The 248,843-nt window shown below is 47.5% G+C and overlaps 1 protein-coding gene across 3 annotated transcripts; it reads right to left on the bottom strand.

Annotated features, from left to right (window-relative positions):
• Positions 1–35,514: 35,514 nt before the first annotated feature.
• Positions 35,515–152,941, bottom strand: RLF (RLF zinc finger). Of its 3 annotated transcripts, none has more exons than XM_039511425.1 (8): positions 152,670–152,933; positions 148,941–149,095; positions 111,841–111,922; positions 106,095–106,227; positions 95,172–95,374; positions 85,078–85,214; positions 48,663–48,804; positions 35,515–40,706 (listed from the first exon to the last, which is right to left on the bottom strand). In XM_039511425.1, the coding sequence occupies exons 1-8, from the start codon at positions 152,892–152,894 to the stop codon at positions 35,934–35,936; spliced, it is 5,850 nt and encodes a 1,949-aa protein (XP_039367359.1). In that variant the 5' UTR covers positions 152,895–152,933; the 3' UTR covers positions 35,515–35,933. The 3 variants fall into 3 exon arrangements, with proteins under 3 accessions (XP_039367359.1, XP_039367360.1, XP_039367361.1); XM_039511426.1 differs by having other exon boundaries at positions 95,172–95,263; XM_039511427.1 differs by lacking the exons at positions 35,515–40,706; positions 48,663–48,804 and adding an exon at positions 83,974–84,354 and having other exon boundaries at positions 152,670–152,941.
• Between the last annotated feature and the right edge of the window lie 95,902 nt (positions 152,942–248,843).

The following is a 248,843-nucleotide window of genomic DNA, read 5'->3' as shown; positions in this document are numbered from 1 at the left end:
TTGGAAGGGACATCAGGAGGTCATCTAGTCCAACCCCCTGCTCAAAGCAGGACCAAACCCAACTAAATCATCCCAGCCAGGGCTTTGTCAAGCCTGACCTTAAAAACCTCTAAGGAAGGAGATTCCACCACCTCCCTAGGTAACCCATTCCAGTTCTTCACCACCCTACTAGTGAAAAAGTTTTTCCTAATGTCCAACCTAAACCTCCCCCCCTCTGCAACTTGAGACCATTACTCCTTGTTATGTCTTTAAATTTGTTAGTCTTTAAGGTGCCACAAGTACTCCTGTTCTTTTTGCGGATACAGACTAACACGGCTGCTACTCTGAAACAACTCCTTGTTCTGTCATCTGCTACCACTGAGAACAGGCTAGATCCATCCTCTTTGGAACCCCCTTTCAGGTAGCTGAAAGCAGCTATCAAATCCCCCCTCATTCTTCTCTTCTGCAGACTAAACAATCCCAGTTCCCTCAGCCTCTCCTCATAAGTCATGTGCTCCAGCCCCCTAATCATTTTTGTTGCCCTCCGCTGGACTCTCTCCAATTTATCCACATCCTTCTTGTAGTGTGGGGCCCAAAACTGGACACAGTACTCCAAATGAGGCCTCACCAGTGCTGAATAGAGAGGAATGATCACATCCCTCGATCTGCTGGAAATGCCCCTACTTATACAACCCAAAATGCCATTAGCCTTCTTGGCAACAAGGGCACACTGTTGACTCATATTCAGCTTTTCGTCCACCGTCACCCCTAGGTCCTTTTCTGCAGAACTGCTGCCCAGCCATTCGGTCCCTAGTCTGTAGCAGTGCCTGGGATTCTTCCGTCCTAAGTGCAGGACTCTGCACTTGTCCTTGTTGAACCTCATCATATTTCTTTTGGCCCAATCCTCTAATTTGTCTAGGTCCCTCTGTATCCTATCCCTACTCTCCAGCGTATCAACCACTCCTCCCAGTTTAGTGTCATTTGCAAACTTGCTAAGGGTGCAGTCCACACCATCCTCCAGATTGTTAATGAAGATATTGAACAAAACCGGCCCCAGCACTGACCCTTGGGGCACTCCACTTGATACCGGCTGCCAACTAGACATGGAACCATTGATCACTACCCGTTGAGCCCGACCATCTAGCCAGTTTTCTATCCACCTTACCGTCCATTCATCCAGCCCATACTTCTTTAACTTGCTGGCAAGAATACAGTGGGAGACTGTATCAAAGGCTTTGCTAAAGTCCAGAAATAGCACATCCGCTGCTTTCTCCTCATCCACAGAGCTGGTTATCTCATCATAGAAGGCAATTAGGTTAGTCAGGCATGACTTGCCCTTGGTGAATCCATGCTGACTGTTCCTGATCACTTTCCCCTCCTTTAAGTGGTTCAGAATTGATTCCTTGAGGACCTGTTCCATGATTTTTCCAGGGACTGAGGTGAGACTGACTGGCCTGTAGTTCCCTGGATCTTCCTTCTTCCCTTTTTTAAAGATGGGCACTACATTAGCTTTTTTCCAGTCATCCGGGACCTCCCCCCGATCGCCATGATTTTTCAAAGATAATGGCCAATGGCTCTGCAATCTCATCGGCCAACTCCTTTAGCACCCTCGGATGCAGTGCATCCGGCCCCATGGACTTGTGCTTGTCCAGCTTTTCTAAATAGTCCCCAACTACTTCTTTCTCCACAGAAAGCTGGTCACCTCCTCCCCATACCGTGCTGCAGAGCGCAGCTGTCTGGGAGCTGACCTTGTCTGTGAAGACAGAGGCAAAAAAAGCATTGAGTACACTAGCTTTCTCCACATCCTCTATCACTAGGTTCCCTCCCTCATTCAGCAAGGGGCCCACACTTTCCTTGACTTTCTTCTTGTTGCTAACATACCTGAAGAAACCCTTCTTGTTACTCCTAACATCTCCGGCTAGCTTCAACTCCAAGTGTGATTTGGCCTTCCTAATTTCACTCCTGCATGCCTGAGCAAAACTTTTATTCTCCTCCCTGGTTATTTGTCCAATCTTCCACTTCTTGTAGGCCGTTTTTTTTGTGTTTAAGACGAGCAAGGATTTCAATGTTAAGCCAAGCTGGTTGCCTGCCATATTTACTTTTCTTCCTACACATCGGGATGGTTTGTTCCTGCAACCTCAATAAGGATTCTTTAAAATACAGCCAGCTTTCCTCGACTCCTTTCCCCATCATGTTATTCTCCCAGGGGACCTTGCCCATCAGTTCCCTGAGGAAGTCTAAGTCTGCTTTTCTGAAGTCCAGGGTCTCTGTTCTACTGCTCTCCTTTCTTCCTTGTGTCAGGATCCTGAACTTGACCATCTCATGGTCACTGCCTCCCAGGTTCCCATCCACTATTGCTTCCTCTACTATTTCTTCCCTGTTTGTGAGCAGGTCAAGAAGAGCTTTTCCCCTAGTTGGTTCCTCCAGCACTTGCACCAGGAAATTGTCCCCTACACTTTCCAGAAACTTCCAGGATTGTCTGTGCACTGCTGTATTGCTCTCTCAGCAGATATTGGGGTGATTAAAGTCACCCATGAGAACCAGGGCCTGTGAAGCTTCTTGTGCTTCTTCCTCAGCACCAGAGATGGTGAACCATTCTGGGAAGAGCTCCGTCCCGGAGGAGTGCTTCACACCAATGCTGAAGTACTTGGTGCCAAATGGGAGCAGCTTGGCTCTGAGACTGGTCTGAGGGCATCTTTCATGAGGATAGCCTTCAGCCTAATGTCTCTGTCCCTTTTAGCGCAGGGTCTGAAGTCCTGACAGATCTGGTACTTGTCCCTCACATGAGTTTCCCCCAAGCATTTTAAGTAGAAGCAGTGCTAGAAGTCCTGTGGAAGGCCGGCCTCACTGCTAACCCTCTCAAGTGTGTGATCGGACTAGCTGAGGCCAGATACCTCGGGTATGTAGTAGGGAGAGGTTTGGTGAAACCCGAATGGAACAAAATGGAGGCAATACAAGGTTGGCCTCGACCAGTCCACAAAAAGCAAGTCAGAGCATTTCTAGGGATAGTAGGATACTATTGGAGAGTCATCCCTCATTTTGCCACAAGAGCAGTGCCATTGACGGATCTGATAAAAGCTCGGAGCCCCGAGATAGTAAAGGGGACTGATACGACAGAAGAAGCATTTGCAGATTTAAGGACAGTCCTATGCTGCCATCCAGTACTCATAGCCCCAGACTTCGAGAAGGAATTCATCCTACAAACAGACGCCTCGAAGGTAGGGCTAGGAGCCGTCCTTTCACAGATGGTAGGGGAGGAGGAACACCCAATCTTGTACCTCAGCCAGAAACTCCTCCCCAGGGAACAAAAGTACGCTGTCATTGAAAAGGAATATCTGGCTGTAAAGTGGGCTATGGAGACTCTCCGCTACTATCTACTGGGGCGGCGGTTTACCCTCGTGACAGACCACGCCCCACTCCAGTGGATGCACAGAAACAAGGAGAAGAATGCAAGAGTGACTAGGTGGTTCCTATCCCTGCAGTCCTTCCATTTCCGGGTACAGCATAGGGCTGGAAGCCAACAGGGCAACACTGATGGCCTATCACAACAACACTGCCTCTCGTCCCAAGTAGCCCAACCCCATGGTGTTGAGCGCTGGGGAGGGGGGGAGAGGAATATGTGATACAGCATGGCCAGAGGGCAGCAGGAGAGGGTTAGAAGGGAGCCTTATTCCCTGTAAGGGGAAGAAAGCTTGCTATAGATTAACTAGAGCACCTGAAGCCAATTAGAGCACCTGAAGCCAGTCACATGATAAACCCCCCTGCTTCAATCAGACAGTGTGGGAGTTGGAGCAGAAAGGATTGGTATTGGAGCAGAAAGGATTGGTGTTGGAGCAGAGAACAGTTGAAGAGAAGCAGAGGACAGTTTGGAGAAGTGCTGCGGTGGGCTAAGAAGTCCTAGACCCTAGGTAAGGGGCACCTGGCTTGTGCAGAGGGAGGGCAGGAAGCCCCCCACAAGCTGAAGGGCAGGAGAGGGAAGTAGTCCAGGGGAAGGAACCATCGGTTCAAGTGGTTCACCACTATCCTCAGGGCCCCTGGGCTGGGACCTGGAGTAGAGGGCGGGCCCAGGTCCCTCCCTCTCCACTCCCCTCCTCTAGGACACTAGTGGGGCAATTAATATTCCAATTTAGGGGCAAGAAATGGCGCCCTGAACACCCGCCCCCCAAAGAAGAGAAAGCACGAGACCCATCATAATAGTGCCGGCAATTTGCCACAAAATAAATATTGTGCTTGCATTTCAGTGCGATACTTGAGCCTGTTTTTCACTTGTGAGGTTGTCTGAAGCATGTAACTTATCTTCATGGGGGGTGGGGGGTGAGAGACAATTGCCTTGCTTGCCACTCTGCACTTGTAACCCCCCCACACACAATACCCCTCTGAGGGTTGCAACCCCCAGGTTGAGAAAAACTGATCTAGATGAGTTGAGTACCCCAGGAAGATCTGTGTACTCCCAAGGGTATGTCTACCCCTGGTTGAGAACCACTGGAGTAGTGCACTACACATAGGGACATCATCATCTTAAAGAGCTCCAATTACTACAAGGTGAATAACTACTCCCCCTTCAAGTGCTTGTCACAATGTGTAGGTGCACCTCAGGTAACTCACAAGCAGCCCCCCCTCCTTGAGGTGAGTGTTTAGATCCTCATTCCAATACTGATTGAAGGACTCCTTTGCCTAGGGAGGCAGCTGAACTAGCAATCTGTGCCAAAATAGTGCTTTGCGAAGGTGTGGACTGAGCCCCATGTAACCATTCTGTGGCAGGGACATCTATGAATGACGCTACTGGGTTTCTCATTGACTGTGCTTTCAAGTGCTCTCATGAGGGATCTTGTTCAGCTTGTAGCACAGCATTAAGCAACCTCAGATCCATTTTAACAGCCTCTGAGTGGAAATGGCCTCATCAGTTTTGGAAGGTAGACAAACTGAACTGCCACAATGCCTTAATCTTCTGCAGGTAAAAGGCCAGTGCCCTAAGCACATCCAAACGTGCGTAAACACATCCTGCCTGCAAATATGCAACTTAGCATAGAACACAGGTTGATATGAAAGTTCAATACCACTTTAGGAATCAATCTTGGGTGTAACATCTGTGATAGAGTTCCTCCTCTACCTTGGTGGGTCCTGCACTTATTGGTGGATTTTGCTTGCCTCAGAGATTCACAGGAGCCCTCAGTTTGGCCACTTTTGTGGCTCAAATCTGCTGTTCACTCAGATAACCTCATCACTGGCCAGTATCGGGAAAAAAGAGTAAGAACAATCGCCGCAGTTTCTGCTGATCCACCACGTGGGTCAGGGAACAGCCCAGAGACCGTCCCCTCTGGTGGAACCTCCTGTGTTGGATCAGGAGTTGGGAGGTTTGGGGGGAACCCAGGCCAACCCTCTACCCTGGGTTCCAGCCCATGGCCCTGTGGACTGCAGCTGTCTAGAGTGCCTTCTGGAACAGCTGCGCGACAGCTACAATTCCCTGGGCTACTTCCCCATGGCCTCCTCCCAACACCTTCTTTGTCCTCAGCACAGGACCTTCCTCCTGATGTCCTCCCTAATGCTTGTACTCCTCAGTCCTCCAGCAGCACGTCCTCTCACTCCCAGCTCCTTACGCACACACCATTAACTGGAGTGAGAGCCATTTTAAACCAGGTGTCCTGATTAGTCTTAATTAATTCTAGCAGCTTCCCAATTGGCTATAGGTGTCGTAATTAGCCTGCCTGCCTTAATTAGTTCTAGAAAGTTCCTGAGAGTTCTGGAATAATCCCTGTTATTTTACCCAGGGAAAAGGGACCTGCTTAACCTGGAACTAATGTATCTACCTTCGACCACTTTCTTGTAGCCAGCTGGCCTGACCCTGTCACATATCCCCCGCCATCTGCTCAACACCACAGGGTTGAGCAACTTGGGACATCAGGCAGTGTACTCGTGATAAGCCGTCTGCATTGCAATGGTGGCTTCCGGCCCAGTGTTGTATGGTGAAGTGGAAAGGTTGTAAAGACAGGAACCATCTAGTCACCCTTCATTCTTCTCTTTATTTCGCTGTATCCACTGGAGGGGTGCATGATCGGTCACAAGGGTAAACTGTCGTCCCAGGAGGTAATAAAGTGTTTCCATGGCCCATTTCACAGCAAGGCACTCTCTCTCAACCACTGCATACTTTTGCTCTCGGGAGGCGTTTCCTGCTGAGGTGGAGGATTGGGTGTTCTTCATCTCCAACCATCTGTGATAGGACAGCTCCCAATCCTACTTCAGATGCATCTGTTTGTAAAATGAACTCTTTGTTGAAGTCCAGGGCTATAAGAATAGGGTTACTGCAGAGGTCTGTTCGTAGATCAGTGAATGCGTTCTCTGCAGCATCAGTCCACTTCACCATGTCCAGACCCCAGGCTTTTATCAGGTCTGTCAGGGGACTCGCTCTGGTAGCAAAATGGGGAATAAATCGCTGATAGTACCCCCCCACCCCCAGGAATGCTTGGACTTGCTTTTTCCAATTTGGCTAGGGCCAATTTTGGATAGCTTCCTGTTTGTTTAGTCGGGGCTTGACCATGCCCCTTCCTACAATGTAGCCAAAGTATTTAGCCTCCGCTAACCCTATAGCGCACTTGGCTGGATTGGCTGTAAGGCCAGCCTGTCTTAGCGTGTCCAGAACCACTTCCACCTTTTCCAAGTGGGTCTCCCAGTCAGGGGTATGGATAATTACATCATCCAGGTATGCAGCTGCATAACTGATATGGGGCCGCAGGAGTTTGTCCATAAGACGCTGGAAGGTGGAAGATGCCCCCATGCAGTCCAAAAGGAAGAACAGTATATTGAAACAGACCCTCTGGTGTAGAGAATGCCGTCTTCTTTTGCATCTTTGGCTAGGGGAATCTGCCAGTATCCCTTTGTTAAATCAAGGGTGGTCAAAAACTGGGCACTGCCCAGGTGATCAACTAACTCATCGATGCGGGGTATGGGGCATGCATCAAATTTGGATCTCGTTCAGCTGGCAGAAGTCATTACAAAATCTAGTAGCACCATCAGGTTTGGGCACCAACACAATCAGGCTCAACTATTGACTGTGAGGGTTCTTCAATGACTCCTAGTTCCAACATCCTTTTTCATCTCTGCCTTGATCTCCTCCCTTTTTGCCACTGGGACCCAGTAGGGCCTTAAAGTTACTTTTGCCCTAGGGTCTGTGATAACTTGGTGATACGCTTCAGTGGTCCGGCTTGGTTTGGTTGAAGATACGTCCTGGTACTGATCATCTCAGTTACCTCCTTCTTATGGTTCGGTGTCAGATCAGGGGATATCCTGATCTGCTCATATAGGTTATTTCCCTGGATCGGGGCCTCTTGGGCCACCACACATGCCTCTCGTTGGCTCCAAGGTTTCAAGAGATTAGTGTGATAAATTTGTTCTCATTTCTGGCGTCCTGACTGCCACACCTTGTAGATTACTTCCCCCATAGGTTCAACCACCTCATAGGGCCCCTGCCATTGGGCCAGAAGCTTGCTTTCTGCCATGGGTACCAACACCATCACCCGATCCCCTGGTTGGAACTGTCGGACTTTTGCCTGGTGATTGTATTGGGTTCGCTGGGCCTCCTGTGCCTTTTCCAAATGTTCCCATACAATAGGGGTGACCCGGGCACTCCAGTCTCACATCTGCAATACATGTTCAATTATGCTTCTCCCCTCATTGGGTTCCTCTTCCCAGATCTCCTTGGTGATATCTAATATGCCATGGGGATGATGCCCACATAATAATTCAAAGGGTGAAAACCCAGTTGAGTCCTGAGGTACCTCCCGGATGGCAAACATAAGGAAAGGTAATAGGGTGTCCCAATCCTTCTCATCCCAACTTACCACCTTCCTTATCATAGTCTTGAGGGTTCGGTTAAACCTTTCTACCAGCCCATCGGTCTGCGGATGATAGACTGAAGTTCTCAGGGTATGTATATGGAGCAGCGTACAGACGTCCTTCATTAGCTTTGACATAGATGGGGTTCCTTGGTCTGTTAATATCTCCTTTGGTAGCCCCACTCAGGCAAAGAACCCCACCAACTCTTTGGCTATCGTTTTAGAGGCTGTGTTCCGCAGGGCGATGGCTTCTGGGAAGCGAGCAGCATAGACCAAAACAAGTATATATTGGGGGCCCCGAGCCGTCTTCTCCAGGGGTCCCACTAGGTCCATCACTATTCGCTCAAAGGGGACCTCTATGAAGGGAAGGGGTACTAAAGGTGCCCTCAAGTGAGGATGGGGCCTGTGCAGCTGACACTTCGGGCAGAAGGCACTATACCTCCGCACTTCACGTACCCCGGGCTAGAAGAACCATCATAGGACTCATGCCAGGGTCTTCTCTACCCTTAAATGCCCCCCAAAAAGATGACCCCATCTATTTCGGTCACCTCCTTCCTAATGTTGTCGTACCTTGGATTTTCAGCCTGGTCCCATCCAAAATTCTCTCTCTCTGGGATGGTCTGTCCAAGTCTCTGTTGCCTCTCCTGGTTCAGAGATATTAAGGTGGGGGTCAGGCTCGGGCATTTCCTCCTCTGGGGCAGCCTCCTTTCCAGCTACCCTGGTTTGCCTGCCCACAAGGGTGACCCTCTGTCCCTGGGTCAGGATCCGAGTTCCCAAGGTCTTAGCTGCCCTTCTTTCCTTTTTCATCTTTCTACCCGACATGGGAATGGACAACAAATCTGGGGATATTTCAGAGAAGACTGGGGGTTGACAGTCTACTATGGCTGCCTTACTAACTTCAGGGTTCCCCTCTTTCTCCCATCCTCCTACTGGGAGTAAGTCTCCAAACCTTGGGAAGTCCCTCCCTATGAGCACCAGGTATGGGAGTTTAGGGACTACAGCTCCTCAGTAGTGTTCCCTTGGATTTCAATTTTTACTGGGATGGTGGGGTAGTAACTAACTGTCCCATGGATGCATGTTATCCCTGTATGTTTAGCCTGCAGCAACTGACTACGCTTCATGAGCTTCCCTCAGATAAGCATGATAGCACTCCCTGAATCAACCAGTGCCTCTACCCCATCTAGTTTTCACTGGTCTGGTGTACATATGTGGGGTTAATGAGACCACCCACAAGGTGGATTAGGGAGCATGGATCTGCTCAGTTTCCCAGGTTACACTGCACAGGCGCCTCAGCATTGGGATATTGTGCAGCTCTGTGTCCCCACTCCCCGCATGCATAACATCTGTATGGGGCACTAGGCATTCCCCGGTCTCTTGGTTTGGGCAGTCTAACATCACAATCCTCTTCTCCCTCAGTGCTCCGACTCTTTGTGGCTTCTGGTGGGCCTTCAGCCCCTCTCTTTTTCCATCTGGGCTCTCCTGGTGGCCCAGTCACCTGACCGCTAGGGCTTGGTGCTGCTAGTTTAACCTGGGGTGCCTCTTCCTTAACTGGTTGGGTCAGCTCCCTCGCCCTCCTTCACCTCTCTATCAGTGCGACAACCTCATCATAGGTGGAAGGTTCGTTCTGGCTTGCCCAGGCACAAAGGTCTGGCAGTAGCCCCCTCATGTATCAGTCGATGACCAGAACCTCTAGTATCTCTTCCGGACTCCTGGACTCAGTTTGCAACCACTTGTGTGAGAGATGGATGAGATCATAAAATTGGGACCGCGGGGTTTTGTTTCCTTGGTACCTCCACTCGTGATGCCGCTGGGCCCACACTGCTGTCGTTACCCCAGATCTGGCCAGGATCTCTGCTTTCAGCTGGGGGTAGTCTGCTGCAGCTTCTTCAGACAGATCATAGTAGTCCTTCTGGGCCTCCCCACACAGGAATGGGGTGAGGATGCCAAACCACTGATCTTGAGGACAAGCCTCCAATAGGGCTGGCCTCTCAAAGGCCAGCAGGTATGCCTCTATGTCATCCTCTCCCGTCATTTTCTGCAGGCAATTGCTGGCCCATATGATCCGCATTCCATCATGGCCACGGTTCATCTCTGTAAGGACCTTCACTTGATTTACCAGTTCCCGCAACATAGTACAGTCTTGAGCAGCCTGGTCCATCAACAAGCAATTGGTCTCTTGATGCAGCTGCACTGCCTCTTATTGGGCAGCTGCCTGGACATGGGTAGCCTCCTGCTGGGCAGCCCTGGCTTGTATCAGTGCCCACACTACACCTTCCATTGTGGTGAAAAAACAAACAAACCTGCTCCCTTTAAAAAACAACAAACAAACAAAAAAAACCAGCCTCCTTCTTATGCTGCGCTGTGCACACCAGGTCCCACTCCTAATACCAGTTGTGACAAAGTTCCTCCTCTACCTTGGTGGTTCCTGCACTTATTGGTGGATTTGGCTTGCCTCAGAGATTCACAGGAGCCCTCAGTTTGGCCACTTTCATGGCTCAAATCTGCTGTTCACTCAGATAACCTCATCACTAGCCAGTATGGAGAAAAAAGAGTAAGAACAATTACCGCAGTTTCTGCTGATCCACCATGTGGGTCAGGGAACAGCCCAGAGACCTTCCCTCTGGTGGAACCTCATAGGCTTTAAGGTCAGAAGGGACCATTATGATCATCTAGTCTGACCTCCTGCACAATGCAGGCCACAGAATCTCACCCATCCACTTCTATAACAAACCTCTAACCTATATCTGAGTTACTGAAGTCCTCAAATTGTGGTTTGAAGACCTCAAGCTGCAGAGAATCCTCCAGCAAGTGACCCGTGCCCCATGCTGCAGAGGAAGGCGAAAAACCTCCAGGGCCTCTGCCAATCTGCCCTGGAGGAAAAATTCCTTCCCAACCCCAAATATGGCGATCAGTTAAACCCTGAGCATGTGGGCAAGACTCACCAGCCAGCACCCAGGAAAGAATTCTCTGTAGTAACTCAGATCCCAACCCATCTAACATCCCATCACAGACCACTGGGCATACTTACCTGCTGATAATCAAAGATCAATTGCCAAATTAATTGCCAAAATTAGGCTATCCCATCATACCATCCCCTCCATAAACTTATCAAGCTTAGTCTGTGTTAGCAATACCTCCCAGCTTTGTGTCATCTGCAAACTTTATTAGCACAGTCCTGCTTTTTGTGCCAAGGTCAGTAATAAAAAGGTTAAATAAGATTGGTCCCAAAACCGATCCCTGAGGAACTCCACTAGTAACCTCCTTCCAGTCTGACAGTTCACCTTTCAGTACGACCCATTGTAGTCTCCCCTTTAACCAGTTCCTTATCCACCTTTCAATTTTCATACTGATCCCCATCTTTTCCAATTTAACTAATAATTCCCCATGTGGAACCATGTCAAATACCTTCCTGAAATCGAGGTAAATTAGATCCACTGCGTTTTCTTTGTCTAAAAAAATCTGTTACCTTCTCAAAGAAAGAGATCAGGTTGGTTTGGCACGATCTACCATTTGTAAAACCATGTTGTATTTTGTCCCAATTACCATTGACCTCAATGTCCTTAACTACTTTCTCCTTCAAATATTTTTCCAAGACCTTACATACTACAGATGTCAAACTAACAGGCCTATAGTTACTTGGATCACTTTTTTTCCCTTTCTTAAAAATAGGAACTACGTTAGCAATTCTCCAGTCGTACGGTACAACCCCTGAGTTTACTGATTCATTAAAAATTCTTGCTAATGGGCTTGCAATTTCATGTGCCGGTTCCTTTAATATTCTTGGATGAAGATTATCTGGGCCCTCTGATTTTGTCCCATTAAGCTGTTGGAGATTGGCTTCCACCTCGGATGTGGTAATATCTACCTTCATATCCTCATTCCCATTTGTCATCCTTCCATTATCCCTAAGCTCCTCATTAGCCTTATTAAAGACTGAGGCAAAGTATTTATTTAGATATTGGGCCATGCCTAGATTTTCTTTAACCTCCATTCCATCCTCAGTGTTTAGTGGTCCCACTTCTTTCTTTGTTTTCTTCTTATTTATATGGCTATAGAACCTTTTACTATTGGTTTTAATTCCCTTTGCAAGGTCCAACTCTACATGGCTTTTAGCCTTTCTCACTTCATCCCTACATGTTCTGATCTCAATAAGGTAGCTTTTCTTGCTAATCCCGCCCATCTTCCACTCCTTGTAGGCTTTCTGCTTTTTCTTAATCACCTCTTTGAGATGCTTGCTCATCCAGCTTGGTCTACAACTCCTGCCTATGATTTTTTCCCCTTTCTTGGGATGCAGGCTTCTGATAGTTTCTGCAACTTTGACTTGAAGTAATTCCAGGCCTCCTCTGCCTTTAGATCCACAAGTTCTTCAGTCCAATCCACTTCCCTAACTAATTTCCTTAATTCTTTAAAGTTAGCCCTTTTGAAATAAAAAACCCTAGTCACAGATCTATTTTTGTTTATCCTTCCATCTAGTTTGAACTGAATTAGCTCATGATCACTCGAACCAAGGCTGTCCCCTACAACCATTTCTTCTATGAGGCCCTCACTACTCACCAAAACCAAATCTAAAAAGGCATCCCCTCTTGTTGGTTCTTCAGCTACTTGGTGAAGAAATCCATCAGCCATCACATCCAGAAAAATCTGAGCCCTATTATTGTTACTAGCACTTGTCCTCCAGTCTATATCTGGGAAGTTAAAGTCTCCCATGATCACACAATTCCCATTAGTGTTTACTTCATTAAAAACATTAAAGGGGGCTCTATCCATATCCAAATCAGATCCCGGCGGTCTGTAGCACACCCCAAGCACTATCTCAGGGGAGGCTCTAGTAGCTTTCTTTCCCTATGTGGTTTTTGCCCAGACAGACTCTGTCTTATCCATTCCATCCCTTCTTATTTCTTTACAGTTAACCTCATCATTGATATACAATGCTACTCCACCACCTTTGCCTTTATTTCTGCCTTTCCTAAACAGCACATAGCCTTCAATACCTGTACTCCAGTCATCGGGATCAGGAGTTGGGAGGTTTGGGGGGAACCTGGGCCCGCCCTCTACCCCGGGTTCCAGCTCAGGGCCCTGTGGACTGCAGCTGTCTAGACTGCCTTCTGGAACAGCTGCGTGACAGCTGCAATTCCCTGGGCTACTTCCCCATGGCCCGCTCCCAAAACCTTCTTTTTTTTTTTTTTTTTTTAAATCAGAACCAGAAATGCCAACATCATGGAAGAATGCCAGCAGGGAGCATGACAACTGTTCAAATGGCACCTCATCCGGGCAATAAGACCAAATTTAGGTCCCAAGCTGGCACCGAGAAGCCAAAATAGGCACTGTGAACACTTGTGTGATCTGTCTTGGACTACAAGTGGCACAAAGGAATTGAGATGGCAGTGGTCCAGCACAACTACTTTACATAGTGTGCATGGAGCATGAGGAGAGCGGGGCTATTGGTACACAATGAGCAGATGCTCCTAGGAAATCTTCGGTCTCAGGTATATGTGCAACCTGTAATATAGTATACCTAGGGACAAGCACTTGAAGAACATTTAAAAAACACAGTACAGATAGTCATTTTATTATAGGAAAAAAACTGAACTACCCATCCCACGTGTGCTTTGAGTGTATGACAGGTGCCTTTTTCATCCTTTTGCATTCAATCACTCAATAGCTGCAACAACAGCCAATGAATGCAAACTCTGGAGTGGAGTTTTGCTATTAGAGTCTAACCATTTTCTTTATTTGTTAAAAAGCCCTTTTAAAAGCCAGTGATGCGATTTATACAACTATATCCTTAGGCTATGAAAAGATGTTCCTGTGAAGCAAAGACTGTTACCTTTTCCCTTAATTGGTGTTCTTCGACATGTGTTGCTCATGTCCATTCAACTCAGGTGTGTGTGCTCGCCACATGCACCGGTGCCGGAAGTTTTTCCCCTCAGCAGTATCTGTAGGGGACTGGCTCTGGCGCCCCCTGCAGTGGCGTGTGTATGCTGCAGCATATAGGGCACTGCTGGCCCCCTCCACCCTCAGTTCCTTTTTGCCAGAAACTCCACCAGTGAGGAAGGAGGGTGGGTTGTGGAATGGAGATGAGCAACACATCTCGATGAACACCAGCTATGGAAAAAGAAAACTGTCTTTTCTTCGATTGATTGTTCATGTCCATTCAACTTAGGTGACTCCCAGCAGTACCCCTGGAGGCAAGCAAGGAGTTCACGGATATGTAGATTGCAACACAGCTCTTCCGAACCCAGCATCATCCCCGGCCTGTTGTGCGATTGCATAGTGGGCCATGAACGTGTGTGCTGAGGATGATGTCATTCTGATCCAGGACATCTGTAAAGCTGTGTTTGCCAGGAAGGCCTCAGAGTCGAGTGGGCTCTGACGATCAGTGGTGAAGGGACTCCCGCTAACTCATAGCAGGTCCAAATGCAAGAGGTGATCCACTTAGAAATCCTCTGCGTGAACACTGGGAGGCCCTTCATCCTATCAGAGGTAGAGATGAAAAGCTGAGTCTACTTTCAGAAGGGTTTTGTCCGATCTAGGTAGAAAGCCAGAGCCCTTCTTATGTCCAAAGTGTGAAGATGCCTCTCTTCTCTAGTCTCATGGGGCTCAGGGTAGAAGACTGGAAGAAAGATGTCCTGGCTCATGTGAAAAGCGGACACCATCTTGGGAAGGACAGCAGGGTGGGGCCAGAGCTGGACCTTGTCCTTACAGAAGGCCATGTACGGTGATTCTGAGGTCAGGGCTCACAGCTCAGAGACTTGCCTTGCTGACGTCACTGACACCCTCAGTGTCACCAAAGGCTCAAATGGTGGACCCATATGCCTGGACAGAACCAAGTTGAGATCCCACTCAGGGGTCGGGGACCAGACTTGAGGGAAGAGCCACTCAAGGCCTCTAAGGAACCTGACTGTCATGTCATGAGAGAACACAGTCTTCCCCTGGATTGGTAAATGAAAGGCTGAAATGACCACCAGGTGCACCCTGATAGAGGAGTGCGCCAGGGCCTGGTTCCTTAAATGAAGTAGGTAGTCCAAGATTGACAGCACCGAAGAATGCGAAGGGGAGATGCCCCGTTCAGCGGGAGAACCTCATCCACTTTGCCAGGTAGGTCTGCCTAGTCGAGGGCTTTCTACTCTCGAGGACCTTCTGGACCCCCTCCAAACAGGCTTGTTCCTCAGGGTTCAGCCACACAACATCCATGCCGTGAGGTGGAGGGACGCGAGGTTGGGGTGCAAGAGTCAGCCATGATCCTGTGACAGCAGGTCCAGTTGGTTTGGCAGGGGCCACGGAGGGATCGCTGACAAACTTGATAGTATCCCAAACCAGTGCTGGTGAGGCCACGCCAGGGCAATCCTGATAACCTGCACCTTGTCCCTCTTGATTTTCGCTACGACCTTGCTGATGAGCGGAATCAAAGGGAATGCATATATCAGGCCTCCTGCCCATGGCAGGATGAAGGCATCAGAGAGGGAGCCCTTGCCCAGACACCGTCTGGAGCAAAACCTGTGGCATCTTCTGTTCTGCCTGGTGGCGAACAAATCCACGTAGGGAGTTTCCCCACCTCTGGAAGATCGTGCCAGCTACCTGTGGGTGGAGTATCCACTTGTGGTGAGAAGAGAAGTCCCTGCTTAGGTGATCTGCTAGTGTGTTCCTGGCACCTGGAAGCTGACACGCTTCCAGATGGATTCCGTGGTTGATGCAGAAGTCCCGAAGAAGGTCCCAGAGACAGAAGTCCTAAGTTCCTCTTGGCAAAGGGCCAAGGGTCACGCTCCGCCTTGCCTGTTGATGTAGAACATCGAGGCTGTATGGTCAATGAGGACTCTGATCACTCTGCCCAACAGGTGAGCTAGGAAGACCGCGCACTGCCCTGAGCTCTTTGATGTTTATTTGTAGTGTCAACTCCTCTAGGAACCACATACCTTGGGTATGGAGGGTGCCGAGGTGCGCCACCCAGCCGAGGTCTGAGGCATCCGAAACCAACTTGACTGAGGAGTGCTGATGAAGGGAATTCTTTCCAGGTAAATACCGTCATGGGGATGGTGACGACCTTCTCCTGGTGGTCCCTGGACTGGGAGTAGACCATCCCCAGCCATTGCTGCAGGGGTCACATCCGGAGCCTAGTGTAGCGCACCACATATGTACATGCTACTATGTGACCTAGTTGGCGCAGGCAAACCCTGGCTGTGGTCAGGGGAAATGTGGAGACTTCCACAATGAGGTCCATCAGTGCCCTGAATCTCTCTAGCAGCAGGAACACCCTGGTGCAGGTCGAGTTGAGCACTGCGACGATGAACTCTATCTTCTGTACTGGAACTAAGGGGAATTTTGTGTTGTTCACCAACAGGCCAAGGCGATGGCACGTAGCTAGCAGCACCACAATATCCCCTTGAACCTGGAGTTGCCCTTGACGAGCCAGTCATTGAGGTACAGGTAGCACTAGATACCTCGAACATCAGGGTAAGCCACCACCACCAACATGCACTTGGTAAATAGCCACAGTACTGTCGCTAGGCCAAATGGAAGGACCACAAACTGATAGCGGTCGGGACCTACCGTGAACTGGAGGAAGCGTGTGCACCCCTCAAAGATGGTGATGTGGAAGTATGCATCTTTCAGATCAAGGGTGGCGTACCAGTCTCCTGGATCTAGAGAGGGGATGATGGAAGCCAGGGAGACCATGCGGAACTTCAGTTTTGCTAAGCAGTGGTTCATGCCCCACAGATCTAGTATGGGCCGCAGACCGCCCTTGGCTTTAGGGATTAAAAAATATCGGGAATAGAACCCCTTGTTCCTGTACTCCACAGGAACTACCTCCATCACACCCAGCTGCAGTAGACCCTCTATCTCCTGTATAAGAAGATTCTTGTGAGAGGGGTCCCTGAAGAGGTATGGGGGGTAGAAAGTAACAGAAGGGTGTAACCCTGCGCCACTGTATTGGGGACCCATCAGCCTGATGTTATAGATGCCCATTCACAGAGGAAGGAAGAAAGGCGCCTGGCAAACAGAGAGGAGGAAGGATCCAGTGACCAGGCTGGTAGGTTGCCCTCGGGCATACCCTCAAAATGAGCGCTTTCCCATCTGCTTGATGTGGGTCGAGTCCACCTGGGATTTAGCCAGAGCGCCTCTTGTAGCCCCTGGATCTTTTGTGGGGAGCCTCCTAGTGAGGGTGGCTCCCCTGGTTCTGAGGCTGCTGTGGCTTAAACCGCAGGCAGGGCCAGTGACGTACAGGCCCAGTGTCTTTAGGGTCATATAGGAATCTTCCAGGCCATGAAGCTTAATGTCTGTGTGTTCTGCAAACAGGGCATGCCTGTTGAAAGGGAGGTCTTGCGCTGACTGCTGGCCTTCCGAAGAAACACCAGAGAGGAGCAGCCACGAAGCCCTGAGCAACGAGATGGCCAATGCCATGGTACAGGTGGCAGCGTCTGCAGCATCCGATGCTGCCTGGAGAGCTGTTCTGGCAGCAGTCAAGCCCTTGTCCAGGATCGCCCAGAACTCCTTCCTAGAAGCCTCAGGAAGGGCGCTCTTGAACTCAGTCAAAGCCTGCCACATAATAAAATCATAGCGGCCTAGTAAGGCCTGATAGTTGGCCACCTGCAACTGTAGACTAGAGGATGAATAAATTTTACACCCAAGTATCAGAGGGGTAGCCGTGTTAGTCTGGTTCTGTAGAAGCAGCAAAGAATCCTGTGGCACCTTATAGACTAACAGACGTTTTGCAGCATGAGCTTTCGTGGGTGAATACCCACTTCTTCGGATGCAAGCAGTGGAAATTTCCAGGGGCAGGTGTGTATATATAAGCAAGCAAGAAGCAAGCTAGAGATAACGAGGTTAGATCAATCAGGGAGGATGGGGCCCTGTTCCAGCAGCTGAGGTGTGAAAACCAAGGGAGGAGAAACTGGTTCTGTAATTGGCAAGCCATTCACAGTCTTTGTTTAGTCCTAAGCTGATGGTGTTAAATTTGCAGATGAACTAGAGCTCAGCAGTTTCTCTTTGAAGTCTGGTCCTAAAGTTTTTTTGCTGTAGGATGGCCACCTTAAAATCTGCCATTGTGTGGCCAGGGAGGTTGAAGTGTTCTCCTACAGGTTTTTGTATATTGCCATTCCTAATGTCTGATTTGTGTCCATTTATCCTTTTCCTTAGAGACTGTCCAGTTTGGCCGATGTACATAGCAGAGGAGCATTGCTGGCATATGATGGCATATATTACATTGGTGGACGTGCAGGTGAATGAACCGGTGATGGTGTGGCTGATCTGGTTAGGTCCTGTGATGGTGTTGCTGGTGTAGATATGTGGGCAGAGTTGGCATTGAGGTTTGTTGCATGGGTTGGTTCCTGAGCTAGAGTTACTATGGTGCGGTGTGCAGTTGTTGGTGAGAATATGCTTCAGGTTGGCAGGTAGTCTGTGGGCGAGGACTGGCCTGCCACCCAAGGCCTGTGAAAGTGTGGGATCATTGGCCAGGATGGGTTGTAGATCCCTGATGATGCATTGGAGGGGTTTGAGCTGGGGACTGTATGTGATGGCCAGTGGAGTCCTGTTGGTTTCTTTCTTAACAAGTCTAGTCTCTTTGAGTCTTTATTCTTAGGGGTAGCCTCTGATTGATCCTGTTTCTCCCTGTGGTTGACCACTTCTACCACTAGGGAATTGGGAGCAGGGTGTGTATAAAGGTACTTGTGACCCTTGGATGGCACAAAGTACTTGCACTCCACCCTCTTGGAGATCAGAGGCAAGGAGGAGGAGGTTTGCCAGACGGCATTTGTAATTTGAGCGACCCCCTCATGGAGGGGCAAGGCTACTCTGGCTGGGGCCATGGGGCAGAAAACATTAAAGAGGGAGTCTGCAGGTTCCTCTACCTCCTCCACCTGGAGGACCAGGTTGGCAGCAACCTTTTAACAGCTCCTGATGTGCCTTATCATCCTGGGGCACTGTTGGAGGGGGCCCTATTATGGCCTTGTTTGGGGACAATGAGGAGGAAGTCAGCACTAAGGGGTCCTCTGCAACCATAGGTGGCTTGCTCGCCCACTTCCTCCTCTGCCTGCGGGGTGCCTGAAGCTGAGGCCTCTTGGCCTGGATGGGGGGGTGGGAGAGGGCAGTAGCCTGTCCCTCCGAAGCTCCGGATACCGAACGGGTGGCCTGAGAGGGCTGAGTGAACCCCCATGGGTACCACTGTGCTGGCCATGGAGTCTGAGGCCACGGGCCCGGCTGCAGTGCAGCTGATGTAGTCTGCACCGGAGGTGCCAGAGCCTGTCCCGCCGCCAAGGAACCTTGATCTGAACCTGATCCAAAGCCTGAGTGGTCGCTTCTCTGTGACCAAGATAGGGCTGATTGTGGCTCTGTCCCAATCAGTACCAGTTGCTCCTCCCAGAGTTGGATCTGGCTGACCTCAATGAGCATCTGGACTGGGGCCTCAGTGACCGCTGGCACTCGGTGGATCTGCAATGGCCCCAGGCCAGCAATTTACACCTCACGCTTAACAAGCAGTACCAGGATGTGCAGCGGGATCAAGAACTAGAGTGGGCTTGGCGTTGTGAAGATGTAGCTACACGCGGTGACGCTGCCTTAGGGTATTGGCGATGGTTCGGGGAATGGTACTGTCGGTCCCTCTACCTATCCCTGGAGTGGTACCGGTGCCATGGAGATTCTGGGCACTGACTCTGAAACTCCTGCTGGGGGGGGGCACATGCTACCAAAGGTCTGTGCTTGGTTACCAATGAGCTGTGCCTCAAGCCTCTGCCCTTGTCCTAGATCTGAAGATTGGATGGGGCTTTGAAGCTTCTGCCTATCACAATCAGAAGTGTGTGGGCTGTGAGAGGGCGACCGTTGCCAGAAAGGCAGAGACTCTAGTGGTCCCAACATGGGTTTACCCCAGGACCAAGATGCCGCAGGGGCCAGAGTGGGAAGCACCGGGAGGGACATGTCCTGTGCCACTTGGAGGGCTTCTGTCATTGACAGCATCCGGAGCAGACAAGAACCTCTGCTGTTATCCGGGGTAGCCAGCAGGGAGTGGGCTGGGCTACACTGCTCGACCTGAGCTGTGGCCCAGGATCCCCAAGGAGGTGAAGAGGTGGCCGGGACGGCCTTGGTTCACCCCAGACTTGTCCTTTCCCTTGCAGGAAGCTGGAGACCATCCTCATACCTTCTTCCTGGGCTTCTTAGCTGGAGCCACAGAAGGAGACCCGTGCCAGCTCGTAGATGGTACCAACGGTGCTTGAAGGTGAAATGAAGCACTGCTGCAGCATTGGAGTAAGGGTAAACTCCATCAGGAGCACCTTCAAACAAATGTCATGCTCCTTCTTCATCCTGGGCTTGAAGGACTTGCAGATTTTGCACTTATCACTAATACGATCTTTGCCCAAGCACCGTAAACAACTATTATGTGGCTCGCTAATGGGGACCGGGGCATGCCCCATCCTGAAGCGAAGTCCTACTAAGTCTCTAACTTAACGAATAGGTTAACATAAGAACATAAGAACGGCCGTACCGGGTCAGACCAAAGGTCCATCTAGCCCAGTATCTGTCTACCGACAGTGGCCAATGCCAGGTGCCCCTGAGGGAGTGAACCTAACAGGCAATGATCAAGTGATCTCTCTCCTGCCATCCATCTCCATCCTCTGACGAATAGAGGCTAGGGACACCATTCTTACCCATCCTGGCTAATAGCCATTTATGGACTTAGCCACCATGAATTTATCCAGTCCCCTTTTAAACATTGTTATAGTCCTAGCCTTCACAACCTCCTCAGGTAAGGAGTTCCACAAGTTGACTGTGCGCTGCGTGAAGAAGAACTTCCTTTTATTTGTTTTAAACCTGCTGCCTATTAATTTCATTTGGTGACCCCTAGTTCTTGTATTATGGGAATAAGTAAATAACTTTTCCTTATCCATTTTCTCAACATCACTCATGATTTTATATACCTCTATCATGTCCCCCCTTAGTCTCCTCTTTTCCAAACGGAAGAGTCCTAGCCTCTTTAATCTTTCCTCATATGGGACCCTCTCTAAACCCCTAATCATTTTAGTTGCTCTTTTCTGAACCTTTTCTAATGCTAGAATATCTTTTTTGAGGTGAGGAGACCACATCTGTACACAGTATTCGAGATGTGGGCGTACCATGGATTTATATAAGGGCAATAATATATTCTCAGTCTTATTCTCTATCCCCTTTTTAATGATTCCTAACATCCTGTTTGCTTTTTTGACCGCCTCTGCACACTGCGTGGACATCTTCAGAGAACTATCCACGATAACTCCAAGATCTTTTTCCTGACTCGTTGTCGCTAAATTAGCCCCCATCATGTTGTATGTATAGTTGGGGTTATTTTTTCCAATGTGCATTACTTTACATTTATCTACATTAATTTTCATTTGCCATTTTGTTGCCCAATCACTTAGTTTTGTGAGATCTTTTTGAAGTTCTTCACAATCTGCTTTGGTCTTAACTATCTTGAGTAGTTTAGTATCATCTGCAAACTTTGCCACCTCACTGTTTACCCCTTGCTCCAGATCATTTATGAATAAATTGAATAGGATTGGTCCCAGGACTGACCCTTGGGGAACACCACTAGTTACCCCTCTCCATTCTGAGAATTTACCATTAATTCCTACCCTTTGTTCCCTGTCCTTTAACCAGTTCTCAATCCATGAAAGGACCTTTCCTTTTATCCCATGACAGCTTAATTTACGTAAGAGCCTTTGGTGAGGGACCTTGTCAAAGGCTTTCTGGAAATCTAAGTACACTATATCCACCGGATCCCCCTTGTCCACATGTTTGTTGACCCCTTCAAAGAACTCTAATAGATTAGTAAGACACAATTTCCCTTTACAGAAACCATGTTGACTATTGCTCAAGAGTTTATGTTTTTCTATGTGTCTGACAATTTTATTCTTTACTATTGTTTCAACTAATTTGCCCGGTACCGACGTTAGACTTACCGGTCTGTAATTGCCAGGATCACCCCTAGAGCCCTTTTTCAATATTGGCGTTACATTAGCTAACTTCCAGTCATTGGGTACCGAAGCCGATTTAAAGGACAGGTTACAAACCTTAGTTAATAGTTCCGCAACTTCACATTTGAGTTCTTTCAGAACTCTTGGGTGAATGCCATCTGGTCCCGGTGACTTGTTAATGTTGAGTTTATCAATTAATTCCAAAACCTCCTCTAGTGACACTTCAATCTGAGACAGTTCCTCAGATTTGTCACCTACAAAAGCCAGCTCAGGTTTGGGAATCTCCCTAACATCCTCAGCCATGAAGACTGAAGCAAAGAATCCATTTAGTTTCTCCGCAATGACTTTATCATCTTTAAGCGCTCCTTTTGTATTTTCATCGTCAAGGGGCCCCACTGGTTGTTTAGCAGGCTTCCTGCTTCTGATGTACTTAACAAAATGTTTTTTATTACCTAACAAACTAAAAAGATGGTTACTCACCTTGTAACTGCTGTTCTTTGAGATGTGTTGCTCATATCCATTCCAATTAGGTGTGTGTGTGCCGCACACATGATTGTCGGAAGATTTTTACCCTAGCAGCACTCGGTGGGTTGGCTGAGGTGCCCCCTGGAGTGGCACCTTCATGGTGCTGGATATATGCCCCAGCCAACCCAGCGCCCCCTCAGTTCCTTCTTGTCGGCTACTCTGACAGAGGGGAAGGAGGACGGGTTTGGAATGGATATGAGCAACACATCTTGAAGAACAACAGTTATAAAGGTGAGTAACTGTCTTTTCTTCTTCGAGTGCTTGCTCATATCGATTCCAATTAGGTGACTCCCAAGCCTTACCTAGGCGGTGGTGTCAGAGTGAAATGTCGCAGAGTGAAGGACCGCTGAACCAAATGCAGCATCACCCCTGGACTGCTGAACTATCGCATAGTGGGCGGCGAAAGTATGCACCAATGACCAAGTTGCTGCCCTACATGCTCCTGTATGGGCACGTGTGCTAGGAAAGCAGAGGATGAAACCTGAGCTCGCGTACAGTGGGTGGTAAGGTTTCAAGCTGGGACACCAGCCAAGTCATAGCATGCACGAATGCATGATGTGATCCAGGATGAGATGCGCTGGGAGGAGACCGGAAGGCCTTTCATCCCGTCTGCCACAGCAACAAACAGCCGTGACGTTTTCCTGCCTTTTTTTTTTTTGTGAACAGGGGCTGCTAACAGAGTTTCGCAAGGGAGTTCTCCAGGTGAAGGAGGAGCAAATACAGCATCTGTGGGGTGACTGTCTGTTGTGTGTGTTTGTGTTTGGGGGTTACTTGCTGTGTGCTGAGCTTGTGTTTGTCAGTCTGTTTGAAGGACTGTGTGCTGTGGCTGGCAGTTGGAGGCTGTGAGCTTCAAAGGAAGATTTGAAAGCTCAAAGCCTCTGGTAATTGGCTGAGCCTTAATCAGTGGGTGGGGCATTCACTCAGGCCAGAGCTTTATAAAGCCGTGCACAAGCGACCAGGGAGCTTTGCAAACAGGGGCTGCTAACAGGGAGTTTCGCAAGGGAGTTGGGGAGTGGGAAGGGAGCGGGGGTCCCTTGTCGGTCCTATCTGTTCCCCTGTAGTCCCCTTAAAACCTATAACCCAAACCACATTGCAAAACCTCTTTTTTTAAACCACCCTTCCATTAACTAGGAGACAATGCAGGCAGAAGCCCAGCAGCAGAGTGGGGGCTATCCAGTTTATTGCACTGAGTGTAGCATGTATGATTACCTGCCCTGTGGGCGGGTGGCCTATGTGTGCAGTTGGTACAAGGAGCTCCTGGCCCTCAGAGACCATGTATGGACTTTGGTGGCCCGGGTGGCAGAACTGGCGGAGCTAAGAGAGGCAGAGAGGTATGTTGATGAGGCTTTCCGGGACACTGTAGAGTTGTCCCACCTCTGCTCAGACAGCCCCTGTGCTGTTGAGGAGGAAGAAAGGCCCAGGGAAGCAGTCAATGGGAGCAGAGGAAAACCTTCCCATAGTTCGGACCCTCCTTCCAGATGTTGCTGGGGTTGTCTCTCACACTGAGCTTACTTCTCCGAGGGAGGAAACTCCAGTTTCTAGGAAAAGGCAGGTGTTAGTAATGGGAGATTTGATCATTAGAAATGTAGATAGCTGGGTTTGTGACGACCAGGAGAACCGTATGGTGACTTGCCTGCCTGGTGCGAAGGTTGCGGATCTCTCGAGGCATCTAGACAGACTTATGTGTAGTGCTGGGGAGGAGCTGGTGGTCGTGGTACATGTAGGTACCAATGACATAGAGAAGGGTAGGAGAGATGTCCTGGAAGCCAAATTTAGGCTGCTAGAGAAGAGACTGAAATCCAGGACCTCTATGGTGGCATTCTCAGAAATGCTCCCAGTTCCATGCGCAGGGCCAGGTAGGCAGGCAGAGCTTCAGAGTCTCAATGCGTGGATGAGACGACGGTGTAGAGAGGAGGGGTTTACGTTCATTAGAAACTGGGGAAACTTCTGGGATTGGGGGAGTCTATACAGGAGAGATGGGCTCCACCTAAACCAAAGTGGAACCAGACTGCTGGCACTAAACATTAAAAAGGTTGTAGAGCAGTTTTTAAACTAGGAGATGGGGGAAAGCCGACTGCTGCAGAGGAGCATGTGGATCGGACACAGACTTCTCTTAGGGGAGAGTCTGATGATACAGAATCTCCAGGTTATAGTCAGGAGCAGAGGATGGAAGAGGATAATGTAAGGGCCGGATCAGATGATAAGCAGTCACATAAAAAAGAATCTGGCACATCAGAAAAGGGCAGACAAATAAACAGATACAAGTTTTTAAAGTGCTTGTACACAAATGCTAGAAGTCTAAATAATAAGATGGGTGAACTAGAGTGCCTTGTGATAAAGGAGGATATTGATATAATAGGCATCACAGAAACCTGGTGGACTGAGAGCAATCAATGGGACACAATCATTCCGGGGTACAAAATATATCGGAAGGACAGAACAGGTCATGCGGGGGAGGAGTGGCACTATATGTGAAAGAAAGTGTAGATTCAAATGAAGTAAAAATCTTACGCGAATCCATATGTTCCATAGAATCTCTATAGATAGAAATTTCATGCTCTAATAAAAATATAACATTAGGGGTCTATTATTGACAACCTGACCAGGACAGCAATAGTGATGATGAAATGCTAAGGGAAATTAGAGAGGCTATCAAAATTAAGAACTCAGTAATAGTGGGGGATTACAATTATCCCCATATTGACTGGGAACATGTCACCTCAGGACGAAAAGTAGAGACAAAATTTCTCGATACTTTAAATGACTGCTTCTTGGAGCAGCTGGTGCGGGAACCCACAACGGGAGACACAACTCTCAATTTAGTCCTGAGTGGAGTGCAGGAGCTGGTCCAAGAGGTAACTATAGCAGGACCACTTGGAAATAGTGACCATAATACAATAGCATTCAACATCCCTGTGGTGGGAAGAACACTTCAACAGCCCAACACTGTGGCATTTAATTTCAAAAGGGGGAACTATACAAAAATGAGCTGGTTAGTTAAACAAAAGTTAAAAGGTACAGTGACTAGAGTGAAATCCCTGCAAGTTGCATGGGCCCTTTTTAAAGACACCATAATAGAGGCCCAACTTCAATGTATACCCCAAATTAAGAAACACAGTAAAAGAACTAAAAAAGAGCCACCGTGGCTTAACAACCATGTAAAAGAAGCAGTAAGAGATAAAAAGACTTCCTTTAAAAAGTGGAAGTCAAATCCTAGTGAGGCAAATAGAAAGGAGCATAACCACTGCCAACTTAAGTGCAAGAGTGTAATAAGAAAAGCCAAAGAGGAGTTTGAAAAAGGGGTAGTCAAAAACTCAAAAAACATTTCGTTATTACCTTTGAAGTACATCAGAAGCAGGAAGCCTGCTAAACAACCAGAGGGGCCCCTTGACAATCGAAATACAAAAGGAGCGCTTAAAGACGATAAAGTCATTGCGGAGAAACTAGATGGATTCTTTGCTTCAGTCTTCACGGCTGAGGATGTTAGGGAGATTCCCAAACCTGAGCTGGCTTTTGTAGGTGACAAATCTGAGGAACTGTCACAGATTGAAGTGTCACTAGAGGAGGTTTTGGAATTAATTGATAAACTCAACATTAACAAGTCACCGGGACCAGATGGCATTCACCCAAGAGTTCTGAAAGAACTCAAATGTGAAGTTGCGGAACTATTAACTAAGGTTTGTAACCTGTCCTTTAAAACAGCTTCGGTACCCAATGACTGGAAGTTAGCTAATGTAACACCAATATTTAAAAAGGTCTCTAGAGGTGATCCCGGCAATTACAGACCGGTAAGTCTAACGTCGGTACCGGGCAAATTAGTCGAAACAATAGTTAAGAATAAAATTGTCAGACACATAGAAAAACAAACTGTTGAGGAATAGTCAACATGGTTTCTGTAAAGGGAAATCGTGTCTTACTAATCTATTAGAATTCTTTGAAGGGGTCAACAAACATGTGGACAAGGGGGATCCAGTGGACATAGTGTACTTAGATTTCCAGAAAGCCTTTGACAAGGTCCCTCACCAAAGGCTCTTACGTAAATTAAGCTGTCATGGGATAAAAGGGAAGGTCCTTTCATGGACTGAAAACCGGTTAAAAGACAGGGAACAAAGGGTAGGTATTAATGGTAAATTCTCAGAATGGAGAGGGATAACTAGTGGTGTTCCCCAAGGGCCAGTCCTAGGACCAATCCTATTCAATTTATTCATAAATGATCTGGAGAAAGGGGTAAACAGTGAGGTGGCAAAGTTTGCAGATGATACTAAACTACTCAAGATAGTTAAAACCAAAGCAGATTGTGAAGAACTTAAAAAAGATCTGACAAAACTAAGTGATTGGGCAAGAAAATGGCAAATGAAATTTAATCTGGATAAATGTAAAGTAATGCACATTGGAAAAAATAACCCCAACTATACATACAATATGATGGGGGCTAATTTAGCTACAACGAGTCAGGAAAAAGATCTTGGAGTCATCGTGGATAGTTCTCTGAAGATGTCCACGCAGTGTGCAGAGGCGGTCAAAAAAGCAAACAGGATGTTAGGAATCATTAAAACGGGGATAGAGAATATGACTGAGAATATATTATTGCCCTTATATAAATCCATGGTATGACCACATCTCGAATACTGTGTACAGATGTGGTCTCCTCACCTCAAAAAAGATATTCTAGCACTAGAAAAGGTTCAGAAAAGGGCAACTAAAATGATTAGGGGTTTGGAGAGGGTCCCATACGAGGAAAGATTAAAGAGGCTAGGACTCTTCAGCTTGGAAAAGAGGAGACTAAGGAAGGATATGATAGAGGTATATAAAATCATGAGTGATGTTGAGAAAGTGGATAAGGAAAAGTTATTTACTTATTCCCATAATGCAAGAACTAGGGGTCACCAAATGAAATTAATAGGCAGCAGGTTTAAAACAAATAAAAAGGAAGTTGTTTTTCACACAGCGCACAGTCAACTTGTGGAACTCCTTACCTGAGGAGGTTGTGAAGGCTAGGACTAAAACAATGTTTAAAAGGGAACTGGATAAATTCATGGTGGCTAAGTCCATAAATGGCTATTAGCCAGGATGGGTAAAGAATGGTGTCTCTAGCCTCTGTTCGTCAGAGGATGGAGATGGATGGCAGGAGAGAGATCACTTGATCACTGTCTGTCAGGTTCACTCCCTCTGGGGCACCTGGCATTGGCCACTATCAGTAGACAGATACTGGGCTAGATGGACCTTTTGTCTGACCCGGTACGGCCGTTCTTATGTTCTTATATTCTTATGTCCTGAAAGGTTTTGTTTGCTCGATGTAGAAGGCAAGGGCCCTGTGAATGTCCAAGGAGTGCAGCTGTTGTTCCTGTCTAGAGGCGTGCGGCTTCAGGTAGAAGCCAGGGAGGAAGATGTCCTGGTTGACATGGAAGGCAGACACCACCTTAGGGATAAAGGCCAGGTGGGGTCGCAGCTGTACCTTGTCCTTGTGGAACACCGTATATGGTGGTTCCAATGTGAGTGCCCTGAGCTCAGACACATGCCTCGTCGAGGTGATAGCTACAAGGACGCCTGTCTTCCAGGAAAGGTACAGGAGCAAGCAGGTAGCCATCGACTCGAACGGGGCACCCATGAGTCTGGAGAGGACCAGGTCAAGATCCCACGTAGGGACTGGTTGTCTAATTCGTGGGAACAGGCGCTCCAACCCCTTGAGAAATCTAGTGACCATGGGATTGGAGAAGACAGAACGCCCGTTTTCACACAGGTGGAAAGCTGAAATAGCTGCCAGGTGCACTCTGATGGATGATATTGCCAAGCCCTGCTGCTTTAAGGACAGGAGGTAGTCCAAGATGATAGGCACTGACGCCTGTAGAGGGGCTGTATGACTGAGCACACAAGCAGGAAAAATACTTCCACTTGGCTAAGTACGTGGACTTGGGAGAGGACTTCTTGTTACTCAAAAGGATCTGCTGTACTAAGCGAGAGCAGCACAGCTCAGATTGAGTTAGCCATGCAGCATCCATGCTGTGAGGTGGAGAGATTGCAGGTCGGGATGACAGAGCTGTCCGTGGTCTTGAGTGATCAGGTCTGGCCACAGCGGAAGTGGAATTGGAGTGTCCACTGACAGCTCCAGGAGAGTGGTATACCAGTGCTGTCTGGGCCACGGCGAGGTGACCAAAATCAGACGGGCTCTGTCCCTGCGCAGTTTGAGCAGGACCGTGTGGACTAGTGGAAATGGAGGAAAGGCGTAGCACAGGTGAGACTTCCACTGTATTAGGAAGGTGTCCAACAGGGAACCCGGGGCGTGTTCTTGGAGAGAGCAGAATACCTGGCATTTCCGATTCTCTCGAAAGGCGATTAGATCTATCAGGGGAAAGCCCCACTTCTGGAAGACAAACTGGATGACGTCCGAGCTAACTGACCACTCGTGAGCCAGGAATGATCTGCTGAGGTGGTCCGCTAAGGTGTTCTGGACTCCTGGGAGAAATGACGCCACCAGATGGATGGAGTGGGCTCCCCCTTGCTTGTTGATGTAAAACATGGCCGTTGTGTTGTCTGTGAGGACTGCAATGCAATGGCCTCGAATGCGCTCTCGGAATGCTTGACATGCCAAGCGCACTGCTCTGAGTTCCCGTACGTTGATGTGCAGGGATAACTCTCCTACTGACCATAGCCTCTGTGTACGGAAGTTCCCGAGATGGGACCCCAAACCAGGGATGATGCATCCATGACTAGGGACACTGAGAGCTGCGGGGTGTGAAATGGCACCCTTTCATGCACTGATTTGGGGTCCAGCCACCAGTCTAGAGAGGCTAATATCCCTGGAAGAATGGTAACCACCGTGTTCAAGCTGTCTCGACCTGGTCAGTAAACTGTTGATAGCCAGGCTTGGAGTGGACTTAGTCGTAGTCTGGCATGCCTGGTCACATACGTGCAAGAGGAGATGTGCCCCAGGAGGCATAGGCACATTTTCATGGTTGAGGTCGGGAAGCTTTGCAGGCCAGGGACGATGTTCATCAGGGATTGGAAGCATGCTTCTGGCAGAAGTGCCCGAGCTAGGCCTGAGTCTAAGACTGCTTCTATGAATTCTATCCTCTGGGTTGGTACCAGAGTGGATTTCACGACATTGAGCAGGAGGCCCAGCCGAATAGAACGCATTCATGGTGAGCTGAACATGAGACTGCACCTGATCCCTGGAGTGACCCCGAATAAGCCAGTCATCGAGATACGGGAACACTTGGACCTGTTGTGGTTGCCCCCCTTCATCGACAACAGCCACGCACTTGGTAAACACCCTGGGGGGCCTGGACAGGCCAAAAGGGAGGACGGTGAATTGAAAGTGCTATTAATTGATCACAAAGTGAAGGAAGTGTCTGTGCGCTGGTTAGATCGCAATGTGGAAGTACGCATCCTTCATGTCGAGAGCGGTGTACCAGTCTCCAGGAAAGGAATAATGGTCTCTAGTGAGACTATGAGGAACTTCAACTTTACCATGAACTTGTTGAGTCTGCGTAGGTCCAGGATGGGCCAAAGCCCGCCCTTGGCCTTGGGGATTTGGAAGTAGTGGGAGTAAAAACTCCTGCCTCTTGATTCTCTTGGAACCTCCTCTATCGCTCGCACATGTAGGAGTGATTGGACCTCCTATAGAAGGAGGTGCTCGTGAGAAGGGGAGAGTGGAAGGGGGGAGAAAAAGCAAATTGGAGGGAGTATCCCCTTTCTACTGTGCATAGGACCCAACGGTCTGATGTTATGTGAGACCACGCACGGAGGAAGTGGGAGACACGATTTTGGAAAGGCAGGGAAGGATCCTGAATGGAGACTTGAAGGTGCACCTGAGGATGGAGCACCAAAGTTCTGCTTAGGCCCTGCTGATGGCTTGGGAGGGCCTTGGCCCTGACTGGCTTGGTGCCCAGTCTGTTTTCTTTTACCACCTCAGCCGCGTCTTCTAAAGACGACCTGTCTTGGCCGAGGGTAGGATCTCTGAGGATGCGCTCTGAAGGGTCTTCTCTGTGTTACCAACGTATGCATGCCCCCAGTGAACGCATGATGGCCCGGTTGTCCTTCAGACTGTGCAGCCTTAAGTCTGTCTTTTCAGAGAATAGGCCCTGGCCATCAAAGGGTAAGTCCTGGAGGGTCTGTTGCAACTCTGGTGGTAAGCCAGAGACCTGCAGCCATGAGATGCAGCGCATGGCTATGCCCTAGGCTAGGGTCCTGGCCGCCACGTCCAAAGAGGCTTGTAGGGAGGTTCTGGCCACCTTCTTGCCCTCCTCTACTAGAGCCCCAAATTACTCTCTGGACTCCTACGGAACCAACTCTTTGAATTTTGCTATAGAGAGCCATGAATTATAGTCATTTCGGTTCAGGAGTGCCTGCTGGTTGGCCACCCTGAGCTGCAAGCCTCCGGCCAGTACACCTTATGCCCAAACAAATCTAGGCATCTAGCATCCTTAGATTTAGGTGCAGGGGCCTGCTGACTATGCCACTCCTTCTCGTTGACCGAAGCCACAAGGGAGCATGGTTGGGGGTGTGTGTAGAGGTACCCATATTCCTTTGAGGGGACAAAGTACTTCCTTTCCACCCCCTTAGCCGTAGGTGGAACAGAGGCTGGCGATTGCCATATTGTCTTAGCATCGGCATGTATAGTCCATATGATGGGGAGGGCCACTCTGGATGACGTCTCTGCCGACAGAATGTCCACCACAGGTCCTCTACCTCCATCATCTCCTCTACCTGGAGGTTCATATTGTATGCCACCCTGCGGAGGTCCACAGGAGGAGGGCCTGAAACCGTAGTTCCTGTGACTGCCTCATCAGGTGAGGACGAGGAAGATAGTCCCAGGACTAAGATCCTCTTGTGGAGGATCTTGTTGTTCAAGTTCCACCACGCTAGGAGTGTGGGCCTGTATTGGCACTGGAGCAGTCGCCTCAGAACGCCCCCCCTTCCGGGTGGGGTGGGGAGACACTGTGGCCTCCAGTACTCAGGGCTCCGAAGGGGTGGAACGGGAAGCCTGGTAGGCCCAGGGGATGCAAAAGGACCACTGTGGGGGTTCCTGGCCCAGGCCCTGGCCTTCTTCCAGCCACTGGCCTGCACTGCCCTCACCCTGCGCATGGTAGCCACCTTGTGAGCATGAGGATTCCTAGATGGCCAAGGCAGTGCCGTACATCATGGAGCTGAGTCCCCTGGTGCTGTACGGTGCCGGGGACCAGTGGTGTGATGCAGAACGGTATCAAGACAGCAATCGGAGCCTGCGGTCGTATCAGTACCTGGAGCCTGATCTGGATCTCGATGGTGACCTCCAGCGAGATCGGCGCCAGGATCAGCTCTGGGATGAGTGCTGCTCTGATTGGTACTGGGAGTGGTCCCGGGAGTCCGATTGGTACTGGCCGTACTGCTATTCGGATCTCCACGAGCTGGAGGGGTGTTGCGAGTATGACCGGTGCCGAGAATGAGATCAGTACCGGGACTGCGAGTGACGCCATGATGGGTGCCGGGACCACAATCGGGACCGGGACTGGTGCTGTCCTGCTTCACTTGGCGACGGTGTTCGTATCAGGGACCGTTTTCCCTTCGACAGCACCGTCCACACTGGAGTTGGCTCTGTGAACGCAATCAGGTCCCGTGCTGTTGAGAAGGTCTCTGGCATGAAGGGCAGTCTCAGCTCAACCGCGGTGTGCACCGGAGAGCTTACGTGCACCGGACTCGATGGCCTTTGCGGTGCCAGAGTCAACAGTGCTGGAGCCATTGGTTGTCCTGTGCCCTCCAGCAAAGGAAGTGGCTCCAATTGCGGAGCGGGAAGCATCGGTGGCTGTCGAGCCGGCAAACAAGGAGCAGTCTGCACCTGCTTGGGTTGCTGCTTCTTCTGGTCTGGAGACAAGGACCTGCGCCGTGGTGGAGGTGCTGGGGAGATCTGGTGCCGTGAGACTTTAGCAGAGTCCAAACATGGTGCAGGGCCAGTTGGTGCCACAGGGACACTCCGCACCGAAGACGATGGTGCAGAGTCCCAGTGAGCGGAGGAAGGAACCAGGCTAAGTGCTGCCTCCATAAGGAGCTGCTTCAGTCTAATGTCCTGCTCCTTCTTAGCCCTCTACTTGAAGGCTTTACAAATGCGGCACTTGTCCACTTGGTGGGATTCCCCCAGACACTTTAGGCAAGAGTCATGAGGGTCTCCTGTTGGCATCAGCTTCAGACAGGTCGAGCAGGGTTTGAAGCCTGGAGACCCAGGCATGGGCCCGGGTACCGGGATAGGGAAGAGGGGAGAAGACCCTCTTCCATCCCTCTAAGTAAACCAATTCTAACTATCCTAAGTAACTAGTAACAGCGATCAATAACTATTAACAACTAATCACAAACTATCAACAGATACTAAGTGAATGCTAGGGAGAGTGGAGATCAGCGAAGCTGCGCTCCACGGTTCCAACAACCGTCACAGGTGGTAAGAAGGAACGGAGGGGGCACTGGGTCGGCTGGGGCATATATCCGGCGCCATGAAGGCGCCACTCCAGGGGGCGCCTCAGCCGACCCACCCAGTGTTGTTAGGGTAAAAATCACCTAATTGGAATCGATATGAGCAAGCACTTGAAGAACAAAAGGGAAACTATATACAGTAATATTTGCAAGAGGAAAATGAGTTCAAACAAACAGCAACAGCTCTAGCTAAAGCACTGTCACTGGCAGCAAGAAGGAACTGAGGGTGGAGAAGGCCGGTGGCGCCCTATAGGCCGTGGCATATGCACACCGCTCCAGGGGGTGCCAGAGCTGGTCCCCTACAGATACTGCTGAGGGAAAAACGTCCAGTGTGGCAAGCACACACACCTAAGCTGAATGGACATGAGCAATCACTCGAAGAAGTTAGAATACATTTTTCTACTTTGAATACAGTTGCTTATTAATTACTTTAAACTTCTTTCCCAAGCCTTTGTATTTGAAATACAACCTGAATTTTTTTTTCTAGTATGTTCACTTTTTTAGAATCATGGTCTATGAAAACCCACTTTCACATTATTTTTGTCAGAACCAACTGTCAGAATTTTTAAAAGTAAAAATAGTGGCTCTGAATTTCCATTCATGGGGGTGGGGAAGTGAGGGACTAGCTCCAGGTCCTGCTGACATCTCTGCTGTTTGGATGCAAACAGAATTCCCATCTCTCAATCTCACACACTCAGCTTATATGATCTTCGTTAGAACTGCAATATTGACTTGCTTGAAGCAGTTGTGTTTCTTTCAGTATGGAAGTATCAGAGGGGAATGCTCACTGACTAGGGAAAGCTTTCATTATGTTTTTCTCTAATTTGTCCATGGGTTTGTGAGGTCACTAATTTATAAAACAAAGTAGCATGAACTGCTACAGTCACAGGGTCTATCCCAAGGCAACCCTCAAGGAATAAAAGATAGAAGAAAAGATGGAGTTTAAATTATTAGGACATAAAACCTTCCATACTAACACAATGGCTCTTCTTCCTCATGCTCCCAGTCTCAGGAGTTGGAACAATTAGTTTTTCATTCTCTTTAAAGCTAGATTTGGAATACAGCATATTACTGATTATCCAAGTAGCATAGGGGAACATGGATTTCAGTCAGATAACTCGGAATTTGGATAAACGAGAAGGTAGGAAACATTCAGCAGTGGGATGGTCTCCCCTGTGGCCGGCTCCTTCTCACAGTCTTGGCCAAGGGGCTCTGCTCTGCCCCACTCACTCACATGACAGCAGGGCTGTGGAGGGCTCCCTGTTCAGCTGCAGGGCTGGTGACACCTGATCCCTGAAGGCACAAGGTGCAAGCTACAGTCCTGGCTGGGAAAAGCAGAGACCTAGGGCCAGGATTCTGCTGTACTGTCAAGACTGCAGCCTTTCCCCTACATCCTTCTTCTGCGGGGATAGGGTGTCTCTAGCCTAGCAGCCATGGAAGTAGCCCTTTGTAGCTCTGTTCACTCACTCCTATGAAAGCAGATTGTAGAGGCTCCCTGTATTGCTGCAGGAGTCATTCAGCTGCAGGGTGGCCTCCCCCATGACCAGGGGTCTGTAATCTTCCTCGAAGTCTTAGCCCAGAATCTTTGCTCTGTTATCTGAACATCCATATTAGCTGAATTCCTTCCTTGTCCCCCAGCATGAGATACATAGGGGACAAGAAAGGGATTCGGATAATGCAGAGGTTCAGATAATGTTTTGGGTAAACAGATATATATTGTACTGAACACCTAATTTTAGTGTTTCACTAGAAATACAACTAGAAGTGCCCAGCTTACTAAAAATGATATCACTTTCTCCTCTAGCTCCCATATACCTGCAGAGGCCCTTATTATCTTGTCCTCCCCAGCCATGTTTCCTTCACTCATTTACCTTAATAGCAAAGAGATTTTCTGCATGCATGGGCTTGACAACACACATTGCACTATTTTAATTTAAAATGGGTTTAAAACATGTTTTTGTTATTCCAGTGTAAACATCAGTATGGACTGTATCAGTTTAAAAACTGGTTATATTGACTTAGCATGCACTGGCTAATTAACAGGGGCAATCTAGGCCGATGTAAGGCAGATTTAAACCACTCCAGTTGTCCACAAAAAAAGCTGGACTTCTAACTGAAATGACTTAAATATCACATTTAGTAAAATCAGTGTAGCTTTTTGTGCAGATCAGTCCAATTCAGTGATAAGGCCCCAGATGTGAACTGTTGGGAGCTGGTGTCCAGCTATGACATGAAATATCCAACCAGCTAATCAAAATGCAGCTTTGAACAGCCACTCACCATTTTCTCTCTTTCTCATTAATTAAACCAGTCTATTACCTGTTCCTATCTATTTATAACAGTCTTTATTCTCTCAATTACTTTGCCTAGCATTAATTTAGTCTACATCCCTGCAGACCATCTTTTTTTGAAAACCTCATGTGACATAGTTCTTGTTTGGGTCTCTTTTCCAAAGTGTTTTTTTAAAAAAAGATTTCTGAAAATTTCATCCCGGAATTAACCACTTGTTTCTTGAGTTCTTTTGTCAAAGAAATTGTAAATTTGATAAATCTACTAGATTTCACTTTGAATTCTGATTCCTCATTCTGCAGTACTATCCGGGTATCATTCCCTTCAGTGAGCAGTCTTGAGGTGTAAAATAGGGCTATAGTTCATACTATTGTTGATTAACAACTTCATTTGCTGGTGATCTCATTTTCTTATATTCAGATGTTTGAACAATTTCACTTACCACAAACAAACGTAAACCAAATTAAAACTTCTGTAATAAAAAACTATGCAGATTTACTGTAGGGTAAATCAAATACGGGTGAAAAATTGTAGTTTATTGAAACTCATAACTCAAAAAATATAAGATGCTGTAGTGTACAATATGTTACACAACGCACCCTTAGGTGCACATTCAAGTCAAGTAAGAACTCCATCTTTCCCCAAACCCTGGTACCCTAGTACTTGTTTCATATATAATCATGCACACTTACTTTGCAAGAGGAAGCCCCCAGTATTCTGAGGTGTTAATTAGCACCAAAAACAGCACATTTCATTTAAAAAAAATGAAACCGGGGAGCTAAATTAACTTAGCTAATACTTTTTGACAGACACATTCATGGAATTAAAACAGCCTAATCTAACCTAAACAGTGTGTGTACTGTACCAGTTTCTGTAATATTTGCAATTCTCCCCATGTAGCAGTAGTGGAGAAGCCAGTTTCTAAACAAACTACTTATGTACTTCCTACACAAAGTTCATCTGACTTTTTTGTTGGAAATAAGTCTATAAGGGGTGTGGAAAATCTGGATCTCTCAAGGACAACTACTGGTCGTAAATAATGGAGCTGTTTTAAGGCAAGGTCTCCACAGTCTGTTAGTGCCTTGTCCAATATGGCCCTCAAGTTTTCTAAAGAAGGGACAGATGTCGACTCCGTTGATAATAAAGGCTGTATTTCTGTTAGCTGCCCATGCACTGTAGGTCCATGATTTTGGGGTATGCTTACTTCTGTGTTTTCACACACAAGGCTGTCTATCACACCCCTTTGTAAGTCTCTATCTTTTTGTAAGACACCACCTATTTGAAATTGTTCTGGGGACTCCCATTCATCTAGTTCTTCATCATCATCATCATCTTTTTCCTCACTTTCCTGAATAAATTTTAGAAATGAAGATTCAAATCCCATTGGTTTATATGCCTTTAAATCAAATGGTCTGGACACTGAATGCTTCTGAAACTTGTTTCTTGTGGTGTGGAGTGAATTTTTTTTAGCATTCTGATTGCTGTGTTGCCAGCCTTCTGTCTCTTTCTCCCTTGGTAACTGCAAAGGTAAACTGTTAAAATAAGAACTGTTTTCTCTACTTTCAGGCAAACCTTCAGTTTTACACAAAGGCTCTGTTATACTACATTCTTCAAAACAACTGGTTTTTGAACTATGGTTATATTTTAAGGTGCCTGAATACAAAAAAGCACCCCTGTCAAAAACCACACTATTTGCTGCACTCCTATTTTGATTTTCATTGCCTGTATCTTGATGATCATAAGCAGTGTTTGGTACACAATGTTTTCCATTTTCATGCAGGTTGTCTGTGTGCACTGTATTTTCCTTTTTAAACTCTCTGGCTTCCTCTTTATTTAACAATAGCTCTGTTTCCGAAGAGGGTTCCTTTTTAACCATTGTACCACTTTTAACACAAACTACCAGTTTCTCAGTCTGTTGTTCTATATAAATATTGGTCATCTGATGTGTGCGTTTATAATGCCTCACAATACTGCTTTCCAATTTTACTACAGACAGACACCCTTGAACCATGCAAGGGTACTGAGTCTGGTTAGATTGCTCTCTGCACATTTTCAGGGCTTCCTCCTTTGTTTTAAAATTAATCAAATGTTTTTCTTTATTTTTACCAATTTTCTTAGATTTTTCTTTTATCTGCTTCTCATTCTCATTTATATCATACTGATCTTTCAAACAGTCTTGTTCATTTTTATCATTAAGCAGATTATCTTGCTCCTCTTTATGACTTCCAAAGAGACTACCATAATACTCACTATGGCGGAAATATACATGTTGAGAGTAATGGCTGTAATTTGTGAAAATCCTATCACAGCCATTAAGGTCACAATGAATTTCAAAGTCTTTGTTTAGTTCTTCTTCACTAGCATGCTGTTCTATCAAGTGATGTTTTAGCTTGTTAAAAGTATGAAATACAGCAGGGCATTGAGGCTGGTTACATCGAAATCTTGCAGATTCAGTTTCAGAAAGCACTTTTTGATCCTCTAACTGATCAAGGTTATGAAAGTCACTGCAATGCTTAGCAAGAGCCTTAGAACATAAAAAGCGTTTACTACATTCTTTGTATTTGCATGCAAATATTTTTTTACATTTGACAAGTTCCCTTTTTGTTCTTGCTTTGTCCTTTTCCAAACAAAGCTGCTCTTTGTTATACTGATGTACAGTTCTATAGTGACGAATCAAGCCTTTCTGATTGGTAAAGGCAGAGTTGCAACTTTTATGAATACAATGGAATGGTTTGTGGTACTTATGCAATATATAACATAAATTTCCTTTGGCAACTGTTCTTTTACTTCCTCTCCCCTCTCTTGATTCCAATTCTTCCCTGTGGCTGTTTAGAGAGGATATTTTAGAGGGTCTTCCAGTTACATTACTATCTGTGTCTTCACTGGACTCCAAATCAGTTTCAGAACTACACTCTTCCTTCTTCGGGTGGCACAGCTGCTCAGTAGATTGCTCAGGTTGTTCAGTATGCTCTTCATCTCTATTAGTACAGCAACCAGGCATTGAAGCTGCATTATTTTTTAGCTTGCCCTCTGCACATGCACCTATGTGCTCACATTTTTCATTAGCAAACAGCTTGTGAGTTATCTTCTCATTGCCAATCTGATGTTTGTTTCTATAATGAATTCTAAGGTGTGTTTTTCTTGTAAATGATCTTTGACAAATATGGCATTTAAATGGTGAATACCGATGTTGAAACATATTTAACTGAAGAACTTTTTCCTTGGAATAATTATGTTTTTTAACATAATGCATTAAGAGAGCTTCTCTGGTCACAAACTCATATTTACAACCTTGCCGTTCACAGAAAAATGGTTTAGCTGCCAGTTGAGTGAGATACTGTGTAGGTAAGTTGTCTTGTTGCTCTTGAAAATGAAGTTCTGAGGTAGTTTCATTGACAACTGATTGAGGACACTTGGCATCATTTGATGGATATGACTGTAATGACCCTAAAAAAGGCTTGTGTGTTGAAGTGGAAGAATTTGCAGTAAAGTTAGACTTTAAACTTAAATGTTTCAAGCCCAACAGAAGTTCCAACATGGCATCTTCAGTATTTGGCACCTTAGAATCTTCATAAAAGGAAGTATCTGGGGAAGAACAAATTTCTTCCTTGAGACAATTTTTTCCTTTAGAATTTGTATTACAATACAGACTTTCTGGAGAGTCAGTATTCGTATCAGAATTATGCCTAAGATCTGCACTAAGATCTCCAGTAGTTCTGCTGTTTTGACTATCATTGATTAGATTAAAAATATCTTTAGCTTTGATCCCCATCTTTTTTTTAGGTTTGAAATGGTATGGATGAGCCCTTCGAAGATGTTTTTGCATACCTCTGGCATTTTTGTATGTTGAACTACATCCTTCAAAACCACAGGTAATTTTTTTCCCATCAAAACAAACTGCCACATGGGAGCACTGTTCTTTTAAACCGGAAGGGTGAAAGACTCCCTGTTGGGATATTAGACTACTAGGAATTGTTTGATTCTGAGTTATTGTTTCTATCAAAGGGGATACCTGCTTTTTGGTTACTACAGTAGAGGTTCTGTGGCTCCCAAAATAAACACTACAGTTGCTTTCACTATCAGTTTCGTCATTGTCAGAGACAGGTTCTTCCTTAATTTGTAGGATTTCTTGAGAACTTGTTGACCCCACAGACAAAGTAAGATTTTCATATGGACTAAAATTATCTACTTGATCAACCAGTTGAGACTCAGGAAGATAACTGCATCTGTCTTTTGAAATAGGCTCTTCAAGTTTAACTGACGTCTCCTTCACTTCTCCATTTGCTATTGCAATATTATGCATTGCAAGGTGATTCTGAAATTCTGTTTTTGAATAATAGAACTTTTTGCAACCAAGAAAGTTACATGTGTATGATGCATCCCTAAAATGCTGAGCTTCATGGTGGTAAAGCTGCCCCAAGTCACTGAAAACTATGTTGCAGCCATTTAATTCACACTTATAACGTAGATCTTCATGCATTTGTTTGTGATTTAATAATTCATTAACTGATCCAAATCTAGCATAACAATCCATAGACACACACATGTAAGGCTGAGGACCACAGTGCACTCGTTCATGGTCCTGCAGATGAAAGGATGTCATGAAGTGACGTCGGCAAAAAGCACACTTCTCTCTTCTGTTTTTCATATCCAAGTAGTGTTTTGCATTTTCATCATTGTTTTGATGTTCAGCCTTTAGATGTACACTTAAATATTTAAATTGCTTAAATACTCTAGAGCAGTCTGTGCCAGGACATGGATATATGTCTCTGTCTTGCAGATGGCAATTTTCTAATTGGCTAAATGTGACATATTCATGTGTGTCACTTTTGTTTTTTTCAGATGGTTGTGGTTGCTGCTGCTTTTCCTCTGGTGATGCAGAAGAGTTTCTGGATGTACTAGTCTTTTGTGGTGATCTCTCTTTTTTCAACAGTATTTTCTTTTTTGGTCGGTATGTTCTACTAGGTGGCATTTTAACATGCTCCATTACATGTGGTACAAAAAATTCCTTTCTCTTGAACTTTTTTGTACACACTGGGCATGTATAAATACCATCTTCCATGTGCATCTTAGAATGATGTAGTATTCTAGCCTCTATACATTCTCTTTTGCATAACACACAGAAGAATTTGTACTGGAGCCATCTCTGGTATCTTTCAGAAGATCCAATTGGCTTTTTCACTCTTGTTTTCTCTTTAGATTGATTTGCTGCCTCTTTTCCTCCTTCATAGTATTTATGTTCTTTAGTCTCGTCACAATCACTCAAAAGAGTTTCTAACAAGTCAGTTTCATTGACTGACATATCATTACAACTCACATCGTCTTCAGAATCAGAAGCTTCTTTCCCTAAGAGTTTAAGACAATGCCGTTTTAAAGTCTTCCAGTCCCAAAATTCAGGATCAAATGGCCAATATGCTTTTAAAGCTAACAGAAGCTCACAACGGAGTGAGTTTGGAACCAGTGCATTTTCTTCATCAAATTTCTGATCTGGTTGCAAATGCAGTTCTTCCAGCACATTGTATCCATCCAAACTTGGCTCGAGCAAAAACTCAGTGAGCTGACATGCTCTTCTAACTTCAAGATCCACTGGTAAAAGGCATGCAATTGTTTTACATACAGATGTCTTCATCTCATCATTTCCATTTGATCTGATCTGAAGTGCTCTCACACATAACAAAATAGACACAGCAAGACCTGCTTCTTCTGCCTGCATGGAAAAATACAAACAAAAATTATTTTTCATTTTGTTGGTAGATGCATTCTTCCCTGAATTACACACTGTGGAACAACTGTATCTACATCTTGAAGTCTGCCTAAAGCTAGAAGTGATGTTTAGGATAGCTACTATAAAACTCTTAGTAGAATAGGCAATTTGGCAGCAGAAAAAATTCCCAATGGAGAATTCTGAGAATCTAAGAATTCTGACTTAGGCTGTGGCTACACTTAGCACTTCAAAGCGCTGCCGTGGTAGCGCTGCTGCGACAGCGCTTTGAAGCGCTAAGTGTAGTCAAAGCACCAGCGCTGGGAGCCGCGCTCCCAGCGCTGGGGCTTTGACCACACTGGCGCTTTGCCGCGCTGCAATTTGCAGCGCTGGAGAGGGTGTGTTTTCACACCCTGCTGCAGCGCTGCAAATTTGTAAGTGTAGCCAAGCCCTTAGATGTTGAGCTTCTACCATTGCTCTTGGCAAACTCTCTCACTGGCCCCCACCTCCACTGCTGTTTTCTTCTAATAATCTAATTTTCCTTTCGCTAATTTTATTCCATTATTCCTAGTAATACACAACAATTCCCCTTTGTCCTTAGAATTCATTCTAATATTTGTAAAATTGTAGTTTGGTTAAATTATATACATTTATTTTATTCTCTCTCCTTATAAGTTAACTCCTTAATCATTTTAGTTGGTTTTCTTTGAATTTCTTCCAAGTGTTTTTCAAGCTTTGTCAACTATGTAAACCCCTGGACAAGTAACTGGGATCCACTTCTCCTGTGGATAGTGGTGATTTTTTTTGGGGGGGGGGGGGCGGGGGCGAGAGGAGGGAATGCCAGGGGATAATAGACACCTAAGTTCACCCTCCATTTCATATGGTATTATGTATATTCACATATGCAGAGTCAATTTTGTTTGCATATACAGCAAAGAATCATTTTACTAACTCTCCCCAAAATCCTCAGACTGGCTCTGTGCACCAGGGTATGATCCTGGTACACAGAAATTGGTAATGTTGGTGCTCTTCCAGGCCCCCTCCCCCCCCAATTCCTTTTAAGAAAGATATTGAGGAGTTGTGATCTACTAAGGTCAGCGGGCATCCTCAGACTACATCAGTATAAACTTTTAAGAAAGCCTGCAGGCCATCCCAAGCCTTACATCCTCCAGTCTGTGAATCACTCATTTGTTTTTCCTCTCAAGAGGATGCACGCCCTTAATACTCAAATTAACAGTCACAGAGTTCAAGGCCAGCAGGAACCATTAGATCATTTCGTCTGACCTCCAGCATGTTATAGCCCATTACATTTTACCCAGTTACTCCTATATTAAGCCCAATAAATTGCACTGGGCTAAAACATAACTTGTGTTTGACTGCAGCATGTTTTCCAGACAGGCAGCCAGTCTCGATCTGAAGACATCAGAGATGGAGAATCCACCACTTCCCTTGGTAGTTATTTCCATGGGATAATCACCTGTTAAAAATGTGTGCCTCTTTTCCAGTGTGAATGTGTCTGGCTTCAGCTTCCAGTAATTGATTCTTCTAATGCCCTTTTCCACTAGATTAAAGAGCCCTTTAGTAGCTGGTATTTTCTACCCATTACAATACTTGTATACTGTAGTCAAGTCATCTCAATCTCCTTTTTGATAAACTGAACAGACTGAGTTCTTTAAGTCTCATGCTGTAAGGCATTTTCTTCAGCCCTTGAATAGTTTTTCAGGCTGTTTTCTGCACCCTCTCCAAGTCTTCAACATCCTTTTTAAAATGGGGGTCTCACCAATGCTGGATACAGAAATAAAATAATGGCCCTAACTATTACTCTCTTGTTTATATATCTAAGGGCTATATTAGCCCTTTTTTCTACTGACTCCACAGGAGCTCTTGATGAGTTGCTTGTCTACTTTAACCCCTAAATCCTTTTCATTGTCCCTGCTTTCCAGGATACATTCCCTACTCTGTAGGTATGACCTACGTTCCTTGTTACTAGATATGTAATTCTGCATTTGGATGTGTTAAAACTCACTTGACTAGTCCCAGTTTACCAAGTGATCCAGATGGCTGTGTGATTGCCCTGTCCCCATCATTATTTACCATTACATCAAACTGTCATCTGTATCAGAAGTGATTTCATATTTACTTCCAGTTCATCAGTGAAACTGTTGAATAGCATTGTGCCTACTACTGATCCCTTCAAAACCCCACTATAAACACTCCACTGATGACTTTGAGATGTCAGCCAGTTCATAATCCAAATAAAGTGTGCTTTACTGATAGTGTACCGTGCTGATTTTTTAAAATCAGAATATTCCACAGTACTAACTCAAATGCCCCAAAGTCTAAGTATATTACACATATGCAGTTACCTCTATCAACCAAACTAGTAATCTCCCCAAAGAATGAAATCAGCTTTGACAAGATTTGCTCCTCGCTTCCACCATAAAACCATGTTGACTGGTATTATCCTATTCTTAAATTCTTTATTAACTGATTCCCAAACAGCCTTTTCCATTATTTTATCCAGGACTGATAGCAGGTTGACTGGTCTATAGTTACACAAGTCATCCCGCTTGCCCTTCTTGAATAATGGCACAACATTAGCACTCCTCCAGTCTTCTGGAATTTCCTCAGTATTCTAAGATTTATTAAAAATGTGTTTAGTTGGAGGTTACCCAGTGCTTTGTTTAATTAAGGGTAACAGAAAAATGAATGAAAACATGTATATTTAGTTGTAGATGTAGAAAATAGTTTCCTGGTGTGGTAGGCCAGTTAAATACATGGAGCAGCATCTGGGGTGGTAGGTCCTCATAGCTGGGATGTAGCATTTCTCTTGCCTTCTTTAAGGGTGACTAGGAGTGGCGTGGTTCATGCGGAAAAGGATTTGTAGGTAAGAACTAAGCAGCCTTCTTATAAATAAGGTATCGATCTCCCTCCCCCATCAAAGGGGTGGATTTTGATTTGCAGGGATTCCCAAGCACTTTTATGAGGCTTACGGGTAATTCCTGGGTAGTGGCATACCAAGGATCTTGGCCTTGGAAGTAGGGCTCACATCAGGTGTGATTAAATGGGTTGGTTATGCCCTGGAATTTGAGTGTCTGGATGTAAGCCAATAGGAAAGAAGGGCTAGGGACAGGCTAGGAACAGCCCTTCCCAGGCCACCTTCCCTCTTAGCTGTTGTCAGGACAGGTGGTGTCTGAGATTATTTTGTTGGAATTACCTTTCCTAATTGCGCTTTTGAATAAAGTTGTGGCCATTTAGTCAAAAAGTCCAGGTATCTGCATCTTCACTGGCCCATTCCCCCTTTCAAATAATAATTATGCTAGTAATCACAGTTGTTTCTCAGATGAATACATGGCAAACAGCTGTAAAACAGTATTTTTTTTATGACTGTGGCTGATGTTTGACTGTCCATTATGTAGCAGTGCAAATATTTTGTATTTTTGCTGCAACACCCACAAATATTGCAAATCAGTATCTTCTGAGCAATTAATGTACTTTAAGTATCAGAGGGGTAGCCGTGTTAGTCTGGATCTGTAAAAGCAACAAAGAATCCTGTGGCACCTTATAGACTAACAGACGTTCTGCAGCATGAGCTTTCGTGGGTGCATCTGAAGAAGTGGGTATTCACCCACGAAAGCTCATGCTGCAGAACGTCTGTTAGTCTATAAGGTGCCACAGGATTCTTTGTTGAATGTACTTTAAGATATTGTTAAAATGTAGTGAGAATGTGTAAACAATTTATCTGTATGCAGATTTTAAAATTTGGTATATTTCCAGTTCAACAAAGACAAAAATGAAAAACAATGTTTCCATAAACTGACATAAGAATGTGTTTCCAGGTACAAAGTACTTAACTGCACTTAGTTACCATATTTACAATAAGATGTATTAGAGCGAAATACTGATAGCAAGTAACTGATAATGTTAATGATGTAATTTAATTCTACTGTTTTATCGCAGTGTTGCTGTAGCCATGCTGGTCCCAGAATATTAGCGAGACATGGTGGGTGAGGTAGTATCTTTTATTGGACCAACTTCTGTTGGTGAGACAGACAAGCTTTTTAGCTTACAGAGAGAGTCTGGAAGAAGCTCGAAAGCTTGTCTCTCTCACCAACAGAAGCTGGTTCAATAAAAGATATTACCTCACCCACCTTGTCTCTCTAATTCTAAGCACATACAAACACATTTGTACATACACACACACAAATATATGTACACTAAAATATTTAAATTATTCTTGTGTCATACTTGATCTCTATACTATTTCCTACAAAAGCTTATTAGAAGATTAAAGTTTGCAAAGTCAAGAACTCAAAAGTTGGGAAATACCCAGATGAAGACTGCCTGTGTGACAGTCATTCTCCCCCATTTGTGTCTAACTATATGATCACATTCTATTTCCCCCCTCCCCCATGAGGACCCTATAATGCTCAGTGAATGTTCAATTTTCTTTTCAAATGCATAAACCAACCTGTCGCCTTATTTGCTCCCCATTCAAACCCTGCACTTAAAAAGGAATTTTTAGATGTCTACACTGCACTTACCCCTCTGTAGTATCTGAGCCTCTACAAATATTAATTTACTTTCACTACACACCTGCCAAGCCTTGACTACACTAGAAAGTTTTTGCTATAAACTAAGGTGTGAATTCAAAAACTGCTATAGTTATACCAGTATCAACCCACACATAGCCACTCCTATCCTAATATGAAGTAGCTTTTTTCAGCTTAGTTTAAACCACTTCCCAAGCGATATAAGTTGAATTTTTTTTTAAAAGCCTCTCTTATACTGAAATTGGAGTGTCTACATCATTATATCTGGTAAAACTTTTCCAAGCAGACAAGACTTCAGATACAGAAATATTAGTCCCATTTTACAACTGAGGAACTCGATAAGAGAGACAGAGGCCAAAATGTATGGAACTGTTCATGAATTTTGGGTGCTCAACTTGAGACCCTTATTCTGAGGTGCTGAATACCTCCAGCTCCCACTGTCTTCAGTAGGAGCTTTGAACGTTCATCCATTCTGAAAATCAATCTCAGGTATCTCAAGCTGGGCACCAAGAAAATGAGGCACACACTATTAGCAGTCACATCTGAAAATTCTTGTGTAAGTTACTTCCCTCAGCAAAACAAAGGAACTCTGTGGCGATTCCAAGAATAGAATACAGTACCCTTGTGTCCCAGACGAGCACCTTAACCATGAGACCATGCATTTTCCTCTCACAAACCACTGCCTTTTTCATTACACACCGTATGAAGTTAATGAGGAGGGGTCCTTGAGACAACAATCTCAACACTATTACATCCCTGTCTCATTCCTTGAGTACAGTCCATCCTGTGTACTGAATAAGTCAGGGTTCGGTGTAAAAAATAGTATGTGACCGTGTAATTAAGGACTAATGTAATGCATAGGCAGATAAGCAGGGCCGGCTTTAGCAAGTGCAGGGCCCTATTCATACTCACCCGGCGGTGCTTCACTGACTCCGGGTCTTTGGCGGCACTCAAGGACCAGTCGCTGAAATGCCGGCGAAGACCCAGAGGGAGTGAAGGGCCCACCCCCGAAATGCCACCGAAGACCTGGAGCGCCGCTGGGTGAGTAAAAATTGAAGAGGGAAATCGGGCAAATCGGCCTAAAGCCAGCCCCGCAGATAAGTGATTAGAATTAAGGTTGTACAGGCTATCAGGCCCCTAAATGTGGCATTTCTTAACTTCTGAGTCCTTCCCTTTGCAACCTTTATTATGTCTTTTTGTAAGGAATGTCCTAGTTTTATTTAAATGAATAAAAAAACAACCACATACTTTACCATGATTTGAACCTAGAGCCTTCACATTAATGTCAACCCTCTACCACTGAAGATGAAAGAGTAACTATTACTAGTGTTTAGCAGGCTTTTATCCTTTATCTGCACCAGCTGTTTCCTGTGGATTATACAAGTGTTTTCTAGACAGCTACAGGAATTCCTAATTCTGGGAAAGGAATGTGGTCTAGCAGTTAGGGCAGAGAATAGAGATAGGACTCCTGGGTGCACTTTGTTAATAATGTATTACATTTACATAGTACTTATACAAGTGTGGACCTCAAAGGTGGGCAATGCAGGAATAGCCCCATTTTAAGAAAATGGAGACAAGCCATAGCATATTCATTCAGAGAAGTGTTGTGGTTAAGTGGATGAAGCTTGGGTAAGCCATATCAGAGCCCCTGGTTTTATTCTTAGCTCTGTCAGAAGACATCTTGTGCAACCCTTCAGATTGTCACTTCCCCCTAATGATACTTCTCTTCCTCCTCTTAGGCCTACTCAATAGGTTGTGATGTGCACAGAATTTACTTAGAAGAAGAGAGAAGGCTACAATTTATGGTCTCTTGGCTCCTAGGCAAGTGAACACTTAGGCCACAGGATATCTCAATGGGGAAAAGCAGCAGTAGCAGCAGCAGTTTTCTGTGTCCCATTTTGAGCTCTAGCTCTGTGCTAGATATCCACATGATGCAGGAAACTCAGTGGAATCTGGGAGTATGCACAGTGAGTTGGAACATTCAGAAACTTAAGATACATGTATCAAGTTCTACTTTGCATGTGCAAACCATTGCTTTTCAGCATTTAAATCAATGAAAACTGGATGGCTTTTCACAGGAACAGGGAAAGGCACATCTCTAACCTCAGGACAACTCTCACATCTCATTTCAATTTTCTGCTCCAATCTACAAAGATGTTAGAGCAATTCAAAAAATGGTCAGAAAACATTACCATTAGCAATCAGCCTATTTTTCGTACCCTTGTCCTCAAAAGTGTTTAACTTATTTTTTTGCTAATTCCCTCCCCCACAAAAAATCCAGTCTGAGGCGAAGAACAAGCATGGAAAATTTCAGTCCAAACTGTTGAAATATGTCAAAAGTTATAAGCATTTGGAAACAAAGGATTATAATAGAAAGTATTAAGATATCTTAACTATAGGCATAACTATTGCTTTGCCTATTAATAGTATCCCACCATATTTGTCACCTTTAAGCTACACAATTCCAGTCTTTTCCATCTCCCCTCATGCAGAAATCTTCCCGGGCCTACAATAATTTTTTGTTGCCCACCTCTAGCATCCGTCTATTACTTTTTACAGTTATAGTGACCACAGCTGAATATAACATTACAAGTGAGGCTGTACCATTGATTTATATAATGACACCAATATTTCCATTGGGACAGAAAATAAACATTATATTATTGTTTGCTTTTAAGACTTTCGCTGCACATATAATAGAGGTTTTCACTGAGTAATGCACAGTGATGTCCAAAGTTTATGTGTATGTGTGTGGGGATTTACAATTAATTCAGAACTCAGCAAAGTACATAGCTCAAATGCATTATCAAATGCATTATCTTGGATTTCACTGCTGATAAATGTATCTGCCATCATGCTGCCTGGCTTTAACTCAAATCCTGTCTGAAGTTCCTCAATCTTCTCTAATCTTGACTAACCTAAATGATTTATCTGCAAATTTTAACACCTCATTGTTTACCACCTATTCCAGCTCTTTATTGCACATTTTGAACATCAGTATATAGTATATAAGCCATTAAGCTTTGGGGAAAAAAGGGAACAATGCTCATTTTAAAAAATAAAAATTATATTATTACAATTATACTTTAAAGACCACCGACATTTTAACATTAGTGAGTATGGCACTGTGGTGTATTTGCTCTTGTTTGAGGAAACGTTAGTTGAGCAATCTACGAGAAATGTTCCCAGGTACTACACTGATAGGTGCATTACAAATGTATATAATAATTATAAAAGTATGATTATGACTTAGGTTGGAATTATGTTTTTTTAAAATCTTCAGTTATTCAAATTTTATTGTTATAGCAAAGCAACAAATTAAGTTATGTTCTATGGTGCAATTGGTACATGGACTCAATAATAAAATGAAATTAACAGCAATCAGCAGACTGCAACATAAATTACTTACTTCAGATTGTATCACTCTAATCAGGAAGAATAAGTGTTGTAGCGTTTTAGCTATGATGCCAAACTGCCGACATCTCTCCAAAAAAGAATCTAAAGAAGGATCGATTCTTCTTTGCAACTTGCTCCAGAACAGAGTCAGCTCCCTGTGAAAAAAGAGTTCAAAGCAGATTGTAAACATAATGCAAGGTGAGGAAATTCTGTGAGATTTCAGAGTAGCAGCTGTGTTAGTCTGAATCCGCAAAAAGAACAGGAGTACTTGTGGCACCTTAGAGACTAACAAATTTATTTCAGCATAAGCTTTTGTGAGCTACAGCTCACTTCGTCGGATGCATAGAATGGAACACACAGACAGGAGATATTTATACATACAGAGAACATGAAAAGGTGGAAGTATGCATACCAATAGGAGGAATCTAATCAATTGAGATGCGCTATCATCAGCAGGAGAAAAAACCTTTTGAAGTGATAATTGAGATGACCCATAGAAGGTGTGAGGAGAACTTAACATAGGGAAATAGATTCAATTAGTGTAATGATCCAACCATTCCCAGTCTCTGTTTAAACCTAAGTTAATTGTATCTAATTTGCATTTAATTTACAACACAAACTTTGCTTCTCTACAAAAGAAAAAGGATACTAAACCGTCTAAACTGCTACAAGCCACAAGGAGCCACAACAGTAGCTCCCTTAACCCACCCAACAATATTGTTAATCTTTCCAGCTATTCTCTCAGCCCAGCAGAAGAATCTGTCCTATCTCGGGGCCTCTCCTTTTGTCCTTCCAGACCCACAAACATGATACAGTTCTGCGGTGACCCAGAATCCTACTTTCTCCGTCTCCGACTCAAAGAATACTTCCACCTCTGAACAACATACTAACTAACAGAATCCTTCTTACCAACGCTACAATAAAAAGGATTCTGCATGGACTCCTCCTGAAGGTCGAAACAACAGATTGGACTTCTACATAAATTGCTTCCGTCAACGTGCACGGGCTGAAATTGTGGAAAAGCAGCATCACTTGCCCCATAACCTAAGCTGTGCTGAACACAATGCCATCAACAGCCTCAAGAACAACTCTGACATAATCAAAAAGGCTGACAAAGGAGGTGCTGTCGTCATCATGAATAAGTTGGAATACGAACAAGAGGCTGCTAGGCAGCTCTCTAACTCCACATTCTACAGGCCATTACCCTCTGATCCCACTGACAATTACCAAAAGAAACTACACCATCTGCTCAAGAAACTTCCTGAGCAAGCACAGGAACAGATCTGTACAGACACATGCCTAGAACCCTGACCAGGTGTATTCTATTTGCTACCCAAGATCCATAAACCTGGAAATCCTGGACACACCATCATCTCAAGCATTGGCACCTTAATAGCAGGATTGTCTGGCTATGTGGACTCTCTCCTCAGGCCCTATACTCCCAGCACTCCCAGCTATCTTTGAGACTCCACTGACTTCCTGAGGAAACTACAATTCATCGGTGATCTTCCAGAAAACACCATCTTAGCCACTATAGATGTGGAAGCCCTCTACACCAACATTCCACACAAAGATGGACTACAAGCCACCAGGAATAGTATCCCTGATAATATCATGGCTAACCTTGTGGCTGAACTTTGTCCTCACCCACAACTATTTCACATTTGGGGACAATATATACCTTCAAGTCAGCGGCACTGCTATGGGTACCCGCATGGCCCCACAGTATGCCAACATCTTTATGGCTGACTGAGAACAACGCTTCCTTAGCTATCGTTCCCTAACGCCCCTACTCTACTTGCGCTACATTGATGACATCATCATCATCTGGACTCATGGAAAAGAAGCCCTCGAGGAATTCCACCATGATTCTAACAAATTTCCATCCCACCATCAACCTCAGCCGAGACCAATCCACACAAGCGGTCCATTTCCTAGACACTACTGTGCTAATAAGCGATGGTCACATAAACACCACCCTATACCAGAAACCCACTGACCGCTATACTTACCTACATGCCTCCAGCTTCCATCCAGGACACACTTCACAATCCATTGTCTACAGTCAAGCTCTAAGATACAACCGTATTTGCTCCAATCCCTCAGACAGAGATAAACACCTACAAGATCTCTATCAAGCATTCTTAAAACTACAATACCCACCTGCTGAAGTGAAAAAACAAATTGACAGAGCCAGAAGAGTACCCAGAAGCCACCTACTACAGGACAGGCCCAACAAAGAAAACAACAGAACGCCACTAGCCATCACCTACAGCCCCCAACTAAAACCTCTCCAGCGCATCATCAAAGATCTACAACCTATCCTGAAAGATGATTCCTCACTCTCACAGATCTTGGGAGACAAGCCAGTCCCCTAACCTGAAGCAAATACTCACCAGCAACCGCACACCATACAACATAAACACTAACCCAGGAACCTATCCTTGCAACAAAGCCTGATGCCAGCTCTGTCCACATATCTATTGAAGTGACACCATCATAGGACCTAATCACATCAGCCATGCCATCCGGAGCTCGTTCACCTGCACATCTACCAACGTGATATATGCCATCATGTGCCAGCAATGCTACTCTGCCATGTACATTGGCCAAACCAGACAGTCTCTACGCAAAAGAATAAATGGACACAAATCTGGCATCAGGTTCAAAAACCAGTGGGAGAACACTTCAACCTCTCTAACCACTCAGTGACAGACTTGAAGGTGGCAATTTTGCAACAAAAAAACTTCAAAAATAGACTCCAGAGAGACTGCTGAACTCTAATTAATATGCAAATTAGATACAATTAACTTAGGTTTAAACAGAGACTGGGAATGGTTGGGTCATTACACTAATTGAATCTACTTCCCTATGTTAAGTTCTCCTCACACCTTCTATGGGTCATCTCAATTATCACTTCAAAAGGTTTTTTTCTCCTGCTGATGATAGCTCATCTCAATTGATTAGATTCCTCCTATTGGTATGCATACTTCCACCTTTTCATGTTCTCTGTATATATAAATATCTCCTGTCTGTGTGTTCCATTCTATGCATCCGAAGAAGTGAGCTGTAGCTCACAAGAGCTTATGCTGAAATAAATTTGTTAGTCTGTAAGGTGCCACAAGTACTCCTATTCTTTTTGTGTGAGATTTGTCTAAAATCTCCACAATGTAGCTTTAAGGGTTGACACAATAGTAACTTCTGGGGAAAAAATCCATTTTGCCTGATATTAATCAGGCCCTTTCCTCTTACGCAGCTAGGACCCAGAGTGTAGAAAATTGTGTCTACTGCTGGTGCATATGTATTCTCTCTGCTCTTGATGCACAGAGATGGTGGAGTGCTGTGCTGGAGGAAGGAGGGCACAAGAGACATAACAGGAAGGCAGGAGAAAAAGTGAGAAAGAATAACAGGGAACTGCAGGGAAAGAGGAGGAGGAGCCTCTTATGTACCTCTTTAGCACCCCCAGGAACCTGGACTGATTAACACCAGCTTCTCAGGGAGCTTCCTGTTTCCTGCTGCTTCCCTGAACCCACTTGAGGAGAACAGGCAGTCAACTGAAGTAGTAGGAGCCAGTTAGGCCCTTAAGATGCTGATATCTTCCCTCACTCAGGCCCTGCTACTAGCCTGAGTATTTGTTCCCTTCAATTGAGTGTTGAGAGCCACTATAGCGGGCACAGAACAGCAGTCATGAGTAAAAGAAGAAAACGCTCCTCTGGGGCAGCATTCAGAAAAAGAAAGACAGCAAAGGAAGCTTTTCTATGTAAGCAGGAAGGAGCTCTCCTGAGATACATAGGCACAAATGTTCATGGGGAGCCTTCCGGCTCCAGTGAGAATGCGAGTGATGAGATGCCTGATCTTCCAGTTAGTCAGAGTGCAGGTGACCTGGCAGCTACTGCAGCATCCACATCTCCATCTCAAATAGATGTAACCATGCACATTCCTGAAGAAAAGTGTAGATCAGAAAAGAGCATGGTGAAGGCGCAAGAAACAGCTGCTGCTGAGTTTAGTTCCTTAAGTCTAGATGATCCAGGACTGTGGACTCACTTGAGCAGTAGCCTGAAGGACTTCCTTGTACTACATGGGCCACAGCAAGTGAAAAACTTCATGTTCCCCAAAGACAATGAAAATAAAAGTTTCCATCCAACACATTACTGGCATGAAATCCCCAATGGTGACAAAGTGGAGAGGCCATGGATTATGTACTCAAAAACCCAGAATGCTGCATACTGTTTTTGTTGCAAACTCTTCCAATCTAATGTTCCAGCCACAATGGGTTCTACAGGAACAAAGGACTGGAGAAATCTGGCATGCCATGAGAAGGCAGCAAATCACCAGAGAGCATTCCATAGGTGGAAAGAGCTTGAGATGAGACTAAGGTTAAAGGCTTGATGATCAAGAGAAGATTGCATCAGAATCTCTTTACTGGCAAAATGTTCTGAAAAGGCTCACTGCCATTGTGAGAGGGCTTGCTACCCAAAACCTAGCACTGAGTGGCACTTCAGATCAGCTGAATGTGCCAAACAATGGAAACTTCCTTAAAATTGTGGAACTGATAGCTGAGTTTGGTGCTGTACTCCAGGAGCATCTAAGAAGAGTCACCACCCAAGAAATGTACACACACCACTACCTTGGAAAAAATTCAAAATGAGATCATACAGTTACTGGGAACAAAAGTGAAACAGAAGATTGTGGCAGATCTGAAGTCAGCAAGATATTACTCTGTTATTCTGCACTGCACACCTGACATCAGCCATACGGAACAAATGACTTTAATGGTGTGTTTTGTAACAACAGAACACAGTGAAAATGTCCCTGCAATGGTGACTGTCAGAGCATTTTCTAGAATTTCTTAACATTAAGAACATGAGAATGGCCGTACTGGGTCAGACCGAAGGTCCATCTAGCTCAGTATCCTGTCTACTGACAGTGGCCAATGCCACATGCCCCAGAGGGAGTGAACCTAACAGGCAATGATCAAGTGATCTCTCTCCTGCCATCCATCTCCATCCTCTGACAAACAGAGGCTAGGGACACCATTCCTTACTGCACGCAGTATTCAAGATGTGGGCATACCACCGATTTATATAAGGGCAATAATATATTCTCAGTCTTATTCTCTATCCCCTTTTTAATTATTCCTAACATCCTGTTTGCTTTTTAGACCGCCTCTGCACACTGCATGGACATCTTCAGAGAACTGTCCACGATGACTCCAAGATCTTTTTTCTGATTCGTTGTAGCTAAATTAGCCCCCATCATATTGTATGTATAGTTGGGGTTATTTTTTCCAATGTGCATTACTTTACATTTATCCACATTAAATTTCATTTGCCATTTTGTTGCCCAATCACTTAGTTTTGTCAGATCTTTTTGAAGTTCTTCACAATCTGTTTTAGTCTTAACTATCTTGAGCAGTTTAGTATCATCTGCAAACTTTGCCACCTCACTGTTTACCCCTTTCTCCAGATCATTTATGAATAAATTGAATAGGATTGGTCCTAGGACTGACCCTTGGGGAACACCACTAGTTACCCCTCTCCATTCTGAGAATTTACCATTAATTCCTACCTTTTGTTCCCTGTCTTTTAACCAGTTCTCAATCCATGAAAGGACCTTCCCTTTTATCCCATGATAACTTAATTTACGTAAGAGCCTTTGGTGAGGGACCTTGTCAAAGGCTTTCTGGAAATCTAAGTACACTATGTCTACTGGATCCCCCTTGTCCACATGTTTGTTGACCCCTTCAAAGAACTCTAATAGATTAGTAAGACACGATTTCCCTTTACAGAAACCATGTTAACTATAGCTCAACAGTTTGTTTTTCTATGTGTCTGACAATTTTATTTTTAACTATTGTTTCGACTAATTTGCCCGGTACCGACGTTAAACTTACCGGTCTGTAATTGCCGGGATCACCTTTAGAGCCCTTTTTAAATATTGGTGTTACATTAGCTAACTTCCAGTCATTGGGTACAGAAGCCCATTTAAAAGGACAGGTTACAAACCTTAGTTAATAGTTCTGCAACTTCACATTTGAGTTCTTTCAGAACTCTTGGGTGAATGCCATCTGGTCCCGGTGACTTGTTAATGTTGAGTTTATCAATTAATTCCAAATCCTCCTCTAGTGACACTTCAATCTGTGACAGTTCCTCAGTTTTGTCACCTACAAAAGCCGGCTCAGGTTTGGGAATCTCCCTAACATCCTCAGCTGTGAAGACTGAAGCAAAGAATCCATTTAGTTTCTCCGCAATGACAATCGTTTTTAAGAGCTCTTTCTGTATCTCGACCATCCAGGGGCTTCACTGGTTGTTTAGCAGGATTCCTGCTTCTGATGTACTTAAAAAACATTTTGTTATTACCTTTAGAGTTTTTGGCTAGCCGTTCTTCAAACTCCTCTTTGGCTTTTCTTATTCCATTTTTACACTTAATTTGGCAGTGTTTATACTCCTTTCTATTTACCTCACTAGGATTTGACTTCCACTTTTTAAAGGAAGTCTTTATCTCTCACTGCTTCTTTTACATGGTTGTTAAGCCACAGTGGCTCTTTTTAAGTTCTTTTACTGTGTTTCTTAATTTGGGGTATACATTGAAGTTGGGCCTCTTTTATGGTGTCTTTGAAAAGCATCCATGCAACTTGCAGGGATTTCACTTTAGTCACTGTACCTTTTAATTTCAGTTTAACTAACCTCCTCATTTTTGCATAGTTCCCCTTTCTAAAATTAAATGTCACAGTATTGGGCTGTTGAGGTGTTTTTCCCACCACAGGGATGTTAAATGTTGTTATATTATGGTCACTATTTCCAAGCGGTCCTATTATAGTTACCTCTTGGACCAGCTCCTGCACTCCACTCAGGACTAAATTGAGAGTTGTCTCTCCCGTTGTGGGTTCCCGCACCAGCTGCTCCAAGAAGCAGTCATTTAAAGTATCGAGAAATTTTGTCTCTACTTTTCGTCCTGAGGTGACATGTTCCCAGTCAATATGGGGATAATTGTAATCCCCCACTATTACTGAGTTCTTAATTTTGATAGCCTCTCTAATTTCCCTGGGCATTTCATAGTCACTATTACTGTCCTGGTCAGGTGGTCGATAATAGACTCCTAATGTTATATTCTTATTAGAGCATCAAATTACTATCCATAGAGATTCTATGGAACATGTGGATTCACTTAAGATTTTTACTTCATTTGATTCTACATTTTCTTTCGCATATAGTGCCACTCTTCCCCCGCCCCCCCCCCCCCGCCCGGCATGACCTGTTCTGTCCTTCCAATATATTTTGTACCCCAGAGTGATTGTGTGCCACTGATTGTCCTCAGTCCACCAGGTTTCTGTGATGCACTCTAGTTCACCCATCTTATTATTTAGACTTTTAGCATTTATGTACAAACACTTTAAAAACTCATCACTGTATATTTATCTGCCCTTTTCTGATGTGTCCCATTCTTTATGTGAATGTTTCTCGTCTGATCTGGCCTGTACATTATCCTCTTCCATCCTCTCCTCCTGACTAAAACCTAGAGAATCTCTATCAATAGATCAGAGGGGTAGCTGTGTTAGTCTGGATCTGTAAAAAGTGACAAAGAGTCCTGTGGCACCTTATAGACTAACAGACGTACTGGAGCATAAGCTTTTGTGGGTGAGGAAAGCTTATGCTCCAATACGTCTGTTAGTCTATAAGGTGCCACAGGACTCTGTCGCTTTCTATCAATAGACTCCTCTAAGAGAAGTCTCTGTCCGATTCACGTGCTCCTCTGCAGCAGTCGGCTTTCCCCCATCTCTTAGTTTAAAAACTGCTCTGCAACTTTTTTAATGTTAAGTGCCAGCAGTCTGGTTCTACTTTGGTTTAGGTGGAGCCCATCTCTCCTACATAGGTTCCCAAAAGTTTCCCCAGTGCCTAATGAATCTAAACCCCCTCCTCTCTACACCATCATCTCATCCATGCATTGAGACTCCGAAGCTCTGCCTGCCTACCTACCTGGCCCTGTGCGTGGAACTGGGAGCATTTCTGAGAATGCCACCATAGAGGTCCTCGATTTCAGTCTCTTCCCTAGCAGCCTAAATTTGGCCTCCAGGATGTCTCACCTATCCTTCCCTATGTCATTGGTACCTACATGTACCACGACAACCGGCTCCTCTCCAGCACTACACATAAGTCTATCCAGATGCCTCGAGAGATCTGCAACTTTCGCACCAGGCAGGTAGGTCACCATACGGTTCTCCCGGTCATCACAAACCCAGCTATGTATGTTTCTAATGATCAAATCTCCCATTACTAACACCTACCTTTTCCTAGTGACTAGAGTTCCCTCCCCGGAGAGAACCTCAGTGGGAGAGGATACCCCAGCATCATCTGGAAGGAGGGTTTTCCTCTCCTCCTGTTGACTGCTCTACTTCCCTGGGCCTTTCATCCTCCTCAACAGTACAAGGGCTGTCTGACCAGAGGTGAGATAATTCTACAATGTCCTGGAAAGCCTCATCAACATACTTCTCTGCCTCCCTTAGCTCCTCCAGTTCTGCCACCCTGGCCTCCAAAGCCCATATGCGGTCTCCGAGGGCCAGGAGCTCCCTGCACCAAATGTACACATATGCCACTCGCCCTCAGGGCAGGTAATCATACATGCTGCACTGAGTGCAATAAACTGGATAGCCCCCACTCTGCTGCTTGGTTTCTGCCTGCATTCTCTCCTACAGCTCCCCCAAGGGTCCTGTATTTGCTCCTCCTTCACCTGGAGAACTCCCTTGTGAAACTCCCTGTTAACAGCCCTGGTCAAAAGGCATTGATGATACTACAGGAGCAGGTATGACAAATGTGCTTCTTAAAAAGCTGGAAGATACGGAATTGCAATAGCTGACATGAGAGGTCAGGGCTACGATAATTGTTCTTTCCTCTCGTGTTGGCACCAAGGAGTGCAGACACGGATCCAAGAGTTAAACCCTCGAGCTTTTTTTGTCCCATGCAGTTCTCATTCATTGAACTTGGTGGTCAGTGATGCAGCATCAGCTTCTAGTGAGGCTGAATTTTTTAATGTAATTCAAAGCATCTCTGTATTTTTCTCTGCATCAACTCACCAACGGCAAATTTTGAAGCAACATCTGGGAACATTCTCACTAACACTGAAACCACTGAGTGCCACACTATGGGAAAGTCGAGTGGCGGCGATAAAGCCTATCAAACACCAAATTGGGAAGATAGATGATGGCATAGTTGCCATTATGGAGGATAATGCTATGACAGGAACTGTTTGTGGGAGAACAGTGGCAGAGGGAAATGGAATCACTAGAAACATACATAACTTCAAATTTCTGTGTGGCTTAGTGTTGTACTGTTTGAAATAAATGTTCTAAGCAAGAGACTCCAAGGTGTTGGCCTTGATATATCTGGAGCAATGGAACAATTGGACAAAGCGAAGTCATATCTACAGTCCTACTGGTCAGATGAGGGATTTCAAAATGTTCTGAAGAGTGCACAGAAGTTGGCAGAGGAACTTCACACTGAAGCTAATTTCCCACCCATTCAAGAATACAAGAGTCACCGAAGATGACATTTTCATTACGAGGCACGGGATAATCCCATAAGAGACCCCAAACAACAATTCAAAGTTGAATTCTTTAACCAGGTGCTAGCTTGTGAAATACAGTCAGTTGAAGAACATTTCATGCAGCTCAAGGAACACAGAAGTATATTTGGGATGTTGTATGATATTCCAAAACTCTTCACTATACCTGAAGGAGACTTACATCAGCAATGCAGGGCACTAGAAACAGTGTTGACACATGATGACATGCACGATATTGATGCAAGTGATTTAGGTGATGAACTGAAAGCCCTTACATTTCAGCAGGATCAACTCTAAAGGCTTTTCTGGAATATATTTGCACAAATAAGATGACCACCCTCTTTCCTAATGCTTTTGTTGCTCAGTGCATACTTCTAAAACTTCCTGTAATAGTTGCCAGTGGAGAACGCAGCTTCTCCAAGCTGAAGTTAATAAAAACACATCTATGCTCGAAAATGACACAGGAGAGGCTGGTCGGCCTTGCAACCATCTCAATAGAGCATGACCATGGACCTTCAGGAAGTAGTTCAAATCTTTGCCATCAAGAAGGCACGGAAAGCACCACTTTGATTATTCAAACAGATAAAAATGCCAGTGTTTACTATGCAGACAAGAAAAGTTACACTTTCTGTTCAGGTGTTTGAAAGTTAAGTGTTACTTAAAAATTTTGAACAAAGCATTTTAAGTTGTTAGTTCTCCTTTATTGGGGTAGGTAGCAGAGCAGTACCATGAGAGGAGTAGAACAGGAAGAAGGCAGAATTGAGACTTTCAAAGTTTTGGCCCAAGCGAGGGGAAATGGGGGTGTCATTTGAGTTCCCCACCTCAGGTGCCAAAATGTTGTGGGCCAGCCCTGGAAACATAGGTGCCTAAAGAACTTTTACTACAAAACTTTAGGCACCTAGTGAGTTTAGGAACTTACAGCGTTTAGTTGGTTGGGAATTGCCAACACCAGGATGTAGGCACCTAACATTTTGTGTATTCAGGCCTATATTATTGGCTCCAACTCACATTAGGTAATCTGATCCGGGCAAGGCCAGGAAAGATCTGTTTCAATTTTGAAGCCCGCTTCAGAGGGCTAAAGTAAAGAAACCTGTGCCAAAGTCAGTGCTCACCACCACATCCACAGCAAGGGGCCTGTCAGAGGAGAGTTCTTCAGTGTTGATGAACCATCGGTGCTGGAAAACAGCCTCATGATTCCTCCAGCCGTGAAAGGATCTTAAAGAATCTTTGCCATGTTGGCTCCTTGGAAGTGGTTAATTCCTTTGGTCCTTCCCCAGCCTCTGATGCCAAGCCTCCTTCAGACACCAGGAGGCCTCCTCTTTCCCCTGACCTGAAGCATAAGGCCAAGGGCATGTTTTGAGTTCCCCCAGCACTGAATGTGTTTATTCTCAGAAAGCAGCAGCAGCACAGATTCAGGGACACAGGAAGCTATGTTGCTGATCCAGATTCACCAGTGCTTTGGGCCCCATCAGCCCATTTTTGTGTCACTGGATATCTCCAGATGTCAGCTTTGAGGCTAAGACCATTCCCCTGTACCAGTGCCGTCTTGTTTCAAATCCGCTCCATTCAGATCCTTCCCAGATCCAGATAAGGAGGATTCTTCTTCTGGTTCTTAGTTCGGTACAGTTAGCCTGCCACCATACGAGGTTGCTTACGGAACAGGAACTCGCTCATTTCCCCATGGGATCTGCTTCCTCTACAGCCTCTCTTGGGTTTATTGTGGGAGATTACAACCTGCACTAATGTCATTGGGCTGACATCTCCTTGGATGATGGATCTCTAATGCCCTAGAGAGCCTTCAAACTGTAAATACAGGAAGGCCAAGTCTGCTATTTTCTTGCCCATCAGACTCTCCCAGGATGAAACACAGGCATCTCCTCTTTTTACAGTTTGTCTAATCCTTATGGAGATACCAAATCTACCTGGATCTCTGGGTAATAGTAAAGACTAGCGATCATGGAACGTTGATGTGGCACCAGATCAGGAGGGTGCTTTTGGTTGTACAGATAGACAGCTTAGGATGAAGCTCCTCAGAAGAGAGAATGGGTGCATTTATCTTCCACAGCTGTGACAGTTAATCTCAAGCAGTTTGAGCAACTTCTTAGCAAAATGGCTGGAGCTCTGAACCTGGAAGCTATGTCAATATTAGAGTACACCAATTTTTTTTTTGTTAATAGGTAGTGTTGTACCCATGTTGGTCCCAGGATATTAGAGAGACAAGGCGGGTAAGGTAATATCTTTTATATTTTATTGGACCAGCTTCTGTTAACAACAGAGACATCATTTCAAGCTTACAGAGAGCTCAAAAGCATGTCTCTCTCACCAACAAAAGTTGGTCCAATAAAAGATATTACTTCATGCACAGTATCTCTCTCTCAAAAAAAAACAACCTTCAGATAAAGAGAGTGGCAAAGTCATCTTGTCACTGAATGATGGTGTCCTAGAGCTTGCTAAAGACAGTGCCTAATTCCATGCCTTCTATCTCCAAGAAAGATAGGCTGTAATAAGCACCTCAGTATTTTAGGGTACTTTTTCACCACTCTATCCCGAAACTCAACTGTGCTCCCAAGAAGTCCCTGCATTCTGTACTTTCTGATAAAGGGAAGAATCTGGACATAGTTAGACAGAAGATCAGTTTGGGGACACATTAGGTATCTGGATAGCCAATTATAAATCTGAGTGAGTGAGTGTGGTGACGCATGTACACAAAGCAGCTTTTGAAAGGTCAGTGTCTCAGGCACATAACTCCAACACTACAGTTGGCTTTGCCAATTACGGATAATCTGTGGATTCACAGGTTTTTGCAGAAGAATTTCCCTTTAATGGGATGGGTTTGTTCACCTCAGATTGACAATATGCTGGAAAAACTGAAAGGCACTAAATAAGGAGCTTGTTTGGGGACTGTTAAAATCACCTCAAAATAAGAAATTTTGTTTACTTCATTTCAGATTCCAGCAGAAATACTTGCTGTCTTGTTATTCTTAGTGCCAAATTCAGCCCTCAGCTATGCCTCCTGCACCACATTCTGCCTGTCCACTAAATTCAATATTTTGGTCAAGCTGAAAATTTGATGCTGCATCTAAGCACCTAGAACCAGTTATGTTCTCCTTTACTTCCTCACCTTCTGTTAGGGTCAGTTTCTCTCAATACCTTGTGGAGTTACAGGGAGTCCTCAGACTTATGACACAATTCATTCCCCAGAATTGCACTGTAAGTCAAAACTCAAGTCTAAACCACTTTTCCCATACGAATCAATGGTATGAAAAGGGGACTGGTTCCTGAAGCAAGGTTTGATACACTATTTTCACCACAATAAACCACATTTTTCTACTAAATGAATTATAGATGACTAATGTATTTATTTATAGAGTCATAGACTTTAAGGTCAGAAGGGACCATTATGATCATCTAGTCTGACCTCCTGCACAACGAAGCGCCGCCCCCCCCCCCCTTCCCGTAACAAACCCTTAACCCATGTCGGAGTTATTGAAGTCCTCAAATCATGGTTTAAAGAACTCAAGGTGCAGAAAATCCTCCAGCAAGTGACCCATGCCCCACGCTGCAGAGGAAGGCAAAAAACCTCCAGGGCCTCTGCCCAATCTGCCCTGAAGGAAAATTCCTTCCCAACCCCAAATATAGCAATCAGTTAAACCCTGAGCATGTGGGCAAGACTCACCAGCCAGTACCTAGGAAAGAATTCTCTGTAGTAACTCAGATCCCACCCCATCTAACATCCCATCACAGACCATTGGGCATATTTACCTGCTAATTTGGTTAACAGCATTCAAAAAAACATATAAAAATCACATATGCCATGACTTTCCAGGGCTCTTGGCTGGGGGCTTCTATGAAGTCTGGGCTGCAGGTTTCTCTGGAGTCTTGTCTGCAGTCTTAAAGAAAGTGCCCAAGGAAGTTTGGACAGATGTTCTCATCTTCTTATAAATTTCTCTTTAGCAGCTGTACATGTTGGATATGCCCCTATTCACAGATGCACTGCGTTCAATGTTGGGGTCGTGTTCCTCAAACAGGGACATGGCAGCTTCCAAATGTTGAAATGTCTCAACCAACACTTTTGTTGCCAAAACTTATGGGCAGGAGTCTCAGCAGTGGGCGCATCTTCTTCCTCTGCCACATTCTGCTTTTCCAATTCAATGAGATCCTCATTAGTTAATTACTCACAGTGTGATGCCAGCAACTAAACAACATCCTCTGGTGCAACATTTAAGCTGAGTTCTTTGCCCATCTCAACAACTCAAAAATGTTCTTGTTGACCCATGCCTTAGGATTGGATTTCCATTTCACTAGGAGAAATGCCTTGGAATATCCCTTGAAAGCCCTGGGTTTTTCTGACCAGTAAACAAGCAAGGGTTTGAGTTTAAAGTCACCTTCAGCATTTGCACTAAGCAAAAGAGCGAGACTATCCTTAGCAGCTATAAAGGTTCTTGATGGCATTCTTTTCCAAGAGAGCCCAGTTTCATCAACATTAAGAACTTGAAAAACACATCAGCCACCCTCTTCAATGATTTTAGCCAATGTGTCAAGAAAAGTACAAGCTGCCTCATCAGCACTGGCAGCTTTGCCTGAGACCCTGATGTTGTGCAAATTGGCCCTGGCTTTAAAATGCATACTCTCCCCCTGTTGTTCCTTTAGCTTTTCATAAAGACTTCTAGCCTGAATTATGCCTAAGCTCACAGAAGCTTGGCTTTAATTTTGTTCCTCCAGCTAAACAATTAATAATTTCTCAACCTGAGCAATGAGTCCAACACACTGCTTTGTTATCACAGTTGACTGCATAGGAGCTGACCCTTGCCATGTTCCTGAATTCTAACCTTGTCTTTCAGGATGGTCACGACAGTCATTCGGGGGATATCCAAAGCTCTGCTGATTTCAGTTGCTGTCTCCTGTTTTCCAGATCTCTTAGTGACATCCATTTTTGTTTCCACAGTAACTGTTCTGCGTTTCTTAGAAGAAACATCACCTGCACTGGATTTACACTTTTCTGCCATTTAAAAAAAAATTAGAACCACAAAGAACAGCAACTGGCGTCTTAAGTCAGGCTGCTCAGAACGCCAGTAACGCAGGCTGCTCAGAATGTCAGCAACATACTATGCAGAATTGGGCTTGCTTTTTACAGAGTTGCTTGTAAATAATCTTGTGGTCGCATTATAATGAATGGAGCTGGAAGGAGTCCCTTGCAGTCGCTTGTCTGACTGGCTTCCATGGCCAGAGTAGCTTGTAGCTGGGTAGCCTTGCCACTTGTTTTTTATTTGCTCCCAGCTCTGGATTCAGCCAATCAGAAAGCCTGAACAGTGAAATCAGTGATTGGCTGAGGCTCAGCATGTGATGTGTGCTGTTCTCCCTGCCAGCTTTCATTGTAAGGGCGAAACAAATATTGTAGGGGCAAAATGGGCAGCCAATTGAAAAAAGTGTCATACGTGGCATCCAACGTAAGTCAGGCATTGTAAGTCCGAGGACTTTGTTCGTTGGGTATAAACAGTCATTGAATAGTTACATAATGCAATTCCACCCCACTTCATGCTACCTCTCAACCAACTTCACCCATCACCTTTCAGGGATCACTCACACAAAACAGTAGTGAAGATGAAGGAAACTCCTGTTGACATTGGGAGCAACAGAAGAGGATCCAGAAGAGCAGAGAGAGAAGGGTTTCTACCCTAGAAACTTCCTCATTCCAACTAGAGACTACAGGCTTGCCCAGTCAGAGCTCAAGAAACTGTAGATTATCAAGAAGTTCAAATTTCGAGTAACTGCTCAGTCTTCCACCATTTTCTGTTTCCAAACAGAACTGGTTTGGGGCTGTCAAACTGAAGAACGCCTATTTCCCTGTCAGCATCAAGTGGTCCCATTAAAGATCTCTGATAATACAAGTTCCTAGCTTTCAGTCTCTGCTTGGCACCCAAATTCTTCAAGTATGTAACTGTGGATGACGCTCATATGAGATGAGGAATTTATGTCCATCAGTATTTAGACAACTCTCTGATTCAATACTTGTCTTAGTCTTTAGACATTTTGGAAAAAACTTGCAACTTATTTCAGAATGCAGGCCTTTTTATTAACAGGAAGAAGCAAAATGCAATAGCTTTCTTGCCAGAGACAAGATTTTTGAAACTGCATCAAGCCATATGAACCTTAAGGTCAACTTGAGTAAGTTACGGACATTTTGTCTCAGAGATCAAGGGCTGATGACTTAACTATCTGCACATTTGAGAATAAGGCCTTTACGTAATTGCCTGGCTCAAAACTACAGGCTAAATGAGAGAGAGTGTAGCGCCAAACATACCCTGATCATTTCAAAGGATGGCAGCAATGACCAAATGTTCTAAGAGTGGCATTATTTACAACTCCATCACCAGATACATTAACACTTTTAGATGCCTCTAACTTGGGTTGGGGAGCTCACTGTCAAGACCTCAGGATTCAGGGGCGGAGGAACATACTGGAGGTGAAGCTTATATATTCTATATGTCCGTGTTGTGGAGTAGTGAGGCTTCTGGACACCTGATGTCAGCTGCCCTAGCAGGGAATGCAGCTTTCCGATTCAGCCAACCTTGATGTTGTTCATAAAGAAAGACCATGGTCTCGGTTCAGTGGCAAAGGTGCTTGGACAAGTATACTGTTGACAAAGCACAGTACTAATGCCCCGTAAGAGCTACAAGTACACTAACACATGTATGCTCATGACAATGATACCAGTTCAAGCAGGACACCAAATTTTGTCCCCAATGCTAGCTCAAACATGCCCCTCCTTTGCCTTTTATACATTAATGCAAACAAGTTAGGTATTACACCTCATATGCTTTTCATTAGTATTTTGTACCTTGTATTTATTAGTTCGAACAAAACATCCACATCCATTATTTTATTTCCTCCTTATTTTATGAGGGGTCTGTGTATCTTTGTACCACCTTCTAGAAATGAATTTACACAGTAACTTAAAACTGTGGGTGTTCCAGTACCATCTGTGGCGTGACACTCCGTATTCTTCCTAGTAATATTGCTATGATATGAATATGACCTAAGATATATTTTCTGCAAGATGGGTCTTGTAAGATATTATTGGAAAGGTTATAATTTACTGAATGTGATTATTCAATTTGTATGCATGTATCATTTCTGTATCTGACATTAGGAATATTGACTATGTACCAATTACAACTGTGTGTGTACTTGGGGGAACGCCCACCAGACAGTAAGCAATCATCCTAGAGAAGCCATTATGGAGAAAAATAGAACTTTGAAAATGCCAATCTCACTCCTTCCTGAGAAGTTTATTGGGATGCTGCACTGACACTACAAGAGGTCAGGTGATAATATCACCTGATGGTAAATACCACCTTGGATATTGCTGGTACTTTTCCACTGGAAACAAAGGCTTCCTGCCTTATATAAATTCTATTTAAGGCTGGGAGGCAAGGCCATCAGGACTCTTCTCTCCCTTCACTGCCTTCCCATCCAAGAAGTGAGACTACTAAAAAGTATGTGAAGAGACAAAGGAAGTAAGCTGAAGGAAAGGCAAGGGCTGAGTCCAGACTGAGACAAGAGTCTAGTCTGTAAAGAGAAATAACTGGAAATCTAAGCTACAGAAACTCTGCATCCTGCCCAAGTCAACATTTAAGGTGAGAAATTATATTTTGTAACTTGTTTCTTTAGTGAATCAAGCTTAGTTTGCTTGTTTTGTTTTATTTGCTTAGTAATCTGCTTTGTTCTGTTTGCTATCCCTTATAATCACTTAAAATTTACCTTTCATAGTTAATAAACATATTTCCTGTTTATCACATAACCCAGTTTGTGCAATTTATAACTGGGTGGGCAAGAAGTTGTGCATCTCTCTCTTCACATTGAGGGAGAGGGCGAATTTTTATGAGCTCGCGCTGTGCACATCTTTCTATACAGCACAAGACAATATCATCTTGGGTGTACTTGAGTGTTGGCCAATTTCCTAGCTGAACCTTCCCATAGAGAGCTGTTTGCAGTCTCTGTGTGATTCTACTGCTGATGCTCCCTACCTGTGTGTGTGTGCGCATGCGCACTGCCAGAGAGCCTAATTTAGAAAAACAAGGAGAAGGAGCCCAGGCTAGTGGAGCAGACAGACTCAGTGAAATCCCAGTACAACAGGTGGCATCCCAGAAGAGGGGTCCAACCCATCACACCATCCTTTCAAGAATGTGCTTAATGTTAGCTAATACATGGTGCATTGCTATTTTCCCAAGGCAAGGCCTATTCTGGTTCACAGCCTTACTCTCAGTTATACTTAGGGTTCCAGCAAAGTCTACATTATATACTGGAATTGCCTGTCAAAAGTGGATCGCCAAACCTTTCTCCTGCAACTATAGATTCACAGATTCTAGGACTGGAAGGGACCTTGAGAGGTCATCAAGTCCAGTCCCCTGCCCTCGTGGCAGGACCAAATACTGTCTAGACCATCCCGGACAGACATTTATCTAACCTACTCTTAAGTATCCCCAGAGATGGAGATTCCACAACCTCCCTAGGCAATTTATTCCAGTGCTTAACCACCCTGACAGTTAGGAACTTTTTCCGAATGTCCAACCTAAACCTCCCTTGCTGCAGTTTAAGCCCTGCATGGGATTCTTCTGTCCTAAGTGCAGGTCTCTGCATTTGTCCTTGCTGAACCTTAGATTCCTTTTGGCCCAATCCTCTATTGGTCTAGGTTCCTCTGTATCCTATCCCTACCCTCCAGCGTATCTACCACTCCTCCCAGTTTAGTGTCATCTGCAAACTTGCTGTGGGTGCAGTCCACGCCATCCTCCAGATCATTGATGAAGATATTGAACAAAACCAGCCAGAGGACCAACCCTTGGGGCATTCCACTTGATACCGGCTACCAACTACACATGGAGCCATTGACCATTACCCCTTGGAGATTAATGTAAAACATCCATGATATACTGTCCGGCATGATCTTTGTGTGTTTGTCCCTAATCAGTGGTAGGAATTGGAGACAGATGTATCTGACTACTTGGATTTCTAGCAGATTGATGTATAACATCGCCTCTTGTGACATCCACTTGCCTTGGATTGTGAAAGTGTCTAGATATACTCCTCAACCTAGCAGAGAGGTGTCTGTTACTATAATGACCATTGGGGGAGGACATGCAAATGGAACTCTGCACATGTTGTGATGGTCTTTCCACCAGTCAAAGGATTGTTTTATGAAGGTAGGTATGGAAAGAAGCATATTTAGACTGTCTGGTGAGTGAATAGACAATTCTGAGACACCCTTGAAGGCAGCGCATTTGAAGCTTGGCGTATTCTGTAACAAAGGCAGTGGCTGCCATAGAATCATAGGACCGCAAGGGACCTTAAGAGGTCATCTAGTCCAGTCCCCTGTACTCATGGCAGGACTAAGTATTTACCCTAGACCTTCCTGAAAGGTGTTTGTCTAACCTGCTGTTAAAAATGTCCAATGATGAAGATTCCACAACCTCCCTAGGCCATTTATTCCAATGCTTAACCACTCCAACATTTAGGAATTTTTTCCTAATGTCCAACCTTAACCTACCTTGCTGCAATTTAAGCCCATTGCTTCTTGTCCTATCCTCAGAGGTTAAGAAAACCAATGTTTCTCCCTCCTACTTTTAACAACCTTTTACGTACTTGAAAACGTATGTGCACTCTCAGTCGTCTCTTTTCCAGACTAAACAAATCCAATTTTCTCAATCTTCTCTGATAGATCATGTTTTCTAGCCCGTTAATCATTTTTGTTGCTCTTCTATGGACTCTCTCCCATTTGTCCACATCTTTCCAGAAATGTGGTGCCCAGAACTGGACACAATACTCCAGTTGAGGCATAATCAGTGCAGAGTAGAGCAGAAGAATTACTTTTTGTGTCTTCCTTACAAACGCATCACAGAATGATGTTTGCTTTTTTTTTTGCGTTACCCTGTTGCCTCATCTTTAGCTTGGGGTCCACTATGATCCTCAGATTCCTTTCTGCAGTACTCCTTCTGAGGCAGTCATTTCCCATTTTGTATGTGTGCTACTGATTGTTCCTTCATAAATGGAGTACTTCGCATTTGTCCTTATTTATTTCATCCTATTTGCTTCAGACAATTTCTCCAGTTTATCCAGATCATTTTGCACTTGAAACCCCTCCCAGCTGGGTATCATTTGCAAACTTTGTTAGTGTACTCTCTATGCCATTATCTAAATCATTGATGAAGATATTGAACAGAACCGGACCCAGAACTGATCCCTGCAGGACCCCACTCGTTATGTCCTTCCAGCATGACTGTGAACCACTGAACTCTTTGAGAAGTTTTCCCACCAGTTTTGCACCCACCTTATAGTAGCTCCATCTAGGTTGCATTTCCCTCGTTTGTTTATAAGTAGATCAGGCAAGACAGCATCAAAAGCTTTACTAAAAAGTTAAGATAGACCATGTCTACCATTTCCCCCCTATCCACAAAGCTGTCAAAGAAAGTTATCAGGTTAGTTTGACACAATTTGTTCTTGACAAATCCATGCTGACTGTTACTTATCACCTTATTATCATCTAGATGTTTGAAAACTGATTGCTTAATTATTTGCTCCATTATCTTTACGGGTAGAGAAGTTAAGCTGACTGGTCTGTAATTCCTTGGGTTGTCCTTATTTCCCTTTTTACAGATGGGCACTATAGTTGCCCTTTCCCAATCTTTTGGAATCTCTCCAGTCTTCTATGACTTTTCAAAGATAATTGCTAATGGCTCAGATATCTCCTAAGTCAACTTGAGTATTCTAGGATGCATTAATCAGGTGCTGATGACTAGAAGACATCTAATTTGTCTAAGTAATTTTTAACTTGTGCTTTCCCTATTTTAGCCTCTTCTGATCATACCACATTTTCACTGGTATTCACTATATTAGTCCAATCACTGCCAATCTTCTTGGAGAAAACCGAAACAAAGAAGTCATTAAGCACCTCTGTCATTTCCACATTTTCTATTATTGTTTTTCCCCCTTCATTGAGTAACAGTACTACCCTGTGTCCTTGGTCTTCCTCTTGCTTCTAATGTATTTACAGAATGTCTTCTTGTTACCTTTTATGTCTCTAGCTAGTTTGATACTGTTTTATGCCTCGGCCTTTCTAATTTTGTCCCTACATGCGTGTGTTATTTGTTTATATTCATCCTTTGTAATTTGACCGAGTTTCCACTTTTTGTAGGACTCTTTTTCTGAGTTTTAGATCACTAAAGATCTCCTGGTTAAGCCAGGGTGGTCTCTTGCCATACTTCCTATCTTTCCTATGCAGTGGGAAAGTTTGCTCTTGTGCCCTTAATAATGTCTCTTTGAAAAACTATCAACTGTCTTCAATTGTTTTTCCCCTTAGACTTGCTTCCCATGGAACCTTACCTACCAACTCCCTGAGTTTGCTAAAGTCTGCCTTTTTGATATCCATTATCTTTATTTTCCTTTCTCCCTCCTAACATTCCTTAGAATCATGAACTGTACCATTTCATGATCACTTTCACTGAAGCTGCCTTCCACTTTCAAATTCTCAACCAGTTCTTCCCTATTTGTCAAAATCAAATCTGGAACAGCCGCTCCTCTAGTAGCTTTCTTCACCTTCGTAATAAAAAAATTGTCTCCAATACATTCCAAGAACTTGCTGGATAATCTGTGCCTTGCTCTGTTTCCCCAACAGACGTCTGAGTAGTTGAAGTCCCCCATCACCACCAAGTCCTGTGCTTTAGATGATTTTGTTAGTTGTTTAAAAAAAGCCTTATCCACCTCTTCTTCTTATGTGGTCTGCAGTAGACCCCTACCACAACATCACTCTTGTTTTTTACTCCTTTTATCCTTACCCAGAGACTTTCAACAAGTCTGTCTCCTACTTCCATCTCAACCTCAGTCCAAGTGTATACATTTTTAATATATAAGGCAACACCCTTCTCCTTCCCCTCCCCAGCCTGTCCATCCTGAGCAAGCTGTACCCTTCTATACCAATATTCTAGTCATGCATATTATCCCACCAGGTCTTTATGATGCCAACTATGTCATAGTTGTGTTTATTTATTCTCCATACTTCTCGCATTAGTACACAGACATTTAAGATACTGATTTGATTCCCCCACCCCCAGTTCTGTCTTGTCTCTCCTTTATCCCTACTACTGGTGGAATAGTAGTCATGACTGGAGTACAGGTATTGAAGGGTATGTGCTGTTTAGGAAAGACAAATAAAGGCAAAGGTGGTGGAGTAGCATTGAATATCAATGATGAGGTTAACTGTAAAGAAATAAGAAGTGATGGAATGGATAAGACAGTCTGTCTGGGCAAAAATCACACTGGGAAAGAAAGCTACTAGAGCCTCCCCTGAGATAGTGCTTGGGGTGTGCTACAGACTACCGGGATCCTATTTGGATATGGATAGAGACCTCTTTAATGTTTTTAATGAAGTAAACACTAATGGGAATTGTGTGATCATGGGAGACTAACTTCCCAGATATAGACTGGAGGACAAGTGCTAGTAACAATAATAGGGCTCAGATTTTTCTGGATGTGATAGCTGATGGATTTCTTCACCAAGTAGTTGAAGAACCAACAAGAGGGGATGCCCTTTTAGATTTGGTTTTGGTGAGTAGTGAGGACCTCATAGAAGAAATAGTTGTAGGGGACAGCCTTGGTTCAAGTGATCATGAGCTAATTCAGTTCAAACTAGATGGAAGGATAAACAAAAATAGATCTGGGACTAGGGTTTTTTATTTCAAAAGGGCTAACTTTAAAGAATTAAGGAAATTAGTTAGGGAAGTGGATTGGACTGAAGAACTTGTGGATCTAAAGGCGAAGGAGGCCTGGAATTACTTTAAGTCAAAGTTGCAGAAACTATCAGAAGCCTGCATCCCAAGAAAGAGGAAAAAAACCATAGGCAGGAGTTGTAGACCAAGCTGGATGAGCAAGCATCTCAGAGAGATGATTAAGAAAAAGCAGAAAGACTACAAGGAGTGGAAGATGGGCGGGATTAGCAAGAAAAGCTACCTTAGTGAGGTCAGAACATGTAGGGATGAAGTGAGAAAAGCTAAAAGCCATGTAGAGTTGGACCTTGCAAAGGGAATTAAAACCAATAGTAAAAGATTCTATAGCCATATAAATAAGAAGAAAACAAAGAAAGAAATGGGACTGCTAAACACTGAGGATGGAATGGAGGTTAAGGATATGGCCCAATATCTAAATAAATACTTTGCCTCAGTCTTTAATAAGGCTAATGAGGAGCTCAGGGATAATGGAAGGATGACAAATGGGAATGAGGATATGAGGTAGATATTACCACATCTGAGGTAGAAGCCAATCTCGAACAGCTTAATGGGACAAAATCAGAGGGCCCAGATAATCTTCATCCAAGAATATTAAAGGAACTGGCACATGAAATTGCAAGCCCATTAGCAAGAATTTTTAATGAATCAGTAAACTCAGGGGTTGTACCGTACGACTGGAGAATTGCTAACGTAGTTCCTATTTTTAAGAAAGGGAAAAAGTGATTTGAGTAACTATAGGCCTGTTAGTTTGACATCTGTAGTATGTAAAGTCTTGGAAAATTTTTTGAAGGAGAAAGTAGTAAAGGACATTGAGGTCAATGGTAATTGGGACAAATTACAACATGGTTTTACAAAAGGTAGATCGTGCCAAACCAACCTGATCTCCTTCTTTGAGAAGGTAACAGATTATTTAGACAAAGGAAATGCAATAGATCTAATTTACCTCGATTTCAGGAAGGCATTTGACACGGTTCCACATGGGGAATTATTAAATTGGAAAAGATGGGGATCAATATGAAAACTGAAAGGTGGATAAGGAACTGGTTAAAGGGGAGACTACAACGGCTTGTACTGAAAGGTGAACTGTCAGGTTGGAAGGAGGTTACTAGTGGAGTTCCTCAGGGATCAGTTTTGGGACCAATCTTATTTAACCTTTTTATTACTGACCTTGGCACAAAAAGCGGGAATGTGCTAATAAAGTTTGCAGATGACACAAAGCTGGGAGGTATTGCTAACACAGAGAAGGACCGGGATATCATACAGGAAGATCTGGATGACCTTGTAAACTGGAGTAACAGTAATAGGATGAAATTTAATAGTGAAAAGTGCAAGGTCATGCATTTAGGGATTAATAATAAGAATATTAGTTATAAATTGGGGACACTTCAGTTGGAAGTAACAGAGGAGGAGAAGGACCTCGGAGTATTGGTTGATCACAGGATGACTATGAGCCACCAATGTGATATGGCCGTTAAAAAAGCTAATGCAGTTTTAGGATGCATCAGGCGAGGTATTTCCAGCAAAGATAAGGAGGTGTTAGTACCGTTATACAAGGCACTGGTGAGACCTCATCTGGAATACTGTGTGCAGTTCTGGTCTCCCATGTTTAAGAAGGATGAATTCAAACTCGAACAGGTTCAGAGACAGGCTACTAGGATGATCTGAGGAATGAAAAACCTGTCTTATGAAAGGAGACTCAAAGTGCTTGGCTTGTTTAGCCTAACCAAAAGAAGGTTATGGGGGGATATGCTTGCTCTTTATAAATATATCAGAGGATTAATATTAGGGAGATAGAGGAATTATTTAAGCTTAGTACCAATGTGGACACAAGAACAAATTGGTATAAACTGGACACTAGGAAGTTTAGACTTGAAATTAGATGAAGGTTTCTAACCATTAGAGGAGTGAAGTTCTGGAACAGCCTTCCAAGGGGAGTAGTGGGGGCAAAAGACATATCTGGCTTCAAGACTAAGCTTGATAAGTTTATGGAAGGGATGGTATGATGGGATAGCCTAATTTTGGCAACTGATCTTTGATTATCAGCAGGTAAATATGCCCAGTAGTCTGTGATGGGATGTTAGATGGGATGGGATCTGAGTTACTGCAGAGAATTCTTTCCTGGATGCTGGCGGGTGAGTCTTGCCCACATGCTCAGGGTTTAACTGATCACCATATTTGGGGTCGGGAAGGAATTTTTCCTCCAGGGCAGATTGGCAGAGGCCCTGGAGGTTTTTAGCCTTCCTCTGCAGCATGGGGCATGGGTCACTTGCTGGAGGATTCTCTGCAGCTTGAGGTCTTCAAACCACAATTTGAAGACTTCAATAACTCAGACATAGGTTAGGGGTTTGTTATAGAAGTGGATGGGTAAGATTCTATGGCTTGCTTTGTGCAGGAGGTCAGACTAGATGATCATAATGGTCCCTTCTGACCTTAAAGTCTATGAGTCTATGAGCCCATGCTCCCCCCAAATTCTGAACCTTCTCCCAGGTCTCCATGTTCTTGACTTACCTGTGGGCTTTGGTCACCTGCCCCCTTCAAACCTAGTTTAAAGCCGTCCTCACTAGGTTAGCCAGTCTGTATCCAAATATGCCCTTCTCCTTCCTCAATTAGCAGTCCTTCTTCCGGGAACAGCATCCCATGGTCAAGGAAGCCGAAGCCCTCCTGGCAACACCATCTTTGCAGCTAGGCATTCACCTCCAGGATGCATCTGTCTCTGCGCGGGCCCCTACCCTTGACTGGAAAGATCGAAGAGACCACCACCTGCACATCCAACTCCTTCACCCTTACTTCCAGCACCCTATAGTCACTTCTGATCTGCTGCGGGTCATACCTCGCAGTATTATTAGTGCCCACATGGATGAGTAGCATGGGGTAGTAGTCAGAGGCCGGATGGTCCTCGACAATCCCTCTGTAATGTGTTGCGGATGGGCTCCTGGCAGTCAGCATACCCCCTGGGATGCCATGTCAGGGCGAGAGATGGGTGCCTCCGTCCCCCTCAGAAGAGAGTCACCAACCACTACTACCCTATGTTTACTCCGGGGAGTGGTGACTGCGATCCTCCCAGCCTTGGGGGTACATGGCTTCTCCTCCTTCACATTTGGGGGTGATTCCTCATCTCTTGTTGTGAGGTGGGGGGGAAGGGTGTTACTGTCTGCTGCCAGAAGTAACTAGCTGCCAGTGTCCTCCCTGTAACAGAGCCATATCCTCCTCCCTGGGTGGTGCGACAGGAATCCTCTGCAGCTGGATAGCTTTCTCAGCCTTGGATGACTCCATATGAATACTTTCAAGGAATTTCTCGTGGGCACAGATGCTCCTCAACCTAGCTACCTCTTCTTGTAGCTCTCCCACCTTCTTCCTGAGAGACTGCACCAGCAGGCGCCTTTCGCACTGGATGATCCCCCACAACCTGGCTTTCGGTGAGTGGGAAATGCAGGCCACAGTCTCTGCAAATTCACACCAGGATCTGGGTAGAGACATCTATGGTTAGGCTGTCTGAACACAAGCGCAGGAAGAGGAGAAAGGAGCAGCACTGGCTATGCGGCCCTTTCTAACCATAGTGACTATATTAAAACTTCCTCCTACAAACTCCCCTGTTGGCGGTCCCCTGTTTGCTAGCTCCCCTTGGTCACTTAGCCTCTCGCTTTTAAGGCCTTCTCTCCTAGGTCAGTCCTACCCCTCGTTAATCACACAGAGGGAAGGTGATCACAAGGCTGACAGAGGCTTGTCCCTGTGTCCCAGTAATTGAATGCAGCTCCTGACTGTGGTTTAGGGGCTGAACTGAATTCTGTTTACTACGTTGGAAACAGCCACAAACGTGTGCAGGGGAAGGTAGGCACTTCTTGTCACTGATTCAAGATGGTCCCTATGAACACAAATTTTGCACAGGGTCAAGGTGGATTTTTGTATGTTCAGTTGTAGGCCCAATTTGAGGAATAAGTCTATAGCATCGGAAGGTACCCAAGACATCAGTTCCAGGGAGTGGCCTTTCAGCAACCATTTATCATGCTAAGACACCTTTTCTGCAGACCATCAAAAAGACAGTTAGGGCAGATGATAGGCTGAAGGGGAACACTCTGTATTTAAAGTGGTTCTGGCCAACAAAGAAATGGAGAAATTGTTTGTGGGATGGATGTATAGTAATGTGGAAATACGCATCTTGAAGGTGAAGGCTGAGAAACAATCTCTTGCTCTAGTGTTGGAATTATCACTGCAAGCATCACCATTTTGAATTTCTGTGCCTTCACACAGGTACTGAGTAGCCTCAGGTCAAGGATGGGTCTCCAACCTCTGCTCTTTTTGGTATCAGGAAGTACCTTGAATAAAACTCCTTCCCTCTGTGCTGCGTTCTATAGTTCTCAAACGTAAGAGGGTGTGTATTTTTTGATGAAGCATGTTCTTGTGTGTGAGTTCCCTAAAGACGGACAGGAAAGAGGGGTTCACTGGCGGAAGTGAAGTGGATGGTGTAAAAAACGGTTACTTACCTTTGTAACTGTTGTTCTTCGAGATGTGTTGCTCATATCCATTCCAGTTAGGTGTGTGCGCGCCACGTGCACGTTTGTCGGAAGACTTTTACCCTAGCAACCCCAGTGGGTCGGCTGAGCGCCCCCTGGAGTGGCACCATAACGGCACCGCATATATACCTCAGCCGACCCACCCGACCCTCAGTTCCTTCTTGCCGGCTACTCCGACAGTGGGGAAGGAGGGTGGGTGTGGAATGGATATGAGCAACACATCTCGAAGAACAACAGTTACAAAGGTAAGTAACCGTTTTTTCTTCTTCGAGTGATTGCTCATATCCATTCCAGTTAGGTGATTCCCAAGCCTTACCTAGGCGGTGGGGTCAGAGTGAGACGTGGCGGTATGCAGGACCGCAGAGCCAAAGGCTGCGTCATCTCTCGACTGTTGGACCAGGGTGTAGTGCGAGGTGAAAGTATGGACGGACGACCAGGTCGCCGCTCGGCATATCTCTTGTATTGGTACTTGCGCCAGAAAGGCAGCGGAGGACGCCTGGGCCCTGGTAGAGTGGGAGATGAGATGGCCCAAGGGGACATTAGCCAAGTTATAGCAGGTGCGTATGCACTCTGTGAGCCACGAGGAGATTCGCTGCGATGAGACAGGAAGGCCTCTCATCCGGTCAGCAATCGCCACAAACAGTTGCGGGGATTTGCGGAACGGTCTTGTCCGATCAACATAGAAAGCCAATGCCCTGCGAACATCGAGGGAGTGAAGTCGTTGCTCTCGCGGGGATGCGTGAGGCTTTGGAAAGAAAACTGGAAGGAAGATGTCCTGGTTATTGTGGAACGCGGACACTACCTTCGGGAGAAATGCCGGATGTGGTCATAGCTGCACCTTGTCCTTATGAAAAACGGTGTATGGTGGGTCCACCATGAGCGCCTTGAACTCAGAGACCCGTCTGGCTGATGTGATAGCCACTAGAAAAACCGTTTTCCAAGACAGGTACAGCAAGGAGCAGGTGGCCAGCGGCTCAAATGGTGGGGACATGAGCCTGCTGAGGACGAGATTAAGGTCCCAGGTGGGAATCGGGTGGCGCACCTGGGGGTAGAGACGATCAAGGCCCTTCCTGAAACGAGTAGTCAGCGGGTGAGAGAACAGCGTATACCCTCCCTCACCGGGGTGGAAAGCAGAGATAGCCGCTAAGTGAACCTTGATAGAGGACAGTGCAAGGCCTTGCTGTTTCAGCAACCAGAGATAGTCAAGGTCCATTGGAAGCGGGAGCTCCGAAGGAATAGCGTTGTGCGCTTGAGCCCAGCAAGTGAAGCGCTTCCACTTGGCCACGTAGGTAGATCGAGTGGAAGGCTTTCTACTGCTCAATAAAACGTGCTGCACGGGAGCAGAGCAGCGCAATTCCGACTGGTCTAGCCACTCGGAAGCCACGCCGTGAGGTGGAGGGACGGCAGGTCTGGGTGACAGAGAGCGCCGTGATCTTGTGTTATAAGATCTGGGTGAAGCGGTAGAGGAATTGGGCTGGCTACCGACAGACGGAGCAGCGTGGTGAACAATGTTGCCTGGGCCACGCTGGCGCAATTAAGATGAGACGTGCCTTGTCCCGTCGGAGCTTCAGCAGGACCTTGTGTATGAGGGGAAACGGAGGAAAGGCGTAGAACAGGTGACGAGTCCATGGAAGGAGAAACGCGTCTGACAGAGAGCCCGGTGCTAGGCCTTGAAAGGAGCAAAACTCCTGGCATTTGCGGTTCAATCGGGATGCAAACAGGTCTACATGGGGAAATCCCCACTGTTGGAAAATGGCATGAGCGATGTCTGCTCTCAACGACCACTCGTGGCAGAGAAAGGACCTGCTCAGGCGATCGGCGATGGTGTTCTTGACACCAGGGAGGAACGATGCCACTAGATGTATCGAGTGGGCTATGCAGAATTCCCACAGTAGCATCGCCTTGTCAGAGGGGGGAAGAACGGGTCCCACCTTGCTTGTTGATATAGTACATTGCCGTTGTGTTGTCCGTAAAGACCAAGACACAACGGCCGTGGAGGCGAGTTTGGAACGCCTGGCATGCCAGGCGCACTGCCCGGAGCTCCCTGACGTTGATGTGCATGCTCAATTCCTGCAGTGACCAAAGGCCTTGAGCACGAAAAGAGCGCCGAGATGGGCTCCCCATCCAAGAGACGAGGCGTCCATTGTCAGGGACAGGGTAGGATGAGGAGCCTGGAATGGGACCCCCGCACATATGTGGGAAGGGGTCAGCCACCAATCCAAGGATTGAAGGACCCCCGCTGGAATGGTGAGTAGGGTATCCAGAGGATCCCTGTGTGGGCAGTATCTGGAGTGGAGCCATAGCTGAAGCGGGCGGAGGCGGAGCCTGGCAAACAGAGTGACATGCGTGCAAGCCGCCATATGACCGAGGAGGCAGAGACAAGCATGGGCCGAGGACATCTGAGAGGCCTGAAGGGCGTGGATTAGCCGCGTAAGGGCCTGGAACCGGAGCTGCGGTAGATAGGCTCTGGCTAGGGATGAGTCCAGGGTCGCGCCAATAAAATCCAACCTCTGAGTTGGAACTAAGGTGGACTTCTCTATATTGAGAACTAGGCCTAGGCGCGTGAATAAGTCCTTGATCCCTGCGACATGTTGCTGGACCGTGGCCTGCGAGTCCCCCCTGATGAGCCAGTCGTCCAGGTAGGGAAAAACGGAGATGCCACGCCGACGGAGGTGGGCGGCGACAACGGCCATGCACTTCGTGAACAGCCTTGGGGCCGTGGAGAGGCCGAAGGGGAGTACCGCAAACTGGAAGTGTAGGTGAGCGATTGTGAAGCAGAGGAAGCGTCTGTGTGGTGGGAAGATAGCGATGTGAAAATAAGCGTCCTTCATATCGAGGGCGGCATACCAGTCTCCCGGATCCAAAGAAGGGATAATGGTCCCGAGGGATACCATGCGGAACTTCACCTTCAGCATGTATGCGTTGAGGTTTCGCAGGTCGAGGATGGGTCGAAGACCTCCTTTGGACTTGGGGATCAAAAAATAACGGGAATAAAACCCCTTGCCCCGTTCCGTGTCCAGAACCTTCTCGACCGCTCCGATGGCTAGGAGTGAGTGCACCTCTTGTAAGAGGAGATGCTCGTGAGAGGGGTCCCTGAAGAGGGACCGGGAAGGAGGGTGGGAAGGTGGGGGTGAAATGAATTGGAGTTGGTAACCACCTTCCACAGTGCGTAGGACCCAGGCATCGGTGGTCAGCCGGGCCCACGCTGGGAGGAAATAGGAAAGGCGGTTGGAAAAAGGCAGGGAGGAATTTGGAGAAAGAGCTGGTATGCCGTCCCCGGGCGCATCTTCAAAAAGATGGTTTAGGCCCCGGTGGTTTCGAGGGGGTTCGCCCTTGGGACGGTTGGTTGCCAGGCTGTCGTCTACGTCCCCCGCGACCCCGTCACTGACCAGAGTCTTGCCTGTAGCGAGGCATATAGTAAGGGTGGTTAAACTGGGGGCGGAACGGACGCCTCTGGGTAGCCGGGGTATGCATCCCCAAAGTACGGATGATAACCCTGTTGTCCTTTAGATTTTGAAGTCTGGAGTCCGTCTTTTCCGAGAAGAGCGCCTTTGAATCAAAAAGGAAGGTCCTGAATGGTGTATTGAACCTCAGGAGGGAGCGTCGAACTCTGGAGCCAAGAGATCCGGCGCATGGTAACGCCCGAGGCTACAGTACATGCCCCCGAGTCAGCTGCGTCTAAGGCGGTAAGAAGGAACTGAGGGTCGGGTGGGTCGGCTGAGGTATATATGCGGTGCCATTATGGCGCCACTCCAGGGGGCGCTCAGCCGACCCACTGGGGTTGCTAGGGTAAAAGTCTTCCGACGAACGTGCACGCAGCCCGCACACACCTAACTGGAATGGATATGAGCAATCACTCGAAGAAGAACCTGTGGAGATGATCTCCAAAACCCACTTGTCCGTAGTGACTGACTCCCAGGCTTGACTGAAGCAGCGAAGGTGGTCGCCAAAGGGAGGAAGACTGGTAAATCGGTGCAGCTGAAGAGGATGAGGATGGCAAGTCAAACCCTCGACCAACCCATCAAAATTGCTGCTTGGAGGTGAATAGGTGCAAGACGGGAGGCTGAGAAGAGGATGGTTTCCTTCTCTGAAATCTCTGGTCTTCTCTGATGTGGCTCATATGACCTCTGGGAGATAAGGAATTGGGATCTCTGGTCTGTTTCACACTTGCTGAGTTCTCTCATTTAGGTCAGAGTTTAGATATCAAGAAAACATAAGGTCACTCTAGAACCTTTCAATGTTTGCAGAGACGCGTCTGTGCTATTTGCAAGCAACTTTGACCCATCCCCTACTGTACCTTCCTGCACTTGTCAGAAGCAGTGCAAAGGCTTGGGGGAGTCAGGGTAATGGAGGAGCTAAGGGAGAGGGAAGGAGCCAAAGAGTGATCCTGGAGGGTGTTGGGTGTGAGGTTATTCTGGAGGGTGTGGGGGGATTGTTAGGGTGTTCGGAAGCCTCCCCCATGCAGACCCTGGCTGACCTCAAGCCTCTCCCTTCAGTCAGGCATGTCTGCCCCTGTCCCCACACCTCTCATTCCCATGGGTCTCTTCAGACCCCCATCCCCATGCTCAATGCTATCACCCCACTAGCTCCTAAGCCCATGCTGCAGTGTGTCGTCCCCCCACTAGCCATTCTGAACCCCAGTCTGTGACCCCACCAGCAGCCCTGTATGCTCCACACTTTCCTAACCTGGCTCCGTGGGCAGGGTGCTGTGATTAACTTCTACTCCTGGGGGAAATTTGCAGCACTGGGCATAGAATTTTGTATTTTCCTGAATAAAATATATTTTGCCTTAAAAGTGCTGCCGTTCTACCTTTTGCCCACCAGAGGTCGCTGTAGCACTAGAACAGCCAGCCTGAATGCAGCTGGCTGGTAGGCAAAAGGCAGAACTGCAGCAATTAAGCAAAATGTTTTTTATGCAGGAAAATACAAAATTACGTAGGAGAGGAATGCTGCACATCCACAGATGCACACAATTTCCCCAGGAGTAGGAAATGAAGAGGAGATGTTGGCCATGGGGGAGATCCCTTCATCAGCTCTAGCTTCCCTTGTCTTGAAGGATTCCTGTGGAGCATCAGGTCTCTGGAGGGAGTAGGTGATGCTGGTTGCTTGTCTCTATGGTGGGGGGCACTTGATTTCTTGGAAAATTATTGGCGATAAGCTGCCCATTGAGGAGGTGCATACAGTATAGGAGGCAGCACCCAAGGGTGCTCATACCAGCAAGGGGTTGGTGGTAATCGTAGGCCACGAACAGTTGGCGCCTTCACAGGAGGATTCTGGGAAGGGACCTCCGAAGGAGTGAGGAGGAGAGCCCAGAACTGACACTTGAATCCTCTTCCTCATGTTCACTCAGGAAAGGTGGGGCACCTGGAGAGATCTACGGTGAACGGTGATTGGTACAAAGGCTGAAGTCTGCACTGAGGTAGCCATGCTGAGGGTTCCGCAGGCTTTGGGCGCTTAGAGGGAAGCATGATTGCTGATGGCACCAAAATGTGGTTGAAGCCCAAGTCGGTTTCTTTGGTACCGAGGAAGCATAGAAAGAGCTCTTCTTGCTGCCTTGACCCAATATTATTAATGGTCTCTCCAGGCTCGTGGCTTTCCTGCCTTGTGGTCTAACCATACCCTGGGTACCTCAGGAAGTGGAAGCCTCAACAGCAACTGATTGAAGAGCCAGAGGTGCCAGGTTAGCTGAGAAAACTGATATTCTTGGCTTTTTAGAAGTAGGATCTCTACCAGGTGAGCCCAGAGAATGTTCTTTTGAGGGCTTATGAGAGGAGTCCTGTCTCTTCCTCTTAGATGCCACAGAACTGTAGGGCTCTGAAGGAGCAGACTTGCAGGAAGGGTCCCCTTGGCCTAGGTTGAGACCGGATGTAGAGTGCTCTCCATCATGAGGAGATGAAGCTAGCTCTCTCTATTTTTTTCTGGCTCTTGATTTCAGTGGCAGAGAAAAGTTGCACGTCTGACCAACGTGTGATTCCACAAGGAAACAGAAACTGTGGGAGTGTCTGTCACTGACCAGGATCGCCTCCCAGCAAGACAGATGGTGCTTAAAGCCAGGAGAACTGGGCATTACCGCACAGTAAGAAGTAGTAGTAACTATCTAATAAGTAAAAAAGTAATAAGCCACCAAGACCAGACGGTATTCACCCAAGAGTTCTGAAGGAACTCAATTTGAAATTGCAGGACTACTAACTGAAGTCTGTAATCTATCATTCAAATCAGCTTCTGTACCAAATAACTGGAGGATAGCTAATGTGATGCCAATTTTTTAAAAAGGGCTCCAGAGGTGACCCCGGCAATTACAGGCTGGTAAGCCTGACTTCAGTACCAGGCAAACTGGTTGAAACTATAGTAAAGAACAAAATTATCAGACACATAGATTAACAGGATTTGTTGGGGAATAGTCAATATGTTTTTTGTAAAGGGGAATCATGCCTCACCAATCTACTAGAATTCTTTGGGGGGGTCAACAAGCATGTGGACAAGGAGGAATCAGAAAGCTTTTGACAAAGTCCCTAATCAAAGTAAGCAGTCATGGGATAAGAGGGAAGGTTCTCTCATGGATTAGTAACTAGTTAAAAGATAGGAAACAATGGTAGGAATAAATGGTCAGTTTTCAGAATGGAGAGAGGTAAATAGTGGTGTTCCCCAGAGGTCTGTTCTGGGACCAGTCCTATTTAACATCTTCATAAATGATCTGAAAAAAGGGGTAAACAGTGAGGTGGCAAAATTTATAGATGATACAAAACTACGCAAGATAGTTAAGTACCAGGCAGACTGCGAAGAGCTAAAAAAGGATCTCTCAAAACTGGGTGACTGGGCAACAAAATGGCAGATGAAATTCAATGTTTATAAATGCAAAGTAATGCACATTGGAAAACATAATCTCAACTATACATATAAAATGATGGGGTCTAAATTAGCTATTACCACTCAAGAAAGAGATCTTGGAGTCACTGTGGATAATTCTCTGAAAACATCCACTCAATATGCAGCAGCAGTCAAAAAAGCAAACAGAATGTTGGGAATCATTAAGAAAGGGATAGATAAGACGACAGAAAATACCATATTGCCTCTATATAAATCCATGGTATGCCCACATCTTGAATACTGCATGCAGATGTGGTTGCCCCATTTCAAAAAAAAGATATATTGGAATTGGGAAAGGTTCAGAAAAGGGCAACAAAAATGATTAGGGGTATGGAACGGCTGCCATATGAGAAGAGATTAATAAAACTGGGACTTTTCAGCTTGGAAAGAGACAACTAAGGGGGGGGGATATGATAGAGGTCTATAAAATCATGACTGGTGTGGAGAAAGTAAATAAGGAAGTGTTATTTACTCCTCCTCATAACACAAGAACTAGGGGCCACCAAATGAAATTAATAGGCAGCAGGTTTAAAAGAAACAAAAGGAAGTATTTTTTCACACAACACAGTTAACCTGTGGAACTCCTTCCTTGCCAGAGGATGTTGTGAAGGCCAAGATTATAACACGGTTTAAAAAAAGAACTAGATAAATTCATGGAGGACAGGTCCATCAATGGCTATTAGCCAGGATGGGCAGGGATGGTGTGTCTAGCCTCTGTTTGCCAGAAGCTGGGAATGAGGGACAGGGAATGGATCACTTGATTACCTATTCTGTTCATTCCCTCTGGGGCACCTGGCATTGGCCATAGTTGGAAGACAGGATGCTGAGCTGGATGGACCTTTGGTCTGACCCAGTATGGCCGCTCTTATGTTTGTATCTAAAATATTATGTAGAGAAAATGAAAAGATGCCCAATGCAGAATTTTACAGAAATTAATGTGCATGCAGAATTTCCTCCCCCCGCCCACAGAAATGGGTTGCAGAGATATTGGCCACCACTAGGGGCTGCTGAACCCGGTAGAGCTCAGCTCAAAAATAGAAGACAAAGCCGGGGGAGGGAACTGGAGGGTTCCCAGCACATCCTGAAGGAAGGAGGCGGTGGCACACAGGAAGCTACATTCAAGCCTGGGACCCAGCATCAGGCTATTTCTCCCTCTGGATCCCTGGGCTCTGGGAGGTAGAGGGTGACAGTATCTGGAGGAGGGGGAGAGGAGGGAGAAGAACGGCACAGCTGGGCTCTGGGGGGAGGAGGTGAGTGTGTCTGGTGGCCTTGCAGCTTGCATCTGGGAGGGAAGGTGGTGAGAGTGTCTGCCCCCCCCCCCCCCCAGCTGGGCTCTGGGGGTATAGGAGGCAGAGAAAGAGAAACTGGGTTGTTGTGGGGGTTTCTTTAATTCTACTCCGGGGGGGGGGGAAGAGAGAGAGAGAGAGAGAGAGAGAGAGAGAGTGAGTGAGTGTGTGTGGTGTTACATACTTGCTGACAGGTATTTTGAAATAAAATACCAAAATAATTGAAACTGGCATGATTAGAGAATCTTATTTTGACAAATAAAATACGCAGAATTTTGCAATATTGTGTGCAGGATTTTTATTATTTGACGCAGAAATCCCCCACGAGTAAGCTATCTATCTATAGAAAACGAACACTAACACTACTACTACTACTACTATCATTATGAGAGGAAAAACAGCACTTCCTTTCTTCTATCCAAACAGATCAGACTTTGAACAGAGATCTGCTACACCTTAGCCAAGGTTCCTGGACCATAGCTATGGGTTTATTCAGCAAGAGTCTGAGCAGCTTCTCTGCACTGCTTCTGCCACATTCCCACTGAGTTATGTAAGGGTGCACTTCTACCCGAATTAGACATGCAGATCTGATGTTAGGATTGGAAGAGTATTTTTTAATCACTGTTCAGTTAAGAATGCCTAGTCCCAGCATTCTGGGGATTGTAATGCTTTCCAAATTTTCATCAGTGGGAATGTAAAGAGGTCACCTGAAAGAAAAAGAGGTTTCTTACAAAAACTAAGTTCTTCAGGGGCGTTCCCCCTGCACATTCTCTCTACTCAACCCACTTTCACTTGTTCCATATCTACCTTTGGCTCTGGGGTTCAATGGAAGAAACTGAAGCACTTGAGTTACATGCCTCTTATAACCTTGGTCCCTTAATGTTCAGTGTCAAGACCAGGTACCTGTGCAGTTTATCCAATATTTCTGTGATCCTAGGGTGCTGGTCATGAAACCCAATAGCATGAATGTGCAGAAGCAACAACCCCAAGAACTCCAGTTAGTTACCCATAGATAACCTCTTTTTCATAGAAAAATGTATATTTTTATGAACTGAACCAACTTATTCTGGTTAGTAGCTCAGCTACTTGACTTTTTACTGCCTCTAGAATTCTCAAATGAATGTCATCAAGTTCTGGAGATTTAATTTCTCAAGGAGGTACCATAATCTCTTTTTCGATACCTATCTGACAATGCCTCACCCTGACAGATTGAAAAAGTGTGATTTCAGATAGGTCACTTTAGCTCTCCTTAACACAACAATGAACAGTTTGCATATACTGTAGAAAAGCTAATTTAACATCCGGTTTTAGTCTAGTCATCACTTTATCTTTTTTTATATGAAAAATGGCATTTAAAATTCATGTTAAACTGTTTGTTGCACTTTTCATAAACCATACATGAGAAACACACACACATTTTTATTACTTACCAAGAGCAATACACGGTTGCAGTTTGAAGTTGCTGGGTGAGGTATGTTGTACAAAGAATAAACGCAGTGTTATCTTGCCCCTCAGATTCCAAATTACATATGATCTCTAGTACTTCTTTGCAATCCACTTTTGCAATCTAACAAAAACAATGTTATCATGTCAAAAAGAACAAAGTTTCTTCAGGGATTTTTTTTTGCAAAATCTTCTAAATGATGTATGTTAACAGACTGTATTTAATATTATTTTTTCTACTTGCAAATATTCCTATCTTCTTTTAGACATGTGAAATTCAAGGTTTAACGAAAACCAAGAATAACTACTCCAGGAGTAAGCCAGTCTCATAACCTTTCTTCCTCTCTTTTATGTTCTCCAATGGTCATCTGTTTATCCTTCCCCACATTTCCTGATATTTTAATTCTCTTTAATAGATTTTGGCAAGACACCCTTTGTTGCACTACTGCCAATGGGTTTAAGCTAAAGTACCACTTCAGTTGTGTACCAGACATGTCAAACCCACGGAAAAAAAAATATGCAGAATTTGGGCTTGGTTTTGGCTTAACTGCCTTGTGAGTTGTTTGTTGGCTAGTTTTTTGGCTAGTAGCTTGTTGCTGCTTTTATTTTTAAATCGGCTCCCAGCAAGCAGGGGCAAAAGGGGGAGAGAGTCAGGGGGGCACAGCGGGCCTACCACAGTCCTAGACTGCACAGCGGAGGGATCTAGTCACAGAGTGTTGGGGTTCTTAGAGATTGGCTTGTTTTTGCCTTGTTTTGAAATGGAATTAGCTTGATTTTTGGCTTTTTGTTAAAAGTCAGGGTGCTTATTTACCGTGTGAAAGTTGGCAACTGTGTTGTGTACATTTCTTTAATTTTACTGTGTATCAGGATCAGATTAAAAAACAATACCCTATTTAAGATCTACCAACAATCTAGGTAGTCAGATGTTTAAAAATGAGCACTAGTGAAATAGCTCCAATATCGCCTATTAATCACCAATATTAGCCATCTGACACAAACACTACAGAATCATAGAAATGCAGCACTAGAGGGGACCTTGAGAGATCATCTAGTCCTGACCCCTACACTTAAGGCAAGACTATGTCCTGAAAGCTATTTATCTAATCCGTTCTTAAGTACCTCCAGTGATGGAGATTCCACAATCTTCCTAGGCAATTTGTTCCACTGCTTAACTACCGTGACAGTTAGGGATTTTTTCTGATGTCCAGCCTAAACCTTCTTCACTGCAATTTAAGCCCATTGCAACTTGTTTTATCCTCAGAAGTTAGCGACAACAATTTTCTCCCTCCTCCTTGTAACAACCTTTTATATACACCTCTACCTCAAAATAACGCTACCTGATATAACACGAATTTGGATATAATGCGGTAAAGCAGCACTCTGGGGGAGGCGGAGGGCTGCGAACTCCAGTGGATCAAAGCAAGTTCGAGATAACACGGTTTCACCTATAACGCGGTAAGATTTCTTGGCTCCTGAGGACAGCATTATATCAAGGTAGAGGTGTATTTGAAAAATGTTATGTCCTCCCTCAGTCTTCTATTTGCCAGATTAAACAAACCCATTTTTTTCAATCTTTCCTCATAGGTCATGTTTCCTAGACCTTTAATCATTTTTGTTGCTCTTCTCTGGATTTTCTCCAATTTGTCCTCCTCTTTCCCGAAATGTGGCACTCAGAACTGGATACAATACTCCAGTTGCGGCTTTATCAGTGCAGAGTAGAGTGAAAGAATAACTTCCTGTGTTCTGCTTACAACACTCTTGCTGATACTTTTGCAACAGTGTTACACTTTGACTCATTCAGCTTGTGATCTCATTAATGATCTGGATGATGGAATGGACTGCACCCTCGGCAAGTCTGCGGATGACACTAAGCTGGGGGAGAGGTAGATACGCGCTCTTGTTGCCAAGAAGGCCAACAGAATATTGGGCTGGATTAGTAGGAGCGTTGCCAGCAAATCGAGGGAAGTGATTATTCCCCTCTATTTGGCACTGGTGAGGCCACATCTAGAGTACTCCATCCAGTTTTGGGCCCCCCAGTACAGAAAGAATGTGCATAAATTGGAGCGGAGCCAGCGGAGGGCAACATAAATCCTTAGGGGGCTGGGGCACATGACTTAGGAGGAGGAAAGGCTGAGGGAACTGGTCTTATTTAGTCCACAGAAGAGTGAGGGGGGATTTGATAGCAGCCTTCAACTACCTGAAAGGGGTTCCAAAGAGGATGGAGCTAGGCTGTTCTCAGTGGTGGCAGATGACAGAACAAGGAGTGATGGTCTGAAGTTGCAGTGGGGGGGAGGTCTAGATTGGATATTAGGAAAAACTATTTTACTAGGGTGGGTTACCTAGGGAGGTGGTGGTGGAATCTCCATCCTTAGAGGTTTTTAAGGCCTGGCTTGACAAAGCCCTAGCTGGGATGATTTAGTTGGGGTTGGTCCTGCTTGGAGCAGGGAGTTGGACTAGATGACTTCCTGAGGTCTCTTCCAACCCTAATCTTCTATGATCCGTTATATTCCCCAGATCCCTTTTCACAGTCATTTCCTATTCTGTATGTGTGCAATTGACAGTCCTTCCTGAGTGGAGTACTTTGCATTAGTCCTTATTGAATTTCACCCTATCTGCTTCAGATGATTTCTCCAGTTTGTCCAGATCATTCTGAATTGCAATCCTATTCTCCCTAGAATCATAGAATCTCAGGGTTGGAAGGGACCTCAGGAGGTCATCTAGTCCAACCCCATGCTCAAAGCAGGACCAATCCCCTGACAGATTTTTTCCCCAAATCCCTAAATGGCCCCCTCAAGGACTGAACTCACAACCCTGGGTTTAGCAGGCCAATGCTCAAACCACTAAGCAAGCTATCCTTCCCACCTCCCTCCAAAGCATTTGCAACCCCTCCCCACTTGGTACTGTCCGTAAACTTTATAAATGTACTCTCTATGCAATTATCTAAATCTGTGAGGAAGATACTGAACAAAACTGGTTGCAGGTCCAACCCCTGTGGGACCCCACTCAATATATCCTTCTAGCTTGACTGTGAACCATTATGGAGATTAATGTGGTAATTCAGAACTATTTTTTTCTGCAGACTTGGGAAGACAGAAGCACTTGGTTCAAATTACAGGATTTCTTCATAACCATAAGGACTATCAATTTAAGAAGTGACCAAAATTTAACTGTGGGATGCCATTTTTTTGTCTCACAATGAAACTGCACACTATTAGCAAAGATATTCTTCCAATCACCAGTACTGCAAAGTCAACCCAAATTTTGAGAGGTTTCAGAGTAGCAGCTGTGTTAGTCTGTATCTATAAAAAGGAGTACTTGTGGCACCTTAGAAACTAAGAAATTTATCTGAGCATAAGCTTATGCTCAAATAAATTTGTCAGTCTCTAAGGTGCCACAAGTACTCCAGTTCTTTTTGCAAATTTTGAGAGTCAATGCTGCATTCTTTCTACCTTGTGAGTAATCACTAGAAATATACATTCTCCGGAATAAATTATGCCCTCTGACATCTTTGAAAGACACAGTTGTGCAGGTGTCCATGACTGGAACAATTCAATTGATAACTCAAGATGGAACAGAATCCATCTCCATCTCTCTAGCAGTAAAGTTTTTATTTGTCATTAAAGTAAAAAAATACACATCAACAAAGCAGTAAGGGATCATTTTTTCTACAAAGTATTGCTGGTATGGTATACCTCCAAATACCAGTTCAATCTGACCCACAATTATTAACCCAACCTAATAATTGCTTAATTTAGTGATTTGCGTGCGAGACTTAATACATGAAAGGATTTGTGGAACTGTTTGTACAGAACACTATAGAACAAACAAACAACCTACCACAATCCGATCTCTGCCCCAGTAGGAATGCCAGCCCGCTACCATACCCTTCCCCAAACATGAGCAATTTTCAAAAACTTACATCTCAATTGGGAGGGATAGCTCAGTGGTTTGAGCATTGGCCTGCTAAACCCAGGGTTCTGAGTTCAATCCTTGAGGGGGCCACTTAGGGATCTGGGGCAAAAATTGGTCCTGCTAGTGAAGGCAGGGGGCTGGACTCAATGACCTTTCAAGGTCCCTTCCAGTTCTAGGACATTGGTATATCTTGTATTATTATCAGCATACAGCGGTGACTGTGATCATTTGTATTAATAAGGAAGCAGTTATTGAATTAGATATTCACATACAACTTCTAATGCAAGATGCTTTTTGTTTACATTCTGACCCAAATTCTCTATCTGTTGCAGGCACTTTGTTCCACTCAGGACTTCAGTGAGACTACTCATACTTAAAAGTCACACATAGAAGTAAGGATCTTCCTGAAAGTAGTAGTATATTATAAAGTTTACTCCAGGAGTATTTTCCCAAAGTGGGGGGGAGCTAGAAGGACTAGGCAACAGTATATGGAAGATGTACAAATGAATATGGGCAAGCCTTTAACAACAAATGGCAGGGTGAGAAAGGAGGTGAAATTGATTCCCGCCCCCTCCAAGTTCAGGGAGCACTGCCCTGAGTTTTGGCTCAATTGTTGCTCCTTCCAGGGCTTCCTCTGGAGGACAGACCCATAGGGAGCACCATGAGAATGGGCAGGAGATTGCAGGAAGAGACAATTATCTCGTGGTTAAGGCAGCTGAGTACCACCTTGGAGAACTGGATTCTATTCCTGCCTGTGCCACAGATTTGCTATGTGATGCTGGTCCTGTCATTTAAATCAAAGCCTTGTCGACACTACAAATTCTTTCCTGGTATATCTATCCCAGAAGAGCCCCTAGTGTAGATTAAGTATTTGTCAATAGGAATTTTTCTGCCCAGATCGTACCAACTCCACAAACATTAGCTATGCTGACAGAAACTGTGTCTACACTGGGGTTTTTCCAGTCATAGCTATGTCAGCTAGGGTGTGTGGTTTTTTCACACCCCTGACCGACATAGCTATGCCAACACAACTTTGTAGTATAGACCAGGCTCAAACTTTTCACGGGGGTCATTAATGGTCCCTCTCACTATCGGAATGGCTGAGTTGAAAATGGGGGTCTGATTTATGTAAATGGTGAATATGTGCACACACAGCTGCAACTGAAGTCAATGGAAGCTGTGGTTTATATGTTCAAAGTACTATCAATAGGAAAAAGTCAAGTTAATGTAGACTTAAGGTTGCTTGATGCTATGTCGTCCCCTTACAGAGCACTGAGTTAAGGGGGGAAAAAATTTTAAAAAAAATTAAGCTCCTGATAATCAGGAAATACAGAGTTAAGACTGGCCATGCAACCGTAACTCTCCTCTTCTTCAGCAGTGCCCCAATATGCCCTAACACCAGACATACCTTAACCTTGCCAGCCCCAGTTTCTGAAATATACAAGGAAGAGCCTCCTTTTACAACCCATTCATTCTCATCCACAGGATTCCATCTAACATCATTAAAGGACAAACAACAAAAAAGGTTGCACATGTCACCTTCCCTCTACCCTCTGAGAAATGCCTCCGTTTTCACATAGCACATTCTCACAGTGGCCTTTGGCACGATAAGATTCAGGAGGTTCCAGATCCTGGAATAAACTCACACACTTAGCCCACTTCTAGGAAAGAATACTAAGCATGTACAATTTAAGAACCCACTTCTCAGACTTTCACAAATCCCTTACACTCACTCCCAGAATACAATCTCACTTTCACTTAACCAGCATTAAACAATTAGAATCCTCTCATATTCCACCTCACTGTTGACAATATCCTTTACAGTAACAGCACTATGCCCTGCTATTGACATAACCTACACAATTCTGAATAGAAATAATTGTATACTGCATCCTGAAGGCACATGTGTACTGCTTCCCTTTCCAGACACAAATGAGGGCGGAAAACAGATCTCATATAAATCGCAGCCCTGTCTCACACCTCATAGTAATCCACACAGCCTCCTACCACAAACACACCTTTACCAAGCAGGCTCAACTACCACTGTGCACCATTTAGTGTACACTTAAACACACTGACTGCAGCTGGAGTATTCAAATAATTACACCACTGGCTACTGCCACCTCCAGGGGATCAGAGGAAAGGTGGCATGGGCAACCTTTTTCCCTCTTCTCTTTTTTGTCCTTTAACAGTGTTATATAAAATCTATGGGTGAGAGCGAATGGGTTGTAAGAGGAGTGAAGAACTTGCCCATTTCAGCAACTATGGAGTCAGTATAGTAAAGGTATGTGTGGTTGGCCACATAACATTAACTGTGCATTTCCTAGTTTTCAGAAACTTGAGTTTTGCTCAACTCAATGTTTTGCAAGGAGACAACATATCAAACAACCTTAACTCTGCATTAATGTGGGGTGGTTTTTTTTGCCAATTTCCCTAGTTTTTTTTAAACAGGAAAAAGATACATTGTTGGTAGGAGTTGGTAGACATTTAAGGCAGTTGTATATGTCATGCCCTGCAATTAACATACTGAGCCAACCATCCTCTCCACTCCCCCATCCCCAGCTGCACCCCATCAGCCCTGTTTCAGCTCATCTCCCAAGCCATACCCATAGCTCATTCAATGCATTTCCCCCTCCAATCTGGCTACCTCCCCATTACTGCACCCATGCCTCCCCACCACAAGAAGGAAAGACATCTCCCTGAAGCTTTCACTCCTGGTATACAAACATTTCCATCACCGTTAATTCCACCTCCTGTAACACAACACAAATCCTGGCTATTCCCTGTCACCTTACCACCTTTCAAATGTTTGCAGATGATTTCCTTAATTACTTGCTCCATTATCTTCCCTGGCACAGAAGTTAAACTAACTGGTCTGTAATTTCCTGGGTTGTTTTTATTTCCCTTTTTTATAGATGGGCACTATATTTGCCCTTTTCCAGTCTTCTGGAATCTCTTCTGTCTCCCAAGATTTTCCAAAGATAATAGCTAGAGGCTCGGATACCTCCTCTATTAGCTCCTTGAGTATTCTAGAATGCATTTCATCAGGCCCTGGTGACTTGCAGGCATCTAGCTTTTCTAAGTGATTTTTAACTCGTTTTTTTTTATTTTATCTTCTAAACCTACCCCCTTTCCATTAGCATTCACTATGTTAGGCATTGCTTCAGACTTCTCGGTAAAGACATACATGATATCTTGTGGCATCATACAGATACCCACATGGGTCATCAGCAGGACTGGAACCTTTGGATCTATCAAACATACCTCCATCATCTGAATTACTGGAGTAACTGATAGAAGTTATAGGCTATCTTCTATGTGAACCAGCACGAGAGAGGAATGGGACACTTTGCTTGTGAGTTTCATAGGAATTTGCTAACAGTAGACTAATAGAGGAATGGTGAGACTCAGGAATATTGTGTTCCATTCCAGGCTCTTGAGGAGAGAGTGTTGTCTAGTGGGCACAGTCGTCGACCCATTCCCCTCAAGTGTGACCCCTCTTGCCTCCACCCCTCCTACTTGGTTGTCCCAGACTTGTCTCATCCCCTCTGTGGCTTCTTGTCCCAGTCCCATTCCCAGTCTCCACTGCTCAAGCTTCTCTGGTCCCAGTCTCCTTTTCCCATACCACCCCAGTCTCTCCCCACCAATCCTGGCCTCCAATTGCCCAACCCCACCCATGTCTGCAGTCCTCATTGGATCCCAGTCCCAATCTACCTCCCCCAAGCTCCTCAAACATCAGTTCCCACTACCCCATGGTTTCTTGTCCCAATCTCTTTGCCCAATTGCACCCAGTTGTGACAGATCAGAGTAGCTGTACCTTTATTCCCCCTCTATGGTCCACCAAGGGCACCCACTCATGCTTCCAGCTCCCTGGCCATCACCTCAATGGAGACACGTCTCTCCCCCTTGATTGTTTTTTTTTCCAGGCTGCACTTTCTTGCCTACACTGAGAATTCCCTTCCTAAGCAGGCTTGCTTTGCTTTCTCCTCAGAGGCTATAAACAGTGTAATTTCCCATAGGTATAAGTTACCACACAGCCCTTTCTAAGCAAGCACATTTATTCTTCAAATGAAATTATTACAGAAAAAACATTAAAACAATTAAAAAACCACTACACACATGCTAATAAGCTTATCTGGGATCACCCCCAACTCCAACAAGGGCTCTGACAGGTGATCTGTTCTTCAAACTCCATCAAGAGGTTTTTTTTTGATGTCACAAGTTCATAACAGCTGCTAGCTTAGAACAAGCATCCATAAATAGGCAAGTTCTTCCAACCCTTCCCCCGAAGGAATGGCATTTCTCTCGGACAGAATGCCCCATCCATTTGCTGGATAAATAGGCCCTTGGCCCATTTAAACTCAGGCTATTAAGGAGAAGATTTCCTGACAGTCTGTTCGTCCTCTGGAGAGTCCAGTTTGAACAAGTACATCCAAGCCTCTCCAGGTGCTGGTTGCTCTCTGGAGTATTACAATCTGAATGAATTTGCCTAGTCATCCTCCTCATTCTTAGCTCCTGGAGGGATGTGGTCCCCCTCCCCCATGGAATTACTTACAATCCCTGGCCCACAATAAACTTAATTCAGTAAGATTTGTCCAGAATATTGCAGGAAATTACCAGTTCTGTCACACCAGTCTCCCTGTCTCAATCTAATGCTCCACTAAAGGTTGGGCTCTTATCCACTCTGCATGTAAATCAGATGGTTTCTTCCTCCATGCTGCCTGGGCCCAGCAGCACAGGAAAAAAAAAAGACGCTGCCTGTCTCAGTTCAGGTGCTTGAACTTGGACTATGCAGGGCCCACAGCCAGGGGCGGCTCCAGGCACCAGCACGCCAAGCGAGGGTGACACGCAGGTTGCCTTCGGTGGCATGCCTATGGAGGGTCTGCTGGTCCCGCAGCTTCGGCGGACCTCCCACAGGCTGCTGCCAAATTCGTGGGACCAGGGAACTCCCACATGCAAGCCGTCGAAGGCAAGCTGCCTACCATGCTTGGGGCGGCAAAATACCTAGAGCGTGAGTTGCAGTGTGAGTTGCAGCTGCAGGGAAAGTCCTACTCAACCTCAGGCTGCAGCATGCCCACAGCAGATGGGATCTTTGGGGAATTTAGTAGCATGTACAAGTTACTATATCTTTCAAAGGCTTACAACTTGGCCAAAATTGGACAGATTTTCACAGAGACTGTAGAAGGCACATCTTTGCAACACTCTTCGCCACCTCGGCTCAACTTCTTGATTCAAAGTAATTGGGTCTGTGCAGCTCAACTGTCCAGTTAACTCCCAGGCAAAGCACTGACAATATGTTTAACAGATTTGCTAACATACACAACACCACATTTCCAAATAATGTGTTTGCTCTTAATTTTTTTTCCCCAGACTGAGCAGAGAGGCTTTAATTAGGGGCCTATTCTCTTGAAGCTGGGAAGTGCAAACATCTGAGTTATTCCGCCACATTTCATTTTAAACAATGGAAAGTCCTGCTCATTTCCCCCCCCCCCACACACACACACTCAAAAATGGCTTAAAAGATTTTGCTCAAACTCTCTCCCTCCCCCCCCACCCCAAATTCTTATATTCAAGTTGACACCAAGCATTCAAGATTTCAGACCAAACAGTGAATTCAATAAAAAGTAACAAGTGGGGTTATAGTGGCAACAGTTTTGCAACCTTGATTACAATGTTCACTATTAGCACAGTTGTTACTACATTGAAAAAAGAAAAAAAAAAGACTTTTTAATCAAAGTAGTAGGATCATAAAGGTTCAGGCCACTAGACACTAGAGGAGTTTGCCCATGGCTCCCCAGTGCTCCTTTTCTACATTAGTTTTCACTCTATTAGAACAGTCATTTTATTCCTTTGCATCAGAAGAGTACAGCGTCACAATACATAGGGCAGCTGAAGGGAAGACTTTAGATTTATACTTGAGGCATATGAGGATCTAGCACACACAAACCTTTTTTGCATGGCTGAACATATGTATAAGCCCACATTGATAGACTGTATATAATGCATATGTGTATCTGTAGCAACAACATTAAATGCACTTTCATACTGCGGCCTGAAGTCTTTACATTTTAGTTTTTCTTTAAAAACTCTAACTTTAGCATTAGCCAAACTGATGTAGAAATGCACTTGATAGAAACTTCACACATTAATAGGGGCTATGATTACTAACCTCTTTAATAGAGTCTTCATTAGGCAGCATAGAGCACAAACATGTGATGTAGGCTTGGCGAAAAGATGATACATTTGAAATTTCTGGAGAATCTGCACAGAATTTTGACAAGAAAGTAGCTTGTGGAATGCAGTTTGACTTCATCAAGTGTTTTACTCGCATCTGCAGAAAGGAAGGCCCTTCTCGCGTAACCAATTTATTGGCTAGGAAAAGAAAAAAACCTTTGAGAATATACCAAATTTACAGTTGGCACTTAGTTGTCTCATTGCATTCACACCACTTTGATTTTGTAAGATACAGGCTGAGGTCTGGTCAATGTTTAGATAAGAGATATGAAACCCTTGTTGCAGTAGAAATGGACAGTAATGAATAAGCAGTGATGTTTTCATACAAATTAGCACACTAGCACTGCACTTGTGTAGCGATAAGGGAATGCTATGCTACAAAAGTAGTGCTAGTTTATTAGTACGGGACGGTAGCCTCTTTGGCTCAATAGACACAGCACAGCACAGCATTAGGAGACACTGACAGCGATGGCACTACTCAGATCCTATATTACTTTTCATATGAGTAGAAATATTAAATTTGACCAGGACAACCAGGGTAAAAATCTAGTAACTGGGTTTTGTCTACCTACACTTTTTCCTGTACTTTAAGTTGGGTAAGTTTAATATATTTTATTTCTACAGCATCTATCCATGACTAGAAAATTAAGTATCTCAAACAATACACTAAACACTACACGTTCAGCCAAAATAAAAGCATGCTTTATGAAATGTGTCTAAAATCTAGTTATAACACTACCAAAAAAATTACAAAATATAGAAGTCCTTTTCTGACATTAATTCTGTGGCACTCTGAAAGGCGGAAAGTACTACTTGACTTCAAACAGGAATTAATTATAGAAGTTCTATGGCCTATGTTACACAGGAGGTAAACTGGATGATCACAGTGGTCCCTTCTGCTCTATGAATCTATGAAAAGCATTCTAAATACACAGGAGTCCTGTATTCAGATTCGAGCCCAACCCAGTTTAAAAAACCACAAAATAACATGGCTTCAGTGGCACAGGTGACTACCCAGAGACCCTGCCTAAGTACTATCCCACACAACACCCTGGTACATACTTGGGTGGCTAGCCTGAGCCCTGGCCTGCATCGCTGCAGCCATACTGCTATTTTTAGTGTGCTTGCTCAAGTGAAGCTTGCATGTCTGTCTATCCATGTTCCCAGTTGCAGTGCAGACACACTCATTGGTGCCTGAGCTAAGATTCCCTAAAAAGGGGATTGTCTTCAAGTCATTTGTAACCATTTATGTTCCATGAATAGTACTAATACCCATCGTTTGCATCGCTGAGATCTTCCCAGAACAGGTGACAAACTCATAATGCTCCCAACATATACTACGGTTTGGCAGAAGGGTGATACTTATTAGGCACCTAAAAGATCTGATGTTCAAAGATGTCAAGCAGATGAAGCTCTCATTAACTTCAATAAGATTTGTTGGCATTCAGCACTTCTGAAAATCATGTCACTCATTTAAATACCTACCTATGGATTAAGAGCCTCCACTTTAGACATCAAAGTTTGAACTACATCTGCAGTACTGACCAATTACCTTCCTTCAACTGCTAGTCTTCCACATGAAGGACCTGGAGAAGGATGGCCTGTTGCATTACTTGGTCCATGGGCCATATGTTTGATACCACTGTGCTAAAGAAAGCACTCCAAGAAATTGTAGAAAAGGTAGGAAGTGTAGCTGAGCAGAGGCAACATATATTAAACTCTCCAGGTACTAGTAAGCAACCTTTTTTTCCTCCTTTGAGAAGTGCATCTGTAAACCACCTGTCTTGGGAATGTCGAAAGAAGTAACTGATTACAGGAAGACAGAAAAGAAGGGCTTCAATTAAACTGAGATTTCTCTATCACTCTCACCCATAACATGTATCATATCATGGTGTCAAATATAGAATAGTGCTGTGTAAAAGTAAGACTGAACCTTGCTTACCCTAGAGAACTAAACTGATAAGAGCGCACTAGTGTAAAGTACCCTGTAGCAGGGCAGTCACCCCACTCTGGCTCAGAAAGGGTTAAATGCCAGCCCTCAGAGAGGGCTGGGGCTGAGCGCCAATCAGGAAGAGGCAGGAGGCAGCTAATCAGAGCTGGCCAAGCCATTATAAAAGAGAGCAGATCAGAAGGGGTAGTTAGGGCTTGGCTACACTTACAAATTTGCAGCGCTGCAGCAGGGTGTGAAAACACACCCTCTCCAGCGCTGCAAATTGCGGCGCTGCAAAGCGCCAGTGTGGTCAAAGCCCTAGCTGTCCGTTATTCCCCACAGGGAGGTGGAGTACGGACAGCGCTGGGAGAGCTCTCTCCCAGCGTTGGCGCTTTGACTACACTTAGCGCTTCAAAGCGCTACCGCGGCAGCGCTTTGAAGTGATAAGTGTAGCCACAGCCTCAGTCTCTCTTCAGCCTTGGAGAGAGATGGACCTGGCTACCTGAAAGAGCAACAGGTACCTTGGACAGTGCAGTGCTGGGACAGGGCAGGAGGAGCTGGAGAAGCTCCAGCCTGGCAAACCCCAGGCAGAGGCCTTGCTGTCAGGGCCAGAGGAGATACTAGGGCTGCGGGGAAGCAGCAAGGGAAAGAAGAAGTAGTGGTCCAACCCCCTTGGCCAATGATGAGTGGCCACTTCAGACTGCAGTTTGCCCTTGAGGGAAGAGGCTAGATGAAGACTGGCAGTGGGTCACTGTGACAAGGTGGGATTTGGGTTCTCTGGGGAAGGGAGGACCCCAAATGTGTGGGGACACTGCTGCAGGGCAGTACCCAGGAGAAGGGGCACCACAGGCTGGTGAGGGACGCAGGGCCTGAAGTACAGTGGTGGAGATTGAGTAGGAAGCAGGTACCAGTAGGGAGACACTGGCCAGCAGAAGGTGCTCCAAGGCTGGGGTGAGCTGCAAGCCCTGGCACCACTCTGCCCCCCACCCAAACCCTCAGGGTATTTTTAGTGAAAGTCAGGGACAGGTCACAGGTTTCCATGAATTTGTTTATTGTCAATGACCTGACTTTTACTAAAAATACCTGTGACAGAATCTTAACCTTAATAATGCAACACTCATGCACCTCCCTCTTCACTGCCTCTGCACACAGGTGTGTGCTGTACTTGCAGATAAGATGCTGCAGATGGATACCACTACCTAGCTGAGGCCTTTATGTGCCACTGAAATGAGTGCCTCACATTTGGACAACCAATTCTTCCCTGGTCTTGCAGAGGGCTGGAGTGCTGGGGGAAAGCTGTTACGAAATTCAACTGCTATTGTCCTGACTGATGCCATATCATCAGGCAGGAAGTTCAGGTACGAGAGAAAGGGGGGAAATGATGGGTCAAACCACCAGTCAATTTTATTTCTACCTTCTTACTCTGAACTTTTCCATCTGAAACTATATCCCCCATTTGCTCCTCCCCCTCATTTCTGAAGTCTACCTGCATGATTTCCTTGTCATCACTCCAAAGAGGTCCTGTTTTGCCACCCATTGCTCAAAATGCCCATCCTACCTGTGATGATTTGTGGAATTTGCCTGCACAGCTTATAAACTCTGTTTAATACTGGGGGATCTTTGCATGCATCTGACAGGCTGCAGACTCCCTACTAGATATGGGGTTCTTTATCTTATCTGTTGACTCTTTACTCCACGATGGACTGAAATGGTACATGACAATAGAGGGTTGATAAATCAGGATAGTCGTCTACTCTGAACTGCAAACACCCTAGACAAAAGACTAGCTTCTACCCTGTAGAATTGGTTTGTCAGGGAAAGGTTCCCTGGCAATAAAGCCACCTGGTAGGACTCTAGGTCATCACTGAGGCTGATCAGGAATCACTTGATAGAGGAGACTGCAAAGTTACAAAGAAATGGAGTGGCTTTATTAGTGTGTGTTTTTGGCCATTTTTTCCATCAGTATAAGATATGGAAAGCTACTGCAGGAGCAGGAAGAGGTCAGGGACTTAGATGATATCCCAAGGACTCCCAAGGGAAAGGTAATCTAGAGTGAGGGGCTTTGTGTTCTGGATGTTTGTTTTTCTACATCTCTGCCCTCTGTGTATTTCTCGTGCTTAAGTAAAGAGCAATACCATGTTAGATGTCTATGCAAAGTGATATGCTAATATATATAGATATATAGATATGGTCCCTTGAAAAGGTAAACCAGAAGGCTCACACCAAGTGAGATTCTGGGGGAAGGTCTGTTTAAACTACAGGAGAGTCTGAGGTGTCAACACTGAGCTCAGAGACTAGGCTGCTGGGTCAGGTGGTTACAGCTCTCAGGAGAGGGTCCTAGACAAAAAAGTGTGCCTAGGGACTCCAAGACAGTGAGCAGTGACTGGACTCTGTTCAAGCAGCAAAGAGTCCTGTGGCACCTTATAGACTAACAGATGTATTGGAGCATGAGCTTTCGTGGGTGAATACCCACTTCGTTGGATGCATGCGATGAGGTGGGTATTCACCCACGAATAAGGTGCCATAGGACTCTGCTGCTTTTACAGATCCAGACTAACATGGCTACCCCTCTGATACTGGACTCTGTTCAGACTCCTGTGTACTTAGAACACCCAGGAATTTGGCCTTTGGGTCCCATCAACAATCTAATGGGCTGCTGACAGGGAGAGCCCAACCACATCTATGACACACACTGCCTTTGAACTGTGACCTTCATTTTGTGCTCAACTAACTGGTAAATTCAACCATATTCCCTATTCACATCTCTGTACATGTCCACAAACACATCCTCTCTGCTTCCCCTCTTTCTGTACAATGTTCCACCACCATGGATTAAGTCCGCCCATCTCCCCCCCCCCGGTCAAATGTAGAGCATCAGTTATCACTACAGTAACAAAAACATGTTAGTGCTAATAAACATAGCAAAGCCTCAGCCATCATCTGGAATCCCAAGGGATGTGATCAAATTAATTTAAGTTCAGTTTCAAATTCTCCTGGCTACTAAAGTGGGCTACTTTACTGGTGGATTAAGAATGGTAAGAACATGACATCTCAGTCATAACATAAAGCATAAAGAAAGGTGGGGGATGGGCATTGACCACTGACTGTTCTCTGCTCAAAGATGTGGGGGAATGGCAAGGTGACAGCGAGGAGAAATTTGGCCAGTTCTTTCTGCATAACTTTTATACGATACAGCCTTTCTGATCCACCCACATCGTTAAAACTCTTGTCCAAACTCATCATCTCCTCACATTTCAGCTACTGCAACATCCTCTTTTCTGGCCTGACAAACCCAGTCTTGCCCTGTTCATATCCATTCAGAATGCTGCTGCAAAGATCATTTTCTGAGGCCCTGATTTTGACCATGTCATTCCTCTCCTTGAATGCCTTCGTTTTTCTCTTCTGTGTCAAACATAAGCTGCTTGTCTTCACTTTCAAGTACAGTCCCTACCTTACCCATCATCTCTTGTTCACTATCAGGTTTCTGATGCTCGTCTCCAATTGGCCCATGATGCCAGCCTCCACAGCCCACTTAAGTTTTCAAACAAGTACCTCTGTGCTTTCTCTCATGCTGTCCCATATGCTTGGGAGGTGCCCCTCAAACATCTGCAAAGCTACCTCACCCTTTAAATCCCTATCAAAACTCTTCTTTGCCATGATGCTTAGAATGATTAGGCTTCTTGTGTTCTACTGCCTATCATGCTGACCAATATTGTCTCACTGTCTCCTTTTACTCCCCCCATATGTCTGTTGTCTTTTGTCTTGTAATTAGATTATAAGTTCCTCTGGGCACAGACCATCTTTTTGTTTTGTATTAGAGTACCTAGCACAATGGGGCACTGGCCCATGACTAGGGCTCCTAGGCATGATGGATAATATAAATAATAAATAATTTTGCACTCTTAATACCTTCACTGAAGGGGTGAGGTTGTTAATTTTTAATAAAGAATTCCTTTAGTCAAATGTTTGCGCATCTAAATTAAATAGGTATCAAAACCAAACAAAAAACAGGTCTGACTAAAATGTCCTTCCCCTCTTAAGAACTCAGCTTTCATTCTTTTGCCTCTTGCAATATCAGGAGGCTTACAGTCTAGGTATGATCTAATTTCTAATGGAAAAAAGCAAATTACTTTCAGGCCTTCTTTGTACATCTTCAAACAGTGTTCCTCAATCTTTTTGATACCAGGAAATGGCTTGCTGCCTTCCTAAACTGTATCAGGCAGATCAGGAACTGGCGCCGGTCCACAGACTGGTCATTGAGAAACACTGTCCTAAAGGAGCAAACAAGCACGTGTGAAGAGAAGATTCCTCACCTTGTGCTGTAAGTGAGGTTCTTTGAGACGAGTGTCTCTGTGGGTGTTCCACTTTAGGTAATTGAGCACCCTGAGCCTTTAGTTGGAGAATTTCAACTGCAGTACCTGGCTGGGCTGCACTGCACATGTGCTCTCCCAATCTCACGCCTGTCATGATAGCTGATTAGTGCTGTACAGCTGCCCCCAACTCAGTTCCTTCTCTACCGCAGAGGACTAATTAGAACTCTGAAGTAAGGAGGAGGATGGGGCACCCACAGGGACACACATCTTGAAGAACCTCACTTACTGCATAAGGTGAGTGATGTCCCTGTGGGTGCTCCACTTTAGGTGACTGAAGAGCAGTGCTCCTCAGGTGTAAGGAGGGGTTCGCAGTTAATTCTGAATGGGCAATAGGACCATGTGTTCCAGCCGAATGTCAGCTGCCAAGACCTGGTCGATGACAGAGTGCTGTATTAATGTGTTGGGTGACGTCCAAGTAGCTGCTTTGCATATGTCATTAATAGGCACGTCATTCAAGAAGGCAACTGATGTGCGTACAGCTCTTGTAGGGTGTGTTCTGACCCACTAAGGAGGTTGTAGCCCATGTTGATGGTAGCAGAGCTGGATGCAGCCCGAAATCCATTTGGAAAGTCTGCTTAGAGATGGGTTTGCCTTTGGAGCTTTCCGTTGGAGAGGAACAGATTAGAAGTTTTTCTGAATGGCTTGGTCCTCTCTAGATAAAAGGCTAATGCCCTTCTGACATCCAATATGTGGAATATTGCCTCTTGCCTGTCCTTATGAGGTTTAGGAAAGAATGTGGGAAGATGGATGGGTTGGTTGAGGTGGAATGAAGGGACTTTAGGCAAGAACTTAGGGTGGGGTCTCAGAGTAACCTTATTCTTTAAAAAAAATTTTATCTGATGGGACTGCCATAAGGGCCTCTTTCTCCGACATGCCTCGCTGACATTATGGCTACTAGAAAGGCTACTTTAATGGAAAGATGTAGTAGTGAACACGTAGCCAGAGGTTCGAATGGAGCAGTCAGAGTTCAAAGCACTAGGGTGAGGTCCCATAGAGAAGTTGGAGCTCTGAGTTGAGGTTACAAACGCCCTGCAGGAATCTTTTAGTAGTTGGGTATGCAAAGACTGAAAAGCCATCCACCTTGTGGTGTAAGGTTGTAACTGTGGACAGGTATACTCATAATGAACTCATTGAGACCCCTGATTTCTTAAGGTAAAGTGTGTAGTCCAAGACTACGGGCAGGATCGAATTGGTGGCTTCAATCTGTTTGTTTAGGCACCACGTGTTGAATCTCTTCCTTTTGTGGAGGTATGTCTAGCGAGTAGTTGGCTGTCTACTGTTTAGCAAGATGTCCTTAACTTCTTTGGAGCAGACTATCTCCTCGCCTTGGAACCATTGAGGAGCCAGGCTCTCAGATGGAGCATCTCCAGGTCCGGGTGCAGAGTTTGGCCTGCATCCTGAGAGGGGAGATTTGGAGAAAGTGGAAGGACTTGCATAGGTATGGATACCATGTTTGCTGGGCCATGCTGGAGCTATCAGGATGACTTTGGCTTGATCAGATCTGATCTAGTGTATGAATCTAGGCAGTAGCAGGATGGGACGGAAGGCGTACAGGAGAGGTGAGTCCCATCGGATGGGAAAAGCATCTCCTCTGGATTTTGGTCCCAGACCCGCTCTGGAGCAAAACATTGGACATTTGCTGTTCCAGCTCATGGCAAATAGGTTTATCGGGGGAACTCCCATCATTGAAATATGCTCTGGATCACGGAGATGTTTATTTCCCACTTGTGGTCGTGTGAGAACTTGCAGCTTAGGGTATCCACTGTGATGTTCTCAGATCTCGGTAGGTAGGTGGCTGATATGTTGATGTTGCATTGGATGCACCACGTCTACAACTTTATGGCCTCTGTGCATAGGGAGTGTGATCTCACTTCTCCTTGTTTATGTGGAACATGCAGGCCACATTGTCTGTCATGATCTGTATGGTTTTGTTTTTGATTAGAGGCCTGAAGTGCGCACTGGCATTGCAAACTGCTCACAGTTCCAGAATCTTGATTCCAAAGGAGACCTGCCCTGTACTGTGAGGCTAAGTGGGCACCCCATCCCAGTAGGGAGGTGTCCGTTATAATTATCATTTGGGGGTGGAGGCAGGGGAAGGGATCCGTTGGAAGTGGAGCCCTGCGCACACGTTGTGCAGGTGGGTCGACCACTGTAACAAGTCCTTGACCTTCACTGACATGCTTGTTCAGTCTGTGTTTGTGTGAGATGTACAGAGTCCTGAGCCAAGCTTGCAGGCAGCACATGAGTAGTCTGGCTTGATTTACGATGTATGTGGTCACCACCATGTAATCTAGGAGACGAAGGCAGGTCCTGGCGGATACCAGTGGACTGTGTATCATGGTATCAATCAAGTTTGTCAGGGTGACAAATCTCTGAGGCAGCAGTGATGCTTTCGCCTCTATACAGTTTAGGTGGATCCCAATAAAGGAAGATGTCTATATGTGGAATACACCCAAGAGACAGTGCTGAGATTTGGTAACCTCTTGAAGAGAGATTTGAAGTGTGTCAGCTATTCTTTTGAACAGTTCCTGAAACTGTTTGAAATTGTCTCTGGTGGTAGGGAGCAGACGCATAGTGGTCTTGTCAGGTGAGAAAGATGAGTTAGTTGCAGGAATAGCCTCCTAGTATAACTCCAGCTCTGTTTCCTCAAAAGTTTGTTCCCGGGAGATGTTAGGTGGCTTTGGTGAGGAGTGTCTAGAAATTTCCCTGCTGCTTGATGGCTTGGGAAAATTTTGCCTGTATACTGCCCACAGGTCCCAGACTGACCATTGTGGTGGGAAAGGCACAGGTGGGGATCCCCATACCACCCATGTATGTCTGGTCTGGGATAATGTCTAGCGTGTTCTTGTGGCTCAGATCTGATACTGGTCTGCAGGGGCAAGGAACGCTGAAATGAAGGAAGTTCCCACTGTCACTGCATCTGTGCTTTCAGCATCATGCATACTACCAGCTGCATCTGACCCTCCCCCACCACCACCCCCTCCGGTGATAGTACCAAGGAGAGGAAACCCAGATTCCAGGCTCACTGTCAGGCCCTTAGATGCAAGGAACTGCTGTAGTCCCGGTAATGGAGGAGGCACTTGCATTTGTTGCTATGCCGAGAATTGCTGAGGTACCAGAAGTAGTGCAGTGCCATGGGGATAGGTGCTGATGTTGACTGCATCAAGGACTAAGGAGGCTTTGATGCCAATGCATCAGTGATGTGCGGCAGAGCCAGGAGGCGGTGCCAGTGACTTAGAAACTGCAGAGGCACTCGGTACCGAGGATTTTGTTGTTGCTGCCAGTGCATAGTGGAAAGGGCAGTCTTTTCTTCCTTCTTGGAACCTACCCACTTAGGGTCTCTGGCTTTAGTCCCTGCTGACTCAAAGGTACTTTGCTGCAGTGTGGTACCTATGCAGTAGAGCGAGCTGGGGAACGCTTCTTCTTAGATGCAGGTTTGATAGGAGGAGAGGAAGCTCTCCTCTTTGCAGGTCTTTTAGGAGACAGGTCCCTCCCACATGAAGCTGAGGAGGGGGAACTGTTAGAAGCTGCCACCTTCAGTAATTGATCACCAGAAGCTTGCATTCCTGGGTCTGAGGCAGGCTTAAATTTGAGGTCCCTTGCTTTCTCTGTATGGGCCTTCAGATGATGACAATGAGTGCACTTCTGGGGTATGTGTGTTTCCCCCAGGCACCTGACGCATTGTGACTGTCCATCAAAGATAGGAATTGCCTCAAGGCAGGAGATGCAATGTTTAAACCTAGGAGATCCTGGCATTTCAAAGGGAATATCCCATGGCAGGGTGAAGTTATAAAGAAAAATAGAAAGTCCTAACCAACTAATCTATTATATTCAAAAATTGCTAACAAGAACTCCTGAGGTAAAGCAAGTGAAGACACTGCTGGAGCTCCGACTTGGACAAAGGGGCAGTTGAGAAGGAACTGAGGGGGGGGGGAGGGGTTTGAAAAACACAGCTGCACAGCACTAATCAGCTACCATGACAGGTGTGAGACAGGGAGAGTGCATGTGCAGCCCAGCCAGGTACTGCTGTTGAAATTCTCCAACTAGAGGCACAGAGCGCTCCATCACCTAAAGTGAAGCACCCACAGGGACGTCACTTGAACAACTTATTTTTATCATTTTCAAGTAACCTTTGAAATTCTCTCCATTTGCAACACACGCATTGGTCAGAAGTGGTGAAGAGTTATGCAAGTCAATTTACTGAAAAGTTTTGGGGAAGGAGAGAAAATTCCACATTGGCAGGAAAAGAATGAAACATTTATCTGGCAGATTTTTTAAATGGTGGTTCTTTCAAGATGCTCAAATTTACAATGTCAGAAATGGCCTGGGGCTGAGATGTATTATTAAAGATGATTAATGGACAGAGTACCAGTGAGAAAGTTTCATGATAAATGCAGTTTATTGCATGGCTAGCATCATACAGCTCCAACTGAAATACTGCCAAATTATGTAATAATGAGCAGCTCAAATCAGGACTGACAGGTATCTGTCCCCAACCAAAGGGTACCAAGTTTATTTAACTCCATATGTTATAAATCAGAATCTCGGTTCTTACCTTCTTCTGCTTCTACTGGCTGCTGTGATAGAATTTTAAGAAGAACTGGATTTTTCCACACGCCTTCCCTAGTAATGTCAACCAATATTTGGAGATTATTATTCCCAAATTCCAGTAAAGCATCATGTGAATCCTATAAAACAAACAAAAACACAAACTCAAAATCCATTAAGAGAATTTTAAGTAAGATTAAATATTGAATCTAACTTCGGAAAGAAACAACCAACTATACCGTTTTAGCATTATACCACCAGAAAATGTGTTTAACACCTTCAAATTACATTATGGTCATTCCTGAATGCTTCAATTCTATTGTGCTGTGTTGGGACACTACAATGCTGCTCGTTAGCAAGCTGGCCCTAAATTCTGCAGCTAGGTCTTCAGGTTTCTGCAGCATTCTGCCAGCTTCAGTTAGAGGTTTTTATTGAATTAAATGAAAAAGACATGTCCCTACAGTAGACCCTAGACTATTCATTTTTATATTAAATATGTTTACACCATTTCTTCATTTTCTGCATGCCTCAAATTTTCCTAGTTTCAATACAACTAAACAGAATTTGTCAGAGGAGAAGATGGAGGTTTTGGCAGAAGATTAGGGATAGATGGGGCTTTTAGTACCAGATAAAATGTGAGGTGTAGCTTGGGAATTGTAGGATAAGGACATTAACTTGACCATTTTATGAGAAACAATGCAGATGGCTCAAACTGTCATCTTTCAGAGTTAACACTCCAGTGAGATGAGTAGGGCCAGTTCACAATCTCAGAGAGAATAGCTATTTACCTTGTAGTAATTGTGGTTCTTTGAGATGTTGAAGACACTGTAGATCCCACTATAGGAGTGCATGTGCCTTGTGCACAGGAGATTCATGCACTCAACTTTCTCACACTCCCATGCGAGAGCATAAAGGGCATGAGATCATAACCTTCCCTCAGTTCCCTCCCAATTCAAAGCTCGTGTTAGCTGAGGACTCCTAAAGCATGGACAGAGGTGAGATTATGGGATTCACAGATTACAACAACATGAAGCAGCACAGTTATTGTAGAATAAGTAACCACTCTTTTTGTATGTGTTGGTGTGGATCACCCCCATGATAGGTGACTGGCATGCAATACCACTTCTGGATGATGGGATGAGGCATATCAGCTGCATCAGTCAAACATGGATCATAGCACTACTCTCCAAAACCTGGCATCTGTTCAGGCAACTAAGTCCAATGCATAATGCTTGACAAAAAGTTAGTGTTACGCTCCATGTCACTGCCTTGCAGTGCAAATTGGAGATCTCTGAGGCAGGTGGAGGATGTCCCTTGAGCTCTAGTAGAGTAAGTCTTGATGTTCGGTGGGAGAACATCACAGCCAACTGGTAACAATGAGATACATTGCATTAGCTAGTTAGATATTCTTTGTGATGTGATGGCCTGGTCTTTGGAGCTAGAAATAACTGGGGGAGAGGGCGGGGGGGAAAAATAATCTGAACTGTCGCTGTAGTAAGACGACACACCAGATGTTCTCCCAGGATTAAAAACTTTTATCCAGATGAAGAGTGGGTTTTGGGAAGAAGACAGGCAGGTTAACTATTCACACAAAATTCTGAAACCACCTGAAGGACCATCTTAGGGGGAGGTTTCAGCACCACATTGTCCCTATGAAACATCATGAGTGCTTGGCTGGCACTCTCTCTCCTGGCCAAAGTGATACCATCTAGAAACACCACAAAGGTACTGGAAGACAGGCTGGAGTACTTTAGAGGCAGCAAATACTCAAGGATCTTCCGAACCCAAGCCTGCACAGGGTCCACACTACGATGAGCCACCCATATTGAGAAGCTCTTCCACTTAGACAAATAAGTCCTTCTGGTGGATATAGTCATCTTCTGTATCAGGATCTCCTGGACTTGCCTATAGCAATCCCCATCCATGGTACTTAACCAACCAACACCCTGGATGTTACAGGGACTTCAAATGTGAATGGAGTATCTGACTGTGGTGCTGTGAAATCAGATCCGGGCCGCCTGGGAGTTGAATGGACATCTGTGGCAGACTATCAACCAAAACTGCTTTACCCAGTAGCATACTGTGACAGATGAGAGACCCTGGAAGTGTGGAAACTTCAAAAGACTATTATAGTGAGATGTGCCAAATGTTAAGGGCCGAAGGATTAGTCAAACTTTTGTGTCTATAATGCTATATGTATCTTTGTCAGCTTGGGTCTGTGTTCTGTCTCCTCTAGGGAGAGGGTTACCAAACTTTTGCCAGGAACTAAAAATCAATGGAGGTAATTATTGCAAATTCAAGATCAGGTAAACAACTCCAGAGAAGTTTGAGTCAGTTACATATACTGGTTCAGACCATGTTCAAGAGGCCAAGCAGACAAAGACGGGCGTCTGGTACAACAGGCTGGCATGAACTGACTTATGAACCTCATTTTGATTTAAAAATTGATGTGATTGTAGCTAACGGGGTAAAACCCTGCCCAGAAGAGTTTGAAGAACTGGATCTTGCCAAGGTCTTTAAGTGGAAAATAAGAGACACCAGCTAAGCTTATCAGGAATATCAAAACAATATAATTTTATGATGTTTTACCTGTAATGCTTTTGTCCTAAAATAAATGTATACTATGCTTTGTGAAAGCTGGCTGGTCACTAGTAGATACTGTCATTGTCCCTTCAGCAACCTGAGGGATACATAGCAAATTTCAGGGGGACTGCAAGCCTAAATCCCCAGTCTGGAGGAATAGGAATTTGGATCCCTGCCCACAGAAAGAGATCTGAGATCTAAAGGGGCACTTTTAGGTCTCGGGGGCCAGATGCGCCATAACCTCACAACTATGATAGGAGTATGAGAATGACTGTGGCCTCGTCCCTTTTGATTCTGGATGTCACCCTAGGGATCAGGCAAATGTGTGGAAGGGCATGAAGAATGCCTGGTTTCCACAGCAAAAGGAAGGTGTGTGTTGATGACGCCAGGCTCATGACCCCGCTGGAACAAAAGTTTTGGCATTTGGTGGAGAGCCTGTCTTCATAGGAAGACATTCCCCCACACCCAACAATGAACTATCCGCTTTGTGATGGATCTCTGCAGAGGACTCATGATAGGGCCTAATGAAATACATCCTAGATACTCAAGGAGCTGACCTAGGAGATTTCGGAGCCATCGGCAACTATGTTTGAAAACTCATGGAAGATGGGAAAGATTGCAGAAGACTGGAGGAGGGCAAATATAATGCCAATCTATAAAAAAGGGAAAAAGGACAACCTGGAGAATTATAGACCAGTCATCTTAACTTCAGTATCTGGAAAGATAATGGAGCAAATAATTAAACAATCAATTTGCAAACACCTAGAAGATATAAGTAACAGCATGGATTTGTCAAGAAGAAATCATGTCAAACCAACCTAATAGCTTTCTTTGAAATGATAACAAGCCTTGTGGATAGGGAGAAGGGGGGAAGCAGTAGATGTGATGTATCTTGACTTTAGTAAGGCTTTGGCACTGTCTCAACTGATCTTCTCATAAACAAGCTAGGGAAATGAAACCTAGACAGAGAAGGTAGGTGCATTACTGATTGGAAAACCATTCCCAGAGAGTAGTTATCAGTGGTTCACAGTCATGCTGAAAAGACATAACGAGTGGGGTCCCATGGGGATTGGTACTGGGTCTGATTCTGTTCAATATCTTCATCGATTTAGATAATAGTATAGAGCAGTGGTGCACAAACATTTCCATTTGCACTCCCCTTACCATTCATGGAATTTGTCAAACCCCCCCCCACCACACACACAAACTACTTGTAATGTGAAGTAGCCCCCTTTGCTTGCTGCTGGCAGCAGCGCTGCCTTCAGAGCTGGGCAGCTGGAGAGCAGCTGCTGCTGGCCGGGGTGTTCACATTGTTTGTGGCATGGGAGGACTATTTTTTTAATCCTGCTACGGTCCCGCCCCAAAATATCCACTCTATTTTTATCCTGCTCCCACTATTATGGCAGAGGGTCCTGCAGGACCGATGGAATCCTAGTTTCTTCCCACCCCCCCCAGAGAACCTCATGTGCCCCCCAGGAGGGCACTCCCCCCACCCCCAGTCTATGCACCACTGGCATTGAGGGTACACTTACAAAGTTTGCAGATATCAAGCTGAGAGGGGTTGCAAGTGCTTTGGAGGATAGGATTAAAATTCAAAATGATCTTGACAAACTAGAGAAATCGTCTGAAGTAAATAGGATGAAATTCAATCAAATGCAAAGTACTCAAAAAAAAATCTGATCTTGTGCTTATGAGATGCATGTGCCCCTACAGCACAATCCATGCTGCCACATACTCGAAGGCTATCTGCAGACTCAGGCACACAGCACTACTTCAGTTCACATTTTTAAGCTTTGTCTTGCAATCTATCAACCTATTAACCTTAAACCTGGAGGAACTACATCCTCAACCTAAAGTACAACTTTTCTACTCTGCAGTTTACAAGAAATATTGGGAAACCTTTTTCTCAGACCATAAAATCCTTCAATCTATTTTTCAGCAAGCAGGTAAGTTACATCCCTCTAGTGACTAGAGTACAAAAATTAGACTCCTACTGCCCACTACTCTGAAAGTTAGTTAGTTTTGCTTTTCTAGAATTTTGCATTTCTTCTAGATTTCACAATAAACCACTTTGTTGTTCTCAGCACTAGTGATCAGTGTTGTTATGCACATTTTAACATTGCAGGGGAAGATTTAGCATCTTCTCACTAACCACCACTACTCAACATTTGTAAATAAAGCATTTATTCTCAGAAGATTTTGTGTAAAACCCTGTTTTACAAAGAGGCCTTAGAATACTTGAAGCAAAATAAGTTTTGTTATCCACCTGTCAAATCCTAGTTGTCACATGGCCCAATCCCACTCACTCCATCCAAACCAATGTTGCTGAAATCACTCTCATCTTGGAATTCCTCCACTGACTTTCCCAGTTCTGACTTAACTCCCACAAATACAAGGCCGTGTACAACTATGCCCTAGCCTACATCTTGGACTTACTGCATCTCCACATCCCTAGCCAATGATGCCAGCCTTGTAGTTTAGTTCACTCACTTCTGTCTATGCCTTTTTCCATGATGCCCACTTGCATAATGCTGCACCTGCAATTCCTGCTCTCCATGACACCACCCTCTCACTCAAGTCCCACCTATAAACTCACTTATTCTGTTATACATACACAAATTCATATATTCTAAGGCCAGAAAGGACCACTGTGATTTTCTAATCTGACCTCCTGTATTACACAGGCCACAGGACTTCCCTGAATTAATTCCTGTTTAAAATAGAGCTTATCTTTTAGAAATCCATCCAACGGTTTCTAGTGATGGAGACTCCACCCAGGGGTGGCTCCAGGCACCAGCGCACCAAGTGTGAGCGTGGGGCGGCACGGCAGTCAGGCTGCCTTCGGCGACATGCCTGTGGGAGGTCTGCTGGTCCCGCTGTTTCGGCAGCAATTTGGCCGAAGGCGCAGGACTGGCAGACCTCCCACACGCATGCCACTGAATCCATGTTACCAGCGGATCTCCCACAGGCGTGCCATCAAAAGCCGCCTGACTGCCGTGCTTGGGGCAGCAAAATACATAGAGCCGCGCCTGACTGCACCACAACCTTTAGTAATTTTTTGCAATAGTTAATTATCCTAACTTAAAATATGTGGTTTATTTGCAGTCTGAATTTGGCTTACTTCAACTTCCAACCATGGATCTTGTTACAACTTAAGGAAATACACTTACCTGTATAGACTGATGGAATCCTAACCATGTGTCACATGGCAATTCACTTTCAGGCACAGAAAGCAGTAGTTCAAAACAACTCCTGTAACAAAAAAGAGCTGTATAAGTAAGATAGCTAAAACACTGCTGTAGCAGCATTAGGAAGTGGCAGGTCTTGTTTTATTCCTGGACATGAAACTATATTAAGATGCAGCCATAGTTGAAATCATGTCTTAGTAGCTTAAGAGTAAAAAAAAAAAAAGTTACAGGGATGTAATAATCATCACAAAACCAAGTATTATAAACCCAGAAAATTCAGAGTTAATATTAAATTTCTAAGAAATCCAAACTATGTTAAAAGAAAGAAATGCACAGTTAAGACATTCAAACAACCATAACTCTGCCATATAGTGATGTCATGAAATAACCATAACATGTCTGAGAGATTTTAGTGTTTGTGATCCCAGGCTTCATTAAACTGATTTTTAAGAGTCACAGTAGATTTAATATCCCCCCCTCCTTGTGACATCACTAAAGAGAAAAATTAAGGTCAAGTTACTATTATCCGGCATGAGCCTTAATATCACTTAAAGTGCTTTGTGTGAAAGTTTGCCACACAGTACAATGAAATCTAAAACAAAGCGTCTCTGGAAGAAGCATGTTTCAATTGTGGTGTGGGGGTGGAATGATCAGGGAAGCTGATAGGGGAGGAATGGGGGGACGGGCTAATAGTCTAGAAGCGTCCTCTAGCCACAAGTGATGTCCCACAGCTCAGGGAATAAAGGAGCGGGGGGGCAGGGGGGAGTTGAAAGAGGTGTAGTCCAAGGAGAAAGCCTGAGACATGAGGCCTGGTAGTAGAGGCCTGAACTAAAGTGGCAGTCAGGCCCTGCTAATATAAAGCTAAGTTAGCAAAAGTCAGGGCCTGCCTCCGCACAACTTCACAGAAGCTGCTAAGAACAGGGCTGGTATTGCAAAATACACTCATTCTTAAGACATGCTAGGCACAGGACACTCAGGTAAGCATATTCTGTAAGGACGGTATCAGAACACCCTGATACCCATATGGTACACACTCCTCAAAAATAACAGGAACACTCTCACCTCTCTTAGAGATAAGGTCAGGATGAAAGCGTGATGGATAGAGATGTTTTGGTCGAATCAACGTGTACAAGATAAAAGGTGGTAACTAACCACATCAGAGGGGCAATATGTAATTTGTCTGTACTGGTGTTTAAAGAGGGGTCTCAGAGGAATTGTCTTTCGCCAGCCGAGGCGGGAATGGAAAATCCCATCATTCAATGAGCTGGTCCATTGTTACAGGTGTACATGTCGCAGTGGTCCTGTCGAGTACACGGCATACTAGGACCGTGCTTCGTCAACAACAAACATAGTTGGGTGCCTTCACTACTGAAACAGTTCTGTGGTTTTATTGGGCAGTTTGATCAAGGTCTGCTGTGTCGGCTATCTGCACATAGTTGTGGCAGCATACTGAAAGCACACACACACACACACACACACCCCAACTACAAGAGGTTGTACCAGAGGTGATAATGGAGTTCCTGGTCATGGGCTCACCAGCCCAGCAATCAACAGCTAGATGGCCAATTAGGTAAGCTGTCTGTTGCGCCACTCTTCATGAAGCCTCACAGAGAAGCCTTCCCCCATTACACTTGGCGTCCTCTGACACGTATGTGTGTACTGGGCTCTGTAATTCTCTGAGGAGCTGCTCTCAGCAGGTAAGTGGATTATTGACTTGACAAGGCCCATGACGCTCACACAAATACTGCCTGGGCAAAGGAGAGTCACTTCCTCCTCCCAACTTGTGGGTAGCATTTGGACACCTGCGTGGAGAACAAGGAAGGCCCTGACACATTCTATGTAGGGCAAGATGCGGGCAAGTAGGGTTAAACAGGAGTGTGGCAGAGGGAGGTAAGTGGGACCATTCAGAAATGGTTCCTGTCTGGGGAAAAGGTTCTTTTGTCTACAGCAGTACTGCAGCAACTGAGTTCTGCATGGCAGGTTTCCCTTGTGGACAACTTGGGTCTTTAGCACAGGGGCAGTTTGCTGCACATGGCCCTGTCTTTGCAGTGACAAAAGGCAAGAGCACAGCCAGAGTCAGGTAATACCAAAGCACACAGCCCTGCTCTAGAACAAAACAAGATTTCTCCTTGTGTCCAGGCTCCTGTTAATCACAAAGCAAGGCAGCCCACCCAGCATGGCTCAGCAGTTCCTGTATTACAGGACTGCTGCAGGTAGAGATGCCACCCCTCTCTAATCTACAGTCATCTGAGGCAAATACCTGCCCCGCCCCCTTCTCCAGGAGATTCTTTCAATACTTCCCTTAGCATTAGAAAATACAAGTTCCTTCCACAGGCAGTGCCTGTTTGATGAGCCTCCTGCAGCATTTCAAACCAGCAGTTCACTGACAGAGATCCACAAGGGGACTGCCAGCTGGGGAAGCTGATTGCTTTTGGGGTAAATGCCCCCTCATCCTCCTGCACTCAAAGGCAGGAAGAAGAATAGAGTGATGCTGCCTCAAGAACAGCTCTACACCACAGAAAGTTTGCCTGAACTTAGGGAACCACAGGCTGGAGTTGCTGCAAGAAGAGCCCCCTGAAAGAATGAAGTCAGAGTGTGCACGGAGGGTCAGGGGAAGAGATGTTTTGACACTTAATATAGGCCAAGAAAGATTTTTTAAGGCTTTCCTAGGAACAAGGCTCCCATGATGCTTTGTAGTTAAGATGAAGCTAACTTTAGAGAACAGAATTTTACTGAGCAGTAACCCTAGCATAATTTTCAAAAATGGTGATGTTTTAGCAATGTACTAAAAGCAAAATATAAAATGAACTGCAATGGCACAGGAACCTTCGAAATAGCCTAAGATAAGAAGTGCATATCAAAAAGAGAAAATAGATTACCAGAATGATACCTAATAAAGGTGACAAAGGTATAACTGCCCAAACTCAGAGGAAGTAAGACCATCTTCAGTCTAGCCACAAACTGTCAGTGAACTATAGGAGAGATATTCTTCAGCTGTTGCTAACTGTATGCCTCTAGTATGTGCTGTCTTTACTGTTAATCAATAAATCCAATCAACGCTGATTTATCCAAGGTTTGTTATTACTGAACTAATATAATCAAAGTTAAATATGTTATCAATTATGTAGTTATCAATAATTTGGCTATTGATCATTGACAAACTGATAACTGTTGACAACTGATAGAGGGTCAGAGTTGTGCCAAAAGATCAGACCAATAGTCAGTAGCGTGGGCAGCTGCTGGAGACCATGCTCCTGAAACATCTTCAGCACCAGCTCTTCCTGTCATCCCATTAATGACTCCCCATTAATTGGAAAAGGAAGATGGCTGTCTGCTACAGAGCTCTGACCAAGTTCCACACAGACTGATTTTTTATGCAACTGATCACCAACCCAAAGCCTTTAAAAAGGTTTTCTAACTACACAGATAGCAATAAGACCCTCTATATCTACACTGGGGCAAAGTGTGTTGAGAAAATTAAGATACAAGGAATTTCAGCAACATGGTCATAAGAAAATATTTTGCTCAAAGCTATGTCAGAAGACCTAGCTAGTATGAATTCCATTCTGGGCAATGTCCAGTTGACCCTGCAGTATCTTGATTGCATGGACAGCAGAGGATGAAGGGCAGATTTCAGCTTTGAAGAATCAATCCTCAGCTGCACAAGACAATGGGACCAAAGCAAAGGTTGGTGGATCTACAAAACAGACCTCAGTGCTGCGACTCAATTCCCTGAGGAAATGGAGAGTTAAGGCAGCTGAATTCCTTCAGTGCACACTGCAGCAGATCCTAGAGCTGCCTAACAAAGGCAATACAGATCACTGGCATCACTGACCAGGAAAGGGGCCAGACTCCCAGTGAAACACCTATTCACTGCTGCTACTTAGGGCTTGGCTACACTTGAAAGTTGCAGCGCTGGTGGAGGCTTTCCAGCGCTGCAATTAGTAACCGTCCACACCTGCAAGGCACATCCAGCGCTGCAACTCCCTGGCTGCAGCGCTGGCTGAACACCTGGTCTGGTTGGGGTGTAGCGATTGCAGCGCTGGTGATCCAGCGCTGCTCGTCAAGTGTGGACACACACCAGCGCTGTTATTGGCCTCCAGGGTATTAGCAGATATCCCAGAATGCTTTTATAAATTACTCTTTGTTTTGTTATGCAGCCTCTCTTTGTTTTGTTGTGAACTCGGAGCTCCGGAGCTCCGTTGATCCCGGAGCTGCTTATCTACAAACACAGCTCCTGTTTGCTGTGATCAATCTGTGAACAATCAAATGAGATAATGAGGCAGGCAGGCAGGGAGTGTTTGCTTGACAGAAACGGGGCAGAGGGGAGAGAGGGAGTCCATTGTCTGCAGGCTGTTTGCAGTTAAGAGTTAAGGGTAAGGGATCGGGAACATGTTCTGATTTTTCAAGGCAGGAAGGTAACACACAGTGTTGGCTCCAAAAATCCTCTCTCTCTCTCTCTCGCCCGCTCCCTGTCACAGTACGCCACACCCCACCCCCCTCTTTTGAAAAGCACGTTGCTGCCACTTGAACGCTGGGATAGCTGCCCATAATGCATCACTCCCAACAGCGCTGCAAATGCTGCAAATGTGGCCACACACCAGCACTGGTAGCTGTGAGTGTGGCCACACACCAGCACTGGCCCTGCACAGCTGGATGACCAGCGCTGTAACTCCCAGCGCTGCAACTTTCAAGTGTAGCCAAGCCTTTAGATTAACAGGAAAAAGTCACTATGATCATCAGCCTCAACACCTGCCTAACATAGGTCAAAAAAAGTCAAATGGTTCCTGCATCAAGCCCATAACTTCTGGTTAAGCTAGTTTATTTTAGAATTTACAGTGATGGAGAATACACCATACCCCTTGGTAAATTGCTCCAATGGTTATTTATTCATGTTTAAAAAAAAACCACACAACTGTCTTGTTTCCAGTTTGAATTGGTCTAACTCAAACATCCAGCCACTGAATCACATAATGCCTTTGTCCACCAGGTTACATAGCTATCAGAAACCTTCTCACCATGTAGTAGGTACTTATAAGCTGTGATCAAGAATCTTTGATAAATATACTGTGCTTCTTAAGCATGTCAGTGTAAAAGCAGGTTTTCCAGACAAATAATTTCTGTAGCTCTTCTCTGAATCTTTTGTCAACTTTACGTGTTTACTGGAATACTGTGTCTAGTTCCTGTGATGGTCTCATCAATACCATCTCCCTGCCATTTCCCTCCCTGTCTGTCAAGGTGGAGCACAGATGTTGCTTGGACCGCTCTGATGCTGCATAGATGAGTAGTGAGTGGGATGGAGGATGAGAGACTAGAAACTCTGACCCCTTTCGAGGGGACATAGTACCTCTTCTCAGCCCCTTTTGGGGACGGTGTGATCGAGTGAAGGATGGCATCATTGATTAGTAGGGCCACCCTTGCCAGTACCAATGTCTGTAGGATGTCAAGTAACTGGTGTTGACTGTCCTATACTACTTCTAATGGGATCTCAAGAGCATCGACTATTCTCCACAGCAGTTCCTGGAACCGGGCGATAGTTGTCTGGTGGAGAGGAAGGGATTGATGAGATGGCCATGTCAGGAGAAGATGAGGGAAGCCTCTCCGAACCTGTTGGTACTGTTGGAACCAGGCTGTTCAGTACATCATCTAACACTATTTCTAAGCGTCTACTTGACGAGGGTTGTGGTGGCAATGCAGGTGAGTCCTCCCGAAACAAGCGGGACCATTCAGAAGGTGATTACTATGGCCACGAGCTCCAGTATGGCTAACACCGTTGATCCTGCGATTGCTGAGCATGTGACCAGGGGGCCATATACCACCTCTGAAGGTAAGGCAAGGAGGGGAACTGCCACGGTGCAGCTGGAACCTTGCAGTAGTCATGCTTCTGGAACAAGAGGGGTGGGTCACATCGGACACACACATCCTCCAAATCAGAGGAATCATAGAATATCAGGGTTGGAAGGGACGTCAGGAGGTCATCTAGTCCAACCCCCAGCTCAAAGCAGGACCAATTCCCAACTAAATCATCCTAGCCAGGGCTTTCTCAAGCCTGACCTTAAAAACCTCTAAGGAAGGAGATTCCACCACCTCCCTAGGGAACCCATTGCAGTGCGTCACCACTCTGAGTGAAAAAGTTTTTCCTAATACCCAACCTGCAACTTAAGACCATTACTCCTTGTTCTGTCATCTGCTACCACTGAGAACAGTCTAGATCCATTCTCTTTGGAATCCCTTTTCAGGTAGTTGAAAGCAGCTATCAAATCCCCCCTCATTTTTCTCTTCTGCAGACTAAACAATCCCAGTTCCCTCTGCCTCTCCTCATAAGTCATGTGCTCCAGCCCCCTAATCATTTTTGTTGCCCTCCGCTGGACTCTTTCCAATTTTGCCACATCCTTCTTGTAGTGTGGGGCCCAAAACTGGACACAGTACTCCAGATGAGGCCTCACCAATGTCGAATAGAGGGGAATGATCACATCCCTCGATCTGCTGGCAATGCCCCTACTTATACAGCCCAAAATGCCGTTAGCCTTCTTGGCAACAAGGGCACACTGTTGACTCATATCCAGCTTTTCGTCCACTGTAACCCCTAGGTCCTTTTCTGCAGAACTGCTTCCTAATCATTCAGTCCCTAGTCTGTAACAGTGAATGGGATTCTTGCGTCCTAAGTGCAGGTTTCTTTTGGCCCAGTCCTCTAATTTATCTAGGTCCCTCTGTACTCTATCCCTACCCTCCAGCGTATCTACCACTCCTCCAAGTTTAGTGTTGTCTGCAAACTTGCTGAGAGTGCAGTCCACGCCATTCTCCAGATCATTAATGAAGATATTGAACAAAACCCTTGGGGCACTCCACTTGAAACCGGCTGCCAACTAGACATGGAGCTGTTGACCACTACCTGTTGAGCCCGACGATCTGGCCAGCTTTCTATCCACCTTATAGTCCAATCATCCAGCCCATACTTCTTTAACTTGCTGGCAAGAATACTGTGGGAGACTGTATCAAAAGCTTTGCTAAAGTCAAGGAATAACACATCCGCTGCTTTCCCCTTATCCACAGACCCAGTTATCTCCTCATAGAAGGCAATTAGGTTAGTCAGGCATGACTTGCCCTTGGTGAATCCATGTTGACTGTTCCTGATCACTTTCCTCTCCTCTAGGTGCTTCAGAATTGATTCCTTGAGGACCTGCTCCATGATTTTTCCAGGGACTGAGGTGAGGCTGACTGGCCTGTAGTTCCCTGGATCCTCCTTCTTCCCTTTTTTAAAGATGGGCACTACAGTAGCCTTTTTCCAGTCATCCGGGACCTCCCCCGTTCGCCATGAGTTTTCAAAGATAATGGCCAGTTTCCAGAGACCTCCATGAATGACTGTGTCATTGGAGCTGCTGAAACTGGGGGTAGCAGAAACATAGCAGGAGAAGCAGCCCACCGAGCGGAATGGGGTTCGTGGAAACCCCAGTCCTTCCCATGCACACAGCTCGTGGGGACCCGCAGCGCTTCTGACTCTCCTTGGGGTGAGTGGTATCCAGTCCGCCAACGGGTCTGGGACCAGTAGAGGCAACTTTCTGGGAACCAACGGTTCATGGACCACCAGTAGAGCTGAAGTAGGTGGTGTACCAGTATCCATGACCAGAACCAATGGATCCTGCTGTGGAAGTAGAGAAAGAACTGACAGGGATTTGTAGGGGATCTTAATGCAAGACAGTCTCTGTTAGCAAGAGTTAGGCTAACTGTAACCCTAATAACGCAAGATTTGTGGAAGTGAGGATTGTGTGAGGAGAGTGGAAAAGAACTGTGTGAGAAGTTGTTTCGACCTTGTGTAGATAATGTGTAGATAATACGAAATGTAGACTGGAGTCTCTTTAGAAGGGAGAAAAACAAGACACCAGGATGACCTATGTATAAACAAAATGCAGCTGTTGCTTATTATTGTCTGTAACAAAAGTATAAATGCTTGCTGTAATTGTTTACCTATTGAGAGACCTGTCTAGGAAGGGGAGACTATGTCTTAGTGCACTCTCTCCCTGCTGTAGCTGCTAAACAGAATAAAGTATCTGACTTTGATGTACCCAACCAAAAAGTGAGAACTAAGTTTTTCTCCGACACCGCAATTGGTGTGGCCTTTCCTCGCACCAGTGGCCCTTGGAACTCATGGGATCCTCTGAGGCCAGAACTTGTGGACAGTACCAAGTCCTTCTTAGACTTGGAAGACTTACTACCATGCTTATGCGTACGTTTCCTTCGCTTATGGCTAGGCGCCAGCATGGTGTCCTTAGCACTGGTACCAGGGGAGCCCGATAGAGGCTCCACAGAAGGGTAGCACTCTAAGTCTGCTCAGGCAGATATACTGGGGGGTTCCCCCCATGTTCTATGTTTTTATGTCCACATGAGGAATGAATTTTGTTATTTGCACCAATATGGAGGTGATATGTGGTGGGGGTGGGGCCAAGGTGTTCAGAGTGTGGGAGAGGGCTCAAGGCTGGTGGTGCGGGCTCTGGGATGCAGACTGCCCGGGGCTGTGGCAGGGGAAAAAGGACTCCACACTCCCCTCCCCTGCAGTTCCGGCCGGGCAGGGCTGGGTGAAGAGTACCTCTCCCCAGGCCGCGGCAGCGGGGCTGGGCTGAGCTGAGGGAAGGGGCGCCTCTTCCTGCCTATGTGGCCCTTCATAGCCTGCTGTGCGGCCGCACAGCTCAGAGCGAACTTCGGTCCTTCACCCCGTCAGTATCCGATTCAGGTCCCACATGGTAGCCTCCATGGAGGTGCTTCTTGAGGAAGAGAGCCTGATATTCTTGCATACAGGCAGGGAAGAAGAGGCAGATACCACACCTGGATGCAAGGTGGAATTCCCCTAAGCAGTACAAATAGCATGGGTGCTAGTCACTGATGGAAAATAAGCAAGGGCAGAAAGCACAGGTTTTAAACTCGTGTCTGTGGGATAATCCATTAACCATGCCTGAGGGTTTTTGTTTTTGGGGTAGGGGTGGGGGAAGATGTTTGGCAGGAAAACACTGAAGCAGTCTCCCAATTCCTTAATCCTATAAGAGCAACTTGAGACTAGAAAATTTAGAACAAGAAAACCCAAACAATAAAAACTGAACTATGAACACAAATAAAAACCATTTTTCTAAAAGTTTTGAAAAATGTATCACAGGGACGAGAGCATAGCAGAAGCTCTGACTTGGGCCATGCAGCAGTGAGAAGGAACTGGACACACATGGCTCAACCCACCCTTCATCACCTTGGGCGAAACTATGAGGCAATGCAGGAATACACACGCCAACTGCTGAACAGTACTACTTTCCAAAACTCTGGCTCCAGGCCAGGTGTGGGCAAACTATGGCCCGCCTGCCGTTTTAATCTGGCCCTTGAGCTCCCACTGGGGAACAAGGTCTGAGGCTTGCCCTGCTCTGGCACTCCAGCCGGAGAGCAGGGACAGGGACTGCTCTGTGTGGCTCCCGGAAGTAGTGCCATGTCCCCCCTCCGGCTCCTACGCATAGGGGCACCTAGAGGACTCCACTCCGCATGCTGCCACCATCGCCCTAAGCACCACCACCCCAGCTCCCATTGGCCAGGAACCGCAGCCAATGGGAGCTGCAGGGGCAGCGCCTGCAGACTGGGCAGCACGCAACAGAGCTGCCTCTGCGTAGGAGCCAAGGGCGGGACATGCAGCTGCTTCCGGGAGCCACCTGAGGTAAGCACGCCTGGAGCCTGTACCCCAAGCCAACCTCCTGCACCCCAACCCCCTGCCCTAGTCCTGATCCCCTTCCTGCACTCCAACCCCCTCAATCCCATCCCAGAGCCCTCATCCCTCCCATACTCCAACTTCATGAGCATTCATGGCCCACCATACAATTTCTATACCCAGATGTGGCCCTCGGCCCAAAAAGTTTGCCCACCCCTGCTCCAGGCACATGTGCATAACCCTAAGTGGAATTCAACAGGGACCATCACTAAGAAGAATGGAGGTTATTCACCTGGTAAATGGAGTAGGAAATAGACTCTGCATATTCACACTTTTGGGGTGTGTTGACAGGTGCAGTTTGGACAGCGAAACCCAGCAACCGTGTCCATTAGATAGCCCCTCCTACCTCTCCCCTTATCATTCAAGCAGGTTCTGAGGGTGAAGTGTTGCCTGCAGCATCAGTTCCTTCCATCACTACTGCAGAGTTAAGAACTAATTAGAAAACAATAAAAGAAATGAAGATAGGCAGGAAGGGTGAATATGCAGAGTCCATCTCGAAGAACTCTGCTTACATGTAAGTAAGCTCCATTTCTTCTCTGAGTGCCCTGTGCATATTTCAACTCTTGGGATAGTTTGGTAAACAGTGTCATGGAATACGTCTCTCAAACAGCATCAGAGATAGATGACAAATCTAAAGCATAATGCATCATACAAGCATGGGTATATCTCCAAGTAGCAGCCTTTCAAGTCTAACAATTGGGACACTAAGACATGCTAAAAAAAGTACATTGCTCTAGGGGAGTGCATTTTAATACTACAGAGGAGAAAATTGGAATAATTTTTATAAAACTCTCCTCTATGCATTGTCTGACCCATCCGGACAGCAATTGGGCCAAAACAGCCCACTCCTTACATAAGAAATGAAAAGTTTGAGAGGCTGTGAAGTCCTCTGTCCTACTCAAATAGCGGGACAATGCTTTCTTTTAGCATCCAGCCTATGTAATCTAGATCAGTGGCTCTCAATGTTAGGATGTTTGCCCACTGGAAAGCATTCATGGACAGAAGACTGTTCTCTCGGGATGGAATTCACCTGAATAAGGAGGGAAACAAACTTCTAGGATGGAGGTTGGCACAACTGATTAAGAGAGCTATAAACTAGGAATTTGCTGCAGAACTGCTGTTGGTTCCCAGGCTGTAGCGGTGCATGGGATTCTTCCTTCCTAAGTGCAGGACTCTGAACTTGTCCTTGTTGAACCGCATCAGATTTCTTTCCACCCAATCCTCCAATTTGTCTAGGTCACTCTGGACCCTAACCCTACCCTCTAGCATATCTACCTCTCCTCCCAGCTTAGTCTGATCCGCAAATTTGCTGAGGGTGCAATTAATCCTATCATCCAGATCATTAATGGAGATGTTAAACAAAACTGGCCCCAGGACTGACCCCTGGGGCACTCTGCTTGATACCGACTGCCAACGAGACATTGAGCCATTGATCACAGCCCGGATGTGACAGAGTAGGGAGGATTGCTCTGGGAATGTTGCCTGGGAGTTTTACTGGTACTGTCTGCATTGATGATGGGATATTAGGGTGTGACTTCACTTGATGGACAATAACTGAGCATGTAATCTGAACCAGGCGGGGGCTGGGGCCAGGTGACACCTTCTGCCTGGGAAACTGGACAAAGGCTGGAGGAAGAACCGGGGTGTGTGGCTGGGTGAGACTGCTGGAGGGGATTTCAGTTTGGAGCTGCCTGGGAAAATGGAGGGAGACCCAGGGCCGGCGTCTAGGCTCCCTGTCCCCCATGATGGACCTGACTGAGGGGGTCCTGTTGTCTGTACCTACAAACTCTGTTTTGGACTGTGTTCCTGTCATCTAATAAACTGTTTTAAGGGCTGGCTGAGAGTCCTGGTGAATCGCAGGAAGTGCACGGCCCTGACTCTCCCACACTACCTGAGAACTGGTGGTAGGGATGGGATCTACTGCACCCCGTGGTTGGCGCTTCCTGCAGTGAGTGAGTGGGGAGCAGTAAAATGAACGGAGATTGACGAGGACCAGGCCTGCTGAAAGCTCAGCGAGGAGCAGATTCATGGGGCAAGGCGCTACGCTTAACCCCTGGGAGTGTGTGACCAGCAAGAAAGACTGTTGCAGTAATGGGGTCCCCCCTGGGAACCGCAGTGAGTGATTCCAGGGGTATAGGAGTCTGCAGCTTGAGAAGAGAGAAGAGCTGTTGCAGGAACAGGGTCCCCCTGGTGAGTGATTACAGGGGCGGAGGAGTCTGCAGCTTGACCCTGGGAGAGAGGTGGCGACCTGGAGAAGGGCTGGCACAGTAGGGGGTTCTTCCTGGAAACCATGGGGAGCTGAGAGCACACAGGCCTGCGAGTCCACAGCAACTTGGGAACAGCAGGAAGATGTATAAACACCGCCTTAAGCGGGACCTGGTCGAGCTCTGCAGGCAGAGAGGCCTGTGCATTGGGAAGCTCACCAAAGAATAGACAGCTGCAGTGGCACAGGAGCCAGGAAACAGAGCTGTAAACAGAGGCGTTTGAGTGGGAGTTTACAAGGGGAGGACTAAGAGGCATATAGAGGAACACACAGGCTACTGAAGGGAGTGTGCAAGCAGTGTCTTGGTGCTTGTTAGGGGTTTGTTTTGCTGTGGGTGGTGGTGTTTTGGGTTGGTTTGTGTTTCTCAGATTTACAGGATTTAGGTGGGATGCCTATGAGAGATACAGAGGCAGCAGTTGTAGTGATCCAAGCAGCAGAAGACACAATGAAGGTGACTGCATGTGGAAGCTGTGGCATGTACATGATCCTGGAGGGGGTACCTGAAAAGAGTTTTGTCTGGATGAAGTGCTGCCTGATAGAGCTGATGGAAGAAAAGATCCGAGGATTGGAGATGCAGGTGGAAACTCTGGTCGAGTTTAGAAGGGGGTTTGAGCGGGTGCTGGAGCAAAGACATGATGAGGCTGAAGGGAAAAGCTCAGATTTGCAGATGGAAGCAAGACCAAAGAACTCTGAGGGGAGACTGCTGGGTGAGGAAAGTGGACGGTGGAAGCATGTGACTAAGCGAACCAGGCAGAGGAAAAGACGGCCTAGTGAAGGAGCCATAGAACTCAGGAACAGGTTTGCGGACTTGGAAAATGAAGAAGGGGCACAGCAGGTGGTCGCTGAAGGTGAGAGGGTAAGGAAGAGGAGGAGAGCAGCTAGCTCTATAAGGAGAGGGGATGAGTCAATGGAGATGACACCAAACATGAGCCCCAGGAGGATATGGGATGGGTTGCAGAGGATTGCAAGGGTGAATAGGAATTGAGAGGACTTGCAACCAGAGGGAACAGGGGATACACCGGAGAATCGCACCAGGAAAAGGCAGGTCTACCTGACTGGGGACTCCTTACTGAGTAGAATACACAGGCCTGTAACCAGAGCTGATCCAGAGAACAGAAGGGTGCGCTGTCTGCCCGGTGCTAAGATACGGGATGTGGACCTGAAGCTGAAGAGGATCCTAATGGGAGCAGGAAAGAATCCGCCGATTGTCGTTCACGTGGGAATGAATGATACGGCTAGATTCTTGCTGGAACGTATCAAGGAAAACTATGCCAGGCTGGGGAAGACGCTTAAGGAAATTGAGGCTCAGGTAATCTTCAGTGGGATTCTGCCTGTCCCTAGAGAAGGGCAACAAAGGTGTGACAAGATTATGACGATCAACAGATGGCTCAGGCAGTGGTGCTATAAGGAGGGCTTTGGGATGTATGGCCACTGGGAGGCATTCATGGACAGAGGACTGTTCTCTTGGGATGGACTTCAACTGAGTAGGGAGGGAAATAGACTTCTAGGATGGAGCCTGGCACAACTGATTAAGAGAGCTTTACACTAGGAATTGAGGGGAGATGGTTGGGAGATGTCCAGGTAATCTCCACGCCGGATTTTAACATTGAGAGGGAAGAAAATGGAGCAAGAAAATAGGCAGCAGGTTTAAAACAAATAAAAAGGAAGTTCTTCTCCACGCAGCGCACAGTCAACTTGTGGAACTCCTTACCTGAGGAGGTTGTGAAGGTTAGGACTATGACAGCATTTAAAAGAGAACTGGATAAATTCACAGTGGTTAAGTCCATAAATGGCTATTAGCCAGGATGGGTAAAGAATGGTGTCCCTAGCCTCTGTTCATCAGAAGATGGAGATGAATGGCAGGAGAGAGATCACTTGATCATTGCCTGTTAGGTTCACTCCCTCTGGGGCACCTTGCATTGGCCACTGTCGGTAGACAGATACTGGGCTAGAGGGACCTTTGGTCTGACCCGGTACGGCCGTTCTTATGTTCTTAAGAAAGGATGCTGTCGTGGGTAGGAGACTGGACATATAGAGGAAGAGTACTGTAGATACAATTCTAATAGGTGATAGTGGCAGTGGAATGTATGGGCCTAATCAGGTAAAGAATGTGAGTGAACCCAAACAGCAAGAATTAAGATTAAGAGGAGCCTAGGTAACAAAATGGAGGAACTAGAGTTACTGGTGCAGGAAATGAAACCGGATGTTATAGGGATAACAGAAACATGGTGGAATAGTAGTCATGACTGGAGTACAGGTATTGAAGGGTATGTGCTGTTTAGGAAAGACAGAAATAAAGGCAAAGGTGGTGGAGTAGCACTGTATATCAAAGATGAGGTAGACTGTAAAGAAATAAGAAGGGATGGAATTGATAAGACAGAGTCTGTCTGGGCAAAAATCACACTGGGGAAGAAAGCTACTAGAGCCTCCCCTGCGATAGTGCTTGGGGTGTGCTACAGACGGCCGGGATCTGATTTAAAACCAGTAGTAAAAGGTTCTATAGACAAATAAATAAGAAGACGACAAAGAAAGAAGAAGTGGGACCGATAAACACTGAGGATGGACTGGAGGTTAAGGATAATCTAGGCATGGCCCAATATCTAAACAAATACTTTGCCTCAGTCTTTAATGAGGAGATTAGGGATAATGGTAGGATGACAAATAGAAATGGGGATATGGAGGTAGATATTACCACATCTGAGGTAGAAGCCAAACTCAAACAGCTTAATGGGACTAAATCGGGGAGCCCAGATAATCTTCATCCAAGAATATTAAAGGAACTGACACATGAAATTGCAAGCCCATTAGCAAGAATTTTTAAATGAATCGGTAAACTCAGGAGTTGTACCGTATGACTGGAGAATTGCTAAACATAGTTCCTATTTTTCAGAAAGGAATAAAAGGTGATCCGAGTAACTATAGGCCTGTTAGTTTGACACCTGTAATATGCAAGGTCTTGGAAAAATTTTTGAAGAAGAAAGTAGTTAAGGACATTGAGGTTAATGGTAATTGGGACAAAAATACAACATGGTTTTACAAAAGGTAAAAGATGAGGATCAATATGAAAATTGAAAGGTGGATAGGAACTGGTTAAAGGGGAGACTACAACGGGTCACACTGAAAGGTGAATTGTCAGGCTGGAGGGAGGATACTAGTGGAGTTCCTCAGGGATCGGTTTTGGGACCAATCTTATTTAATCTTTTTATTACTGACCTTGGCACAAAAATGTCCTAATAAAAAGTTTGCGGATGACACAAAGCTGGGAGGTATTGCCAATACAGAGAAGGACCGGGATATACAGGAAGATCTGGATGACTTTGTAAACTGGAGTAATAGTAATAGGATGAAATTTAATAGTGAAAAGTGCAAGGTCATGCATTTAGGGATTAATAACAAATGGATATAAACTGACCAGTGGCGTAGCCAGGTGGAGGGAACAGGTGGAGCAATAATAATTTTTTAAAAAGCGCCAGCCGCTGCGGCACTTTTACTCACTCGGCGGCGGTCCGGATCTTCGGCGGCGAGCCCTTCACTTGCTCTAGGTGCCTTCGGTGGCACTGAAGGTCCACCGCTGAAGTCCCAGGGCACCGCCGGGTGAGTAAAATAAAAGTGCTGCAGCAGGTGGCGCCTTTTTTTTTTTTTAAATTGTTCCCCTGGGTGAGTACAAAGGCACCAGGAAATTGACAAGGTGCCACTTGTGCTCAGTGCAGGAGCGGCTGCTTCCCCTGCTCCCCCCACCCACGCTACTGAAACTGACCATCGGGAAGTTTAGACTTGAAATTAGACGAAGGTTTCTAACCATCAGTGAAGTTCTGGAACAACCTTCCAAGGGGAGCAGTGGGGGGGAAGATATATCTGGCTTCAAGAGTAAGCTTGATAAGTTTATGGAGGAGATTGAGATACCAATTAATTGCCAAAATTAGGCTCTTTGACTATTAGCATTAAATATACCCAAAGGCTTGTGATGGGATGTTAGATGGGGTGGGATTTGAGTTACTACAGAGAATTCTTTCCTGGGTGTCTGGCTGGTGAGTCTTTCCCACACGCTCAGGGTTTAGCTGATCACCATATTTGGGGTCGGGAAGGAATTTTCCTCCAGGGCAGATTGGCAGAGGCTCTGCAAGGTTTTCGTCTTACTTTGCAGTGTGGGGCACAGGTCACTTGTTGGAAGATTCTCTGCATCTTGAAGTCTTTAAACCATGATTTGAGGACTTCAATGGCTCAGACACAGGTTTGATACAGGAGTGGGTGGGTGAGATTCTGTGGCCTGCATTGTGCAGTAGGTCAAAATGGTCCCTTCTGACCTAAAAGTCTATGATTCTATGAGTCGACCACCCGCTAGCCTCTGAGATACAGCAGTAGTAGTGCTATGAAACCACCATAGGGTGGCTTAAGAGATACTTTGGCAGTGGTACCAGGAACCCACAGCCTGACACCCTGTGAGAGACAGCGGCAGTGGTACCATGAACCCACTGGCTGCTGGCCTCTGAGATACAGCGGCAGTGGTGCCATGAACCCACGGCCTGGTAGCCTGTAAAAGACAGCAGCAGTGGTGAGTGATACAACACACAGGCCTATATATATTTTTGGGTGGAAACACCAAACCCCACAGCAGCTGGAATTTGAGAGAGCAATGCAGTGGTACCATGAACAACTCACCACCGGCTTAAGAGATACTTTGGCAGTGGTACCAGGAACCCACTGGCTGCTGGCCTCTGAGATACAGCAGTAGTAGTGCTATGAACCCACTGAATGATTGCCTCTGAGATACAGAAGCAGAAGTCCCATGAACCCACAACAGGGTGGCCTAAGAGATACTCTGGTAGTGATACCATGAACCCCGTCACCTGCTGGCCTAGGAGACACTCTGGCAGTGGTACCATGGCCTGCTAGCCCGTGAGAGACAGCGACAGTGGTGCCACGAACACACTACCATCTGGCCTCTGAGATACAGCGCAATGATTAAATTAATCCACCACCTGCTGGCCTAAGAGATAGAGAGGCAGTGGTACCATGAACCCACCGCCTGCTGGACTGCGAGAGACAGCAACAGTGCCACCATGAACCTAACGCCTGCTGGCCTAAGAGCTATAGAGGCAGTGGTACCACTAACCCATCGGCTGCTCGCCTCTGATATACAACGGCCGTGGTGCCATGAAGCCCCTGCATGCTGGTCTAGGAGATACTCTGGCAGTTGTACCATGAACCCATGGCCTGCTAGCCTGTGTGAGACAGCAGCAGTGGTGATATGAACACACCACCGATTGGCCTCTCATAAACAGCAACAGTAGAGACATGAACCCACCGCCTACTGGCCTAAGATATACTTTGCCAGTGAAACCAAGAACCCAATGGCTGCTGGACTGAGAAAGACAGCAACGCAGTGGTGCTATGAACCCACCACATGTGGTCCTCTGAGAAACAGCGGCAGTGGTTCCGTAAACTCATCTCCTGCTGGCCTCTGACATAAAGCTGCAGTGGTGCCATGAAGCCACCGCCTTCTGTCTTCTCAGATAGAGCTGCAGGTGCAATGAACCCACCGGCTGATGGACTGTGAGAGAGAGTAACGCAGTGGTGCCATAAACCCAATGCCCATTGCCTTACAATACTTTGGCAGTGGTACCATGAAACCAATGCCGCCCGGCGTAAGAGATATTTTGGCAGGGTTGCCAGGAACCCACCAGATGCTGGCCTCTCAGATATAGTGGCAGCGGTGCCATGAACCCAATGCCTACTGGCCTAAGAGATACAGCGGTACTGGTGTCATGAGCCCACTGCCAGCTAGCCTCTGAGACCCAGCAGCAGAGGTGCTATGAACCCACCGTAGGCTGGCCTAAGAGATACTTTGGGAGTGATACCGTGGACCCACTGCTTACTGTCCTCTGAGATACAGTGGCAGTGGTGCCAGGAACCCATCACATGCTGGCTTAAGAGACAAAGAGGCAGTGGTACCATAAACCCACCGGCTGCTGGCCTCTGAGACAGCAGCAATGGTGCCATGAACCCCCTGCTTGCTGGCCTAGGAGATACTCTGGCAGTGGTACCATGAAGCCACCGCCTGCTAGCCTGTGAGAGACAGTGGCAGTGGTGATAGGAACCCACCACCTACTGGCCTAAGATATACTTTGGCAGTGCAACCATGAACCCACTGGTTGCTGGACCGTGAGAGACAGCAACGCAGTGATGCCAGAAACCCAACACCTACTACCTTAAAATAAGTTGGCAGTGGTACCATGAACCCACCGCCTCCTGACCCTAGAGATACTTTGGTAGTGGTGCCATGAAGCCACCGCCTGCTGGCCTAAGAGATACTTTGGCAGTTCTACAATGAACCCACGGCCTGAGGGGCTGAGAGTGACAGCGGCAGTGGTGATATGAACCCATGGCCGATTGGCCTTTGATAAACAGCAACAGTAGTGACCTGAACCCACCGCCTGCTGGCCTAAGATATACTTTGGCAGTGGAACCATGAACCCCCAGCCTGCTGGCCTCTGAGATCCAGCAGCAGTGATACCATAAGCCCACCACCTGTTAGCATCTGAAATACTGTTGAAGTGGTGCCATGAGCCCGCCGCCTCCTAGCTTCTGACATACAGCAGGAGTAGTCCACTGAGCCTACTGAGTACTTGGCTCTGAGATACAGCAGCAGAGGTGCTATGAACCCACCACACAGTGGCCTAAGAGATACTTTGGCACTGATACCATGGACCCACTGCTTCCTGTCCTCTCAGATACATTGGCAGTGGTGCCATGAACCCCCAACCTGCTGACAGGGCAGATTGGCAGAGGCTCTGCGAGGTTTTCACCTTCCTCTGCAGTGTGGGGCACAGGTCACTTGTTGGAAGATTCTCTGCATCCTGAAGTCTTTAAACCATGATTTGAGGACTTCAATGGCTCAGACAGGTTTGATACAGGAGTGGGTGGGTGAGATTCTGTGGCCTGCATTGTGCAGTAGGTCATAATGGTCCCTTCTGACCTTAAAGTCTATGATTCTATGAGTCGACCACCCGCTAGCCTCTGAGATACAGCAGTAGTAGTGCTATGAAACCACCATAGGGTGGCTTAAGAAATACTTTGGCAGTGGTACCAGGAACCCACAGCCTGTGAGAGACAGTGACAGTGGTACCATGAACCCACTGACTGCTGGCCTCTGAGATACAGCGGCAGTGGTGCCATGAACCCTACACCTTCTAGCCTAGGAGATACTCTGGCAGTGGTACCATGAACCCACGGCCCGGTAGCCTGTAAAAGACAGCAGCAGTGGTGATATGAACACACATGTGGCTGGCCTAAGATATATTTTGGCAATGGAACCAGAGGGATAAATATCAGGGAGGGAGGGGAATTATTTAAGCTTAGTACCAATGTGGACACAAGAACAAATGGATATAAACCGGACACTAGGAAGTTGAGACTTGAAATTAGACGAAGATTTCTAACCATCAGAGGAGTGAAGTTCTGGAACAGCGTTCCAATGGGATGTGTGAGTGCAAAAGACATATCAAGCTTAGTCTTGAAGCAAGATAAGTTTATGGAGGGGAATGGTATGATGGGATGGCCTAATTTTGGCAACTAATTGATTTTTGATTATTAGCAGGTAAATATGCCCAATGGTCTGTGATGGGATGTTAGATGGGGTGGGATCTGAGTTACTACAGAGAATTCTTTCCTGGGTGCTGGCTGGTGAGTTTTTCCCACGTGCTCAGGGTTTAGCTGATCGCCATATTTGAGGTCAGGAAGCAGTTTTCCTCCAGGACAGATTGGCAGAAGCTCTGAGTTCTTTCTGCCTTCCTCTGCAGCATGGGGCAAGGAGGGGAGGGATACTCAATGGTTTGAGCATTGGCCTGCTAAACCCAGGGTGGAGAGTTCAATCCTTGAGGGGGCCATTTAAGGATCTGGGGGGGAAAAAAAAATCTACCTGAAGATTGGTCCTGCTTTGAGCAGGGGGTTGGACTAGATAACCTCCTGAGGTCCCTTCCAACCTTGATGTTCTATGTTTCTATGTCGCTTGCTGGAGGATTCTCTGCACCCTGAAGTCTTTAAACCACGATTTGAGGACTTCAATAACTCAGACATAGTTTAGGGGTTTGATACAGGAGTGGGTGGGTGGATAAGGTTCTGTGGCCTGCATTGTGCAGGAGGTCAGACTAGATTATCATAATGGTGGTCCCTTCTGACCTTAAAGTCTATGATCTTCATAGTTTCAGCTAGCGTGTTCAAACCTCAAATGAAGATAAAGCATCCTTTGATTATGCTCTCTTTGTCAAATGTTAGGTCACAGGTTTGACGTAAGAATCAAGCGCTGCAAGCCAATTCATGAATTACCTACTTCCTGACCTTCTTTTTGACCGGTCTTATTTCTACTATGAATGGATGTCCATCACTTTAGGCAAGTGGATTTTAGAGATAAAGGAAGGGTATACCTGTGACGGGTGGGACCCCCCACCCCGCTGTCCAGGATGCCGCCTGAAGTGCTGGGGTTTCACTGAGCCAGCCTACTCCACTAGCCTGGGCTCCCTCTCCCTGTTTTGCTGAATCACGCTCTCCGGCTTCTGGCAGCACACATACGCATGTAGGGACGCACCAGCTGTAGAATCACACAGAGTCTGCCAGCAGCTTTCTATGGGGAAATTCAGCTAGGAAATTGCCCAGCACTCAAGTGCACATCCCCTTTTGGGGAGTAAACCCAAAGTAATATTGTCTTGTGCTGTATAGCAAGATCTGCACAGCGCAAGCTTATAAAAATTCAATATGGAGAGCTATGCACAGCTTCTTGCCCCAGCCCCCATCCAGATAAGAATTACACAATCTGGGTTATGTTATAAACAAAAAATAAGTTTATTAACTATAAAAGGTCAATTAAGTGATTATAAGGGATAGCAAACAGAACAAAGCAGATTACCAAGAAAATAAAACAAAACACACATACCAAGCTTAAGATCTTATAGAGTGCTTTCAAGAGGTAATTTCTCACCCTAAATATTGTTTTAGGCAAGCTGCAGCATTTCTGTAGCTTAGAGTTCCAGTTATTTCTCCTCACAGACTAGACTCTTGACTTACTCTGGACTCAGCCCCTGCCTTTCCCACCACTCAGTTCCTTTGTCTCTTCAGATACTTTCAGCAGTCTTTCTTCTAAGGCAGGAATAGCGGAGAAGAGTCTTGTTTGCCTTACTCTCCATCCTTAAATAGAATTTACATAAGGCAGGAAGCCATTGTTTCCAATGGAAAAGTACCAGCAGTGTCCAAGGTGGTGTTTAGTACCTACTGACATGACCATCTGACCTTGTAGTGTCAAAGCAATGCCCCAGGAAGCTTCTCAGGAAGGAGAGATGAGTATCTTCAAAGCCTTGTTTCTTTCTAATGGCCCATCAAGGCTCATGGTCTGTTGTGGTGGTGGGGGGCGGGGGGGGATCTCACACTCTCAGTTGTAATTGTTACATAGTCAATATTCGTAACTTTAGATACAGAAATGGTACATGCATATAAATTGGATAACGTATCATTGGAAAGGCTATAATTTACTGAATGTGATATTCAGTAAATTATAACCTTTCCAATGATATCTTACAAGACCCATCTTGCATAAAATATATCTGTTATGCCATATCATAAGCATATTTCCATAAAGAATATGGAGTGTAACATCACAAAACCATTCAATTTAGATACTCTTCTTCTGTTCAGCCCTTCATACTTCCCTATTCAAGGATCCCTCCTATGAGAGTAAAAGTAGAAAAAAGGTGCCCTGATGCAAGCAAGAGCATAGAGGTGTCCCAAGAGAATTCAGAAACCATGGATTTTATTGATATTTCCTGATACCAAAAGATGAAGGGCTTCAGTCAATACTGGATCTAAGGAAACTCAATAATTAGAACATGAAATTCCAATTCAGAATGTTCACTCTTGCATCTATTATTCTCTTTCTTTCCACCCTAGATTGGTTTGCAGTTCTGATTGAAAGATGCATGTTTCTATACACCATCACACCAGAAGTATCTTCATTATGCATTCAGTCAAGACCATTTTCAGAGCAAGGTCCTACCATTTGGCCTTCCCACTGTGCCTATGGTTTTTACCAAATGCCTGTCTGCAGTAGCAGCCCATTTAAGAAGGCATGGTATTTTTGGTCTACCCCTATTTAGACGATTTGGCTTCTCAAAGCCAGAGAAGGTCTTACAAACTTTAGTTTACATCTTCCTTATTCAAGAGGCTAGGCTCCTTAATAAATGAAGTCCATACTTTTTCCAACAAAAAATTCATTCTAGAGTGATTCTATATTTCTAGGGAGGCAGTGTATTACCACCAGAGGAAAGATTCAGGAACTTGTCATGCATTGTTCACATGCTACATGAAAACCTCTGTAAGGGTGTGTCATGGGGCAAGTACACCTCGTCATCCTGGGGTGCGGCAAGGGCATGGTAGCCCCCTGGTTAAAGTCAATATGGCTGCCCTCAGCCTCAGGGCTGCGTGGCCCAAGGGCCGGCATCAATAGGACTCCCCTGGCCTAGGGGGAAGTGCTGCCTAATGGCCGGTCAGTTGGACTCCTCCTACATCCCTCTCCTTCCCTGGTATTTATCCCTCTGATGACTTGTTGCTGTTAATATTTTCTCCTCTAGCCATAACAAAGGATGAAGACGACAGCAAATAAAATTATTTGTGTAACTTGAACATGGGACCAGGAGTCTCTCTTTTATAAGGCTGTAAGAGACTCAATGATCTTGCCACACCAACACTTTCATCAGTGGAACATTTCCCTTCTATTTCTTGATCTGTTGTACATAATCAGTTTGAGTCACAGACTCTTCTTCCTCCTCTAGCAGCGTATCAGGCGCTAGGATAGAAAAATGCTCTCCATGAAAAGGGTGACTAGGTGAAGGCCAATATGATCAAGCCACCAAATATGGCATATGCCAATCCTGCCAGCTACCAAACTCTGGCACTGTATCATTTCCTGTGGGGTGAGAGAACTTTAGACTGCCTTCGGAGGCACAAAAGTCTTGATTAAAGCAGCTAATAGACCTCCGTAGCTCTGACTCAATCCAATCTTGGATCAGATAAAGAAATTATTGGAGAAGTGACCAATGACAACATCTGAAGAACAGAATGAGGAGATAGGAGCACCTAATGGTGTCTTCAGTGGTGGAAAAAAGGCATCCGAGAAGCTCTCTTATAAGAGAGAGAGATGGGAAGATTTATCTTATTTTTAAGCATATTTTTAGATTTTTACCTATTTAAATTTTCAGTTGCAGGAAATTATGGATTTCAGACAATTATTTAATGACAGTAGGCACAGATTCAAAAAGTTAAAGCTGTATAAAGCATTGAAACTCAAACTGTCAACACCATACGTGAAAGTATACAAACCAAACTTTAATAAATTCTGAAGCAAAATTTTCTTACTTTGCCTATCTGTACATTTTGGTTATCATTGGAAATATTTTTCACGGTTTGAGTGTACAGTGAAATCAACGTTTAGACATTTATTGACAATTAATCCTTTCAAGTATACTTATGTTACATCACTTAAACCTCAGATTTAATAGGTCTAGCTGCCAAGGCCTCTTGTAAAATAAGGGCTTGAAGTCTATTTAGTCTTTCTGTGCTCAGGACTAAAAATGCTGCCTATTGCATCGTATCCAATTACTTTTTTTAAAATGTTACAGGCTACTACAAGTGGAAAGAGTGCTTCAAGTTGATTTGTCCTCATCAGCAAAAAAAGAAGCAGTTCAGTGGTACTGATTATCAGCTGTGTTTATTACGCCAAAAGAGTTATAATGAGGCACTGGTTAAGACGTCAGCTTCCAGCCAGAAATGGTATGCAGTTACATGACAATTAATTACAATCCCAAAGTAATTTTTTTTAATTCTTGCATTTACTTTGGTCTTCATCGTTTTTAAGCATCAATGGGAAGATAACTAGCCACTGAATCTTTTACACCGTGGAGGACCTGGTTAAACACAACACTCAAGTGCGCCTTACATGCTGTAAGTGCTCTCAAACTAAATTTGGCAAGGTTGGAGACAAAGTACATTGAGCATCAGGAAAATGCTGAAAAATGCCAGGACAAGTGCCAGTAGGGGGTGAAACTTGCTTTGTACTAGGTCCCACAGCATTTGTGTTTCGAGAAGAACACCTGCTTCCTCTGCCGTAAGGCCACAGCCATCCATTAAGCACAGTTTTAACACAAGAGAAGCTATATTAGAGAGAACGTTGCATGGAAAGTAAAATTAGGTAAGTGCATTGACCCAAGACACCCATGCATATGACATTGTGTATTATATCGAGTGCTACACCGAGAACTTATAGTACCAAGAGGTAAAAGCAATAGAAAAATACTAATTTTACAACTGCAAACTGTGCAAATCAGCTGGAGTTCATAAATTGCCTTGAAGATGGGACAGGAATGTGGTTGCAATGGCCAATGCAGAAGCCAAGTACAGAGAAATATCTGTTTTGAGGAGGAAAAAATGCTCAGCAGAAAGGCTCTGAAAGCACTTATTGAAGATGAACTGTAGGATATGGACATAGTTTTTAGCAATCCTATCCTCAGAAACAAATCACAGGACACTATCAAAAGTGGAAGAAAACACCAGTGTCAACAGTAATATGAAGACTGTTTGCAGCTGTGAAGTTTTTATAGAAAAGCATTTTCTCCTGCAGTATGTGGATGCCAAACCTGAAACGATAATGCCACATGATCTGTACTACTACTTCAAGCAGTGCATCCATGGTTACAGTGACTTCAGCACCAGGAAGTATGATAAGCAAGTGGAATACAAGCCTGCCAACTTGTCACAATGCCTCATATACTAGTGCTTGAAGAAAGTCAGGCTTCCAATACATATATGACAACTGTGTGGCATGTGTGTGATCTACCACAAGTGGCTGTTGGTTTAACAATTCATTCTAAAATCTGCAGCAAATTCCACAGCATTGGCTCCTCAACTGACTTCAACACAGTACTCAACCTGGAGACTGCAGTTGCAAATGGGGTTCTTCACCCCATGGAACTGAATGAAGGGTTGTACATTTCCCCAGAATTCACCATGGGTAGGTTTACATTTTGTGCTGCCAATAACTTAGACTTCCTTGAACGTACAACAGATAGCAACGGTACCCTTCATGTTACTCTTGTGGTCTGCTATCAGGAGCATATTAACAGGGACCAGTCCCAACCTCGAGTGCTGTCTGGACCAGCAAAGAAACATTCCCAGAAGGAGCTTCCTAACTCACTTTCCTACCAAGGTCCAAAATTTTTGAGCCAAGAAGTGCAGTGTTCAATGAAGCAGCAGTTAAACTGATTATAGTAGAGCTTTTTACATTCACTAACCTTGACCTCACTTTGTTATTATACAAAAGTGTGATGCACTCCAGAGGCAAAAAAAAGAAAAAAAAAAATCACTAAGAATGGCTTCTGTTAAAGAGACAGAAGGCATTTCCTCAAATGATCTGGACACCCAGGAAATATCATACCACACCATTTCAGGAGAAAGGTACATTTCAGCATGGTCAGCCTTTACATCAGCATTACGCAAGGTGCCAGAATAAATTATCCTTGTACGTATCATGCCAATCATACCGCCTGGTTGCTCAGTTCAGTTAATTTTCCTTATGCATCTGAAATGCATGCACAAATACGAGTTAACCACATACTGCCTTGCAAGAAAAATGCTCCAGCAAGTGAATTGCTCAAAGAATTTCATCACTGCATGGTGTAATGAAGCTGCTGCCTCACACTGTTCAGTGGAGTTTCTTCTTAGCTCCCATAAGGAGGCTGACACTAAAATTATCTTGCATGCCATCAACATAACAGGGAGGTGCTTACTCTGGATTTTGGCACAAGACAGATGTTCTAGTGCTCTCTGAGAGATGCTACCAACGAGTTCCACAAGATTCCATATTTCTGCCTGGTTCTGAGGAACAGAATCACTGTATATCCCTCAGGGTTTGGTCCTACCACTTGGCCCGTTAAAAGCAACCATACTGCCAGGTTTCCACTCCCCTTCAGGATGTGACATTACTGTAAGGCTGACTGGAAAGACCAAATTATCTTACTGGAAGCCATTTGATTCAGCCTCCCAAGATTCCTTCTCACTCTGAAGGTACTTGGAAAAAGCTGAGACAGTCACTGATGGGGACATAAATGCACTGGAGGCATTCATATGTAGTTTAACATTTGAAGACCAACATTACAACATTTGCAGAGCTATGCTGGTGGATGTTTTTCAAGAAGCAGACAAATGAAAAAATATGCCACCGACATAGGGTGAATTTATACTTGTCATTAGAAGGGCAAATTACCAAGCAACAGAACACATCAGGGATGATTAAGCACATCCAAAACTACCCTCCCCTATAAGGCATGAATGGGTTTCGGAGGGATGGATTTATCACACCAGTTATGTGTGAAATACCATGTGGTCGCAAATCAATCCTTCAGCTAATCAAATGCTTCTGTACAAAGACCAGATTCTCACTACCCTGCAAATGTCTGGCCAGCAGCCTGCCTTGTATGGAGAGTACAAGTGCAGCGTGGATGAGGATCAGCGTGATAGTGTGTCTAGCAGTAGTGACCTACTGATTATGACACCGATTATGACTTTGATAAACAAGTGTTTTTAGTCCTACATGTCACGGACAACTTCCCTTGGATTAGCCAAGATCAATGTGGGTTTTTTTACATAAGCAAAGAATACTGGTATTAAATTTCCTAGAACATATTGTTAGGATATAGATATTCAGGCCTTTCTACAAAGGCCTATACTTTAAGAATTTAGGTGTATTCTTACCACTAAGCTAGTTATAGAGGTATAAAAGAATGAATCAAAAAGTCACTGTCTGTCTAAGTGCCTTCTCTTACTGTGACAGCCTGAGGCCCTGTTCTTAGGCTAAGGCCTTCAGCTAAGTGGCAGAGGCAGCCATAACCTGGGAAGTGTATGGTCACAGCCTTACATTCCAAACTAGTCACAGTGAAATAAAGTGCTATTGGGCTGTTAGGAATACAGTCCTGTCCTGATAATGCTTATCACTGCCAGAGAAAGGGAAGAGCCTAGAAGATGTAAAAGGAAACTTAGTTTGATAGCATCCTGTCTGGCAAGAACTCACTTATCAATAGCTGGGATGTGAAATCCTCATATTTTTGTTGTTCTATCACTCGAGTCCCCATTTCCTTATTGTTAGTCTGTATAATCTCTGTCTGGTTCTATGACTTTTTCTGTCTATTGTATAATTAACTTTGTTGGGTGTAAACCAATTAAGGTGGTGGAATATAATTGGTTAAATAATTATGCTACAATGTGTTAGGATTGGTTGGTTAAATTTCAGTAAAATGATTGGTTAAGGTATAGCTAAGCAGAACTCAGGTTTTACTATATAATCTGCCGTCAATCAGGAAGTAAGGGGGTGGAATGGGAACAGGGACACAGGCAAGGCTCTGTGGTGTCAGAGCTGGGAAAGGGGACACTGAGAAAGGAAATTGGAATCATGCATGCTGTTAGTTCACCCCAACAAACATCGAATTGTTTGCACCTTCAGACTTCAGGTATTGTTGCTCTCTATTCATGCAAGAAGGACCAGGGAAGTGAGAGGGTGAAGGAATAAGCCCCCTAACGGATATATCTATCTAACTGTTCTAGGTTTGTCATGTTTGGTATCATTGTTTTCGTAGAACAAAGGGCTTTCAAATTATACCAAACTCAGTACAATGTCATCGGAAATGGGTTATCAAAATTTCCACCAACTGCAGGACATGGAGCTGGGGAGAAAGGGATCAGTGAGCATGTCCCTTCTGCCATATGGCAAAGCGTGACACCACTGAAATTATGATTATGTAGATTTTTGTGCATCAAATGACACCCCCACTTACCTTTCATTCATTAACTTGCTCATAAAATGAGATTTTACTACATTACCCCCCTAGACTGAATAAGATCCAATGGCTAAAAATTGACAGTAAACAAATTCAGATAAAATAAGATGTACATTTTTAACAGTGAGAGTAATTAACCTTTGGACCAACTTACCAGTGGTTGCGGTGGATTCTCAATTATTGGAAATCTTTCAATAAAGATTCATTTTTCAAAAAGATATGCTCTAATTCTAAGAGGAGTTTTTTCAGTGAAGATCTAGGGCCTACGTTATATAGGTCAGACTAGATCATCACAACAGTCCATTCTGGCCTCAAAATGTATGGGCTATATGAATGCTTAGCTTGCAAGCAGGCTGAGGTGTAAATCTACTCCACACTAGCTTCCTGGACACTAAGTATCCATGTAGATCCTGCTACTACACATTAAAAGTTCCATAGGGTGCTTTGATCTAAGCACACTACAGAATTCTCAGTTTGCGGCAGCAGGGTCCACACAGACACTTAGTTCACGTGAAGCTAACATGAGGTAGATTTATACCCCTATTTATCAAGAATTAGGTGGTCATATAGACAAGACCTACAACTCAGCCAAACCTGAACAAAGTTTCACAGGACATGCAAAAAGCCCCAAAGATTTATTCCTGCATTATTTCAAAGACCAGTTGCATACAATTGAGGTGCTGACACCTTCTCAAAAAACTTTCAATAATATTTTACATTGGAAAGTATTAGAGAACCTAAATATAGTGACCGCTACCAGCTCCCCATATAATTTTTAAGGCTATCTGCACTATTTAGACCCATTCTCCTTCCATCTACAACCCTGGCTATACTTTCAGCAGCAGACTGTGGCACAGCAATTACTTTCAGTTCTCATTTTCTAATGAGAAAATATCAGGAGCCCAATGAGATCACCTCATATGGTAAAAACTACAAAGTGGCCAGTGGGCAAACAAAGTTGCTGAAAGAACAGCTGGGCTCCTGGTAGAAGGGGGAATTTTTAAATTGCTATTGCCTCCCTGATTCTTCCCTCTTATATCTTGTTACTTTTCTTCTGTATTCCTCTCCCTTTCCCCATAGGGAAACTTCACTTTAAAGCAGCCTAGTTGTTACTGAGCAGTACAACTTGGATGCAGAGGGAAATAAGTTGGTTCTCAAACTGTGGGTTGGGACCCCAAAGCGAGTCACAACCCCATTTTAATGGAGTCATCAGGACTGGCATTAGACTGACCCCAAGCCTGACCCCACCGCCCAGAGCTGAAGCCCAAGCCGCACTTCCTAGGGCCAAAGCCCAAGGGTTTCAGCCCGGGGTAGAGGGGCTTGGGCTCTGGCCGCGCTGGGCTCGGGCGAGCTCAGGCTTCGGTCCCCCCTCCTGGGGTCATGTAGTAATTTTTGTTGTCAGAAGGGGGTTACAGTGCAATTAAGTTTAAGAATCCCTGGCTTGTTCCTTTTGAAGCACCACTGCTGCATTTCAAAGCTGCTTCTCCGCAGCCTCGTCATTCCATTCAGCAGAGAAAAAACAACAGGAAAGGATGGAGGTAAAGGCCAAGAAGGGTAAATAAGGCTTTAGCAGACAAGTCTCTACAGCTATTCTACTGAACATGGAAGACAAATTAAGAGAAATATTCTCTCTATTTCGACCTCCCACCTTTACCCATTTACAACACAGTTGGCACAGTGATTTGCCAGATTCTTTATGGTGATGAAATCCCAAACCTGGAGATTTGAATATTGATGCACAATTATATTGTTTTGGAAAAATCCATGTCCACACCAGACTAAGCCCTGGTCTACACTACAGGGTTAAGTCAAATTTAGCCGTGTTAGGTCTAAGCAACCCTGTTCCATCGATCTAAAGGGCTCTTAGTCAGAAGCTCTTAAAGGGCTCTTAAAATCAACTTCTGTACTCCTCCCCGATGAGGGGAGTAGTGCTAAAATTGACCTTGCTGGGTAGAATTTGCGTGTGCACTACCCCAAACGTGACTGCTTCGGACAGCACTTTCAACTCCGATGCACTAGCCAGGTACACAGGAAAAGCCCCAAGAACTTTTAAATTTCATTTCCTGTTTGGTCAGTGTGGTGAGCTCCACAGCACAGGTGACCATGCAGTCCCCCCAGAATCGCAAACGAGCTCCAGCATGGAGCGAACAGGAGACACTGGATCTGATTGCTGTATGGGGAGAAGAATCTGTGCAGGCCGAACTCTGATCAAAAAGAAGAAATAATATATATGTCAAAATTGCACAGAGCATGATGGACAGAGGCTACAACAGGGACACACAGCAGTGCTGCGTGAAAAAAAATTGAGGCGCTCAGGCAAGCCTACCAAAAAACAAAAGGAGACAAACGCTTGCTCTGGGTCAGAGCCCCATACATGCCGCTTCTATGATCAGCTGCACAGCATTCTGGGGTGGACCCTACCACTGTCCATGGACACCTGCAAGGGGAGAGTCTCATGCAACACGGAGGAGGATTTTGTGGATGAGGAAGAGGAGGAAGAGAATGGCAAGTGGTGAATCAGTTCTCCCTGGCAGCCAGAACCTTTTCATCACCTGGAGCCAATACCCTCCCAAGGATCCCTGACCCTGAAGGTGGAAAAGGCACCTCCTGTGAGTGCACATTTGTAACTACAGTACAGGGTTTAAAAGCAATAATGTTTAATGTTTGATTTGCCCTGAAGACTTGGGATACATTCATGGCCAGTACAGCCACTGGAAAAGTCTTTTAACGTGTCTGGGGATGGAGCGGGAATCCTCCAGGGACATCTCCATGAAGCTCTCCTGGAGGTACTCTGAAAGCCTTTGCAGAAGGTTTCTGGGGAAACCTCCACAGTAGGACACTTTACCACGCCAAGCCAGTAGCAAGTAGTCTGGAATCATTGCAGCACAAAGCATGGCAGCAAATGGTCCTGGGTTTTGGTCGCATTCAAGCAATATTTCTGTGTTAGCCGCAGGAGAGTGATATTATTCATGCTCACCTGGTTGAAATAGGGGATTTTTTGTAAGGGAACAGTAAAAGGACCCCTTTAAGAATTTAGGTGTATTCTTATCACTAAGCTAGTTATAGAGGTATAAAAGAATGAATCAAAAAGTCACTGTCTGTCTGTGTAAGTGCCTTCTCTTACTGTGACAGCCTGAGGCCCTGTTCTTAGGCTAAGGCCTTCAGCTAAGTGGCAGAGGCAGCCATAACCTGGGAAGTGTATGGTCACAGCCTTACATTCCAAACTAGTCACAGTGAAATGGGCTGTTTGCACCTGGCTAAAAGGGATCATCTCTGAGAATAGCCATGCAGCGGGGGAAGGGGTGAAGAGATCATCCCAAATAGCCACGCAGAGGAGTGGCACATCCACCCGAAAAGTGCACTCTCCTTTTAAATGGCAAACCCAACCGGCATTACTTGCTATGGGAAAGGAGGGCGCTGCAGTTTGAAAACATTCCTACATGTTATGAAGGCGTTGGAAGCCAAATCCATGTACCTTTTGGCTTACTATGGCTGCCTGGAAACCTAATTCTGTTGTCCAGCTGAGTGTGATGTGTCACCATACCAGCAGGCGCTCAATATAAAAAGGTAAAATGTGATCTTGTACCTAAAGCACACGTGCTGTCTGCTGTGAATTGCTTGATTCACTGTGAAAGAGTTTCCCTTTTGTTTTCAGAAATGTATCATCTTATATTTTACTCTCCCTTTTTATCCCCCTGCAGGTGCAAATGTTTCTATGTTCCCCCTATCATCTCGGTCCCTGAGATTATCGCAGATTAGAAGGTGAAAAAAATGCACTGGCGATGACATTTTCAGAGCTCATGCAGTTCTCCCGCACGGAAAGGGCACAGCTGAACGCATAGAGGCATTCAGTGGCAGAGTCCAGGAAAGCATTAAATGAGCGTGATGAGAAGAGGCAGGATGCAATACTGAAGCTAATGGGGGAACAAACAGACATGCTCAGGCATCTGGTGGAACTGCAAGAAAGCCCGCAAGAGCACAGACCACCGCTGCAACCACTGTACAGCTGCCTGCCCTCCTCTCCAAGTTCCATATCCTCCTCATCCAGACACCCAAGAACGCTGGGGTGGGAGGGGAGCGGAGAGGCTCTGGGCACCCAGCCACTCCTCTCCAGAGGATGGCCCAAGCAACAGAAGGCTGCCATTCGAACAGTTTTGATTTGTAGTGTGGCTACAATAAACAATGTGGCCTTGTCCTTCCCTCCTCCCCCACCCCACCCAGGTTACCTTATCAGTTATCCTCCCCCCCACACACACACACTTGTTGTTTTTTTAATAAAGAAGGAATTTCAAAATAATAGTGACTTTGGGCATAAGCTTTTGTGTGTAAAAACCTCGCTTCTTAGATGCATCTGAAAAAGTGAGGTTTTTTTACCCATGAAACTTATGCCCAAATAAATCTGTTAGTCTTTAAGGTGCCACCAGACTCCTTGTTTTTGTGGATACAGACTAACACAGCTACCCCCTAATACTTGAATAGTGACTTTATTTCCTTTGCCAGCTGTGATTGAAGGGAGGAGGGTGGTTGGCTTACAGGGAATTAAAAATCAACGAAGGGGGTGGTTTTGCATCAAGGAGAAACACAACTGTCACACTATAGCCTGGCCAGTCATGAAACTGGTTTTTAAAGCCTCTCTGATCGCAGTGCGCCTACCTGTGCTCTTCTAATCACCCTGGTGTCTAGCTGTTCAAAACTGGCAGCCAGGCGATTTGCCTCAACCTTAACATAAGAACATAAGAACAGCCGTACCGGGTCAGACCAAAGGTCCATCTAGCCCAGTATCTGTCTACCGACAGTGGCCAATGCCAGGTGCCCCTGAGGGAGTGAACCTAATAGGCAATGATCAAGTGATCTCTCTCCTGCCATCCATCTCCATCCTCTGACGAACAGAGGCTAGGGACACCATTTTTACCCATCCTGGCTAATAGCCATTTATGGACTTAGCCACCATGAATTTATCCAGTTCCCTTTTAAACATTGTTATAGTCCTAGCCTTCACAACCTCCTCAGGTAAGGAGTTTCACAAGTTGACTGTGCACTGCGTGAAGAAGAACTTCCTTTTATTTGTTTTAAACCTCCTGCCTATTAATTTAATTTGGTGACCCCTAGTTCTTGTATTATGGGAATAAGTAAATAACTTTTCCTTATCCACTTTCTCAACATCACTCATGATTTTATATATCTCTATCATATCCCCCCTTAGTCGTCTTCTTTCCAAGCTGAGGAGTCCCAGCCTCTTTAATCTTTCTTCATATGGGACCCTCTCCAAACCCCTAATCATTTTAGTTGCCCTTTTCTGAACCTTTTCTAGTGCTAGAATATCTTTTTTGAGGTGAGGAGACCACATCTGTACACAGTATTCGAGATGTGGGCGTACCATGGATTTATATAAGGACAATACTATATTCTCCGTCTTGTTCTCTATCCCCTTTTTAATGATTCCTAACATCCTGTTTGCTTTTTTGATCGCCTCTGCACACTGCGTGGACATCTTCAGAGAACTATCCACAATGACTCCAAGATCTTTTTCCTGACTCGTTGTAGCTAAATTAGCCCCCCATCATATTGTATGTATAGTTGGGGTTATTTTTTCCAATATGCATTACTTTACATTTATCCACATTAAATTTCATTTGCCATTTTGTTGCCCAATCACTTAGTTTTGTGGGATCTTTTTGAAGTTCTTCACAATCTGCTCTGGTCTTAACTATCTTGAGCAGTTTAGTATCATCTGCAAACTTTGCCACCTCACTGTTTACCCCTTTCTCCAGATCATTTATGAATAAATTGAATAGGACTGGTCCTAGGACTGACCCTTGGGGAACACCACTAGTTACCCCTCTCCATTCTGAGAATTTACCATTAATTCCTACCCTTTGTTCCCTGTCTTTTAACCAGTTCTTAATCCATGAAAGGACCTTCCCTTTTATCCCATGACCTCCCACCCTGCCATAAACCTCTCCCCTTTACTCTCAGATATTATGGAGCACACAGCAAGCAGTAATAATGGGAATATTGGTTGCACTGAGGTCTAACCTAGCCAGCAAACAGTGCCAGGGAGCTTTTAAACGTCCAAAGGCACACTCTACCACCATTCTGCACTTACTCAGCCTCTAGTTGCACTGCTCATTACTACTGTCCAGGCTGCCTGCGTACGGCTTTATGAGCCATGGAAGCAAGGAGTAGGCTGAGTCTCCAAGGATAACTATTGGCATTTCAACATCTCCAACAGTAATTTTCTGGTCTGGGACGTAAGTCCCTTCTTGCAGCTGCTCAAACAGCCCCGAGTTCCTAAAGATGAGAGTGTCATGCACCGTTCCCAGCCATTCCAAGTAGATGTCGGTGAAACGTCCCTTGTGATCCACCAGTGCTTGTAGCACCACTGAGAAGTAGCCCTTGCAGTTTATGTACTGGTTGGCAAGGTGGTCCAATGCCAAGATAGGGATATGCATTCTGTTTATCGCCCCACCACAGTTAGGGAAACCGATTGCAGCAAATACATCTACTAGGACTTGCACATTTCCCAGAGTCACTACCCTGATAGCAGAACGTCAGTGATTGCATTGGCTACTTGAATCACAGCAGTCCCCACAGCAGATTTGCCCACTCCAAATTGATTCCCGACTGACCGGTAACAGTCAGGTGTTGCAAGCTTCCACAGGGCTATTGCCACTTGCTTCTCAACTATCAGGGCAGCTCTCATCTTGGTATTCCTGCACATCAGGGTGGGGGAAAGCAACTCTCAGAGTTCCAGGAAAGTGGCAGCCACTGGGAATCATCTCATACTTGCAACACTATGCAGTCCCACCAGTCTGCGCTAGTTTGCCGGGCCCAGAATCGGCGTTCCACTGTATCAACCAGCCCTACTGCCGCCAAGTTGTCCCAATTGCCACATCCCGTGCTTTCAGGAACGTCTGTGTCCATGTGCTCCTCACAATCCTCCTCATGCTGCCATCTCTTAGCCAGGTTCTGCACATACTGCAGTATAATGTGTGAAGTGTTTACAATGCTCTCAACAGCAGTGGTGAGCTGAGCAGGCTCCATGCTTGCCATGCTATGGCATCTGCACGGGTAAGCCAGGAAAAAAGATGCGAAATGATTGTCTGCAGTTGCTTTCATGGAGGGAGGGGAGACTGACATGTACCCAAAACCACCCACGAGAATGTTTTTGCCCCATCAGACATTGGGAGCTTAACCCAGAATTTCAATGGGCAGCGGAAACTGCGGGAACTGTCAAATAGCTTCCCACAGTGCTCACCGCTCCGTGAGTCGATGCTAGCCATGGTAGTGAGGACGCACTTCGCCGACTTAATGCGCTTAGTGGGGACATACACAATCAACTATAAAATCAATTTATAGAAGTTGATTTTTAGAAAATCAACCTAATTTTGTAGTGTAGACATACCCTAACTAGGCCACAGATTATTTAAATGGCAAGGAATTGTTTTAAAACAAATTATGTGTGAAGGAAAGGGAGAAGATAGCAGGTGAAAGGGACAAGAGGCCTAATGAATTGACCAAGGGCCAAGACGTTGTATGCAGTTAAGATCCATAACATATAGAGAAGGAAATGTGTATGATACAAAGTGTCCCTATGATACTAAGGCCCTGTTTCACCTTTGATCTCTGTTACTTCTACACAGATCATCAGACAGACATCTATTGTCTTTGCTAGCTGGTGCTTGTTAGAGGACTAGTGACATCTGGTTCTCCCTTCTAATTACTTAATGGAAATTAAACTATGGGAATTTAACAAAGTTGTACAGTTAAGCCATCAAAAAAAAATCAGAAAATGTCTACGATAAAGTTGAAAAAAAAATGTAGTTTTTCCTACACTTAACTCTGCCTCCGGTACTCTTATGCTTACATGCAACCAAACCCAAAACACTTACAATTTTGCAAATACGTGAAGCGCAAAGCAACAGCTACAATTAAGATTGCCTGACTATTTCCAGTATAAAGGCTCAGTATAAGCACTTCTTCACAGAACACACAGTCAACCACTGAAATTCATTGCCAGCAGATGTTGTAAAGACTAAAAGTACAACTGAGTTCAAAAAAGAATTAGATAAATTCATGGAGGAGAGACCAACAATTGCTATTAGCCAACATGGTCAGGGACAACGCCATGCTCTGGGTGTCCCTAAACTTCCAACTGCTGAAGCTGGGTCTGGACGATGGGACAGATCAGTGGATAATTGCCCTGTTCTGTTCATTCCCTCTGAAGCATCTGGCACTGGCTACTGTCAGAAGACAAGATACTGGGCTAGATGGACCAGTGGTCTGACCCAGTATGGCTAGTCTTATGTTTTAAGAAGTGCTCAGAACTTGCCCACACTTTCTCCTTTTAGGCTAGACAGATAAGGTGGGCGAGGTAACATTTTATTAGACCAAACTCTATTAGTGAAGGAGACAAGCTTTGGAGCTTACATAGAGCTCTTCTTCAGGTCTGGCTGACATTTCCCAGACTTGGTCTCTGCCTAAGCATGATTCTTTATGAACAAAACTAAAGAACAGTTGTTCAAAATATGTTATCCTATTCAATAACTGCACTCCACTTCATACAGTGAAGTCATAGTCAGTTTGGGGTTTTGTAAAGGTAAAGATCCTCCTTTTAAATGTATGTAGCATTTAAATCTCTTTGTAAAAAGATATTAGAAGGCTTTTCCTATCCCTTGTGTGAGCTCAGTAGCCACACCAGACACACACAAGCATTCCCCTGTCTCTATTTTCAACAGTTTCAGGTTTGTTGCTGCAGCAACAGCCATATGCAAGCATCCTTTTGCAAACCTGGGAAAGAACACAGACATGAACTCCCTTCAGATCAGAGCCTCATGTTAGTGACCGCATCACATCAGACAGGAAGTGAAAATCACTACCAACAAGAAATAATGAAAAGGGGGTATAAGTGTCTGGGCAGGAGGGAGAACCATAGCTAGGCTCTAGGAGGGTAGGGGGTATGAGTGTCTGTGCTGGAGGGGCGGGGGGGGACTGCAGCTGGCCTGGGGGTGGGGGTTGAAGATACTTAATTTAGCAAAACATACTGAAATACATTGAGCATAATTAGAACTACAATTATCAAATTAAAATTTAAGTACAAGAACAATTTTTTTTTATTGCTCACTCACAGATTTGCAAAATTTGGTAATCTGCAAAGTAATGAGATTCTATTTTGTACTCATTTTAAGAGATTAGTACACCAAATTAAACTTACAGTACTAGCCTGCCAAGTACCAAAAGGACATCTTCACATTCCGTAGTCAAGTATGGTCGTGCATTAGCAAAGCTTTGGATGGAGATTCGATACACTTCCAAAAAAGGCAAAATATGTTCGGTTGCACCCCGGTTTCCAGCATTCTGTAATAATGTCTGAAAGAAAACAAGTTTTTTTTATTAAAATTTTCATATGAAATTTTATATCTAAATGCAAAAATATACATTATAGCAATATTAAGACTACTTCATAAAAAAAAATCACGGAAAAGACAAATTTCCACTATAAAAAGTGACTGGGAAAATGGCAAATTTTTGCTCAACGGAAGTTTTCCATATGTAGTCTCCTAAGATAAAAAAATATTAAAAATAAGCATTGAATTACTTTTACTAATTTTAATCCTGTTAGCATGGCAAATTATCTACTTCAGAGTGAACTAGATTCTATAGTGACTCATGAATTAGAAGAACTGTTAACTAAGATCCAGTAGCAGGGGTAAATTCTGCCCTCAACTTCACTATGCAACTCCTTTGAAATCAACAGGGATACCCAAGTGTAACAGAGCAGGATCTTCATTGCTAGTGAGATTTCACAAGCAAAATAAAATACTTTAAAATTACACAGCAAGATTACAATGCTATTAGATAGTATAAACATTTCATCACCTTCACAAAATGGATACAAAGTCACTGGTAGAGAATCATCATAGAACTCAAAGTGATGCCACTGTTAAGCGGTACTTCTCAAAGAGGAATCATGCATCCATAGCTCTGCCACCTTGTGCATGAGCAATGCAATACAGCTAGGCCTACCACAATTAGAGGGTTGGGGGTTTATTAAGTGAGTAAATATTTATTGCTAAACATCGATTTCACAATATACACAATCAAAATTTACAGATAGGCAAAGAAAGAAAAATACTGCTTGAGAACTTAAGAGTTTGATTTAAGGATATTTACTTTGTATATTTTAACACGTGATGTTGATGTGTCTTTTATCCATTATAAAGCTTTAACTTTTTGAATGTCATTAAATATTTGTCTGACAATCTGCCACAACTGTGAAAATTCAAATTCATAAAAAAAGCTTCAAAATAAACATTGATATTACCCACTGAAATTATTAAAAAAAAGAAGTCCAAAGCCTAAATACAGCCAACTTGAAACCTAGAGTTCATTGGATGCAAGGCAACTTACTTTGACATAAGTGCCTACACTAAAGTTTCATTCCCGCTGACATAACTCACCCACTATGCTGACTTAACTCTACCTCCATGAGCGGCGTAGTCAATATAGTTAGGTTGATGCAGTATAGTGTAGATCTAGATAGTGTTACTTAGGCTTTGGCTACACTTGCATTTCGAAGCGCTGCCGCGGCAGCGCTTTGAAGCGCTAAGTGTAGTCAAAGCGCCAGCGCTGGGAGAAAACTCTCCCAGCGCTGCCGTACTCTACCTCCCTGTGGGGAATAACCGACAGCGCTGGGAGCACGGCTCCCAGCGCTGGGGCTTTGACTACACTGGCGCTTTGTAGCGCCGCAATTTGCAGCGCTGCAGAGGGTGTGTTTTCACACCCTGCTGCAGCGCTGCAAATTTGTAAGTGTAGCCAAGCCCTTAGATTGATTTTTAGTGGCCTCCAGGAGGTGTCTCACAATGCCCCACTTTGACTGCTCTGGTCACTGTTTTGAACTCCACTGCTTAATGGCCAGGTACACACTACTCCACTTTAAAGCCCTGTGAATTTTTGAAATTCCATTTCCTGTTTGCCCAACTGACCATACTGGCTACACATTGCAGACACACTCCCCATCCGGAGTGCTCAGGTGTTGGATCTCCTCAGTCTGTGGGGAGAAGAGGCTGCGCAGGCACAGCTTGGATCCAGCCACAGAAATACAGACACATGAGGAGAAGACAAATTAAAGAGCTCTCTCCTATGAGATAAAAGCAGAACAAGATCCAAAGACTAAGAGTTGAATATAAGCAAATTTGGACTAGAAATAATGTACAAAGTTTAACTCTCAGGGTAACTGACCATTGGAACAATTTACCTAGAGATGTGGTGGATTCTCCACTTGAAGTCTTTAAACTGAGACTGTGGGCAAGTCTACACTTAAAACACTGCATCAATGCAGCTGTGCCACTGTAGTGCTTTAATGAAGACACACTGTGCTGAAGGAAGACAGCTATGTCAGCAGAAGAAGCTCTCACAATGACACAGTGCTGTCTACATCTGAACATAAGTCAGTATAACTATGTCGCTCAGGTACATTTATTTTTTACACCTCTGAGTGATGTAGTTATAACAAAGTAATTCTATAGGACAAAGCTCCCCTGTATCTTTCAAAATGACATTATGGGTTTGCTAAAGAAATTACTAGGAGAAATTCTATGGCCCGCATTATGCAGGAAGTCAAAAAAGATCAACACAATAGTTCTTGCTGTCCTTAAAAATCTTTGAACCTATATATTTTATCAAGTAACTGCACCCCTATACTATACTAACATTATTCTGGAATGCATAGTGAGAAGGTTTAAATACTTTTGAAATAACAAATACCTAGTTAGAGAATTGTTTTGACTTATTCTTTCCCTAACCATTGCCAATTACAACAGGTGTAATACAAAATTTGAATTGATACTGAACACAGAAATAGTATCTCTGATCTTCTGATCCAAGAACCTTCCAAAATCCACACAGCCATCTCCAAACTATTTGTCATGTCAAGTTCACAGATCAAAAGCTGCCTATGGTTTGATGACAAGGCAATAATCCACAGCAAAATGGATGTATTCTGCTTCAAATTGCCCGAGTGCTCTAGCACTCTGATGCCAGGCTAGAAATTCTGTAGCAATTTTCTTTAAATAAATAATTTTACTTATATTGACTACAAAGAGAACAAAATTCATTTAATTACTTTGATATTAAAAACATCTTACTAGGTTCTTGCATTTTCAATATGATGCAAATTGTTGTAACAACAAACACAACCACATTAATACTCAAAGAAACATCTGGAGAATTCTGTACCCAAGCATGCAGTTAGCTATTACAGGTAATGGCATTAGCTAGATGTTTCACCTGAAATGAGCACCAAAATAGTTAACAATGTTGACATTTAAATTGTACGTTTGAGATTTAAAACTTCCTCAGAACTATTAACTAAGACAACACTGCCACACTTAAAGTTGACAAGGGAAAAGCGAAACATTTTCTCTTAAAAGAAAGCTTACATTCGGGGGCACCCATTCGAGGGCAAAAATACAACCTCACAGCACGCACAAACAATACTGCTCAATTGCGCGCACAAATTTAACACTTTAAATGCAAAGTATCTCATGCATTAGAATAGGAAGAAACTCCAAATAACACAGTTCTCCTCCACCGCTGGCTGGGAAGCAAGGTTACACTCGCCAACACAAAAGCTCAAAAAGGGGTATTTCTAAACGCCTAGCTCGCCCGGATTGACGCCTCTGCGCTGCAGCGCTGGCGGCGACAGGCTTTCCCCACACACCCCCGCTGAGCTGCCGCGCTCCCACGGCGAGAAGGCTCCCGCACCACACCTGCCAGACAAGCGCTGTGCGGCCTAAGGCGAAGGCTGCCCCACTCCACAAGGGACTCTAGCCGCTGCGTGCTCGGGCCCACAGCCCCCGGCCGCGATGCTCCGTGCGGGACCCCCGGGCCCCGCGGCTGCCCGCCCGCCCGCCCGCCGGGCCCGGCTCGGCTCGGCTCCCACCTGGCAGAACCCCCGGCAGTAGGTCCGAGACGAAGACTCCGACACCTCCTGCTCACGCAGCTCCGCCTGTAACTGCCAGAGACGGGCACGAAGCGCAACCACTGGCCGCTCCATATCGGGGCGCGGAGACGCCTCGGCCTCTGCGTCCGCCATCTGCACCCGTCCCCACCGCGCGTAGGCAGTGATCACGTGATCAGGAGCCACCGCTGATGACCTCATCGCCATGGAACGGAGTCACATGACTCACACGTGACTGGCAACACCAATCGTTTTCGAAACCACGTGACCAGGGAACACGCCAAACCAGCAAAACGTTTAAATAGGTGACGTTCTAAAACGGCGCGATATTGTTGACACGTTTGTTGGCTCCGCCCTCAACCCTCCCGCTAGGACGCGCTGCTAGAGTGACCCCCAGCCGCCGCGGCTCACAGGCGGGGGGAGCCGTGCGCTGCGACCGGTGAGGGCTGGGGAAGTGGGCGAGGAGTGGTCGCCCTGATTATCTTACTACCACGCCTCTCCCCAAACCCTCCCCTTCTGCGAGGCAGGCCAGGGATGGAGCCTGGGTTCCAGTGCCCATAGATGCTGGCACTAGAGGTGTGGGGCGAGCGCCATCCCCTGACTTGAAGTGGGTTCCATTATATCCAGGGTTTGCAGTTTGGTTCAGTGGCTCTCAGCATCCCACTATAAAAATTGTTCCAGCGCCCCTGCCAATGCTTGTGTATCATAAGCCTGGAAGCCATGGACCTAGGTGGCCTGCCAGCAAAAGGCCCTGAGAGCCAATTCTGCTGTAGCTCAGCGGCCAGCATGCGGTGGGTTCATGACACCGTTTCCATCTTCTCTCTTAGACCAGCAGGAGGTGGGTTCATTGTGCTATGCTCTTTGAGCTCAGATGGGGTGAGTAGTCTCTTGGCCTATCCAAGGCCGTGATCAGTTGTCTTGATATTATTGGTCTTTTGGCCTCGAGATGAAAACCTGGTCTGTGTCTTGGGAACCTTGAAGAAAAATTATCTAAGTTATATCTCAGAGGCCAGATGTTAGTGCATTCATAGCACCACTGCCACTGCATCTCAGAAGCTATGAGGCGGCAGGCTCATGGCACTATTGCCGCTGTATCTCAGAGGACAGCAGGCAGCGGGTTCATAGTACCATGCTGCTGTTAGGGTGACCAGAGAGCAAGTGTGAAAAATCAGGACCGGGGGTGGGGGGGTAATAGGAGCCTATATAAGAAAAAGACCCAAAAACTGGGACATCTGGGCACCCTAGCCACTGTATATCAGAATTCATAAGGGGGTGGGTTCCTGGCAGCGCTTCCCAAATATCACTTAGGCTGGCAGGTGGTGGGTTGATGGCACTATTGCTACTGTATATCAGGCCAGCAAGCATTGTGTTCACGGTGGCAATGTGCTGTCTCTCACAGTCCAGCAGGCGGTGGGTTCATGGCACTGCTGCTGTGTCTCGGAGGACAGCACGTGGTGGGTTCACAGTAATAGAATCATAGACTAACAGGGTGGGAAGGGACCTCAGGAGGTCATCTTGTCCAACCCCCTGCTCAAAGCAGGACCAGTTGCCAACTAAATCATCCCAGCCAGGGCTTTCTCAAGCCTGACCTTAAAAACCTCTAAGGAAGGAGATTCCACCACCTCCCTAGGTAACCCATTCCAGTGCTTCACCACCCTCCTAATGAAAAAGTTTTTCCTAATATCCAACCTAAACCTCACCCACTGCAACTTGAGACCATTACTCCTTGTTCTGTCATCTGCTACCACTGAGAACAGGCTATATCCATCCTCTTTGGAACCCCCTTTCAGGTAGTTGAAAGCAGCTATCAAATCCCCCCTCATTCTTCTCTTCTGCAGACTAAACAATCCCAGTTCCCTCTGGCATGCCTCTCATAAGTCATGTGCTCCAGGCCCCTACTCATTTTTGTTGCCCTCCGCTGGACTCTTTCCAATTTTGCCACATTCTTCTTGTAGTGTGGGGCCCAAAACTGGACACAGTACTCCAGATGAGGCCTCACCAATGCCGAATACAGGAGAGTGATCATGTCCCTTGATCTGCTGGCAGTGCCCCTACTTATACAGCCTAAAATGCCGTTAGCCTTCTTGGCAACAAGGGTACACTGTTGACTCATATCCAGCTTCTCATCCACTGTAACCCCTAGGTCCTTTTCTGCAGAACTGTATCAGAGGGGTAGCCGTGTTAGTCTGGTTCTGTAGAAGCAGCAAAGAATCCTGTGGCACCTTATAGACTAACAGATGTTTTGCATGCAGTGAGCTGGGTGAAGTGAATACCTTACCATGGAAGCAGGAAGGGGGAAGGGGCAGGTGTGTATATATATAAGCAAGAGCAAGAAGCAAGAAGAGGAGGGAGATCATCAGGTTAGAGGAATCCTGGAGGATGGGCCCAAGGGTGAGCTGAAAAAAGGAGAGGAGAAACTGGAAACTGCAGAACTGCTTCCTAACCATTCGATCCCTAGTCTGTAACAGTGAATGGGATTCTTGCGTCCTAAGTGCAGGACTCTGCACTTGTCCTTGTTGAACCTCATCAGGTTTCTTTTGGCCCAGTCCTCTAATTTATCTAGGTCCCTCTGTATCCTATCCCTACCCTCCAGCGTATCTACCACTCCTCCCAGTTTAGTGTCATCTGCAAACTTGCTGAGAGTGCAATGCATCCCATCATCCAGATCATTAATGAAGATACTGAACAAAACCGGCCCCAGGACCAACCCTTGGGGCACTCTGCTTGAAACCGGCTGCCAACTAGACATGGAGCCGTTGATCACTACCCGTTGAGCCCGACGATCTAGCCAGCTTTCTATCCACCTTATAGTCCATTCATCCAGCCCAAAATTCTTTAACTTGCTGGCAAGTATACTGTGGGAGACCGTATCAAAAGCTTTGCTAAAGTCAAGGAATAACACATCCACTGCTTTCCCCTCATCCACAGACCGAGTTATCGCCTCATAGAAGGTAATTAGGTTAGTCAGGAATGACTTGTCCTTGGTGAATCCATGCCGACTGTTCCTGATCACTTTCCTTTCCTCTAAGTGCTTCAAAATTGATTCCTTGAGGACCTGCTATCTTAGGCCAGCAGGCAGTGGGTTCAGGTCACTACTGTCGCTGTTTATCAAAGGCCAATCGGCCATGGGTTCATATCACCACTGCCGCTGTCTCTCACAGTCCCTCAGGCCGTGGGTTCATTGTAGAACTGCCAAAGTATCTCTTAGGCCAGCAGGCGGTGGCTTCATGGCACCACTACCAAAGTATCTCTAGGGTCAGGAGGCGGTGGGTTCATGGTACCACTGCCAACTTATTTTAAGGTAGTAGGTGTTGGGTTTCTGGCATCACTGCGTTGCTGTCTCTCACGGTCCAGCAACCAGTGGGTTCATGGTTGCACTGCCAAAGTATATCTTAGGCCAATAGGTGGTGGGTTCCTCTCACCACTGCCACTGTCTCTCACAGGCTAGCAGGCGGTGGCTTCATGGTACCACTGCCAGAGTATCTCCTAGGCCAGCAAGCAGGGGGTTCATGGCACCATTGCTGCTGTCTCAGAGGCCAGCAGCCGGTGGGTTTATGGTACCACTGCCTCTTTGTCTCTTAAGCCAGCATGTGATGGGTTCCTGGCACCACTGCCACTGTATCTCAGAGGACAGTAAGCAGTGGGTCCACGGTATCACTCCCAAAGTATCTCTTAGTTCATAGCACCTCTGCTGCTGGGTCTCAGAGGCTAGCTGGCGGTGGGCTCATGACACCACTACCGCTGTATCTCTTAGGCCAGTAGGCATTGGATTCATGGTACCACTGCCACTATATCTGAGAGGCCAGCATCTGGTGGGTTCCTGGCAACCCTGCCAAAATATCTCTTACGCCGGGCGGCATTGGTTTCATGGTACCACTGCCAAAGTATTGTAAGGCAATGGGCATTGGGTTTATGGCACCACTGCGTTACTCTCTCTCACAGTCCATCAGCCGGTGGGTTCATTGCACCTGCAGCTCTATCTGAGAAGACAGAAGGCGGTGGCTTCATGGCACCACTGCAGCTTTATGTCAGAGGCCAGCAGGAGATGAGTTTACGGAACCACTGCCGCTGTTTCTCGGAGGACCACATGTGGTGGGTTCATAGCACCACTGCGTTGCTGTCTTTCTCAGTCCAGCAGCCATTGGGTTCTTGGTTTCACTGGCAAAGTATTTTAAGGCAGTAGGCGTTGGGTTTATGGCACCACTGCGTTGCTGTCTTTCACAGTCCAGCAGCCAGTGAGTTTATGGTTACACTGCCAAAGTATATCTTAGGCCAGTAGGCGGTGGGTTCATGTCTCTACTGTTGCTGTTTATGAGAGGCCAATCGGTGGTGTGTTCATATCACCACTGCTGCTGTCTCACACAGGCTAGCAGGCCATGGGTTCATGGTACAACTGCCAGAGTATCTCCTAGACCAGCATGCAGGGGCTTCATGGCACCATGGCCGTTGTATATCAGAGGCGAGCAGCCGATGGGTTAGTGGTACCACTGCCTCTATAGCTCTTAGGCCAGCAGGCGTTAGGTTCATGGTGGCACTGTTGCTGTCTCTCGCAGTCCAGCAGGCGGTGGGTTCATGGTACCACTGCCTCTCTATCTCTTAGGCCAGCAGGTGGTGGATTAATTTAATCATTGCGCTGTATCTCAGAGGCCAGATGGTAGTGTGTTCGTGGCACCACTGTCGCTGTCTCTCACGGGCTAGCAGGCCATGGTACCACTGCCAGAGTGTCTCCTAGGCCAGCAGGTGAGGGGGTTCATGGTATCACTACCAGAGTATCTCTTAGGCCACCCTGTTGTGGGTTCATGGGACTTCTGCTTCTGTATCTCAGAGGCAATCATTCAGTGGGTTCATAGCACTACTACTGCTGTATCTCAGAGGCCAGCTGGCAGTGGGTTCATGGCAACACTGCCAAAATATCTCTTAAGCTAGCAGGCGGTGAGTTCATGGTACCACTGCATTGCTCTCTCAAATTCCAGCTGCTGGTGGGTTCATGGTTCCACTGCCAAAATATATCTTAGGCCTGTGTGTTCATATGGAAAGCCTGTCGTATGAAAGGAGACTTGAGGAGCTCGGTTTGTTTTCCTTAACCAAAAGAAGGATAAGAGGAGATATGATTGCACTCTTTAAATATATCAGAGGGATAAACACCAGGGAAGGAGAGGAATTATTTCAGCTCAGTGCTAATGTGGACATGAGGACAAAGGGATATAAATTGTCAGTCAGGAAATTTAGGCTTGAAATTAGACGAAGGTTTCTAACCATCAGAGGAGTGCAATTCTGGAACAGCCTACCGAAGGAAACAGTAGGGGCGAAGGACCTCCATGACTTTAAGATTAAGCTAGATAAGTTTATGGAGGAGATGGTATGATAGGATAACGGGCTTAGTCAATAGGTCAATTAAGTGCCACACTGGTAATTAGTACAATGGGTCAATGATAGGATATTGTTAGCCTTTTTCCAGAGGGTATGGCTGGAGAGTCTTGCCCGCATGCGCGGGGTTCAGCTGACCGCCATATTTGGGGTCGGGAAGGAATTTTCTTCCAGGGTAGATTGGCAGTGGCCCTGGAGGTTTTTCGCCTTCCTCCGAAGCATGGGGCAGGGGTCGCTTGCTTAAGGAGTGGGTGGATTGGCTTATGTGGCCTGCATCTTGCAGGAGGTCAGACTAGATGATCATAATGGTCCCTTCTCATCTCGGATTCTATGATATCACCACTGCTGCTGTCTTTTACAGGCTACCGGGCCGTGGGTTCATGGCACCACTGCCGCTGTCTCTCACAGGGTGTCAGGCTGTGGGTTCCTGGTACCACTGCCAAAGTATCTCTTAAGCCACCCTATGGTGGTTTCATAGCACTACTACTGCTGTATCTCAGAGGTTAGCGGGTGGTCGACTCATAGAATCATAGACTTTTAGGTCAGAAGGGACCATTTTGACCTACTGCACAATGCAGGCCACAGAATCTCACCCACCCACTCCTGTATCAAACCTGTGTCTGAGCCATTGAAGTCCTCAAATCATGGTTTAAAGACTTCAAGATGCAGAGAATCTTCCAACAAGTGACCTGTGCCCCACACTGCAAAGGAAGACGAAAACCTTGCAGAGCCTCTGCCAATCTGCCCTGGAGGAAAATTCCTTCCCGACCCCAAATATGGTGATCAGCTAAACCCTGAGCGTGTGGGAAAGACTCACCAGCCAGACACCCAGGAAAGAATTCTCTGTAGTAACTCAAATCCCACCCCATCTAACATCCCATCACAAGCCTTTGGGTATATTTAATGCTAATAGTCAAAGAGCCTAATTTTGGCAATTAATTGGTATCTCAATCTCCTCCATAAACTTATCAAGCTCACTCTTGAAGCCAGATATATCTTTTCCCCCCACTGCTCCCCTTGGAAGGTTGTTCCAGAACTTCACTGATGGTTAGAAACCTTCGTCTAATTTCAAGTCTAAACTTCCCGATGGTCAGTTTCAGTAGCGTGGGTGGGGGGAGCAGGGGAAGCAGCCGCTCCTGCACTGAGCACAAGTGGCACCTTGTCAATTTCCTGGTGCCTTTGTACTCACCCAGGGGAACAATTTAAAAAAAAAAAAGGCGCCACCTGCTGCAGCACTTTTATTTTACTCACCCGGCGGTGCCCTGGGACTTCAGCGGTGGACCTTCAGTGCCACCGAAGGCACCTAGAGCAAGTGAAGGGCTCGCCGCCGAAGACCCGGACCGCCGCCGAGTGAGTAAAAGTGCCGCAGCGGCTGGCGCTTTTAAAAAAATTATTATTGCTCCACCTGTTCCCTCCACCTGGCTACGCCACTGGTCAGTTCATATCCATTTGTTATTAATCCCTAAATACATGACCTTGCACTTTTCACTATTAAATTTCATCCTATTACTATTACTCCAGTTTACAAAGTCATCCAGATCTTCCTGTATGATATCCCGGTCCTTCTCTGTATTGGCAATACCTCCCAGCTTTGTGTCATCCGCAAACTTTTTATTAGGACATTTTTGTGCCAAGGTCAGTAATAAAAAGATTAAATAAGATTGGTCCCAAAACCGATCCCTGAGGAACTCCACTAGTAACCTCCCTCCAGCCTGACAATTCACCTTTCAGTGTGACCCGTTGTAGTCTCCCCTTTAACCAGTTCCTATCCACCTTTCAATTTTCATATTGATCCTCATCTTTTACCTTTTGTAAAACCATGTTGTATTTTTGTCCCAATTACCATTAACCTCAATGTCCTTAACTACTTTCTCCTTCAAAAATTTTTCCAAGACCTTGCATATTACAGGTGTCAGACTAACAGGCCTATAGTTACTCGGATCACCTTTTTTTCCTTTCTGAAAAATAGGAACTATGTTTAGCAATTCTCCAGTCATACGGTACAACCCCTGAGTTTACCGATTCATTTAAAAATTCTTGCTAATGGGCTTGCAATTTCATGTGTCAGTTCCTTTAATATTCTTGGATGAAGATTATCTGGGCTCCCCGATTTAGTCCCATTAAGCTGTTCGAGTTTGGCTTCTACCTCGGATGTGGTAATATCTACCTCCATATCCCCGTTTCTATTTGTCATCCTACCATTATCCCTAATCTCCTCATTAAAGACTGAGGCAAAGTATTTGTTTAGATATTGGGCCATGCCTAGATTATCCTTAACCTCCAGTCCATCCTCAGTGTTTAGCGGTCCCACTTCTTCTTTCTTTGTCTTCTTCTTATTTATATGGCTATAGAACCTTTTACTACTGGTTTTAAATCAGATCCCGGCGGTCTGTAGCACACCCCAAGCACTATCTCAGGGGAGGCTCTAGTAGCTTTCTTCCCCAGTGTGATTTTTGCCCAGACAGACTCTGTCTTATCAATTCCATCCCTTCTTATTTCTTTACAGTCTACCTCATCTGTGATATACAATGCTACTCCACCACCTTTGTATTCTACTCAGTAAGGACTCCCCAGTCAGGTAGACCTGCCTTTTCCTGGTGCGATTCTCCGGTGTATCCCCTGTTCCCTCTGATTGCAAGTCCTCTCAATTCCTATTCACCCTTGCAATCCTCTGCAATCCATCCCATATCCTCCTGGGGCTCATGTTTGGTGTCATCTCCATTGACTCATCCCCTCTCCTTATAGAGCTAGCTGCTCTCCTCCTCTTCCTTACCCTCTCATCTTCAGCGACCACCTGCTGTGCCCCTTCTTCATTTTCCAAGTCCGCAAACCTGTTCCTGAGTTCTATGGCTCCTTCACTGGGCCGTCTTTTCCTCTGCCTGGTTCGCTTAGTCACATGCTTCCACCGTCCACTTTCCTCACCCAGCAGTCTCCCCTCAGAGTTCTTTGGTCCTGCTTCCATCTGCAAATCTGAGCTTTTCCCTTCAGCCTCATCATGTCTTTGCTCCAGCACCCGCTTGAACCCCCTTCTAAACTCGACCAGAGTTTCCACCTGCATCTCCAATCCTCAGATCTTTTCTTCCATCAGCTCTATCAGGCAGCACTTCATCCAGACAAAACTCTTTTCAGGTACCCCCCTCCAGGATCATGTACATGCCACAGCTTCCACATGCAGTCACCTTCATTGTGTCTTCCGCTGCTTGGATCACTACAACTGCTGCCTCTGTATCTCTCATAGGCATCCCACCTAAATCCTGTAAATCTGAGAAACACAAACCAACCCAAAACACCACCACCCACAGCAAAACAAACCCCTAACAAGCACCAAGACACTGCTTGCACACTCCCTTCAGTAGCCTGTGTGTTCCTCTGTATGCCTCTTAGTCCTCCCCTTGTAAACTCCCACTCAAACGCCTCTGTTTACAGCTCTGTTTGCTGGCTCCTGTGCCACTGCAGCTGTCTATTCTTTGGTGAGCTTCCCAATGCACAGGCTTCTCTGCCTGCAGAGCTCGACCAGGTCCCGCTTAAGGCGGTGTTTATACATCTTCCTGCTGTTCCCAAGTTGCTGTGGACTCGCAGGCCTGTGTGCTCTCAGCTCCCCACGGTTTCCAGGAAGAACCCCCTACTGTGCCAGCCCTTCTCCAGGTCGCCACCTCTCTCCCAGGGTCAAGCTGCAGACTCCTCCGCCCCTGTAATCACTCACTCACCGGGGGACCCTGTTCCTGCAACAGCTCTTCTCTCTTCTCAAGCTGCAGACTCCTATACCTCTGGAATCACTCGCTGCGGTTCCCAGGGGGGACCCCATTACTGCAACAGTCTTTCTTGCTGGTCACACACTCCCAGGGGTTAAGCGTAGCGCCTTGCCCCATGAATCTGCTCCTCGCTGAGCCTTCAGCAGGCCTGGTCCTCATCAATCTCCGATCATTTTACTGCTCCCCACTCACTCACTGCAGGAAGCACCAACCACGGGGTGCAGTAGATCCCATCCCTACCACCAGTTCTCAGGGAGTGTGGGAGAGTCAGGGCCGTGCACTTCCTGCGATTCACCAGGACTCTCAGCCAGCCCTTAAAACAGAAAGTTTATTAGATGACAGGAACACAGTCCAAAACAGAGCTTGTAGGTACAGACAACAGGACCCCCTCAGTTAGGTCCATCGTGGGGGACAGGGAGCCTAGACCCCGGCCCTGGGTCCCCCTCCATTTTCCCAGGCAGCTCCAAACTGAAATCCCCTCCAGCAGTCTCACCCAGCCACACACCCCGGTTCTTCCTCCAGCCTTTGTCCAGTTTCCCAGGCAGAAGGTGTCACCTGGCCCCAGGTTACATGCTCAGTTATTGTCCATCAAGTGAAGTCACACCCTAATATCCCATCATCAATGCAGACAGTACCAGTAAAACTCCCAGGCAACATTCCCAGAGCAATCCTCCCTACTCTGTCACATCCGGGCTGTGATCAATGGCTCAATGTCTCGTTGGCAGTCGGTATCAAGCAGAGTGTCCCAGGGGTCAGTCCTGGGGCCAGTTTTGTTTAACATCTCCATTAATGATCTGGATGATAGGATTAATTGCACCCTCAGCAAATTTGCAGATCAGACTAAGCTGGGAGGAGAGGTAGATACGCTGGAGGGTAGGGTTAGGGTCCAGAGTGACCTAGACAAATTGAAGGATTGGGTGAAAAAAAATCTGATGCGGTTCATCAAGGACAAGTTCAGAGTCCTGCACTTAGGAAGGAAGAATCCCATGCACCGCTACAGCCTGGGAACCAACCGCCGTTCTGCCAATAAGGACCTGGGGATTACAGTGGACGAGAAGCTGGATATGAGTCAGCAGTGTGCCCTTGTTGCCAAGAAGGCCAACGGCACATTGGGCTATATTAGTAGGAGCATTGACAGCAGATCGAGGGAAGTGATTATTCCTCTCTACTCAGCACTGGTGAGGCCACACCTGGAGTATTGCATCCATCCCCCCACTACAGAAGGGATGTGGATAAATTGGAGAGAGTCCAGAGGAGGGCAACAAAAATGATTAGGGGGCTGGGGCACATGACTTAGGAGGAGAAGCTGAGGGAACTGGGGTTATTTAATCTACAGAAGAGAAGAGTGAAGGGAAATTTGATATCAGCCTTCAACTACCTGAGAGAGGGTTCCAAAGAGGATGGAGCTAGGCTGTTCTCAGTGGTGGCAGATGACTGAACCAGGAGCAATGATCTCAAATTGCAGTGGGGGAGGTCTAGGTTGGATAATAGGAAACACTATTTCACTAGGAAGATGGTGAAGACTGGAATGGGTTACCTAGGGAGGTGGTTGAATCTCCATCCTTAGTGGTTTTTAAGGCCCAGTTTGACAAAGGCCTGGCTGGGATAATTTAGTGGGTGTTGGTCCTGCTTTGAGCAGGGGATTGGACTAGATGACCTCCTGAGGTCTCTTCCAACCCTATGATTCTATGGTACCACTGCCTCTTTGTCTCTTAGGCTAGCAAGTGGTGGATTCATTTCATCATTGCGCTGTATCTCAGAGGCCAGATGATAATGCGTTCATGGCACCACTGTCACTGTCTCTCACAGGCTTGCAGGCTATGGGTTCCTGGTATCACTGCCAGAGTATCTCCTAGGCCAGCATGCGGTGTGGTCAGGCACCACTGCCACTTTATCTGAGGACAGAAAGGAGTGGATCCAAGGTATCACTCCCAAAGTATCTCTTAGGCCACCATATGATGGGTTCATAGCACTTCTACTGCTGTATCTCAGAGGCTAGCAGGCGGTGGGGTCATGGCACCAGTGCTGCTGTACCTCAGAGGACAGCAGGCAGTGGGTTCATGGCAATGCTGCCAAAGTGTCTCTTAGGCCAGGAGATGGGGAGTTTATTTCACCATTGTGCTGTATCTCAGAGGCCAGGAGATAGTGCATTCATGTTTCCACTGCTGCTGTCTCTGAAAGGCTAGCCGTCTGTGGGTTCATAGTACCACTGCCAAAGTATCTCTTAGGCCACTATGTCGTGGGTTTATAGCACCTCTGTTGCTGGATCTCAGAGACAAGCACTCAGTGGGCTCATAGCACTACTACTGCTGTATCTCAGGCTAGCAGGCGGTGGGCTCATGGCATCACTGCCATTGTATCTGAGAGGACAGCAGGCCATGGATTCATGGTACCATGCCAGATTATCTCCTAGGCCAGCAGGCATTTGGTTCATGGCACCACTTCAAGAGTATCTCTTAGGCTAACAAGTGATATGTTCATAGCACCTCTGCAGCTCTATCTGAGCAGGTGTGTGTGGGGGGCGGAAGGGGTTCCTGGCAATGTTGCTATCAGGGTTCCCTCCCCACTCTGAACTCTAGGGTACAGATGTGGGGCCCCTCATGAAAGATCCTCTAAGCTTATTTCTACCAGCTTAGGTTAAAAACTTCCCCAAGGCACAAATTCTTCCTTGTCCTTGGACGGTATGCTGCCACCACCAAGTGAGTTAGACAAAGATTCAGGACAAGGACCACTTGGAGTTCCTGTTTCCCCAAAATATCCCCCCAAGCCTCGTCACCCCCTTTCCTGAGGAGGCTTCAAAGTAACACACCAACCAAATAGGTAAACAAAGTGAGCACAGACCAGACCCTTGTGTTTTTAGGACACTAAAAAACAATCAGGTTCTTAAAAACTGAACTTTATAATAAAGACAAAAGTAAAAGAAGCACCTCTGTAAAACCATGATGGAAGATAATCTTGCAGGGTAGTAAGAGTTAAAACACAGAGGATTCCCCTATAGGCAAAACTTTAAAGTTACAAAAAACAGGAATAAACCTCCCTCTTAGCATAGGGAAAATTCACAAGCTGAAACAAAAGATAACCTAATGCATTTCCTTGCTATTAATTACCATTTGTAATCTTAGATGCTTATTTCAGATATGGCTTTAGGAGATGTATTTTTCCTGCCCTGGTCCCTCTCTGTTTGGGAGAGAACAACAAAGAAAGCACAAAACAAAAAGCTTCCCCCACAGATTTGAAAGGATCTTCTCCCCTTATTGGTCCTTTTGGTCAGGTGCCAACCAGGTTATGTGAGCTTCTTAACCCTTTACAGATAAAGGAGGGATTTTATGCTACCCTTAGCTGTATGTTCATGACACGCCTCCCCCCCCTCATCACAGATGGTGCTGGACAGCCTGCTCCACAATGGCTGTGATTTCTTTCTGGAGCTCTAAGAGAAAACAGAATTAATAAGACACATGCACCTCTAGATATACTACTAATGATATAAAAACTAACAATATTTTCCACATTTCAAGGACAATTTTAACCAGTTGATTCTGGGAAACTTTCACGGGAGAGTGCCTCAGCCCCTTTGTTAGAAGTTCCTGAAACGTGTTGTATTTCAAAATCAAAATCACTGAAGCCGTTTTTTGTTATTGTCCTTGATGGTATGAAGCCACTTCAGCACAGCATGGTCGGTTTGCAGGTGGAAACGCAGTCCCCAAATGTATACACGTAGCTTTTCCAGAGCATACACAATGGTGTAGCATTGTTTTTCACTGACTGACCAGTGGCTTTCCCTCTCAGACAGTTTTTTGCTGAGAAACACAACAGGATGGAATTCTTGATCTGGTCCTTCCTGCATTAAAACTGTTCCCAAACCATGCTCAGACACATCTGTGGTTACTAGAAAACGTTTGTCAAAGTCTAGAGCCCTCAGGGTTAGGGGTTGGGTAAGGGGTTAGGATAAGGTTAGAGTCTAGGAGTTAGGAGTTGGGGTGAGGGTTAGGGTAGGATTAGGGTTGGGGTAAGGGTAAGTTAGGTTAGGGGAAGGGGAAGGGTTAGGGTGAGTGTTGGGTTAGGGTTAGGGGGGTTGGGGTCGGGGTTAGGAGTTGGGGTTAGGGTCAGGGGTGGGGTTAGGGTCAGGGTGAGAGTAGGGGTTAGGGTGATGGTAGGGGTTGGAGTTAGGGTCAGGGTTTAGGGTTAGGGTAGGGTTAGGTGAGGGTGAGGGGTTAGGGTTAAGGTGAGGTTAGGGTTAGGTTAAGTTTAGGGTGTTAGGGTTAGGCTGAGGGTTAGAGTTTAGGGTTTTGGTTTGGTTTAGGGTCGGGTTAAGGGTCAGAGTTTAGGGTTAGGGATTGGGGTTAGAGTTTAGGGTTAGGGGATAGGATTAGGCTTAGGGGGTTATGGGTTAGGGTAGGGTGAAGGTTGGGTTAGGGTTAGGGGGTTAGGGTTGCGATCGGGGTCAGCGGTTGTGGTTAGGGTCAGGGTGAGGAGTAGGGGTAGAGTTAGGGTCAGGGGTTGGGGTGAGGGTGAAAGTTAGGAGGTCAGAGTGAGGGTTTAGGGTTAGCGGTGAGGGTTAAGGGTCAGGGTCGGGGGTTATGGTACGGGTTCGGGTTTAGGGTCAGGGGTTAAGGGGTAGGGGTGGGGTCAGGGTAAGGTGAGGGTTTAGGGTTCGGGTCAGGGTCAGCAGTAGGGGTGGGGTTAGGGTCAGGGGTTGAGGGTAGGGGGTAGGGGTAGGGACAGAGTGAGGGTTTGGATTAGGGTGAGGGTTTAGGGTCAGGGTCAGGGTAAGAATTAGGGGTAGGGGTTAGGGTTAGGTGAGGGTGGGGGTAGGGTTAGGGTTTAGGATCAGGGATTAGGGGTTAGGGTAGGTTTAGGATCAGGGTCAGGGGTTGGATGTGGGGGTGGGGTTAGGGTAGGGTTAGGGGTTTAGGGTTAGGGTGGGGGTGATGATGAGGGTTTAGGGCTAGGGTTAAGGGTTAGGTTTGGGTTAAGGGTTAGGGTTGGGGTTAGGTTTACGGTTAGGCGTAGGGGTTAGGGGTCGGGGTTAGGGTTGGGGTCAGGGTTTAAGGTTAGAGTTGGGGTGGGGGTCAGGGGGAGGGTTTAGGGTGGGGTTAGGGTTTGGGGTTAGGGGTTGGGGTTAGTGTTAGGGTGAGGGAGGGGTGGGGGTTAGGATTAAGGGTTAAGGTGAGGGTAGGGGTTAGGGTGGGGTGGGAGTGGGATAGGGTTGGGGTTAGGGTTAGGAGCCTGCCTGCTCCCCTGCCCACCTCCCCTCTGCTGAGGCAATTTCTCCTCCCGACACATCCCACCCCAGGGCACAGGAAGCCTCAACCTGGGGAACAAACTCTGACAAGGGACGGGCTGGGAGCCCTTGTGGTGGGATATTCCTGGCTTCCTTCGCCCTCCTCCTCCATCTCCTGCACCCAGGTGGCCTGCAAAGGGTGCCACACAATGCCCTGCCAGCAGGGCAAGGGGTAGAAACAAGGCGATCGAAAGTGGCTGTGAAAACAATACAATGCCACTAGCAGAACACTCCCTTCCAGAGCTGGGAAGTGCCAGCAGGACTCGATTCCCAGTCTCCCTGGATCCGACTGTGACCTGTTGTAGTGACTGACGGATTTGCTCCTTGTCCCCCATCCAAAGCCAATAACACATCTCTGGGTTGGCAAGCATGAGTTAGACCTTCTCAGCACCCCTCTGTCTCCAGCAGCCCTCAGCTGTTCCTTGCGTTACGGAGACTTGAACGGTAACAGGACTGGAAGTTGTTACTGGCTCACTGGGTGGTTCTAGCCAATAAGGGTCTCAGTCTAGCCTCAGAGGCCCACACCCCCAGACACTACAGGTCAGGGTGGATTGATTTCATTCCAAATGTTTTGTAGTTGTATTTTTGAGTTATTTTCCTAATGAGAGATTGATTCTCATGAAATTCTTAGTGGTGGCGGCCGATGACAGAACACAGAGCAATGGTCTCAAGTTGCACTGTGGAAGGCTTACGTTGGATATTAGGAAACACTAGTTCACTAGGAGGGTGGTGAAGCCCTGGAATGGGTTACCTAGGGAGGTGGTGGAATCTCCATCCTTACAAGTTTTTAAAGGTCAGCTTGACAAAGCCCTGGCTGGGATGATGAAGTTGGGGTTGGTCCTGCTTTGAGCAGGGGGTTGGACTAGATGACCTCCTGAGGTCCCTTCCAACCCTGAGATTCTATGATTCTAGGAATAGGGATCCATTCAAACATGTTGACTTGCTGGGTTTGCAGGATACATACAAACAAAAAGGTTGACTGAACCATTTGTTTTCATTTCAAACAAACTGAGGTAAAGAAGTATCTCTAGTTCATGCACTGAACTGATTGTTCCTGCTCATAATGTCCTTCCAGATTTTAGAAGTAGTAGCTCACATCTCCTCCTCTCTAGCCTTTATTCATATATTACAAGGGGAAAAGAAGCTTTCATCCTTTTTCAACTCCCAATCAGTTTCTTACATTTGAATGAAGTAGCTGCATCAACTGAAATGAAGAAAATGTTCTTTCTGCACCTGCAGAAGAGGCTAGTGCTGCCAAAATCTGGCTGAGTGTTTCAATAACTTCTGGACCCCCAGGTGCTTAGGCAGTGATTTCCAACAGGTCAGTGGTTTGACTTCCTCTGACACTTGGCAGCAAACATGGACTTCTTCATATATGTATTTATTTACATTACTTTAATAGGCTGGAGCAACTAGAGGCCTTAACATCGCTTGTCATAGTTTCAGATTTTATATTTGATAGGTTTTAAAAAAAAAACTTTTTCAATTTAAATTTAAAAAACTCAGTTTAAATAAACAAAAATATCTTTGGGGGGTTTTGGGTTGTGAAAAAAACATTGATTGGTCTTGCCCTTGATTTTAGAAGAACTAGTTCATCTGAGAGAATCAGAAACTGCTTGCATTCTAGTCAAGGAGAGGAGGCAGCAAAATTCATCCTATCAGTAATTTGTTGGGCCTTATTTCCTCAGTCTTGTGGCTCTTCTGTGAACCCTAGCCTTTGAATCTGCTAGGATAGAGTCCCCTATCTTGTACTTAGAGCCTATATTTTTTCTTACCTTCTACACAGATGACAAGGTCTTTGAAACAAATCCACATAGAAATGAAAAACACACGCACAGAATCTCCTCTACAGCAACTGTCTCTTGGTCCTCAGCGAGAGACCGCGAGATGGAGGCTTGCTGCAGCAAGGCTACAGAGCTCTCTGAGGTTCCCCCTGCCCCGCATCCCTGTCCTGCCTGGCTGTTGGCAAGGGAGCTCTGTGAGGTCACAGACGCCTCATCATCTTTGCCCAATAGGCTGAGTTCCTGCCAAAGGCCTTTGTGAAGTCACTGCCATACCCACCTTTCCCTGGCAGGCCTGCTGTCTGCCCCTGGCCAGCCCAGCTGGATGTTTAAGCTGCAGCCCGGATCACCCCACTTTCTCATTATTGATTCTGGGGAGCAAGCTGGCTACCCAGTAAAACAGCAGAGTCTGTTCCCCACCCCACACTGAGCTTTTCATAGAGGTTATGAAACAATTCGATCTCCTAATCTGGCCTCTATGTCACAGGCTATGAAATTTCACACACTTTGCACCATATGAAGCCCAATTGCTTGTAAGTCACTAAAAGGCACCTTCCAGAATGACAGGCAGTGAGGACACCAGAAACAGAGACTCCACCTCTGCCCTGGGTAATTTGTTCCAGTGGCTAGTTTCCCTCACTGTCAAAAATGTGTGCCTATGGCTATGGCTACACTTGCACTTCAAAGTGCTGCCGCAGCAGTGCTTTGAAGCGCTAAGTGTAGTCAAAGCGCCAGTGCTGGGAGAGAGCTCTCCCAGCGCTGTCCGTACTCCACCTCCCTGTGGGGAATAACGTACAGGGGCTTTGACCACACTGGCGCTTTGCAGCATCGCAATTTGCAGCGCTGGAGAGGGTGTGTTTTCACATCCTTCTGCAGCGCTGCAAATTTGCAAGTGTCAGCTGGCAGCTGTTGGTTCTTGTTGTGCCTTTTTTGGCTAGATCGAATTCGCCCTGCCCCATGAAATCCGATCTCCCCGTCCTGCTGGACACCCCCCCCCCCCCCCGCAGCCAGGAGAACCCAGTAGGGGCCTCCTAGCTGTTTCTCTGCCCGGCTGGGGACAGGACTTCCTCTCCGTGGGGATATCAGACACACCTGCAGAGGCAATGCAGAAGTGAGTGTGCTGCATCAGCCCGGTGTTGGGCTCAGGGCTTTGGCCTTGGCAGCTTCTGCTCCAGTCACGTCTCTGGGTGCCTGGACTCAGAGCTTCTGGCCCCCTGTGGCTGCAGCCAGTGCTGGGGCACTGGGCTCAGGACTTTCATGCCCCTCCCAACTCCTGCCGGCACTCTGGGTTCCTGGGCTCGGGGCTTCTGCCTGGCATCTGAAGTGAGAGCTCTGGGCTTCCCTTGCAGTTCCTTCTGGGGCTCAGGGGTCCATTTCTCTGGATGCCCCCAAAATGGTAGGAGCCGAGGTGTTCCCAAGTAATAGGTAGGAGCTGAGGTGCTCCCAACATCAGGGACCCAGCTGCACATCTGGGAACCTCCTCTAGCTTCAGAAAGGTTGCTGGCTGCTGCCCTTGGAGCCCAGGTCTGAAGGCAGCACACAAGTGAGGACGACAATGCTGTGACCCCCCACACACACACAACAACCTCTGAACTCCCCCATTCTCTCAGTTTGGTCGGGACCCCCATGGTTACAATACCAGGAAATATCACGTGGAAACATCTGAAATGGTGATGTTGGTCAATTTCAAGGCCAGACGGTTTGTAAATTAGTCAAAGTGAGCCCTGAATTTGGTAGGGACCTGGCTATTATGGAGGCCCAAGCAGGTTTGCACTCCCAGTTCTCCTGAAAGACCATGGAGAATTCCTGCTGCCTGAGAAACTTCCCAGAATAAGCTACCAGGACTGGGGGAGAAATGAAGGAAACCAACCAAAGCCTGAGCTAGGATGGAGAGCATTGATCCAAGCGGTGTTTGAACCCCTCCCCCCCACCTGCCTGCCTGCGGTGAAATGGACAGAGGGGCACTGATTTCTAGTTTTGAATGTGATAAAGACCGTGGGCTTCAGCACAAGCCCTACAGCCCATACTCTGAACTCTTGGATAAACAGCAAAGCTGGCTTTTCCCAAACCTTTCCCCCCAGTGCTCTGCATCCACTTGGGATTGTGCCCAGCAGAGGCTGGTGAAGGGGAGGAGAAGGGAAGGGAGAGGAGGCCATGAAAATCTTGTGGCGTCCACACTACCTCACAGACACACACACACAGCAATGCAGGGCATAATATCCAGGACAGTAAATTATTTGGCCATAACCTACAAAATCCTCAGTGTTGAAAGGACAATTTCTCTAGAAAACAATGGAAGGGAGGGGTTAGAGAGTTGCAGTAACCACCTGGACTTCCAGTCTCTGGCCAGGCACATCCCCCTCTCCAGAGTTTCCACTGCTATCCTCTCCAAACTGGTCCTCCTGATCTGATCTGAGGTCACATCCTGGCCTTTAGGGACATTGGCAGGATCTTCCCTGTTCCCAGCTGCAGCATCACCCTCGTTATCCTGCCTGATAAGGATCCCATCAGGGCTCAGCTAAATGGCATGTGGCATGACAGGCTCTTTGCTGAGGGCCTTTGACAGCACCCTATCGAGATCTGAATCGGACGGGCTCGTGCAGGTGCATTTTCTGACTTTTTACTGGACTCCTGGACCCTCTCATGCTTCTGCTGCAAATGTTCCTTCTCGCTCAGCGCTGAGCAGCAGAATGCTCATTGCCCTTTGGCTGTGCGACATCCAGACGTCTAGTCCTGCTGCTCTGAAAGAAACCGTCTTCAGAGCTCTAATCCTGGCAGATATTGATTAAAATCTTGCCGTGCTCCTCTAAGTGTATTTGTGATTGGACGTGCTTCTTGCTAGGGGGGATTCTCAGATACATGAACTGCATAAAACAGAGGGAAAGACAAAGAGAAGCATCAACATGTCTAAGAACTTGAACAATATTTGAAGACCATTGTGACGAAGTGGGACTGTTCTTACTGGGGGCTGTGAATGCTGTGTGCAGTTCTTAAGTATCTAGCAAAGCAAAAGGCCAGTGCAACCGAATGCCTGACACTCTATCTCCTAGCAACTGATGCCTGGGCCCCTCCCCTGCAAAGGTGCAACTGCAGGTGTTGGAGACAAAGGGGTCAGGTGACCTCCTGGCCCGGGAAAGAAGCTGAGCAGAGAGGAGGGGCTTGGGCAGACTGGAGCTGGCTGGGGAAAGAAGGGAAGCACAGACAGGGCTCTGATCCCCCAATGGGGGCTGTGGGGCTCCCGGGGCCCCAAGATGGACCTAACAGGGGGGATCCTGTTATCTGTGCCTGCAAGACCCTGTCCTGGACTGTGTTTCTGTCGCCTAAATAAACCTTCTGCTTTACTGGCTGGCTGAGAGTCCTGGTGAATCACAGGAAGCCGGGGATGCAGGACCCTGACTCCCCCACACTCCGTGACAACTGGTGGCAGAGGTGGGATCTACTGCACCCCGTGGACGGCGTGTCCTGCAGTAAGTGACTGGGGAGCAGTAAAACGAAGGGGCGATTGGAGGGGTGATTAACCCCTGGGAGAGTGTGACCAGAGAGAAGGACTGTGCAGTAACAGGATCCCACGGGGGATTGCAGCGAGCGGTCCCAGGGGCGGAGGAGTCTGCAGCTCGACCCTGGCAAAGAGGTGGTGACCTCAAGGACTGGCACCCTAGGGGTCCCCTTGGAACCCGTGGGGAGCGGCGAGCACCCCGGCCGCAAGTGGCCAGCAGGAAGATGTATGCCACGCAGTGCAAGTGCGACCTGGTGGAGCTGTGCAAGCAGAGGGGGCTGCGCAGTGGGAAGCTCACCAAGGACCAGCTGATTGCCCAGCTGGAGGAGGGAGATCGCGTGAATGAACCGATCCCTGTCTCTGAGGGAAGCAGCCGGGCAGATGCAGCGCAGGCACCAGTGTCTGTCCCAGCTGGGAGTGGTCAGCCGGCTGCTGAGGGCTTCCCGAGACCCCCCATTCCTAGGGGGAGGGGGAGGAGAAGCCCAGCAAATACCGAGGGCTCAGCGGCCAGCAGGGGATCGTCCCGGCGGAGCTCCCTGTCCCTGGAGCGGATGCGGATGGAACATGACAAGGAGCTGAGACGGGAAGAGCTCGAGTTATGGAGGCAAGAACTGAAGGAGCGGGAGAACCAGCGCAAACACGAGGAGAACCAGCGCCAGCAGGAGCGGGAGGAGAAGGAGAAGCAGCGTAAACATGAGCTGGACCTGGCCCAGCTGAGAAGCAGTGAAGCCCCGGTTGCGGTGAGTGAGGGGGGATCCAGGCCTACAAAGAGCTTTGATAAGAGCTTCCTGGCCCGGCGTAAGGAGGGGGAGGACATAGATACCTTCCTGACGGCCTTTGAGAATGCCTGCAAGCTGCACCGGGTTGACCCTGCAGACAGGATCCCGTTTCTCACCCCCTTACTGGACTCCACAGCCGTGGAGGTGTACAGCCAAATGAAAGGGGCAGAGGCAGGGGACTACAACCTGTTCAAACAGGCCCTGCTCCGCGAGTTTGGGCTGACCCCTGAGATGTACCGGAAGAGGTTCCGGAGTCAACATAAGACCCGGGAGGTCACATAATTACAACTGGTCAACCGGGCGCAGGGGTATGCCCGCAAGTGGACAGCTGGGGCCCAAACTAAAGAGGACCTGCTTGACCTATTCATACTGGAGCACCTGTATGAGCAGTGCCCGTCTGACCTGAGGCTGTGGTTGATGGACCAGAAGCCAGAGAACCCACAGCATGCAGGCCAGCTGGCCGACCAATTTATGGATAGTCAGGCAGGGGATAGCAGGGAGGCATCTCGAAGGAGCAGGTCTGCCTCAACGCAGAGAGAGAGTCACCATGGGACCTCCCAGCAGGGGCCTATGGAGAATCCCCACCAAAGGGAAACATCCAGCGTCAGGTCCATCCGACCCACTCGAGGGGACCCACGAGACATGGGCTGCTATCACTGTGGCCAACGAGGCCACATACGGGCCCAGTGCCCCAAGCTCAGGGACAGATCGAGCAGACCCAACCCGCAGAGGGTTGACTGGGTAAAGACCCAGTCGGATGAGGGGCAACATTCCCAGGAAAGGGGGGCTGGCTGCGTTCCACCTGGGAAGGAGGGAGGAGGGCCCCAGGTCTGCTCCTCTGGGGGGCTGGATGCTCCAGACTCCGGGTTTTTGGTTTACAGGGTGGGCACGGGGCTGCCCCTCCGGAGCGAGTGCCTTGTTCCCTTGGAGGTGGATGGGAGGAAGGTCACTGGGTACTGGGACACGGGCGCAGAGGTGACGCTGGCCCGGCCCGGGGTGGTGGCCCCAGATCGGATGGTGCCCGACACCTACCTGACCCTGAGGGGTGTGAGCGGGACCCCATTCAAGGTGCCCGTGGCGAGGGTACACCTGAAGTGGGGGGACAAGGAGGGCCCCAAGGACATGGGGGTACACCCACATTTGCCCACGGAGGTGTTAATGGGGGGGGACCTCGAGGCCTGGCCAGGCAATGCCCGGGGTGCCCTGGTCGTGACCCGTAGTCAGAGTCGGCGCAGGGCACTGCGCCCTGACAACGGGGAAGGTACCCTGCCCGAGGTGCAGGACCCTAACCTGGTGGGGAGGGAACACCCAGGGACACGGTTCAGAGAGGCTGTGGCCTCAGACCTAGCTGGTGAGAGAGAGCAGGTCCCCATCCCTGCCCCAGCGGCTGAGTTCCAGGCCAAGGTGCAGAAGGATCCCTCCTTGCGGAAGATAAGGGACCTGGCTGACCTTGGTGGGGAACAGACCATGGGGCGGGGGGGTGGCCAGAAAAGGTTCCTGTGGGAGAAGGGGTCCCCGTACCGAGAATGGGCTCCCCCAGGGAAAATGGAGTCAGGGGGGATCAGGAGGCAGCTGGTGGTACCCCAGAAGTATCGCCGCCAGCTGCTGTGCCGGGCCCATGACATTCCCCTCTCGGGGCACCAGGGAGCCTGGCGTACCCAGCAGAGGCTGCTACGGAACTTTTACTGGCCTGGGGTCTTTACCCATGTCCGGCAGCACTGCCGTTCCTGTGACCCCTGCCAGAGGGGGGGGAGGCCCGGCACAAGGGGAAAATGGCTGTAGGACCCTGGCCCAGCACAGAGGAGCCTTTCCAGAGCGGGGCCAGGGTAAAAAAGGGGGCTCTGAACCAAGGGAGCCCAAATCACAGCCCCCCAGACTGGAACGCAGGGAGAAGCCCACAGCCCAGCTTGAACCCCAGGGGCAGGGCCGGCTCTACAGTTTTTGCCGCCCCAAGCAGCACGCTGAATTGCCGCCCTGGGCTGGGGGGGGGGGCAGTCCGTGTGCCCTTAGGGACCCAGGCGCGCCTAAGGGCTCTGGGCTCCCCGCTGCGGCGGGGAGCCCAGAGCCTTTTAAATCCCAGCCGCGGCTGGGAATCAGAGGGCTCGGGCTGCCCGCTGCAGCGGTGAGCCCAGAGCCTTTTAAATCCCAGCAGCGGCTGGGAATCAGAGGGCTCCGGGCTGCCCGCCGGGGCGGGGAGCCCAGAGCCTTTTAAATCCCAGCCGCGGCTGGGAATCAGAGGGCTCGGGCTGCCGGGAGCCCAGAGTTTTAAATCCCAGCCGGCTGGGAATCAGAGGGCTCGGGCTGCCCGTGGGGCAGGAGCCCAGAGCCTTTTAACTCCCAGCCGCGGCTGGGAATCAGAGGGCTCGGGCTGCCCGCGGCGGGGAGCCCAGAGCCTTTTAAATCCCAGCCGCGGCTGGGAATCAGAGGGCTCGGGCTGCCCGCGGGGGCAGGGAGCCCAGAGCCTTTTAACTCCCAGCCGCGGCTGGGAATCAGAGGGCTCTGGCTGCCCGCGGGGGCAGGGAGCCCAGAGCCTTTTAACTCCCAGCCGCAGCCGGGAATCAGAGGGCTCGGGCTGCCCGCGGGGGCAGGGAGCCCAGAACCTCTTAACTCCCAGCCGCGGCTGGGAGTCAGAAGGCTCTGATTCCCAGCAGCGGCTGGGATTTAAAAGGCTCTGCGCTGCCCGCTGCGGCGGGCAGCTCAGAGCCTTCTGACTCCCAGCCGAGGCTAGGATTTGCTGGCGGGGGGCGGCGCTTTGGCGGTTGCGGGTCGGCGGCTCCCCCGCAGGCATGCCTGCGGGAGGTCCACCGGGGCCATCTGCCGCCCTCCCCAGGATGCCGCCCCAAGCGGGCGCTTGGCCCGCTGGTGCCTAGAGCCGCCCCTGCCCAGGGGTACTGGGGTGGGGAAAGGGCACGAGCTGCATAAGCCTTCCCACCTGCAACATGCAAGTGCCCTCGAGTCCCCCCGACCTACAGGGGGACAAGAAACTGGAATGACCTGGGGTAACTCTTCCCCCATAACTGGGGGGGCCCTGGGGCCTCTGTGGCAATGTAGGTGGGTTTGAACTTCCCCAGGTCACTGGCTGGAGTGACCCCGCTCAGTTCGGTCTTGAAGGGGGGAGAGGTGTGACGAAGTGGGACTGTTCGTACTGGGGGCTGGGAATGCTATGTGCAGTTCTTAAGTATCTAGCAAAGCAAAAGGCCAGTGCAAGACCCTGTCCTGGGGTGTCTAACTACCTCCTGATAGGCGGCAGGTTATATCTGTGTGCGGTGCCCAGCCTCCAGCAATATTCAGGGCCGGGGGCCCTGCTCCAGCAATATTTGGAGCTGGGTCTCTCCCCGGCCCTGCCTGGATCGGGCCCCGGCCCCCGCAGGCCTCCCCCCGCCACCGCGACCCTGCCTGGAGCAGGTCTCAGCCCCCGCTTGCCACACACCCCCCGCGTGTCCCCCGACCCCCGGCCGTGCTGCGTGGCGTCCCCGCCGGCCTCTCCCCTGCCTGCTCTGTGCTGTGCTGTGCTGCGCTGCGGCAGGGCTCCCGGCAGAACTGCTGTCTGCTGCCGCAGGGTCCTAGTGCCTGCCATTCACTAATGGCAAGGCAGGCTGCCCTTACCCTGAGCCTCTCCAACGCCCCAAACCCTCATCCCCCCGCACCCTAATCCTCAGCCCCAGCCCTGAGCACCCCCACATCATGAACCCCTCATCACCCTGCACCCTAATCCTCAGCCCCAGCCCTGACCCCCCCACAGCATGAACCCCTCATCCTCAGCCCCAACCTTCATCCCTCTGCACCCTAATCCTCTGCCCCAGTCCTGAGCCTCCCCCCACAGCATGAACCCCTCATCCCCAGCCAGAACCCTCATCCCCTCGCACCCTAATCCTCTGCTCCAGCCCTGAGCCCCATCATGAACTCCTCATCCTCAGCCCCACAGCCCTCACCCCACACCCCAAACCTCTGCCGTAGCCCTGAGCCCCCTGCATCATGAACCCCTCATCCACAGCCCTCAACCCACAGCCCAACCCTCTGCCCTAGCCCTGAGCCCCCTCCTGCATCATGAACCCCTCATCCTCAGCCCCACAGCCCTCACCCTGCACTCCCTCCTATCCCCAAACTCCCTCCCCAGAAGGTGCACCCCCTCCCCCTTCCCACACACCCCTTCCCAACCCCAAACTCTGTCCCAAAGCCTGCACCCTTCACCCCCTCCTGCACACCCACCCACTGCCCCAGCCCAGAGCCTGCACCCAGCACCCAAACTCCATCCCAAAGCCTGCACCCTGCACTTCTCCTGCACCCTAATCCCCAGCCCAGGATCTGCACCCCAGACCTCCCCCGCCGAGCCCCCTCCCAGAGCCTTAGGCAGGTGGGGGGGAGTTTGGGGGGGCGGAGTTGGGGGGCGAGTTCTGGGCACCACCAAAATTTTTACAAACTTGCCACCCATGCCTGCTGCTGGGAGACGCAACTGGTATTTTAACAACACACTCACTCCGCTTGTGCCTGACCTGAGATTCAGGAGGGCTAGCTCAGTGGTTTGAGCATTGGCCTGCTAAACCTAGTATTGCGAGTTCAATCTTTGAGGAGGCTATCTAGGGAATGGAGGTAAAATTCTGTCTGGGGATGGGTCCTGCTTTGAGCAGGAGGTTGGACTAGATACCTCCTGAGTTCCCTTCCAACCCTGCTGTTCTATTAATTCTGTCCTCTTGTGTTGGCAGAACAAATAAACCCCACCTCCAATTATCCCTTACACAATCCATTTGAGTTCAAGAAAGAGAGATCTGTCTTGCAACAAGTTTTAACATTACGGGGCAAAGACTAAGGTGAGTGGTCTATTTTTCTTTCAGTTCTAATACCTGAGGAAAGCTTCAAAATCCATTCTGTCTACCAAGATAAAGGAGAAGGACAGGCTGGTCCTCCCACTCTCTCCATTCACTCATGGTAAATTATAGAGATTTGTAGCCATAGGTTGTACAGGATGATAAGATACTGCATGTGAGCACGCGAGAGAGGGAGATGTTTTACTTAGTATTCATTAGGGTCCTTTCATTTGGAGGGAGAAGCTTTTGCAAACTCACTTGCTGTCTCTGCTTCCCCACTGCAGAACTCCAGTTTTAGGCGGTGCAAGAAGCCAGAGCAGGCATGAGGGTTTCACCCCTAGTTTTAATTCAGCTCCCGCTGCTTAACTTTGCTCTTCATTCATATCTCATCAGTTAATATACAGTGAACATAATCTTACTGATTTCAACAAGAATGCTGGTTCTTGAACGTAATCAGAGTTTATTCCTAGTTTGTGGTTTTAATTGACTTATAATAAATAGCATAGCTCCTGGCTTAGTTATGGAAAAGTAGGTAGACAGATGGATGTTTTTCTATGGGGCTAGATAGACAGAGACATGGTTATGTCTGGGGTTAGATAGACAGAAGCACATCATTAGACAGACACAGGAGAAAGGAAGGATGGTCCAGAGGTTATCGCACTCGACTAAGACTTGAGGGGTCTGAGTTTAAGTTCTGCATTCACTGCAGACTTCCTTTGCGACCTTGAGCAAATCACTTAGGGCCAGATTTTTTAAAGGGATTTCAGTTCCTAATTCCCACTGAAATCAATGGGCTTTATGTGGCCTAAATACCTTTAAAAAACCTGGGTTTAGTCTCCCTTTGCCTCAGTTTGTCACTTGTAATATGGAGGTAAGAGAAGGAGTGTTGTAAGCAAGAGGTGATTCGTCTGCCCTACTCCGCGCTGATTAGGCCTCAACTGGAGTCTAGTGTCCAGTTCTGGGCACCACTTTTCAGGAAAGATGTGGACCAATTGCAGAGAGTCCAGATAAGAGCGACAAAAACGCGAGTGCCATGTCTCCATGTGGCTCCCAGAAGCAGCAGCACATCCCCTATCTGCCTTCTAGTCACAGGGAAAGCAAGGAGGCTCCACACGCTCTCCTTGCCCCAAGCACCGCCCCTGCAGCTCCCATTGGCTGGGAACCACAGCCAATGGGAGCTTCAGAGGCAGTGCCTGCAGATGGGACAGTTTGCCCACCCCTAGGCTAAGGGCACACAGTGTTTGCAGTTACATGGTCCATGATGCTAACCACCATCACTCCCTTGTTAAATCTTCAAACAAGCCCCTTCGTGCTTTCTGCCCCCCACACTCGGGAGGAGCTCCCTGTAAACATCAGCAAAACAACCTCCTCACCCCAGGGACTGTTTGACTCTTTCATTATTCCCTGTCCAGCAGGCTTGTCATCTCCTTATGAACTTGCTGCCGCAATGTACCAGTTCTGTGGGATGCTTTGCTGGGTGCAGGTTGTGACCCCACACTGTTCATCTTAGGCAACTTTTGTGAGTCAGGCCTGGCCTGCTTGATCATACCTGCCAGTGACTTTGCAGCACAGCCATGACCACTGTCTTTTCAATTACGGTAACCTCTTCACACACCTCAATGCTCTCGAGTGGGATATCCCTATGGCATTCAGGCCTCAGATCAGTAACGGGCTGTCTTACAATCCTCTGCACAGAATAGCATCTTGACAATGGCTTCACTATTGTGATGCTCTTTTAACCTGTTTATATGCACCATCTGAGGTGCATTCCTGCTGTGGGGCCGCTGTACATTGCAGGTAACAGCGTGACCCCTCCCTACCACCTTAGAAGGCCCCTCCCATCAGTTTTGCAATTTGTACTTTTCTACAAGGAATAACACCAGCAGCAGATCCCCTGCATCAAACGATCTCTCACAAAGAGAGCAGAACCCCGTTTATCCCATCAAATTGGGACCAGGGCCAGATTGGTTAACCAAAACGTCGGATAATCGCATGAATGGGAAAGTGCCAGGCTGCATCGCCATCTAGTGACCATAGGAGAGATTGCCCACTTCTGGACCTGTGTGCGCTGGTTGTTGGGTTAATACAGAGAACCGGATAATAGAGGGTTAGATAAACAGGGTTCTACTGTATTGTGATCATCCCATTCTTTCTGAGCTGCTTGGCTTCTAGTGAGGCTTTGCATCGCTATTCCAATCATGGATTTAGGGAAACCTAATTTAGGCTCCTCCCTGTGAAAGGGGAAGGAAAAGTGAAGTGCTTCAGTAAGATCAACATTACCAGAATGAAATGGTTTCATTTTTTTGTTTCAAAAGGACATTTGGCTTGAGAAGTTTATTTTATTTTGGATGAGATTGTGCCTTTCATGTTTTGTGGCACACAAGCAGACAAGTTAGAGAAAATATAAAATACTCTTGCTGGAAGTTCGCAAAGTCTCGCTAATTTGTCTCTTAGGAGCCAGAACAACAACACGTAAGAACCCAAAAATCAGAGGGAGAGAACATAGGCTACTGCCTATAACAGAGAGGCACAACTCACTGGGTACCTGCTGACTGGCTGCTGCTACCTCCCGATTGTGTGCTGCCCTACTGAGCTCCCTAGCATGCAAGCACGCCCAGGAACCCTGCCCAACATTTAAAGTCACAGTATTCAATTTTAACACAACCACAAATGCACCAGAGCATCAACATTTTCTGTTTTACAAGGTCTCTCCTTTTTTGGAACCCTTGTGTCGGAGAAAAACTCCGTTCTCGCTTTTTCTTTGGGTGCAGCAAAATCAAATACTTTATTATTTCTCCAGTAATTACAATAGAGGGAGGGAGTGCCCTAGGACACAGGGTCGCCCAGTCCCGGACAGGTCTCTCAACAGGTAAACAATTACAGCAAGCATTTATACCTTTGTTACAGACAATAACAAGCAATAATACAGACAATAATGAGCAACAACTGCATTTTGTTTATACATAAGCGATCCTGCTATCTTATTTTTCTCACTTCTAGGAGACGCCAGTCTACATAGTTGCAAGGTCGTAATAACTTCTCACACAGTTCTTTCCCTCTTGCATCACACCATCTTCGCGTCTACAAATCTCACGTCATTAGGGTTACAGTGTGGCCTAACTCTTGCTAACTACTAGCCTGACTCTTGCTAACTGACTGACATGCATTAAGATCCCCTTCAAATTCTTGTTAATTCTTTCCCTACTTCCACACTTGTTTCTAAACATGCCATGCAGGATTTGAATCAAATTTCAGCGACTAATTATCATGTGGGTAGACTCACCCTTAATGTGTATTCTGTGTAGTTATGTTGTTGGCTTCTTTAGGAAATTTGAGGAAACGGGAGCACTGGAAAAGCCTGCCCCCCACCCCCAAACACACATACACACCACACATTTGCTGCCCACTGGTGCTGCCTGAGCAGTAGCCTTGTGACATCAGAGATAACCCACCACTGAGCACTCCCTCCCTCCGGTTCATTTTCATACTTGGGGAGAATGACTAGCACCCTGGCTGCCATGGCAACAGCTACCTTTGACAGCTGATTGCCCTCTTGTTACCAGAACATCATCACCGAACCGAAAGGAAGTTTGTAATGAAACAGGGCCAGAGCTGGATAACCAGGACAGCCCCTGCTGTGCTCAGTGGGGTTTGTGCTGCGGTACGGTGCTGTGTTCCTTCACAAAGGGCAGGTGTTTGTTACTTTCCTCAGTAAGGCCTAGGTGAAAACAAGATGAAAAATTCCAGCTCTTTTTCTTGGATATTGTTTCTCTTCTTGCACATTCAGGGTTATAGCTGAGAAGTTTCACTGACCCTGAAGTTGCATAAAATGAGTTTTGTTTTAATACAGTTTAATTTAATTACTTTAAATTCTCTGATCAGCACAGCCCTGAGTGGTAAAAGTGGGATTTTCACAAAGATAACCATGGCAATAAAATATAGACTGAACCAACGCATGAGTAAGAGCTTCACTGTTTAACAGCTTGTAGAGGTGCAGACTCACCTCCACGGCACCTCCTGCTGGTGACTTCTGGGAATCAGCTCATTCTAGCTCCGGAGCGCCCTTTGCAGGTCGGTGATCCGCCTGGCCCCTGGCCCCCATGCCCCTCCCTGGAACCGGTGCCCCTTTAGCTGAGGTGCTGCCCCCTGGCAGTAACCCCTTTCTCTCAGGGTCTACCCTGTCCAGGGAACCCCCCCACCCACTATCCCCACCTCACCTCAGTATACGGCTACTGCCAGTCATCGTCTCACCCCCGTGCCCTGGGGCAAACTGCAGTATCAGCCATTCATCACTGGCAAGGAGGGTTTGGACCTGCTGCCTTGGCCTACCCCTGGGCTGCCCTCTGCCACTCCCAGGACCTTCTGCTAGGCCCTGCTCCAGTCAGGAACCCTCTAGCCCATCAGCACTCGGCTCTCCCGCATTCTGCTGAGCGGCTGAGATCTGGGGGAACAGAAACCCTTTGTTAGAGATGGAAAATCTCCTCCCAGGAACACTCTGTCAATGGCTGCCAGACGCCATCCCTGTGAAACCCCAAATGTGCAGCCCCTCAGATTCCCACAGGGGAGATCTCAGCTCATTCACTTGTCACCCGTGGCCGCAGTCTCTGACGGGGGGAATGTAGAAGGGGTTTTTGCCAATGGTCCCTTCTACAGCGCCCATAATGGGAGGAGGTTTGGCCTTGTGATGTGAGGCCTGGGTCTGAGAATCAGGGGTCCTGGGATCTGGGGCTCTGCAATGTCCACCACAGTCTAGTGAGTGGAGCTGTATTTGTTGACAGTGAGTGAGAGGGGCTTGTGCTGAAGGACCCTGGGTCAATCCCCACCAATTCCTGTGATGTCTACATGTGGCCACGATTTTACTTACCTTTCAGTGTAGGTTATTTAGCCCATTCCTGGACACACGTGTTACATCTGCTGCTGGCCATCCCTGAGATGTAGGTCCTTCATCCACACAAGGACATGGCACATCAAGGTCAATCCAGCAGCTCTCATCCGGTCTTCACCTCCGCAATGGACGGCGAGCTCTAACCTGACCAGAAAAAGACAGGGTGGTGTTCTTCAGGGGAATCTGCTGGTGCTCCTGCATCCCCTGCTCCTCCTCACACCCTGACACACTAAGGGTTTTCCAAAGATACCACTAATCTCGGATAAACAAAGCAGCTGAGATGAGGTCAGTGTGGGTGGATTTACTGAGCAGACTGGTTCTAATGGAAGAAAAGATTTCTCCCCTGCTCTTGGGAGATTCCCATAGGAAAAGTCTCTGATGGTTGGGGTGGGGGCAATGCAAACCCTCAGCCCTTTGAATGGCAGGAAATCAGGACTCGGGGAGTTAAGGGGTGTCTCTGTCCTGCTGGAGGGAGCAGACCTGGAGAGCAGGAAGAGCACTAGTGGCATTGTAGGAAAGCCAGTGACTTCTACCTGTGAAGGTGGCTGAAGCTTCTGGCAGACATTAGAGTCCCGGATCCTTACACCTCCTTTGGAGATCCTTTTCCTAGGAATAAAATAAGGACACCACACAGAGAATGACATTTGAATCCCAGGGAAAAGGGATGATCTCAGCCAGGCTACGTACCAGGAACCCAATTTTTGTCCCAAGAGCCACAATTACCCAGATGAGGTTTTCTTCCCCATTTGCTTTCAGGTTATTTACTCACAGTATTCATTTGTTTGCTTTGCCGGGTCTCCACTCTCTGCAGCTCTTCATTGGTTTTAGTAACAATCTTTCAGTTTTTGATTCTGTTGCCTCTTCTTACAGTGTAGCATCTGCTTAGCACTTTAAAAAAAAATCAATTCAAACCAAAATCCTGATCTTACATTGAAGAGGAAGGTTTCTGAGAATTTGGCTGCAGAACTTTAGTGTCTGCATATTTCATTCCCTATTATTTATTCAGGTGCAGGTCTGATGCAATCTGCACCCCGAAGAATGCCCCTATGATGCACGGGGGGGGCCCTTAGAATTCCTGTAAATAGAGAAGAAGAGAGTAGATTAAAAGATGAGGAAATCAATCAATGCATCAGCACGTCCCTGCATCATTGAAGCACCAGGCATGGGAGCGAAACAGGTTACAAATCCCCATGGTTCTTTCCCACTAGACAGACGTCCAAAAAGAAAAAGGCTTTCAGCCAATTATTTCCTTACACTCTGATGGGGTGAAATTCAGCCCTGTGCAGACAGCCAGGGCAAGGTCTGTGCATCACAGCAGGGTTAAGTGGCACTTCACTGCACAGGTGCTGGGAGACTTCGGTGGCACAGTTTGCCTCCTGGATTGGAACAGCCGGCTGGAATCCTGAGAGGTACAGAGCAGAGAGGTTTGGGCCACAACGTTCACCTCAGAGGCTGAGCTTCTGCAGACTTTTGGGATGTTCCCATCTGAGGAGGAGGATTTTGGCCAGCCCCAGTTCAGAGCTTTCAGTCACTTCAACCAGTGATTCTCTGGCACAGTTGATCTAAAGTAGCTGAACTTTTCAGGCCTTGTCCCCATCTCCGACCCCCCTCACACCTCGCATTGCCCTCTAACAGCCCTCTCCCTTCTCTCGATCCCTGCCAAGCCCAAATACAGAGCCTCGCCCACGCTCCTCCTCTCTTAGACCCTCTCCTCACACGACCCTCCCCTACCTTTGACAGACTGATCCCTGCAGGGCCACCCAGAGGGGGGGGCAAAGGGGGCAATTTGCCCTGGGCCCCGGGCTCCGCAGGGGCCCCCAAGAGAACAGCGGGGGCTCCCGCCTCCGCCCCTCTCCTGGAGCCTCAGCGCATCAGCGCCGAGTCTCCGGGCCCTGAGCCCGCCCCGCCCGAGCCGCGTCGTCAGGGGCGGGGCTGGGAGCTCTGGGCTGAGCTCGCTCCCTCCGCTCGGCTTGGAGCTCCCAGCCCCGCCCCTCCCACGCGGCTCTGAGCGGGCGGGGCTCAGGCCCCGCCCGGCCACACGCTGCGGCTGTTCTGGCGGCGCTGAGACTCGGGTGAGGAGGAGCCGGGGCAGGGCGGGCGGAAGTGGGGCGCGGCGCAGCCCGGTCTTGGTGGCGGGGCCCTGCCGTTCGGGACCCGAGACCGGGCTGCACTTCAGCGGCGAGTCCCGCCGGCGGTAATTCGGCGGGGCCCGCGGCGGGTCCTGGAACGGAAGGGCCCCGCCGGAATCCTCTGGGCGGCCCTGGATCCCTGTGCCCTTTACCCAGCTCCTGGAGAAATCATGGCGCCTCAGGACAACCTGGAAGTGGGTGGTTCCAACCTCTGTCTGGGGTGCGTGGTTTTCCGTCTAAGCATCACTGAGAGCCAGCACGTCTCGATTTCACAGGATGAGTGAAGTCTAGGAAGCGCTGCACTTCTGGAGGACTTCCAACTTCGCCCCATTTATGAATGGCTTCCACCTTATTTGGATCAATGGTAATATCTTCTGGGGAGAGGATGTACCCCCAAAACTCTGTGGAGAGTTGGCTGGAGGTTCCGCTTTTCCAATTCTGTGTTGAGACCTTGCTGCCAAAACCTCTCCAGGTTCGGATGTGCTGCGCGTGCTGCTCTGGGTTCTCCAAAAAGAGACGTATGTCACCCGAATAGATGACACTGTCCCCAAATACATCACTGATGAAGTGTTTCAAGGTCAGGGGACCGTTAGTTAGCTCAAATAGCATATCAGACAGTTAAAATGTCCATAGTGTGTTTTGAAATCTGTCTTCCATTTGTCCCTTGCCCAAACGAGCGTTAGATTGGAAATCCTTGCAGATGAAGTTTGATGAAAACCTTTGCAGATTTCCTGTGAGCCAACAATTGTGGGATTCACAGCAGTGGGTAATGGTTTCAAATGATCACTTTGTTCAGGAGCTGATTTCTTCTTCCCAAAAAGGGCCTGCTCTTAGGACTGGTTTTCATGACTTCTACGCAGGGAGATCCACTAATTCTGGTCCCAACAATGCGTAAATACAGGGAAAAGCAACTTTCAGCCAAGGTGGTAGGTCAACAGGGCAGTCATAGTCCCGGTCCAGAGGTAACGAGTCCACATTTCTTTCTAAGGTATCCATGTAATCTTGGTATTTATCAGGAATGCCACCATCCATCAAACCCTAATCCCTCCCCTTGACCCTCCCAAGCCCTACCCATTGACCCCTTAGTCCCTCCCATCTGTCACCAGAAGTCCCGCCCCTTGGGGGGGTTTAACTCCGGGATCAAGGTGGTCACATGACTGGAAGTAAGGTGTGTCATGTGACCCCTCTAAGAACTCCTCCCACCACTCTCTACCAATCAGGATGGGTTTCATCCCAGAAGAACCACCCTAAGAGGAGATTTTGACCAATCAGGGAGAATTCCAGGGCAGGGTGACCCGTCCAGGAGTGGGCCGTATGACCCCACTAAGAACTCCTCCCAAGGACCTCTGCCAATCAGAGTGCAGCACTATTACCCCATAAGTCCCAGCAGCGGACGGACGAGCCCATCTCTTACCAAGGACACATCTTTTAGAAATTGTGGAAAGGCTGCTGAGAGGAAACATGGTCTCCTTCACCATCCCCATGAGAACTTCAGACTCTGTCTTAGCCCCGAGGGTCTTTGACCATCTGCGGAGAAAGCGCTACATCAGCGACAGTCCCGAGGAGGAGGAGGGAGTGACCGAGGGGAGCCATTCGGTCCAGCCATAGATGGATAAACCGGAACCAGAACCCAAAACGCAACTGCTTGTGAGACACCCCAATGAGCACGGTGGCCTCTCTTTGTCCACCCCCTTAGAGGTGGAATGTGATTGAGGCTCGGGGAGTCACCAGTGGACAAGGTGAACGGAAAAGACATCACACATGTATATGAATGATTAAGAAGCAATCGCTTCTTAATGGGTAAGGAACCAGGGGTTGTGTAAATCTAAAAACAAGTAGTGGGGCGCTTACACTGTTTCTGTTCTGAAAATCTCTCAACAGCTCGACAATGCCTTTCTAGACGGCCTGGAAGCCCTGGACAGTGTTGCATCAAGCAGGGAAGATGAACCGGGCCCACCTTGGTTTTGCTCAACGCCAATACAAATTGTTGAAGAGGACTCTGAGGATGATGGCCATGAGGTGTTTCGTAGGAGGCTTGGCATAGAACTAACTGGGCCAGTGCCACATCATGAGCTTTAAAAAGTCATGCGGCCTATTGTACGTGTTGCTGTTTATGCTGCCCTTAAGCACTGCCTTAGGGAAAAGCTTTGTGGAGATTGCGAGGGCCGTGTCATAGATCCCATGACTGGGTGACTTGGACTTCAGTGGATATCAACTGCAAGCTCTGGGGCCTATGTGCTGAGTTGGGTTTGAAAAGCTGATTAAACACCGTGATTCCCAGCGGTTCTGCTGTGTAATGTCTGTGCCTAAGCCAAGAACATTCAGCGCAAGGGGGGGACCTTGATCAATGCTGTGCAGTTCAGTGGAGCCCCTGACCGTGTTTTAAAGAAAATAACCTGCTTACAGCTGGAGTGGAAAAGTTGTAGGCAGCTTCAGGTTCATTTTCTTTAAAACACAGTCAGGGTCTCCACTCAATTGCACAGCATTTCTCCAGTTATGGCAATCATGTGAACAAGGACATGTGTATCACTAATTGTGGTTTTTTTGCTATAAAACCTGTTGACAAATCTCTATTCGGGGGACGCCATTTCGCTGGTCCCCCCACCGCATGCTCGTAATAAAGGGGCCTCAGGTGATTCTGAGCCAAACACAATGCAGGGTCGTTTTTCCACGACACGGCGTGGTTTGGCCGTCTAGTCTGCACAAAAAGTTACAGATCCCTGCTTAAGGAAAAGACTATTTGTAAGGAATCTAAAAGGATTCAGTTAGAGAATAGTGAGGGGACAAACACGCCATAGAAAACTTGGTAGCTGTAAATTAAAAAAAAAACCCTATTGAAAAGGGCTTTGTGACTATCTGTGTTTCTGTTCAAAGGCCTTTGGCCCTTAAATGAGCTAAAAGTTTTCATGAAGCATCTGGGTTTGGTTTCAAGGAGCTGTATGTCTTTTAAATAAAAAATCAATTGTTTGTGAGAACCTAGCGCTTGTGACCCATTTACAGCAAAAAGCTGAAATGTATGTTGTGGGAGAGGGGGAAAAATCCTAAGGCTGTGGCTACACTTAGCGCTTCAAAGCGCTGCCGCGGCAGCGCTTTGAAGCGCTAAGTGTAGTCAAAGCACCAGCGCTGGGAGAAAGCTCTCCCAGCGCTGTCCGTACTCCACCTCCCTGTGGGGAATAACAGACAGCGCTGGGAGCGCGGCTCCCAGCGCTGGGGCTTTGACTACACTGGCGCTTTGTAGCGCCGCAATTTTCAGCACTGGAGAGGGTGTGTTTTCACACCCTGCTGCAGCGCTGCAAATTTGTAAGTGTAACCAAGCCCTAAGAAATGTGCTTACAATAAAACAAACAGGTCGTTCAGACCTGTGTTTGAGTACAATAGAGTTGACTTATCCTGTTGAACTGAGTAGCTCCCTGGGCTGTAAACTGACAAACCTGTAAGTTTCTGGCATAAAAGGGCTTTAGAGAGTTAACATGGTATACCTTAGGCTTTAAGGAAGAATTAGGAAATGTTATGAGGTAGTTAACAGCTCCCAGGCGCTCTTGGACCGTGAATGGTCCTTCCCATGACGCTTCCATCTTATGGGCCTGCTGCGCCTTCAAGACCATAACCTGGTCTCCTACCTTGAAGGAACGCTCTCTGCTATGTCTATCATATCAGGCCTTTTGCTCTGTTTGAGCATCCTTGAGGTTTTCTTTAGCAAGGGCTAAAGAGTGTCGGAGGGTGCTTTGTAGGTTCGTTACAAAGTCCAAAATGTTAGTTCCTGGAGAAGGCGTAAACCCCTCCCATTGCTGCTTCAGCAAGTGTAATGGACCCTTAACCTCATGGCCATACACAAGTTCAAATGGTGAGAACCCTAAACTGGGATGTGGTACAGCCCTGTAGGCAAACAGCAACTGCTGCAACACTAGATCCCAATCATTGGAGTGTTCATTTACGAATTTACGTATCATGGCCCCCAAAGTTCCACTAAACCTCTCCACCAGGCCATTGGTTTGGTGGTGGTACAGGGTGGCAACCAAGTGATTCACCCCATGAGCTTCCCACAGGTCTTTCATGGTCCTGGACAGGAAATTAGTTCCCGAATCTGTAAGGATGTCAGAGGGCCAACCTACCCTGGCAAAAATGTCAGTTAAGGCCCGGCACACAGTGGTAGCTGTGGTGTTGCTTAGAGCTACTGCTTCCGGCCAACTGGTAGCAAAGTCCACAAAAGTCAGTATGTATTGTTTTCCTCTGGGGGGTCTTCTTTGGGAAAGGACCCATAATATCCACAGCTACTCGCTGAAATGGAACCTCAATTATGGGGAGTGGCTGGAGAGGGGCCTTGACCTGGTCTTGGGGCTTTCCTACCTTTTGGCACACCTCACAAGACCGGACATACTTGGCAACGTCCTTGCCCATCCCCTCCCAGTGGAAGGAATTCCCCAACCTGTCCTTGGTTCTGTTCACCCCAGAATGACCACTGGGATGATCATGGGCCAAGCTTAAGAGCTTTTCCCGGTACTTAGTTGGAACTACCAACTGTTTTTGAGGATGCCAGCCTTCCTGGTGTCCACCAGAAAGAATCTCCTTATATAAAAGTCCTTGTTCTACAACAAACCGGGATCGGTTAGAAGAGCTGAGAGGCGGTGGGTTGCTCCATGCCGCCGCCCAAGCTTTCTTAAGGCTGTCATCGGCTTCCTGCTCAGTCTGGAACTGTTCCCTTGAGGCTGGAGACACCAGTTCCTCCGTAGACTGTGGACTTGGGCTTGGTCCCTCTGGAAGCGATGTAGGTGATGAGGTTGTTTCCGTTGACTGTGAACCGCTGTCCGCTGGTGCACTAGGTGATATTTCAGGCTCTGGCTGATCCTCTTGGGTAGGGTTGTCTGCTGCTTCTGCCAGTTCAGGCCCGCTGGCGCCCTCTGGCGATGGGGTTGCAAGCGTTGGCGTCAGTGCTGGCAATGGTTCTGCCGCTGGTTGTTCTTCCAGTTCCGGGTCTGGGACTGGATGTACTATGGCTGTTGTAGTTGTTGGCATGGGATCCGGTTCCACCACCTCTGTCTGGGTCTCTGGTAACACAAACAGGGCCCTGGTGGACAGCTCAGGAACAGGGATGGGAGTGGAAGTTTGTTTGGCCTGGCTGTGGGTGACCACTCCCCACCCTCTTGGCCAGCTTCACATGGTTGGCCAAGTCCTCTCCCAGTAGTATGGGGATGGAATAATTGTCATAGATAGCAAAAGTCCACTTTCCTGACCAGCCCTTGTACTGGACAGGCAATTCAGCTGTAGGTAAGGTTACAGATTTTGATATGAATGGAGAAATTGTGATTTTGACCTCTGGGTTGATGAATTTTGGGTCCACTAAGGACTGGTGGATAACTGACATGTGTGCCCCGGTGTCTCTCCATGTGGTAATCTTCTTCCCGCCCACTCTCAAGGTTTCCCTGCGCTCCGGGGGTATTTGAGAGACATCTGGGCCTGGGGATCCTTGGCATGATGATGGTATAATGGACTGTATTCGATTGGGGTTCTTGGGGCAGTTGGCCTTTATATGTCCCAGTTCATTACATTTAAAACATCGCCCAGCTGATGGGTCACTGGGCCGAGGTGGGTTGCTGGAGACTGGTGAGGTGGGACTGTAGGTAGTCTGAGCTTTCCTTGGGTTGTAGCAGGGGTCTTGGGTGGCCCCCGGTGGTAGGGTTTATTGTCAGCTTGGCCCTTGTTATATTCACTCTCCTTGATAGTAGCTTTTTTCTTTTCTGCTAAGTCCACCCATCTGCCTCCAATCTCCCCTGCCTCTGTTACATCTTTGGGCTCTCTATCTAGGATGTACCATTCTATTTGCTCAGGAACACCATCTAAGAACTGTTCCGTTTGCATCAGGTGGGCCAGATCTTCTAGAGATTGAATCTTTAGTCCTGACATCCATGCATCCCAATTCTTTCTAATGTAGTAGGCGTGTCTGGGGAATGACACATCTGGTTTCCACTTTAGGGCTCTGAACCGCCGACGGACATGTTCAGATGTTATACCCCATCCTGATTCTGGCCTTTGTTTGAAACAGTTTATAATTGTTCATGTTTTCCTTAGGCATTTCAGCTGCCACTTCTGCTAAGGGTCCACTGAGCAGTGCCCTCAGCTCTATCATGTACTGGTCTTCAGGGATACTGTACCCATGGCAGGTCCTTTCAAAATTTTCCAAGAAGGCCTCAGTGTCATCACCTGCCTTGTAGGTGGGAAATTTCCTGGGATGGGAAACAGGGCCTGGAGAAGGGTTGTTGGGGTTGGCAGGAACATTCTGCTTAGCCTTTTCTAATTCCAGAGCCTGTTTCTGTATTTCCAGTTCTTTCTCTTTTAACTCCATTTGTCTCCTGTGGTCAGCCTCTCTGGCTTGTTGTTTCTCCATCTCTCTCTTGTGGTCAGCCTCTGCCCTGGCCATTTCTGCTTTAATTAGTTCCATCTGTCTTTGATGTTCTTTGTCTTTTTCTGCTGCTGCTTGCATCCTAGCCAGTTCGAGTTTCTCAACTGTTTCACTGGTACTCATGTTTCTGCTTCCTGGTGCTGGCCACACCCCTCTGTAGTCAGTGATTTGACTGTTTTGCTTGGTTCAGTTGCTTGGATTACAAGTTCCTAACTTTTCTATTCCCGACTGAATAAAAAGAAAACAAACTTTTCATTTGCAAATGTGGTGCTGGTTGTTTGCTGACAGAGAACCAGAAAATCTGGTTTGTCCTGTTTCTAGCAACTTGCTAAGTACCTCTCAGTGGGGGTCCTTTCTAACAAGCCTCCTAGAAAAACTTTACACCTCTTCCCTCAGGCTGTTTTCCCAAGCAGCCAGAAAGGGAAAAAAATCTCTCTGCCTTGGTTTCAAAAAAAAACCTCCCCCTGCTAGCCTGCTTTCCTGCTGTAGAAGGAGAAAATAGCTCTCAATGGCTCTTGGTTCTTAAAACATCCCACCACTGCCTACCATGTCATAGGTTTATTCCCCAATTTGAACTTTAGCATCCACAAGATGGGGACCTGCATGGACTCCTCTAAACTTAAATCCTAGTTTAGATCTGGTAAAGCTGCCACCAACTAGAGATTCCAGTGTCTAGTACACTCCCTGTTCCCCCAAAACTTTCCCTGGGAACACAGATCCAAACTCCTTGAATCACAACACAAAGGGAAATAAATCATTCCCACTCTTCCTCCCCCTCCCTTAATCGTTGGGAGAGATACCTTGATTCAAACTCCTTGAATCAAAACAAAGAGGGATTCACTTTTCCCCCCTCCCCTTCCCCTGAAAATCCAAACAAGGGAAGAAATCAATCAGTTTCTAAAAAGAAAAAGATTTTTATTAAAAGAAAGAAAGAAAGTACACTATCTCTGTAACACCCGGATAAAAAGTATACAGGGTCTAGCTTATAAATCTGGAGAGGCTTTCCCCCCATCCTTTCTCAGAATAATCAAAGTAACAGCAAACCAAAATAAAGATATTTCTCCAGCAAACACACAATTGCAAATGCAGAAATTAATTATAAGACTAATCCGCCTTTCTAATACTCACTATACTGGATAGTAGGAAATACTTCAGGAGAACTTGGAGATATGTCTGGCCTCTCTTAGATCCAAAGAGAGAACAAAGATCCAACAAAGAACACAGACAAAGACTTCCCACCACAGAGATTTGAAATTATCTTGTCCCTTGATTGGTCCTCTGGTCAGGTGTTCATCAGGTTACTGAGCTTGTTAACCCTTTACAGGTAAAAGAGACCTTAACCCGTAACTATCTGTTTGTGACAGGGGGGCTGTGGGGGATGGGTTTGAGCTCTGTGGCAGGGAACGAGGCGGCTGTGATGGGGCTGTGGGGGATGGGTTTAAGCGCTGAGGTTGGGACTGGGGGGCTGTGGGGGATGGGTTTGAGCGCTATGGCCGGGAATGGGGGCGCTGTGGGGGATGGGTTTGAGAGGTGTAAGGGAACGAGGCGGCTGTGATGGGGCTGTGGGGGATGGGTTTGAGCACTGTGGCAGCGAATGGGGTGCTGTGGGGGATGGGTTTGGGGCTGTGGCAGGAAATGGGGGGCTGTGGGGGATGGGTTTGAGCTCTGTGGCAGAGAACGAGGCAGCTGTGATGGGGCTGTGGGGGATGGGTTTCAGGGCTGTGGCAGGGAATGGGGGGATGTGTGGGATGCATTTGAGCGCTGTGGCAGGGAATGGGAGTCTGTGGGGGTCGGGTTTGAGGGCTGTGGCAGGGAATGGGGATCTGTGCGGGATGGGTTTGAAGGCTGTGGCAGGGAACGAGGCAGCTGTGATGGGGCTGTGGGGGATGGGTTTCAGGGCTGTGGCAGGGAATGGGGGGCTGTGGGGGATGGGTTTGAGCGCTGTGGCAGGGAATGGGGGGCTGTGGGGGATCGGGTTTGAGCTCTTTGGCAGGGAACGAGGTGGCTGTGATGGGGCTGTGGGGGCTGCGTTTGAGGGCTGTGGCAGGGAATGGGGGGTATGTGGGGGTCGGGTTTGAGGGCTGTGGCAGGGAATGGGGAACGAGGCGGCTGTGATGGGGCTGTGGGGGATGGGTTTGAGGGCTGTGGCAGGGAATGGGGGGCTGTGGGGGATGGGTTTGAGGGCTGTGGCAGGGAACGAGGTGACTGTGATGGGGCTGTGGGGGCTGCGTTTGAGGGCTGTGGCAGGGAATGGGGGGCTGTGGGGGATCGGGTTTGAGCACTGTGGAAGGGAATAGGGAACGAGGCGGCTGTGATGGGGCTGTGGCGGATGGGTTTGAGGGCTGTGGCAGGGAATGGGGGGCTGTGGGGGATGGATTTTAGGGCTGTGACAGGGAATGGGGGGCTGTAGGGGATGGGTTTGGGGGCCATGGAGGGGTCATGGCTGTGGTGGAGCACACTGGGTCAGCGCATTCATCTGTTAACCGAGAGGATGGTGATTTGAGCCCACCCAGGGACGGGACTGACCCTACTACCTACTTGGACCCTCAAAGGAACCCTTTTGCCGCTTCAGAGCTGTCCCTGCTGGCCTCAGTGTGTTCAGCTGGTGGCCCGAAGAGTGCGCTGGCTGCGACACGAAAATCCATCTCCCAGCAGCCATGCCGGGGGCTCGGGCTTAATCCTCAAGGCCGAGCGCAAAACCCTTCAGCAGGGCATCTTTTGCCCCCTTTCCGCTTCTGCCCAAGCAGCAAGGGAGAAACAGAGGGGACATGCCGGCTCTAAGGGTATGTCTACGGGTAGCGATCGGTTTATCGGAGATCGATTGATCGCTTCTCATCTAGACGCGATATATCGATCCCCGAACGCGCTCCCGTCAACTCCAGAACTCCACCAGGGCGAGCGGCGGTAGCGAGTCGACAGGGGGAGCCGCCGCCATCGATCCCACGCTGCGAGGACGGGAGGTAAGTCAAAATAAGAGACTTCGACTTCAGCCAAGCTATTCCCCTAGCTGAAGTTGTGGATCTTACATCGATCCCACCCCCCAGTGTCGGCCAGGCCAAAGACTGGCTCCCTCCCACTTCCCTGTTGGCTGCTGTGATAAATGAGGGGGTCGGGGGGGGTGTAGCTCCCTTTTGTGGACACCCAGCCAGCCAGTTAGCTATAAAGTCCCTCTTGGTGGCTGTTCTCTGCTTGTTTTACCTGTAAAGGGTTAAAAAAGCCTCCCTGCATAGGTAAAAGAAAGGGAATGGGCCTCTGATCAAAAGAGCCAATGGGAGGGCTTTTTAAAAATTGAAAACAAAAACTACCACTCTGATTGGGGGAGGGATAGCTCAGTGGTTTGAGCATTGGCCTGCTAAACCCAGAGTTGTGAGTTTAATCCTTGAGGAGGCCACTTCGGGATCTGTGGCAAAAATTGGTCCTGCTAGTAAAGGCAGGGGGCTGGACTCAATGACCTGTCAAGGTCCCTTCCAGTTCTAAGAGATTGGTATATCTCCAATGATTACCTTTATCTGGGAGCATTTTCCACCCCTTTTGCATGGGTGCAGGTCAGGTAATGAATTGGGCCCTCTGTTTTTTCTCTCGGACTGACCCACGTTGCCCCATCCGCAAGATAAGGTGCAGAGCCAATCATGGAAGAACCGTGTCAGGGGAGGCAAAGGGCCTGACTCTGATCTCATGTTTGGTGTAATACAGGAATAACTCGATGGATGCCAATGTTGGGACCAGAATCTATGTCTGTGGTTGCCTGGTAAATTTCATTCCCCATTCAGGGCAATTGCTTCCTCCTCCTATTTGCATGAGTGCTTTGCTCCTTAAAATAGGACAAAAGGAAAGGGGAAAGAAAGGTGACTGACAGAATAAGAAGCTTAAGCCTGGAAAGCAGGAAGGTCACATCAAGCCTGGGACGATAAGAGCCAAGGTCAGCAAAGAGCAGGGCGCTTGGTGCCAAGGTCACTCAGAGACAGAAAATGAGAGTGTGACTCACTGGGACTGTTCTTACTGTGGTCTGTGAATGCTGCGTGGGGGGTGTTGGCCTGGGAGAAAGGTCTGCACTGGGAGATGGGAGACTGGCCTTGAGGGAAGATGCCTGAGCATGTAATGTGAGAACCCAGGAAGGGGTTAGAGGCCAGGTGACTCCTCTGCCTGGGAAGCTGAAAAAAGGCCTGGGGGAGGAGACGCTGGGGAGTGAGGGGGTTTTCAGGCGCTGGCTGGGGAATGGAGGGAAGCACAGACAGGGCTCTGACCCCCCCCCAAGGGGGCAGTGGTGCTCTTGGGACCCCCAAGATGGATCTAATTGGGGAGGATCCTGTTGTCTGTGCCTGCAAAACCTGTCTTGGACTGTGTTCCTGTCATCTAAATAAACCTGCTTTACCGGCTGGCTGAGAGTCATGGTGAATCACAGGAAGCCGGGGGTGCAGGGCCTTGACTCCCCCACACTCCATGACAGAGATTGACACTCATCTCTTGCTGTTCTGCTTACATATTACTATCTCTCCTTTCAGTTTCCCCTTTTCTCCACCCCCCCCCCCACTGTCTCATTAAGAAACAGCTCATCTGCATGGGTCAACTTTCCTCTCATTCAGACTGATGCAACTCCACTGAGTTAATACTGATCTTCAACAGTGTAAGTGTGGAAAATCATGCCCCAAATCTCCTGCTAGCAAGAAGAAGCAACCCCTCAGCTGGTGCCATAGCTCCATCAGATCTGCCCCCTAACAGCTTTTCTGGAGGAACGGGAAAGGCCGTTAAATATGGAATAGCAGATCCACAGTCATTTTTGTTAAGGTTAGCACTGCTGTCATGGCAGCCACCCAGGAGGGATGGAAAAGAACAGAAGCTTCTGTCTCAGATGCTGCAGGCAGGACACAAGGACAGCTAGCGCTTTCGGCCCCTGGATCCTGACTCATGCAATGGACTTGGGAGACCATCTCACTGTAGCTTTCTCATTCCCAGAGAGATGCTGCTCACGCTGCTTCAGCCTGTGGTGCCGAGTACAGCGTATAACAGAGCTGAGTCATTTTTAAGGCTGGCAAGACTTGGAACAGACTAGAGAGAAAGAAAAAAAGATAGGCTAGTATAGAGAAGTGGGGTGAAATGATGTACCAAGACAGAGACAGCAGGAATCTAAAGCGTCAGTGTGACAAAGTGGGGATTTTCCCTTGTTATGGTGTATGTGTGTCTTACTGTTGAGCCTATGTTAATTCTACTGTTTTGCATGAATACTGTGTGTGCCTCAGTTTCCCTGCATACTGCACTAATACCTCGGTGGTGGGAATAGGGGTGTGTGACTTTGGCTGAGACCTCTGGGGCAGGTGAGGCTGCTCCAGCTGCCTGCACATATGCTATGACTGGTGCTGTTTGTAACCTGATACCCAGGAGGGGGACTACACCCAGGTGAGGCCCAGGTGACTTGCCTGGGAAGCAAGACAAAGCCAAGGAGGCAGAGAAATGGGGGGTGTCGGAGGTCGGGTTGCTGGAAGCTAGGCAGTCTGCCTGGGAGGACTGATAGAGGGGGAGTCCAGAGCTTCTGGATGGACTTGGCTGAAAGTCACTGATTTCTGTGCTAACAAGTTCTATTCTACCCAGTGCATTCCTGTCAACTAATAAACCTTCTGTTTTACTAGCTGGCTGAGAGTCACTGCTGACTGCTGAGTTGGGGTGCAGGGTCCCGTCTGGGTGGACTCGCTGCAGGAAGCGCACAGTGTGGAAGGGGATGCTGAATGCTCCGAGGTCAGATCCAGGAAGATCAAAGCTGTGTAAGCATCTTGCTCTGGAGACAGTGCGCTCACAGAGCGGAGGGCCCCCCAGAGTCCTGACTGGCCTTGTATGGAGAAGTTCCAGAACATAACCTGAGGACTCCATGATTTGGGGACTCTGTGACGGTCAGCTCAGATAATATGGTGATGGGCACCTTCTGAGAACAAAAATAAAGTATCCCAGAGATTATTTAGGGTGCAATTATAAGTAGGTGAGGGACATTTCCCTACTTTAAGCTGTGCGTGACTGGGGGGGACCACAGCTCCTCCAATTTGAGCCTGTAAAGTGGGCAATCCCAGGCCCAAAATTAGCAACTGAGCCCTACCTCATCCCCTCACTGGCTGTGGGGCTAACCCCTGATTAGCAGAGGTAAGAGCTCTGCTCCCCAGTTGACATGCCAAGGTAGTAGCACTAGTCTCTGCCCGCCAGGGGAGCCAGAGGAAGGGGGACAACATCCCTCTCTCGTCATCACAGCTAGCCAGAGGCCAGGAAGGCCACATGAGAGGATGATCCTAAAATGGTCATCAAGAGGTTATCCATTATATTATGGCCTGGTGACATGCTTCAGCCCATCCTGTTTAGTCAGTGGGGATTTTATCCCTGCCCCCTCTTGTAACTTGTGATGCGGTTGAAGGAAGCAGCAAGCTCCCAGCCTGCGGGGCGGGGACTAGGCTGGTTTCTGTTGCACAGAGCAGTCCTTTTATAGAAGGGCACCAGCCAGCTCCCTGTCCTGTGTGCATTGGGGGAGACGTTACTGGTGGAAGGATGGGGACAGACACCCGTTAGGCTGGACCCAAAGGTGGGTACACAGACATTTATCCATCTCCCACCAGCCATGGTGGGCCCTGTGGCACCATGGGAGTGGCAGTGTCTCCTGTCTCCATTTCCTGTCAGCTACTGCCAGGCCCAGCTGGACTTCCCATTTCCAGTGCGAGTCCAGAAGCAGACGTTGCCATGAGGTGGTGCCATGAAGGGTGGTGCTGTTATCAGGCGAAAGCAGGAGGAGTAGGTGGGATCCGTGCTACCATGGAGAGGTGCCACCCTTGCTGTGAAAGGGCCCCGGCATTATGGGAGATGTCATCTCCCTGCCATGCCATGCTCTGCACCGGACCCAGCCTGTGGAGCTGAAGTAGGGAACTCCATGTCAGGCACCCCCCATTCTCAATTCCCCTTGTCCCTGCCGCCACCCCACCCCATCAGTTATAGAACGGGAGGAAACTTTACTTCTGCTCACTGTTCCTGGTTGGACTCTAATCGAGCGAGTACCAGAGATCTTAACTTCCATTCACTGTTCCGGTTGGACTCTAACAGAATCTTAACTTCCAAATTTGGAAAGAGAGTGTTTTTCCAGTGGCGATTTACCAGCAAGTGTAAGTGATGGAGGCGTTACAGAGTAGGCAGCTACTTCACTGCCTCACCCTGTTTGCTTTTCTTTTTCAGTAGCTTTAACCCTAAAGCAAAGCTCACAAATGCTCCATAAGGACAAACATTGCTTGTTTCATAGTAAATATATAAATATGTGGCTGAAAATCCTCATTATTCAGAATAACATGGAAACTAACACTTTAAAGTGAAGACCCTAGGTTTGATTGTTAATTATTCTTGCCCCCACTAATAAAACTTCCAAGGATGCTCCAAATTATTAATAAATTGTTTATAAAATTCATTTCTAGTTGAACTTGTTTTTAAGCAGTAACAAAAGCCGGCAAGAGAGGAGATGTTGGAGGAGTGGAAGAGACTCCTACTGTGGTACTTACTGGGTGCTAGAGTGATGCGGAAATGGGTGTAACCAGCCTATTTATCCATAGGTTTTGAATCCATTTCTGTTCATCCACTGGGGGTGATGCAGAGCAGATGGGAGCGGGAGGCAGGGAGAGCAAGAGCTCACGCCTCAGTAGAGCTTTGGGAACCGAAGACTCTTTCTTGGGTTATTTCCTGTGCTTGCAGAAGACTCCTCCAGGCCAGTGGAGCGGAGCAGGGCAAGAGTCTCAGCCCCAGGAAGAGGATCTGGAAGAAATGGACCTGAGTAATCTAGACATCCAACTTTCCAGAGGCATGTAACCAGAAATACTCAGTCCTCACCTCTCTTCTTTCCACATCACTGGGCAAGAGTTCCTGGTCATGGCATGCTAGCCCTGCTCGCTACCTTGCTTCAGCGGATTTGAGCATTCTGGTTAGGGGAGAGCTCTGTGGGATAAAGGCAAGGGGAAAGGACAATAGAATGTGATCATTTTGGATGTGGGCGCAGCCTGGTGCCTCTTACATATAGCCACGACTGCCTTGGGGAGGCATAGGACAAATCCTTCTGGACTAGCAATCACTGGAGCCAACTACCTTTACATTCCCTGCCACTCGCTTGATGTTCTTGGGTTGTGTTTCCTGCAAGGGAGAACTGGTGGAGAATCACTTCAGCTCTGTCCTGAGATTGAGCGGTAGGACAGTCTGGCTTTGAGACCGATGTCAGGCACGATCAGCTGAGAGCTGAGGACTGTTACTCTCACTGAGATGAGTGGTAGCGTTAGAAGGGGACTTGAAAGAGCTATAGCCACCCCTAAATTTGCCTCAACCTTCCTGTATCCACCCATCCCAGCGCAAAGGTAAAATGTTAGGGAGACACTTTACTGGTGCTGGCAACTGCCTCCAGAGCTCGGCGCCTGACCAGAAGCTGCCGTTCACAGTTCCCCCCTCCCCACCAGCAGCATAGGGTGGCTAATTTTCTAATTTGGGAAAACTGGATGCTGAGCAGTGGAACTTCCCTGCCCCCTCGTCTATGAAAGCACTGCTTCTGCTCCTTCTCTTCCCTCAAGAGCCCCCACTCCCCATCTTTCCCACCCTGTCGCTCGCTGATCTCCTCACCTCCCTCCCCCCCCCACCAGCTGAGCAGGCCTTGAGGGGCGTGATGGCTTGGCTCACAGAAACACCCCTGGGAAATGCCACCTGTTGTGCCAAGACTACTCCGGCACCCTGTCTTGTTGAGCCAGACATGCCCATCTGCTCCAGCACAGACCCAGGGTCTGAACCGCATGCCCCAAAGCTGCAGACTTAACCTGAAAGCAACTTAGGCCTGGTCTACACTAGGCGTTTAAATCGGTTTTAGGAGCGTAAAACCGATTTAAAAAAAAAAACACACACTAGAGGCACCTTATCTTATTTTTTTTGGGCTTTTTTTAAACGGTTCTGCTCCTCCTAGTAGTAGAACGTAGTATCGCACATATCATCGGATTATATTAGGATTAGTGTTAGTGTGGATCGACGCTGACGGTATTGGGGGTGCAGCAGTGGTGACACAGTGCACCAACAATCTGACCCGCATCTGAACTCGCATGCAGTGGTCAGGTAGGACAGGAAAAGCTTTGAATCTTTCCTGTTTGCCCAGCGTCCTCCCAGCCCAGCGGGCGGGCGATGTGGCGTCGAAAATCAAAAAAAAAAAAAAAGAAAATGATGATGTGATGTGGATGTGATCAGATCGCTAGCAGGCAAATCCGTTCTCAGAAGACCGTTACAGAAGATGAAAAAAGAAATTTAGAAAAATTTCAGACAGACGCAGATCAGCGCACTCAGCGCACTGCAGCGTGACAAAGCGTAAAAGAAAAGAAGAAAATCAAATGCTGGCGGACTGAGGATGGACTGGAGGCCTGCAGCTACCGGCAGCTTCTGCCTCATTTTTCCTTTGCTTTCTTCTGGGCTGAACACCAAATCAACAGGGTCAACCAGGGGCAAGGGGTCTCTTGGCAATCTGGCAACCACCCCCCCCCCCCCCCAAAAGAAGGTAAAAGACAAACAATCCTCTTCTTCCCTTTTCTTTATGCTGTGCTGCAGACTGAATGCTGCAGAGCACAGCATGGTGCAAACATCCAACATCCCCTCTACCCGCCTCCGCCCGCCGGTTGCCATGGGAATATGGATGGATCAATCATCATCCTCATCATCAGGCAAAGCTGCTGGTACAATGAATCCATCCTCATCATCAGCATCCTTCATCATTTTTTAATGGGGATGGATGGTGGATGTGGATGGATGGACCATCCATCTCAGCTCACTAGGGGCATCATCCATCAGCCCCCACCCTTCATGCAAGAAAAAAAAAGTTGCCCCCTGGACTAGCAGCTCCTGACTAGGGCTGATGCACTGGGCTTCTCTCCTACACACTGCTTGGTCATAGCTGCTGGAGGCTGCCTTTGTCCACCTCACTTCCAAACAACTCAAGTGTCTTATCTTGCTGTCTCTTAAATTATTATTTATCACAGAAAGGGGGGAACAAGCCCAGAAAATGCTAAGAAGAAAAAGAAAGCACGGGAAGTGAAAGGGTTGTTGAGCACCCACCCCCCAGCAATAGCTAGCAGAGAGGCATTGAGCTCTGCAGGTGAGCAGCTGTGCTCTGGTTCTATGTCTGGTTCTATCTCTACGTTCTCTAGCACTTACTGCCAGCACTGATTGCATTGATTCTATTTTGATTTTGATTGACTGGGGAGGGACCATTTTTGCTTGGCCCCTTTTTGATTTTGCGCACCTGGCTGATCACCAGGGCATCACTGGCAGCAAATGGCTGTGCACATGGTTGGTGGAAGGCTGGGGCTTATGGCTAGTAAGCACTAGGGCTGGCTTTGATCGGGCTGATCGGCAGCAGGGGTTGGCAGCAAAAGGAAAGGACTGATCATTAGGTCAGATCAAATTTATGGAAGGAATTTATGGATGGTAATGCTAGTGTGCAAAGCATCTGCTGCAAATCTGCTGTCATGCAAAAGTGCTGCACAGCTTCATCGCTGGCTGCGGAGAGCGCACACAGTGAAACAACAAACGGCAAAACAAGCTCAATGAAGCAGCATGGCTGCAATGCGCACCAATCATCCAGCAGGGGAAAAAAGAAAAATGCAAGAGGAAGGACTTTCCCCCACGAGAGGAGTGACTGGACCGATTTTTTACCCAGAACCACTGAACCACCTATTTTTGATTTTTTTCCCCCTGGGATCTTTGGGGAACAACCAGGCATCGGGGGGGGGGGGGGGATTGCGAACTACAGGGAATAGCTACAGGGGAACAATGGGACCGCTACGCAGAAAGAAATCCACACACGCGACGCTTGGACACCACATTTAATGTAATATGTATGTAGTTTAACCACCCACATAAATTTTTAAATACAAAATTTAAAAAACCATAATTCGAAAAAATACACAGAAGTGTTCCTGTCTTTAACACTCAGAAGTCTCTCAATGAGTTCTAAACCCCAAATATATCCATGTTACCCTGTCTAAAGCTTATACAGGGTAAACTCAAAAATTGTTCACCTGCTATAACACTGATATAGCGATATGCACAGCTGTTTGCCCCCCCCCGACATACTCTGGGTTAATTAGTAAGTAAAAAGTGATTTTATTAAATACAGATAGTAGGATTTGTGTGGTTCCAAGTAGGAGCAGACAGAACAAAGCAAATTACCAAGTAAAATAAAACAAAACACACAAAATCTAAGTCTACTACAGTAATACACCTGAAAACAGATAAAAATCTCACCTTCAGAGATGTTCCGTACGTTTCTTTCACAGACTAGATGTCTTTCTAGTCTGGGCACGATCCTTATCGCCTGGTCCAGCCCTTGTTCCAGCTCAGGTGGTAGCTAGGTGTTGCCGCATGATGGCTGTTCCGTTTGTTCTGTTCCACCCTGTCATAAATAGTTAGTAAAGGGTTAACACATAGTACCTGGTGAACACCTGACCTGAGGACCAATCAGGGAAGAGAATTTAAAATTCCTAGGAGGGAACTTTTTCTCTCTGTGCTTGTGTGTGTTGTTCTTAGCCGTTTGGAGTTACAAGGGTCCAGATGTTTAATCAAGTCTTCTACAAGTTTCCATCTTTCTGAACTAATTTCTTCTAGTCAAGATAGTGAGTATTAGAAAGGTACCTTATGTCCTCATCTAATAATCCTATGTTTGCAATTCTGTGTGTTTGTTATTGATCATTCTTAATTCTGCCTGTATTGTTTGTACTGAGAAGGAGAGAGGATTCTCTCCAGAAATTAGTAAGGTTATACCCTATGAATGTCCAGCTTGGATTCATAGAGAGTGTGTATTTTCTTGTTTTTCTTTTAATAAATTCTTTCTATAAAGACTTGATTAAATCCCTTCTACTGTGGATACAGGGGGAGGGGGTTAAGAGACTCTCTCCCGGTGGTGAGACAGGCTTATCTCCGGGCAGAGAAGGGAGGGAGGAAAAGGGGAGGTTTCTCCCTCTGTGAGTTGATCTGTGTTTCCCCAGGGAACATCTTTGGAAAGAGGAGGGGGAAAAAAGGGGTGTCCCGGCCCACGTAATTGACCGGGTGGTGGCAGCAAAAAGGGGACCTACCCTAGGATTTTAGGGTGGGGGATACATGCTGGTCCTCAACTTGAAACCCTCCAGTTTCAAGTGAGGGTGAGACCATGACATGGTGGCAGACGGTGTTTCGAACCCATTGATAGAGGCACGGTTTTTTCTACCTAGAGCACTCTGCAGCAGTTGGTTGCACTGCCCTCCTGCTGAGAAGTGTGTCCTTCCTTTGTGATATCAGGTATCATTCAGGATTCCTAAGGTGGGGGGAAGTGCTCGTCGGAGCACATTCCCATCCAGCGGGAAAAACAGGTTTGGTGGGGGGAGAGAAGAACCCTCCAGCCAGATTTTTTTTTCCCTGTGTCTTTTGAAATACTCAGGAGGCAGGGAACACAGATCCCTGAGAGGATTTCACTAGATTTTTCTCGCAGGTACTGGTAGCACCAGCCTGTCAGCTGGGCTTATTAGTACAACAGCTCAGAGGGAGAGGGAGACAGAGAATTTTTTTTTAATCTTTCCCTCTTTCTCAGTACAAAACGGTAAAATTACACAAACCACAATTTGCTATACAAAGGATTGATTTCTCTTTCTTTACTCAAGTTATCATAGACAGGGTTAGGGACTGTCAAGCACCACAGACAGTTCACTGACGACAGAGGGGTTTGGCCAGCACCAGAAGGCACAGACATGACTGGAACATGTAACGAACTGGAGATTGCTCAAGTGAACTTACAAATCCTGCAGGCAGAAAAAGAAAGAGAGGAAGCTGCCCAAAAAAGAGAGGAAGCTGCCCAAAAAAGAGAGGAAGCTGCCCAAAGGAGGGAAGAGGCTAACCACAAGAGAGACCTGCAGAAACAAGAAGCTGACCAACAAGCCAAAGAAGCTGAGCACAAGAGAGAGCTGCAGAAACAAGAAGCTGACTACAGAGCCAAAGAGGCTGAGCACAGAAGACAAATGGAGTTAAAAGACAAAGAACTGGAATTAGCAAAGGCTAAGCAGAATGATCCAACCAATCCAACCCCTCTTCCAACTACTGATCAACCTTCTCGAAAAAAATGTCCTGCCTACAGGACAGGTGATGACGTCGAGGCCTTCTTAGAAAACTTTGAAAGGGTCTGCATTGGGTACAAGATCCCTGAAGACCAATTCATGGTAGAGCTGAGGTCACAGCTCTGCGGAGAATTATTACTGGTGGCAACTGAAATGCCTAGGGACAAAATGAACGACTATAACCTGTTTCTAACCAAGGCCAGATACAGAATGGGCATAACCCCTGAACACGCCCGTCAGCGTTTCAGAGCCCAGAAATGGAAACCAGAGGAGTCATTTCCAAAACACGCCTCCTACCTTGAAAAGCATTATTTTTCCTGGTTATCAGGAGCCAATGTTAAAACCATGGAGGACCTAAACCTCCTGATAATGATGGAGCAGTTCTTGGATGGTGTTCCTGAGGAGATTACACGCTACATACAAGATGGAAAACCAAAAAATCTCACTGAGGCAGGGGAGATTGGAGCCAAATGGATGGCAGTTACAGAGAACAAGAAAACTGCTGTCAAGGGGAGCAAATCCCACAGGGTACACACCGACACTAAACCCTACCGTCGAGGACCAATCAAGCCCACACCTACAACCCAAGAACAGCCACAACCTACTTCTTCTTCTACCTCACCAGTCTCCAGTAATCCTCATAGGCCCAGTGACCCATCAAGTGGGCGATGTTTTCAATGCAATGAACTGGGGCATATCAAAGCCAAATGCCCAAAGAACCTAAACCGAGTGCAACTCCTTGCACCTTCACACCAAGGAAATCCGGACCTAGATGTATCTCAAATGCCCTTACAACATAGGGAAACTTTGAGAGTGGACGGAAAGGAGGTTATCGCATGGAGAGACACTGCAGCACATGTGTCAGCTATCCACCGAACCTTCCTGGACCCCAAATTCATCAACCAGGAAACCAAAGTGACAATTCGCCCCTTCATGTCAAAACCGGTAAGATTACCTACAGTGCGTTTACCTGTCCAGTACAAGGGCTGGTCAGGGAAGTGGACTTTTGCTGTCTATGACAATCATTCGATCCCCATGCTACTGGGCAACGACTTGGCCCACCACGTTGAGCAGCCAAAAACAGAGGGAGTGGTTACACGCAGCCAAGCCAGACGAGCTGCCGGACCCATCCCTGTTCCTGAGCCATCCACCGAGACCCCGTCTGTGTTACCAGAGAGGGTGGAGCCGGCTCCCATACCAACAACTACAGCAGCCATAATACATCCAGTCCCAGGACCGGAACTGGAAGAGCAACCGGCACCAGCACCAACGCCAGCGCTTACAACTCCACCACCAGAGGGCGACAACGGGCCTGAACTGGAAAAACCAGCAGACAACCCTACCCAAGAGACTCAGCCAGAGCCTGAAATATCATCTTGTGCACCAGCGGAGAGCGGTTCACAGTCAACGGATACAACCTCATCACTTACATCGCTTCCAGAGGAACTGGTGTCTCCCGCCTCAAGGGAACAGTTCCAGACTGAGCAGGAAGCCGATGACAGCCTCAAGAACGCATGGGCGGCGGCACGCAGCAACCCACCGCCTCTCAGCTCTACTAACCGATCCCGGTTCGTTGTGGACCAAGGACTTTTATACAAGGAATTTCTTTCTGGTGGACACCAGGAGGGCTGGCATCCTCAAAAACGGTTGCTAGTTCCGACCAAGTACCGGGAAAAGCTCTTAAGCTTAGCCCATGATCATCCTAGTGGGCATTCTGGGGTGAAGCGAAGCAAAGACAGGTTGGGAAGGTCCTTTGACTGGGAGGGGATGGGCAAGGTGGTAGCCACTTACGTCCGGTCTTGTAAGGTATGCCAAACGGTAGGAAAACCCCAAGACCAGGTCAAGGCCCCTCTCCAACCACTTCCCATAATTGAGGTCCCATTTCAGCGAGTAGCTGTGGATATTATGGGTCCTTTCCCAAAGAAGACCCCGAGAGGAAAACGGTACATACTGACTTTTGTGGACTTTGCTACCAGATGGCTGGAAGCAGTAGCTCTAGGCAACACCAGGGCTAAAACTGTGTGCCAGGCCTTAACTGACATTTTTACTAGGGTGGGTTGGCCCTCTGACATTCTTACAGATTCGGGAACAAATTTCCTATCAGGGACCATGAAAGACCTGTGGGAAACTCATGGGGTGCATCACTTGGTGGCCACCCCGTACCACCACCAAACTAATGGTCTAGTGGAAAGGTTTAATGGAACTTTGGGGGCCATGATCCGTAAATTCGTAAATGAACATTCCAATAACTGGGATCTAGTGTTACAGCAGTTGCTGTTTGCCTACAGGGCTGTTCCACATCCCAGTTTAGGATTCTCACCATTCGAGCTGGTGTATGGCCATGAGGTTAAAGGGCCATTACAGCTGGTGAAACAGCAATGGGAGGGGTTTACGCCTCCTCCAGGAACTAACATTCTGGACTTTGTAAACAACCTTCAAAACACCCTCCGAGACTCTTGGGCCCTTGCTCGAGAGAACTTAAAGGATGCTCAAGCGGAGCAAAAGGTCTGGTATGATAGACACACCAGAGAGCGTTCCTTCAAGGTTGGAGACCAGGTCATGGTCTTGAAGGCGCAGCAGGCCCATAAGATGGAAGCGTCCTGGGAAGGACCATACAAGGTCCGGGAGCGCCTGGGAGCTGTTAACTACCTCATAGCATTCCCTGATTCCTCTTTAAAGCCTAAAGTGTTTCATGTTAACTCTCTAAAGCCCTTTTATCCCAGAGAATTACAGGTCTGTCAGTTTACAGTCCAGGAAGGAGATGACACCGAGTGGCCTGACGGTGTCTACTACGAAGGTAAAAGAAATGGTGGTGTGGAAGAGGTGACCCTCTCCACAACCCTGCAACGTCTACAGCGGCAACAGATCAAGGAGCTGTGCACTCAATTCGACACCTTGTTCTCAGCCAACCCAGGACGGACTGAGCAAACCTGCCACTCCATTGACACAGGTAATGCTCACCCGATTAGAACCCCACCCTACCGGGTGTCACCTCATGCCAAAGTTGCTATTAAACAGGAGATTGACAACATGTTGGAGATGGGTATCATCCGCCCTTCTACCAGTGCATGGGCATCTCCAGTGGTTCTGGTTCCCAAACCAGATGGGGAAATACGCTTTTGCGTGGACTACCGTAAGCTAAATGCTGTAACTCGTCCAGACAACTATCCAATGCCACGCACTGATGAGCTGTTGGAAAAGTTGGGACGTGCCCAGTTCATCTCTACCATTGACTTAACCAAGGGGTACTGGCAAGTACCACTAGATGAACCCGCCAAGGAAAAATCTGCCTTCATCACCCATGCAGGGGTGTATGAATTTAATGTGCTTCCGTTCGGACTGCGGAATGCACCTGCCACCTTCCAAAGGCTGGTGGATGGTCTACTAGCGGGATTGGGAGACTGTGCGGTTGCATACCTCGATGATGTGGCCATTTTTTCTGATTCATGGCCTGAACACCTAGAACATTTGAAAATGGTTTTTGAGCGCATCAGGCAGGCAGGACTAACTGTTAAGGCCAAAGTGTCAAATAGGCCAAAACAGAGTGACACCAGGTGGGTCAAGGAACCATCAACCCACTACAGGCCAAGGTAGAGGCTATCCAACAATGGCCTGTCCCAAGGTCAAAGAAACAGGTCCGATCCTTCTTAGGTTTGGCCGGATATTACAGGCGATTTGTACCACACTACAGCCAAATCGCTGCCCCACTAACTGATCTGACCAGGAAAACCCAGCCAAATGCAGTTAAGTGGACTGATGAGTGTCAGAAAGCCTTTACCCAGCTTAAGGCGATGCTCATGTCTGACCCTGTATTAAGGGCCCCGGACTTTGACAACCCCTTCCTAGTTACCACCGATGCATCTGAACGTGGGGTAGGAGCGGTACTAATGCAGGAAGGACCGGATCACAACTTCCATCCTGTCGTGTTTCTCAGCAAGAAACTGTCTGAGAGGGAAAGCCACTGGTCCATCAGTGAAAAAGAATGTTACGCCATTGTGTATGCCCTGGAAAAGCTACGCCCATACCTTTGGGGCCGGCAGTTCCAGCTACAAACTGACCATGCTGCACTAAAGTGGCTTCACACCAACAAGGGAAACAACAAGAAACTTCTCCGCTGGAGCTTAGCTCTCCAAGACTTTGACTTTGACATTCAACACATTTCAGGAGCTTCCAACAAAGTTGCTGATGCACTCTCTCGTGAAAGTTTTCCAGAATTAAGTGCCTAAAAAGTGTTCTTAACATGTTTTCATGCTTAGTAGTCTATGTAATAGTGCATGTGTCTTATTACTCTGTTTGTTTTACAGTTCTAGGAGGAAATCACCGCCAGTGGATCCCACTGTGGCGATTTGGGGGGCGTGTCATAAATAGTTAGTAAAGGGTTAACACATAGTACCTGGTGAACACCTGACCTGAGGACCAATCAGAGAAGAGAATTTAAAATTCCTAGGAGGGAACTTTTTCTCTCTGTGCTTGTGTGTGTTGTTCTTAGCCGTTTGGAGTTACAAGGGTCCAGATGTTTAATCAAGTCTTCTACAAGTTTCCATCTTTCTGAACTAATTTCTTCTAGTCAAGATAGTGAGTATCAGGGTACGTCTACACTACGGGACTATTCCGAATTTGCATAAACCGGTTTTGTAAAACAGATTTTATAGAATCGAGTGCGCGCGGCCACACTAAACACATTAATTCAGTGGTGTGCATCCGCGGTCCGAGGCTAGCGTCGATTTCTGGAGCGTTGCACTGTGGGTAGCTATTCCCTAGCTATCCCATAGTTCCCGCAGCCTCCCCCGCCCCTTGGAACTTCCGGGTTGAGATCCCAGTGCCTGATGGGGCAAAAATCATTGTCGCAGGTGGTTCTGGGTAAATGTCGTCAGTCACTCCTTCCTCTGGGAAAGCAACGGCAGACAAGCATTTTGTGCCTTTTTTCCCTGGATTGCCCTGGCAGATGCCATAGCATGGCAATCATGGAGCTTGTTTTGCCTTTTGTGACTCTCACCGTATGTGTACTAGATGCCGCTCACAGAGGCGATTCAGCAGCGCTACACAGAAGCATGCTTTTGCTTTTGCATGACAGCAGAGATGGTTATTAGCCATACTGCACCATCTACCATACCATAAATTGGTAATAAGATGATCATGGTTACCAGTCCTTTTGCACCATTTGCTGCTGTCATAAGTGCCCCTGGTCAATCAGCCAGGGGCGCAAAAGCCAAAATTGGGAATGACTCCCTGAGTCAATCCCTCCTTTTTGGTATCTAAAAATAGAATCAGTCCTACCTAGAATATGGGCAAGTGTACTAGATAACCAATGTATCATAGAACCAGAGAGCACAGCTGCTCTGTGTCAGATCCTGCAGAAATTAAGAGCTGTATGCTATTCACAGGAGATGCTCCTGCAACAACCCCACCTGTTGATTCCGTTCTTCCCCCAGCCTTCCTGGGCTACCGTAGCATTGTCCCCCCACTTGTGTGATGAAGTAATAAAGAATGCAGGAATAAGACACAGTGACTTGTTAGTGAGAAATGAGTGGAAGGCAGCCTCCAGCTGCTATGATAGTCCAGACAGGACAGTAGAGAAGAGGAGCCCAGCATCCCTCTGCTAGTCCAGGGGCAATTGAATCTTTTCTTTACACATGAAGGGTGGGGGCTGATGGAGCTCAGCCCCCTGTTGCTATGATGACGATGATTATCAGTCATACTGTACCATCTACCAGGAAAAATTAGGGCCAGGCGCCCTTGATCGACCTGACGGATGCTAGTCAGCATGGTTACTGCCCCATGTGCCAATAGGCTGATGACGAGGATGGATACCAGTCCTTTTGCACCATCAGCCACCCATGGCAGGGGGAGTGCCAATAGGCTGATGATGAGGACGGGTACCAGTCGTTTTGCACCATCAGCCACCCATGGCAGGGGGGGGAGCAAGGCTATTGGCGTTGAGTGCTGCAGCATCGCGTCTATCTGCAGCATTCAGTAAAGATAGGGTGACATGAAAAAGAGTCAGCAGAGGATTGTTTACCTTTCACTTCTGGGGGTGGGTGCATAAATTGCCAAGCTATGCCCTGACCCACCGCGGACACTGTGTTTGACCCTAGAAGCATTTGGAGCTCCGCCAAGAATGCAAATACTTTTCGGAGACTACAGGAACTGTGGGATAGCTTGAGTCCTCCAGTCCATGAGCGTCCACTTGATTCTTTGGCTTTCCGTTATGCTTGTCACGCAGCAGTGCGCTGAGCCCCTGCTATGGCGTCTGTCTGGAGATTTTTTTAAAAATAATTTTGAATTTCGTCTTCTGTAACGGATCGCTGATAGAACAGATTTGCCTGCCCTTACGGCGATCACATCCGCATGGTCCATGCAGGAGCTCTTTCTTTATTTTGATTTTTAACTGCATCACCACACGTGCTGATCGGAGCTTCACGCTGGGCAAACAGGAAATATTCAAAAGTTCGCGGGGCTTTTCCTGTCTACCTGGCCACTGCATCCGAGTTCAGATTGCTGTCCAGAGCGGTCAGTGGTGCACTGTGGGATACCGCCCGGAGGCCAATACCGTCGATCACCGGCCACACTAACCCAATTCCGATATGGTAATACCGATATTAGCGCTACTCCTCTCGTTAGGGAGGAGTACAGAAACCGGTTTAAAGAGCCCTTTATATCGATATAAAGGGCCTCTTAGTGTGGACGGGTGTGGCGTTAAATCGGTTTTACGCTCCTAAAACCGGTTTAAATGCCTAGTGTAGACCAGGCTTCAGAAAGGTACCTTGTGTCCTCATCTAATAATCCTATGTTTGCAATTCTGTGTGTTTGTTATTGATCATTCTTAATTCTGCCTGTATTGTTTGTACTGAGAAGGAGAGAGGATTCTCTCCAGAAATTAGTAAGGTTATACCCTATGAATGTCCAGCTTGGATTCATAGAGAGTGTGTATTTTCTTGTTTTTCTTTTAATACATTCTTTCTATAAAGATTTGATTAAATCCCTTCTACTGTGGATACAGGGGGAGGGGGCTAAGAGACTCTCTCCCGGTGGTGAGACAGGCTTATCTCCGGGCAGAGAAGGGAGGGAGGAAAAGGGGAGGTTTCTCCCTCTGTGAGTTGATCTGTGTTTCCCCAGGGAACATCTTTGGAAAGAGGAGGGGGAAAAAAGGGGTGTCCCGGCCCACGTAATTGACTGGGTGGTGGCAGCAAAAAGGGGACCTACCCTAGGATTTTAGGGTGGGGGGATACATGCTGGTCCTCAACTTGAAACCCCCCAGTTTCAAGTGAGGGTGAGACCATGACACACCCATTGATATATCTTTTGCATAAGGCACGAATCCTTTGTCCCTCTCTGGGTTTCCAGCCCTCCCTCTCAATGGAAAGATGGATTCCAGTTCATGTGATAGGATCACATGTCACTGTAAGACTGCATTGCCCATTTGCCAGCACACGTGTCTACAGGGAGACTTGCAAGTAAAACACACCCAGTTGCAGACAATTGTCCTGCTTAATGGGAGCCATCTAGATTCCAAACCACCATTAATGGCCCAAATTTTGCATAAGTACAATAGGCCCTCAGAGTTATATTTCATATTTCTAGTTACAGAGACAAGACTTTTATACAAATAGGGTGAACACACTCAGTAGATTATAAACTTTGTAAAGATACTTTACAAGAGACCTTTTCCATGAAACATATTCCAGTTACGTTATGTTGAAACTCAACAGCATCTTTTCATAAAGTCATATAGAGTACATTGTCACAAGCGGTAAGTGGGGTAGGATGGGGAGGGAAAGCTGTGCTCTGGATGTGTGCGACTGTGGTAGGAAGCGAGACGGAGAGCCACAGTTGGGGGGTTGACTAGGGCAGGACGCTGGAGGTACAGCTTTTCTCCCAAGGTCGGGATATGTGTGTGAATGGGGCAGGACGCTGGAGGTAAAGCTGTTCTCCCACGGAGGTAAAGCTATTCTCCCACAGTCCTGGGGCAGGACGTTACAGGTTCAGCTGTTCTCCCAGGGTTGCCGTGTGTGAGACTGGGGCAGGATGTGGGCGGGAGAGCCGTGCTCCAGGAGCGGGGAACAAAGGAAGATGGTAAGGTGGTCTCGAAAGTGACCTGGCCCCATGCCTTAGTCTGCAAATGTTTTGCACGTCAGGCGCCCTCCCCCGAGTGCAGCCCACCGGTACCTCTCTCTGACTGAGCTGGGCAGTTCCTGAGTGCTGCTCCAGCAGCAGCTGCTCTTCCTGCCCGATTGTGGAGGGTTACTCGGTACTACTGATCGGACCCTGCAGGTACCCTTTTCCAGCGGAGATCTGGCAGCCCTACGACAGTAGCAGTGCAGACCGGAGCCCGAGCAAGGGGCTGGGGTGCCAAGAGAAGACCACAGGCCATGTCTCCACACATTGGGGTTCACTGCCCAGGGCAGATAGACGGTCCAAGTCTCCTCACAGCAACCCCGACTGACCCACTCTGGGCCCTGCTCCCCTACGGCTCTGCTGATCCCCGAGCCGGTCCCCTTGCCAGGCAGCTCCTGAGGGCTGCAAGCAGTCGAAGGGCGGCCACACGCTGAGGAGACCACAGCGCTGCAGCCACCCGCCCCGTGGCACCAGCTAGCACCGCAGCTGCAGCCCACTGTCCGGCTCCGCTCTCCCACCTCTGACGTAGTCCCCCAAATTTTCCTTCTAGCCCACCTCAGCCCCACCACCGGGCTAGTGACAGACGTCTCACGGAATGTTACTCTAACCGTCGTTAGGATTAGCTGCTACTGGTTTGGTAGAAATCGGGTGTGATAAAATACCAAATGAGAAATTCATTCCTCATCAGTGCCAGTGACTAATTACTCATGGAGTCTTCGTGTAAAAGCCATGAGAAATCTCTCCTAGTGGTTTGGTAGCGATCACTTTGTGAAAATTGCCAAACTGAGAAACGCGACAATGAGTGCTGTGGCCAACGTATTGGCGACTGACTCCGTCAGCCTTCGAAATTCATTCCTGATCAAGGCTAGAGACAAATTTCTCATGGTATGATCGTCCGAAAGACTTTCAGATTCCCTCGTGGTGACTCTCGGCAGGAAACAAGCCAAAGGATGAATTTTGAAATCGACTTCACTGGAGCCATGATGTCACACAGAGGAAGGGGTTAGCTCGCATTATCTCTTAGCCTCAGCGGCGTCCTTCGCTCACGCTATCTGTATTACGGAAGCATGAAAACAAGACAAGCTGCTCAAACAGCTTGTAATGCCATGATAAGGAATGTGCCAGGAAATGCACAGGATTGGTTTTTAAAGGAAGATGACTGACCGACAAAAACAGAAAATTACTTTTCAGAAGGTTAAACGCTCTTTCAGAGAAAAAGGTCTTTCATTTTTCCTCTTGCTCACAAACAAAGCTCTTAGACGTCAATAGGACTGCATCCAAATGGTTATAAAAGGAACATTCCTAGAGAAGGTGATCCTAGCACAGCTCACCAATGAATTTCTCTTCTGCGCTCATGAACAGACCTCTTCCAAACCATTAGCCGTGCATCCTCGTGGCTTTTCAATCGTGATTCCTTGAGACATTTGTGCCTTCCTCAGATCAGGAACAAAATTCTCTTTTTCTTCTTTCTCACGAACAGATCTCTGCGAAACGTAGAGAACTAAATCCTAACGGCGTTAGATTATGGTTCCTTGAGACAGCTAGCACTAGCAGAGCTCACGAACTAATTGCCTTTTCTTCGCTTTGTCACTTCCAAATCAGGAGCAGTGCTTACTAGTGGTTTTTCAAGCATGAGTCCTTGAGAAATTTGTCAGTAACACAGCTCAGCGCATCCTAACGTTTTTAAAAGACAGAGAGATACCTAGAGAAGATCATAATGTATTTCTCTTTTGAACAGATTTCTTCCAAACCATTAGCTATGCAGCCTAAGGGCTTTTAAAGCATGATTGCTTGAGTAATTTATCCCTAGCAGAGAGCAGAAATAATGAACTACTCTTTTGTCTTTCTTACCATCCCGTCTCTTAGTAAACACTAGCAGGGAATCTTACAGGTTTCTAGACGAGAGTTCCTTGAGAAATTTGTCCGTAGCAAAAATCAGGAATAACGTTCTCATTTGTTCTATTTCTGTCGAACCAGTCTCTTCCAAACCATTAGCAGGGCATCCTCACAGCTTTTGAACCGTTATTCCGTGAGACGGTTGTCCCTCCCTCAGATCAGGAACAAAAGCTGCTTTTTCGTCTGTGTCACGAACAGATCTCTTCCAAACTTGGAGAATTAACTCGTAATTGCTTTTAGTGGATGTTTTCTTGAGTAGTTATCACGAGCAGAGCTCACGAATGAATTGCTCACTTGTCCGCTTTGTCATGACTAGATCATTTCCAAATCAGGAGCAGTGCTTACTAGTGTCTTTTCAAGCAAGATTCCTTGACTAGTTTACGACTATGACAGCGCAGGAATGTATTGCTCTTTTTTTTTCCTTGTCATATACCGCTCACTTCCAAATCGTTAGCACTGCATGCACATGGTTTTTAAAGCATGCTTCCTTGAGAAATTTGTCAGTAGCACAGCTCAGGAATGAATGTCTCATTTTTTTTCTTTCTCACAAACAGATCTCTCCAAAGCAATTAGCAGTGCATCCCTAATCTAGTTAAAAGGAAGATTCCTAGAGAAGTGTCTCTCTAGCACAGCACACCGATGAATTTCATTTTGCGCTCATGAACAGATCTCGTCCAAACCATTAGCTTTGAAGGTAACGGCCTTTAAAGCATGCGCCACTGAGAAATTTATCCCTAGCATAGAGCAGAAATAATGAAATACGCCTTTGTCTTTCTCACCAACCCGCTCTTCATAAACACTAGCAGTGCGTCTTCTAGGCTTTTAGACGAGGGTTCCTTGAGAAATTTTTCTGTAGCACAGCTCAAGAATCAATGTCTCATTTTTCCTCTTTCTCTTGAACCGATCTCTTCTAAACCATTATCCGTGCATACTCGTGGCTTTTGTAGAATGATTCTACGAGAAATTTGTCGCTAGCACAGATCAGGAACAAAATTCTCTTTTTCGTCATTCTCACGAACCGATCTCTTCCAAAGCAAGAGAACGACATCATAATGCCTGTTAAATGATGTTTTCTTGAGCCATTTATTACTAACAGTGCTCACGAACGAATGTCTCCTGGTGACTGGGTACAGAGTGGTTCCCCAAAAGGGCAAGATAAGCCAGAAAATTTTGAGGTAAGAAATAAGCAAAAGGGCGAATTTTGACATCGACGTCACTGGAGCCATGCTGTCACACAGAGGGGTTAGTTTTCATCATCCTTTTAGCCTCATCGGTGTCCTTAGGTCTCTCTAGCTATATTATGGAACGTTTAGACTAGGTAGTGAAAGCATGAAACAAGACAAGCTGGATTATTTTTAAAAGCAGGATAACTGACCTAGAAAAGGAGAAAATTACTTTTCAAATGGATAATGCTGTTTCAGGGGAAAAAAGGGCTTAAAGTTTGCTGTATGCCATGTTGTTGGAACCGTGTCTGTTCCAGGCTATTAGCGCGACAAATTGGGTGAAGTCATAGGTTTCATTACACCCTGTTCCAGGGTTCAGCGAAGTAGGGCTGGCATTAGACCCACCATATCCAGGCAAGCTTCCTTCGAAAGCCGTTAGGCTTCTCCCCTCCTGGTTTGCTAGACATCAGGTCAAGTAACCTGGTAAAAATGACCATTCAATTGCTGTATAATGCTAGTGATTAACTTCTCATGGACTCATCCTCTACAAGCTTTTCAGTTTCCCTCCTGGTAGTTGTGTAGCGCTCGGTTCGTGAAAAATACTCAAAATGAGCATTGACGAAGTTTTTCATGGCATGGTCCTTCGAAGCCATTAATATTCTCCCCTGCTGCTTTGGTAAAGACTGGCTCATGAAAAAAACCTAAAACTATGAACGTCAGTCCTGACCAGTGCTAGTGACGAACTTCTTACAGAATCAGCAAAGACTCCTGTGGCACCTTATAGACTAACAGACGTTTTGCAGCATGAGCTTTCGTGGGTGAATACCCACTTCTTCGGATGCAAGCAGAATGTTACTCTAGAAGTCTTTAGGATAAACTGCTGCTGGTTTTGGTAGAGCTCGGGTCTGAAAAAAATTACCAGATGAGAAAGTCATTCCTCATCAGTGCTAGTGACAAATTACTCATGGAGTCTTCCTGTAAAAGCCATGAGCTACCTGGTGGTTTGGTAGCACTCGCTTTGTGAAAATTACCAAACTGAGAAAAGAGAGACTGAATTTTGGGACAGACGAGTAAACGTTCGTGGGTGAATACTCACTCCGTCAGACTTCAAAATTCATTCCTGATCAGGGCTAGAGACAAATTTATCATGGTATGCTTCTGCGAAAGTAGTCAGTTTCCCTCCTGGTGACTTGGTAAGGAGCGTTTCCACAAAAGAGCGAAGCCAGAAAATGTTGGGGGTAGGAAATAAGCAAAAGGACAGATTTTTGCCATCGACTTCACTGGAGCCATGATTTCACACAGAAGGGTTGGTTTTCATCATGCCTTTAGCCTCATTGTGTACTTAGGTCTCTCTGTCTGTATTGTGGAATATTTAGACTAGGTAACCAAATGATTAAACCTCACACCTTGTTGTCAAAGTGTCTGAACTGGGCTATCTTGAGTATCACTTCAAAAGTTTTTCCCCGCCTACTAAGAAGAGCTTGTGTTAATTAATTAGCCTCTTAGAGTGGGCAGGAAAACCCCCACCCCACCTTTTCATGCTCTCCATATCTTCCATTCTATGCAGCCGATGAAGTAGGTTGTAGCTCACGGGAAGCTTATGCTCAAATACATTTGTTCGATTCTATGGTGCCACAAGTACGCCTGTTCATTTATTAAAAAATTTCAGTAGCGTCACTAGATGGCGATGCTGCATCACTGACCACCAAGTTCAATGAATGAGAACTGCATGGGACAAAAAAAAAGCTCAAGAGTTTACCTCTCAGATCCGTGTCTGTGCTCCTCTGTTCTTGCCTCTCATCATGTTGGCACCAGTATCGTAGCCCTGACCGCTCATGTCAACTAGCACAATTCCTCTATCTTCCAGCTTTTTTGGAAGCATATTTGTCATACTAGCTCCTGTAGTGTCAATAAAGTCTAGAAAATGCTCTCTGACACACAGTTGCAGGGACATTTTTCACTAGCTTCTGTTCTTATTACAACACGCACCATTAAAGCTGTTTGTTCAGGATGGCTGATGTCAGGTGTGCAGTCCAGAATAATAGCTTGCTGACTTCAGATCTCCCACAATCTTCTGTTTGACATTTGTTGCCAGGAGCAACAAAATGATCTCATTTTGAATAGTTATAGGGTGTGTCCATTTCTTGAGTGATGACTCTTCTTAGATGAGTCAAGGGTTTTCCAAATATACCTCTAACACGGTGCAGACTCACCCCCTGTGGCGCCTCCTGCTGGTTTCTTCCGGGATTTAGCTCGCCAGCCTCCAGAGCACCCCCTGCAGGCCGATGTCCCACTACCGCTTCGTCTCCTCCCGATGTCCCTCCCAGGACCCGGTGCCCCTTTATCGGGGGCACTCTGCAACCCCCAGTACCTATTAGCCTTATGCTTAAAAGGTGGGGACATCAAACAATGCATCAGCACGTCACTACATCACTGAAGCACCAGTCATGGGACAGAAACAGGTTAAAAATCCCCATAGTTTTTTCCCCACTAGACAGCTATCCAAAAAGAAAAAGGCCTTCAGCCAAATATTGCCTTGTACCCCTTACAGGGATGAAATTCAGTCCTGTGAAGAGAGCCAGGGCAAGGTCTGCGCTAAGGTCTGTCACGGAGTGTCGGGGAGTCAGCGCCCTGCACCCTTTAAGCGGCCCTTCACTGCACAGGTGCTGTGAGACTTCAGTGGCATAGTTCTCATCCTGTATTGGAACAGCCAGCTGGAATCCTGTAAGATACAGAGCAGAGAGAGAGGTTTGGGCCACAATGTTCACCTCAGAGGCTCAGTTTCTGCAGTCTTCTGATATGTTCCCATCTGAGGATGACGGTTTTGGCCAGCCCGAGTTCAGAGCTTTCAGGCCCTTCAACCAGTGATTCTCTGGCACAGTTGATCTAATGTAGTTGAATTTTTCAGGCCTTCCCCCCATCTCCGACCCCCCCTCGCACCTCGCATTGCCCTCTTATTAGGCCTTGTCCACTCTCTTGATCCCTGCCAAGCTCAAATACAGGATGAGTGAAGTCTAGGAAGCGCTGCACTTCTTGAGGACTTCAAACTTTGTCCCATTTATGAATGGCTTCCACCTTATTTGGCTCAATCGTAGCACCTTCTGGGGAGAGGATGTACCCCAAAAACTCAATGAGGATGACTCACTGGATCCCTGGAGACTCCCTCATCGTGGGACTCCCTTCCTAGGAATAAAAGAAGGACAGTAGGATGACAAAGATGTCTCTGACCCTGGGGGGGTCCAAGCCAAGGGGAGGTCCCCTCACCCTCCCCGTTCAGTTCACACTCACAGACCCCCTAGCCGGAGGGGAGAGTAAAGGGCAGAAAGCAAAGGTGCCCCTGGGGGAAAGGCTCTAGGCTGGGATCCAGTCCATTTCCCAGATCTACACCCAGGATTGTGTGACCAGGGGCACAGCCCTTCCTCTACGTCTCAGTTCCCACCTGCCAGAGGGGGAGGATCCTTTCCTGCCCCAGGGTGTTAGAGAGGAGTTTCATTCCTGGCTGGGAAGGGTTCAGATACCAGGTCAGTGGATTGGGCCCCAGGTGGGGGATGGTCAGACATTCACTGCATCAGGGGTGACACGGGCTATGGGAAGGTCTGAGCAGTGACGACAGGGGAGGGGCTCCATGTCAGGCCACCCCTCCCAGACTGCAATGGCTATTGAGCATAAACCCTGGTTCTGCGGATGCTCTCATTTCTGGGCCAGCCCCTTGGCCCTGACAGCCTGATTTTCCAAACCTGGCCTCTGGGCATGGGGGCAGGGGCAGTATCAGGCCTGGCCCCAGCTCCAGGGGTTGGGGTAGGGCATGGTGTTGAGAGAGTGAGGTGCTAGGCCTTGGTTTCTCTCAGTGCTGTTGTCTCTATGGCCACTCTCCCCTGCCCTCCCCGCCGCAGGCACAGTGAGATGGAGCAGTACCTGTGGCAGGGTGTGGGAGCTTGTGGTCATGCGAAGAGGGTGCCCTTCAAGGCTGTCCCACGGAGCAGAGCCCCTGCAGTGCTTTGGGCACCTGGCGCAAGCACCTGATGGTAAATAGATGGGCCATGACCTTCGCTGTAAGACACCCACGAGAACAAAGGGTATTAACGGCACCGGGAGCCAGCAAAATTTCCACCCCTCCCCCTCCCCATCTCTGAGGGACCGATTCCCCCATCCACCCCCCCCCCCCGAGATGAACTCTTGTCTCCTCTCTAGTGACGTCCAATCCCTCTCCCACCAATGTGGAATGAACTCCTGCCCCCACTCCTCTCTCCTCCCGTGAGAGCTTTTCTACCTCCCAACCCAGCTGGGGATTCAGCTCAGCTCCCCCAAAATCCCCTCAGCCACCGTCTCCCCGTCCAGCTGAGGGGCTGGGAGGCTTTGGGCAGTAGTGCCGTGGGGTGAGAGGAAGTGGACCCCTTTCCCCAAGGGATCCTCCTGTCCTTCACATGAGGCCATGGACAGTAGCTCTGGTGAATGGGGCATTTAAGCAGCCTCTGCTGACTGACTCCTCCACTTCTCCCAGAGCAGGTGGTGGCTGGGATAATATGATACCAGAGCACTAGGAACCAGCCTGAGGCCCGGAGGAGTAGGGAAGGCTCACAGAGGTGGCTAGGGGAGTTGGCAGCCCCTAGCATCAGCAATGGCAGCATGTCGTGTTGATGTGATGCCTGTTAGGAACTAGCCTTACTGGAGCGCTGGGTCTGCCCGCCTTTGAGCTGCTCAGGGAACAAGCTGGCACCTACCAATGGCACCTGCCTGGCTTCATCCTCCCCTTGCTCCCTGGTCAGCACATGGGGATGAGATGAGGGTGGTTTCCAATGGCCTGGAGGTGAAAGGCCCTGGGGGGGGGGGTCCCTCCCCAGTTGATCCCCTTTGGTTACCTCATCCCCTATCAGCTGACTGGCTTCCCCCCAGATGGAATATGTGACATGGAGCTGGGGGTCGTGTATGGCCAGAAGAGCCGCTTGGAGGAAAGTTCTTCTTTGGTCTTCCGAAGACCTAAACTTACAGCACCAGAGTCCTTGCAATTGTCCAGAACCAGGCTTCAAATCCCTCGAGTGGCTCACAAGGTGGGGCAGCCAACCTTTGGGGGGGTCCCATGGACCAAGGAGCCCCCTTCAGTAAGAGGTTGCAGGCACTGAGGCCTCGAATAGCTCTTTCTGGAGCAGGATTCACCGCAGGTGTCATGAGATGCTGGAAATGTGTCTGCGCACTCTGGAACCCAACTCATACAGACAAAAAAGGACACTCTACTGCTCCCAGCAGCAATCTCTCCTGCAGCTCACCCACTAGAGATTAGGGGTCTTTTAGATCTGGCTCATTCCCACGCCTCACCTCACTGACATTTCCATGAGTCTCACACACTCTGCTGGAAACAAGTAGCAGGCTCTTGCCCTGTATCAGCTCCACACCTGAGCACCGGTGGAGAGTCCTTACCTCCCCATCCTGGCCATGTTCCTATAGCCCAGGCGCTCGGTGTCCTGGAGCCCGTCCCGACACCACAGCTCTCTTGCCTCTCTGATGTTCAGCCCTGGGGGAGAAGGACACACCCGTTTGGGCCGTTTGGCATTCCGGTTTCAGTGCCTGTTTCCTTCTGTTCCCATTGCTGGGTACACACTGGCCGGGGTCCTCGTGGCACCCATGGACCAATGGACTCGCAGGGTCCCCACCAGGTGGTTTAGTACTGGAAGGGGGATTTGTTTCAGTCATCGCAGTAATCATGGGACCCTTATGGCCATTGTGCTCTGGGAGTGGGTGCCTGTTAATCGTGGCGTCTAATACCGAGAACCCCCCACCCAGCCACCCACTGAAGTCAGGCCCAACTGGTGACATCCTACAAGCTATGTGTCCTTTCCCTTCAGCTCCTGCCCTCATGATGGGCTCTGTCCCTCCACATGCCTCAATAACTCCGTTCCTGTTCCCTCACTAGCTAGCTGCCCCATCAGAGGGCTAATTTCCCTGGACTGGGGGACAGAGCTGGGCTCTGAGATTTCCCTGGCACTTTCACATTCACCTCCCTAATTCAGAGAGAGGGGAAGAGAAAGAGTCACCAAGGGAGCTTGGAGCAAAGGGACCAGGACAAGGGCCCTCGCTGAGCACTCGCTGCCCAGCTGCTCCAGAATAACAAGGGCCCCGAGTCCAGGCACAAATTTGCCAGCCAGTGGCCTATGGAATGCAGTCCCTTATGGACACAGGGGGGACCAATTAGCCAAGGGATGAGGAACTTGACTCAAGCCCTGACTCTGCAGGATGCTGGGGTCAAAGGTCACTTACATCAAATCCAGGCAAGGAGGTGGCGAATTCGAGCAAGGCAGCACTGCTCTGTATGGTCCTGGCTCTCTCCTGGGTCTTCTTGGAGAGGACCCTGAAATGGATGTGCTGTGGGAAAAGGAGGCAGGGGAGGGTCAGCGGGCAGGCGTACGTGCTCTACAAACGAGCCTCTTCCCCTCTCCATGGGGCTGAGACTTTGTGCTCAGGGTGGAAGAATAGCTGATTGGAAAAGGGGGCTCATGACACTGCCCACGTCTTGCTGGGCACAAGCTCATTGTCTCTCCAGGCTGGGACAATGGTCAGTCTTGGGGCTGGTCTATTTCCTCTGAAACCCCTGATCCATGAACAGCATGTCAGGATCAAGGCACACGCCCTTGACCAGCCCGCCCCCCCAGACCCCAGCTGCAAAGGACTTGGTAGCATGGATGGAACAGCCGTGAGGACAATCCCTCCAGGAACTCCAGTGTCCCTAGGAGAGAAGAGCTGATTCCCTGAGGCTCCTCCTGTATCTCAGGGTCTCCCTTTAAAGGAGCCAATTACTTTTCTCAGAGGCCCATATTGTGCATCTCACAGGGGTTTCAGTCTCTCAGTCCCCAGCCAGGCCTGGTTTTCACGGTTAGTGCTTAATGCAACCTTGCAGAGCTCTGGCTGACAGTCCCAGCTCCTTCCCCCTGCACTGACAGCGCCGGGAAAGTGTAGCTGGCTGGATCCTGGCTGGGGGGGAGGGATAGCTCAGTGGTTTGAGCATTGGCCTGCTAAACCCAGGGTTATAAGCTCAATCTTTGAGGGGGCCACTTAGCAAGAGTTCATGGCCAGATGCCTGCTGCCCTCTTCAATCCTTGCTCTTAGCAGTTCTCTGTGCAAGGCCTGGTACCCAGCAGACTAGGGAACAGCCAGACTGTAATGAGTGGGAGGAAGGATCCCCGGGAGAGTCCAGGCAGCAGATCAGAGAATGAAGAGAGGAGAAAAGTCTGGGATCAGCCCCAGAGGGGTAACAGGGCCAGCTCCAGGCACAAGCCGAGCAAGCTCGTGCCTGGGGTGGCAGATTGCAAGGGGCGGCATTTGCTGCTTCGGCCGCCCCGCAGGTTTTTTTCTTTTTTCTTTTTCGTTCCCTGCTCCTGCCGTCCTGCAGGTTTGTTCGTCCCCCTCTACACTTGGCAGTTCTGGCCGGCCCGCAGGTTTGAGCGCTGTGGCAGGGGACGGGAGGCCGTGAGGGACGGGTTTGAGTGCTATGGCAGGACACGGTGCGGTAGTAGGGGATGGGTTTCAGCTCTGTGGCAGGGGACTGTGGTGGGTGTGGGGAGACTGTGGGGGTGAGTTTGAGTGCTAAGGCAGGGCACGGGGGGCTCTGGTGGTGTGCGGGGGATGGGTTTGAGAGCTGTGGCAGGGAACGAGGGGATGGGGTGGGGCTCTGAGTCATGGGTTTGATGGCTGTGGCAGGGAATGGGGGGCTGTGGGGGATGGGTGTGAGGGCTGTGGCAGGGAACGAGGCGGCTGTGATGGGGCTGTCGGGATGGCTTTCAGGGCTGTGGCAGGGAATGGGGGGCTGTGGGGGATGGGTTTGAAGGCTGTGTAAGGGAACGAGGCGGCTGTGATGGGGCTGTAGGGGATGGGTTTGAGCGTTGTGGCAGCGAACGGGGGGCTGTGGGGGATGGGTTTGGGGGCTGTGGCAGGGAATGGGGTGGCTGTGGGGACTGGGTTTGAGCTCTGTGGTAGGGAATGGGGATCTGTGGGGGATGGGTTTGAGTGCTGAGTCAGGGAACGAGGCGGCTGTGATGGGGCTGTGGGGGCTGGGTTTCAGGACTGTGGCATGGAATGGGGGGCTGTGGGGGATGGGTTAGAGGGCTGTGGCATGGAATGGGGGGCTGTTGGGATGGGTTTGAGTGCTGTGGCAGGGAACGAGGCGACTGTGATGGGGCTGTGGGGGATCGGGTTTGAGCGCTGTGGCAGGGAATGGGGGGCTGTGGGGGATGGGTTTGAGGGCTGTGGTAGGGAACGAGGCAGCTGTAATGGGGCTGCGGGGGATGGGTTTGAGGGCTGTGGCAGGGAATGGCGGGCTGTGGGGGATGGGTTTGAGTGCTGAGTCAGGGAACGAGGCGGCTGTGATGGGGCTGTGTGGGATGGGTTTGAGGACTGTGGCATGGAATGGGGGCTGTGGGGGATGGGTTTGAGGGCTGTGGCATGGAATGGGGGGCTGTTGGGATGGGTTTGAGCGCTGTGGCAGGGAACGAGGCGACTGTGATGGGGCTGTGGGGGATCGGGTTTGAGGGCTGTGGCAGGGAATGGGGGGCTGTGCGGGATGGATTTGAGCGCTGTGGCAGGGAATGTGGGGCTGTGGGGGTTGGGTTTGAGTGCTGTGGTAGGGAATGGGGGGCTGTGATGGGGCTGTGGGGGATGGGTTTGAGCGCTGTGGCAGGGAATGTGGGGCTGTGGGGGATGGGTTTGAGCACTGTGGCAGGGAATCGGGGGCTCTGGGGGATGGGTTCGAGCGCTGTGGCAGGAACTAAGGAGCTGTGATGGGGCTGTGGGGGTCGGGTTTTAGCGCTGTGGCGGAGAATGTGGTGCTGTGGGGGATGGGTTTTAGTGCTCTGGTAGGGAATGGGGTCCTGTGGGGGATGGGTTTGACGTCTCTGGCAGGGTTTGGGGGGCTGTGGGGATGGGTTTGAGCATTGTGGCAGGGAACAAGGCGGCTGTGATTGGGCTCTGGGGGATGGGTTTCAGGTCTGTGGCAGGGAATGGCAGGTTGTGGGGGATGGGTTTGTTCGCTCTGGCAGGGAATGGGGGGCTGTGGGGTCGGGTTTGAGTGCTGTTGCAGGGAATGTCGTGGGGGGCTGTGGGGGATGGGTTTGAGCACTGTGGCAGGGAATCTGGGGCTATGGGGGATGGGTTCGAGCGCTGTAGCAGGGAACAAAGCGGCTGTGATGGGGCTGTGGGGAATGGGTTTGAGGGCTGTGGCAGGGAATGCGGGGCTGTGGGGGATGGCTTTGAGCCCTGTGGAAGGGAATGTGGGGCTGTGGGGGATGGGTTTGCCGGCTGTGGCAGGGAATCTGGGGCTGTGGGGGTCGGGTTTGAGTGCTGTGGTAGGGAATGGGGGGCTGTGACTGGGCTGTGGGGGAAGGATTTGAGTCCTGTGGCAGGGAATGGGGGGCTGTGGGGGATGGGTTCGAGCGCTGTGGCAGGGAACAAAGCGGCTGTGATGGGGCTGTGGGGAATGGGTTTGAGGGCTGTGGCAGGGAATGCGGGGCTGTGGGGGATGGCTTTGAGCCCTGTGGAAGGGAATGTGGGGCTGTGGGGGATGGGTTTGCCGGCTGTGGCAGGGAATCTGGGGCTGTGGGGGTCGGGTTTGAGTGCTGTGGCAGGGATTGGGGGGCTGTGGGGGATGGGTTTGAGCGCTGGGAATGGGGGGCTGTGGGGGATGGGTTTGAGAGCTCTGGCAGGGAATGGGCGGCTGTACGTGATGGGTTTGAGGCTGTAGCAGGGAACGAGGCGGCTATGATGGGGTTGTGGGGTTAGGATTTGAGGGCTGAGGAAGAGAACGGGGGGCTGTGGGGAATGGGTTGAGTGCTGTGCGAGGTAATGAGGCAGCTGTGATTAGGCTGTGGGGGATGGGTTTGAGCACTGTGGACGGAAATGGGGGGCTGTGGGGGATGGGTTTGAGCTCTGTGGTCGGGAATGGTGGGCTGTGGTGGATGGGTTTGAGCTCTGTGGTCGGGAATGGTGGGCTGTGGGGGTTCGGTTTCAGTGCTGTGGCAGGGAATGGGGACTTATTGGGAATGGGTTTGAGGGCTGTGGCAGGGAATGGGGGGTGTGGGGGATGGGTTTGAGCGCTGTGGCAGGGATTGGGGGACTGTGGGGGATGGGTTTGAGCTCTGTGGCAGGGAACGAGGCGGCTGTGATGGGGCTGTGGGGAATGGGGTTGAGTTCTCTTGCAGGGAATGGGGTCCTGTGGGGGATGGGTTTGAGCGCGGTGACAGGGATTGGGGGGCTGTGGGGGATGGGTTTGAGCGCTGTGGCAAAGAATGGGGGACTGTGGGGGATGGGTTTGAGTGTTGCGTCAGGGAACAAGGTGGCTGTGACCGGGCTGTGTGGATCGGGATTGAGCGCTGTGGCAGGGAGTGGGGGGCTGTGGGGGTTGGGTTTGAATGCTGTGGGAGGGAATGAGGTGGCTGTGATGGGGCTGTGTGGGATGGGTTTCAGCACTCTGGCAGGAAATGGGGGGCTCTTGGGGATGGGTTTCAGGGCTGTAGTAGGGAACGAGGCAGCTATGATGGAGTTGTGGGGTTCGGGTTTCAGGGATAAGGAAGGGAATGGGGGGCAGTGGGGGATGGCTTTGAGAGCTATGGCAGGGAATGGGGGGCTGTGGGGGATGGGTTTGAGGGATGTGGCAGAGAATGGGGGGCTGTGGGGGATGGGTTTGAGGGCTGTGGCAGGGAACGAGGTGGCTGTGATGGGGCTGTGGGGGATGTGTTTGAGAACAGTGGCAGGGAATGGGAGCCTGTGGGGGATCCGTTTGAGGGCTCTGGCAGGAAATGGGTGGCTGTGGTGGCTGGGTCAGTGCTGTGGCAGAGAACGAGGCTGCTGTGATGGGGCTGTGGGGGATGGGTTTGAGGGCTGTGCGAGGTAATGAGGCAGCTGTGATGAGGCTGTGGGGGATGGGTTTGAGGTCTATGAAACGGAATGTCGGGCTGTGGGGGATGGGCTTGAGCGTTGTGGTAGGGAACGAGGCGGCTGTGATGGGGCTGTGGTGGATCGGGTTGATCGCTGTTGAAGGAAATGGGGGGCTGTGGGGGATGGCTTTGAGCTCTGTGGTAGGGAATGGTGGGCTGTGGGGGATGGGTTTGAGTTTTGTGGCAGGGAATGGGGGGCTGTGGGAGTCTGGTTTGATCGCTGTGGCAGCGAATGAGTTGTTTGTGATGGAACTGTGGGTGATGGGTTTCATCGCTGTGGCAGGGAATGGGGTCCTGTGGGGGATGGGTTTGAGGTCTGTGGCAGGGAATGGGGGTCTGTGGGGGATGGATTTGAGGTCTGTGAAACAGAATTGGGGGCTGTGGGTGATGGGTTTGAGCGCTGTGGCAGGGAACGAGGATGCTGTAATGTGGCTGTGGGGGACGGATTTCATCACTCTGGCAGTGAATGGGGAACTATGAGGGATGGGTTTGAGGGCTGTGGCACAGAATAGGGGGCTGTGGGGGATGGGTTTGAGTGCTGTGGCAGGGAATGTGGGGCTGTGGGGTTTGGGTTTGAGCGCTGTGGCAGGGAATCGGGGACTGTGGAGGATGGGTTTCAGGTCTGGAAGGGAAAGGAGGGCTGTGGGGGATGGGTTTGAGCGCTGTGGCAGTGAATGGGGTGGCTGTGGGGAATGGGTTTGAGCTCTTTGGCAGGGAAAGAGGCGGCTGTGATGGGGCTGTGGGGGATGGGTTTGAATGCTGTGGCAGGGAATGGGGGATGGGTTTGAGGGCTGTGGCAGGAAACGAGGCGGCTGTGATGGGGCTGTGGGGGATGGGTTTGAAGGCTGTGGCAGGGAATGGGGGATGTGGGGGAGGGTTTGAGGGCTGTGGCAGGGAATGGGGAGCTGTGGGGGATGGGTTTGAGCACTGTGGCAGGGAACGAGGCGGCTGTGATGGGGCTGCGGGGGATGGGTTTGAGCGCTGTGGCAGGGAATGGGGGGCTGTGGGGGATCGGGTTTGGGGGTCATGGAGGGGTCATGGCTGTGGTGGAGCACACTGGGTCAGCGCATTCATCTGTTAACCGAGAGGATGGTGATTTGAGCCCACCCAGGGACGGGACTGACCCTATACTACCTACTTGGACCCTCAAAGGAACCCTTTTGCCACTTCAGAGCTGTCCCTGCTGGCCTCAGTGTGTTCAGCTGGTGGCCCGAAGAGTGCGCTGGCTGCGACTCAAAAATCCATCTCCCAGCAGCCATGCCGGGGGCTCATGCTTAATCCTCAAGGCCGAGCGCAAAACCCTTCAGCCGGGCATCTTTTCTCCCTTTCCTCCATGCCAAAGCAGCAAGGGAGAAACAGAGGGGACATGCCAGCCCTAAGGGTATGTCTACGGGTAGCGATCGGTTTATCGGAGATCGATTGATCGCTTCTCATCTAGACAGGATATATCGATCCCCGAACGCGCTCCCGTCAACTCCAGAACTCCACCAGGGCGAGCGGCGGTAGCGAGTCGACAGTGGGAGCCGCCGCCATCGATCCCACGCTGCGAGGACGGGAGGTAAGTCGAAATAAGAGACTTCGACTTCAGCCAAGCCATTCCCCTAGCTGAAGTTGTGGATCTTACATCGATCCCACCCGCTAGTGTCGGCCAGGCGGAAGACTGGCTCCCTCCCACTTCCCTGTTGGCTGCTGTGATAAATGAGGGGGTCGGGGGGGCGTAGCTCCCTTTTGTGGACACCCAGCCAGCCAGTTAGCTATAAAGTCCCTCTTGGTGGCTGTTCTCTGCTTGTTTTACCTGTCATTCATTCATCATTCATGCCCGTCACCCCAACCGGGGTATGGGCCGCCAACCACAGATCTCCATAGTCTTCTATCCTGGGCCATTCGCTCTAGCTGGTTCCAGGTATAGCCCATTTTTTTGCTATCAACCTGAAGGTCGCGTCGCCAGGTATTTCTTGGGTGGCCTCTGCAACCTGCGCCGTCTTTCCTGACTCGTACATGGTCCTCACATTCCATGTGCCGATGGTAATCCTCCTGGTTGTAAGAAGGGTGATCGGCTTAGTGGCTTCCTCGCGGCTTTCACCACCCAGCGTCATGCATCTTCGAGTTGAAGACCCTTCTTTTTCCAGGCTAAAAGTCTCTGTTAACTCTATTGTTGGCGTTTCTGTAGCAAGCTGATTTTTACAGGGTGGAGTTGCTAGCCCCACGCCCAACCCTCCTCCTTTACCCTGACTTGGGACAGGCAGATGGCCCCAAAGGACCTCTCTGGTGGAGTTTGTTTTACCTGTAAAGGGTTAAAAAAGCCTCCCTGCATAGGTAAAAGCAAGGGAGTGGGCCTCTGATCAAAAGAGCCAATGGGAGGGCTTTTTAAAAATTGGAAAAAAAAAACTACCACTCTGATTGGGGGAGGGATAGCTCAGTGGTTTGAGCATGGGCCTGCTAAACCCAGGGTTGTGAGTTCAATCCTTGAGAAGGCCACTTAGGGATCTGAGGCAAAAATTGGTCCTGCTAGTAAACGTAGGGGGCTGGACTCAATGACCTGTCAAGGTCCCTTCCAGTTCTAGGAGATTAGTATATCTCCAATTATTACCTTTATCTGGGAGCATTTTCCACCCCTTTTGCATGGGTGCTGGTCAGGTAATGAAGTGGGCCCTCTGGTTTTTCTCTTGGACTGACCCACCTTGCCCCATCCCCAAGATAAGGTGCAGAGCCAATCATGGAAGAACCGTGTCAGGGGAGGCAAAGGGCCTGACTCTGATCTCATGTTTGGTGTAAAACAGGAGTAACTCGATGGATGCCAATGTTGGGACCAGAATCTATGTCTGTGGTTGCCTGGTAAATTTCATTCCCCATTCAGGGCAATTGCTTCCTCCTCCTATTTGTATAAGTGCTTTGCTCCTTAAAATAGGACAAAAGAAAAGGGGAAAGAAAGGTGACTGACAGAATAAGAAGCTTAAGCCTAGAAAGCAGGAAGGTCACATCAAGCCTGGGACGATAAGAGCCAAGGTCAGCGAAGAGCAGGGCGCTTGGTGCCAAGGTCACTCAGAGACAGAAAATGAGAGTGTGACTCACTGGGACTGTTCTTACTGTGGTCTGTGAATGCTGCGTGGGGGGTGTTGGCCTGGGAGAAAGGTCTGCACTGGGAGATGGGAGACTGGCCTTGAGGGAAGATGCCTGAGCATGTAATGTGAGAACCCAGGAAGGGGTTAGAGGCCAGGGAACACCTCTGCCTGGGAAGCTGAACAAAGGCCTGGGGGAGGAGACGCTGGGGAGTGAGGGGGTTTTCAGGAGCTGGCTGGGGAATGGAGGGAAGCACAGACAGGGCTCTGACCCCCCCTCCAAGGGGGCAGTGGTGCTCCTGGGACCCCCAAGATGGATCTAATTGGGGAGGATCCTGTTGTCTGTGCCTGCAAAACCTGTCTTGGACTGTGTTCCTGTCGTCTAAATAAACCTGCTTTACCGGCTGGCTGAGAGTCATGGTGAATCGCAGGAAGCCGGGGGTGCAGGGCCTTGACTCCCCCACACTCCGTGACAGAGATTGAAACTCATCTCTTGCTGTTCTGCTTATATATTACTATCTCTCCTTTCAGTTTCCCCTTTTCTCCACCCCACCCCCCCAGCTGCCTGCACATATGCTATGACTGGTGCTCTTTGTAACCTGATACCCAGGAGGGGGACTACACCCAGGTGACGCCCAGGTCACTTGCCTGGGAAGCAAGACAAAGCCAAGGAGGCAGAGAAATGGGGGGTGTCGGAGGTCGGGTCGCTGGAAGCTAGGCAGTCTGCCTGAGAGGACTGGTAGAGGGGGAGTCCAGAGCTTCTGGATGGACTTGGCTGAAAGTCACTGATTTCTGTGCTAACAAGTTCTATTCTACCTAGTGCATTCCTGTCAACTAATAAACCTTCTGTTTTACTAGCTGGCTGAGAGTCACTGCTGACTGCTGAGTTGGGGTGCAGGGTCCCGTCTGGGTGGACTCGCTGCAGGAAGCGCACAGTGTGGAAGGGGATGCTGAATGCTCCGAGGTCAGATCCAGGAAGATCGAAGCTGTGTAAGCATCTTGCCCTGGAGACAGTGCGCTCACAGAGCAGAGGGTCCCCCAGAGTCCTGACTGGCCTTGTATGGAGAAGTTCCTGAACATAACCTGAGGACTCCATGATTCGGGGACTCTGTGACAGTCAGCTCCGATAATATGGTGATGCGCACCTTCTGAGAACAAAAATAAAGTATCCCAGAGGTTATTTAGGGTGCAATTATAAGTAGGTGAGGGACATTTCCCTACTTTAAGGTGTGTGTGATTGGGGGGGACCACAGCCTCCCCCCCCAAATTTGAGCCTGTAAAGTGGGCAATCCCAGGCCCAAAATTAACAACCCTCACTGGCTGTGGGGCTAACCCCTGATTAGCAGAGGTAAGAGCTCTGCTCCCCAGCTGACATGCCAAGTGTCAGGGACTTTAACCCCAACAGCGAAGTTCGTTGTCTGATTACAGAGAGACAGGCAACACCAGCAAGTGTTTACAGCTTAGCATTAGCCTATATAGACAGTTTTATTACGTTATACATTACTTACTTGAGCAAAACCCACCCCCACTTTGTTTAACAACTTAAAACTAGACACATTTGATATACACACATGCCTAGACTTTAGATTATTAATTATATTTTAACAACACCCAAAAGTTAGAAATACAGGGGAGTTTTAAACAAACCTATAACTTAACCAGAGAGTTAGAATTTGAACCGTGGGATGCTAGAGTTTTTTATTAGTTTTTTAAACTGTTTTTAACACAGCTGATGCTATGCCAGGAATGCAATTCCTGGCTTATTTTACGTTTTCCAGGGCTTTTTGAAACAATGCTGCTTTTTAGTACTTTTTCACTTTGGGATTACCCAGAAACCTCTGTTAGCCTGACTTCAGTCAGGTTGGCATAACTGATTTTGTGCTACATCTTTATTCAGGCCTAACACAAGGTGGTAGCACTCGGCATAGGCGGCAGGTTTGTATAATTTTTGGTAGGGCCCAAAATGGTGGTGCCCCCCCGCTCCCGCCAGGGGAGCCAGAGGAAGGGGGACAACATCTCGTCATCACAGCAAGCCAGAGGCCAGGAAGGCCACATGAGAGGATGATGCCAAAATGGTCATCAAGGGGTTATCGAGAATATTATGGCCTGGTGACATGCTTCACCCCATCCTGTTTAGTCAGTGGGGATTTTATTCCTGCCCCCTCTTGTAACTTGTGATGCGGTTGAAGGAAGCAGCAAGCTCCCAGCCTGCGGGGCGGGGACTAGGCTGGTTTCTGTTGCACAGAGCAGTCCTTTTATAGAAGGGCACCAGCCAGCTCCCTGTCCTGTGTGCGTTGGGGGAGAAGTTACTGGTGGTAGGATGGGGACAGGTTAGGCTGGACCCAAAAGTGAGACAGAACATGCCTGGGACACACAGTGTGTTCCGGTAAGGAACACCCAGACCAAGCAGGATGGGGGGACACAAGCACTAAAGGAGACATAGTGCTGGGGAGGTACACAGACATTTATCTATCTTCCACCAGCCATGGTGGGCCCTGTGGCACCATGGGAGTGGCAGTGTCACCTGTCTCCATTTCCTGTCAGCCACTGCCAGGCCCAGCTGGACTTCCCATTTCCGGTGCGAGTATAGAAGCAGAAGTTGCCATGAGGTAGTGCCGTGAAGGATGGTGCCTTTGTCAGGCGAAAGCAGGAGGAGTAGGTGGGATCCGTGCTACCATGGGGAGGTGCCACCCTTGCTGTAAAATGGCCCCGGCATTATGGAAGATGTCATCTCCCTGCCATGCCATGCTCTGCTCTGGACCCAGCCTGTGGAGCTGAAGTAGGGAACTCCATACCCCAACACGTCAGGCACCCTTCCCCCCCACCATTCTCAATTCCCCTTGTCCCTGCCGCCAGCCCACCCCATCAGTTATAGAACGGGAGGAAACTTTACTTCTGCTCACCGTTCCTGGTTGGACTCTAATCGAGCGAGTACCAGAGCATCTTAACTTCCATTCACTGTTCCGGTTGGACTCTAACAGAATCTTAACTTCCAAATTGGGAAAGAGAGTGTTTTTCCAGTGGCGATTTACCAGCAAGTGTATGTGATGGAGGCGTTACAGAGTAGGCAGCTACTTCACTGCCTCACCCTGTTTGCTTTTCTTTTTCAATAGCTTTAACCTTAACTATAACCCTAAACCTAACTCTAAGGCAAAGCTCACAAATGCTCCATAAGGACAAACATTGCTTGTTTCATAGTAAATAAATAAATATGTGGCTGAAAATCCTCATTATTCAGAATAATGAGGAAACTAACACTTTAAAGTGAAGACTCTAGGTTAGATTGTTAATTATTCATGCCCCCAGTAATAAAACTTCCAAGGATGCTCCAAATTATTAATAAATTGTTTATAAAATTCATTTCAAGTTGAACTTGTTTTTAAGCAATAACCAAGCTCTCTGTTTATACAATTATACAATTTTTGGACAACCTTTTTAATGCAAAGACCTGTTTTCAGCTCCACTTGGACACCAGTTAAATATGGGATAATAACTGTTTGAAATGTATAAAGTATTTTTGGTCTTTAGACAAGGTTAACCGTTTGTATGTAGCAATATCACTGAATCAGATCACATCTGGGCAGGTGTGCATCCCAAAAGGCTTGGTCTCAAAAGCCTGCAAGAGAGGAGATGTGGGAGGAGTGCAAGAAACTCCTACTGTGGTACTGGGTGCTAGAGTGATTCGGAAATGGGTGTAAGCAGCCATAGTTGTTGAATCCATTTCTGTTCATCCACTGGGGTGATGCAGAGCAGATGGGAGCGGGAGGCAGGAAGAGATCAGTAGAGCTTTGGGAAGTGACGACTCTTTCTTGGGTTATTTCCTGTGCTTGCAGAAGAGTCCTCCAGGCCAGTGGAGCAGAACAGGGCAAGAGTCTCAGACCCAGGAAGAGGATCTGGAAGAAATGGACCTGAGCAATCTAGACTTCCAACTTTCCAGAGGCGTGTAACCAGAGCTACTCAGTCCTCACCTCTCTTCCTTCCACATCACTGGGCAAGAGTTCCTCATCATGGCATGCTAGCCCTGCTCTCTACCTTGCTTCAGCGGATGTGTGCATTCTGGTTAGGGGAGACCTCTGTGGGATAAAGGCAAGGGTAAAGGACAATAGAATGCTGTGATCATTTTGGATGTGGGAGCAGCCTGGTGCCTCTTACATATAGCCATGACTGCCTTGGGGAGGACAAATCCTTCTGGACTAGCAATCACCGGAGCCAACTACCTTTACATTCCCTACCAATCGCTTGATGTTCTTGGGTTGTGTTTCCTGCAAGGGAGAACTGGTGGAGAATCACTTCAGCTCTGTCCTGAGATTGAGCGGTAGGACAGCCTGGCTTTGAGACAGATGTCAGGCAAGATCAGCTGGGAGCTGAGGACTGTTACTCTCTCTGAGATGAGTGGCAGCGTTAGAGGGGGACTTGAAAGGGCTATAGCCACCCCTAAATTTGCTGGTGCTGGCAACGGCCTCCAGAGCTCTGCGCCTGACCAGAAGCTGCCGTTCTCAGTCCCCCCTCCCCCCATGTCAGAGCCACCAGCAGCATAGGGTGGCTAACTTTCTAATTTGAGAAAACTGGATGCTGAGGAGTGGAACTTCCCTGCCCCCTGCTGCACCTCGTCTATGAAAGCACAGCTCCTGCTCCTTCTCTTCCCTCAAGGGCCCCCTCCCCCATCTTCCCCACCCTGTCGCTCGCTGATCTCCTCACCTCCCTCCCCCCACCAGCTGAGCAGGCCTTGAGGGGCGTGATGTCTTGGATCACAGAAACACCCCTGGGAACTGCCACCTGTTGTGCCAAGACTACTCCAGCACCCTGTCTTGTTGAACCAGACATGCCCATCTGCTCCAGCACAGACCCAGGGCCTGAACCACATGCCCCAAAGCTACAGACTTAACCTGAAAGCAACATACAGAAGTGTTCCTCTTTAACACTCAATGGGTTCTAAACCCCAAATATATCCATTTTACCCTGTCTAAAGCTTATACAGGGTGAAATCATAAATTGTTCACCTGCTATAACACTGATAGAGAGATATGCACAGCTGTTTGCCCCCCGACATACTCTGGGTTAATTAATAAGTAAAAAGTGATTTTATTAAATACAGCTAGTAGGATTTAAGTGGTTCCAAGTAGGAGCAAACAGAACAAAGCCATCCAGAGTCCAAACCACCATTAATGGCCCAAATTTTGAATCAGTATAATAGGCCCTCAGAGTTATATTTCATATTTCTAGTTACAGCGACAAGACTGGTACATTTATACAAATAGGGTGAACAAACTCAGAAGATTATAAGCTTTGTAATGATACTTTACAAGAGATCTTTTCCATGAAACAGCTTCCAGTTACATTTTATTTATTACATTATTATTAACTAATCAGTATATTTTCATAAAGTCATCTAGAGTACAATGTCACAAGCGGTAAGTGGGGTAGGATGAGGAGGGAAAGCTGTGCGCTGGATGTGTATGACCGTGGTCGGAAGCGGGAGGGAGAGCACAGTTGTGGGGGTTGACTAGGGCAGGATGCTGGAGGTACAGCTGTTCTCGCAAGCTCGGGATGTGTGTGTGTGTGTGTGACTGGGGCAGGACGCTGGAGGTACAGCTGTTCTCCCAGGGTTGGATTGTGTGTGACTGGGGCAGGATGTGGGAGGGAGACCCGTGCTCCAGGAGCGGAGAACAAAGGAACCTGGAAAGGGGGTCTCGGAAGACACCTGGCCACATGCCTTGTTCTGCAAATGTTTTGCACTTCAGGTTCCCTCCCCCGAGTGCAGTCCTCCTGTACCTCTCTCTGACTGAGCTGGGCAGTTCCTGAGTGCTGCTCCAGCAGCAGCTGTTCTTCCTGCCCGATTGTGGAAGGTTACTCGGCACTACTGAGCGGACCCTGCAGGTGCCTTTTTGCAGCGGGGATCTGGCAGCCCTACGACAGCAGCGGTGCAGACCTGAGCCCGAGCAAGGGGCTGGGGTGCCAAGAGAAGACCACAGGTCAGGTCTCCACACATTGAGATTCACTGCCCAGGTCAGGTAGAAGGTCCAAGTCTCCTCACAGCAACCCCGACTGACCCACTCTGGCCCCTGCTCCCCAACGGCTCTGCAGCTCCTAAGGGCTGCAAGCAGTCGCAGGGCGGCCGCATGCTGAGGAGACCACAGCGCTGCAGCCACCCGCCCCGTGGCACCAGCTGCCGCCGACTGCCCGGCTAGAGAAAAATGTCACACGGTATGATCGTCCGAAAGAATTTCAGATTCCCTCGTGGTGACTCTCGACAGGAAACAAGCCAAAGGGCGAATTTTGAAATCGACTTCACTGGAGCCATGATTTCACACAGAAGGAGAGGTTAGTGCTCTTTATCCCTTAGCCTCAGCGGCGTCCTTCGACACGCTAGCTGTATTACGGGACATTTAGCCTTGGCAATGAAAGCCTGAAAACAAGACAAGCTGCTCAAACACGTGTAATGCCATGATAAGGAAAATGCCAGGAAACGCACAGGATTTGTTTTTAAAGGAAGACTGACCGACAAAAACAGAAAATTACTTTTCAGAAGGTTAACGCTCTTTCAGAGAAAAAGGGCTTTCATTTTTCCTCTTTCTCACAAACAAATCTCTTAGAAGTCAATAGGACTGCATCCAACTGGTTATAAAAGGAACATTCCTAGAGAAGGTGATCACAGCTCACCAATGAATTTCTCGTCTGAGCTCATGAACAGACCTCTTCCAAACCATTAGCCGTGCATCCTCGTGGCTTTTCAATCGTGATTCCTTGAAACATTTGAGCCTTCCTCAGATCAGGAACAAAATTCTCTTTTTCGTCTTTCTCACGAAAATCTAAAAAATTAAATAAAAAATGTTAGTAAATCCTAATGGCTTTTAGATGATGGTTCCTTGAGACATTTAGCACTAGGAGAATAGCCTTTTTTTCGCTTTGTCATGAACATTTCACTTCCAAATCAGCAGCAGTGCTTGCTAGTGGCCTTTCAAGTATGTCCCTGAGAAATTTGTCAGTAGCAGAGCTCAGTGCATCTTAATGTTTTTAGAAGGCAGCTACCTAGAGAAGATTATAATGAATTTCTCTTCTGAACAGATCTCTTCCAATCCGTTAGCTATGCAGCCTAAAGGCTTTTAAAGCATGCTTGAGCAATTTATCCCTAGCACAGCTCAGAAATAATGAACTACTCTTTTGTCTTTCTCACCATCCCGTCTCTTAGTAAACACTCGCAATGCATCTTACAGGTTTCTAGACGAGAGTTCCTTGAGAAATTTGTCCGTAGCAAAAAATCAGGAATAACTTTCTCATTTGTCCTATTTCTCTCGAACCGGTCTCTTCCAAACCATTAGCAGTGCAGACTCACAGCTTTTGAACCGTTATTCTGTGAGACGTTTGTCCCTGTCTCAGTTCAGGAACAAAAGCAGCTTTTTCGTCTGTGTCCCGAACAGAGCTCTTCCAAACTTGGAGAAGTAAATCGTAATTGCTTTTAGTTTTCTTGAGCTATTGATCACTAGCAAAGCTCACGAACGAATTGCTCATTTGTCCGCTGTGTCCTGAATAGCTAAGTTCCAAACCATTAGCAGTTCAGCCTAATGGCTTTTATGAAGCATTATTCCTTGCGAAACTCAGCCCTAGGACAGATCAGGAACAAAATTCTCTTTTTTGTCTTACTAACCAACCCCTCGCTTACAAACCATTAGCAGTGCATCCAAATGGTGTTTGCGGCATGATTCCTTGATAAATTTGTCAATAGCATAGCTCAGGAATTAATGTCTCGTTTTTCAATCTGTCTCGCAAACAAACCTCTACAAAGCCATTAGCCGTGCAGCCGATTGCTTTTCAAAGGAAGATTCCCCAGAGAAGTTTCTCCCTAGCACAGCTCATTCATTAACTGCTCATTTTTTTCATGAACATATCTCTTCCAAATCGTTAGCACTGCATGCTCATGGCTTTTCAAGCATGCTTCCTTTACAAGTTTGTCAGTAGCACAGCTCAAGAATGAATTTCTCATTTTTCCTCTTTCTCACAATCAGACCTCTCGAAAGCCATTAGCAGTGCATCCCTAATATAGTAAAAAGGAAGATTCCTAGAGAAGTGTATCTCTAGCACAGCTCACCGATCAAGTTCTCTTTTGATCTCACGAACAGATCTCGTCCAAACCATTAGCCTTGGCGCTAATGGCTTTTAAAGCATGCGTCATTTAGAAATTTATCCCTAGAATAGCTCAGAAATAATGAAATAGAAACACTAGCAGTGCATCTTCTAAGCTTTTAGACGAGGGTTCCTTGAGGAATTTTTCTGTAGCACAGCTCAAGAACAGGGCCGCCCAGAGGATTCCGGGGGCCCGGGTCTTCGGCGGCGGGGGGGCCCTTCCGCTCCAGGACCCGCCGCCGAAGTGCCCCGAAGACCCGCGGCGGGGCCCCCGCCGCCGAATTACCGCCGAAGCGGGACTCGCCGCTGAAGTGCAGCCCGGTCTTCCGCGGTAATTCGGCAGCGGGGGCCCCCGCCGCGGGTCTTCGGGGCACTTCGGCGGCGGGTCCCGGAACGGCAGGGCCCCCCGCCACCGAATTACCGCCGAAGACCGGGCTGCGCTTCGGTGGCGGCCCCCACTTCCGCCCCGCCCTGCCCCCGGCTCCCTCCTCACCCGGAGTCTCAGTGCCTCGCCAGAACAGCCGCAGCGTGTGGCTGGCGGGGCCTGAGCCCCGCCCCGCTCAGAGCCGCGTGGGAGGGGGCGGGGCTGGGAGCTCCAAGCCGAGCGGAGGGAGCCGAGCTCAGCCCAGAGCTCCCAGCCCCGCCCCCTGACGACGCGGCTCGGGGCGGGGCGGGGCTCAGGGGCCCCGGCGGAGACTCGGCGCTTGATGCGCTGAGGCTCCAGGAGAGGGGCGGAGGCGGGAGCCCCCGCTGTTCTCTTGGGGGCCCCTGCGGAGCCCGGGGCCCAGGGCAAATTGCCCCCTTTGCCCCCCCCTCTGGGCGGCTCTGCTCAAGAATGCGTGTCTCACTTTTCGTCTTTCTCTTGAACCGATCTCTTCTAAACCATTATCGGTGCATACTCGTGGCTTTTGTAGAATGATTCTATGAGTAATTTGTCCCTAGCACAGATCAGGAACAAAATTCTCTTTTTCGTCATTCTCACGAACCAATCTCTTCCAAACCAAGAGAACGACATCATAATGCCTGTTAAATGATGTTTTCTTGAGCCATTTATTACTAACAGTGCTCACGAACGAATGTCTCCTGGTGACTGGGTACAGAGTGGTTCCCCAAAAGCCAGAAAGAAAAAAGCAAAAGGGCGAATGATGACATCGACTTCACTGGAGCCATGCTTTCACACAGAGGGATTAGTTTTCATCATCCTTTTAGCCTCATCGGTGTGCTTTGGTCTCTCTAGCTGTATTATGGAACGTTTAGACGAAGTAGTGAAAGCATGAAACGAGACAAGCTGGATTATTTTTAAAAGCAGGATAACTGACCTACAAAGGCAGAAAATTACTTTTCAACAGGATAATGCTGTTTCAGAAAAAAAAAGTTTTAAAGTTTTCTGTATGCAGTGCTGTTGGAACCGTGACTGTTCCAAGCTATTAGCGCGACACAGTGGGTGAATTCATAGGTTTCATTTCAGCCTATTCCAGGGGTTCCGCGAAGTAGGGCTGGCATTAGAGTCACCATATCCAGCAAGCTTCCTTCGAAAGCCATTAGGCTTCTCCTCTCCTGGTTTGCTAGACATCAGGTCATGTAACCTGGTAAAAATGACCAGTCAATTGCTGTATAATGCTAGTGATAAACTTCTCATGAAATCAGGCTCTACAAGCGTTCCAGTTTCTCTCCTGGTAGTTGTGTAGCGCTCGGTTCGTGAAAAATACTCAAAATTAGCAGTGACACAATTTTTCATGGCATGGGCCTTCGAAGCCATTAGTATTCGCCCCTGCTTCTTTGGTAAAGACTGGCTCACGAAAAAAACTAAACGTAAGAACGCCATTCCTGACCCGTGCTAGTGATGAACTTCTTGCGGCATGTTACTCTAGAAGCCTTTGGGATAAACTGTTGCTGGTTTGGTAGAGCTCGGGTCTGAAAAAATTACCAAATGAGAAATTCATTCCTCATCAGTGCTAGTGACAAATTACTCATGGAAGGTTTGCTGTAAAAGCCATTATCACTGTCTCCTGGTAGTTTGGTAGTGATCGCGTTGTGAAAATTAGCAAACTGAGAAAAGAGCGAATGAATCCTGGGACAGACGAGTAAACTTTCGGGGGGTGACTACTCACGCCGTCAGACTTCGAAATTCATTCCTGATCAGGGCTAGAGACAAATTTCTCATGGTATGCTTTTGCGAAACTATTTCGGTTTCCCTCCTGGTGACTTGGTAGGGAGCGTTTCGACGAAAAGGAGAAGCCAGAAAATGTTGGGGGTAGGAAATAAGCAAAAGGACGGATTTTGCCATCGACTTCACTGGAGCCATGATTTCCTACAGAAGGGTTGGTTTTCATCATGCCTTTAGCGTCATTGTGTACTTAGGTCTCTATATCTGTATTATGGAACGTTTAGACTAAGTAATGAAATGATTAAACCTCACACCTTGTTATGAAAGTGTCTGAAATGGGCTTATCGAGTATCGCTTCAAAAGCTTTCCCCCCTCCTACTAAGAAGAGCTCGTGTTCATGGATTAGCCTCTTAGAGTGGGCAGGAAACCCCCTCACCTTTTCATGCTCTATGTACGTCTATATCTCCTTACTATATGTTCCATTCTATGCATCCGATGTAGCCCACGGAAGCTTATGCGCAAATACATTTGTTCGACTCTAAGGTGCCACAAGTATTCCTGCTCTTTTATTAAAAAATTCAGTAGCGTCATTAGATGGCGATGCTGCATCACTGACCACCAAGTTCAATGAATAGAAATGCATGGGACAAAAAGAGCTCGAGGCTTTAACTCTCAGATCCGTGTCTGCGCTCCTCTGTTCTTGCTTCGCATGTTGGCACCAGTATCGTAGCCCAAATCTCTCATGTCAACTAGCACAATTCCCGTATCTTCCAGTTTCTTAAGAAGCATATTTGTCATATGCTCCTGTAGTAGCATCAATGGCAATAAAGTCCAGAAATGCTCTCTGACCATCACAGTTGCAGGGACATTTTTCACTAACTTCTGTAGCTGTTACAACGCGCACCATTAAAGCCGTTTGTTCGTTACGGCTGATGTCAGGTGTGCAGTCCAGAATAAGAGCTTGCTGACTTCTGACTTCAGATCTGCCACAATCTTCTGTTTGACTTTTGTTGCCAGTAGCTTTATGATCTCATTTTGAGTAGTTATAGGGTGTGGCCATTTCTTGAGTGATGACTCTTCTTAGATGAGTCAAGGGTTTTCCAAAAATTCCTCTAACACGGTGTAGCCTCACCCCCTGCGGCGCCTCCTGCTGGTTTCTTCTGGAAATTAGCTCTCCAGCCTCCAGAGCACCCCTGCAGGCCGATGGCCCGTTACCGCTTGGGCCCGTCCCCATGTCCCTCCCAGGACCCGGTACCCCTTTATTTGGGGCACTCTGCAATCCCCAGTACCTAGTAGCCTTATGCTTAAAACAATGCATCTGTACGTCTCTGCATCACTGACGCCCCAGTCATGGGAGAGAAAGGTTAAAAATCCCCATAGTTTTTTCCCACTAGCCAGACATCCAAAGAGAAAAAGGCCTTCAGCCAATTATTTCCTTGTACCCCTTACAGGGGTGAAATTCAGTCCTGTGAAGAGAGCCAGGGCAAGGTCTGTGCATCTGTCCCGGACTGTTGGGGACTCAGAGCCCTTCACCCTTCTTCCTGGGATTCACTGTGACTTTCAGCCAGCCAGTAAAACGGAAGGTTCATTGGACAATAGGAACACAGTCTACAGCAGAGCTTGTAGGCACAACCAGGACCCCTCAATCAAGTCTTTCTGGAGCGGGGGAAGTTCAGGGAGCTTAGAGCACCACCCAGCCAAAAACTGAAATTAAAAATCCCTCCAGCAGCTTTCTCCCCCCTCCCCTCGCTCCTCCTCTCGTTTGTTCAAACAGTCTCCCAGGCAGAAGGGTGTGATTTCTCCCCCCCCCGCCCCCCCCCGCTCAGGTTACAGCTCAGATAGATTCCTTCTCATCCCCAATGTAACTCCCCGGCAACATTCCCAGGTCAAATCCGCCCCGCTCCCTGCTCCCTCACAGCAGCACAGCGAGTTTAGGCGGCTCTTCCCTGCACAGGTTCTGTGAGACTTCAGTGGCATAGTTTTCATCCAAAGGGGTCAGGTGACTGCCTGGCCCTGGAGGAGGGGCTGGGCAGACTGGAGCTGGCTGGGGAAAGGAGGGAAGGACAGACAGGGCTCTGATCCCCAATGGGGCCCGTGGGGGGGGGGCTCCTGGGACCCCCAAGATGGACCTCACAGGGGGGATCCTGTTATCTGTGCCTGCAAGACCTGTGTTGGACTGTGTTCCTGTCGTCTAAATAAACCGTCTGCTTTACTGGCTGGCTGAGAGTCCTTGTGAATTGCAGGGAGTGCAGGGCCCTGACTCCCCCATAGTCCATGACAACTGGTGGCAGAGGTGGGATCGACTGCACCCCGTGGACGGCGCTTCCTGCAGTAAGTGACTGGGGAGCAGTAGAACGTAGGGGCGATTGCAGGGTGATTAACCCCTAGCAGAGTGTGACCAGAGAGAAGGACTTTGCAGTGACAGGGTCCTCCGGGTGATCACAGCAAGCGGTCCCAGGGGCGGAGGAGTCTGCAGCTCGACCCTGGCAGAGAGGGGGGTGACCTCAAGGACTGGCACCCTAGGGGTTCCCCCTGGAACCCGTGGGGAGCGGCGAGCACCCCGGCCTGCGAGTGGCCAGCAGGGAGATGTATACCAAGCAGTGCAAGTGCGACCTGGTGGAGCTGTGCAAGCGGAGGGGGCTGCACAGTGGGAAGCTCACCAAGGACCAGCTGATTGCCCAGCTGGAGGAGGAAGATCGCAGGAATGATTGCCCAGCTGGAGGAGGAAGATCGCAGGAATGAACCGATCCCTGTCTCTGAGGGAAGCAGCCTGGAAGATGCAGCACAGGTACCAGCGTCTGTCCCCGCTGGGAGGGTCAGCTGGCTGCTGAGGGCTCCCCGAGACCCCCCAGACCTAGGCCTAGCGGGAGGGGGAGGAGGACCCCAGTGACTACCGAGGGCACCGTGATCCCCCCGACCAGCAGGGGACCCTCCTGGCGAAGCTCACCCCACAGCAGGGGATCGTCCTGGCGACGCTCGACCTCCGTGGAGCGGAAGCGGCTGAAATGGGAGAAGGAGCGAAAACTGAGGGAGCTGGAGGATCGTAAGGAACAGAGGGAACATGAAGTGAGACAGAGGGAGCATGAGGAGAAACAGAGGGAACATGAGGCGCGACAGAGGGAGCAGGAGCTGGAGGAGAAAAAGTGACAGTGTCAACATGAGCTGGACCTGGCAAGGTAGGGGGGCAGCAGACCCCAGGCGGCGGTGAGTGAGGGGGGGCCCAGGACTGCGCGGAGCTTTGATAAGTCCATCCTGGCCCCGCGCAAGGAGGGGGAGGACATGGATGACTTCCTGGGTGCCTTTGAGACGGCCTGCGAGCTGCACCAGGTAGATCCTGCGGACAGGCTCCGGGTTCTCACCCCCTTACTGGACCCCAAGGCCGTGGCATTGTACGGCCAGCTGGGAGAGGAGAAGAAAGGGAACTACGAACCATTCAAGCAGGCCCTGCTGCGTGAGTTTGGGCTGACCCCTGAGATGTACCGGGAGAGGTTCCGGAGTCAGTATAAAACCCCTGAGGTCTCCTATCTGCAGCTAGCCGTCCACATGGAGGGGTACGCCAGCAAGTGGGCAGATGGGGCCCAGACGCCAGGGGACGTGATTAGACTGCTGGTGCTGGAACAGCTGTATGAGCGGTGCCCATCTGACCTGAAGCTGTGGTTAAGGGCAGAGGCGGCTCTAGACCCCAGCGCGCCTGCAAGTGCCCTCGAGTACCCTCGAACTACAGGGGGGCAGGAAACTGGAATGGCCAGGGGTAACTCTTCCCCCAAAACTGGGGGGGCTCTGGGGCAGCCATGGGAATGTAGGTGGGTTCGAACTTCCCCGCTCAGTTCGGTCTCAAAGGGGGGAGAGGTGAATGGCAGGGAGCCCGGGGTTGCAGGGCCCTGACCCCCCCCCCACACTCCGTGAAACCCCCAGTTCAGCGCTTGCAGTCCCTTCAACCAGTGATTCTTTGGCACAGTTGATCTAATGTAGCTGAACTTTTCAGGCCTTTCCCCCATCTCCGACCCCCCGGTCGCACCTCGCATTGCCCTCTAATAGCCCTGTCCCTTCTCTTGATCCCTGCCAAGCTCAAATACAGGATGAGTGAAGTCTAAGAAGCGCTGCACTTCTTGAGGACTTCAAGCTTTGTCCCATTTATGAATGGCTTCCACCTTATTTGGCTCAATCGTAGCACCTTCTGGGGAGAGGATGTACCCCAAAAGCTCAATGAGGATGACTTACTGGAACTCTAGAGACTCCCTCATTGTGGGACTCCCTTCCTAGGAATAAAAGCAGGATGACAAAGATGTCTCTGACCCTGGGGTCCAAGCCAAGGGGAGGTCCCATCACCCTCCCTGTTGAGTTTACACTTACAGACCCCCTTAGCCGGAGGGGAGACAAAAGGGCAGTAACGAAAGGTGCCCCTGGGAGAAAGCCTCTAGGCTGGGATCCAGTCCATTTCCCAGTTCTATACATCCAAGATTGTGTGACCAGGGCCCTTTGGGTCTCAGTTCCGACCTGCCAGAGGGGGAGAATCCTTCCCTGCCTCAGGGCGTAAGGGAGGAGTTTCATTCCTGGCTGGGAAGGGTTCAGATAACAGGTCAGTGGATTGGGCCCCAGGCGGGGGATGGTCGGACATTCGCTGCATCAGGGGTGGCAGGGGCCATGGGAGGGTCTGAGCAGTGACGACAGGGGAGGGGCTCCATGTCAGGCCACCTCTCCCAGACTGCAATGGCTATTGAGCATAACCCCTGCTTCTGCGGATGCTCTCATTTCTGGGCAAGCCCCATGGCCCTGACAGCCTGATTTTCCAAACCTGGCCTCTGGGCATGGGGGCAGGGGCAGTATCAGGCCTGGCCCCAGCTCCAGGGTTGGGGTGGGGCATGACGTTGAGACAGTGAGGTGCTCGGCATTGGTTTCTCTCAGTGCTGTGGTCTCTGTGTCCGCTCTTCCCCGCCCTCCCGTCGGCACAGTGAAACAGAGCAGTACCTGTGGCAGGGAGTGGGAGCTTGTGGTCATGGGAAGAGGGTGCCCTTCAAGGCTGTCCCATGGAGCAGAGCCCCTGCAGTGCTTTGGGCACCTGGCGCAAGCACCTGATCGTAAATAGATGGGCCATGACCTTCGCTGTAAGAAACCCACGAGAACAAAGGGTATTAACGGCACCGGGAGCCAGCAAAATTTCCACCCCACCCCTCCCCATCTCTGAGGGACGGCTTCCCCCATCCAACCCCCCCCCGAGATGAAATCTTGTCTCCTCTCTAGTGAATTCCAACCCCTCTCCCACCAATGTGAAATGAACTTCTGCCCCCACTCCTCTCAGGCCTCCCGTGAGAGCTGTTCTACCTCCCAACCCAGCTGCAGATTCAGCTCAGCTCCTCCCAAATCCCCTCAGCCGCCATCTCCCTGTCCAGCTGAGGCACTGGGAGGCTTTGGGCTGTAGTGCCGTGGGGTGAGAGGAAGTGGACACCTTTCCCCAAGGGATCATACTGTCCTCCACATGAGGCCATGGACAGTAGCTCTGGTGAATGAGGCACTTAAGCAGCCTCTGCTAACTAACTTCACCAGTTCTCCCAGAGCAGGTGGTGGCTGAGATAACATGATACCAGAGCACTAGGAACCAACCTGAGGCCCTAAGAGGTATGAAAGGCTCACAGAGATGGCTAGAACTAGCCTTACTGGAGCGCTGGGTCTGCCCGGCTTTGAGCTGCTCAGGAACAAGCTGACACCTACTAATGGCACCTGCCTGACTGGTCAGCGCATGGGGATGAGATGAGACTGGTTTCCAATGGCCTTGAGATAACATGATACCAGAGCACTAGGAACCAACCTGAGGCCCTAAGAGGTATGAAAGGCTCACAGAGATGGCTAGGGGAGTTTGCAGCCCCTAGCATGAGCAATGGCAGCATGTTGTGTTGATGTGATGCCTGTTAGGAACTAGCCTTACTGGAGCGCTGGGTCTGCCCGGCTTTGAGCTGCTCAGGGAACAAGCTGACACCTACTAATGGCACCTGCCTGACTTCATCCTCCCCTTGCTCCCTGGTCAGCGCATGGGGATGAGATGAGACTGGTTTCCAATGGCCTGGAGGTGAAAGGCCCTGGGGGACTGTCCCTCCCCAGTTGATCCCCCTTTGGGTACTTCATGCCCTATCAGCAGACTGACTTCCCCCCAGATGGAATATGTGAGCCCCAGCCCAGCCTGGCTGACATGGAGCTGGGGGTCGTTTATGGCCACTTGCGCCGCTTGGAGGAAAGTTCTTCCTTCGTCTTCCGAAGACCTAAACTTACAGCACCAGAGCCCTTGCAATTGTTCAGAACCAGGCTTCAAATCCCTCTTGTGGCTCACAAGGTGGGGCAGCCAACCTTTGGGGTGGTCCCATGGACCAAGGAGCCCTCTTCAGTAAGAGGTTGCAGGAACTGAGGCCTTGAATAGCTTTTTCTGGAGCAGGATTCACCACAGGTGTCATGAGATGCTGGAAATGTGTCTGCGCACTATGGAACCCAACTCATACAGACAAGAAAGGACACTCTACTGCTCCCAGCAGCAATCTCTCCTGCAGCTCACCTGCTAGAGATAAGGGTTCTTTTAGATCTGGATCATTACAACGCCTCAGCTCAGTGACATTCCCATGAGCCTCACACACTCTGCTGGAAACAAGTAGCAGGCTCTTGCCCTGTGTCCATGACACGCTCACTGCAGGGGGGAGGACAGGTCCACACCTGAGCACCGCTGGAGCGTCCCCCCATCCTGGCCATGTTCCTATAGCCCAGGCGCTCGGTGTCCTGGAGCCCGTCCCGACACCACAGCTCTCTTGCCTCTCTGATGTTCAGCCCTGGGGGAGAAGGACACACCCATTTGGGCCATTTGGCATTCCGGTTTCGGTGCCTGTTTCCTTCTGTTGCCATTGCTGGGCACACACTGGCCGGCGTCCTCGTGGCGTCCATGGACAAATGGACTCGCAGGGTCCCCACCAGGTGGTTTAGTACCGGAAGGGGGATTTGTTTCAGTCATCGCAGTAATCATGGGACCCCTATTGCCATTGTGCTCTGGGAGTGGGTGCCTGTTAATGGTGGCGTCTAATACCGAGACCCCCCCACCCACTGAAGTCAGGTCCAGCTGCTGACATCCTACAAGCTTTGTGTCCTTTCCCTGTGGTTCCTGCTTCAGCTCCTGCCCTCATGATGGGCTCTGTCCCTCCACATGCCTCAATAGCTCCATTCCTGTCCCCTCACTAGCTAGCTGCCCTGTCAGGGCTGATTTCCCTGGACTGGGGGACAGAGCTGAGCTCTGAGATAAAGAAGCCAATTTCCCTGGCATTTTCACATTCACCTCCCTAATTAAGAGGGGCAGAGAAAGATTCACCATCTAAGGTGGGGTGGGTCTCAGAGGCGGGGACTTCTTGCTGTAGGGTCCCATTGCCCAGCTGAGGGAGTCTCAAAGGAGGGGGGGGCCTTGTTTCTATGGTTCCTCTGCCCAGCTACAGTGGGTCAAAATAGAGAGGCCTTAGTTCATTCATTACAGGTTACTGATAGTTATGAATTTCTCTTTGAAATATCCACAAAATAGCATTCGGTTGCACTGTTAAGCCCTTTGTTAGAGCTCCTTCCGCGAAAATAGCAAATCATGACCATTTCGAGCCTTATCTCTGCGAGCGAGGAAAGTCTAAAGGAGTCGTCCTCCTTCTGCAATTCTGATGCACTGATGAGAATTTGGCAGTTATACGTTGTGAAAACAGCGAAACATGAGAAATACACTGCGGATTATTGGGAAGCACGAATTCCTCCTGCTCCCATCCTAAAATTGATATTCGGATGCACAGCTAGCAACTTGACCGAGCTACGCTGTGAAAACAGCTATACCTGAGCAATTCATTCGAAATCACTCGTAGGCACGAATTTCTCCTGGAAACACGCTAAAAATGCTATTCGGTTCCACTGCTGGCCATTTGGAAGAGCTCCGTTTGTGAAAATTCATAAAAAGGAGAAGTTCAGTGCAAACCACTGCTAGGCAACACTTTCTCCTAGACCCATCTTACAAATGCTATTCCGATGCATTGCTGCCCATTTGGCAGAGATCCGTTTCTGAAAATAGCTAAATATCAGGTATTCATTCAAGACGTAAACTAGGCATTGAAAAGAACTAACGAAGAATTATTAAGCCCACATCAGTGCTAGACACGACTTTCCCCTTGAACCAACCTCCAATTGCTATTCGAAAGCACTGGTGGCTATTTGGCAGAGTTCCTTTCGTGAAAATTGCTAAAAAGGAGACGTTCAGTGCAAAGCACTGCTAGGCAACATTTTCTCCTGGAACCATTTTACAAATGCTATTCGGTTGCATTGCTGGCCATAAGACTAATCTGTGTGTGTGAAAATTGATACATGAGAAATTCATGCAGGCTCATTTTTTCTCTGAGAATCGTCTTTCACAAGCGAATAGCATCCCCTGCTGGACAATTGGTAGAGATTCCTTTCGCGAACATTGCTAAACATGAGCCAGTCATTACAGGTAACTGATAGGTACGAATTTCTCTTTGAATCATCCACAAAATAGCATTCGGTTGCACTGTTAAGCCATTTGTTAGAGCTCCTTCCATGAAAATAGCAAAATATGACCCTTTCGAGCCTTATCTCTGCGAGAGAGGAAAGTCTAAAGGAATCGTCCTCCTTGTGCAATTCTGATGCACTGCTCAGAAGTTGGCAGTTATACGTTGTGAAAACAGCGAAACATGAGAAATACACTGCGGATTATTGGGAAGCACGAATTCCTCCTGCACCCATCCTAAAATTGATATTCGGATGCACAGCTAGTAACATGACCAAGATCCGCTGTGAAAACAGCTATACCTGAGCAATTCATTCGAAATCACTCGTCGGCACTAATTTCTCCTGGAAACACGCTAAAAATGCTATTAGGTTCAACTGCTGGCCATTTCGAAGAGATCCGTTTGTGAAATCTCCTAAAAAGAAGAAGTTCAGTGCAAACAACTGCTAGGCAACAGTTTCCCGTAGACCCATCCAC

Source organism: Mauremys reevesii, linkage group 23, assembly GCF_016161935.1.
Source record: "Mauremys reevesii isolate NIE-2019 linkage group 23, ASM1616193v1, whole genome shotgun sequence".
Lineage (NCBI taxonomy): Eukaryota > Metazoa > Chordata > Testudines > Geoemydidae > Mauremys > Mauremys reevesii.
Note: the sequence above shows the minus strand (reverse complement) of the source record. Positions and strands in the feature narration are given on the sequence as shown.

Coding starts and splice junctions, on each gene's coding strand:
- RLF (XM_039511425.1), bottom strand. CDS start 152,894: ATGGCGATGAGGTCATCAGCGGTGGCTCCTGATCACGTGATCACTGCC. Junction 85,215..95,171: donor ATGAAGACTCTATTAAAGAG/GTTAGTAATCAT, acceptor TGTTTTTGTTAG/ATTGCAAAAGTGGATTGCAA. Junction 48,805..85,077: donor GCAACCGTGTATTGCTCTTG/GTAAGTAATAAA, acceptor CTTTTTTCACAG/GGAGCTGACTCTGTTCTGGA.